At 40.2% G+C, this 288,358-nt stretch overlaps 1 protein-coding gene and 1 long non-coding RNA gene across 2 annotated transcripts; both read right to left on the bottom strand.

Annotated features, from left to right (window-relative positions):
• Window positions 1-36,790: 36,790 nt before the first annotated feature.
• LOC115835908 lies at window positions 36,791-40,763 on the bottom strand. The gene is made up of 3 exons (XR_004030866.1): window positions 40,718-40,763; window positions 38,906-39,085; window positions 36,791-36,856 (listed from the first exon to the last, which is right to left on the bottom strand). It is a non-coding gene; the product is annotated as an uncharacterized LOC115835908 (long non-coding RNA).
• A 24,916-nt stretch (window positions 40,764-65,679) lies between these two features.
• PELI2 (pellino E3 ubiquitin protein ligase family member 2) lies at window positions 65,680-244,475 on the bottom strand. The gene is made up of 6 exons (XM_030811024.1): window positions 244,088-244,475; window positions 189,865-189,994; window positions 87,385-87,486; window positions 78,578-78,775; window positions 76,753-76,941; window positions 65,680-70,633 (listed from the first exon to the last, which is right to left on the bottom strand). The coding sequence occupies exons 1-6, from the start codon at window positions 244,162-244,164 to the stop codon at window positions 70,067-70,069; spliced, it is 1,263 nt and encodes a 420-aa protein (XP_030666884.1). The 5' UTR covers window positions 244,165-244,475; the 3' UTR covers window positions 65,680-70,066.
• Between the last annotated feature and the right edge of the window lie 43,883 nt (window positions 244,476-288,358).

Below are 288,358 nucleotides of genomic sequence, written 5' to 3'. Positions count from 1 at the left end.
TCAAAATGTCTACAGAGCACTGTGCCTGGTCTCAGGAAGTGTTTATCTCGGGAAATTGAAGATTGCTTTCATCAGAACACTTTTCTTTCATATTAGATGTGTTAAAGCAAACTAAATATGGCCTCAGAAGGACTCTGTACTTGTATATTTGAGTCCTTGTGGATGAACTGTAACCTGGCTAAACAAGCAGACAAAATTGAGAACCTAACCTAGTGGTATGCACCTGTAACAATAGCTAAGTCTTGGCCAATCCCAGCAGCTGTACTTCAACCAGTCATACACTGCTGAGTGTTCAAACCGTGTTCAAATAAGGCATACACTGAGCTGTAACCAATCCAGCTGTTCTGTACGTCACTTCCAATTTCTGTATGTCACTTCCCTTTTTTGTCTACAACTCTCTTCCACCACGTGGCTGTGCAGGAGTCTGTGAATCTACTGTGATTCTGGGGGCTGCCTGATTCACAAATCATTCATTGCTCAATTAAATTCCTTTACATTTAATTCTGCTGAAGTTTTTCTTTTATCAGATGGCAGATTTTTAGAAAACATAAAATAAACATTAGAAATACCTTGAACCTATGCTTCAACTGTACATTGTCAGTGAAGAGAAATAAAATAGATAAATATTTTAAATTATGAAATAAATTTAATGGTGGATACAAACAAATATGAATACATCTTCAAAAGAAAAATAATTATTGATGCAACACAAAAAAATAAACCAAGGAATGAAGAATCAGGGGAATTGTTTCATTCCCTTCTCATAGTGGATGCTTCACCAAGAAACAAATGTGTGATAAGATACAATTTATTATGATGAGAGTGGTCCTTGACTTCCCGTCTTCTCTGATCTTTCTAAAAGATGCCTGCCATTGCCATTTCAATTTTCCTCTCTCCATTCCCTCCCTTGAGGAGAGTTTATCTCTGCCAGACAAGTTCTTCTGGCACTTTTGATGTTGGATCAAAAAATAGATGTTGTATCAGAAATAGATTAGAGAGACAGAAGGAGCATTGTAAGGGCCTCTGGAAAGATGTGTAGGGAGTACACACAAGTGAAGAGCTGAACAAGAGGGGAGACAGTGAAAGCTTCATGGGCTGAGATAAAGGTAATGTTTTGGTTTCAGTTTTTCCAGTGAGGCCTTGGGTAACCGACAGATGGAAAGGAAGGAAAGGGTACTTAAGGTTGTTTCTTCAAGTCCTCTTTGATTTCCTTTAAGAGATTCAAGGAAACAATACAAATTTTTCTTGGGCAAGGCTTCCTTAAATGTGCCTGTCATAGGTTGCAACTGACGGGGGCCAGCGTTGTGGGCAGTAAAAGAATTTACCAAGACAGTAGTGAGTTAAAGAAAGCAGGTTTTTCAGCAGAGAGGCTTGAGTGTTAGAAGGAAAATTAACAAACAGAAAGGAATAGCATCAACATCAACAAAAAGGATGTCCACACAAAAAACCCATCTGAAGGTCACCAACACCAAAGGCCAAAGGTAGATAAACCCACGAAGATGAGAAAAAACCAATGCAAAAGGCTGAGAATTCCAAAAACCAGAATGCCTCTTCTCCTCCAAAGGGTCACAACTCCTTGCCAGCAAAGGAACAAAACTGGACGGAGAATGAGTTTGATGAATTGAAAGAAGTGGGCTTCAGAAGGTGGATAATAACTGCTCTGAGCTAAAGAAGCACGTTCTAACACAATGCAAGGAAGCTAAGAACCTTGAAAAAAGGTTAGAGGAATTGATAACTAGAATAACCAGTTTAGAGAAGAACATAAGTGACCTGATGGAGCTGAAAAACACAGCACAAGAATGTCATGAAGCATACACAAGTATCAATAGCTGAATCAACCAAGTGGAAGAAAGGATATCAGAGACTGAAGATCAACTTAATGAAATAAAGCATGAAGACAAGATTAGAGAAAAAAGAATGAAAAGGAACAAACAAAGCCTTGACGAAATATGGGACTCTGTGAAAAGACCAAATCTATGTTTGATTGGTACCTGAAAGTGACAGGGAGAATGGAACCAAGTTGGAAGACACTCTTTAGCATATTATCCAGGAGAACTTCCCCAACCTAGCAAGACAGGCCAACATTCAAATTCAGGAAATACACACAACACCACAAAGATACTCCTCGAGAAGAGCAACCCCAAGACACATAATCATCAGATTCAACAAGGTAGAAATGAAGGAAAAAATGTTAAGGGCAGCCAGATAGAAAGGTCGGATTACCCAAAAAGGGAATCCCATCAGACTAACAGTGGATCTCTCTTCAGAAACACTACAATCCAGGACAGAGTGGGGGCCAATATTCAACATTCTTAAAGAATTTTCAACCCAGAATTTCATATCCAGCCACACTAAGCTTCATAAAAGGAGAAATAAAATCCTTTACAGAAAAGCAAATGCTGAGAGATTTTTGTCAAACCATGCCTGCCTTACAAGAGCTCCTGAAGGAAGCACTAAATATGAAAAGGGAAAACCGGTACCAGCCACTGCAAAAACATACCAAATTGTAAAGACCATCAGCACTATGAAGAAACTGCATCAACTAATGGGCAAAATAACCAGCTAGCATCATAATGACAGGATCAAATCCACACATAACAATGTTAACCTTAAATGTAAATGGACTCAATGCCCCAGTTAAAAGACACACACTGGCAAATTGCATAAAGAGTCAAAACCCATCGGTGTGCTGTATTCAGGAGACCCATCTCACATGTAAAGACACACAGGCTCAAAATAAAGGGATGGAGAAATATTTACCAAGCAAATGGAAAGCAAAAAAAAAAAAAAAAAAAAAAAAAAGGCAGGGGTAACCCTAGTCTCTGATAAAACAGGCTTTAAATCAACAAAGATCCAAAAAGACAAAGAAGGGCATTATATAATAGTAAAGAGATCAATTCAACAAGAAGAGCTAACTATCCTAAATATATATGCACACAATACAGGAGCACCCAGATTCATAAAGCAAGTTCTTAGAGACCTACAAAGAGACTTAGACTCCAACACAATAATAGTGGGAGACTAACACCCCACTGTCAATATTAGATCAATAAGACAGAAAATTAACAAGGATATTCAGGACTTGAACTTAGCTCTGGACCAAGTGGACCTAATAGACATCTGCAGAACTCTCCACCCCAAATCAAGAGAATATACATTCTTCTCAGCACCACATCACACTTATTCTAAAATTGATCACATAATTGGAAGTAAAACACTCATTAGCAAATGCAAAAAAAAACTAAAAACAAACAAACAAAAAAAACGGAAATCATAACAAACAGTGTGTCAGACCACAGTGCAATCAAATTAGAACTCAGGATTAAGAAACTCACCCAAAACCGCACAATTACATGGAAACTGAACAACCTGCTCTTGAATGACTACCGGGTAAATAACGAAATTAAGGCAGAAATAAATAAGTTCTTTGAAACCAGTGAGAACAAAGATACAACATACCAGAATCTCTGGGACACAGCTAAAGCATTTTTTTAGAGGGAAATTTATAGCACTAAATGCCCACAGGAGAAAATGGGAAAGATCTAAAATCAACACCCTAACATCACAATTAAAAGAACTAGAGAAGCAAGAGCAAACAAATTCAAAAGCTAGCAGAAAACAAGAAATAACAAAGATCAGAGCAGAACTGAATGAGATAGAGATATGAGAAATCCTACAAAAAAATCAATGAATCCAGGAGCTGTTTTTTGGAAAGATTAACAAAATAGATAGACCTCTAGCAAAACTAATAAAGAAGAAGAGAGAGAAGAATCAAATAGACACAATAAAAAATGATAAAGGGGATATCACCACTGATGCCACAGAAATACAAACTACCATCAGAGAATACTATAAACACCTCTATGAAAATATACTAGAAAATCTAGAAGAAACGGATAAATTCCTGGACACACACACCCTCCCAAGACTAAATCAGGATGAAGTTGAATCCCTGAATAGACCAATAATAAGTTCTGAAATTGAGGCAGAAATTAATACCCTGCCAACCAAAAAAAGCCCAGGACCAGACAGATTCACAGACAAATTCTACCAGAGGTACAAAGAGGAGCTGGTACCATTCCTTCTGAAAGTATTCCAAACAAGAGAAAAAGAGGGACTCCTCCCCAACTCATTTTATGAGGCCAGCATCATTCTGATACCAAAACCTGGCAGAGACAAAACAAAAACTGAAAATTTTAGGCCAATATCCCTGATGAACATTGATGTGAAAATTCTCAATACGGTACTGGCAAACCAAATCCAGCAGCACATAAAAAAGCTTATCCAACATGATCAAGTCAACTTCACTCCTGGGATGGAAGGCTGGTTCAACATACACAAAATCAATAAATGTAATCCATCACATAAACAGAACCAATCACAAAAACCACATGATTATCTCAATAGATACAGAAAAGGCCTTCAATAAAATTCAACACCCATTCATGCTAAAAACATTCAATAAGCTAGGTATTGATGGAACTTGTCTCAAAATAATAATAGCTACTTATGACAAACCCACAGCCAATATCATACTGAATGGGCAAAAGCTGGAAGCATTCCTTTTGAAAACCAGCACAGGACAAGGATGCCCTCTCTCACTAGTCCTATTCAACACAGTATTGGAAATTCTGGCCAGGGAAATCAGGCAAGAGAAAGAAATGAAGTGTATTCAAATAGGACGAGGGGAAGTCAAATTGTCTCTGTTTGCAGATAATATGATTGCATATTTAGAAAACCCCATCGTCTCAGCCCAAAATCTCCTTGAGCTGACAAGCAACTTCAGCAAAGTCTCAGGATACAAAATCAATGTGCAAAAATCACAAGCATTCCTATATACCAATAATAGCCAAATCATGAGTGAACTCCCATTCACAATTGCTACAAAGAGAATAAAATACCTAGGAATACAACTTACAAGGGATATGAAGGACCTCTTCAAGGAGAACTACAAACCACTGCTCAAGGAAATAACAGAGCACATAAACAAATGGAAAACATTCCATGCTCATGGACAGGAAGACTCAATATCGTGAAAATGGCCATACTGCTCAAAGTAATTCATAGATTCAATGCTACCCCCATCAAGCTACCTTTGACTTTCTTCACAGAATTAGAAAAAAACTACCTTAAATTTCATATGGAACCAAATAAAGAGCCCAGATAGCCAAGACAATCCTAAGCCAAAAGAACAAAGCTGGAAGCATCACGCTACCCGACTTCAAACTATACTACAAGGCTACAGTAACCAAAACAGCATGGTACTGGTACCAAAACAGATATATAGACCAATGGAACAGAACAGAGGCCTCAGAAATAACGCCACACATCTGCAACCATTTGATCTTTTACAAACCTGATAAAAACAAGTAATGGGAAAGGATTCCCTATTTAATAAATGGTGTTGGGAAAACTGGCTAGCCATATGCAGAAAACTGAAACTAGACCCCCTCTTTACACCTTTTACAAAAATTAACTCAAGATGGATTAAATACTTAAACGTAAGACCTGAAACCATAAAAACCCTAGAAGAAAACCTAGGCAATACCATTCAGGACATAGGCAAGGGCAAAGGCTTCATGACTAAAACACCAAAAGCAATGGCAACTAAAGCCAAAATTGACAAATGGCATCTAATTAAACTAAAGAGCTTTTGCACGGCAAAAGAAACTATCATCAGAGTGAACGGGCAACCTACAGAATGGGTGAAAAATTTTTACAATCTATCCATCTGACAAAGGGTTAATATCCAGAATCTACAAGGAACTTAAACAAATTTACAAGAAAAAACAACCTCATCAAAAAGTGGGCAAAGGATATGAACAGACAATTCTCAAGAAGACATTTATGTGGCCAACCAATGTATGAAAAAAAGCTCATCATCACGGGTCATTAGAGAAATGCAAATCAAAACAACAATGAGATACCATCACACACCAGTTAGAATGGCGATCATTAAAAAGTCAGGAAACAACAGATGCTGGAGAGGATGTGCAGAAATAGGAACACTTTTACACTGTTGGTGGGAGTGTAAATTAGTTCAACCTTTGTGGAAGACAGTGTGGCGATTCCTCAAGGATCTAGAACCAGCAATACCATTTGACCCAGCAATCCATTTATTGGTTATATAGCCAAAGGAATATAAATCATTCTACTATAAAGACATATGCACATGTATGTTTACTGCAGCACTATTCACAATAGTAAAGACTTGGAACCAACCCAAATGCCCATCAGTGACAGACTGAATAAAGAAAATGTGGCACATATACACCCTGGAATACTATGCAGCCATAAAAAAGGATTAGTTCATGTCCTTTGCAGGGACATGGATGAAGCTGGAAACCATCATTCTCAGCAAACTAACACAGGAACAGAAAACCAAATACCGCATGTTCTCACTCATAAGTGGGAACTGAACAATGAGAACACATGGACACAGGGAGGGGAACATCACACACCAGGGCCTGTCAGGGGCTGTGGGGCTACGGAAGCGATAGTATTAGGAGAAATACCTTATGTAGGTGACAGGTTTATGAGTGCAGCACACAACCATGGCACATGTATACCCTATGTGTAACAAAGCTGCACATTCTGCATACGTATCCCAGAATTTAAAATAATAATAAAAAAGAAAGCAGGTTTACTTAGAGAGAAACTATGTTGCAAGGAAGCAACAGGCAGCATGGCAGAGAAGGGACTGTCTGCCAAGAGGCAGGGGCTGGAGGGAAATTTTACAGGGTCATGCTGCTGGGCCTATGTGCAGGAGCAGGATGTGTCAGTGGGTTGTTTGCGGTTAGCCATCTCTCAGAACAGTTGCTGACAGTCCCCACCTGGGGCCCCTTCCTTGCTGCTGCTTACTTATCAGGACTCCAGGGTGCCTTGACTCTGAGACTGGACCACATGGGTCATAGCTTAATGGAGTCATAAATCTAAATTTGTAAGACTTTATCAGGTTCCAAATACTGACAAACTAATCTTAGTCATTTGAATCTCTGAGCCTGTTTTCTCATTTGTAAAATGGAGAAAATAGATAGGATTGACATTTCTGAATTATGTTCTATAGAAACGTAATAAACATTATCTGGAAAAGTTATCCTAAGTAAAAATTTGAAAACAATGGGTTTAACATATTTAGACTAGCCTGTTACCACAAGGGGGTCTGAGAGAAGCCTTTGAAATTTAGCCAATGTGACTTGGGAATTTCAGTTAATGTTCTCCAGACTTGCTTGACTGTGGAACGCTTTTTCTATAACATCCCTCTGCTCAGTGTGTTTCAGATTATACTTTGGATAAATGCTGAACTAGATATTCTTTGTTTTTTCCTCCCTAATTCTAAAATACATGATGTTATGAAAAATCATGTCCATCAATGTAAGACATCATATAATCGATCATTTAAGAAAATCCATTTCCCAAGAAGAAAAGTAAGGGATTGGTGTTTTCTAATTTATTAAGCTTCATAAAGAATATGGCAGAAAAGAGGGCCTGGAAGGACAAGGAGGCAGGAAGGGCTATGGAGGACTCTGTCAGGAGGAAAGTCAATAACTCTTCCAGGGTCTTCAAATTTTCTTACATTTGGAGTGGCCAGAATGCTTGTGTGTGTGTGTGTTATTTTTTACCTTAGTTGTGAGCATAGGGGACCTCTATGTCTTCTTGGGGTGGCGGTTATCAGAGAAAGGAAGACTGTTTCTGATAGATTAAGAAGTTCTGCCACCAAGACGTTCACCCACAGAATAATACATGATGAGCAATGAATAAGACATCATTTAACATACTGCAAAAGCAGCACAGAGGATTGAAAGCTCTCAAAATAGAGAGGTGAAGCCCCACGCCTTCTCTCTGGAGGCAGCTGGGGGTACTTTCTGCATGCCTTGAAAATCCACCACAGGTATGTGGATATCCAAGAATATCAGTAATTTCTAGAGACCAGAAACAAAACTTTACAGGATGACCAATGTAAACTGATTGTAGTGGCATTTAATGACATTTATTTCCTGTGAGCCACAACAGCTCCATATTGGCAGATCTACACAACTGGAGTTATACAGAGAAACAAAAGCAAATCAGGGCAGAAGCTGACATGCAATTCCTACTGGAGTTTCTTCCCTTCTTTAGAGGTTGGTTAGTGGACACCCCACAGGAAGAGGAGCCACAGCCAGGATGGTTGTCATGGAGTAATTTTCACTTACTGAAATACTAATACTTCTTATCTAAAGTAATTTTTTTTTTTTTGAGACAGAGTCTTGCTCTGTCACCCACGCTGGAGTGCAGTGGCGCAATCTTGGCTCACCGCGACCTCTGCCTTCCGGATTCAAGCGATTCTCCTGCCTCAGCCTCTCAAGTAGCTAGGATTGTACTATACAGTTTCTCAGTTATAAAATCTGGCCAGATAATCAGACACAATTACTGTCTTCATTTGCTTGGTGGACAGACCACTTTTCTAGCATGCAGAGGGCCTCACTGAGCCTAACAGCACATTGGATACCAGGCCACCCTCATGTGCTGCGTTGCACACACATGTCCCTAAAGCGGGTCAGCAATTCCATAACAACATTAAAACAGCAACTGGGGAAGCAGAGCCCCATGGCCGAGAGGCACCCAACCAGACTGCAGTGCTATTTTTATCCCTTGAGCTGAGCGTATTGATGGAATGGAGAATTACTTTTGTGATTAAACGTGGCCAAAAACCTAGCAAGTGTTAATCTCTGGAAATCTGTTACAAATTGGATGGCATGCATCAGCAAACCGCTATTTTTTAAATCTAAAAATAGTTCTTGGTTCTCTTGTAAGTAATGCAGCAGGAAGACAAGAAATTTTAATTTAATCAGTCAGAGTGGTTTGGTTTTTACAGTCAATTCCTGGATATAATAGCAGGGATGGGTCTCTGGAGCCCCAAGTGAGAGGAGTCAGGTGCTGAGAGGATGGGCGGAGGCCCTGGAGAGTCTGCATTTACATCTCTTAGCTGTTCTGGCCTAGATAACACAGCTCTAGAACCAGAAATACTCCAACTCGACGTTTTGGGGGCATTTATGTGATTGCGCTGGGAGTAGGGTCATACATGGGCAAAATCAGGGTGGCAGATTCACTGACTGGGTACCGGTTTGAACCAGTGATGAATGCCTTGGCCATATAAAGTTAGTATTGGCTGCATTTCCTCTAGCTGTGTCTCTTTGGAAATCTAGTCCTTTTTGTTCTGTCATGGAAGTGGAGTTTCCAGTTGGGGTTCATGCGGAGGTGGCTGGTGCCAAACCAGCTAAGGCATAGCACCTCCGGACCCGGTGGTACAGCACGATTCTTCAGTCATACAAACCCAGCCCTTCATGAACACTTTTCAGAACACTCCCTCCAGGGCTCAGTCCCACATTGTCTAGTATTCATTCCCTGTCCCCTTTAAGGAGCCCAGCTACACTTTGGCTCAACTTCCTCTTGCTTGGGTGGAGACCCTAGACCCTCTCATTTCCAGTGATGTTCTTACCCCTCCCGCTTTTAACCTTACCCAGTGTGCCTGTTCCATATTCCAGGGCCTCTGTTCTATTTCCCCATCACACTCCAGTTCTGTGCCTGCGGCAGCCTCATGGGCTGGGGCAGAAACTTTGCCAGATTCCTCTCCCTATAGCTTGCCCCGACTCCTCTTTCCGTCTCCCAACAGAAATCCTGCTTCAATCTGCATAGTCTCCTGAGACCTAAGGATGAGAACCTTCACTAGCTAGACCCTTTTGATGCCAGGTCCACCCTATCAGATCATACTTGTGAGAAAGCATTATCTTTCCAGGATACCACAGCGGTTAAAAGCATGGGATAGACATTTATCCTGTCTTTCCTGTGATGAATGTATTTTAGGGTGTCTAACTAGTTGACAAGGATAAGTTCTTCTTATGGAATTCTAGCTAATAAATGCATAAAGAATAGGGGAATTAGACAATTAGCACTTTGGAATACCCAGTGAAACAAGGGGTCTATTCTAGGCAATGATCAGTGGCTGCTCAAAGCATTAGGTAAAATTTTGATGGGGAATTTTATAAAGGATGGGTCAACTTGACAACCTGATTTGACTAATCCATCTTAAAGGCATTAATGGAAAGACAGCCAGATATTATGAGCCTTCTAAAGGGTTTCAATGGAAATTTCATAGCCCCGCCATGAGGTAACCTTTTAAAAAACTAAATCTGAATCTAATCAAGTCTTCAGATGCAAATATTAGTTTACAAACTTATGGGGGATAGAGGAATATGTTAAATGACATTGTGTGGACTCAAATAGAGATCATGAGATTCTGCCATAGGATAAAGAAGCCAGTATTCAATAAAAAATGGCATTTAAAAAGGAAGAGTTACCTGTTATAAATATTTTTAAAAATCAAGACCATACCAACCAAAAGAAACACGTGGGTGAAAGTGCTTTGTAAATGGCCAAGTTGTTAAACATTAGCTATTATTATTATAATGATTGCTCTACATCTTAGTCCCAGATCCTTAAGTCTAAGATATTCATTGTTAAGATAAGCTTCAGAAACTATCCACTTTATTTTCTAAACCTTGTGTCTCGAGCATTTAAAGAAGCGTAGACATAGTATGTGAGGAAAACACAATTTTCTAATGAATAGGAGGAAGCTATGAAAAACAGCCTAAATCATCAAGCAATGGCAAAACTAAAAGTCTAATCAGACATCAGTATCTTATTCTTAAACTTCATACACTTTTTAGAAATCTTCTGATTGCAGAAAGCTTTGGCATGGTCTCTTAAACATACTCATGTACTCACTTTAAACAGTATGATAATGTTTCTATATGCACATATATACATTGACAAATTTGGTAATATTTGTTTGTGTATATATATATACATATATATACACACACACATAGTTATATATATATATATATATATATATATATATATATATATACACACCTTGTAGCCATGAATAAATGACAATCCTTTTAATTTTTCTCTCCCCCAGGTAAAATCTTATAAAGTAAAACATTGACTATTGGACACTCATGTGAAATAAATTCATCTGGATACATGAGGAATTCCAAATTAATCACAATTTGACCTGTACAATTATCGGTTTTAGGTTTTGCTTTTCTGGATGGTAACCTTTCTGAAATGTGCTTCTCTCTTCTCTGCATCTTAAAAGAAGAATACCAAACACTTCCTTGACCTGAGGCTTGTCATTATGAACATGGTAATACAAGGGTGTAATATACGCCTTTGGAGTTCATTCATGGTATTTAAGGTGTTGACTATTTTCCAATCCATGAAATGACCTCAGCTAACTGTGTTCTTTGAATCCTTTTTTGCTGTTGTTGCATGAAATCAATAGCTTATTTTTTCTATTGTTCAGCAGTATTTCATCTTATGGATATACCACAGTTCATTTATCAATATTTTAAAAATGTGTATATGCTACAAATATACAATTCATTGCTAATATTTTTTGCTTTAGACTAGGGGTTAGCAAAAGATGGCCTGCCCCTCTACAAGTCACAACCAACTACTGCCTGATTTTGCATGGCTCATGAGCTTCAGGATAGCTTTTACATTTATCAACAGTTGAAAAATCAAAAGCAGAATAAACACCCCTATGTAATATATCCATGTAATAAAATTTCACTTATACTCCCTAAATCAATTCGTTTAAAAAGTAGAATACTATACAAAAATTAATTCAAGATGGATTAAAGACTTACATGTTAGACCTAAAACCATTAAAACCCTAGAAGAAAACCTAGGCAATACCATTCAGGACATAGGCATGGGCAAGGACTTCATGTCTAAAACACCAAAAGCAATGGCAACAAAAGCCAAAATTGACAAATCGGATCTCATTAAACTAAAGAGCTTCTGCACAGCAAAAGAAACTACCATCAGAGTGAACAGGCAACCTACAGAATGGGAGAAAATTTTTGCAACCTACTCATCTGACAAGGGGCTAATATCCAGAATCTACAATGAACTCAAACAAATTTACAAGAAAAAAACAAACAACCCCATCAAAAAGTGGGTGAAGGACATGAACAGACACTTCTCAAAAGAAGACATTTATGCAGCCAAAAAACACATGAAGAAATGCTCATCATCACTGGCCATCAGAGAAATGCAAATCAAAACCACAGTGAGATACCATCTCACACCAGTTAGAATGGCCATCATTAAAAAAGCAGGAAACAACAGGTGCTGGAGAGGATGTGGAGAAATAGAAACACTTTTACACTGTTGGTGGGACTGTAAACTAGTTCAACCATTGTGGAAGTCAGTGTGGCGATTCCTCAGGGATCTAGAACTAGAAATACCATTTGATCCAGCCATCCCATTACTGGGTATATACCCAAAGGACTATAAATCATGCTGCTATAAAGACACATGCACACGTATGTTTATTGCTGCACTATTCACAATAGCAAAGACTTGGAACCAACCCAAATGTCCAACAACGATAGACTGGATTAAGAAAATGTGGCACATATACACCATGGAATACTATGCAGCCATAAAAAATGATGAGTTCATGTCCTTTGTAGGGACATGGATGAAGCTGGAAACCATCATTCTCAGTAAACTATTGCAAGGACAAAAAACCAAACACCGCATGTTCTCACTCATAGGTGGGAATTGAACAATGAGAACTCATGGACATAGGAAGGGGAACATCACACTCCGGGGACTGTTGTGGGGTTGGGGGAGGGGGGAGGGACAGCGTTAGGAGATATACCTAATGCTAAATGACGAGTTAATGGGTGCAGGAAATCAACATGGCGCATGGATACATATGTAACAAACCTGCACATTGTGCACATGTACCCTAGAACCTAAAGTATAATAAAAAAAAAAAGTAGAATACATTGTGGCACATAAAAATTATATGAATTCTTATTTCTACATTTTACAGTTTTTCTTTCTACTCCCTGTGTTTCAGCTTGCCTCTGCAGTAGCTACTTGGTCATCCCTTCTAATTGCTGCTCCCAATCTGTTTTATTACCAGATAATCAAGCTCATTGATTTGTGGGCACAATAAGAGTAAAGAGGCTCTGCTGAACACCAAAAGATTCTTTTGTAGGTAAAGTGCATGACCTTTAGTACCTGGACTTTGTGAACAGTATTTTGCTGCTAAGAGGTGTTTTCTGTTGCTTTTCAGGTTCTTAGTTATGTTTCACATAAGTGAATGAGGCTGCTAAAAAAATGATGGTTCAGAAATACAAGATAAAAAATTTATCCTTGCAGTGTACTTGAGTTGAGGCTTCCATTAACTCCTTTTAGGGAAAAAGAATTTAGTGCCATGAAAAGCTGAATCTTGCTTTTCTTAAATTCAGAATGAACCTCTGTACCATCATTATTCTGAGACCCCAAACTCTGATTACAAATTACCATTTTAAAGCAAAAATAACAAATTTAATATCCCCCACAGATCCCATTTGAATAAATTTACTGTATATACTGGACCCCTGGAAAGTGGAAGGTTACAAAGACTGTATGTACAGTTCCTTCACATACAAATTCCTGGCAGTACTATGAGCATTTAATACTCACAAATGATTTTCTGATTAAAGAGAATTTTTTTTTCAGCCCAATTGGAGCAATACTTGGATACAGTTAGGGTAGGCCTGTGATTTTTATGAAATGCCTGGTTAAAGTGTATTGTTCTAACCCTCTCACCTGTACGAACCTCACCCCCTCAATCTCTCCCTTCCTTTTTGCATGAATCAACACAGGTCCCTAATATGACACCAAATAATGTCCCCAGCCCCAACCTCTTTCATTTAGATCTTGAGTATCCTCAGCTTGTTCAGATTAGATAAATAATAAGTGCTTGGAGATAACAACCAGAACTCTTCAGGTCCTCTCCATGATACCCACTAGTGATTTCTGTAATATCAGACTTTAGTGCTTTTCCCAATTACAATGGGCTTACCTTGCTCCTTGCAATTGGAAGTGAAATGTCTGTGATTTCAGTATGTGCATAGAGCAATGGACGTGTGGCTTAAGAGCACAAGCTAGGTAATCCTAGGCTTTTCTGAGGAATCAGCAGCCTAAATGCATAGAGAATCATGAGAGCATTACTGCAGGAACAAAGCATTTCCATCTAAAATGAAATGTCCATTAGCACATCCTCACAGCACTCTGTCCTCTCCACAAGACTGGGAAATCACAGGAGGAAGCTGAGCTGATTTGACGAGACTAAAATCCCTTTTAATTATGATGAATAACCTAGCTGCTATTATTATTTGAACCAAACAAATGTATAATTGCAACTATTCAGAAGTTCATTCTCTTAAAATGAGAAATATCTTTATGACAACAAACTGTTCCTGGGATGGAAAAACAAAAATTCTTAAAATATATCTTCTGCATCGTTGGTTTGCCTCTGAGATACTCTGCTTTTATTCACATTTTAATAAAGTATCAGTGGTGGTGGGTTACAGGAGTAGGAAATAGTAAAGTTTTCTGTTTTCAGGATCAGGAATATTCCCATTATTTTCATTTTGAAAACAATTTGCAGGCTCCCAGTTACCTGTTCTGGGAATCACAAAAAGTTAACTGAATTTGCTGTAAAAATTTACAGAAAATTAGAACTGGTGGAATTGTTTGAGGGATTAGTGTTATCTCATTCAGAGTGCCTTGGTTAATGAGCTCAAGACAAAAGTTCAACCCCAGTGAAACCCATAGGCCATAGTGCTGACCCATTCATCCTAAAAACATAGGTAAGGCTGGTGGACCAGTCTTACAAGTACCCTTGTATATTAAAGGCTAACCAGTCTACATTTGCATGAGCCAACTTTAGATGCAGAACAAGAGACAATAAAGCATAGTGGTTAAGTGCACTGGACTTAAAATCTAATAAGCCTAGATTCAACTCCAGCTCCACCACTAAATAGTTGGTTCATTTTTGGAATGGTACTTATTCTCTTTGAGCCTTATTTGCTTCATCTATAAATTGGAGGTGGTAATAGTACACATAAGTTTAAGGCTAAATAAGCATTCTAGGTATTTTAAGCAGAAAGGGATTTAAAACAGGGAAGTAGTGTTTAAAAACTTGTTGGAAAGACTGGAGCAGTGCAAGTCAGGGGAGCCACCAATAGGCCATATACTTCAATGGCATATCATCATTATTGAATTCCATAGGCCCTGAAGCTGTTGTTGCTGCAGCCACAGCTGCCTCTTCTTCCCACAAAGCTGGTAACTAACACCATACTGTGGAATTCTCTGTAGCAAACACTCACATTCCTCTGACCTTACTTGCTACCAAGGATGTAGCCATGACCTCACATTTATCTTCCAAATCTTGGGCCATTGCCTCTCACAAGTAGCATTCAGAACCCCGGCTTTAAGGGAATCTAGTTTTTATAATAGATTTCCAACACCAGCAATGTAGGAATATGCATGGCAAGAGATGTGACTGAATACTACATGGCAATAGACAATATCACACGTGACACCTACCTCATTGACTTGCTGTAAGGACTATATGAGATTATTTGGGTAAGACATTTAGCACAGTGTCTGGAATATAGTAAGCACTCAATATTTATAAGGTCATTTACATAGTTGTTTTGTTACTGAAACTATGGCATCCCTTGTGCATTAAATGCAACTTACACAGTTCTCCTTGGGCAGCCGGATCTCTCCCTCCTTGAACAACTTTTTCAACATTAATTCCTATATGTCTAAGGCCCTGTATCAAGGCCATCTCATTTTCCTTTTGCTCCCAATCTGCCCCAGGCTTTTCTCAATTCCAAGTTTTATCCCATCTTTATCTCTCCATGTACCGTTACCTGGCAAAATGTATCTCTTATAAATTCTCGGCAGTTAAGCAAACAAACAAAACATGATTTTTTTTTTCTTTGAGAGCAAAGAGGGCTTCATCTTCAAACATTTGCAGGGCAAGAGGAAGTATTTACGTTCCATCTACCTAAAGCAGAAAAGAAAAGGGAGAAGGCTGGGCATGGCAGCTCATACCTGTAATCCTAGCACTTTGGGTGGCCAACGTAGGTGGATTGCTTGAGCGCAAGAGTTCGAGACCAACCTGGGCAATATGGTGAAAGCCCATCTCTACACAAAATAAAAAATTACCTCGATGTGGTAACGCACACCTGTAGTCCCAGCTACTTGGGAGGCTGAGATGGGAGAATCACCTGAGCCCAGGAGTAGAGGCTACAGCAGTGAGTCATGATGATCACACCACTGCACTCCAGCCTAGGCGATGGAGTGATACCGTATCTCAAAAAAATAAAGAAGAAATAAATAAAAGGGAGAAAAAATACTTATTCCAATTGAAGCTGGCTGAAAGGTCCTATCCTGATAAGTAGTTACATATAGTCAGGTCTCAAGTAGGAAGTATTTCTAAGATTCTGAAGTCAGAAGTGTAACTATGTTCCCCCCAATCTAAGATGTTAAAAGCCCCAAGATCATTAAGAGTTTAGGTGACATCTCCCAATTCAAGATGGAAAATTGAGCATATAGATTTACTGCTTTCTTTCACAAAATTCTATCAAAGAGGTGGCAAAATTTAACAGAAAAGAAAAGCTGTGGCAGTATTGAAAACAGTCAGAGTGCTGCCATGGTCTGAATGGGTCTCCCCAAAATTCATAGGTTGAAACTTAATCCCCAGTGTGATAGTATTAAGAATTGGGGCCTTTAGGAGGTGATTAAGTCATGAGGGCAGACCCCTCATGAATGGAATTGGTCACCTTATAAAACAGGCATGAGGGAGCTGTTCACCCTTTCTGCCTCCTTCCACCATGGGAAGACACAGAAGGCAGCATCTTTGATAAACATCTATTCACCACACATTGAATCTGCTTGTGCCTTGGACTTCTCAGGATCTAGAACTGTGAGAAATAAATTTTTGTTTATAAATTACCTAGTCCATGGTATTCTGTTACAGTAGCCTAGACAAACTAAGACACATGCCATTAGCAGCTCAGAGATTTTTGATGAATTTCCTGAGGGGAAAGAAAATAGGAATTGGGTAGATAGATAAACTGGAGCTGCTGAAAAGAGATTTGGAATATTTACAGAAAGAAGCCTTGGCAGGGAAGAGAGTTATTCTCCTGGCAGGCTCTGAACTAGGAGAGCCAAGTCAGGGAATGTTCTTTCTACTTCTTGGCATCTGTCCTCCTCCTCTTCCTCCTCCCTACCTGGCCAAAATAAAGACCTGAAGGAAGGAATAGTAAATAGAATGGGAGTTCTGCTTGGAAAGGGATCACTGAAAGGAGCAGAGCAGATCTTGAGGGAACTCCAGAGAAAGAAAAGGAAAGGAAGCGCTACCTAGAGGGAAGTACAGGAAAGAACTTCCCACACCACTAACACAAGAGTAAATATGCTTTATCTTGGCAATTGTGGAGGTGTTCTCTACTTACGCCCCCTAAAAGAAGGCCATACATTGATATAATCTCTTCACTTTCATGGAAGCCAGAGTCAACCCAGTGACTTGCATGAGAAGCCAGAGAACAGATAAACAGAGGATCCCTATATCCTAACATTGCCCTTCACACATAAATGTGAACAGTTAAAGATTATTAGACATTTGAGGAAAACCAAGAACATGGATTAACAGGAAATATTAAGATTTGTAAAAGGCAGAATATTTATTCTGAAGAAAACAGAGATACTATCAGATACAGAAAAAAGTTTGAAAATTCAAGTTAGTATGCTTTGTAGTGTTGAGAGAATTCTGCCTCCATAAAACAAGAACATGCTGCTATGAAAAAGGAGCAATGATAGAATAAGAAATATTCTTAGAAATTAAGAATATCTCACTAAAATAAAATAGCGTATTAGAAAGTTTAGAAGGATATCACACAGAACACAGTAAATATACAAAGAAATGTAAAATATGAGGGAAAACATGAAAACATGATGTTGTTAATCTAGGAACTTCAACACTATGGATGAGAGTTTAAGAATGATGCAACGGAAAAAAATTAGGAGTGATAATTATTTTAAAAACTAAGGCAAAAAAATTTCCCTGAGTTGAAGGTTTTTGAGAATTTTATACTAGCTGAAATACTACCAGATTACACTGAAACAGGGCAGAAAGAGGATGAAATGCAAGAAGGTTGTCAGATTCTCAGGATTCTACAGGCAGGGAATAGGCTGATTAAACTACTCAGTTGCAAACTCTACTACCCTTTTATGAAAAAGGAAGAATGACTCAGACGGTGGAGCTGAGGGTCAGAAGGTGGAACCTGGAGCCCCGTAGGATTATGTGCAGGCCTTGAAACCTAATGGAGTTTGCCCTGTTGGATTTTGAAATTGCTTGGACCAGTAATTTCTTCCTTCCCCTTTTTCCCTTTTAAATGAGAATGTCTATAACTGTTATTCTATGCTTGCCCCACTACTAATTTTGGGAAGAGATAACTTGTTTCTTGAGTTTTACAGGTTCACAGATGGAGATGAACTTTACCACAAGAAGGGTCATGCTCAGAGTCTCACTCGTACCTGATTTAGATGACTTAGATGAAATTCAGGGGCTTTTAGGCTGATGAGACTTGATTTTAGGCTTTGATTTGATGCTGTAATGGGTTGAGACTTTTGAAGATATTAGGATGGGATGTATGTATTTTTCGTGTGGGTTGGATATGAATTTAGGAGGCCAAGGACAGACTGTGCTAGACAGAATAATGGCTCCCCAAAAAAGTTCACAGCTTTGCCCCTGGAATTTACCTTACATGGTAAAGGGATTTAGAAGATTAGGCAAGGATCTTGAGATGGGGATATTACCCTGGAATATCCAGGTAATCTAATCACAAGGGTCTCTATAAGAAGGAAGTAGAAAGGTCAGAGAGAAAAGGCAATGTGATAACAGAGTCAGTAAGAGAGAGACTTGAAGAGGCTATGCTGCTGGCTTTGAAGGTGGAGGAAAGGGTCACAAGCTAAGAAACGCAGGCAGCCTCTAGAAGCCAGAAACAGCAAGGAAACTGATTCTTCCAAAAAGCCTTAAGAAGACATGGAGCCCTGTTGACTCGTTTTGGACTTTTGACTTCCACAGCTGCAGGATAATAAATGTGTGTTATCTTAAGCCATTAAATTTGGGGTTGTTATAGCAACAATAGGAAACTAACAAAGAGACCAAAATCTTCAAAAATAACCTATTCAATATCAGGCCAGATAAGTGGAGGTCAGTCAAGGCTGGGAGAAGGAGGGAGATCACCGAAATACATCATTGCAATATTTTAAAACATTAAGGAGAGTGACTAGACCCTAAACTCTTTGAAAAAAAATTCTTTTAGACAGAGTCTCACTCTGTCACCTAGGCTGGAGTGCAATAGCACTATCTTGGCTCACTGCAACCTCCACCTCCAGGTTCAAGCAATTCTCTCACCTCAGTCTCCTGAGTAGCTGGGACTACAAGTGTGTGCCACCATGCCTAGCTAATTTTTTGTATTTTTAGTAGAGATGGGGTTTCACCACATTGGCCAGGCTGGTCTTGAACTCCTGATCTCAAGTGACCCACCCACCTTGGCCTCTCAAAGTGCTGGCATTACAGGGGTGAACCACCAGGCCTGGCCTAGACCCTAAACTTAAAGGGTAGTGGGAAAGAATATGGAAAAAGTAAGTTTCAACAACATTAAATACTAATAGACAATGGAGCAATTCTTTCAGAAGTCTGAGATAAATTTATTTTGCTTTTAATCTATAATGCTATACATAGTCAAACTCTTAATTCACCATGAGGACAGAACAAAGATATTTTCGGACACGTAAAGATACAGAAAACTTACCCTCCTATACCTCTCTTGTGTCATCATTTTTTTCAGGGAGTTACTTAAGGATATGCTCCAGTACACAAGGATGTAAAGCAAGAAAAAGGTAGATATAGGATCCAGAAAACAGCGGCTTCAATTCAGGAAAGTAGCTCAGAGAAGTTCCAGGATAAGAACTGGGCAGGTGGCTTTGGAGAGCAGCCAGAACAGGTAAGGTTCTAGAGGGAGAGGACTAGCATTGGGGGGAGGAAGGGATTCCATGAACTATATATGATTATAAAGAAATTGGAAGTCCCTTAGACTGTGAAAAGGGCACAGAATGGACGAATAGGGATGATAAGGGAAAAAAAAAAAAAAAAGAAAGAAAGCATCTAAAGGTTTTAGGCTACATTAAAGGTGATACGAATTATGGCCCAAATGAAAGTAACCTGGAAGTCAGTGGGCTTCAGAAAAAATAAAATTGATTCCAAGCAAGAGAGAGCCCAAAGAAGAAGCTGGAAGATAACAGAAATACAATGATGAGTGAATATGATTATTTTTCCAGCAACTAAAAAAGAAGGCAATTGGAAACTCTCAAACAAGACAATAGCCATCTATAAGAAAGGTGTGGTTCAATTACGAAGCAAAGGTTACTATGACATGATGGATGGTGACCAACTGGTGAACTGTAAGAAAGAAAAATCAATTTTATCACTTTCCTTCTAAGTCATGACATTGGAGTCAGAGAAAAAAAAATGTAATCATTTCTTCTTGGCTCTAATGGAAAAATTCATATAACATAAACTGTAAATACTTTTTTTTTTTGAGATGGAGTCTTGCTCTGTCACCCAGGCTGGAGTGTAGTGGCGTGATCTCGGCTCACTGCCAGCTCCGCCTCCTGGGTTCACGCCATTCTCCTGCCTCGGCCTCCCAAGTAGCTGGGAACACAGGTGCCTGCCACCACGTCCAGCTAATTTTTTGTATTTTTAGTACAGACGGGGTTTCACCGTGTTAGCCAGGATGGTCTCGATCTCCTGACCTTGTGATCCACCCGCCTCAGCCTCCCAAAGTGCTGGGATTACAGGTGTGAGCCACCGTGCCAGGCCAACTATAAATACTCTTAACTCGTTTTCATTTTTTAAAAATGAACCTATGGAGAAAGTGTGAAAGACAACTATGGCTTCAGAACAAAATATCAGTGTTACCAAGACTACTGTTTCCTCCCTACCAAATGAAATCAGTTATCAGTGGACATAATCAGCTTGGGTTTTGGGGTTATATTGTATGAAAAATAACATTTCTTAATTCAGAACAGTTGTTCTCAGACTTAAGCTTGCATCAGAATCACCTGGAGGGCTTGTTAAATCACAGATTGCTGGTCTCGCCCCAGAGTTTCTGGTTCAGAGGGTCTGGGGTGGGGCCCAAGAATTTGCTTAAGTTTTCAGGTGATATAGGTTGAGTGTCCCTTATCCAAAAAGCTTGGGAACACTTGAGTTTCAGATTTTTGATATTTTTTGGAATTTGGAATATTTGCATATATTATACATAATGAAGCTATCTTGGGGATGGAACCCAAGTCTAAACACACACACACACACACACACACACACACACACACACCCCTTATACACATAGCTTACATTTAATTTTATATATTTTAAATAATTTTGTGTATGAAACAACGTTTGTGTACGTTGAACCATCAGAAAGCAAAGGTGTCACTACCTCAGCCACCCAAGTGGAAAATCTGGTATATAGCATCACCATCATCTCTGACTCTGAATTTATATGCTACTAATAAGCGTTTTCAAAAAGTTTTGGATTTTTGAAGCATTTTGGATTTTGGATTTTCAGATTAGGGATGCTCAACCTGTACTAATTTGAGGGAGACACTCACAAATATGAGGCAGGGTGGTGGTGGTGAATGAGACCAAAGGAGCACTGATCACACCTCCCATCCCAGCTCACTTATTGGGCAAAATGCAGGTGCAGCTGAAACCATCATTCACACTATTTAAGAGTTCTGCCTCCCCCACACCCCCTCGGCCTGTCTTCCTCCTGCCCCCATTTTCTCTCTCACTTCTTCCTCATACCCACTTTCCTCTTCTGGCCAGATGAAGTTAGCTAACACGTATGAGCTAAGTGCACACATATTGCAACTGCACTCTATCTTCATATTATAAATCGAGGAGTCAAGATAATTTACCTATCACTAATAGGATTAAAAATAAGAAGTTTAGTCATATTATTTGTAGTGAAAAAAGTAACATAGAGAGGACTCTACAAGAGCAATGTAACTGTGTTGTGAGAAAGAAAGGGAATACTGTAAGTGAACCAAGAACTCATCTGTCATAGGAGGAAGAGTCAGCAGCTGTGTTAGAACGTTTTCACACTGCTGTAAAGAAATACCCAAGACTGTGTAATTTATAAAGGAAAGAGGTTTAACTGACTCACGGTTCCGCATGGCTGGGAAGGCCTCAGGAAACTCACAATCATGGTGGAAGGCGAAGAGGAAGTAAGGATCTTCTTCACATGGTATCAGGAGAGAGAACTGCAAGCAGGGGAAATGCCAGACGCTTATAAAACCATCAGATCTCGTGAGAACTCACTATCAAAAGAAGAGCGTGGGGGAAACCGCCCCCATGATCCAATCATCTCTCTCTCTTGACACATGGGGATTACAGGTCCCTTCCTCAACATGTGGGTATTACAATTCCAGATGAGATTTGGATGGGGACGCACAGCCAAACCATACCAGCAGCATACACTTAATATTTGCAGACATGGAGGAAACCACTTGAAGAACCAGAATCTGGAGTATTAAAGAGGGAGCTCAGGGTTGGGCAGACGTGAGGTAAAGATCGAGTCTTTAAGTAACTGCCCTCGGCAGCAGCACTAGTGGGCCTAGGGATAGAACAAGGTGGAGAAAGCTTTGTTTTTCATATTGTAAACTTCAGTCTCTTGTGAATTTATTTTGTAAAGCTATTACTTCTATAATAACCAGATAAATACATGTTTTTAAATTTTTATTTTAAAATTTAAATAAGTCAGTTGAGATGAACCCAGTGATGTGAGCTTTTATTCCTAGGACCCTGAAGGGCCGAAACAATGATTCGCCAAGGGCTGATAACGGCACGTTTGCTGCTTTCCCAGTGGAAGCCCCACTCACCAGTTCCTGTTCATTTGACCTCTTGTTTCTCAAATTGGAGGAAAGGCCCCATTCACACATACACCCATTCACCTGCATCCAAGCGAAGCCGCTCATGCCTTCAATCTTGGATAGCCTGACGTGTAAAAGGCTCCTCGCCTTTCTGAACACCCCCAGAAGTAGACTTGTCCTTTTAGTTTCACTGTCCCCTGCTTTTCAAAAACTTCAAACAAGTACTGCAGAGATAAGACTGGGAGATACCTGAGAAAGATTACCCTGCATCCCAGTTCATTATGACCCTGTAGCTCATAACAAGATTCGGGCACTTTAATTCCTTTACTGGATTGTAAATTTCCTGACCATTAAGTTACATGATTAATCCTCATTTAACCCCCAGTTCTCAACTTCAAAAAGAAATTAAGCCCCAGAGATGTTGTATGGGTATCCAAAATGCATTACAAATTTCCAAACAAACAAGATTAATGCCAACCCAGCAATGCTGACTCCCAGGCCTACATTTGTCTTAATGACTGTTATTCCTCAAGGCAGTAATGAGTCTTGCCACTGGGTGCTAGACTGTTGGCCACCCGAACCTCATACTTATTGCAACCTGCAGTTAAGGCCTTGGCATTCATTCAAGCCCCAGCCTGGAATCATCTGTCTGAAATTCAGACCTGGGCCGGGCACGGCGGCTTACACCTGTAATCCCAGCACTTTGGGAGGCCAAGGCGGGTGGATCACTTGAGGTCAGGGGTTTGAGACCGGCCTGGCCAACATAGCAAAACCCCATCTCTACTAAAAATACAAAAGTCAGCTGGGCGTGGTGGCATGTGCCTATAGTCCCAGCTACTTGGGGGGCTGAGGTAGGAGAATTACTTGAACCCAGGAGGCAGGGGTTGCAGTGAGCTGAGATTCTGTCACTGCACTCTAGCCTGGATGACGGAGTGAAACCTTGTCTAAAAAAACAAAAACAAAAAAAACCCTGAAGGGTTCTGCTCCGGGAGACTGGGATCTGGAATTGCAGTGCTGATGGGGCAGAGGATGCCATGCCCAGCATCACTCACTTGGCAGGACACACTGGCTCAGCGCTCCGACTCTGGACAGACAGCTCTGAGTTTAATTTCTTGCCTGTTGTTTTTGAGCTATGAGTTTTGGGGCGAGTCACACAGTCTCCCTGAACCTCATTTCTCCCATGTGTAAAATGGAGAGACTGCCAATAGCATCTATTTCATGAATCCTGCATGAGGACTAAATAGAATGACGTTTATATATGCATATAAGGTGCCTGAAATATATTCATTGACTGTTAGCTTTTAATATCAACCGTGCCATTTTTCTTATTAAAATTGACATATCAATCAATCAGATTTATTAAATTGTCTAGAAGACAGAAGTCAAACCATAAACTACTATTAGAAATAGGAAGAGTTAAGCCCCAAAACTGATCCCTTCCACGAGGAAAGCACCTCAGTGCAGATGGTTTGGAAAGAGCTCTTTGACATTTGGCTCACCCTCAAGTTTCCTGTTCATAATCACAGGCGACTTCACATGGGTCATAACAAGGACATCCTAAATGCAAAGTGAGAAGGACCATCTCTAACAAAAGCCGGGAGAGCTCGCTCACTGCGCTGAAGGCCCTGTGATGGGTTAACCATCCTGGGGGCAGAGCAAAACAGTGTGACAGCTTCCCAAGAAGCTATTTTTATCTTGTGTTTTGAGCATCTGACTCAAGCTGGGTAAAAGGGTTCATTTTCTCACTTGGAAAGTTTTCAAAACACCAAAGGATTTGGTCAAGAGGGAAATATACTCCAGCCAAATCTCTTTCCGTGGTCAAAAAAAAAAAAAAAAAAAAGGCCAGCAAAAATTTAATCATAAATCTGCTTCCGGCAATATATGGACCCATTCAGGGGAAGTTGTCATTTGTTTATCAGTAGCAGACAGCAGCTTCCTGCAACCAACAGCAGCTGTCACCCTGCAAAAGGACATCTTTTCATTTTCATGAAGAGTGGTGAAAATTTTAAGGCAAAGCAAATGACAAAATATTTGACTGCATTTATCTGCCTTTTGGCTATTTTTACCCCTGTGCCACGCAAACGCCTTACAGGCTTTCCTGACAACATCTTTCTTTTTATTCTAGTCCTGCTTAGCAGCCAAGGCATAGTGTTGCCATTTACATTTTACAGATGGTGAAAGCTGAAACCCTGAAACTTCAGTAACATGAACACGGTGGGGACAGAACTGGAAACCACTCCATGGTTGATTTAAAACTACCCCAAGTCCCAAGGGAGACACAATGGTCATCAGGGAAATGGGAACGAATACCAGTTCTGTGTCAGCTTGGAGCAGGGCAAAGTGGAGACCTGGGAAAACATAGAGTCTAACTGCTGATTTCTTCCCCAATGAAGAACTTGAGCTCTATAACACAGCATCATGTGTTTGCAGTGTAAGAATTCTGTTTTCTCAGCTAAGAATGAAGTATGAGATCACATGCTTATTGGTGCCGTTTACTTCCCACAATTCCTTTTTACATATTCATACTCTGGGTATTTTTTTTCTACATACCTCTGCCAGACTATGTAGTTCTCTTCTCATGCAGAGTTACCCTAGTTATTTTGCTAAAGTACCTGATCCCATTCATTCACTCACAGATCTTACACTGAATGCCTGCCATGGGACCTAGGGCTGGGAACCTGGGGACACAAAGATGAATGAGTCTCAGTTCCTAACGTCAAGGGGTTCAGAGGCTACCAGGGAAAACCGACATGTAAAAATGTAGGTAGATCTGTAAAGAAACGTCCTGGGAACCACAGAAGTAATTGTCTCTGATGGGTGAGGAAAAGCTTTCTTTTCTCCTTGATACCTCTCCTGAGTGCCTCTGGTTGCCTCACTTTGGCATCTCATCTCTGCCCTGCCCACTCTGCCCAGTCCCCCTTAGGTATTGACATTTCTGCTAATATCTCCCTCTCTGCACTTCAGATCAGACCTCCAACCCCTAAAGTTATGATTCCAGGTCACAGAGGATAGGTTTGTGCATATAGTACTAATTTTTTCAAACGTCTTAGCCACGAGCAGTTATTTTGTAGAGTAAATCAGTGCCAATTCTTTACAGCAAAGCAACATTAAAGTCTTTTTTTTTTTCCTAAAGCACATTCTGAAGATTATAATCTACAGAGAGTACTAAAATGAGAAAGGATCCCTGGGCTTAGCTTGGTACTAATTTTTATTCATCTGATTTATAGAGTGGGTAGGTGAGGCAATGTCCTCCTCATCTCTGGATTGGGGATACGCTGACAGCTCCATCCATCAGGCAAGTTGTCAGAGCGCAACGCTTCACAGAAGCTGTTAAACAAAGGTCCAAATGGCTAACACTTCTAGGAGATGAAAAAGAAGTTAACCTTAGTGTCCAGGGAAGAGTATTTTGCTCATCCAGTAGAGAAATGGATGTAGCAGTAAAGTCTTTAGACAAAGGGATTAGAATTTAAAGACAAATTCCAAATACATGCCTGGATTTCTGCTGCCTTTATGATTCTGGAAGCAATTCCCGGTTAAGATATATTGATAAATAATCAGCCAGCAATGTTGATCTCACTGAAACTAGGATCCATCTTCATTAGCAAATTTAAGCATCACGTATGTTATAAATATAGGGCAGAAGAAATAGAGGGGATGTAATCCAAAGTGCACGGTTATGCCTGTCCACCAAGGAGCTGGATTGCAGCTGGTGTCTTTAACAATTAGGGGCATGAGAAGGACAATGATCATTTACACAATGACATTAATAGTGTAGTTGGTGACCATTTTATGGTATCTTGAGGAATTTTAGGCACATATAAAACATCCAAAGGACATATTTTAGCTGCTAGGTTTAGTATATTTTCTTTCTTTCCTTTCAACACCTTCAATGCCTTTCAACAGTTTTAGATCCCTCTGAGTTTTAGATCATCCAAGTTCCCCAAGGACAGAGAGAGGTTCCATTAGAGCATGAGAGACTCATAGAATGACCTCTTTTGAAGTCTAGGTCACACAGACAGCAAAAGTATCTCCAGTGGTCTCAGAGATCCTGGCTACGGCTTGGGGCCTGGAGAATAGCTTCAAGAATGGGGGCCTATGCAAGAGGGCCCTCAGCCGGCAGATGGCACTACAGTGTTTGGCAATCTGAACTTCGTGGGTGCTTTTCAGTAAGGGCCTTTTCTCATCATTCTACTCAGTGCTGTAATTCCCTCTGATTGTCTTCTCTGCCCTCATTTGACTTTGCTGAGTCATTCCATGCTGTGTCATGAAACTCTGTGCTGCTGCAGGAGACTCAAAAGAAGCTTTAAACACTTTGTGGCTGTTGGGATAACTCAACACGGGGGGCAGACTGCCATGCCAAGAACCCCAGTGAGGGTGGCTGAGGAGAGGGTCTATTTACGGGGGGTAGTGCGAACCCGAGGGTGATGAGGGAGACATAGCTTTGGGTGGCTCTAAGTCTCTCAAAGCATTTGAAGACTCCACTCTAAGTCAACCCTCCCCCTCCCCACCTCTCTCTCTCTCTCACTCCCCTGCCCTGACCCAAAGGCTCCAGGTATCCGTATTGCATGGTCAAGTGCATTCTCCCACAGGAAAGGCCCTAGATGCATGTCAACCTCATAAGCCCCACATAGAAGGGAGATTTCTGTCTCCCTTCTGTCTCCCAGCTGTGCTTGTCTCATTTTGCATGGAGAAAGAAGGGGATCACAGAGGGGTGGATCACATGCTCCATAAAGGCAAATGTTCTCCCCTAAAGAGAACCTCTTTGCTCCCACTGTTAGAGTTGGTGTCAAGGTGGAGTGGGGATGGGAAAGGATATATTTTTACAATCCTCTCCTAATTTCTAAGGAGGAAGGATCCCAAAGAAGATCCCCCAGTTGCTGAAGGAAGATGGGGGTGTTAAATTGATTCAGGTGGGTGGATGCAAATTGGAAGGGGGAGGACACCTAAATTATTCTACATAATCAGAGGAGGAAAGAGATGGAGAGAAAAACTGGTGGGAGGCAGGGAGGACAAGAGAGAAGGAGACAACTAAGGTGGAGATTTTGATGAAGTGTAGTGCAGTGTTTGATATATTCTCTTCTCCATCTTTCCGGAAACAGCCTGGAAAACCGATATTACCAAATAGTGCTTTATGAGTTCTATTGAGGTGGGGGTAAATGAAATTTGAGGAGGGGTTCAGTCTTGGGGAAGTGTTTGTGCATGATCAAAAGGCAGGAGCAAGAACTGCCTGATGTGCTACGCCTGAACTGAACAACGTGACATAATTAGTGAAGAGTGAGGGACAGCACTCCACTTGGGTCTACTATTGCTAAGGCCAAGGTCATTTTGGAGTGTCAGGGCCACTCTCCAGGTGAGTTATGGGGAGAGACCACAAAGAACCTGGAGAGAGAGCATCTTTCATCCACCTCTGCTACTCTGCCAGTGATCTGAGAACAAAAGGCCCTCCCAGCCTAAAAGCAGGAATTTAGTGGGGCTCAGTGGAAGTGTTTGTTTTGATAAGAAGCTGCTTTAAAGCCACCATATGTTTGGTTTGATGGTGACACATGGCTGTAAGTGCAACCTGGGCCCAGATACTAGCTTAGTCAGTGGTTCTGTACGTGTGGGCCCTGGTCCATAAACAATGATGTCACTTGAGAACTTGATAGAAATGTCAACTCTCAGACGCCAACCAAATCTGCCGAACCAGACACTTGAGAGGTAGGGCCCGGTGATGTTGTTAAACAAGTCCCCTTGGTGATCCTGATACATCCTGACATTTGAGAATAACTGGATTATGCAACAATTCTCAATGTTTGGTATCTGAACCCCCGGTAGGGCTTGTCAAACACAGAATCCCAAAATCTCTAGCACAGACACCAGAGATTTTGGCTGTGTAAGCCTGGGGTGAGCTTGGCATCCTTTGTTTAATAAGCTCTGCGGTAATTCTTGTCCCCATCTAAGTTCAGGAACCACTACAGCAACAGATTAAGAAGAAACTGAGTCCATATCCTGAAATTATGAGCTAATGTGGCTGGCAAATTGAACAACTTATTGAAACAATAGAGACCTTCCAGGATAAGTAAAGGAGCTTAATTAATGTTCCCAATTAATACAGGATGTCCTGCAGCTCATGGAGAAGAAGCTTTGGAGATTATACTCAGGGAAGAATTCTTCATCTTTAAGCTCAAAGCTTGACCTCAGGGAATTCAAGCAGTTATGGAATAAATGGGGCCCCAGGGAGTGATCCAGAGACTAACTCATACCTCGAAGGGCAGCGGCTGTGGTCCCAAGTGTCCAATGCAGATAGGGCAGGGCACCCTGCTTCTCCAGGCAGGATCTAGAGTTCAAGAGTAGTCCTTAGAATCACCCAGGAGTTAGGAGGTTGGCACAAATGCAGATTCAGTTTCCTGAGCCCCTCTCAGGTCTGCTGTATCCATTTGTAGGATTGGTGACCAAGAATCTAAATTCCTACTGTGTGCCTTAGCTGTCTGTCATGCACATTTCAATTTGAGAACCACTGATCACCGAGTGTGGTTAGCATCACTTACACTTTGGTGAAAGGCAAGGACTGTCCATGCAGTTCCAGGGTCAAAAGCTCGTGGGCCAGGCGCAGTGGCTCACGCCTCTAATCTCAGCACTTTGGGAGGCTGAGGTGGGCGGATCATGAGGTCAGGAGGTCAAGACCAGCCTGACCAACATGGTGAAATCCTGTCTCTACTAAAAATACAAAAATTAGCTGGGTGTGGTGGAGCGCACCTGTAATCCCAGCTATGCAGGAGCTTGAGGCAGGAGAATCACTTGAACCTGGGAGGTGGAGGTTGCAGTGAGCTGAGATTGTGCCACTGGACTCCAGCCTGGGCAACAGAGCAAGGCTCTGCCTCAAAAAAAAACAAACAAACAAAAAAACAAAACAAAACAAAAAAAACACCAAGCTTGTGGCCTGGAGGGAGAAGCAGGGAAGATCTACCTCTCACATTTCCACCTTGGGAAGGGCAGAGGGTCCTTGGTTGTGGGTGAGGCCACTTAAAAATTAGTTTCTATGTGTAGGCAAAGCACATAGTACTTGAGATATGCACTATGTAGTATTTAAATATATTAAGTTTAATACAGCTCCATGGTAAGAGTTCTTGTCTTGTATTTCAAATATTCCCAAGAGGGATGGAAAAGTGAGAAAATGCCCAGCCAGCAATATACCATAAAATTTCCTAGGGAAATTGCTTTGATATAGCTATAAATATAAGATTTCCCATAATATTTAATTTCCTAATTTCTTTTTTTTTTTTTGTTAGTCCCATTTTCCTTAGCGTGTCCAGTTGAAAAATTCCTCAAGGAATAATTAAAAAGAAGTGAGCAGGTGCATGTTTTGGAGACGGTAAGGAAGGGGTGTAGTTAGGAAGGCTGGAAAGTCTGTGTTCCATTCTGCAGGGGAGCGTGCAGGAGGAAGAGAAGCCCAGGCTGAGGGGTCAAGAGGGGTTACCAGGGAAAGGAGGGTGAGCCCAATCCCTGAAGCCTCCAGAAGTGGCCAACAGGAGGATGCATCCAAGTGTCCTGTTACTATTTTCACCGAGTCCCTCTCAAAAATGAAACTGCCCACTCATCAATTTGAATGTTTTTCACCAGTTAACCCAATCTAACAATAGGTTTTGGAGTACACATGCTTGTGATTTAGAAGTAACCAGACACTTTACATCTTTCCCTAAATATTTGCATGTCTACTTCTACAGCATAGACTTGTAGTATCTTTAAAACCCTTTTCTCCCAAGTGCAGCCTCATTAGAAGTCAACTGGCCTTCTGACTAGCATTTCAGACTCTGATTATCATACCAAAATCCATTAAACACATAAAGTCTCTTATTGGAAGCTCCAATTAAACCTCAAGTCTCATAAAAGAGAATGAAGTGATTATAGGAAAGTGATCTTAATACTATGTGAAGTGTTGGGAATGATAATGCTGGGAATGCATGCGGTACCTTTTGCCCAAGGAGCTAAAATTAACAAAATCTAATTTTTCCCAATTCAAAATGATATAGAAAGGAAAATGTAAATGAAATGACTCGGAGTAAGTTCAATATAATGCTAACTTTCATCCAAGGTAAACCCATGGGTTAGTTAGAACTAAACAAGTTAATTGTTCCTGGTGAGCCCCAGGGATTGGCTCACTTTTCCTTCTCTAATACCCCCTTCCGATTCCATAACTTGTTCTTTTTAGCCCAGGAGGGCCTTTTGTACTCAGATCACTGGCAGAGTAGCAGAGGTGGTTGAAAGACGCCATCTCTCCGGGTTCTTTGTGGCCTCTTCCTATAACTCACCTGGAGAGTGGCCCTGACACTTTAAAATGACCTTGGTCATAACAATAATAGACCCAAGTGGAGTGCTGTCCTTCACTCTTTGCTAATTATGTCACGTTGTCCAGTTCAGGCTTAGCACATCATCTCCTAAACTTTGTCTAGTGGGGTAGGTTTTGATTCTTTTTTTGTTAATTATCTGACCTTGCATATGTCCAAGTTTTTCTACTGTGAAACGGGAGTAAGTGTAACTGCCTAACCTAACCCCTGGATATATTGGGTGTAAATGTTTTATGCAATACCAGATAATCATCATCATAATCATAGTAGAATCCAAGGTGTGGCTGTTCCTTCATTTTCAGGTTTCTAGAGTTTGTGGTGCATTCAGGGGAATCAACACTGTGCTACACTGGCCAGTATCCATGTACAGTAGGGCAATGGTTCTCACACTAAACTATGCCTGAGGACCAACTGGGGATCCTGTTAAAATACAGATTCTTGGGACCTGCCCTCGGAGATTTTAGTTCAATGATTTTGGATTGGGCTCGAGAAATTCATTCGTCCAGCAATTATGTGCAGACATCGTTAAAGGCACTAGGGTGATGGAAGTGAACAAAGAGACAAAAATCCTTTCATGGTCTATCTGCATTTGTAACAGACCTCCAGGTGACGCTGAGGCCATTAGCTGTACTCTCCCAAGGGCCACACCTTGGCAGCAGCACATGTCAACTAGTGACAAGATCTACTCTGCTATGCCAATGGAAATTTCATCACATTTCCAAACTCTGATTCTCCTTCTTTTCCACTGGGACCTACTTCTTGGCCATAATCTTCAGGAATTAGTTTTTATATTCAGGAACAATGGTTTACTGGGGTCCTTCTCAGCAAGTTCATTTACTCCCTTGCTTTTTTATTCCAGTATCACACATTATTAGCACTGGGTGCCCGAAGGACCTCCTTAGTATCAGAGTCTTTAAGGAGGCTCAGGAAACATCACTTGTTCCAGAGACTTTGGTAACAGGAATCATGAAGAAGATGTCTGGATTTGACTTTCAAGGATCAGAAGACAATTAACTTGATGAGTTCTAACCTAAACCACAAGCTTACCGTTAAGGAAAATTAGCCTTATACTGAACTTACTCCAAGTCATTTCATTTACATTTTCCTTTCTATACCGTTTTGAGTTGGGAAAAATTCACTTTTGTTAACAGCCCACACATCCTGTGGAATGAAGCCTTCATTCTAAAATGCAGTTGATTAATTTCACTAAGTCCTTTGATGCATCAATACTAAAGATGTGTTGGAAACTTAGCTGACCTGGACCAACAGAGCAAATGAAGTATAGCTTCACAAGGGCATTGGCTTATTAAAAAAAAAAACAGAACACTTTTTACGTGCAGTATCTACCTTAAAAAAGATGTATTAGTAAACAGAGCTGAATTATAAAAAATTCTTTTCACTCTAGCAAACCTCAAGTACCCAAAGCTGAAAACAGATGACTCAGTGAGTAAAATAAAGGTAGAACAAGGCAACAAGGGCAAGTAAGACTTTAAGTGAGTGAAGGAAATGAAGAACTACAAAAATACCTAATAGATTTTAGGTTTATTGAAAAATGTATCTAGGGAGATTGCTTAAGTTATATTTCATGTAGTCCATATTTTGTTTATTTATGTCCTGCCTCCTTCCTGAAAAGTATTGGAAGCTGCTCATTTATTCTCTGTATCTGGTGTGAGATAACATTTTAAAGAAAAGATTACTGTTTCACTCTTCATCTCCTTCCTCACAAGTTCTCCAACCATTAAAAAATTTCAGACAGGATAAGGAAACGACATTACTTCTCTTATGATAATTTTTCCCATATCCATAAAAATCTGCCATTTTAATAACTATTTTTTATCAATCTTAGAGATCCTCCCAGCTCCAAAAAAACTGGGTCTGTATGTAAACATTATGTTTGTAGTTGATGGCAGTGAAATTGCACAACGAAGCGTCTTGCTTTATTTCTAATTTTAAAAGTATATGTGAAACTTTAAAAAAGAAGTCTCCAGTTTTTGAAAACAAGCTTCCTTTTGCATGTCCTTCTAGGCCTTGGCCTTGTGCATACACATTTTACATACATGCACCTCTTGTGTGCAATTGTTTCACTTAACATTGTATTGTAGGCATTTTCCCCACATTGTTATGCATTTTAACATTGAAAATTTAAATTGCCATTTTTAATGGCTACATAATTGTCCATAGAGTTGCTGTATCATTAGAATACAGGAAAAGGAAGGGAGATATTTGAGCAGATGGCCACGACGCAGTTCAGGAAATGAGTCACATCACTGTTGTTTACAGTGTGCTGGAGCACTTCATATTCCAGGGAGAGAGGTCTGGCCCTGAAGAGTTGATTACTGTGAGGGCTTATTTATCTGAAATGCATAAGATGGGAGCTGTCCTGGTCTCAAATTTGTTTTGAAGCCACTCTTTATTCATTTCCTGTATTAATATCCTTCAAGGGACAATATGTCCTGCAAAAAGCAGAGTGAACACCTGAAATGAAACAACTCACCCCTGCATTCTGCACAGTGGCTGGGCTGGTAGGTGTGAGGGCTGGGGGCCTCCCGATGCCCCAGTTCTCTCTCTCTCTCTCTCACACACACACACCACCACCACCAGCACTTCAGTGGAGTTGCAGTGTACAAGGCATATAGAATATGAGGCAGCAGCAGAGTGTAGTGGCCACGAGCATGTAGTCTGGAACCAGAACTTGACACTCGTGTTCTTGCACCTTAGCCTTTAGCATCTGTAAAAATGAGCTAATAATAATCACTTAAAGTCTTACTTGTCCTTGTTGCTTTGTTCTACCTTTATTTTACTTGCTGAGTCATTTGTTGTCGGCTTTGGGCACTTGAGGTTTGCTGGAGTGAAATTGATTTTTTATAATTCAGCTGTTTACTAATAGATATTTTTAAAGGTAAATACTGCACATAAAAAGTGGTTTAAAAAAGATGATAATAATATCCTCATCCTATGGAGTGAGGATAACGCTCACTCCATAGGGTTATGGTGGGGATTGAATAAGGTAATATCCATAAACATAAAGAATAGAATTTGGCACGTGGTAAGCGCCATGTCAGTGCTTATTATTATATTATCTTGCCACTCACTTCTTTTTTTTTTTTTTTCTGAGACGGAGTCTCACCCTGTCACCCAGGCTGGTGTGCAGTGGTGTGATGTCAGCTCACTGCAACCTCCACCTCCCGGGTTCAAGCAATTCTCCTGTCTCAGTCTCCCAAGTAGCTGGGACTACAGGCATGCGCTACCACGCCTGGCTAATTTTTGTATTTTTAGTAGAGATGGGGTTTCACCATGTTGGCCAGGCTGGTCTCGAACTCCTGACCTCAAGTGATCCACTCATCTCAGTCTCCCAAAGTGCTGAGATTACAGGCGTGAGAAACTGCACTTGGCCTCCACTCACTTTTAAGGACAGCAGAGCAGAGGTCCAACTGCCAGGACAATAACTGGGCATTATCACCCCTTTGATAATAGGAAAGAATAAACTTCCCTGTGACATCCTGACCACTTCTACCTGTGTCCCATAGAGAGAAAAATGACACTTATTTTACAAAAATTTTAACCCAGGGACAATATGTGAGACCCTGTGTGTACATTTTAAGCCCACAACTAAAGAACCACTCCTGGAAGTTTAAGCCTTGGTTTCGACTTCAAGCACATAGTGTGAGTGATACTATTTAGTTAGTACAAGATTCTCTCACCACCATTACTGGCTACCATTTATTTATCTCCTACCACCTGCCAGGACTCTCTCTTTCATATAAGTACATCTAGCCCTCACAACAACCTTATAAGGTAGGTATTATTATTATTATTCCCATTTTATATTTAATAGATGTGGGAACTTGGGGCCAGAAAGATAAGGTGATTTGCCTAAAGCCAAGTGGACTCAGAATTAGAATTTAAATTCAGGTCTGGTTAACTCTCAAGCCTATTCTTTTCCCACTGCGCCCACTCCTGTTTACTGTGATCTTTGTACAAAGAGGACTTAAGCCTTGGGGGCTTGCACTGCTGATTAAGTAAACTGGCTAATGCCTACAGCTGCTGTGCTGAACTGTTCAGTGCTTCCCACACGTGTCCTGGGCTCCATGCCAGCCCTACAAACCCCCCTGCCTCCCGACACCCACACCAGCTCTTCAGACTCAGCATCTATGCTCCTGATCCTGGCCTGGGTTGGATCCTCCACCCTGCTCATGAAAAGAGTAGTGTGAAATTGACATCGAGACAATCAGATAAAGCTGGCTGGTTCTGGTCCTACCTGTCGGCTACCTCCTCCTCTGTTCCCACGTCTGGCGACCTTCTGTTTCACCTCAGCTCCTCTGTCCAGTCTTTACCCACTTCCTGCTGAGTAGGCATTGAGGTTATACAGGAGGTGATGGAGACCCCTGTCTCTTTTCCCTTCCCCCCTACCTGGCACTGGGCACGAGAATCCCTGATTACACTCCTGGAAGTGAGGGGGCGCACATCTCCCTCGGGATGGAGAAGAGTGAACTGAGAGAGGTGCAGAGGCCTCACGCACGCTGAGCTTCTTTTTGGAACATCAGGCAGAAGGGGCTAACACTCCAAATCCACACGGAGATCATGGCGTCATCGTGAACTGATGTTAGGAGTTCTATTGCCCCACACTTCCCTGGCCCCCAAAGATTCAGATGTTGCAACCCTATCTCCCCATCCATCAGAATGTGACCGTATTTGGGAACAGGGCATATGTAATTGGTTAAGACGAGGTCATAGTGGAGTGGCCTTTAATTCAATATGACTTGTGTCCTTATAAAAAAAGGGCAAATGGGCCGGGCGCGGTGGCTCACGCTTGTAATCCCAGCACTTTGGGAGGCCGAGGCCGGCGGATCACGAGGTCAGGAAATCGAGACCACGGTGAAACCCCGTCTCTACTAAAAATACAAAAAATTAGCCGGGTGTGGTGGTGGGCGCCTGTAGTCCCAGCCACTCGGGAGACTGAGGCAGGAGAATGGCGCGAACCCGGGAGGCGGAGCTTGCAGTGAGCAGAGCTCGTGCCACTGTACTCCAGCCTGGACGACAGAGCGAGACTTGGTCTCAAAAAAAGAAAAAGAGAAAGGGCAAATGGACACAGACATGCTCACAGAATGCCTTCATGTGAAGATGAAAGATTTGGATGATGTGTCTACAAGCCAAGGGATATCCGACTGCCAGCAAGCCACCAGAAGCTAGGAGAGGGCACGGGACAGATGCCTCCTCACGGCCCTCAGAAGGAGCCAACCCTGTTGATGCCTTGAGTTGAATTTCTAGCCTCCAGAACTGGGAGAGAATAGCTTTCAGTTGTGTGAGCCACCCAGTTTGTGGTATTTTTTACGGCAACCCTAGGAAACTGCTAAGCTGGAGAGACGCTCAAAGGAGTCACGAAAGTGTCTCAGCTCTGGGGTGAGGTAGGGAGAAAATCGAGTCAAGGTTGTGGGAGTGCCTTCTGGATGGGCTGAGGGAGCCTGGTTCATGGACAGGCCCCAATCCCTAGCTGAGGTTCTTCAGAGAGAGTTCGAGACCAGAAACAGCTCACCCGCATCAAATGCCCAACGCCACAGGCAGTCTCTGGTGCCTGCCTGGGGACATGGGAAAAAGTGAGATTTTTAAGCCTAGCTCACCTTCATGGTAGGGAGTCATTACAGCTTTCATGGGCCTTAGGCACTTTGGTTTTTCTGGGCTTCTTCCTGCATTTAAAAAAATAATTAAAATATTTTATGACTTCATTGGTGTAAAGACAAGTATAATCTATGCTGGACCAATCATTATGTTATTATTATATTCATTTTTCTTCTGATTTTAAAAGAATCTAAAATTGAAACATTTTTTGTGGACCTCTGAAAGTGGTGTGGGCTCAGCTGCTGTGCCTACTGTGCCTATGGGATAAGTTGGCCCCACCCCACAGATAAAATGAGAGAACATCAGGGATGCAAAAAAAAAAAAAAGACCTTTTCTGGATGGTACTGACACCAAGAAACTGAGTCTTAAAAAGAACTTCGAGCGAGTATGTTATATTAAGCTCTTTCTCCATCCTTTAAAAGCTATGCAATTGCTACACAGGTTACATAGCTAGTGTCAAAAGGTCCATAGTTGCCTTTCATTTTTTCTTTACCTCAGGATGAACCAAAAAAATAAATACTTCCGGGTATCGACAGAGAACCTTGCTACATATTGGCTGTCACCACCTGCAAGCATGTGACCATAAATCCATACCCCTTCTGCTAGGGCAGCTGTTGTACATTGTCAGAACCCTACATAAAACATCCCCCTATGTACTGTATTATTGGCCTTCCTGATTTACTGTATATACAGTCTGCAAGTTAAATACCAACAGAAGCACCCAAAAATATATTCTTTTGCAGCCCCTGTCTGAAAACTGCATCGCCTAAATAATGTCTGCTCATTCATCATTTACTTCCCAATATCTGAGTGTCGTTCTCTGAAATACATCCCTATAGCAGTGCCCTGTGAAACACCAGCCCAGAGAAAGGGAAGCGAAATCTCCAGCTTCAAGATCCAGGCATTTAAAAAGGGAGCCTGTTTCAAAAATGAGACTAAGCAATTCAAACAGTTGGTATCTGGTTTCCCTTTAAGGGACTTTTACTGGCTTCCCTTAATGTAATATCGGAATCCTTCTTCCTTTTATGCACACCTCCTAGCATTAGCAGTGATAACAAATTGAATACATAAACCCACATAAATGGTTCCCCCTAGAATTCATTAGGAAGTGTTCTTGTTTACACAGAATTCCAATTGATTTCTGTGAGGGATCCAGGAGCATAGATTTCTACTTAGTGACAATCCACTGGAACACACAAATCCAGACGTAAAACTGATTCCCATGTGATATAGTTTGGATCTGTGTCCCTGCCCAAATCTCACGTTGAATTGCAATCCCCAGTGTTGGAGGTGGGACATGGTAGAAGGTAACTGGATCTTGGGGGTGGTTTTCTCATGAATGGTTTACCACCATCCCCCTTGGTGCTGTCCTTGCGACAGTGAGTGAATTCTTGTGAGATCTGGTAGTTTAAAAGTGTGTGGCACCTCCCCACTTCTCTCTCTTGCTGCTCCAGCTACATGACAGGACACCTCCCCCTTCACCTTTGCCATGATTTTAAGTTTCCTAAGGCCTCCCCAGAAGCTGAGCAGATACCAGCATCATGCTTCCTGTACAGCCTGCTGAACCATGAGCTAATTAAACCTCTTCTTAAAATAAATTACCCAATCTCAGGTATTTCTTTATAGCAACGCAGAACAGACTAATATACCATGTTACAAGTTATCAATATGAAAATAGGAAGAATGTAGCGGACATGTACTTGTTTCATAGACTGATCTAGGTTTGAATATCAGCTTTACAACAACTAGACAGACATTTTTGAGCCCCTGATCCCTCATCTAACTAATGAAGTCAATGCCAATGCAAGACAAGGTTGACTGGGAATTCAACCTCCATCCCCTCCTTTCTAACAGAACCCTAATTTTGTTTAGGTAACTACTCATCCAGGGCTGGCTTCATGGACAAGTGACAGGGCCACATGCTCAGAAGGGCCCTGTGCTTGGGGAAATGCTCTGCTATCGCCATCTTGAAATGCTTAATAATTTTATCTTAGAACTTCTGGTTTGCAAGTAAAGTCTGATGGGACAACACAGCACACAGTGAGCAGATAAGATAAACATAAAATGCACATCTGCTATCTTAGCCATCCCATTTGCTACCTCTCTAACATACTTACCTTCTACTTGCTTTCACTCTTGCTGGACTCCCATCACTGTGGCTTCACTGGAATTCGATGATCATGTTCTGTATCAACATGTCTGCAACTGAGTAGGTTAGGGGTACCGACAGCCCCGGGTGGCTATACTTTCCATTCCAATCATAACTTGCTTGGACACAGAAAGAAGGCAGTGGCATTCTAAGAAACACAAATGATCAAGGAAGCTTTTCATAGCCTTTCTTACTCATGTTACATCTTTGTGTTAGTCAAACACTTACGCTGAAAATGATGGAAGGGAAAGATAAGGCAATCCATGGTTCTTTTATTTCTTTAGGTCCTTCCTTATTCACAATGAGTAGCAATGTAGAGAATGTTAGCAGAATGTGCACATATCAAGAAACGAAACAAAAATAGTTGAATTAGTTGTGTGCAGTATTTCCCTGCTTGGTAAGAATAAAATACTGTGCATGTATGAGCTACAAACTATGAATTACTTTATTTCACATATTCACATAGGAATTCAGTTCCCTTATATATGCCAACCACAACCCTGGCTCCAAGCATGGGAATGATAGTACCAGGGGTAATTTCATCCCACTTGCTGGTGATTGGTCCAGGACAGGCATGCCACTCAATCAGACCAATGAGAAGCTTGCTAGGGACTCCTGAGAAAGTTCTGTCTTCTGCTTCCAGAACCGACTCTCTTTATTCCATCTTTCTACAAAGTGAGGATGAAGCCAACATGCAGAGGAGGGTAGAGTCACAAATTCATTGACAAAAAAAAAAAAAAAAGTATTAAAAGAATTTGCGGAAAAATAGAACTAAAGCTTCCAGTCTAAGCAACCTAAACACTGGTCTCCTGCTGTGACCTCCAGGAATGTGAACCAACTACTTCATTGTTACTAAATCCAGTTTAAGATGGATTTCTGTAACTTGATGCTGAAAGCATATTGATAAATGTTTGTTGACTGAGTGGATGAATGTGTACAGCATTATAATCCCTGGCACTGGACTGACCATGAAAAACTTTATGGGTCTTAAAGGAGGAGTCAATCTGACAGCTGAAGAACAAGGAAGAAGGCAGTGCAGGAAGGAAGGGGCACACTGGTGTGTGCAGGGGTGAGAGGCTGACAAACATTAGGGGTCAGAAAGGAACATGGTCTGGAGATGCAAATGGTTCATGCAGGGAGAGCAGGGACCATGGAGTGGCTGCCCTGGATTTTCAAGGGTCTGGGATTTTCTCAAGGTCGCCGGCATGGTTAGTTGAAGGGGAACCCTATGCTATGTTTAGAAGTACTTGGAGTGGGCTGGGCGCAGTGGCTCACGCCTGTAATCCCAGCACTTTGGGAGGCTGAGGTGGGCGGATCACGAAGTCAGGAGATCGAGACCATCCTGGCTAACACGGTGAAACCCCGTCTCTACTAAAAATACAAAAAAATTAGCCAGGCGTTGTGGCGGGCGCCTGTAGTCCCAGCTACTGGGGAGGCTGAGGCAGGAGAATGGCATGAACCCAGGAGGTGGAGTTTGCAGTGAGCTGAGATCGCGCCACTGCGCCCCAGCCTGGGTGACAGAGCGAGACTCCGTCTCAAAAAAAAAAAAAAAAAAAGTGCTTGGAGTGGTGAAGAGATCTGCAGCCACATAGCCATGATAAGATCTTAGGAACTACCTCCTTATTCATACAAAGGTGCTTTACTGAAATATTAATAGCTCAGTTTGGGTTTGAAACCGAGCTCTGCCTCTCACTAATGGTGTAACCTAAGCGAGTTACTGTATCGTTCTGTGTATCGGTTCCCTCAAAAGGAAAATGAAGAAGATATGAGCAGTACTTACCACCTCCTTTTCCATGAGGATAGTGAGGCCATCCAGCATTTGGCACCTGGCAAGAGTTGCATGGATGTTGGTTATTATTATGTCTTTTGATTGCCTTACATGGTTCCTTGCAGGGGGAGATTTTTTTTTTTGGTGGGGGGAGTCCACCATCCCTACACCCTTCCCTCATCTTTTAATGTCTGGAGACTGCTGTCTGCAATTGTAAACCACTCTCTCACCTTCCTGATGCCCACATTACATGTAGCTTATTTTTGCCTTACTGATATTCAAGCTGAAGGAGGATGATGAAGAGGCTCTTGGGACCAAATTCAACACCAGCCAGTTAGCCTCCCTGACTATCCCCAACAGAGACTGGAGTGGCTCGATTCTACAACTTAGAGTTTGTAGAGGAAAAGCTAAAATCCACACAAGAAATATTTCTGTGGCCGATTTCAGCTGATTTATAAGAATTTTTCAAGTAAATAAAGCATATTTTCACCATTTTCAACATATCGTAGAATACCGTCCCTCTTGGTGATCTGTTTCCTCAGGTCATATTTGGCAACATTTGGTATTACCTCCCACAGCCTCCTGCACTTCCTTGGCCACAGGAATCAGATATGACCCTGTTAGGGACAGCACGTTTTCTTTAGTTTATTCATTCATATTCATTTAATGCTTATTACATGCCAGGTACCATTTGGTGAGCTGCCTTACACAGTTATCTGCATTTTATATATTATGCATGATATAACGGATGATCTTACACATATGTACTTCTGCATTTCAAATACCTCGAAGTAAACTACACAGGGAATATGCAATTTAAACCACAAACTACTCTTAAAAAACTTTCCTTCAAACCTCCAACCAAGAATTGGATAGTTTGTAATTGCACTGATTTCTGGCCCTGGATTAGTCTAATCTTTCTGAAGTGGATATAGAAATATAATTCCATTCAGCACATCGTTACCACCAGTATTTACAGCTTGTCTTTAAAAAGTAAACAAATTGGAGAAACTAGAAAAATTCTCAACCATCAAGTCCCCAAATTTCCACGAATCTTTATATTAATGTGATAAAAGACATAAAAGTTCTTGGCTGTGGTTTAATACTAGAAGATGATGCAGATGTAGAACATCTGACAAAGATTTTAAAAATTCTTTTTTAATGAATATGCAGATTAAGCAAGCTCAGTATAGAATAACAAAATCACATATGTTGTCAATTATTTGAAACACACAGCACAAACAGCCAATAAACACAGGTAGAACCCCTCAGTGTTGTTGGTAAGATTATGGGGGTGGGGAGAGATTGCTTACAGCTGTTATGTTAATTAAGGAATAAAATGGCTCCATGTGCTACTCCATCTCTCCGTCGAGCTACCAACCCTTTTTGCTGCTTGGTTCTAAGTTGACACTGAGCTAGGGAGCTGACACCTAAGTCCCTGGCCTCAGTTGGCTTCCATGTTGAATAGAACTTGGAGAGGAAGGTATGGCAGGCTGAGTCACAGACTCTCATATGAACACATCTCCATCACTCTTAGCCCTGAGATGAGGGTGGGTGGCATGGCAGGCTTCCCTTCCCCCATGCAGATGTAGCTGTGGTTATGGGTAAAAATCTTGGGAGTCATCTTGCTTTATTTTTCCACATAATTTGCATGTAGCACTAACCCCACATAATACACCAATAGTCAGCTTTGGTTGCAAGATCCTAGAAGAGTGGAGTTTGGGATTTCTATCCAGTGTCTTTCTTAGGGCCCAAATCAGAGACACTTTCTGCTAACTGCTGACACATAGATTAGACCACAGACTGAATATATTTTATAAAAAATGGGGGGCTTCTCAGGCATCCAGCCTTTACATATGAGCAAGTGACACTTCTTAGCTTTCTCTATCAGCTTATGTTCCCTAATTATGGTAAAAATCATTCTGTCCAAGATGAAGGCGGGCATAAGAGTAACGAAGATTTAAAATGCATTATATTCATTACCATGCTTAAAGCCATTAGTATGTATCAAAAGTCTTTAATAAAATAAACATCCCATTGCTTTAAAAAGTCAGTGAAAAATCATATTATCTTCCCTTTTGTTTTTTCTACTCTCTTTTCTGGAGGAACTAAGGAGCAATGACATATCAAGAAGGTAGTTAAATTCCAAGAGGAAAGATTCGTTGAGCACCTGTCATGTGGTGCGCATAGTTCTTTATGCGCAGAGTGCCCCACTGTCTCCCTCACAGAGTCCACAAACCTCCCCTTGCTCTCAACTACAGACCAGGAGAATTATTGTTCTTTCTAGCCCTCTGATGGAATTGGCAATCCCCTTCTTGAATCCTTCCACCACCCCTCTCCGACACCATGTTCCCTTACGCGACACAATCCTTGAAAAAAGTGGCACATAACTACAAGCCTCATCCCACACAGAAAACAAGGAGAACAACCATTGACAACTAAGTGTTTCTCTAAAGAGGTAGCAGGGCTCAGGGGCAGAAAAGGGTCAGGTGGCGGGGCCTGTTTAATCAGAAGAAAAAGACCAAGGTCATGACAACAGAATAGATATTCTTTCTTTGAGACGAAACTGGGTTAGTGACTCTAAGAAAAAATATTAAGGTTTACCTCAGCTGCAAGCTCTCTTAGGAGTGGAGAATGGCCTGAGATTGGGATGCACCACCAATTTATTTAATTCTTTGGACCCATCATTATCTTCCTCCAGAGATTACGACACTCAAGAAGAGGAAAATATCAGCAAAGATTGGTTGAAGTGCTGAGGCATTACTCAAATTGAAGGTGGAGGAAAATGTTGAGGTTACTCTTCTTTTGGGGACGGGTAGAGCTTTCTGAGGGAAGGGGCTAGGCTGTTTGTGAGGCATCAGGGGTGGAGGAGGTGCTAGGAGCCAGTGAGCAGAGAGGGATGGTGGGACATACCCCAGGAAAACATGGGGCCATAGGTATCTGTGTTTAGGTGGTTCTTCCTATTTATGCTGCAGGAAGACAGCTAAGTGGATTGTTGGTTGTTTCACTTTATTTCTCCAAGACTCTAATGTCCCTCTCAGAATCGCCTGATCTTTCAGTAAAAAGCCCTTCCTTCCCATCATGCCATCTACACCGTCCATAATGTGCATGTCCATTCCAAACCACTTTTGGGTGAAGGGCATTGAAACAGATGCCAGTGGCTCTGGAGAGCACCAGAAACAAACTTGCGAAGCTCAAGGCAGTGTGATACAACTTCTTTATTCCTTCTGTAGGTTAGTGAAGATTCCCCTAATAATGATGTACACAATCTAAGTTATACTCACCTTAACCACCAAATGAGATTGCAACTCAAGAGGCTGTGAAATTCTTCTTCCTACATTTCTTTGAAACAGAAAACTCTTTAAAATCATCCAAACGTAATGGTGAGAGGGCATGTGGAACACTTCAATCCAGGGCTCACAGCAGAAGTAGTCAAGAGTAAGATACACAGTGTGATGAGGATCATGCAAGCCCAGCGTGTCGAGGAGCCCAAGATGCTGAAGGCTTTCATATTGGGAATCATTGTAAAAATGCAAACAATGATGATGAAACTCACTGACTGGTTACAAAGTGCCAGGCACTGTTCTAACTGCTGTCCATGTAATAACTCATTTAATAAACAAATATTTTTGCAAATCAAGTGCAAAGAGAATAGAAGAGGTCTATTCGTTGTCCCTAATTTCCCTTGCAAGGCATAGTAAACATTCAAATAAGCTTCTTCCTTGGTATAATTTATTATTTACTAATCACTGATGGCATCCTGAGACAACCAGAAAGAGCCGGCCTCAGACACCAACATAGCAAGGCCAACTCTACTAGATTCTACTAATAATGAAGTTCCCATCCCAGGTTCCCAGGATCACAGCCTATTGCAGAAGTGAGTAGCAGTCTCTCAGTGGTATAGATTTGAAATAGGTTGAAATAATGTTCTGTTGTTTGAGCAACATAAATGGAAGCAGCATTGCTAAATAAGCTATCTTTTAATCAAAACCAATTTAACTACGTTTTTCTGTTTATAATTCATTAACTTTAAAAACATGGTATTATACAAAACATAGAAGTCATGAATTAAAATCCCTACAATCAAATTAGACTCTGCATGTCTGGGATATTTAAAAGATAATGTATAGGGGTTGCCATGGTAACTCCTCAAGTGGTAATTCTGTACCTTTCTGAGTGAAAACCTAGAAAGGAGAAGACAAGCAATTTGGGGAGATACCAGCACCGGAAATTGAGTTCATCTGTGACTTAAGCGCTCTGTGATTTTGTTTACCAGCTATTCACCATGTGGATGAAAAATAGTAAAAAGACAAAAAAGATTCACGTTTCAAGGCTCCCTAAAATTGCCAATTCTACTCTATAGCTGATTCTCAGCACAGGAGGAAATGGGACTAGAATGCTGGGAGATGACACTATCATCAAACAGTGAGCTCCAAGGAGAAGCATAATTGTTACTTCTCAATGGCACAAGGCAGGTGCTTCCCCCAGGGGAAGGATTCTGTTTAATCCTTAGGTTAGAGCCCAGCTTTAACTCAGTGTCACAGGTCATTTACCACCCTCCAACCCTGAGGGGCGACATGAACCATACTCACACACTGGCACATGCTCCCTCCTCAGCACCTCTGTACATTCAGAGGCCCTGCATGGGATGCCGAGAACTCACACCCTTCCAGGGCTGCTGGAGATCATATGACTGATCATCATCTTTGATTTTGACCCATTTGTCAACAATGACACAATTGATGAAAACTTTTTAGGCTTTTTTGTAACTCTTTGCTTTCTCTCTCACCTTATTTAGACGGCACTGAATCCAGGTTCTCTAAGACTGTCATCCCCACTCTCACACCTGTCCCAGTTTCTCTGTTTAAAATATTTGTATGAAAACCGATAGATTATAAAATCTACTTCCTAAGCAGGTAAGTTGCCTAATATGGTCAGGAAATGCGAACGACCATAATAATCGTGAGGACATTATTAGTGGCAGGGATTTATGTCACTTAGCTTTTAAAATTCCAAAAGATGAAGAATAATAGAATCAATTGCATAGGTGTTGCCAACGGTGCTGAGTTATGTTATTTTCAGTGGAGGCAACTTTCCCCCTGCCCAGGAACATTGGTGGTTGGGGGTCTTATGAAAAGTCAGTGATGGCAGAGTTGTGACAAAGTGAGGGCCAGAGAAGGGTTCTCTTTTTAGATGATGCGTAAGTGTGATGAATATGTTTAGAATGTAGATACAGATAACACATTAGCAAACAAAGTAAATAATTAATGTTTTAGTTATCTAGACAATTCCAGTGTTTACTGGAGTTACACTGGATTCTATTTCATTTATTAGGAATTTACTTAACTTCCTAACTTTGCACTGGAGAATTATTTATGAAGCAACTAATGAGGCCTGGATAGGGATATCAATGCTAAATCAACTGGCCATGCTTGAACCAAAGGTTTCTACCTGGGAGCAGTCTACTTTTCAACACAAACCAACAGCTATGTGCTGATAAGCCACAGTGGTAATAAAAGCGGTTCTATTCTATAAATGGCATATGTTGCCTTCTATAACAAGGCATGATAATGTGCCTTTTCATGCCAGGCACCTTCCCTGATAATGGATCAGTTTCCATCTTAGTTTCTACAAAATTACCTCTAATCCCCTCAGACCACATTCATCAGAGGAAAGCCTTCACTGAAATTAGCTTGCTATAGAAAGTGTTAATGGCTATACAACATTGTGAATGTACTTAATGGCACTGAATTCTACACTTAAAAAAGGCAGTAATCATAAATGTCATGTTATATATATCTTATCATAATAAAAATGCTATTATCAAGGTTTTTTATAAGAGTGATATGGTAGAGGGTGTTAGGCTGTTCTCGCATTGCTATAAAGAAATGCCTGAGACTGGGTAATTTATAAAGAAAACAGGTTGGCCGGGTACGGTGGCTCAAGCCTGTAATCCCAGCACTTTGGGAGGCTGAGGTGGGTGGATCACGAGGTCAGGAGATGGAGACCATCCTGGCTAACACGGTGAAACCCTGTCTCTACTAAAAATACAAAAAATTAGCCAGGAGTGTTGGCGGGTGCCTGTAGTCCCAGCTACTCGGGAGGCTGAGGCGGGAGAATGGTGTGAACCCAGGAGATGGAGGTTGCGGTGAGCCGAGATTGCGCCACTGCATTCCAGCCTGGGAGACAGAGAAGGACTCCGTCTCAAAAAAAAAAAAAAAAAGAAAAAAAAAAGAAAACAGGTTTAATTGGCTCCCAGTTCTGCAGCCTATACAGGAAGCATGATGCTGGCATCTGCTTGGCTTCTCGGAAGCCTCAGGAGACTTACAATCATGGCAGAAGGTGAAGGGGGAGCAGGCATGTCACATGGTCAGAGCAGAAGCAAGAGAGGGAGGGGGGAGGTGCCACACACTTTCAAACAATCACATTTCATGAGGACTCTCTACCACAAGGACAGCACCAAGGGGATGGTGCTAAACCATTCATAAGAAACCCACCCCCATGATCCAATCACCTCCCACCAGGCCCCACCTCCAATACTGGGGATTACCATTCAACATGAGATTTGGGCAGGGACACACATCCAAACTATATCAGGGTGCTAGGGAGGGGAAGTGGGAAAGAAGGGTAAGAGAGCACTGAAAGGGAGGAAAGGAGGGAGAGGGAGAGAAAGAGAGAGAGGGGAGTGGAGCAAGTGAGGGAGGGAGAGAGAAAAAAGATATTGACTGATGAGAATGAGTTTCAGAATATGGCAGAAGTTTTTCAGGTAGACGAAAGTGTGAAGTGTTGCAGTAGACATTTGTGGTGCGTGGCTGCCTGGCATCTGAACACCCTTTCTACTCTGGAGGAATCTCAAGATGAAGCTGAGGGTGGCATTTGAGGAATAAACTGACTCAGGGCGATCTAAGAGAATGCATATGCCTAGGATGCTACATCTTGAGGGAGGGACTAAGATGCAGGTTAAGCCAGCTATGGATGGCTCTGTTGTGTCATTTCCTCTGGTTCTTGCCCTTTTTCCTGTTTTTTTTTTTTTTTTTTCTTCCAGCTCTCATGTTAATTCTGCAATAAAATCCTTCTGGTAACTTTTTTTCAACCTAAGTTACTCTATGTTAGTTTCTGTGGTTTGCAATGTTAATACAAACAGAAAACAAATAATTACTCCCACATTGTCAAATAATACTTGAAATCAAGTTCAAAATAAAATTTCAACTGTGTTTTTTTTTAACAAAATGAGAATCTTAGCTGAATTGGTGGCCACAAATCTTCCTCTGTTGTGGCAAAACCATTTGATCTTGCCCATTTTCAGTCAAACAGGGGCTTGGGTAATTAGGAAATAGTTTTCTATTCTATCACAAAATCCAAATCCCCTGGAAGATTAGAAGGACTGATTTCATGCTCTCTCTCTTTTTGTTATGGCTTCTTCAAAGGTTGCAGTAGGAATTCCCAAAGAAGAGTCTGTCTTTTCCCTAAGAGCCTTACTAATGAGATGCCAGCAGCAGGGACATTATCTAGTGGACTCTGGGCTATTCCTCCAGAGTGAGACAAGAAAGAGCTGACTAGGACCCAGGCTCCAAACCACAGAGCCCCATGCTGAGAAGCAACCTCATTCCCACTTGGGAGGGCAGGTGAGGGGGCGGTTTTTCTCCTAGCATAAAGTCTTCATCTCTTTCTTTGAGTTTATCAACCTCGATACTCAAGACAGTTCTGAAGAAATTGTGGAGCCCTGGTATGGTTTGGCTGTGTCCCTGCCCAAATCTTATCTTGAATTCCCACATGTGAGAGGGACCTGGTGGGAGGTAACTGAATCATGGGGATAGGTCTTTCCTGTGCTGTTCTCATGACAATGAATAAGTCTCAAGAGATCCAATGGCTTTATAAGACAGAGTTTCCCTGCACAAGCTCTCTCTCTCTTTGCCTGCTGCCATCCATGTGAGACGTGACTTGCTCCTCCTTGCCTTCTGCCATGATTGTGAAGCTTCCCCAGCCATGTAGAACTGTAAGTCTCTTAAACTTCTTTTTCTTCCCAGACTTGCGTATGTCTTTATCAGCAACGTGAAAATGGACTAATACAAGCCCAGAAGTGCCCAAACCCAAAATGTCTGTGTAGCAGCAGCATCTCTGGCTGTGGGTTGACCAATGGGGTGTTTCTGTTGACTTCTTCACCTCCTCTCCTTTTTCCCTGATGATTTGCCCACAGGTGTCAGAAATGAGCTGTGTACCAAAGCTTATTTACATCCTAACTCTAAGACAAACTATGCTTTTAAAAAAGCTACATTATCTCTGAGGATTTCAACCAAAAGGCTGAAATCAGAATCCCAGAAGCCTGTATTGGAATCATTCGAGGTGGGTTTATTTTCTCCTAAATGATGAACGTTCCCCGCCCTTGTCCTCTAGATGTGCACACCCCCATTAAGATAAGCACTCACTTTCTGTTAAGGTGACCAGGGCAATGTGCGGCAGGTTTTTTGCAGGATGAACAGTTCCTGGCAGGGATTTTCACCCAGTTTCCTGCTCCACATCCGCACAGTATCCATTGGGCACATGGTGGAAACCAGAATCTGGGTTTATCCTGGCTCTGCCCCTTGAGCACCAGGCTGCTTGACAGCACCCCAGTTTGCACTTGCATTTGGAGAACTGTAAGAAATGGGGAGAAAACAGGGTGAGAACATGTCGGGCAATGCAAAGCACTCTAGAAACATTCATTTGCCAGTGTCATGAGTTCTAGTTGTATGGGGTGTGAGTGCTAATGCTCTCAAAGGACCGCTCTGGAAAAGAAATGAGGCTGAATGTTAAACAGTGACAAGTGCATTATGCCTTGCTTCAATTAAAAAAAAAAAAGGTCTTCTTTTTCTTGCTATAGAAAAAAAAAAAAAGGAAACTGAGAATACTAGTGACTTACAGGTGAGCTGGTTCCTCTCTGAGAAGTTCAAAAATGTGTACCGAGGTAGAAATCATCATAACTTTGTTAACACAGGTGTCCATTTTCTTTCCAAGAGGCATTAGGAGCACTGGGGATTTATATTTGATTTCCTTACTTTGTTTTCTCTCTGCCAATTCTTCTAATAGAGAAAATACATGGTTATCAGAGAGAAAGAGGAATAAAAGACAATGTTACTATGGAACAGGCTATTACCAAGCCAAGATGTTATGATAATGGAGAGAAGTTGCATTTAGGAAGTATATAGTGATGTCTGACCAAAGTGAAAAAAATAAATAAACAGATTCTGTTATGGACTTGGCATTATCTTTTGTAGAGATGGCACACTATTTTCAATTGCAATTTTATGAGTTTTTTAGAAACTAAAATAACAGTTAAAATAATTACATTAATACCTACATAGACATGTTTGTGTTGTTTGATATTCTTGAAATATTTTAAGTCCTTTGCATAATCAGAGTAAGTAACATGAACACAAAACTCTATAGCTAAAGGCCAGTGTGATCCCAGGAGAGACCAGCATTAGCAAACAAATTAATTCCCAAGTAAACCAGAGAGAAAGGAGTTAAGGCTTTGATCTAAGACTTACTATTTCCAAACCATCTTCAAGTTAAATTACAGCTATATCTCCCGAAGTGAATCATTGGAAACCAGGGCATACATGGCACCCCATTCATTCCTTCTATGACCCCACTGAAGGAGGCAGGTTGTGTGAGTGTGGCGAGACGCAATGCTCCATTTTGAAACACTTTGCCAATTTCGCCCCCTTCATGACCTTGGGTAAGTGACTTCAGCACTTTTGAGCAGGGTGCTGCCTTTCCTACACTATAAAAATGGCTGTTATGTCTATCGATCACGCAGAGGTGCCACGAGGCTTAATTTATTAATGTTTGTGTTACACTCTGCAGCTCTTACGTGGAAGGTGTTATAGAAATGCAAAGCAGCAATATATTACCTAAACATCTGCCTCCTCAAATAGCTCTCCAGGAAGTTTTCATTGCTTCAGCACAAGTTATTTCCTTCAAAATGTATAATTTTGTCCAGGTCTTTCTTGGCCCATAAATTGACTCTCCCTCTTTTCACAGCATAGCGTCTCTGTGCAGAGCGCACTTTCCATCTTGTCCCTGAAATGTTCACTGTGGATGCTCTCCCTTGTGTGTGCATTGCAATTACTGACAGTTTCCTTTTCCTCATCATGTTTGCCCTCTTCATTCTTTACTCCAAAAAGCTATTATAATTTAACCCTTCTTTATATGCTTAATTTCATACATGGACATGTTACATCTCACCCAAGAGCATGATGTTTTAAAATTAGGCACTAAAAACAAAAGAAATCACTTAAGAATTTTCTTGAAAATAAAATAAGAAAATGCAAAAATAGAAGGTCCAAGTCTGAACATGTTTTGATGAGATGAAATTAACTGCGAAATTGCTAAAGATTGTATTGGAGATTATTTCTGGTAATGTTAATATTGTCCATAATTTTGTTAAAAGTAAGTTCTTCATTAAAGAACTCTATAGAAAATGGGTATTATTTACATAGAAATTCCAGAGTTCCAATATCTATTTGCCTGGGATTTAGATAACTTCTTTTCCAAACATGATTAGAGAGAGAAAATAATAAATTATGCCAACATATTGTATTCAAAGGCTTTCTTCTTTCCACATTTCTACTTTCACTTCAGTTTTGAGACTATTTTTTTATTTGCATATTCTTCTTCAGCCTACTGTTTTTGGTTATGGGAATATCTTAAAATGTACCTGGGATTTGATTTATTGATTGAGAGATGGGGTCTCACTCTGTTGCCCAGGCTGGAGTGCAGTGGCATAAACATGTTTCCCTTGCAGCCTCAACCTTCTGGGCTCAAGCAATCCTTCCTCCTTGGCCTCCCAAAGTTGTGGTATTACAGGTGTAAGCCACTGCACCCAGCCCTGGGATTTGTCTTAATCAGGTATGGTTGTAATTGCCCAGGCAGGTTCTTCTTGCCCACTGCCCAGAAAAGTCAACGCACTGAGCGCAGCAAGAGTGTTCACAGCAAGGAAAGATTTAATTATTGCAGGCCAGCCAAATGGCATGATGGGAGATAATTCTCAAATCTGCCTCCCTGAGAATTTGGGGACTACAGTTTTTCAAGGCTAGTTTAGCAAGCAGGGGACTAGGGAATGGGGAATATTTGTTTGCTGGGTTGGAGATGAAATCATAGGGGATCGACACTGTCTTGTGCTGAGTTAGTTCCTGGGTGTGGGTTACTGGTCTGGGTGGTGCCAGTTGGTTCATACAGAATTCAAGATCTGAAACATATCTCAAACACCAGTCTTTGGTTTTACAATAGCAATGTTCTCTATAGGGGCAATTGGTGAAGTTATAAATTTTGTGGTTACATCACTCCTGAGTAGTAAGTAATTTTTAAAAAGCAAGCTATAAAACAGTGACTGGTTAGGGTTTATATCTACATCTTAGCAGAATTCAGGCTCCTATCACAATTGTAACCTTGTGGACTTTCATTAGTTTTAAAAAGGTGATTTTGGTCCCCCAGTAAGGTGCGGGTTAGCTTCAGGAAGGAACCGCTATCATCTTTGTCTTAAAGTTAAATTATAAACAAAATTCCTCCCATAGTTAGCTTAGAATGAGCAAAGGCTTAGCTTGTGAAGTTAGAAGCAAGATGGAGTCAGTTATGTTAGATTTCTGTCACTGTCATAATTTTGCAAAGACAGTTTCATGACAGATACAGAGACAACTGTCTTTGAAAGAAGAGTTTATTCCTTGCAGGTTCCAAGAGGAGGGGCATGCCATATTATGTCAGGCCTCAGGGGAAGTACCCAGGTCAGTCAGGAGGCAGAAGGAATGAGGGAAAAGCCTAGTCTAGAGGCTTACTGTGGTTTCCATGGGAGAGAAAGGGTGAGGCAGGGAAGGCAAGTTTGAGCAAGCTTAGAATTGGATAGTTTGGATAATGTGGGCAGGCTCTGGCCATAGGGGTGGTCTCTAGTTGTCTGATGCCCAGCCTTGGGTGATTTAGGCAGTGGAAATACCGGATGGTGTATTAGAGCGAGATAAAAGTGGTGGCTGGGGATATGGGCTTTTGATTGGTGGGGTTGTATACAAAAGGTGTGCTCACAGGAAAAGTTTTCTGCTATCTCCAAGAATTAGCTAACCCCTGGAGGGGCAGTCCCTCCCCAGGTCCACACAGCCCTCACAGTGTCAAAGCATCATAAAATATGGAAAAAAAGAGCATGATTAATCCAGGGGGATCTTCTCTGAAGTTTTCCAAGCAAATCTTTAAACTAAGTTTGGCTATATAATTCTCTTTTTATTTAGTGATAAAATATATGCTTTATAAGGAAAAAAGTTGTGAAAAGAATCATGAAAATTGCTACCATTGATGAACACTTACTACGACTAGCAATTGATGAAACAGTACATATATGACCTCAATTGAAGTATTAAACTACAAAAGAAAGCTAAATGAAAAAGAAAAGCTTAAATTACCTCCTGCCCTTATTTACTTGTTGTTTGCAAGAGGCAGATCCAGGGGGCATGGAAAGAGGTAAATCAGCATTTTCTTCTTTCTAGACAGAGCTGAGTCAGCCTCCCAGCACTCACATGTGGTGTTGTGAGGCTGCTCAGTTAGGAGCATAACCTGCCACGTTGGGCAGTTAATTGGCCAATTTGAATGAGTTCTGGCATTGTTTGGCAGCTCAGCTCTGACGGTGACTCTAATAGAAAATCCCTCCATATATGTCCTCAGTTTGTGCGTAAGCATTCTTAAACTGGCACTATGCAGGGAGTTACTACCTGGAATATGTGCCACCACATCCCAAACCAAATCGATGGCAGGTATCGTTTTGTCTGAGCAAGGATGCAACCTCAGAAACTCTCAACAGAGTGTTCTAGGAAATTCACAACCAATTTTCATAGGTTGGCGTAATAGATGAAACATATTTATTTATCTTCTTGATGTGGTTTTGCTGTCTCCCCACCCAAATCTCATCTTGAATTGTAGCTCCCATAATTCTCACGTCGTGGGAGGGACCTGGTGGTAGGTAATTGAATCACATTGACAGATCTTTCCCATGCTGTTCTCGTGATAGTGAATAAATCTCACGAGATCTGATGGTTTTATAAAGGGGAGTTTCCCCTGCACCCGCTCTCCTGTCTGCTGCAATGTAAGATGTGTCCTTGCTCCTCCTTTGCCTTCCACCATGATTGTGAGGCCTCCCCAGCCACGTAGAACTGTGAGTCTATTAAACCTCTTTTTTCTTTATAAATTACTCAGTCTTGGGTGTGTCTTTATTAGCATCGTAAGAACGAATACACCATCTCTATACAGAAGAATGAAGACTCTATCTCTATACATAATTATAACTACTTTTTAGAGTGCTGTAGATCAAAAGATAATCAGTTACTGTTCATTGACTAAAGAAAATCAGACATAATTTGATGTTTATATGTTTATAATGGATAATTGTCCATGAAATGGGATAAATATGAAATGAGACATTCAAAAATGAAATGTCTCATGAAATGTGCGCTCCTGCTGATGAACTCAAGCCTTTTCCCAGTTAGCTTCAGATGGGCATCTATTGCTTTGGACTGTGCAACATCATCCCCTAGTGCCACTTTCGTCTGATACCAAGACCACTCATTCCCATGGGGACCCAATTCCATAGCTGTGGTGTGGTTTGATTGGAACTGCTGTTGCCAACCTTGCCTCACTCTAACCTCCCCACCCCCCACCCCAAGCTGTACGGGGGCAGGCACCTGGTCCAGCTAGGTAACAATATCCCTCCATCCATGGTGAATGCTTCTAGGCTGAGCCAGTCACAGCTTTTACCATCAGGGGAGACCATTTCTGCAGGAGGTGCTAGGCTAGGAGGGTGATATGGTTTGGCTCTGTGTCCCCACTCAAATCTCATGCTGAATTGCAATCCCTAATGTTGGAGGTGGGGCCTGGTGGGAGGTGACTGGATCATGTGGGTGGTTTCTGATGGTTTAGTACCATCCCCCTAGTGCTGTCTCGTGACAGAGTTCTCCTGAGATCTGGTTGTTTGAAAGTGGGTAGCAACTCCCCCTCCGCCTTCCTCCTCCTCTGGCCATGTGAAGACCATGCCTACTTTCCCTTCCCCTCCTGCCATGATTATAAGTTTCCTGAGGCCTCCCAATAAGCAGAAGCCTGTACAGCTTGCAGAACCATGAGCTAATTAAACCTCTTTTCTTTATAAATTACCCAGTCTCAGGTATGTCTTTATAGCAGTGTAAGACCAACTAATAGATAGGTATTAGTTGGGTATAAGCAAGGGGCTGGTGGTGGCCACCTTTCGTGTCATGTGAAAGACTGCAGGTATAATTGTGTCAGCACAGTCAAGAGACACAGGGAGAGAGACAGCAACAGTGATGGGGACAGAGCCCGAGCCCTTGGATTCAGCTGTTCCTGAAATCAGAGGCACACTGAACTTCCCAGTCCCAAGAGGCAATAAGTTCCTTTCGTGTCCCCTTAGGCTAGTTCAGAAATTGGATTTCTGAATTTGCAGCCAGCAGAGTTCTAATTAATATAAAGACATGTTTAAAAAACAAAGGGATATTTTTTACTGTCTTTATAGTGCTATTTTGTGGTGTTCTGACTGTTGCACGGGTGCTTGTTACTGAAGAGATACATGCTTTATATAAAAGACAACATTTACTGAGTGCTTACTACTGCTAGGCATTATTCTAAGTACTTTCCAAACAGTGAATAAATTAATTCTCATAAAATCATTTGCAGTGGGTATTACTAGCACTGTTATACAGATGCAGAAACTGGGACAGTAAAACAGTAAAGAAACTTGCCCAAGGTCACAAAGCCTGCAAGTGGCAGAGCTGGGATTTGAACCTAAGCAAACTGGCTTGAGTCTGTGCTCTTAAACACTATGCTAATACTTACAACTTGCTTTTGTCCTAGTTTTATATTTCACAATTACATCTAACAACAAAAGAGAATAAGGCACCATATACCTTCTCCTTTCCATGCCTCGAATGCTGGCCTCTAGCTGCTGTTCTTCCAAGGTGAGAAAGAGACACAGTTATACTTTATAGAGAATTTGAGAATCATGGTCCTTTAGACTTGGGAACATTTTGGAAGAAACACTGTCCGTAAGATTCACCTAAATTGGCACAACTGAAAATGCCCATCTTTTCATAAGTCTATTTAACGATGTTATTCAACCAGTGATAAATTAACCCCAAAATACATAGGTGAACTGCAGTATATAACACAGAATAAATATATCTGAGAAAGTCAAATGTTGTGATATGGGAAAGGGTATTCCTGCTGCTCAGGGATTAGAGTTGAAAGCAGGAAAATCTGCTGTGCTTAACTGGGTAAAGTCACAGCATTTACATTTCTTGCTGATAGCTAGTGAAGATTCTCCTTGAAGCTCAAGTTCTCGCTGCCCTCTGTCCCAGTCCCCTGTAGAATTGTCAAATCCCGCTTTTGCACTTAGTTACTTGATTACCTGCTGAAATCCTGAAATTGCCACAGCTGTTGCCATTTCAGCTCCTTGAATTTATGAGCACCAGTGCATCTCCCTTGCATCTGCTTTGGCTGTTGCTTTTGAAAGGAGCGATCACACAAGGAGGGGTAGAGGAAGAGGCCCAGATAGTTCTGTGGCACTGAAGGCAGCTAAGAAAAGAAGGAACTCTTGACTTTGTGATTAGAATAGTAGCAACTGAGAACATTAAATGTGTTTATCTTTCTTCTGAGGAATGCCAAGTATTTTTAAAAAGAGAACCCTGACTCATCGTGCAGAAGCACAAGGACACACACTAAAAATAGTGGCGTGGTTTCTAACGTTGAGATGCTCCGCAGCGGGTGATGAGAGGTTTGCTTCTTAAATAGACAGGTAACCTACGGAGAGCATATGACGATCTTCTCTCTAAAGGAGTCTGTCAACTCTGTGGGATCTTCCTTTCAGATGACTGATGGGTAACAGCAGGGTGGAGGTCGGGAAGGGGAGGCCAATGGATATGGAGGTGGTACTGTTTCCATAAGCATTTCTCTTCTTTCCTTAATGGAATCAACATGCACTCTGGCTTCTGCAACGTCCTAGATTAAAGAGGCTTTAAGCCAAGGAGTAAGCCAGTCAGACACCCTTTACACATCCTCAGTTCTATGTGGGCTTTGGTCTGGGACCAACTATTCTCCCTGATTGATCTGTGCCCTGCCACGGCCTCAGAGAAAGACTGATTCCTGCGTGTTCACTAAGGACAGTAAGATGCTTCTGGACAGTCAGATATTTGGGACCTTGATATTCCCCACAGTTGAGTCCACTGGCTCTTTATGCACAGGTGACCAGCACTGACTGAAGCTTCTCAGAGTGAAACTGAGCATCTTTCCAGGTGCCTGCACTGCCAAAGCCGAGACCATCTCTCCATTTCCACGCACAATGGCACCTTCAGAAAGCAGGGAGAGGATGTACCTCCCTGCCAAAATCAATCCTGGTCAACTCCAAGTGAGTCTATAAGCCTTACTAAAATAAAGCTGATTTAACAAATAATGGCCTAACACTTGGAATCACTAAATGCTATGCTTTAATGTGTTTGTAAGAAAATCTCACCATTTGATATTAAAAGGAGGAACAAGATGAATTTTGACATGCATTTGTCAAATCTCTAGGAACATTAACTTTCTGAGCAGAGAAGACCTTTTTAGAGTCCCCAAATGGAAACTGGATAAAGTCCTTTAGACTTATGAAAAGCTACGTGGTTGAACACAGCTCCTGCCCTGTGGTTTCAAATACAGGCTTAGGAATTCTGCCTCTGAATAGGATGTCAGGCAGCAGACTGATGCTCTCACCAAAAATAACTAGAAAGACCACATAAAATAAAATTAAATTTAAAACTCTGTTAAAAGACATAAGAGAACCGTTGATGCATAGGTGACTATAAAGGCCACAGTTTGAAAAGGGTAGAATCACAGAGGGGTGAGCCGTTGATCTGTCGATCTGCGACTTCTTTTATTCTGGGACGTTTGCAGAGTCTAGATGTAGAGTAAGAATCCGCTACTGGAGCAGAGAAATCAGCAGAGCTCTAGACAGCCTTGGAGGGTTCAAAAGACAAAGGTGAAAATTTATGAGGCCAAGATCCTGGTGAGGGGCAGAAAACTGACCCTGGTTTTCTCTTCAAGAGGTTAAGAGAGCAAAAGGCTAAAAGATTAACAGAGCAAAAGGCTAAGTGGAAAGACTGAAAAGAGAGTGAAGTTTTTGGCAGGGTCACCATGCTTGGGGAACAAGAATTATGGTTCAGGACCCACAAGGGGAAGGGCCCTGGTGAATAAACCAGGGTCTTGGCTGAGGCCTTAGGAGCCTAGACTTCACTCAGCTCAGTGAAAGTTGATTATCCCCTTCTCGGCTTGCCTAGCAAAGGAAGGTGTACTCCCCTTTGGTGAAGAATAACATCTGGAGCCTCCACACTTTTCCTTTTAATGGATAACGCGCAGCATTCAATCAAAACTTTTGGGGGTCCCAGCAGCATGCCTGGTAATGGCTGTGATGACAGTTTTCTAATATTTAATTTGATATTAAGTCCATATCTAATTCATAGCACTTGGGCTTCCTGGAAGCATGGTTACCATAGGCAGTCTGGGAAACAGTGCCAAGGTGTGTGAGTCTGTGTCTGTGTGTGTAACACTGGCTTTCATACAGGAGCTGCTCATTAAATCAACATGGCCACAATTCACAGGGATAAGCTGCAAGCCAATCGTTTGTCAAAGATAATTCTCATTCGGTTTCATACCAAGGAGTGAGGAAGATTTTTTTTTAACTGTGAAAACCCCACTAAAACAAAAAGAACAACAAAAAAGAAGAACGAAGAAACCTTCTCTCATCCTCCAAATACAAGTCAGTATTCCTTCTGTGTTCTCTTGTAGCATGGTGCTTCATTTTACTTATCTGTATTCTTCCCAAGCTGCAAATTTACTAGGGCCACGGACTATATCTACCTTAGTCACACAAGTCTCCTCCAGTGGCTGGTGCAGTGCCTGGAGCACAATGGGGGCTTAATAAATATTTTTATAGAATTAATGAAGGAAATAAATAAAAACAAACCGAATGTCAAACTTACTTTGGGAAAACAGTCACAATACAGCTGTGATCTGCAGTTGGGTGCACAAAAGCCCAATGTGAACTACAGCAGAAAGTCTCTTATTTGATGTAGTTAGAAAGGTAATTATTCAGGCCAGGAACAGTGGCTCACACCTGTAATCCTGGCACTTTGGGAGGCTAAGGTGAGGATCCCTTGGGACTAGCAGTTCAAGACCAGCCTGGGCAACATAGTGAGACCCCATCTCTAAAAAAAAAAAAAAGTTAGCTGGGTATGGTGGTGTACACTTATAGACCTAAGTACTCAGGAGGCTGGGGTGGGAGGATCACGTAAGCTCAGGAGTTTGAGGCTGCAGTGAGCTAGGATTGCGCCACTGTACTGTAGCCTGGGTAACAGAGGGAGCCCATGTCTCAAAAAACAAAACCAAAAAAATTTTTTTAAAAAAGGAAAGAAAGGTAGTTTTTCAGTTCATTGAAGGTAATTTATAGCAGGGAACTTATAGAAAATACATACTCATTTTGCATTTTACCCTTCACACCTCATTTGAACTTAAACACAAACGCACATTTGTATACTAATATCTTGACAGTGTGCCAAAGCCTTTTGAGTATAGGTCCGTTTACAAAAGAGCCAAGTGATCCTTCTTGATGATCTTTCTTGAATGAACCACATTCACAATGAATCATTTCCAATTTAAGCTTTTTTAAAGTGGAGTGAGAACCAAAAGGCACTAGGGACAATCTGAGCAAAAACTTCACAAAGCCCATACACTTCCCAATATTTTCCAGTTTTCTTTCCCATACTTGAAACGTTTTTTTAAAAAGCAACTTGCTTAAAGTCCTCTCAAAGTATTCAGCTTAATTTTCAAAGGCAAAACAACCCTTTGATACTCATATTTACGAGATTAAGTGGCATTTAATTACCTAATATTAACAGTATGACTGATATAATAAGTTTGGGGACAACTATAACTGAATCCTGGTAAGCATACAACTCAACTGGCAGGAGCAGAAGCATGCCGGTTAGGAGAAGGTAGCAAATTACTAGGTGGGAGCACGGGCATGCCATGGGCATTCATTAGTATGTTTCATACAGGAGGGGTCAATCCCGTAAGAAAGCAAAGTAGAAGTCATATAAGAGAGCTTATGGAGAAAGTGTTATTCAGGACAAGGAGCAGATTCCATTAGCAAAGGGTAAGTATTCCAGAGTATTTAAATATATGATAGTTTAACTATTAAGTTAAACTGCCTTAACATATTAACATTTTATAGTAAAGAATGGAAAATACGTAATCACCACTACATGTACATATATAGTAATACATATATAGTCAAATATTTAATTGCTTTTAAATTAATATATTTAACATAAATTATATTTATACCATATTCAAAACAGTCTTTTTGAAATATTTTAAATTTTCCTTTGCTATCTTCTTTCAATTTAGGATGAAAAAGGGGGGTTTGATAGGTAGCTAATCCTGTTTGAATTATCAGAAGCTCCAAATTAATGGATGACAAATTGCATGTGTAATAGATGGTACAGCAGGCCACATTTAGACAACAGGCTCCTGGAGAATAGAGCTAGCACTCAATCAATATACTGTACACAAGACTCTACCAACATTAGTTCTCCATAAATCTCATTTTTTCTTTGCTTTCTAAAAATTCAGACCTTTAATAAGAATGCAGCTCAGGTCTATCCACCTACACTTATATGCTGTGCCAAGATATCATACTATAGATATTTTTGCACTTACTCTATTAGGTAATTTTTGCCCGACATGAGTATTAACGAGAACGGATATACTTGTTAGGTACTGCAAATAATTCAACTTTAAAAACATTTTCTATCACTTCTCTTTCAAGCTTCTTGCTTGGACTAAAGAGTATTAAGATTGCAGGTGAGCTATCAATCATTTTCTCCAACAAACACACAAACACACAAAAACAGATGAGACTGATATAAGATTATAACTATTTCCTCTAACACTAGACATTATTTTTTTTCTCATTACACAATTTTACCCATTTAAGCTTACAAAGCTTAAATATTGCTGCAATATTGCTTTTCTCTACTTGCATGTTAGGAATCTATGGGATTTTATTTGATTTTTTTCAAAAGTGTTGTGCACATACATAACAATTTGCAAACCATTGATTTGGTCCAATTTTATTATGTCCCAGAGTAAAAAGGGATTAAGTAACTTGCACAAGATCACACAATTAATTAGAGGCCACACAATTAACAGAAACTGACACTTATGTCAATGATCTTCCCATGGATCACACTGGCTTTGTGTTTTCTAATTTCAGCCATGTTGATTCAGACTAAACTAGTCATTGAAATCTTCATTTTCTGAAGCAGTTTTCCTCCTAAAGACTCATGAATGTTAAGTAGAGAATCAAATCCATTAAAAGATCTAACTACCATCAATTGGTTTAGATAAATAAGGAGTTTTCATCTAATGGAAATGTTGATGGAAGGCAGGAACTTGAAATCTGGCTAGTTTATTGGGTTTCATTGCATAAATTATGGCAATTTAAATGAGTTTTTATTCTTACCCTATACAAGGAACTAACAAAAGAACTGGTAAAACTTTTGGATGCTTTCCATCAGCAGCCTGGGGTAATAATCCAGCTTGGCATCCATCCAATCCAAGAAGTGAATTATTCCAAATAAATAAACTAATTCTAATAACAGAATAGAGCTTCAAGATTATAAAAATATATTTAAAATTGAGAAACATCTACCAACTGAAAGGGTGGTGCATTGTCAATAGTCTTATACTGCATTTTGAAATATGTAGTCACAAGTATATTTGCTATGTCTTTCTTTTCATAAAATAAAGTTATTCCATGGTCATCAGTAATACCATATTAAACTGTTTTAAGTCACAGAGGCTGTGATACAGACTTTTGCATAAGGAGTAACAGTATTTTTCTTTGAAGAATAGGGTTTAGAACCACATGAATAGCAATAACTAACATTGGGTTCATGCTTATCTGTTTTCATTTAAAATAAATTTTGAGAATGTATGGCAATAATTCCACAATAGCTAAATTCTATCAATTTTAGCATTCACCAAGAATTCAAAATACCTTATATGGGGAGAAAAAAGAAAGTCTGCAGTCAAATGAATTTGGGATATAGTAGATTATTTTTCAGAGTTATAAGATTATATGACTCTTTTTGCAGAGAATTTCTGGGACTCAAAATTTAAAGAAAACACTGTGGGTAATGTTACTGCAAGGGAATAATATAAGCAACTATCATTTAGCGAGCACTTACTATATACCCATAGTGCCTGTATTATGTTGATTTGACCACATCTCTAAGGGGTAGAGACACTATCATCACCTCTATTTTATAGATAAGGAAATATTGAACTCAATGAATCCAAACAGCAGAACATTTCCAGAATGTATACAGAAATCAAACTCTGAAATTAAAAAAAGTTCCTTTCCCAGTTTTATTATGAATACAGCACTAGATGCTAGGAACCCAAAGCCTGTGAAATATGCCCTGATGACACCCAGTTTGCTTACCCACAGCAAGTTTCTATCAGGTTAATGACAATTTTGAGAATTCAGCAAGCTTCCCACACTATGTACAAAAAAAATCTCATCCTTAACACTGAACTCTTTCAAACCAGTTTGAAAATTTCTGGAGGTTGTTCTCCTGCAGAGTGGAAATGGTTAAAGGCATGAACTAAAAACCAATGGCAAAGGATGGGGAATGCAAGTTTAGAAAAGAGGCAAAGGAGTTAAGAGAGTCAGATCCATTCACCTAAGAGAAAATGGCATCTAGACTTACGGGGCAGGAAGGGCCCTTGTTTGGCTAGGCCATCCATTCCCATCTCCATGTGGGGCCACATGCCTCAAGTTCCCAGGAAACCGTATTGGATGTGCCAAAACCAATGAGCACAATGGGAATTTAGTAACTTGCACAGCAGAGGCATACAGTCAATACAATCATTTAGCTGAAGGAGAATTTATCAAAGTATAGAACATGGATCACCTGTAATATCATCTAGGTTGTCTGTCCAAAGTGAAAATTCATGGAGAGAAACCTAGAAAACTACATCAGCCTCTTAGACGCAGCTAAGGAACCTGCATTTTAAGCAAACCTCAGGAAATACTGATGTAAGCTCAAGTTCAAACCTGAAATTAGGCAAGAAAGAATTCATTATACTTCTTTTAACTAACAAGAATAACCTTGGTATTCTTCAACTAGAACCTGTTTAGAAGACAAAAGAAGGAAGTGATGCTTAAGAATGGTCCATTTGGGCACTCCAATGTATGTCCCATAATTAGCAGTGGGTGTTCTGGGTGGCAAAACAGCTTGAAAACAGTTTGTTCAGGCTTACAGCTCTGCAGCCATAAGAAGCATGGCCTCATTTTGCAAGCCTCAGACACATTCCTGCTACTGATATCCAATTTAAAATTCTTAAGTTTAGAAAGATAGACAGTCACGCACCATATAACAATGCCTCAGTCAATAATGGACTGCATATATGATGGTGAGCCCGTAAGATCCTGATGAAGCTGAAGAACTCCTGTTTTTACAGCTAACCTGTTATACAGTAGGAGTATATTCTAAAATAACTATAAAAAGTACAATAACATAGTTATTATCAAATATGTACTGTACTAGTTGCATGTGCTATACTTTTATATCACAGTGCAGTGGGCTTGTGTACACTAGCATCACCACAAATACATGAGTAATGCACTCTCTCCAAAAAAAGAAAAAAAAATCTTAGGTAGATCCTTTAGAATATGAGTTATCTGTTTTTTTTTTTTTTGAAGACTTATGTGTATGTTCTTTTTTAAAATAGGTGGTGTTTGGTTACATGATGTTCACTTTGTTTAATGGCAAGTAAAAGTGTAAGGAAATTGAGCTATGTTGTCACATTGTGGAAAACATCTCAAGGCAGCAAGAAATTGGATAATCCTGAATATTTTTACCTGAAGGACTAAGTAAAGATCATAACATGGTGGCTTCTAAGACACAAACTCTTCACAATCTAAGTTTAGGATGTATGTTTTCTTTTAATTAAGTTTTATTGAGACATAATTCACACTATAAAACTCACCCTTTTAAGTGTATAATTCAGTGGGTTTTGGTCCATTCACATATTCATATAGTTGTATAACTATCACCAGTAAATTTAGAACATTTTCATCATCCCCCAGATAAGCCTCATGTCTACTGGTAATCACTCCTTATTCCACTTCCCTTAACCCCTGGCAACCATGAATCTACTCTGTGTCTCTGTGGATTTGCCTATTTCTTATATACAATATTTCTTACAATATGTTGGCTTTTTCAACTTGTTTTCAAGATTCATCTATGTTGTATGTATCAATATCAGTACTTCATTTTTATTGTCAAATATTTCATTGTATGGATATACCATATGTTGTCTGTCCAATCTTCAGCTGATGGACATTTATTTCCACTTTTTGGCTATTACCAATAATGCTGCTATGAACGTTCATGTACCTATTTTTGTGTGAACATGTTTTCAATTCTGTGTATATACCTAGCAATGGAATTGCTGGAGCACATGGTAACTGTACATACATTTTACCTCTTGAGGAATGCCAAACTATTTGTTCCAAAGCAGCTGCATCATTTTACAATCCCACCAACAATTCATGAGTGTATTTCAACATCCATGCCAACATTCATTATTGTCTTTTTGACTTTAGCCATCCTAGTGGGCATAACGTGGTATTGTGTGGTTTTAATTTGCCCTTCCCTGATGGCTAATTGTCGAGCCATGTTTTTATGTGCTTACTGGCCATTTTATACATTCTTTGAAAAATGTTCTGAAAAGTGATAAACTTTTGACCGTCTTTTAATGAGGTTGCATTTTGATGAGTTGTAAGAGCCTGTTACATATTTTGGACCCAAGTTCCTTATCAAATATATAATCCCCAAATATTTTCTATTTTGTGAGTTGTCTTTTTACTCTTTTGACAGCGTCCCTCCATGCACAAAACTTTAATTTTGATGAAACCCAATGTTATATATTTTTTCTATTTTTTTCTTGAGACGGAGTTTCGCTCGTCGCCCATGCTGGAGTGCATGGCGTGGTCTCGGCTCACTGCAACCTCTGTCTCCAAGGTTCAAGCGATTCTCCAGCCTCAGCTTCCCAAGCAGCTGGAATTACAGGCGCCCATCACCACGCCCAATTTTTGTATTTTTAGTAGAGATGGGGTTTCACCATGCTGGCCAGGCTGGTCTTGAACTCCTGACCTCAAGTGATCTGCCTGTTTCGGCCTCCCAAAGTGCCGGGATTACAAGCGTGAGCCACTGTGCCTGGCCTTTTTTCTTTTGTTGTGTTTTTACGTTTGGTGTGTCAAAAATCACTGACTAAGGTTACGAAGGTTTACATTATGTTTTCAAAGGTTTACATTATGTTTTCTTCTAAGAGTTCTATAGTTGTAGCTCTTTGACCCATTTTGAGTTAATGTTTGTATGCTGTGTGAGGTGTATTCCTTGCCCAATGGAATGTATCTTACAATTATAACCGGTTGTGATTTTCTATAACACATCTCACAATTCGTGGCATCTTAGATTTGACAAAGTACGGAACACTTATCCCCTGAAATAAAAGCCTATATAAATGTGCATCTTTTTTTCTGGAAATGAAAAATCTGTTTCTCTCAATAATACTAAGACTCCTTGAATATCAATGTGATGAGAACAAAATCTGTCATAAATATATATATTTTCTTATGATAGATATATTAGTTTAAGGCTTCAAGTAAGGCTTGAAGGCTTACACACAATCCTTATTATGTTGTTAAAAGTGAATGAAGACTGTCACAAATGTAGCAATATGGCTGAAATGATCATGACAAAAATCCATTAATTCTACAAGTCAGGTTAAATTCCCCTGGAAGTTAAGTTTATTTGACAGTGATGCAATGTCACAAGAAATAATAATATAGGCACCAAGGGAATTTCTTTAATTAAAAGATGTAGGGGATTTTCAGAATCCAGGTTTAAATATGTATTGTGCAGAATATAAAACAATTAATAAACTCAACAGTTGGAGATTAACTTGGAAGTTAGAGAAGTGAAAAAAATCAATTCTACTCGTATCAACCTACTAAATGTCCTGATGAACTCAGTAACAACCACAGAATCTGAAGACAATGGCTCACAAACAGACTGATATCCATTTAATAGTTTTTGAAGATTTTTTCCTGTAAAATGGCTTGTATTTCCACAGGTACAATAGTGAAGAAATAAACTTTTCAATTTGACATGAAATATAAAACAACAATTTTACAAATATATTCATAAAATTTAACTGCTCATAACACAATACATGGTAAATGTGACCATCCCCTTAACTTCTAGACTATTTAATACAGAGAAGCAATCTGTCATCTCAGCTAAAAAGAAGCATCTTTCCTTTCATTGAGTTTATTTTTGTTTAGAAACATGTTTAGAAACTGTCAAGCAAAACTGGAAAATACTTATTTTCCTTATCTTCCTCTAGGGATTCTTCATGAGGGCAAAAACTTATTTGAAAGGATATAAGTTATACTAAAAAGAAAATACTGAACCTTTTTTTGTGTTACTGCTTCAATGATGCTTAGATTATTTTAAAAAGATGCTGAAGTCGTCTCATTGGTCGCACAGAAGGAGGAGCATCATACCCTAAGCCACAAAGGCTGAACTACTGGGATAGAAGATTGACAGTTAAGGGATGGAGATGGATTTGGCTTAAAATCAAAGTCCTGTGGTTTGTCTATCAGAAATTCCACTGTTATGAGGCAAAGCTGCAAGAAGATAGTTTTTACCCAGCATTAACAATGGTGTAATCACACACCCTTTCAACCACATCCAAAGAACAGAATGGCTTTAAAAAAGAAAAGAAGTGAAACAAAACCATAGAACTGCAGGTAACAATTCTATAACCTATATTACACTTCAATTAAGCAGAAAACTCTCGTAAGTGTCCACACAATACTGAGCTCCCAAATAACAGGTTTGAGTTTTTCCATGAAAAAAAAAAAAAAAAAAAAGACATTGAAGCTTTATGAAGAGAAGAGTTCTCCTCAACATTCCCAATACAGTAAAGGTAATAACTTAAAATAATTTCCCTATTGGTACTGGAAAATAAATTCTACTACAATCATGTTTATGCCAGTTTCTGGCATATTTCTGCATCCAAATTCATTAGTCTCCTTAATGGAGCCCATCATTTTTCCAATGGCTTTCTCCTTTCTTTAAACCCTAACCCTGAAATTCTATAACCAGTTATATCACGTGGCTTCCCTGAGGCACAAAGGTACCAAAGTCTATAATTAACTATCGAAGAATGATAAATATGCTCTCTATTTATATTAACAGATTTTAATTCTTTCGGGCCACAGTTGGGGGAAAAAATCCAGAAACCTTAATACTCTGCAGGGTGAACTGTAGCCCTTTTTGCTAAAAGCTGAACCAAATAAGGGAAATGTTGAGAGTTGCAGCATGCATGACCCGGCAGCACCGATTATTAATAAAAAATTCCGGACTAGAAAAATACTCAGAGTTGTACTCCATCCACTCTGAATCTTTTTTTTGTAGTAAACGACATAAACAACTGAAAAATATTTCTATGGGAATACATCACTGGGACTTTTACTGCTGGAAAGCTACTTGCAAAAGGCATTAGAGTCAGGCCAAGACAACTAATTGGTCTGCAATTTCCTTGTGTATACACATGGGGGAGTGGGGCTAGTCCTTTAAAGTGATGGCAAGACATAAAAAAAGAAGTGACCTTGGAGAAATTACTTTTCTGAATTGTATTTCTCCACCTTGGTGAGCTACAGAGTTCTTTATTTTCACAAACTAACTCAATTGTGAAAAAAAAAAAAAATCTCCTTAGTCAAAATTATAAAGGGATCTTCCTACAAGTGGCCAAGAAGAGCCTGGTGTCCTTTTTGCTGACTTGCCACCTCTCTGCAGTTCCTTAGGCAGGGTGGGTGGGACCTCACTTTGGAAGCCAAAGGAAAAGATGTGGAGCCCATGGAGGGCGGTTCACTGTTACCCCTTCCAAGAGCTTGGAAATTATTTCCCAAATTTCAACCTACATTTAAGCTGAATTTACTGAAAGTCACAAACTTTTAGTTAGACATATGCTCAACTACGGGATGTGTCCAACTTGGAAGGTAACTTCATTTTGGGGGATATGTCACGTTGCAGAATGACTAGACTTATAAACAGGACTTGAAATGGAAAATTATGATATACCTAACTCTCTGGAAAAATATCTTTTTTTTTGGTAGGTAAAATCTGGCCTTTCTGGATGCAAGACCATTTAGCTTACAAGATGGTTTTAGGGCATCAAGAATCCTTCAACCACTTTCTAGGCATACAGCAAGAAAAGAGAACAAGTGCCTCCTTTATCATTTTTTGGGGCCCAAAGAATAACAGGCTGAAAAGACATACTCTATCAGCAAAAGCTAATCATCAGAGACTCTGGCTAAATCAAAAGGCATTCAATATATTATTCTAGGCAAGTCCATTTTTTTCTTTCATTTTCTGTCTGCAGGGAGAGTAAGCTATACAGAATAGAGCAAGCTATCTGTAAAAGGACTGTTGTCAGATTTTCACATCATTTAAAATTTACCCAAACAAAACCCAAACCAAAAATGTCTCATCCTAAACAATGATCTCCATTGAAAAATAAAGCTATATTAAAACTGAAAGGCTGAACTTTAAACATACTACGTCAAATTAAGCAGCAGCAATCAAGAGTAATATATCGTATCACTTTAAGGAAAAGGGTATTCAAACAGGTTAGAACGACTGAAAATAGGCAAAATATTTGCCAATAGGCAAAATACGAAAAAACCAATTCAAGTATGGATATAGTACATTAGAATCATATAAATTACGTATATGTACAAAGGTTAAAAAAAAGTCACCCAAATCTGCAATGGTCAAATTAAGAGAACATTAGTTTAAATAAATACTCCATGTGGCAGGGTTTTATTTCATTTCAGCCAGCTTCTACCAGTCTCACGTCCTAAAGGATCTTTACCTTCTGGGAGTAGTGATATGACCGATGCCAAGCATCCAAGAATTATTAATCAAAATGAAATGAAAGTGACAGGAATGGTGGAGCTCCTATGAAATTCTCATTTAATTATTACTCAGCAAACACTCATTTGCTCTCTCAAAATCAGGAATTTTGAATTATCTCTGCAGATGTACCACTTGGTGTTGTGTGTATCTAATGATCCCACTTAAATTTAGTTTGATTTGCAAAACTTACTGGGCTCCTTAAGCTGCAAGGGAAGGTGACAGATGGTGAAAAGGGAGTGTACAAAAATGACTGTATCGTTGTGATTGGTTGCTTTCAGACTCACAGAATTTGGCTTTCTTAACAAAGGAAAAAAAAAACCCCAAGCTTTATGAAACCCCAAGTGGTTTTAAAAAGTAAAAGCTTATTTTTAATCATTCTTAAATCTTAATTCAGTCAGCAAATAAACGTGGTAGTATAGTACCCAGACCATGTCTACTACTGTAATTACCCTCAGTTAATGAGTTTTTAAGAGCTGATGTATTTTAATCAACCAAACAGTTCTGGCCGTGCAAGACGAGTATCGGGGCAAATCATATTAGGCAGAAATATCAAAAGACAGGCTAAAAAGTTATGGAAAATTGTTTGTGAAGTCCCATGTATTTGATGAATGCGTATATAAAGTAAATTCCACTGAAGTTAAAAAAAAAAAAGCCCACAAGATATGAATATTCTCTCCCCCAACAAGTCAGAAAAATAAATCAGAAAGAAGCCCCAGATTTCAAAACTACCTGTGCCTAAGGCCATCTGTCCACCAGTCACACTGTACAGAGCCACCCCTCTGCTGTCTGGTCAGGTCTGAGCCACGAGCAAGTATTTCTAGACACTGTGCGCCCTTCACGTAACACCTACACCACACTGCACTGAAGTGAACTTCATGAGCCCACATTTTTGAATAAATTTCTTCCACATCTGTAAAATATGATTTAAAGTCTTGTCCAAGATTAAAAAAAAAACTTGGTTAAAAACCCAAGGTTAAAAATAGAAGCATGGCATTTTAAATCCAATTATTACAAAGATATTATGGTTTAATCAAGCAGACTTCAATGACGATGCTGCTGTTTTGAGCATGCAACACACCACTGGCATCTGTTACACTCCTGCCATGTTTCATCACCGTGTCCCCTCTCTTTATTTCCAGCCCCGTCACCCTCCCCTAATAAACAGCATTACAAAAAGGTAAAATCTAGAGTTAGTGGCAAAATCTTCACAGTAACCTGCTAATAAAGTCGTAAATGGCTGTCAAGGGCGTCAGTCAATTGGACCTTGGAAAATTAATTTGATGCAGTTTTGCTCCCCAACCAGCTGCGTAGCACAGAAAGGGCAAGCAGCATGAAATGCATGAGTTCCATGAGGCAACGGGATCTGAGACCAATATTTTGCAGACTTCTCCGAGCACACGTGTCCACAGGGAGTGAAAGCATGAGTTGGCGGTCCTGCATCTACATAAAATCCTGCCTCACAGCCAAGCCAGAGAGGCACATAGGGGCCCACAGTCCTGCACATGGGACACTCCCTCTCATTGGCCTCCGTGTCACTCCGATGGCCCCAGTTGTGGTACCCGTGCACGTGGCCACAACTGAGATATGCCCAGGGCTGCTTCTCCTCCACCACCTCTTTCCTGTTGATGCTGGGGAAGGCCAGGGTGTTGAGCCCCACAGGACACTGCGGCCGGGCGGCGTTAATCTCCTGCCGGAGGGCTTCTATGTGCTTCTGAGTTGGAGTATGAAAAAGCCCATCTGCTGTTCTCCAGAGGAGAGTGGCCCCACACAGGTCAATGAGGGAGCCGTCCTGCAGGACGTTGGTCTCACTTTCCACCTACAACAAGTTTGAGACACATGCCTTTTAAAAGCAAAATCAAGAAATCACTCCAAGATTCTTTCTTCTCAAAACAAGCAAAAAAAAAAAATTTGAAGATAACACAGGGAGGCAATTTATCCCACAAAAACAGAACTAGGGGAGTAATGTATCCTCCCCGAGCTTCAGCTTCCTCATCTGATCACCGGATATGATACATATATGCCGTATGTACAAAGCCCTGAGCACAGTATGTATATCTAGCTTTACATGTTCAATTACTGTAGTGGTTATTTTAATGAACTTCACAAATCTCCTAAGATTTTCTTTTTAACTCCTTAAGTCAGTAACACAATGACTCACTGATCCCATAGGACGAGAGATGTCCTTCCAGTCCATCCAGTGGAGACTCATCCTCATCTCGACCACAGCCAATCCAGAAGACCTTGCTGGGGGCCTGCAGTCATTACAGCAGAGTCCAAAGCACTCATGGTGACCCTTAGCTTCCTCCACCTTGAATCTATCTTTCATCGTTCATTTTTAAAGCTTGAAGCTGAACAGTTCAACATGAGCCTTCATTTTTAGAAGGAGGCCTGTGCTATGCACTAGGTGCTTACAAGACTGATTAACAGCTGACAAGAAGCAGCTGGGCATGGTCAGCAAGAATCTGACCGCTGCCTCCACATGCCAGATGCATGCTAAGCCTCGGGGGTACCAAAGGCCAATAAAACCTCTTCCCCATCCTGCTAAGACTTGCTCTTCGGTAGTGGAAGGCAGACATGCCCAGAGCTCGGAGTGCATGAAGGCCAGCAAAACGCTGTGCAAGGCCACAAATTTATAGCAGCCAGGAGTGTGGACTCTGGGTTTGAACCCTGGCTCTCCCGCTTATTAGCTGTATGACGTTGGGCAGATTACTTAACCTCCCCGTGCCTCAGTTTCCCCTTGTGTAAACTTTAGAAAAGGTGGTTGTGTTAGATAAGTAAATGCAAAGAGTTCTTAGAGAACACTGTCTGGTAGGCAGTCAACACTACGTAAATACCTGCTACTATTACTCTGATGATGACAGATGGTCAGAAATGGTTTCTAAAAGGTTTTTCTTTAACAGAGATTTGAGAAAGATGTCAGGCCTCAGTAGGGAGGATAGCAGGAAGGCACAGCAAGGAGAGGGAGGAGAGGCCAAATGGCATATGCACCGAGGGAGCAACAGGGAGTTCGATGAGGCTGTGCAGCCAGGCTGAACAAGGATGGACGCAGTTCAGGGCACTGGGTGGGCAGGATGAGAGACCCAGACGGGAGAGGGAGGCTGGCGTCCATGCCCAGAGGGAGTTGGTAGGGGGTTTAGGTAACTATAAAAGAACTGATTTACCTTTCAAAAAGGTCACTTCTAGAACTTTGGAGGGTGGGTTGGAGGGGTAAAGGTGAGAGGTGAAGGAGGCACCTGGTGCTCTCTCTGGGTAGAGAGGGTGAGTACACCTCAACAAAGACAGTCTCAGTGGCAAGAGACAGAGGCACAGGGACTAGAGAGAAAGAAATTAGACTCGATGGCACTCAGCTCTTGATCTGAGCAAGAGCCTGTTACGTGCCTGGTTGTCAGGGTAGAACAGTGCTTTCCACAGACAGAGAAACACAGGAGAAATGGCAGATGAGGGAGTAAATCCTAATTTCACCACTTAGTAGCTCTGTGGTCTTGAGTCAGCAACTTAACCTTTCTGGGCCTGGCTTCCACATCCATTAAGCTGGACTAATGCTAATACATGTCTTACAGGATTGTTGTGAGGACTAAATAAGTTCATCAGCAAAAGCCAGGCCAGTTCAGTTTTGGGTGTGCTGAATGTGAGGGTGTGCAGAGTATTGGTGGTGGTAATGCATACAAGACACGTGTGATGCAGCGTGGGAGACAGATCAGGCTCGCAGAAACATATCTGGGATGTTATCGGCACCTAGGTGAAGCTGTGGGAATGGATGCCACTGCCCAGGCAGGGTCCCACGGAGGGCAGAGAGGACTGAGGACAGAGCCAGGGGCTGGGGTGGAGGAAAAGAACCATATAAGGGAAAGAGAGAGGTATGGGAAGCACCAGAAATTTTGTCAATCTTTGGTCCAAAGGACTTCGGCGGCTCTCTGCTGCCCTTGGGGTACAGCCCAAGCTTCTTAACACACTTAAAAGGTCACTCCCAATGCAGTCACTCGACTTCTCCTGCTGTAGCTCTTCCCTTCCTAACTGGAAACCAGGACTGCCCTGCGATGAGCTGCAAGGAGCTGGAGTCCATGAATGCGCTACCTCGGACTGCCCACAGGCAGGTGCAAGAGCAACCTCTGCCAAGAATACTCCACTCCAGTACACCCTGCTCCAGCTGAGCCCTGGGCTGGCAAACTCCTACTTGTCATCCAGTTCTCACCTGGATGTCACTTTGCCCTGGACATTTTCCTTGTCATGAAGAAATCAACCCTTCCCAAGTACTAGTTTTTAGAAAAAGTTAAGGTCCCAACAAATGATAAATCTTAATACTGTACAGGACATACACTGTGACTCCTTTCGGACAGCCTGAAGTTTCCTGATGCTCCTTCCCCACCCCACCACCATACTGAGCAGCCCATGGTCTCCTCTCCTCTAACTGGTGTCGTGAGGCTCCTGCCCTTGCTGACCACAGGCAGTTCTCAGAGGAGGCCTCATTGCAGGATAAAACTGTGTCTAAAGGACCACCCTGATGTGGTAAGAAGCTGAGATGTGGTGGTGGCCTAGCCTCTGGCTGTGGAACAACCCCCCTTTCCTCCTGCAGGGCAGTTCTTGGTAAACAACAAAGTCTTATCATCAATCTGGGGTGTATGGTTTTTTATTTTCCACATACCGTTGACTCCCACATCTGGGGTAGGTGCCCTGCGGAGGGAAAGTACCTTCGGTACCTTCTCATGACTGTGCTCATCACACAGTATCTGCTGATCTGCTGCCTAGTCTGTGGCCTCCTCCAGACCACGCAATTCCAGGACAAAACATGGACTTGCTGTTTTCTGCCATATTCCCGGTTTGCAACCCCTGCTTAGTAATCACAATCAGCCAGTTATGGGGCATTACTGTCCAGCACTGTTCCAATCCTTTCCAGCTACTGAATTGATTTAGTTCTCACAACAGTCCTATTAGACATGTATTAATATTATTCCAATTCAGGAGATGTGGAAGCCAGGCACAGAGAGGTTAAGTCATCGATTCAAGACCACAGAACTAAGTGGTGAAACCAGAAACCAGGACTTGAACCTGGTGGCCTGGTTTAGCAATCATTAGCAGGCATGGATTCAGATTTTATTTTTTAAATTCTACCACAAAAGAAAAGCTACGAGCAGGCACAGGAATTGACAGTATTGTGGAAGCAAGAGATATTTGGCCTCTACCATGGCAACTAATATAGCACAGGGTAGTGAATTCAACCCCCCATCTACCACTTGCTATTAGCAACTGACTTAACCTTTTAAAGCCCAGGTTTCCTCATCTGTAGATGGACACAATAACAACACTGACTTCACGGGTTATTTTAAGCAACACTGGAAAGAAAATTAATGTAAAACACCTGCTAGAGCCTGAACATAGTTACTCTATGGTTATTTTTATAATTTCACCTAAAATTAGGTAGGCAATCAACTTAACTGAATTTAGTTAATTTTATACAAAGCCAGTTTAGTTTAATAAAATACTTCATATATAATTCAATACTCAAGGGCTTCCTAGAGTAATATTATAAATGTTACCATATGTTATCATTAACTAGCCAAAAAAGTAGGGCACAATTCAAACTCCATTCACCTATTTATTCAGGCAGTTAAAGACATTTCCCCCACATTTAATTAATTTTGTTGATTAGTACACAGTTCTGAGGTTCCATCATTTGCTGTAATAATGAAAAACAATGGTGATTTCTTGTTACACATACATTAGTATATTGATTCATATCAAATGCTAAGTATGATATTAATACATAATCTTCCACCAGCACTAGCTCCACAATGTGACTACGATTGTTTTAACAAATATTTTAGACTTTTAGCAGCTCACTTTATTTCTCATATTTCTGTATCAGACTGCAAATGACAAGTACTGCCAGAGACTGTCCCCAAAATCTAATCTCCAGATAAACATAATTTATATCAAATGCTACCAGCAACATGTACAGGACCAATGAGTCATGAATTGAAACAGAAGCTCAAAGAGTCAGTAAGCTTTCCTCGAAGACAGACAAAAACTGTTCTCCAGAGGTTAACAAGAGGAGATTGCAGGAAGGATGTATCCACTCAGTGTCCCATAAGCCCAAGATCAGGCTGACAGAAGCCTTTGTAACTGGCCAGGTTAATCGGATGCTATCAAATAGGACAGCACAATTTTACATAGTTCTAAGTGTCGCTTATAGGGACTAACTTCAAAAATAGCCTGTATATTTAATACAACCCATTAATACAACCCATTTTTGGAGTTTGTTCTTTTCAGTCGCACTGTAAAATTCTCCGGCACACGTAGCAGCCTGAGAAGGGTCGCTACACAATAACCAGAGTGGACGAGAAACTCATCCTGTGATATGCCCTCCTGGACAAAGGCGCTCCCCAGGGACTCCAGCGTATGCTTTATACTCACCCAGGGAGGCAAATGTTCAGGTGTAAACCATCCTTGGCTCCCCACAACATGGTACTGAGTAGTATTAGGTATCCAGGCTCTCCATCAGGGAGACCTGAGTTTGAATCCCACTGGCTACCACCTTCTAACTCTGTGACACTGGGCAATCTTTAACTTCATGCCACATCTTCCCCATCCATGAAATGGGGATGTCTCTACTTCCTTAAGAGGGCTGGCTGTGCAAATGAAGTGAGCTGATGTCGGAAATGTTAACGCAGAGCCTGCACCCAGCAACCATTAGTGACTTCTTACTCTTGCTGTTATAATGATGAATAACCAGTCTGGCCAATCTAGATCAGTTTTGTATAAAACTATCCAGTGATCAGAAACAAAAGATTATTTATAAAAACTGTGTTCACATTTCCTTCTTTGTTTACAATTCCTTGAAAACATTTATACAAAATTTATTGAATTTACTTTTTTCTTTAGAAAATGCTTCTCATATTTATTCAGCCATGATTCACTGTAAGACGCATAAGCTATGCCTGTAGCTGAAAAATGGTGTAAAATAGAAATAAAAATAACCATTCCCTAAACACAAACATCCAGTAGAGAACAGCAAATGAGGTTAGCGAAACAGCCCCCAACTTCTTTTTCCATCTTAGACATTTTTGGTGATGATCTTTCTCTCTGACAAGTGCTAGGTCAAATCCTTTATTCCATATACATTTTATTCTGTGAGAATTTTTGAAGAACTCCTTCTTTTCTAGCTTCTAGAAAAACACATTTGTTCTCTCTCGTTCTAGCTTCTACCTAGCAAATTAAGCAAAAGTACAGGAACGGACAGCTTACTAAAAATCAGTGGCTGTGCTACATGGCTATGGCAAGATCAGAAACCCAAAGTTCTACATTTAAGGTATTATAATTATTCTCCAAGGAAAAATGGGTTTAAAAAAACTGCTTTAGGGCACGGGGATAAGTGGTGATATTTATAGAAAAATATTAACATGCCAGGTCAATGCAGTATATAAATCATTTCAAGTAAAAAGTTGTAACTACGATTTTGGTGGACAGTATAGAGAATTTGGCCTTAATATATAGGAATTCAAGGGGAAAACCAGCTGACTTTTTAGTTCCAGAAAGTCTAGTAAATAATTCCTTAATTCATAATTTTTACTAATTGTTTTGGACTGCTCAAACGTTTTCCAAATCAATAAAGTTTTACACTAAAAATAAGTTTGTTCTCCTTAGAGTGAATTTAAGTAGATTTTTGTGGTGAGGTATATAATAAATGAAAATGCTCTTCCAGGTGGTTAAGAGCAAAACACAATTTACTCCCACTACGGGAAAAGTTGAAACACTGACGGAGATAAGGCCATTTCCCTCTTGCTTTCAGGGGCTTGTGGAATTCTGCTTCTCCTGAGTTATGATACATGGCGCTTGGACCTGCACAAAGGTTCTGAACGTCAGGAGAGGAAAATGACAGCCTTTGAGTTAGGCTTGTGTAGTTTGGTACTTCACGCTTGCAGAGTGAAGCGCACTCACCAGCTTTCCTCGTTGCTGGGCCGACCTGGTTTCTCGCAAGGTGTACACATCTCCACAGACAGAGATCTCGCGCCAGACCCCGGGCTGGGACTCCTCAGTGAAGCCCCCTCGTGGATGCATCACCAGGACGCCATTAGTAGTGAGACCATCCATGTGGCCGTCAGGGTTTTTCCACTTTGCTGCCTTTTCCTGGACAGCACATGGTAGAACAGAAAAAGTAGGTTAAGATGATGTTGAAATGAAAAGGATTCTGGAATTTCTTTAATACACTGCGTAGAGGCAGAGGGGAGGAAGGTGATGAATTTTCCTTTTCTATTTAAAGCTAATAATCACAAGGATAACATATGCAATCATTTCAACAATATAAAAGAAGTGCTGAATGGATGAATCACTTATCACTGGACACATATTATAGTTCTCAAGAACTTGCAAAAAATGGGTGCCTGGGCTTCTCCCTCTAAGATTCTTTTTACCCTCCCCACAACCCCATGAGATTCCAGGAATTTGGTGTGTTTTCTCTTTTCAGTTATACTTGTGCCATGCTCTTATCCTGTTATCTAAAAGTACTTTCTATGTACTCACTGTCAGGATAGAGAAGAAAGGATAGTCATAAAGAAAGACTTTTTATTAAAGCTAGAAAATTCCAAAAATGTTAAGCAACAAGTCGGGGTCATTATGTTTTCATAACAATCAGTGTTTAAATTCTCAAAGGTAGATGGCGCATGTAGCTTGACATGACGACAGGACAGACACCCTTGGGTGCTTGTGCCACAGCTCTTCCCTTCAGCTTTCTTGGTGACAGAGCTCTGCTACTGTTCATGTGGCTGGGGCCGGGGGTGGGGGGTGGTGGGGAATCCTGATTAACCCAACATGACACTCCCAGCCCTCTTCCCAATGGCTGGTTTACAGGTGGGCACAGCACATGACTGGGCTTTGACTGATGACACATGATATCTTCTGGGAGGCTTCCGAGAAAGGTGTCTGTGCTCTAAGAAGAGACTAGGAAGAAACAGTGCTTCTGCCACCCTCTTCTCTGGCTGGAAGTTGTCACCTGGCAGGGGACATCTGGAAGTGCAGGAGCCAGCTCTCACCCACAAGAAGACCTCCCAGGAAGAGGCTGGTGCACCACGGGAGGCAGAAGGCAAGACAGAGAGAACCCGGTGCCCTGGATGTCACAGAACCACTGAACCACCAACCCTGGAGCTGGCCTTCATCAGCACTTCTTATGTGGGAATAGTACATTTTCATTGACTTTAGACCATTTTGAGTGGATACTTTTTTTCCTGCAAAAATATCCTAATTCAAAAGGAAACTATGTTAAACCGGGATATTCACTAAAACTTCTGGGGTTCATTTACAAGGAAACCCTATAAGGGCAGGGATTCAAGTCTGTGTTGTTCTCTGTAATCCCATATCTAACACACCCAGTATGGAACATAGCAAACACTCATAAAACATTTTTGAATGAATGAATCACTAACATTTTCCTCTAAGCCATAATGATCTAAATTTGGCCCATTTATTTTTCTCTCTGAAATAAACCTCTTAGTTGCCATAAATACATTATGGACAATGTTATAGGCATACTTTAAAAAAGTACTTACTGTAAATATTACAATATAAAAAATATAATGAATAACAAGTAATGCTTATTAATGTTCAGATTTTTAATAACAAGTTTCTCAAACTGGCCACCTGAAAACTAAAATCTCAAAATCTCACTAGAGGCAACATACGAAGCCAATGTTTTTTGCTCCAATTAAATGTTCCATATCATAATCACAAGCGTTTTTCTAGAAATCATGTACTTCTTGACAGTACTTACTCCAAGAAATATGTTTTTGGAAGAGTCAAATCCGGCGGCGAATATCCGTGCTGTGTAAGGCTCATTCCTGTCGCACACGATCCTGCAGGCGAACCTGGATATGGTGCTCTGTGTGATCTGGGCTTCGTCCGTGTTCTGGCTGCCAGAAATCGTGTCTGTGACAACGAAGTCGATAGGGCTTTCTGTTGATCTGCCCACCTAAATAAATCAAATGTACTCGTGATTCACTTGGAAAACAGCAGGGTGCCGTATTTTATTAACATGGAAAAAGCATTCAGGATTCCTTTAACATTCACTATCTTTGTTCTGAGGGTTAGAATTTAATGCAAGATTTTCATTCATGCTCCTTTTCCTATTTAACTAGGGAAGCCATTAGGGTAACCAAATATTAGAGATACCTATTTTTAATTTTATTGTATGTGGTAAGAACACAATATGAGATGTATCCTCCGAAATATTTGAGCACATAATGCAGTCATTGTTGACTACAGGCAGAGTGGTGCACAGTAACTCTCTAGAACTTATTCATCTTGCTTTACTCACGTTATGCCACTCACTAGTTCATTAGATTTTAAGTACTGAGAAAAAGCTCAATTAAGAGGACAGGAGTAGATCTTTGGCCACTCATCAGATTTTATCTCTTGGATTAATGTTCCCTCCCAACAACTGTAACTCTGATTCTGAAGTTGCCAATGGGAGGAATGCAGAGGCCTGAGATGTATGCACATAAAGCTCCCAAAAGTCAACTTCCAAGGTTATTTTTATTCTGGTCTCAAAGTTCTATCTACAAACTAGGCAATGTAATACATTTTTCATCCAAATGAAGAAAGTAGAAAAAAAATCTTGTATCACTTAGCTCAAGCTTGCTTCCTGGAACAATATTACATTTCTTTTGTAAATCTCATATATACATTCTCATGCATAGACTCTCTCTCTAAAACCAACAGACCACAGACATCTATTTTCTTGTTTTTTATAACCCTTAATTTCTTGTCCTAATGAAATGTGCCTGGAATGAACTAAACTGCTGGTTTCATTGAAACTTGACAATTTGAACAGATGCATATTGCCTAGATATATGCATTTCAGGTTTAGAAAACACATAACTTGTTAAAAAATGCAATGTAAAATCTAAATTAGAAGTATTATAAAATCATATAATTCATCCTTCTAAAGTTGCAAAATCTCCTCTCTGCTAGATTCATTTAAAAACTGGGTAACTTGGAAACTCTACTGATTCAGACTGCTTTAATTTTGCTAAACATTTTTTAAAAAGAAAATTAGAAAAGTAATGAAGACTTATTGCAAAATATTTAACAAATAGAGAAAAGTATAAAGGTGAAAACAAAGCCAACTTCAGACTTAGGTGCAAACCCGTCCTGAGCCTCTATTCCAATGGAGTTTAGGAGTAAAATGTGATAAATTCTAGAATTTCCCAGTCATCTCACCAAACCTGGAGCCTCACAGTGACAGTCACTGTCACAAGATTTGTCCATCTCCATGGAAGAGAGCAATGACTTTTCAAGCTCTGTTACAAGTTCAAAGCCAAAACCAATCTGCTGGTTTGAATGTTTCATAACTGTTCCTTCTTGTGTACAGAAATTACTCTTTTCTAGAAGGGCCATATTCTGAGTTCATCCAAATGTATTAAATTAATGTCTTGAAGTAATTGAAATTGACTGTAGAAACAGGAAATTTTATTCTAACTGGAACAGACTGCTAGGACCAAGGATTTTAAGTCATGACACTTATCTTGACTGGTCATACATATGATTTATCAGTTCGCTTCCATTTAAATCTAACCTCTAGAGGGCTGGTAAAATTTTATAATTTATGACACAAGCCTCATGTTGCTTTTTCCAGGAAAACAAAACAACAACAACAAAAAAACCAAAACTAAGTCAGATTCCTGCTGAAAAATCACTCAATGTGGAAAACTTGCAGCCTGCCCTTTCTTTTGACTACTGGATCAACTCTACATTATTTTAAAGGCAGTCATGCACACAAGCCAAGATGCTTTTGAATTTCATCTGATATTCATATAGCACGCAAGTGAGGGTGCTTCTGAATTTCATGTGATATTCACAGAGTGCTGGTAGTCATATAACTAGCTACAGTGAGAACTTTGCTCCATTCAGTATGTTAAGTTTTACATATATAAGAAAAGTTTGAGTTTGCCTGGATCTCAGCCGAAGCCAGGACAGGTAAGATGGTATCAAAGCATCTAGAAGGGCCTCCCCTTTTTCTCACCTCCCTCAACCAATTCCTACCCATCTCCCTGCATCAATCACTTTATTTTCTGACTTCCCTCCTGGGATAAGGATGAAATATTGTTGCTCCCATCTAAAAGCAATCTTTCCATTGACACTTGGTATTCCAATATTCTCCCTTTCCCAAGGATTTTGCTCCTAATATTATCTCCTCTCTTTCCTGAGTCACCAATTTCTCCTTTTATACTGGATCATGCCATCAGCTTTCACACACATTCTGGAGCTTCTCAAACTCTGTGGTTAAAGGACCAGTATTGTTGCTGTTGTTGTTTTAAATTTTAACCCATCACTGATGCCTTTTAAACATACAATAAAAATGAGTACTTGAAAAATGATCATCTGCTTGGATGTTTCCGCAATGCCAAACTGTCATAAAGGTTTCCTCTCAACTTGTATGCTCATCTCATTCTGTATTTTAACAAACATTTCACTCTTGGGCAGAGGGAGTGCAGTTTGAGTAGCCCTGCTCTGGACTGGTCTCCGACCTTTAAAAACGCTTTCCTTCACCTGTAAGCAAGCCCCAGCCTCCAGCCCTGTTTCTCTGATTCATTTAACAGCAAGACTTCTTATTAGTTATTAGTTATCTCCTCCATTTCCTCACCCATATCTTTAGCTTCCTTCTTCCTCAACCCACTCCAACTGAGCTTCCTTCCCCACAACTCTACGGAAACCACTCATGCTAAGATTCCAAAAATCAATATATTGCTAAATCCAGGGCTTATTCTGAGCCAGCATATCCCGGCCCATCTCTACCTGGTACTAAAATAATGAAACTTTCAGGCCAGTTGGTAAATAGTCCCTCCTTCCCTTTTCTTTCTGTTCTCTCCCTAGATAGTATCACCAAATCCCACCTATCAGCTGAAAGTCTTGATCTCTCCCCTGAGCTTCAGACCGGCACACCCAATCTCCACTTGTATGTTTGATAAATATCTCAAATGTAATATATGCCAAACAGAACTTGGATCCCCCTTTACCCTGGGGCTTCTCTGTATCAATGACCGACTGACATCCAATTTGCTCAAGCTAAAAGTCAAAACCCAAGAATAACCCAATTCTTCAGTTTCCTCCATGCCCACATCAGCCCTGTGTGAACACTGTCAGCTGTACCTCCAAACACACCCTCAATTCTTCTACTTTTCCCATTTTGGTTCTGGTTACCATTATCTCTTACTTGGGTTCTATCACCTTATCCTCCAAACTGGTCTCCCTGTTTTCATACTTGCCACCTAGATTCTTTTCCATACAGTAGTTTGAGAAATCGTACAAAAACATAAATCAGATTATACCTCTCTCCTCCTTAAAATCCTCCAACAGCTTCCCAAAATTCCTAGAATAAATCTCAAACTCAACCTGGCCTGAAGGTCCTACCTCTCTCAGCCTCTACCTGCCCTTCCAAGTCCATCTGAGTTCACTGCTGACCTTCTCCACTGTGATCTTGACTTGGAGCCTTTGCACTCACTGTTTCCTCTGCCCAGAGGGTTTGCTTATTTGTGGTCTGCCTCCTCCAGATGTAGGCTCCTTGAGAGGACAGCCTTAGTTATCTCTGCCCAGTCACCAAAGGAGGTTCTGACACAGCAGATGGTCAAGAGATGAAACTAATAACTGGAAGATTATGACAGGGAGGCTGAATCCTATGAGATACACACATACCTGCACACGCATGCTCATGTACAATGGTTGTAGAAATACCTACTAGAAAATGTAGATATTCTTTAACATTTTCCTCTTAACTTAATAGATACTAATTAAATGTTATCATCTAAAACTACAGTAAATCAACTAAATTGAAAACCAAACCAAACAAAAAACCAAAACCCAAAAATGTTAGGCCTTGTAGCACCACGTTCGAAGCCTGTGAAACTGTGAAATCTGACAGAAAGGACTCCTGAACACTGGCTGCAGGATCCAGTCAGTCTCCTGGCCCCTAAGGTCAGAAGGCACTTGGCACCGCACTTTACTCTAGGGACATTGTAAAGACAATGCACCCCTCTAATTCTTTCCATGAACTATTTTCTCTTTTATGTTTCACTTTCTTGTTAGACTTTTCTTTCTTTCCTTATTTACCCCTACTCCAGAAAATAATGACCAAGATCTTACTCTGATTACATTAACTAACACTTTCTCATACCTTAAATTCAGATCTAGCTTTGATTTTTCTCCTCAGGCAATATTTCTGAGTTCTGAGTCTACTAACTGACTCCACAGTGGGAAATGCAGCATAAAGCCCTTTCTTGGTTCTTTCTGATATTCTGCCTTTAAATACTCAATTAACCCTAGAAATCATTTTAATGGGAATGACTAAAACGAACAAACTCTCCACACGGAGGTCCATACTTGAGAACTATAAGTGCTGTAGCGCTTTTTGCTCGGTGATTTTTGTCAGTAGTAGGCTTTGGAAATATAAACTTGTTAAAAGGAGGAAAAAATGGAAACAAGCCAATCTTTTCAAGGTCTTATGAGAGTTACTTAGTTCTCTGCTTAAAATGATCTGCCACAGATCCTTCTAACAGGTCCAGTTAGTCTGTGAATGTAATGTGTTATATTTCCTTAAGAAACATGTGAATTCTTGCTTGGCTTACCATGCTTTATTTAAAGAGGCTGAGCTGGTACTATTCAGAGAATGAAGAGCTCAGTGACCTAAATCTTAGCTCTGCCCCTAATGCCTCTTCCGGCCTTAGTTTACATTACCTTTCCTTTCAAAGACCCAGATTTCTCAGCTATGAAATTAAGTGGTTGGTACAAATTGGTATTCTCAGAATGTGGTTCATGAACCCCACAGGGTCCCTGAGACCCTGCCATGGGGTCTAGGTACATGAGGCCAAAATTACCTTCACAATAATACAAAGATGTCAACTGCCTTTTCCACTGTGCTGGTCTCTACACTGATGGTGCTAGAACAATGGTGGGTAAAGCTGCTGGTGCTTTGGCATGATTCAAAGCAGTGGCACCAAGCTGTATTTACAGTCATTGTATTTTTCATTGCTGTGAATTTGCACTTAAAAATTATGAATTTTACTAAATCTTGAGTCTTTTGATATTCTGTATGACAAAATAGGAAGTATGCATAAAGTACTTAGAGGTTAGTAACAGGAAGCTGAAAAAGTCCAACTAAATCTTTAATTCATTCTGCAGAGATGAGAGGGAAGAAAGTGAGCATGTGAGTCGAATGTGACTGTTCAACAGTGCGGAATACATTATGTGACACTTATGTCACTAAAAAATATCTATGAAACTGAAAAATTCCAAAGATACAAGATTCTTCTTAAAGGAATTTAATGTCTCACACTTTGAGAGTACCTGACTTACCTATAACAGGTACCATCACAGTAGTTTTTGAATTTAAGTGGTAAAAAAGTATCACTGACAATTGTGAAATAGGCTTTATTCACTTTTTAGTATTAAGAATTCTCTCTCTGTAAAAAAAATCTTTAAAATCTTCACTGCTACTATAAGTAGTAAAAAAACTTATAAATTTCAAACAATTTTAAAAGATATAATAATAAAGTTCCATAAAAATATCAACAGGGAAGAATATGCATATACTTACGTAGGAAGATATTTTCCTTAACAGAATAAGAAGACATTTATAAGATTATATAATGGAATGGCATGGAGAGTAAAACCACAGTTAGTATTTTGCCCAAACATGATAAATCTTATTTTTGAGTTCAAACTGGCACTTTAATAACTATGTTTATAAATATGACTATATATTTTATCTAAGATTATTTAGTTTTTTTAGTATCTAATACATACAAATAGTTCCAAAAATTGAAAAGTATAAAATATCTCCCTGTATACCAACTGCTCAGTCCCCTTCCCCACAAAGGCAACTGCTACATTCATGTCTTGTTAATCATTTTGGAGATTTTTTAATGCATATAAGCATTATTTAAATCATTTTGCAATATTAAATTAACATTTAATAATGTAATATTTAATATTATTCAATAACATTTTATTTAGTAATATTTTAAATTAATTAAATATATATTACCAATATGACTCAATATATTCAATAATATTAATATTTAACTTATTTAATATGTTTGGAGCTCTTTCTGTGGCTATACATACAGCTTTTCTTTGTTCTGTTTTATACCCTTGGAGGGCTCCATTGTATAGCTGTACCCAAATTTACTGAACTGGTCCACTACTGAAGAACATTTAGGTTGTTTCCAGTCTTTTCCTATTAAGCAATGCTTTCAGCAATAACTCTGTACAAATGGCATTTTGCATGTAAGTAAGGATACCTCTGGGGTAAGTGTCTAGAAAGAAGAGCTTTACAAAGAGAAGAGCTGAGTCAAACTATGTAAACATTTTTATTTTTCATAGGTATTTTCAAATTGCTACCCCATAAATGCTATACCAATTTATAGAATGTAGGACAGTGTCTGTTTTCCCCACATCTTTGACAAAACCTTCTGGATTTCTGCCAATCCGACAAGTGAAAAGTGGTATCTCTATGTGGTTTTAATTCACATTTTTCTTTTTGTAAATGAGGTTGAGCCTATTTTCTTGTTTTTAAGAGCTACTTAGTTTCCTTTTTTGGTGAACTGTCTGACAAATCCTTTGCTCATTTGTCTATCTGATTGCAGGTCTTTTAAAAAGAGATTTCCAGGAGTACCTTATATATTTGTGACATTAGCCTTTTGTGATACAAATTGTAAATATTTTCCCCATTTGTAATTTGCCTTTGGCTCTTCTTATCAGTCAGAGGTGCTGAAGTTCAGGACTACTACAAATACATTTAAAAAACCACATAAAATGTTCTTTCTTTCTCACGCAAAAGTACTGAATTAGGTGATCCAGATTAGGCCTGTACTTCACAATGTTATAGAAAATGGAAAAAGAGCTGGGGCATTTCTTTCTAGTCCCATCTCTCTTCCATACCTATGTTTATGTGTGTGCATATAAAAATAAAGTATGAAGTGGACATATGCCTTTTTTCAGTTATTTTATTGTATTTCCCATTTAATAATCATGTAATGGATGCAATGTATTTTGCATTTAAATGCACCATACTGTAATCATTCTTACCTACTCCTGGAAGTGTAGGTTTATTTTTAGTTTTTTACTAGTATATACAACACTACAATGAACAACTTTTTGGTTAAATCTTTGTTCATATTCCTTAATTATTTATGTATAAAAATGACCGAAGTTAGAACTACTGGCTCAATTGGTCTCAGTGCTGAAATTCATGGTAGTACTGCAATGTTGCCCTATAGAAATGTTGCACCAATTCACAGTCCCACCAGGGGGACCAATTCCATACAAGTCTTTACAGTGCTGTATTATTTAATATTTTCCAATTAATAGGTAATAAAGAGTATTTTATTATTCATTCATTTGGTATTTTAAAAATTATTTTATATATTTATTGGCCATTTATATTTCTTCTTCTGAGAATTATAAGTTTTGTTCTTTGTCCATTTTTGAAAGCATGGGAAAGTGATTACTGTATAGTAGGTATCAATCCTTTGTCTACCTGATTTGTTGCCCTAATTGTCTCTAGTTTGACGTCTAATTTTTGTGACATTTAAAAAGAAGTGAAAATGTGTAGGGTAAAATCTATTTCTTCATTTACTATTGATCCTTCCCTATTCCAAGAATATGAATTCTCCTAAGTTTTTTTCTAGAACTTTTTGTTCCTTCAGTTTTATATTTAAATGTTTATTCTCTACAATTTACTTTAGCAGAGTATGATGTTCGTATCTATCATACTCTTTTGATGTTTGTTTTGACATCATTTATGTAATAATTTAACTCTCCATATGGAAATGCAAAGCCTCATCAATTCCAACTTATGCTTGCTTTTTTCTGTTATTAGTCTAAATTTTAATTGTTTGTTGTTTTAAAGTACTAAATCTGGAATATATTCATTAATTCTCTTCTTTTTAAATTCATTAACTGATGAATGTTTTATCCTTCCTTCTGTTTTCTTTTGATGTACTTCCAGACTTTATATTATATACCACTAAAACTATGCCCAAACCCATCCTGTACTTTCTTAATTTCTGTCCTTTGTCAAAAAAGAACTTTTGAGATAAATGTTTAGTCCCTTGATTTTCCTTCTTTCTCTCTCTTTCCCCCCTAATAATGAAAGCACTTAAGGCATTTTCTTCCGAGTAAGATGTTGGCCTCATCTTGTCAGTTTTGCTACATGATATTCCCACAGTTATTTCTGAAAAGACCTATAAATGTAGTTTGGATGTCCCTTTCATTCAAATGTTATTTAGAAAGTATTCTGAAAATGTTGGCTTTTAAAAGTGGTTAGCTTTTAAAAATTTTATTCTTGCTATTAATGTCTATTTTTATTGCACTGAGGTCTGAGAATGTAGCCTTTATAATTTCCTTTTACAATTAAAGAATTCAGTTTTTTTCTTAATCTTTCAACAACCAAACAGGAATAATTTTTATATTATCTTCAACTCTTTCCCCCTGGACACTGGGCTGGAAGATCTGATTACATATAAAAAATACAGAATTAAAGGAAAATGTGCTAAAATTTCTGTTAGAAAAGAAAAATATTACCTGAAACATATCCGTATCTTTATCATGTGTGTACTCCACCACCACAGTCTGATTCCTTGACAAAGTGTAGGATATACTGTGTTGACCTTTGCAGCTGATAGCCTAAAAATAAAATTTAAAAAAATCCATTAAAACTACATTTCAACAACTTATCAATTCTGCCTGTAGTTATGAGCCACCACTCTACCAGCAAAGCCCAGCACAAGCCAGCATTTTCCACACAGTCAGGGTTTTTCCCTGTGTTCTATTCCCTCAATCACAGACAAGCCAAGAGTCACAATTCTGGTTTTATCAAATATTCTGTCTTAAAGTGAACACTATTTTACTTAAATCAAAGTTTATTTACTAGTTTGCAAGACTTGATTCAATCACATTCTTAGAAAAACACACACTTTCTCCATATTACCTAAACTCAGTAGTAGAATTTTTAGACTAATAGAGTCATTTATTTCAAATTTTAAGATTTCACACAACAGATAAGTCACATATTATTATTTTTCCTGGTGACAGAGATTATCAGCATAATAAAAGAATAACTGGAAAATCTGTCAATGTTCTAATTAAGATTTCAATATAATAATACACCATCCTAGCCAATGATAACCGTATTTGTATTCTGTTCTACATCTCACTTAAATCTTGTATAAGCAACTAGTTATCTCAGATATTTACTTTATTAACAAATAAGGTAACTAGCAATTTTATTTTTTTCAAATTTTAGGCTAGAAAAAGCTAATATTCTTTTTCAAATAGCCTAGGAATAATACGATATCATTCTTATTTTGTCCATAGTGATATGTTTGAACAAAAACTTGTGGTCACATACTTTTAATGTTCCTAAATTAACAAATAAATCGATATAAAGTGGACCCCAAATTATGTCAATTATATTCTATTCATTCTACTTTAATCTAACTTATGTTCATTTTTTAATCTTTTACATTAAGTATAACAAAATTTTAATAAGCTTTTCTATTACACATTTATTGAATGATGACACTCTATGAAGACCAAGAAAGCATCTAGAAGAAACCGGACACACACAGCATGCTAATGAAAATGTACTAAACATTTATATTTGACTAATGTAATTCCTTACAGTAATAAACAGTAAAACATTCCAAATCAACTTTGAAGTTAGCCTGGTTAATCTCATGGTTATTTAATAATCTGCCCTGAGGAATTTCATGATTGAGCTGATGTTTTATTTTATGTGCTTCATTAAGATAATACTTCTTTAACATGGTCAGGAATCTAAAAAATACTTCTTAAAGTACTCAACACTACTAACAAACATCGTCTTGAATTTTCATTGATCTGAGTCAGATAAATTCACTGACAGTGACTGTTTTTGAAAGCCACATTTATAAAGAACTATTTTCAATTTAAATGGATGTCATCTTTGTGTTAATTAACTTTTGTGGTAATCATTTCACAATGTGTATATATATCAAATCGTCACGTTGTACACCTTGAATATATACAATTTTTGTCAATTATACCTCAATAAAACTGAAAAACAATTTGTAAAAAGTAGATGTTTATCTTAAGTCAGTGAAAAAACCTACTTTAAGAAAAATAATTTATTAAACTCAAACTTATAAAACTAACAATCAGGAGGTGATTATAAAATAATTTATTTTAGGGTTTCCCATAAAGTATCTATTGCATTTTAAATGGATTCCATTTACAAATATATCAACACAACTTTCATAGCATATACATATTGCATAAAATGTCTATAGTGTACAAATGATCTGCAAAACAAGGAGTTAACAAGTGCAATAATGGGAAATACTTTTAAAGGTTATACATTTTTGTACAATGGCACCTGCTTAAGTATGGTGTTTCTCAAACTTCCACTCCATTTGCCTGAATTGGAAGGGTTACCTGAACCTGGAGATGTCTGGGGAACAGCCCTCAAATGGAGTTTCTCATGCTTAAAACAGCTTACCTTAAATTATAAATTTTGTTTTTTATTCCCTAACACATTTGCTAGTTTTAACATTTAAGTATTTCTCCCAAATTCGCTGGGAAGTCATTGTCTCATCAAGACTCGCTCTGGTCACCTGAGGCCTAGCACAGCCATGGACAGGGTGCTCTAGAGTAGTGGTCACCAACCTTTTTGCACCAGGGACTGGTTTTGTGGAAGATAATTTTTCCATGGACTGGATGGGGGGGCTGGTTTGGGGATGATTCAAGCACATTACATTTATTGTATACTTTATTTCTATTATTATTACATTGTAATATGTAATTAAATAATTATACAACTCACCATAATGTAGAATCAGTGGGAGCCCTGAGCTTGTTTTCCTGCAACTAGATAGTCCCATCTGAAGGTGATGGAGATACTGACAGATCGTCAGGCATTAGATTCTCATAAGGAACACGCAACCTAGATCCCTTGCACACATAGTTCACAATAGGGTTCGTGCTCCTATGAGAATCTAATGCCACCACTGATCTGACAGGAGGCAGAGTTCAACCCGTAATGCAAGCAATGGGGAGTGGCTGTAAATACAGAAGAAGCTTCCCTTGTTCACCTGCTGCTCACCTCCTGCTGTGCGGCCCAGTTCCAAACAGGCCACAGCCCACTATCTTGGGGTTTGGAAATTTCTGCCCTAGAGATACTTCCTTGCCACTTTAGAAAACACCAGAAACAGCCATTTTATAGGCTGCAAGTTGCTACTGGACACAAATTATTGTAAGGTGTTTCATTATAAAAATATTCTTGTGACCCAAACTATAAGACTATGTAATACATGAAAAAGGGTATTTATAGCGAAAGCATCACATTGCCTGGAAACTGCCCACAGCAAAGGGGAGTCTTACCCAAGCCCCCAAAATGGAAAGAAAACACTGATGTAGGATGCCTTGAATATTGAGCCCATTTAAAGAAAATTTATGATATCAGACTTCTGCCATTTTTGCACGTTGCTTAAGGCAAATGGCCAGGGTTAGGAAAGGGGAGTGCTTTTAGGTTAGGAAAACGCCTTTTCTGTGTCTTTTAGATTAAAAAAGTACTAGCCAAGGGCTGTGATTTAGAGGCCTTGGAATTTGGGGAAGGTAGGAAAGTGGGAAAAGAGACTGCAGGCAGAAACAAATCCTATGAAGGTGGGGAGTGGCTCTAGGGCAGCAGGTGAGGCACACCCTGTAGCATGGGTGGCTGAGGAACTTCGGAACTAGCATGATAGTCATCTTGAAGTCACTTCCAGTTCTGGCAAGGATTTCCCTCTGGTAATGCTAAGCCAGGAGAAGTGTCCTGCCCCTACAAAGGCCTGGAATACTGGTGCACTGGGGTCCAACAGGCTGCACTTATGGAAAGCAGAAACGTGGGCTGAGCTGGCCTGAAAAGATGAGACTGAAGCCAGGACTGGGATTTGGTGGCAGTAAAAACCAGAGCACCTAAGGCCACCATCAGGATCATCGTCAATAAATGAGGAAGTGTGGACTTCCTTCAATTACATGAATTAGGGCTCACATGACCTTGTTTCCATGTATTAAAGTCTAAAATAGAGTCAGATTTAGGTGGTTGGGGGAAGTTAAAGAAGAGTTTAAGCCTGAGATCAATTTTCACTTTCCTTCTTGGGTAATGTCTTATGGAAAAGTCTGCAAGTACATACAGCATTGAACTTTTTGTTAGAAGTATCAATTGTTCAACAATATTTTTTAACATTTAAAATATGACTTTCAGAAATAGAGTTTCTAGTAAATGACAGGTTCACTGACTTGAGCCAATCATTTCCAGTATTTTGGAAATAAAAGTTTCTCCAAGGCCCTAAATTGTTTTTGGAATTTATTTCCAAAATTTCAGAAAGGAGAGCAGGTAGGGCCTTTTCTTGGCATTCACTATAACTTAGTTCAAACACAATTACTGTAACATAATGCTGTGACCTTACTACATCAACACAAATTTAGAAAGCTCTTTAACATCATAAAGAAAACCAGCTCAAGCAGCTTGCTGTGTACACCAGGGGTCCCCAACCCCTGGGCCACAGGCTGCTATCAGTCTGTGGCCTGTTAGGAACCAGGGCACACAGCAGGAGGTGAGAGGCGGGCGAGCAAGCCAAGTTCCATCTGTATTTACAGCTGCTCCCCATTGCTATCATTGCCACCTGAGCTCCCCGTTAGATCAGCAGCGGCATTAGGTCCTCATAGGAGTGTGAACCCTATTGTGAACTGCACACGTGAGGGATCTAGATTGTGCACTCCTTATGAGAATCTAATGCCTGATGATCGGTTACTGTCTCCCATCATCCCCAGATAGGACTGTCTAGTTGCTGGAAAACAAACTCAGGGCTCCCACTGATTCTACATTATGGTGAGTTGTATAATTATTTAATTATATATTACAATGTAATAATAATAGAAATACAGTACACAACAAATGTAACGTGCTTGAATCATCCCAAAACCATGTGCCCCCCAGGACCGTGGAGAAATTGTTTTTCACAAAATTGGTCCCTGGTGCCAAAATGGTTGAGGACTGCTGGTGCAGACAATAATGATTTCCTATATTCACTTCTCTATTGGGCAGCTGTGATGAGAAGGCAGGTCGCCGACTCTGTTCTCGTAACACTGCATGTGCCTCGAATGCACGTTCAGTCTTATTTATTTTTCCACCCCTAGCATCAAGAGTGTGACAGGCATTCAATGAATGTCAAATGAATGAATGAACGAATGAATGAATGAATGAATGAACGAACTGCTACAGATACAAGATGAGATTTAGAGTTTCTTTCTTCAGGTCTTCCCCTCACCTTCCCTACTTCTCACTAGCAAAGGTACCAGTAGTGACACTCTCAGCTCAAATGTTTTGAGTCTATAAAAACCACTTTATTACAGTATAAATGTTATCAGGTTAAAATATAACTGGGCAATTACAGATAAACAGATGAAAGAATTGCAGCTTTATCCAGCTGAAGAAATTAAGCCTTACTTTGCAATCCCAGATGCCCAGACCAGATGTGAGTCAAGGTATTTTCTTCTCAGCTGAGGATATGTATTTTCTTAACTGCTATGCTGCTTGTGTCACAGGCTCAGTTCTGCCAGCCTTTGCCATTCAGGGATGAGAACAGTTAGAACTGGCTGTCCTGCTTCAACTTACACCTCAAAACTAATATCGGGGAGTTCTGTGGGTCTCCAGACTCTAAAACAAACATGGTTCATATGTCTAGAGAATTTTCTTCCTCTTATAAACCCATATACACATGTAAAGGCACTTATATAATATGTAATGATAACAGAAGGCAATCTTGCAGGATAAACAATGGGTAACATGATTTAATGGCAGCCAAAGAATTTTCATCCAAATTTTAAAGTATGAAGGAAATAATTAAATCTTTTATTTGTTAAGAAGCAGTGATAGCTCTCAACCACAAAGTGAAAGCCAATGGAGAAACTAACACGTATCCAGAAAATATTAATTTAGTATAGTTATGATTTAGCCCATTTAATTCAAGCTCTATAAGGCTGCTAAGTGAGCCTTTATCAACTGTGTGGAGAGAGAAAATGGGATTTATCACTGTGGCAGACACCGTTGGTTGCCTACCTAATGTCCTGCTCCCTGCTGGCTGAGCTGGCTTCCTGCGAAAAAGCCTGACGACATCAATGCTAGCTCTCCCACTCTCCTCTGAGGCTAGCGCATGGAAATGTATCCACTCTTGGCCAGTGGGACTTAGGAGAGATCTGGTGTGGAGCTCCTGGGGAGGAGAGACACTGAGAGAGATTCCTTCCCTTCTCTGTCACTAAAATATGACATGATGTTTGGAGCTGAAGTAGACCACCTTGCAACGCGAGAGGAAAGTCAAAAGACTCTCACAGAAGTTGGCTCAGAGCCCTGACATCTTTGAGATGCCAAATAAAACGTGGAACTACCTGTCCCCAGACCTCTGGAATAAAAATCAGGGTTTTAGGCTGCTTTTGGTTAGGCATTTTGTCACTTGCAGTGTACAGCATCATTATATGGTTTGGTTCAAACATTTTCTCCTTCTGGGTTTCCTATTTCAGTCAATAGCACAACAGTCACTCACACTTAAAAGCTTCATGTCACCCCTGAGCCCTCTCTTGCCACTGTTGTTCACATACAGTTAGCATTATTACCATCACAATTAATCCAATAGGGAGTCAAAGCCGAGCTGATTTCACTGTATTAAGACAAAAATCAAATACAAAACAATGTGTAACATTTCACTTTTTCTCCTCAAATACAAAGTAGTTGTTGGGCAACCAGTAACTACAAAACTGATTTATTCCTCAAAGGAATTTTATAATCAGCTTTTTTGCAGCCCTTAACTTTCTGCCCTGAAGATGCTTTTGTGCAATCTTCATATATCATCTGGCATCTGGGCTGGCTTCAGTAGCTTGCTCAATGACCAAGAGAATGAATTCCGTGGATGTGACACATGGGACTTCTGATACTAGGTCAGGGAAGGCTTGCAGCTTCCATTGCCGCTCTGGGGGTTCCCAGCTGTGGGCGAGAAGCCTGACTACATACATGCCACTAGGCTCCAAGAAGCCAAAGCCCCAGGGAGAGGGCCCGGAGAATGAAATGCCACATGGGGAGAGGGAGGCCTGGAAGCACCAAGATGCAGACGTATGCATGGAGATGCCTCTGTGAGAGTGGATCCTCCAGCTCCAGCTGCCCCAGATGCGGACCAGAGACTGACTATTCAGCAGCACCCTTCCCAGATTCCTGACCCACAAAATAATGAATAAAACGGAATGGTTTTTGTGAAGTCACTACATTCTGTGGTAGTTTTCTACACAACAAAAGACAACTGAAACTATCAGCTTACAAGGCCTACTGGTACCAGAGCACTTTTTAAAAAATCTTATGTGACTCATCACCCAAGACACTATGATTATCTGTGTGTATGTCTTACCCACACCCAAGAGCATGGGATAGGTGTGTCTACCATGGCAGGCAGCAGTGTCTCTACACACAGCAGGGTCTATGTTTCTAATGGAAGTGTTACGTGCTCCTGAATGTATGTTAAGAGATTGTTGGTGTTTAAAGCAAATATGCATTTTTATCGTGATAATCTCCAATTAGAAGACTGAGATGTGAAGAAAATTTTGTATTAATATTTAAAATGATTATAGACTACCAAAAGTATCTGTGAATCATTCAAAATATTGCCAGAGAAGACAAAGGCCACCAAGTGTGTCGCATGGACATTTTTGTAGTCCTTAATACATTTAGAGCAAGAATACAGGGGACATTAGGAAGGCAGAAGAAGAAAGTCACCACGTACGTTAGAAACTATGAAGCCACTTTGCAAACTACATGTATGATGTATACCAAAGAGGTATGCCTTACTAGGTCTGCCTTTGTATACCAAGAGGTATGCCTTACTAGAGTCTGCCTCATTTAAGGGAATGCAGTGTGCATGCGTGTGTGTATGCATGCACGCACATACATGTGCATGCTCGCATCTGCATTTCAAATTAAATGAAATTCTTTTTCTTCAAAGGACACCTAATTTTTCTATTATGAAGTCTTTCTTAGTACCAAATGACTCAGGAGTTTAATATCCCTCTTGTCTAGACATCCCGGAAGTTAACTATTATAGAACCGCAGTTATTGTTCCTGGGCCACACAATAGTCTGGCTAAATCAAATGAATGTTTTTGAAATGAGCACGCTCTGCATAGTCTTCTTTGTATGTAGATATAATTAGGGTTGTTTCTGCCTCTCAAAAACAGAGGGCCAGAGACCTGGTGTGGCTTATATGCTGAAGCAACCTTTTCTAGATACCAAGCTGCTCTGAAGAGCTCTGCACCACATATCTGAATGTGGTGCTCTTCTCTGAGGCTGCTCACTGCATTTGCCTTTCAGGTCCCCGCAAAATGCCTGGGAAGAAAGAGTCCCTGGGGCTGGATGTGCTCTGGGCTGAGCACGCATCTCCTCACTCTGCCTGTGCTCACGCGATCTGTTCTCTGTGAAGAAGTCAGAGGTTCTCTAACAGCCTGACTGATGGGAGCAGGGCTAGGAAACGTCTTGAACGCTTTACTGGGACAGCTAGTGACCTTGTCTTCTAGGTTCTACCAAGAAACGTAATGTACGCTTGTGTTCTCAACAGCCTTCCGAATGATGGCCACAACATGGCAATATTTAATATGGCATCATAGACTAAGTATCGGCTCCCCTGCCGATGACGATGTGTGTTTTAAGCAAGTTTATTTTCAGCCACTTTAACTGTTAAATCTAATTGGTAATTTAATATTTCAGTCCATCATAAATTCTAAATAAATAACTATACAAAATGACTACTACAGAAAGGGCCAAATGAAATTGGAAAAATAACTACACTGACCTCTCACAGTGGCTCTGGTTACTAAATACAAGCCTTCTATGACAAGGTGTATTGCTGTAGAAACATTTTAATTGGTATGGGAAAACATAATAATAAAACTGTTTGGGGGTAGGTCTGAGTGGGGCCAATGAGTTGAACCTTTGTTGTTCAGAAACAACTTCTGATATTTATGTTTATGGCAGAAAGCTGCACATTTATGAGCAAATGAATGAGTTTACAGCGAGCGTGCGGCAGCCTGGAAATCACTGCTGAATGATTTTACCATCTCAAGCACTGTGCACACTGTGATGTGGGGGAAGAGCAGGGTGAGGACTAGAGGGCATCAAACATATATGGGCATGTACTAATTGTCCCGTGAGGCATGATACTAACTGCATCTAAAATTGCATCACCTCACTCCAGCAAATGCTTTAACATCGGGCAGAAGAAACATTTATATCAAACTGGCTCTCTCAATATGACTACCTGGTTTTCTTCTGCTGAGCTCAAACTTTACTTGTACTTTAGAAAAATGCAATAACCACATGTAGATACTGCAGAGATCAACTTGGCTAGTGGACTCTGATGCTGAAAAAACAACACATGGGACCAGGTTTGAATCTCAGTTCAGATACTCACCAACCATAACCTCTCTGATCTTTCAACTACTATCTTTATAATTCATCAATAAAGGGAGTCAATGTCAGTAGCACTGATTGCACTGGATTTAAAGAAGAGGAAATGATGTATATAAAACATGGCATTTTCTCCCTTCAAATATGAACCTGTATTTAGAGCAGTTCCCTGCAGTCCGTAACATATACTTTGGAACCCACTATACTGTTTGGCTTTAAGTATATGCTAGATATTGACTGTATTAATTAGAGATAATCCTGGTATGACAAACATATTTTTCTAGAACTAATGACTTTTATGTCAGGCTGACAAGTATAATTAGGCAATAAATCCTCAATCAGTCTGGTTCAATTTGCTACAGGGAAGATGAGGTCTCTCCCATCTTTGTCAATTTATGTTTAAAATATGTATGAGTACTATTTCTAAAGAGAGGAGGTGGCTAAAGGAATTCACAATTTGTGTTGCATGAAACACCGTCTTTAAAATATTCTATCTTTTCAAGGAACCATATTTCAAACAAGTGCCTGAACCACGGCTATGATAAGAAAGTCACAAAGTGCTAACTTGGATTTCATCAGAATCAACAATATTTTCTAGTAAATCAAAATGATAGGCCTATTTGTTAGAGGCAATAGCTTTGAACTTGGCCCTGGGCTTCTCCTGAGCCCATCCTGGATTGGTTTACTGAGCTATTCGATAAACCCTGGCACAGAATCTACGGCACACAGAGTGCTGGACAGGGCTGGGGCAGACACGCTCAATCTATCAGCAAGCACAGATACCAGAGAGAGTAAGAATGTGTGAGGAGAGCCTGTTTCTAATTTTGGGTCACTCCCAAGTACAAAGAAGCTAGCTCTGGTTGGTGGTACCAGTTTCAGAAGATCATCTGACTTGAATATAGTTGGGAAAACAAGAACACCAAAGGCTGCAGCCAGAGAGTTGGGCAGGTGACATTCACATGCTTTGTGGACATCTGTTCCCAGGAATCCTACCACTTCCAATCAGATGAAAAGCTCCTTGAGGGTAAGAACTCCAGTCTTTTTAAACCAGCCTTCAATTCCAGCAGTGTACTATTTCGCTAATAGTACAGATTGGGCTGAATCTCCAATCCAACAAGGGCTGGCTGTGGGACTCCAGGCAAGTTACGTAAGTGCTCTGGCCTCAGTTTTGTCACCTGTACAAGTGCTGGCCTTGTCCCCAGAAAGGTCATTGCTAAGAACTGAGTTTCAGCTACTATATCTACCCAGTTTATGACAAATTGCTAAACAAGTGAAAGGTTCATATTCAAGTTTGTATGGATTTTTTCATTGTGTTTTAGAACGTATTAAGTCAACCTAACGTGCAATCTATTTTTTTTCTTTTTTGAGATAGGGTCTCACTCTGTCACCTTGGCTGCAGTACAGTGGCATGGTCACAGCTCATTGCAGCCTCCATCTCCCAGGCTCAAGCAATTCTCCTGCCTTAGCCTCTCGAGTAGCTGGGACCACAGGTGCACACCACCACACCCAGCTAATTTTTTGTATTTTTTTTGTAGAGATGGGTTTTCTCCATGTTTGCCAGGCTGGTTTCGAACTCCTAGGCTCAAGCGATCTGTCTGCCTTGGCCTCCTAAAGTGTTGGGACTACAGGTGTGAGCCATTGCACCCAACCCAATCAATTCTTTTTATTGCTTTATTTGTCCCACATCTTTTGGAAAATAGGGGCAAAGTGTAGCTTTCCCACATAAGAATGCTGTGACTCAGTTACATATCTATATAGACATGTTCACATTACCAATCACGCACAGTATGCTAGCTACCATAAATGAAAGCCAATCAGGACTTTCAAAGTTCTTCTGCATTTTCGTCTCAGTTTTGAAAGCGCACATTTTAATGTAGACTCTGACGGCATCTCCCAACACTGACTCAGTGTAGCAGCTCCCTACAAAGCATGAGACGATGCAGCAGGGGTGCAGACCTGAAAGCGTCACATACCACAGTGTGAGGCAATGCTCTGAAATCACAGCCATCTCAACACACACACACAGCAGGCATCGTAACTGCTGGTCACTTCAGGGACTGATCCTGCAGTAAGGACCACCCATGGTCACCTAGAGAAAGTTAGGGAGGGCCACACTCATCTGATAAGAGATGGAGAAAGTGACCCTGAACAACCCCATTCTTTAAAACAGCATTACATTTGCTTTTGAACATTTTATGTTTCCAGATGTGAGCAAAATGCCACAGAGAAAGAAATGAAGGTGCAACATTCTTGTGAAATGCCAAGTGCTATAGTAAAAATCAAAATAATGATAGGATTTCTTATTGTACATATTAAGACTAAGAGAGAGAGAAAAGATAACCGCAGTCTCACATAAGAACAGGAGTTGGTAAATTTTGTAAGGAGATGTCTATTTAGTCAACAGATAATGCTTTAAAGGATGCATATGAATCTACCTGCTGTGACATTCTACATTTACTTCTCTAAATATTTAAGTATTGACATATATATGGGCTACTCGCCATGGGAAGCAAAACTTTGAACAAGTAAACCTAACAAAAATGAATCATAAGTAAAAGTAAAGCATCCTGCAAATGACTAAGTTGAAAAAGCAAAATTCCTTGTTCAATAATTTGATTTGCCTATTGCTCTTTTAAAAATGCACTAACTAGGTAAAACAAGGTACATACCTTGTTTCTAAAGAGCACTGGAGAAAAAGTACATAGGCATCCACAATATACTGTGTGTTATAGTGAGTCAGTAATGTAAATCCAAGTCCTAGTTTGTTGGCATGAGCACGCCAACTTCCAGATGCTATAAATTGAATCTGACATAAATCGATTTTATACTAAGATACCCAATGACTTACCATGTAATTGTTTTAATATGTAAGCCAGTTTATCAGCTGTCAAAATGATCCCTTGAGTACTGAGGAATACAAAGATTGAAACTTACAAGGATAAGCTCCAAAGAAAACAAAATACAACATCCTATTGATTATTTATAGTGATAGAAGCAAAAGCCCTCATTTAAAAGATGTAAACAAAAAGGGGAAGATTCAAATTTTTCCCTCATTTTACTTGAATTTTTTTAAGACTTGGCCTAAATTTAAAATTTGTCCATCTGCTGAAGAATCTCATTTCCTTTATGGAATAAAACCAGATCAATAAGGCCACATTCTAGTTATACAGAAACATGAAAATATTTATTCTCAAAACGCAAAATATATTTTGGCAGTTGGTATTTTCAAGAGGTTGAGCCTGATAGAAACATGCAAATTACAATCTTAATATACAAAATTTTGAGTAAAATAATGAATGTCTTTCCTTGCAAGTACCTGCCACCATGCAATGCCATTCACAAATGTTTTTCTTCAAAGCCTGGATATACCTGGATGTTACTCCTCAAGCATCATTAAACTGAACTTCTTAAAAGGCTCCTTATTAGCTGTGTATTCTTAGGCCATACCCTGAATCTATTTCTTAATCTGAAACGTACAACTACCTTGAAGGGTTTTGCTGCAAAAACTCAGATGATGTTTGCAAAGTACCCAAAGGACAGTACACAACACATAATTACTATTAGTCAATTATTTTGATTACTATAACATTCACAATCTCTGTAACACTTAATTTTATGGGGTCCCTCGGGTTCTTGACTGACTTGTAGAGCAAAAGATATTTTAAATAAGGTAATATGTACACAAGTTACTAAATGTTACCAGTGAATAGTATCTCCCTTCCAATTCAAATCTTCTATCACTAAGAAAGCCACTACTACCAGTTTCTTATATATCCTTCCAGAGAAAAGTCTATGCCTATACTAGCATAGTATACACATCAGAAATGATAGCATACTGCATACAATGTTCTGTTCCCTGCTTCTTTAACACAATAACTTATAGAATTGTCTATATAATGTAGTTACAGTGCTGTCTCATTCTTTTTAATGTATAGATGCAGCATGGTTTATTTAATGCATCTTTTTTTAGCAGGCATTAAATTATTTAAATTTTATTTGACAAGCAGTACTGCAATAAATATACAGGTATGCATTTTGCATATAGGGAAATACATCTATAGGACAAATTCCTAGAAACAAAATTGTTCGATCAAATGGTACATGGTATGTTCACTTCTGATATTGAGTTACTGTCAAACTACTTTTCATAGAAGTTATACCAATTTGCATTCTCACCAGAAGTATATGAGAGTATGTTTTCCCAACTCTCACCACTATAGGGAGTAAAGTGTAAAATGGCAGGTAACTTTACCTTCTGATATGTGAAAAGAGTAATCTCATAGTGCTTTTAATTAGCATTTCTACTATTATGAATAAGGCTTTTAAGAATGCTTAAGAGTTATCTCTTTTTTTATTTACTATGAACAGCTTATACCCTTTGCTCATTATTTTTTGGGTTGCTTGTCTCTTATTGACACAGGTACTCTTTATATATTAAAAAAGATTTCCATTGTCTGTGATATGAGTTGCAAATCTTCCCACTCATTTGTGTTTGGACTTTAAAGTGTTGTGCGTTTTTTTGCCATGCAGATTTTTAAAAAAGTTTCTAGAGTCAAACTCATCAATACTTTCTTTATGATTTCTGGATTTTACTTTATAATTAGAAAAGCTTTCCTCACTCCTAGATTAAGTGAAGAATTCTCCATTTTTCTTTAGCATTTCTATGATTTTGGCTTTATGTTTAGAAATATTACCTAAATGTTTGAACAGTCAAGTTTTTATAAAAAGGTATAGTTTGTTTTCAGCATATGCATGTATCAACAGTTCATTACTTTTTTATTGCAGAGTATTCAGTTTTAATGATATACCACAATTTGTTCATTCACTTGTCTTTTGATGAACTTTGGGTTAGATCCAATCCTGCCAACTTTTGGAATTGTCAGTCTTTTAATGTTAGCCATCCATATGAGTGTGTAGTGATAGCTCATTGTGGTTTTAATTTGTATTTCCCTAATGATTAATGAGGCTGATAATATTTTCATATGCAAATATGACATCTATATATCTTCTCTGGGGAAGTCTCTGTTCAATTCTGTTGCCTATTTTCAAAAACTGAATTTTCTTACTGTTGTTTTGAGTTTATACATTCTGAATACAAATTCTTTATCAGATAAATGATTTGCAAATATTTTCTACCCATCTGTGTACCTTGTCTTTGCATTCTCTGAACAGTTTATTCCAAAGTAAGTTCTTAACTTTGATGTCTATTTATCAATTTGTTCTTTTATAAATCACATTTTTGGTTTTATATCTAAGAAATTTTTGCCTAACTCAAAATTGCAAAGATTTTTCTTTTTCTTTTTTTTTTTTTTTTTGAGAAGGAGTCTTGCTCTTTCACCCAGGCTGGAGTGCAGTGGCGCAATCTCGGCTCACTGCAGGCTCCGTCCTCCGGGGTTCACACCATTCTCCTGCCTCAGCCTCCCGCGTAGCTGGGACTACAGGCGCCTGCCACCTCGCCCAGCTAATTTTTTTTTGTATTTTTAGTAGAGACGGGGTTTCACCGTGTTAGCCAGGATGGTCTCGATCTCCTGACCTCGTGATCCGCCCGCCTCGGCCTCCCAAAGCGCTGGGATTACAGGCGTGAGCCACCGCGCCCAGCCAAGATTTTTCTTCTATGTTTTCTTTTACAAGTTTTATATTTAGTGTTATGATCCATGATGAACTACTTTTTGTACACGCTGAAAAGTATAAATCAAATTCATATTTCTGTACATATAAATGAAACAGCACCGTCTGCTTAAAAGACTATCCTTTTTCAACAGAATTGCCTTTGCTTTTTGTCAAAAACCATGTCCATATATATGGGTCTATTTCTGGGCTCCACTGTGATGATCTATTTATCTATCTTTACACCAATACCACACTGTCTTAATTACTGTAGCTTTAAAATAAAGTCTTGAAGTCACTGTGAGTACTCCAACTCTGTTCTTATGTTTCAAAGCAGTTTTGGCAATTTTAAGTTTTTCACATTTTCAAATGAACTTTAGAATCAGCTTATTAATTTCTCTTAAAAAAGTCTGCTGGGATTTTGATTGGTATTGTACTGAATTTACAGATTTTGGTAGAATTCACATCACTGTTGAGTTTTCTGATCCATAAACATGGTGTCTCTCTCCACATATTTAGGTCCTCAACTTCTCTCAGCAATGTTTTTATAAGTTTCTGCATAAAGGTCTTCCACATCTTTTCTTAGATTTATCCCTAAGTGCAGTCAATTCTCATCATTCACAGTTATATTCTATCGAGTTGTCATAAATATTGATTTACTGAATACTGAGCCACTGCTCCTAAGGAAAATACAGGATTCAGTTCCTAGGAGCCTCTTGTTGCAACATTTTTGTGAAATGATCAAGTAACTGTTTTCTGTGTTTCTGTTTAAAAATACCTCACTTAATATATATTTCTTACAAATAATCACATAATAATCTTTATAACGAAACACTAACCAAGAAGGGTTTACCATTTTCCTGCCCCTGGGTAATGTGACCATAAATTTCTTTGGCTTTCAGTTTCAGAACAATGGTGTCCACTCTGCTTTTTAAATTGGCTGTCATCTCACGAATTCAAACATTTCGCCACTTTCCCATCATTTAGCCACTTTACCATCTTTCCCATAGCTTCCTAATCCACTGTGCATGTTACTGTAGCACTTTCTAGTGTGGCCTCATGTATGTATTGGCAAATCTCCTCCTCCTTTTTCTGGTGTACTGTATTGTTAATTCATTAACACTGAACTCACAGTCAAGAGCACTTTAACTGAACAATGATAATCTAACACGTATTTTCTTTGTAAGGTACATCAGTCTTCTTGCACCTAGGAACAGTAGAGAATACTTCAATACCATGGTTGGGGGAACATTTCAAACAGTGAAATCACCAAGAAAAAGTGAGAAAAACTTAGCACTAAATGTATCATGCAAAGAACACTTGTTGACAATATGAGAAGTGAAACAATAAGGCAGAGCTTCACCTAGTTGGACCTCACCTGGGAACGTGTGCCCTGGGCAGGCCACTCACATTTCTTGCCACCGTGCATATATCCACAAATAACTGCAAAAGGACCCTGAGTATTAATTTGGGAGTTACAAGTAAATTTTAGTCAGTAGGTAAATGTGTAAATATGGAATCTGTGAATAATGAGCATCAACTGTGTTTTACATTTTTTATGCTATTGCAAATAGTATTTTTAAAATTTTTTTCAATTTCGGAGCTTCTGTTGTCTTTAAAAAAATCTTCTGCATTATGATCTGTGCTTTCTTTGCCTTACCTGTATTTTATATGATCACTAAGAAGGGGCACATTTCTATTCTTACAGTTACTTTTATGCATAAAACTATAAAAATGTTTGCACCCATTAACTCTCTAATAAGAACAATGATGCATAAGACTTTTTTCATTTTGTCATCCTTCTGTGCACACTTTTAATTATTTTTAAACTGTTTATTGCTGTTTGCTTTTTAACCTTTAAATATACTTACATCTTCCTGTTTTAAGTGATAATTTTTGTCTCCCGGCTATAAAATCTGAGGATATTAGCATGCTTACAGAACCTCTCTCCATTTCTTTCCTTCCTCACCCACCTTTTATAAGTTCTATTATTTCTGCATTGTTGGAATAATAATATCTACATTCTATTCTGTGGCAATCATTTTCTCATTTGTTTTAGTCCTTCAGATAGAGTGTAATTCAATGTTTAGATGATAGCTTTGCATTCACCTCTTTTTTTGGCTGTAGTTTGCCTTCTGGTAATTTCTTCAGTAAGGGCTCATAAAAATTCAATATCCTGCATTCTTGTATATTTATCAGTATTTGTCAATTGGCTGAATATTTAAAAGAAATGTGGGGTAAAGAAATCTTGGGTCACTAGGCTGGGCGCGTTGGCTCACGCCTGTAATCCCAGCACTTTGGGAGGCCAAGGTGGGAGGATCACCTGAGGTCAGGAATTCGACACCAGCCTGGGTCAACATGGTGAAACCCTGTCTCTATTAAAAGTACAAAAAAATTAGCCAGGCATGGTGGCGGGAGCCTGTAATCCCAGCTACTCAGGAGGCTGAGGCAGGAGAATTGCTTGAACCCGGGAGGTGGAGGTTGCAGTGAGCCAACATTGCGCCACTGCACATCCTTTAGCAAAAGAATCAAGGCATTTAACATCAGAGTGTAGAAAATTTATAAACAACCCTCAGATAAAACAGGTCACTAAAAAAAAAAAAATGGGTAAAAGTTATTATATACAAAAACGGTTTCCCTTGGGCATATTCTATATTAAAACTTTTACATTCTGGCTATATTTGGTTGAGAATATGATCCAAAAAAGTCAGGGATATTATATAACGCAAGAATCAATGCAGTGACAGCAACAGCACTAGGACATCCTGTGCCAGGGGAGAGAGTTAGATCGGGAACAAGGCACTCAGCTTGCAGCTCAGCCCTAACGTCAACGAACCATGAGTCCTTTGGCATGTGACTAAAACCTTACAAATCGGCCAAAGAGGAAAGCCGTGGCACAGATTTTAAATGTTACTTCACATTGTGAGAATACATTCTATCTATGGTGAAGAATTATTTTTATCATCCCAGCCTCAACTATTATTAAAATTAAAATTTACATTTCTTTAGAAATTAATGGTGAAAAGAATTGGTTGTGAGGAACATCTCAGGGAAAATACTCTGATATGAAAAAAATCTGGAGTTGATGATCCTTTTGCATATAATAAAAAAATCAACAAGAAAAGTCAAGTGGCTTGACATTGAATACACTGGGAATTCAGATCTAATTCATTATTAAATAAATATGACTATTATTATTGATTAAAAAGTCTATCCATGCAGTACATAAAATGTTTACTCCTTGGGTGTTATTGTGGAACAAAACTCCTAGAACTGCAGCTAAAAATACCAGGGTCAGCGTTAGGTTATTATACTTGCTGTCTAGCTAAAGCAAGACAAATAAATGAAAGGATAGATTTGCCTTAGGATTTTGCCTGTAAATTGCTGCTTAAAATAAACTTGCCCTGCCACTAGTACTTTTGGAAAGAGACAGAATGTAAATAAATTCAACAAATAATGTGTTGCCCTCTTATGGATAAAGCCTATGCTGAATGGTAAACCCTAAAGACATCACCCACCAAAGCAACTTTTCGAGAGTCAAACTATGTGATAACCAGAGCAGACAAGTCTTATTTATGGGGGACGGGAAGTCAGCACTCTTCAGTCAATATATTTATGTGTGAAGTTTAATCAGATTAGCCATCTACATGTACAAAATCTCCTGCATGGATACAACTCCAGCTAACAAATAAGAAACTCACAACAGATCTATAAGATAAATATATACACCTTAACAACCAAATCAGTGGACATTCTGCGTAGTTAGTGCTTTTTCAAGGCATAGTGTTTTCGCATGTATTGTTTTACTGCAGTCATCTTGATCCACACAACCACCATGAGGTGAATATTGTTATCTCCATTTTGTAAAATAAGGAAACTGACTTAGAGAGGGTAAGACATTTCCTAAGTGGATGGGCAAGTCTATACTGCACTGCATGTTCTTTGTTTCTTTACAAAAGAATTTCCAAGTTTGGGGGACAGAATTTATATGAACTTTTGTAATTATTTATAATTCATGAGAACATAGGATTGGAAATCATCTTGAAAAGCAATGTAGTTGAAAACAATGTAGTTCAGTCACCCATCAAATCCTGTTTCCATCATTAGAAAAGAACAACATTAAGAGAAGAACCAGCAAAGAATGGCACTGTGCAAATCAAATTTGTAAGAATGAACCCATGAACGAATGAACAGAAACAAGCAGTAAGCAAAACTGTTGGCTGGGGCAGAGAGATCAAGCAATAGAAATGAGTGGCCATTGAATCTGAGTCATCTGTGGCATCACAGAACACAGTTACCAAGTATTAACACAAGCTGAAAGTGAGCATATTCTTCAGAAGTTTTTAGAATCTCCTTTACAGCATACTGCCCTTATCAACAGTATCCAGTCTAAAAAGTTACCAAACTTGAATAACTGGGAAGCTTCGTGGTGGGTAGACAGCTATCTCCCTGTAGCCAGAACATTTAAGAAAAAAAAACAAAACCTCAATTCCTCCACATACTAGAGTCATTCAAACATCTAGAGACAGCCTCACTGTACCTCACCTCACCTCCAGTGATTCCTTCCCTTGGTGAAACATCTCTCATTCCTTCTGATTTTCTTCAAAATACATGGCTTCAAATCTCTTTACTCTCCCGGTTATTCTAAGCTGAACATATTCTAAGCTTAACCAACCTTGTATTCCTGGGTTAAACAATGCAAGAATGTGTGTGTCCATATCCATTCATTAGGAAGTCACATTAACAGAACTTCGTAACCTGCACATGGGCTGATCCCAGGCAAAGTAAACAGTTCTACTTTTGTCACTTCAGAAAAAGTGTGTTCGCTTCTTGAGGAATCCATCATACTATTTACTCACAAACGGATTACCAAATTGTCAAATTTACTTTATGAAAACTGTTTCCCATACTTTAAAAATCAGCTTTATTGAGGTATAGTTTACATTTACTAACATTCACCAGTTTTAAGTGTACAATTTGAGGAGTTTTGACAAATGAAGAGTCATGTAACCACCACTTCAGTCAAGATATAGAATTGTCCCGTCACCCCGAACAGTTCCTTCATGACTCTCTGCAGCCAATCCCCAGAACTGCCCGCCTTTCCCAGCAACCACTGATAGGCTTTCTGTCACTATAGCTATGTCTTTTCTGGAATTTCATACAAATGGAAACTTAACATGTAGTCTTACATACTCAGTGTCTTTACCAAAACCTTTTGAGATTTATCTATGCTATTATGTGTCTTGGTAGTTTGTTTCTTTTTCTCTATTAGTAGTTATTCCATTGTATGGACATTTGAAGGATATTTATACTATTTCCAGTTTTTAGCTTTCACAAATATAGCTGGGGTATATAACCCAGAAATGTATATATCCCCAGATATATACATTTGGGTAAATACCTGGAACAGGATTGCTGGGTCATACAGCAAACATGCATTTAAATTTTTTGTCACAAAACAGGCAATCTGGGATTTTTATTGGAATAGTGCTGAATGTATACCAATTTTTGAAAAACTGGTATCTGAATAATATCAAGTGAATATGGTATGTCAACAATATCCATAAATATGGTTCATCTCTCCATTTTATTTAGGTCTTCCTTATCTCAACAATGTTTTGCAGTTTATAGTATGCAATATTACATGCATTTTGTTAAATTTATCTGTATTTCATATGATATCTTAAAATGCTTTGCCTTCAAATTTTCCATTCTCTATTACTTATTGCTAGTATAGAAAAACTTGTTTTTGTATATTGGTCTTGTATCCTACAAGTCCACTAAATGCACTTACTAGTGTGAATAGCTTCTCTTGTTTTGTTTCTACCATAGGATTTTCCATGTGCATAATCATACTGTTGTGAAACAAAACAAGTAAGTGTGGTTACCTGTTAAGTTTTTCAAAAACATCCTTTATCAAGTAAGGAAGTTTCATCTATTCCTAGTTTCCTAAGAGATTTTATAATCAACGTTTAACTTATCCAGTACTTTCTGTGCATGCATATGGAGACGATCATACCATTTTCCTTTTAGTCTGTAGAATTACATTGACTAACTTTTGAATGATTAACCAACCTTGTATTCCTGGGTTAAACAATGCAAGAATCTTATGGTCTTCTCTCTCCTGTCCTTGATGCTGCTGTCATTTTATTTCTATGCATGTTATAAACCCCATATATTATTATTAATTTGGCTTAAAAGTCAATATTCTTTTAAGGAGATCAAAAATAAGAAAGAAATGACTTTTATATTTCCCCTCATTTTTACCATGTCTAGTACTTGGCACTTTGTATAAATCTAAATTTCCATCTGTTGTTTTTTCCTTCTGCCTGAAAAATTTAACATTTTTTGTTGTGCAGGTGTGCTGGTGATAACTATTTTTAGCTTTTGTTTTTCTGAAATAAAGTCTTTATCTTTCACTTCTGAAGAAATTCATGCTAAATTCTAGGGTGATAGTCTCCCTTTGTTTCTCCCTACTTCTGTCCCTCCCCTTTAGTACTTTAAAGATGTTGGTCCATGGTCTTCTGACTTGTAGTGTTTCTGTTTAATTTTTTCATTCTTTTGTTTCTCTGTGCATATTGCCTTTTTTCTTTGGATGATTTTGAGATTTCTATTTATTATTGTTTTTTGGCAATTTCACTGTCATGTGTCTTACTATACAGTTTTCTCTGTATTTCTTTTTAGAGCTCACTGAGCTTCTTGGTTCTTAGATTTTATCATTTTCATCATATTTGAAAAATGTTGGCCTTTTAAAATTGCTACCTTCACCTCCACTTATCTTTCTGGGGACACCATTTACACATATTTGAGACCACTTGATATATACCCACTATTTACTATGGCTATCTTTATTTTTTTCAGTTTTTCATCTCTTGCCCCATATTGGAACTTCCTATTGCAATACCTTCCAGTTCACTGATCTTTTCTTCTTCAGTTTCTAATGTACTGCTACCTTAATCCAGTGGTTTTTTTTTTTTTTTACTTCAGACATTTCATTTTTCACCTTCAGAAGTTTCACTAGAACCTTTTTTCTGACATTGCTCTTCTCAACATGCACGTTTCCCTTTACATTCCAGGTCATAGAGAATATATTTTTAACAGCTATTTTAACCTTCTTGTCTGTGTTTAATTCCATCTGTAATTTCTAGGTTTGTTTCTATTGATTTGTTTTCCTCCTGGGTATAGGTCTTATTTTACTACTTCCATGCATTTCTGGTAATTTTTGATTGGATGCTGGCCATTAATTTTTTTTTGGGGGGGGCATTTCTTGATTTTGTTGAGTGTTGGTCTTGTTCTGGCAGGCAGTTAACTTTAGATCAGTTTTATCTCCCAAGACTTGCTTTTAAGCTTTGTTTGGGCAAGTCCAGAGCACACTTTGATCTAGGGATAATTTATCCCATTACTAAGGTGATACTCTTCTGCAGATTCTATCTTATTTCCCTGGTATTTTGAGATCTTTTCACTCTGCAGGTGGGAAAATAACTAATCCCAGCCCCTTGTGAGCTACAGAAGTTGTTCAGCCTATTGCTTTCCAGTAGTTCTTTCCCCATTCTGTGGAGCTTCACCATGCACACAAACAAAACAGTACCTGACCAAGGGCTCAGAGAGTATCCTCTGTAGTTATACAAAGCTCTACACCTCTACAAAGCCCCCTCATCTCTGGTAGTTTCCTTTACAAATTCCAGCTGCCTCACCTCCTCAAACTGTAATCTTTGTCTCTTCAACTCAGATCACAGGGCTGTTTGGTTCCTTATTCCTTGTTATTGGGCCTGTGAAAACTGCCTTAGGCAGTAAGCTGGGGCTCACCTCACTTATTTCCCTTCTCTCAGGGATCACAGCCCTGAGCTACCTGTTGTCTGCAACCAGTCATTTAATATATTTTGTCCAGTTGTTTACAGTAGGGAGAGGCAGTGAATTCTGTAACAGTTAATTCTTCATGCATGGAAGTGGAATTCTGTTTTGCATACATTTTAGAATCTCTTCTCTGTTCCTCTGTGTTTCACATGAATATATACAGATACATATAGATAGAAAGAGAAAGTCCAGTACACCTGAAGCGATGACAACTTTAGACTTAAATAATTTTAATAATTTAAACAATTTTAAACTTAATTTACCATCAAATTATGCTAATAACATCAAATACTAAATAACACCCCAATCCAGTTGTCTCTAATTTTATTTTATTTTCTTCAGAGCATTTACAAGAAGCTAGTTGTTGTTTATTTTACTTATTTACTTCTTCCTGCCAGCCCACATTACACTGTAAGCTCCGAGGGGGTAGGATCATCTTCTATGTTGTTCAACACTTTTATCCCCAATACCTAGAACATTTCCTAGCACATACATACACAATTAACTCTTCTCTGATCTGGTAGGTACTTAGTAGAAAATATACTTATTTGTTATAAAGGTAATTTTGGTTAAATAATATCCTACTTGCCCTTGATGCCCACTATATACTATTAATACAGAGCCTTATATATGAGCAGGCAAACATTAAGAATAAAGATGAACGTTAAAATTCATATTGAAAAGAAAAATAACAGTATAAACTTCAATGTTTATCAAAGCAAATAATATGCAATAAGGCAGGATATCCTACCTAGCTAGTTAGACAGCTGGCAACTTCCAGTAGCACGCTAATATGAATTTGAATATGGAAGCCTACACGCTGAAGCCTACATACATTCTAAAAAGCTGCCACTTTAAAAGGTGTAACCTACATTAATCAGAGCATGCAGGGTAGAGGAGAGGAAACCTGTCTGAAATCTACCTGCAAATAAAGTCCTTTGTTATTTAAGAGGATCTACGCTAGGTTAACTCAGAATTTTATTTATTCTACATATAGTTACTTTCCAAGAAAACTGAAGTTTTGCATTTTCTAATTACGTCTTAAATAAGAAAAGCAGACTTCATCTCCACATAAAATCTTTGCAAAAAATTCCAAAATAAAAAAAGTTTATTTAATCAGAATTCAATAAATATTTTCTGGATATATGCTTTCTTCAGAATCACACTTGGCTTCTTACATTTATAATTAATTTTTACGTTGAAGTTACGGTATTTTTTTCTTTTTTGAGACAGGGTCTTGCTCTTTGCCCAGGCTGGCATGCAGTGGTGCCATCAGAGCTCACTGCTGCCTCAATCTTTTTAGGTTCAAGAGATTCTCCCACCTCTGCCTTCTCCCACCTCAGCCTCCAGAGTAGCTGGGACTACAAGTGTGCACCACCATGCCCAGCTGATTTTTTTTTTAATTTGTGTTTTGGAGAGATGGGTCTCACTATGTTGTCCAGGCTGGTCTCAAATTCTTGGGCTCAAGTGATCCTCCTGCCTCAGCCTCCCAAAGTGCTAGGATTACAGGCATGAGCCACCACTCGCTCCTGAGTGTAAATGGTATTTTTTGTCTTGCCTATCCAAAATTGACTCCATCATGAGCACCGATGACACAGGAGTTAAGATGAAATTACTTAGACAGATAGTAAGAAAGGGTACTGGAGTCTTCAGTAAGGCTTTTCTTTTTAATGAAAAGCAGCCCCAAATCATTTTCTAACAAAGAGCACCCTGTAAGGTTGAGCTGCATAGACAAGCAAGCTGGGAGCTTGCACAAGTGAATGCCAGCAGGAACTAGAGACTAGCCATGTTCAAGGTGGTGGCTCCATCTTTCCTTCTCTGCCAGCCACATGTACAGTAAGGAGCAGACAAGATGGTGCCAGCCAAGGATAATTCATTTGCATAATAAGATTAAGGTGGGGCAGCCAGCCTTCCCCACACATTATGTAAATGACACACCTGATCACACCAATCTGTGGGCCCTATGTAAATCAAACACCACCTCCTCCATCCTGTCTATACAATCTGCTGTGGTCCACCACCTTCCCCCAACCCCACTTTTTTAAAAATTATACTTTAAGTTCTGGGATACATGTGCAGAACATGCAGGTTTGTTACATAGGCATACACATGCTATGGTGGTTTGCTGCACCCATCAACCCGTCATCTACATTAGGTATTTCTCCTAATGCTATCCCTCCCCTAGACCCCCACCCCCTGACAGGCCCTGGTGTGTGATGTTCCCCTCCCTGTGTCCATGTGTTCTCACTGTTCAATTCCCACTTATGAGTGAGAATATGTGGTGTTTGGTTTTCTGTTCCTGTGTTAGTCTGCTGAGAATGATGGTTTCCAGCTTCATTCATGTCCCTGCAAAAGATACAAATTCATCCTTTTCTATGGCTGCATAGTATTCCATGGTGTATATGTGCCACATTTTCTTTATAGAGTCTATCACTGATGGGCATTTGGGTTGGTTCCAAGTCTTTGCTATTGTGAATAGTGCTGCAATAAACCAATGTGTGCATGTGTCTTTATAGTAGAATGACTTATAATCCTTTGGGTATACAACCAATAATGGGATTGCTGGGTCAAATGGTATTTCTGATTCTAGATCCTTGAGGAATTGCCACACTGTCTTTCACAATGATTGAACTAATTTACACTCCCACCAACAGTGTAAAAGCATTCCCATTACTCCACATCCTCTCCAGCATCTGCTGTTTCCTGACTTTGTAATGGTCACCACTCTAACTGGTGTGAGATGGTATCTCGTTGTGTTGATTTGCATTTCTCTAATGACCAGTGATAATGGGCATTTTTTCATATTTGTTGGCTGCATAAATGTCTTCTTTTGAGAAGTGTCTGTTCATATCCTTCGCCCACTTTTTGATAGGGTTGTTTTTTTCTTGTAAATTTGTTTAAGTTCCTTGTAGATTCTGGATATTAGCCCTTTGTCAGGTGGATAGATTGCAAAAATTTTCTCCCATTCTGTAGGTTGCCTGCTCACTCTGATGATAGTTTCTTTGCTGTGTAGAAGCTCTTTAGTTTACTTAGATCCCATTTGTCAATTTTGGCTTTTGTTGCCATTGCTTTTGGTGTTTTAGTCATGAAGTCTTTGCCCATGCCTATGTCCTGAATGGCACTGCTTGGGTTTTCTTCTAGGGTTTTTATGGTTTTAGGTCTTATATAAGTCTTTAATCCATCTTGAGTTAATTTTTGTATAAGGTGTAAGGAAGGGGTCCAGTTTCAGTTTTCTGCATGGGGCTAGCCAGTTTTCCCAACATCTTTTTTTTTTTTTTTTTTTTTTTTTTTTTTTGAGACAGAGTCTTGCTCTGTCACCAGGCTGGAGTGCAGTGGCACATCTCAGCTCACTACAACCTCTGCCTCCCGGGTTCAAGCACTTCTCCTGCCTCTGCCTCCCAAATAGCTGGGACTACAGGCACACACCACCACGCACAGCTAATTTTTGTATATTTGGTAGAGATGGGGTTTCACCATGTTGGCCAGGATGGTCTTGATCTCTTGACCTCATGATCTGCCTGCCTTGGCCTCCTAAAGTGTTGGGATTACAGGCATGAGCCACCAGGCCTGGCAAACATCATTTATTAAATAGGAAATCCTTTCCCCATTGCTTTTGTCAGGTTTGTCAAAGATCAGATGGTTGTAGATGTGTGGTATTATTTCTGAGGCTTCTGTTCTGTTTCATTGGTCTATACATCTGTTTTGGTACCAGTACCATCCTGTTTTGGCTATTGTAGCCTTGTAGTATAGTTTGAAGTCAGGTAGTATGATGCCTCCAACTTTGTTCTTTTTGCTTAGGATTGTCTTGGCTATCCGGGCTCTTTTTTTGTTCCATATGAAATTTAAAGTAGTTTTTTTTTCCTAATTCTGTGAAGAAAGTCACTGGTAGCTTGACGGGGATAGCATTCAATCTTTTGGGCAGTATGGCCATTTTCACGGTATTGAGTCTTCCTATCCATGAGCATGGAATGTTTTCCATTTGCTTGTGTCCTCTCTTGTTTCCTTGAGCAGTGGTTTGCTGTTCTCCTTGAAGAGATCATTCACATCCCTTGTAAGTTGTAGTCCTAGGTATTTTATTCTCTTAGTAGCAATTGTGAATGGGGGTTCACTCATGATTTGGCTGTTTGTCTGTTATTGGTGTATAGGAATGGCTTGTGATTTTTGCACATTGATTTTGTATCCTGAGACTTTGCTGAAGTTGCTTATCACCTTAAGGAGATTTGGGTCTGAGATGATGGGGTTTTCTAAATATACAATCATGTCATCTGCAAACAGAGACAATTTGACTTCCTCTTTTCCTAATTGAATACCCTTTATTTCTTTATCTTGCCTGATTGCCCTGGCCAGAACTTCCAGTACTATATTGAATAGGACTGGTGAGAGAGGGCATCCTTGTCTTGTGCTGGTTTTCAAAGGGAATACTTCCAGCTTTGGCCCATTCAGTGTGATACTGGCTGTGGGTTTGTCATGAACAGCTCTTATTATTTTGAGATATGTCCCATCAATACCTAGTTTATTGAGAGTTTTTAGCATGAAGAGGTGTTGAATTTTATCAATGGCCTTTTCTGCATCTATTGAGACAATCATGTGGTTTTTGTCATTGGTTCTGTTTATGTGATGGATTACGCTTATTGATTTGCATATGTTGAACCAGCCTTGCATCCCAGGGATGAAGCTGACTTGATCATGGTAGATAAGCTTTTTGATATGCTGCTGGATTGTTTGCCAGTATTTTACTGAGGATTTTCACATCGATGTTCATCAGGGATATTGGTCTGAAATTTTCCTTTTTTGTTGTGTCTCTGCCAGGTTTTGGTATCAGGATAATGCTGGCCTCACAGAATGAGTTAGGGAGGAGTCCCTCTTTTTCTATTGTTTGGAATAGTTTCAGAAGGAATGGTACCAGCTCCTCTTTGTACCTCTGGTAGAATTTGGCTGTGAATCCATCTGGTCCTGGGCTTTTTTTGGTTGGTAAGATATTAATTACTGCCTCGATTTCAGAACTTGTTATTGATCCTCCTTTTTTCCAGATGTCTCTCTCTCCCTCTCTCTCCTCTCTCTTGCAAGAAGCTGTTCTCCTCTTCCTCTCTCCTTTCCACTATTAAACCTTCTGCTCCTCAACCCACCCATGTGTCCATGTTCTGAATTCTTGCCCAGCGCACGGCAACAAACCACAGGTTATTCCCCAGACAAAGAAGGTGTTTCACCGACACTCATCTTACAGTATGTTACAGGTTAAATGTGATTTTATATAAATAACTTAACAACTATATTTTCTAAGACTTCTTTCAAAGCTTCTTGATTTGGCAAGTAACAGAATGGGTTACAGTAGTTTACATACAACAGGTGTCCCAGTGAAGACATTGTGATATTAATGAACAAGGTATAGGAACACCTTTGCTTTGGGAAATCTTACTCTAAAACAGGAGTGTGCTACCATTAGCTATGAAAATAATTTTAAAGGCCTAAACTCCTTTTTTTCAAGTCTGGCTACTGTTACAGCACCCTCACCCTAGACTGTGACAACTATTTACTTGTCTATGAATTGTTACCTCCTTACTGCACAATGTCTGGTACAGACAGCACTCAGTGTTTGCTGGACAAACAAATTATTGAAGCAGAATACCCTATTCTCCCAAGTATCCCAGGTGTCTGAGACATTATTACCCTGTGTTATTGTCAAACTCACCTAATAACAATTCTCAAAGTCCTACATCATAATCCATTTACGCTTCACTATTAAAAAAAAGAATTACGGTATGTACGCTTGGCACCTCCAGCTGTCATGTCAATCTAGCCAAGAATCCAAGATGAATACAAATTGAATAGCTAAAACATCCCAAGTGAGTACTCTTGATGTGAAGCTTTAACAACTTGTCCTGATATGCTATGCTATGCTAGCTTTAAACAATTAGCACAGCTAACATTATAGATCTAATGTCCCCCAACATTTCTGCTTAGCAGCCTCTTTGCAAGAGGAGTTCGTGTCAAAAACTTGGGTTTTGGACTTGATTTTGCTTATCAGTTGCAGAGGCTGCAGGGTATGACAAGACTGAAACAGGGTATGGAATCAAACAGGGGCTCACAATAACAAGTGCACTACATACCAACCATGAGCACACAAGCGTGTCACTCCACCTCCCTGCATCACGACAATCAACCAACAGGGTAACAATAATGAACTGCTGCAAGGATCAAACAGAATACTCGGCAGAAACTACAGCTGCTTGATTTTAAGTCACTTAAGCTTCGCATACTAGAACACTTGACTGTAAAGACTCAGCAACTACCCTGCTCGCCTTACAGGATTGTTGCAGGGATAAAACAAAATAAGAAAATAAGTTTGGTTTTTTAAGTTCAAAGTGCTACACAAATATTATGCTACTATCTTCCTAGGAGGATAATTGCATCTGTGAATGGAAGGAGGCAGAAGAAGTAACAATGTCAACTTGGCTCTGAAGGAGCCTCTGCTGATGGCCCTCCCAGACTGAGCTCCTGCTGCCCGCTGTGAGCAGCTGAGTGCTGGTTACTAATAGCTCACAGACAAACCCTTCTCCAGAGAACTTTCCTTGGCCCACATAGTCCAGAAATGCCTGGGAGATGGTGCCTCTAGGGGCGGCCTGTAGCTCAGAACCAAGGAAAGCGGGCTGAGCCCCTGCTCAAGGAGGGGTGGCTATGTGGCCTCAGAGCTCCCCAGGGGGTCAGGCTGAGGCTAGACTTGGTCTAAGAGCACTTTTTCCCAGCTTCTTCCCTTGCTCTCACTTGCTTCCCTCACTTCCTTCCTGGTTTCTCCTGACAGTACTTCTTCAGTAAATCACTTGCACAGGCTTTCTGTGATGGTTAATACTGAGTGTGAACTTGACTGAAGGATGCAAAGTATTGTTCGGTGGGTGCCTGTGAGGGTGTCGCCAAAGGAAATTAACATTTGAGTCAGCAGACTGAGAAAGGCAGACCCACTCTCAATCTGGATGGGCCCATCTAATCAGCTGCCAGTGCAGCTAGAATAATGCAGGCAGAAGAAAGAGGAGACTTGAGTCTTCTGGTCTTCATCTTTCTACCATGCTGCATGCTTCCTGCCCTCGAACATCAGACTCTGAGTTCTTCAGCTTTTGGACTCTTGGACTTACACCAGCGGTTTGCCAGAGGCTCTAGGGCATTTGGCCACAGACTGAAGGCTGCACTTCGGCTTCCCTACTTTTGAGGTTTTGGGACTCGGACTGGCTTCCTTGCTCCTTAGCTTGCAGATGGCCTATTGTGGGACTTCACCCTGTGATGATGTGAGTCAATTCCCCTAATAAACTCCCTTTCATCTATTCATCTATCCTATTAGTTCTGTCCCATTAGAGAACCCTGACTAATACACTTGGCTTTTAGAAAACCTCATCTAAGCCACCACCAATATCTTCTAGTATTGACTTATCTGGCTGAAATCTCACCCCCATCAACAAATGGAAATGTTTCCAGTGTGGCCCAAGCTCTCAGTAGGAATCGTCAGTGCATCAGGTAGTGCTCCACAGGTCCAGCCAGTGCTGATGGCTTTTGGAAATAAGCTTGAAGCCAAAGTTTGGGCAGAAAACATGGCATTACCAGAGGGAGAGGATACAGCCCCGTTTGGAGCATCCTCAGTAAGGAGGATAGGGCGTTCCAAAACCTACAGGCAAAGGGGACTTCTGTCCCTTAGAGAACACGAGAGAGCACCGATCTTGCTCCCTGTGTGAAACACTTCTCTGATCTAGTCTGTGCACAAGTCAAACAGATCTCCCAGAAATGCTCTCCCCACCTAAAAGATATTTCAGTGACATGAAGATTTGCATGACGCATGCTAGGCACGTGTGATCCTTTATTCAGTGACTGAGTCAGGGCACACATCGATGGGACAGAGCAGTGAGAGACACATTCCTGCTGTCAGTCGCTCTCAGTCTCTAACCTGAATTCCCACAGAGCTGAACACATGAGCCACACATTTTGTCAGCCACTTGCTGCCCCAAATGCTGTGTAACTCCTTGTGTGTATTTCCACATTGCCTCTTCAGGAGAACACAAGCCCTTCCTTGTTCATGAGACACACCTGGAGCATGCTCAGTACTGGGGTTACAAAGGACAGTTCTTGTCCCTTAGATACTCACATGGGACTCTGCACCTAATAGTCCCAGAAATATCCGTTGAATTAAACTGACTGCACCTTGGAAGAATTGAATGGAGGAGGAAGTGGTCTTTGGCCAGGATGCTGAGGCTGCCGGATTTAGACAGTAGGGAAAAGGTATCTGGGGGAGGAGAGGTTTTTGCACTGATGTCGACAAACATGTAAATAAGAATACTCAACAATGTGATGATGGTGGATGGGCAAATGCATGATATATGTAAAGGATGTTAAATGAAAGAGGGAACCATTAATGCCCAGGGCACGGGGACTTACTTTTCTTCTCTCCCACCCCTATGCCTGCCTGGCATAGAGTAAATGCTCAATACTGCTTAAATTTTAGTGGACGTTAATTCCTTCAGCTTAGAATTCTCATATGTGAATTTTTGGAAACTAAAAGATACCCGTATCAATCTTTTGAAGCACACTTGTGAGCATCACGTAATCTATCTCCCATGGCCAATTCACGGCACCACTATGACAGGGATTACCTGTTAACAGTACTCAAACCTTTGTGGGAAAGGCCCAACGGAAACACAAACACCAAAACTGGACACAAACTGGGAGAGAAGACTGTGCATTTTACTTTTTGAAATGACCATTAACCCTGCTTCCCTGAGACTTCCTAAGAAGAAACGTGATATCCTCTCCAAGTGGCATGGCAGGCGCAGCCGCGGCCGCAGCACATGGACTGCCCTTCTCATGGCATTCAGCAACCCCCAGGGGGGCTTCCAACAGCCAAGCCCCAGAATACTAAGGAGCAGCAACAGCCCTCTCGGTGTCTCCTCTGCGCCTGAGCCTGATTAGTCACCCCTTTTCTCTACACCTCCCAACCGGCTTCTCATGTTGCAGATTCAAGGCCAAATTCCTGGGCCTGGAATTCAAGACTCCAGGATCTGGCCTCCTCATGGCACCCTTCAGGTCAGCCTCCCCATCCATGCTCCTGCATGCCTTCCTTCTGCTTCCCAACTCTCCAGGTTCTCCCGTGCCTCTCCACCAAGGCTCCCTGCCAGCCTGGATGCTCCTTCTCACAATGACCCTCAGCAGAACGGTAAGCCACCTCTTGTGTGAAGCTTTCCCTGACTCTCCTGATGATCAGGATGAATCGCTCCTTTTTCTGGGGTGTTTTAATTCTCTGTGCTTCAATTCTTTCAGCTAAAAAAAAAAAGGGAATAATGATCTGTATTCTGTCACTTCAGAGTTCTTGATCTTAAAAAGTTAAAGAATGAATTAAAATGTGCGCGAAACTTTATGTTCTCACTATTTACTACGTTCAAAGAAGCCACATATTTGGTCAGCTCATATGACATGTTCGTTGCATAATAGCAGCATGGTAGACACTGAAAATTATTTTTGGACTGTATGAAATACATTTAGGCAACTACTTTTAATGGTTTAAATCAACCCAAATATTCTGAAAATATAGTTTAACTGATTATATTAAATCTGATCTTGCTAAAAAATTGCCAAATGGAGCATCAACACTGGAGCCAGTTATGTGGCAGCTAGCCTAATGAAATCAAAATAGCACTGACACTTTTCCTTCTCTTGGCAATAAAACAGTGGGCATTTTTAGACATTTTTCAGAGATTTTCAAAAGTATAGACATCTGTCGTTTATATTTCAAGTTTCTCCAAATATAGAATACAGTGTCATCCTTCCAGACTGGGTAGCAAAGATTACTCACTAAATGACTACTTTCTTAACAAGATTCCATGAAGGCATCTGACAAGGTCTGTCTCGACATTTCTATACATATAATGGAGAAATACAGTTAGAAGATAATACCCAAAGTAGATTTATACCTGGGTGAATGATTATACCTATAAAATCAGTTTCAACATAACAGGAGCCCTCTGGTGGCAACTACAGAATTCTGTCTTGTGTTAATCCATGATTTTCAAGATGTTAACAAAAGTAGGTTGATCACAATTTTTAAAATGAAGCAATACCAAAGACAGTGAATCCACTGATGACAGGGTCAAAATCTACCCAATGACTACATTATAAAAACAGGCCAGATATAACAAGATAAGGCATCTTTAAAGTGATAAATGTACGTTTATATGTGTAGGTTCAGATAATCAACTCTCATGAATAAAGATCTATGCTCAAGCAGTCCCCTGCACCACTATTTCTAACAGCATGGAGACAACCTAAACATCCATCCGTAAGGGGACAGCTAAATAAATTAAGGGGATACAGTATACTTTGTAGCAACGAAAAGAAAAACTACAGTGGACTGAAATAATAATCGGAAGAATATACATGATAAATCTTGGGTGATAAAAGTAGTTTAAGCATTGTATACAGAGACTGTTCCCATTCTTGTTTTGGTTTTGAAAGAATTCCATGTGTGTGTATGTTGATTTTCATACACACATTATGTATGTGTTTGTACATATGATAGCAACATTTGAGCACTTGCTGTGTACCAGACACAATTCTACAGGTCCATTATATTTATTAACTCAATCTTTTCAGAGACACAGGTACACATTCATATCTCTGTATTTTATTTAGGTACAGAAAGTAAGCAGTGGACCAACAATGTAAAAAGGTACTCTCGTATCACACTACCACATGGTTACTGGGGTGGAGAAGGTTTTTCTTATATTTTTCTGTATAGTTTAAAGTTTTTCAGAAGAATGTAATATTTCTTAAATTCTAAAAAGGAAACGTGGCTAAGATAGTAAGTATGAGAAAAACTGCACAATATAAGTCAATGTATGATGGAATAATTAAATGGGATAGGAGACACAGCGCTGCTACTTCCTAGGTAAATTACCTTTAATTCCTTTAGTAAATTACCTTTAATTCCTAGGTAAATTACCTAGGTAAATTACTTAACTTTTGAGTCTCAGTTTCCCAGTGTACTACAGATAATCAAAACTATTTGCAAAGTAATATGGGTTAAATAAAGTAATGCATGACCATGTCAAGCCCACACTTCCTGGTACATAGTTGGCCTACGTTCGTAAACACTGCTTTTAACAGAGAAACAATAAAAAAAATCACTCTAATCAATACAGGCAGACTACACTTGTCCTGAAGAGCACTCAAATGCAGAGGCTCGGAGAGGCCAGAAAGGAGAAGGACATGGGAAACACAGGAGGAAGGGTTGAAAGAATTAGTGCAACTTGCCCTGGAAGTGATGTCGTAATGGAAGATTAGCAGCTTAAGTAGTTATTAACATTAGAGAAAATGTTGACTTTTTCTGTTTGGCTGTAATGGACAGAATCAAAACCAAGGTATAAAAGTTACGGTTAATGGGAAGGGGGATCAGATTTGAATGTAAATATATAAACCTTGTAACAGTTACAGCTGTTGAAAATGGTACCAAGTTGCCCAGTAATGGAATTGTTATTCTTGTCAGGTCATAGCAAGCTTTACAACCTCTGTTTGCCCCATGAGAGAAAGTTCATGGAGAATGCACCAGGTGCACTGCAGAGGAGAACCATGCTTGCAGAGGAAGGATAAAGTAGATTACTCCTGAAGTCTCCTGTAACTTTAAGATTTATACGATCTATGGCATTCAAAGGCATTCTGAAGTTCAAAAAGTCTATTAGTTTAGTAGCTACAGTCATCTTTCAGTGTCCATGGTGGAATGGTTCCAGGACTCCTGCAGATACCAAAATCTGGGGATGCTCGAGTCTCTTATATAAATTGGTATAGTATTTGCATATAATATATGTATTAATACATCCTCCCATATACTTTAAATCATCTCTAGATTACTTACAACATCTAAAACAATGCCAATGCTATGTAAATAGCTGTTATGCTTATTCATATATAATACAAAATTTGTATTATTTTTTGTTGTATTGTTATTTTTCCCAAATATTTGTGATTCTCAGTTTGCTGGATCTGCAGATGCAGAACCTGTGGACAGAGAGTTGTAGTATTGCTACTTTGACTAGTAAAACTATCTGGCTATTCTCATTTTTATAGATGAAGAAATAGTTCCCAAAGAAAGAAAATTTGCCCGTATAGAATCACATAAACACCAGGCCAGAATAACAACTCTCCAACCCTTAAGGCAGTATATTCCAAACTTTTGCCAACTAGGAATTCACTTAATGGGCATATTGTAGACATGCAGATAGATAATTTATTATAAAATTAATAATTTTTACATGTTTACCATACATGGTTTTACATGTTTTAGAAAAATATTGATAAAATATATTTTAAAATTAATTTTAAGTATTCCATATCAGCACAATCTTTCATTTGGGTTCAATGACATATTTAGCTTGAGTAATACTCTGGTTCCATATCTAAGCTAATTAATTAATATATTTTCATTTACATCAATTAGAAAATCACAACTCATGCACTGTACAGAATGTTGGTAACTGTTGCAGTGTTTTGTTCTAGTAAGGAGTACAGATATTTCCACCAAGGATGACCCCAGATATTACGGAAAAATTTACTAAACGCCTCACTTGGAATTTATTGGAAACCTAAGCTATCCTTTAAGGCTGGGAGATGCAATGTTTCGAATTAAGAGAAGTGGGAAATAGATTCTTCATTCATTTATTGCTTATATTTACCTCCAGTTGTTACATATGCCCAACATTTATGCTTCCTTGATGAAAATCACACATGCTAGTAAACAGTCAGACCTTAGTGATCCAGTCTCAGCAGTATTATCCAGTTTTTAAAAATTATATTTCTTATTTCTGTCATTGACCAGGAAGAGACAGATTCAGTCTGAAAAGAGAAAAGGCTATGCAATATGCCATCTGTCTAAGCCAACTGATATCATAGACGTGGTCTTTACCCACATCAAGACCATGAAGAAATATTTTATTTCATACCTTATTCCAAAAAGATCTCCTCAACAGCTAGCACAACTCAATGGAGAAAAGCTGAGCTATTTACTTGCTGAGAATCTCTTCACACAGCCCAGCAGAAAATACACATTCAGTGATGGAGTTTTCATCCTGCTCTTGGTGGAAGAAGTGGAGGGAGGACGAGCATTAGCAGAATGGCATCTTCCTTGCTGCCTACTCAGCTGGTGCCCTGTCATTAGGAATGTCTGGGAACCTTTTGTTCATTATCAGTGCCTTCCAAATAAACAACTAAAAGAATCTCTCCTGAAGCAAAGGGTTTCAATGACAAAAATTACAGAAAGTCACTGAACATTTCTCCCTCATGTGTTAGACATATTCTAAGGACTGATTCATATTCTACACAGTGCATTCAACAAACTATAAAGTGAAATATTCATTCACGCACGACTGCTCTTCCACACTGCATACCCCTGATATTACGTCACATGCAACAGCAGTATTTCATCAAGGATTTTGCCAAAAGCTTGTTCCTCTTTCTTTCTGAATATGTTTGCCATCAGTTTTGAGGTTGATGTTGCAAACTTCTCAGCAAATCTACTTTTGCTATGATGAATGTAACTATGAATGATGCCTCTGAGGTTTTGTTCTATATTCTGGGCCCTTAGTAACAAAATTCATCAATTTCACCCTGGAAAACACTATTTTGTACTTGATCTGGGAAGACTCAACTGGTTTACTGGAGAGGCCACTGTACTCTGTCTGAAAATGACTCAAAAGCATTGGGGGTTTTATGCCACTATTTGACAAAGTTTCATAACAGAGAAAGCACTGGAGACCACGGACAAATAAATCACCTGCCAAGTAAAATTCAATTTTCAGAGAGTCATTATGCTACTTTCTATTTACAATTTTTCTTTTTCTGTGACTTGAGTAAAATTATCAACCTGGAAGATTAACTGGTCCCTGGACATTAAGATTCACATTTTATAATGACAATGGGTTTCCATTCACTATTTACGCTTATGTTATTTTGAGCTGTAGTTTTTCTTATTTTTGTCAGTCCTTTTATACTTCAAAGAACCACTTCTGAAGTACTGATCCATTCTTGTGAACTGGATAAAGAAAACAACACAATAATAATGACCCAAAAATGCAAAGGTTAACAAAAATAAACGAGTAACAAACCCCAGTATGCTTACTATGTGCCATGCACTATTTGAAAGATTTCAATTACCTTAACTGATTTACTCTTCACAACAACCTTAGATGGAGGTGGTATTATCCCCATTTTATAGATAGAGAAATGAGTTGTGACTTCACTTGCCCAAGATCACAAAGTGCCAGGAACTGGGGCCAGGCTCTTCTCATGCTTCTAAACCCTCTCAAACAAGGAGAAAGCCTGCAGAGATCAGTGCCTGTTAGCTCCATCAGGGGCCTCACTGAAATAACGTCATCCCAATCCCCTCACAGCTGGAATCTGCTTAGAGATGTCAACAGCTGGAGGCTCTCAAGACACACTCCCAAGTGATGGCTGCCATCCTGCATCTTATGTCAAGGGGGAATCACACATTCCCCTGGCAGGTTGGTTCTGTGTTACATGACCTACCAAGTTACTACCTTTATTTTCTTTTTTTCTGTTGTTCTCTGTTTCTAATCAATGGATTAGAAATCAACCAGATAGACATCTAGAAAACTCGCAAATATTTGGAAATCAAACAAGATACTTTAAAATAAGCCACAGATGAAAGGAGTCATAAAAAGGAAACTAGAAATGTATTTATTCACCTTCAATAGTTTTTGGGGAACAGGTGGTGTTTGGTTACATGGATAAGCTCTTTAGTGGTGATTTCTGAGATTGTGGTGCACCGATCACCTGGGCAGTGTATACTGTACCCAATGTGTAGTCTTTTACCCTTCGCCCCCTTTCTCTCTTCCCCCTTGAATCCCCAAAGTCCATTACATCCTTCATATGCATTTGGGTCCTCATAGCTTAGATCACACTTATAACTGAGAATATACGATAATTGGTTTTCCATTCCTGAGTTACTTCACTTAGAATAATGGTCTCCAGCTCCATCCAAGTTGCTGCAAATGTCTTTATTTTGTTCCTTTTTATGGCTGAGTAGGATTCCATGGTGTGTATATATACCACATTTTCTTTACCCACTCACTGACTGATGGACATTTAGGCTGGTTCCACATTTTTGCAATTGCAAGTTGTGCTGCTCTAAACATGCATGTGCAAGTGTCTTTTTCATAGAATGACTTCTTTTACTTTGGGTAGATGCCCAGTAATGGGGCTGCTGGATCAAATGGCAGTTCTACTTTTAGTTCTTTTCGATTACATGTTACTTTTGACCACCTATTTTAGATGATGAGACTTTAGCTTCCTCACACAGACTCTCCTCCCCCACGCTGCTAATATAAAATAATTTTGTATTCAATTGATAGTCACTGTTTTCATGGCTACGACTATGGTATATAATGTTCACAGCAGAGTCTGTAGTGCACTATGAGTGTATTTCCTTTCTCAATAACTGTTTCTCTTGGAATTGTAACTGTTCATAGTCTCTTGGTTTTCTACTTTCCTATTACTAATGCATCCCCAAACCTTCTGACACAACTATAAAATCCTCTGTACAGAACCCATGAGGTGGCTTCTCAGTGGGTCTTCCTGTTCCCTGGACCCCTCGCACACAGCCATTCCTTCCACAGGCCTCTGCCTACCTGGCAGCTGATTGCTAGGCCATTACGGAGCTCTGTGCCTCTCACCATCCTCGGAATTCCCTTTGCCGCCTTCTTGTGCTGGATCTCATTTCCTGCATCACTTGTCTTCCTCTTTATTTTTCTCCCTCATTTTAGTGGAGTGTATCCTTACAGCAGCTAAATAGTTTATTTTAGTCCTTATGGATCTAAAACGTCTTAGTTCTATTCTTGTACTTAACTGTCGGGCTAAGCACAGAACCACAGGCTGGAACTCATTTACTCATTTCCCCTCAAAAGTAGCGTGCAGCTTTATCATTAGGAATTCCAATGCTATTTGATTCCCGATCGTTTAAATCAAATCTCATTTTCCCCTCTTTGGATATTTTTACTATCTCCCCTTTATCCCTGGTGTTCTGAAATTTCACAATAAAGTGCCCTGGTATGAGTCATTTAAGTAAATTGTAAATGTAATTCCAACAGAATATATACTCCACAATGGCACAGGTTTTTGTCTGCTTCCCCCCAACTCCTGTGCCTCTAGTGCAATGGACACAGCGTGTCCTCTGGTAGGCCCTCGGCAATAAAGGCAGAATAAAAGGCAAAACACGCCTGTACTTGCTGCACCCTTTCTATCTGAAGGTACATCAATTTCATGAATTACTTCTCTATAACTTTCTGCCCACTACTACCTTTGTAACTCATATTAGTTGGGTGTCAGACTTCCTGAATTGTGTCAGACTTCCTGAATTGATTCCCAAATTTCCCAAATATTCTTTTCCCCCCCTCATTGTTCTACTTTCTGAGAGATTTTTTTAATCTTATTATTAAAAGTTGCTTTAATCTTTTGTTACTAAATTTTAGTTTTCAGGAGTTCTTTCTTGCAGGCCTAACACTGGGTTATTGGGAGTCCCATTCATTTTACTGCAGGGAGCAGAATCCTTACACTTTGCTATCTGTAAGGTCTTTTTCTCTCCATGTGGTTGATTTCCTCAGAGAAGAATCCTCAAACCTCCTGGGGATGATACTGGTCCAGTTTCCAGCGTTCCAGGAGCCAAGCAAGAGGAGACTGCCAAGATCTCACTACTCAGCACAGGGATTTTCACTTTGAAAAATCCCCATGGGTTCTTGCTTTCTTGTTATTTTAATGAAATATGTGTAAAGATAATGCAGTGGAATACAGGGAAAAACAGACATGGTCATAATGTCATATTGTTCTTAGTGACCCACTTTACAAAGAAGGCAACTGGGTCTAATCAGATGGGGGCAGGATCCAAATCCAAGTATCCAGACTTCAGCCTCAAGCTCCTCCCCACAGCTACTCCGCCTTGGGGACCCATATCCATCCAAAGCTAGCACTCCACCTGAGCCTGAGCATCAGCATCTCTTTACCCCCTAGTCCCCTCTTCTAGAGCTACTCCATTTCCTCTTCACTGGCTTTCTAGGTTGGCATTCAAACATGGCCTATCTTAAAGATCCCCTCTTGCTCCTCATCTCCTTCCACTTACCACTACAGACTAACACAGCCAAACTCCTTGAAAGAGTAGTCTTCCTGTACTGTCTCCATTTTGTTACCCCTCTCACTCATCAACCGTCTAAAATACGGCAATTTACCCCCGTAACTCCAGTGAAACTATTCTTGCTAACATCACTAACAACCTTGTCTGTAATCCAGTTCACACTTTCACTTTTGGCATCGTCCTTGTTGCCTCCCTTTCCTTAAGCCCCACATCCAATCATTTACCCAGTTGGTCATTTCTACCTCCTACACATCTCTGCAGTCCATCCCCTTCTCTCCTGCTCCACTGTCAGGCCCCCAATCATCTCACCCCAAGATACCCTAACAGCCTCCTATCCTAACAGGCCTCCTGCCCTCTAGTCTTACCCTCCACACTGCACCCGAGTGGCAGTGCTAAAACACAAATCTGATCGTGTCACACATCCCTGCTGAAACTACTTCTGTGTTGTCTCACTTCCCCAAACTCAACACAGCTTATCAGGCCTTCACGATCTGGTCCAAATATCTTAATGAATAAGGGATTGGGAGTTTCCAGAGGAGTCAGTGACTTGTTGCCATTGTTGGCTCACCAGCAGGGGAGACTGAGTTTGAACCTGGGTCCTCATCTCCAAATCCTACTCTTTTCTGCTACTGATAGATTATTTCTTTTACTGTCTACTTCACATTATCCATCCTCCTCGTCATTTCTATCAATAAATGTAAATAAGAGTTGATTATGGATGAAAAAATGTAGACTCGGGGAATTTGCTGCAAGTCACACAACAGCCATGACTCCCCCTGAGCTCTGTGCTCTCACTGCTTCTCTATAGGACTTCCCAAATCACCAGTGCTTTGAGGGGTCGTGTCCCTCCACAAGTGCACGGGGGTTGGGGAAGGACCACAGGGCACTGAACTCAAAAGACCTGGGCTCTAGTCTAGTCTGTATGCATATCCACAAACATGATAAACACAAGGCTTACTCTGTTTGCCACTCAGAGCTCTTGTGGAAATCAAACGAGAATAGAAACAGGAAAATACCTTATAAATATGTTGTAATTAGTACTAATAAGGGCAGGTTTAAAAATAAAGGTCTAGAAGAGCATGCTTAAACAAATAGTGCATTACAACATACCTACTTACTCTAAAAAATCAGCTCTCATATGTTGGTAGGACTATCAAACTCAAATAACTGAAAGTAAGTCAAAGTTAGGAGACATTCTCTTGGAAAGTCCAGGAATTTTAAAAGCAGATATTCTAAGATATCCTCTTCTTGAGGACTATTTCCCTATTTTCAATTCCAAAGAATGAACCCATATTCATCTTTCTAGACTTTCTAGACTATTTAAAACTCACAAAGGCAACTGTTTTGCACTTTTGATAATGTAGAGAGCAAGACAGGCAATAAATATCATTTGTAGTTTAATAATTAATGTTTTTCATTATTTTAGCCCTTTTACAAAGATGAATTTATACTTTAAGATCTCCAGTTCACTAACACATAATTAGCATAAAAAGGCCTCTCTGAAAAATGTGATAACATTTAGAATTAATTCATGCTTCTAATCAAACCCAATGAAATAAACATTTTTCAACATTAACAATAAAGTATGTTTAATTTACTGCTTGAGTTGGTTTAATCACATTAAGGAAGTTTTCAGCTACCTTCCTACCTGTTACTCTTCTAACCTCTTTTATCTCTAGAAAAGCACTGTTTTTCTAGTTCACTGAACAAATCCCTTCATGTAAACCTTAAGATAACTTTAACCCACAAATCCTCCTGGTTAAACATCTCTGTCAAATATGTTCGTGGGCCTGGAATCTGCCACTCACCTGGCTTTTAGATACAAGCTTCGTGTTTCTGTACAATTAGTTTCATGAACTATCTTAGTAATGAATTAATTTTACTCCAAATTCAGTGTCTGAAATTTAGAACAAACCTTATCACAAATATAATCACAATAAGTCTACACAACCTAGTGAGCCCTTCTGTCAAAAGTCAGGAAACCCAACAAAAGTTACTTAAGAGCACGGAGGGATAAGGGTTTTATTACGACAGCGGCAAAATCATTAGAGAGATGGATTAAGAACCCTAAGCATCTTCAACTGCTATTACCACTGCTAGAACTGCCTCCTAAAAATATTTATGACAAGAACCTAAAATATACCTAATAGATTTTTTGGATGTATTACTAGAAGACTGAAATCAGCAGGAATTCTAATTAATGCAGTTAATATAAAACAGCAATTGACATCAAATGTTGGGTAAAATGAGATTTTAAGAACTTTAATCTCTTCCCTTAAAGACAGTAAATGAAATTCCTCTGTAAAATATAATATTTTAAAAGTCAGTAGAACTGCAAGAGGCATATTAACTCAGCAGAGTTGGTTATTATTAATTATAACTGAATACCTACCAACTTCTGCAGACAGAACTGACTGACAATAGGTTAAGTAAAAGTGGTAGGCTTTTAAACAACTTAGGAGATTTTCAGATTCTAGATAATTTTCTATTCAAGAAAATTATTCTTAAGCAAAGATAAATAGAATTAAATCAGGGCCTTAATATGCCCATTCAAAAAAGAATCATATAACAGCAACATCATTTATCTTTTTTTAAAGACATACTGTCCATAATTCCAGGATGAATAAGATCTGAGTTAAAACAGAACGCATGAAAAAGCTCATGGTTGGGGGTAGGAGGAGTAGGGAGTGGGGAAATAAGAACTGATTGACTATTAGTTCTGTCAACCATAATGAACGGTGCCACAGAGCTACACAGAAAGACACAGACAACATGAAAAGAAGTATCTGGTCAGTCCATATGCTCTGACATGGTCAGGTCGTATCTGGAATAGTATGTCTAACTATGAACATGCAGTGTCTGAGGAACAGACACACTAGATATCAAATAGAGGGAAATAATCAGCAATTATGATGCTTGGGGATGGAGATCTACCTCAAACCATATTGCCCAAGAAGCAGCTAGAGACACCGAGGGAAGAGGAAGCTTAGTGGTGGAGGAAGGAAGAGGCCCAAAATACATGAAGCCACATGGGAAAGGGAGATTCATCTGTGTTGCTTCAAAGAACAGAATATTAAACAATGGGGAGAAATTAATGGAGGAGATAATTTAGTTCCACCTAAGAAAGAAAGGTCTAAAAATTAGAGTTGTCTGAGTAGAATGGGATGCTGAACAAGTGAGTACTGAATATTAAGCAAGGTCTGGATGCGTTTCTGCCATGGATTCTGTGAATGTTCCTAGCCCCTGTAGTGGAAAGCAGACATGCTAAATAAATAATTAATTGATTTCTTAGGAATTAATTGAGGATTTCCATTTCTGGGGGTTTGTCTAAGTAGGCACTCTGACCAATTCTACATAAATTCTCATACTGAAAACTAAAAATGTATACAACGTTAAAAACAGGTCAATAATAAATAGGACCTGACTGGTGAGTAAGGAATATTAGAAGTCAAAGCTTAAGTGAGGGCAGGAATCTCAAGAAGCAAGGAGGAGACATTTGCTAAAGGGGGACAGACTTTTCCTTTGATTTTCACAGTCTTGTAAGAGTGCTAGGAGCAGGGGGAAAAGCCCAGGGGCTGCCCAAGATGGAGCATCTAATAGGGCATCCCAAAGGACCACAGCCTCAGTATTTGGAAGGAAACAATTAAACTGACACCTCCAGAGTACAAAGAAAGTTGCCTATCTCAAATCTTGGTACAAATAGAACAGGGAGTGATCCATGCCCCTCCAAGAATTCATAATCACAAGCCAGCCCTTCTAAAAGTTTGTGGCCAGAAATAACTTGAGGTCCAAAAAACCTCAAGTTGAAAGCTGACTTTCCAGTGCTCCCCAGGGAAGGGGAGGGTGGTGGCTCCAGTCACCTAGGAAAAGCAAAGGCAGCTCCTCTCTGGAGGAACCTGCCCTTAACTCCTGTCTCAGAGAATTACCCCAGATAGGCTGCCAAGAAATATGAACTCATAATAAAAAAATAAAAATACAAAAACCAATGCACCATGAGTAAAAGTCAGCAAAAACAACAGAGAGTAGAATCAGAACTGTAAACGCTTTAGCTACTGAATTTATCAAAAACAGGACTGAGACTGAAGGCATGCATATGCATGCATCACACACACAATACTCAAAGCCAGCTAGAAGTCTGGATATGCTGGAATCTCATTCACTCCTCAGAAACATCCTAAGATCAGAGCTTTAGAGCTGCTGTAAAAGTTATTACATAAAGTGTCATTAAAACCTGAGAATAAAGGCCTCCTCCAGGTATGCATGACATGACAGCTTATCTCTGCACAAAGAGCCATAGCTAGAATAATGCTATGTGGGTACCAGTATATACACAACTCTCAACATGTGCTTTAAATCAACTCCAAGTATGTTTACTTTGAAACATACTAGAGTAATTAAAAGTGGTCAATTTAGAAATTAAAAAACAGAATTAAAAATTCTATTAGTTTCACAAGAGTTAAACTTTAAAAAATCAAAGCAAAAATTTTTTAAGTGACATATTTTTAAAGTCATAATTTTTTTAAAGTAATAGTGGGGAGGGAGGTGAAATCCCACTAGCACTAAAAGAGAAACAAAAGAAAATGTCAAGGACCAACAGTTAAATTATTTTCTGAATTTGATTCCTTGTAATTACACAGATAATGAAATTGAATCAAAAACCACACAGTGGAAATCTAACCTCACCATCTAGGAACAGGTTATGCCTTTGCACCTAAATGTATGCACAAATGCCCTTCTCTTCCCTGTCTTCCCCATGGTTTACAAGCAGCGATGAGCAACAAGAAAACTGGGCAGACAGCTCCTCTGCAGGATAGACGCTTATGTATTGGAAATAATATAAGGAAATAAAATATCCATCTTCCATCCTTCTATAAAATTGAAAGATAAGGATTTGCCACAAACACCATGTTCTACAAACAAGTATTGCTTGTACCACTACAGCCCTGGATGGCCAGGCTTGGACTGCATGACTCTGGCAGGCCCAGCCCCTGCATACAGGTGACCACAGCGGCACTGGCAGTCTGAGGCTAGGACAGTTAGGCCAGCAGCTCTAGGCCTGGCTCTAAAAGGTGACCTGAGCAACAAAGAAAGATGCCACCCGTTAGTGTAGAAGATAAGATGAAAACTCAAGATGTCAACTGGAGTTCACAGGAGTGAGCCAGAATTCTGAGACTGAGTTTCTCAGTGTCCCTTTAAGAACAATGTGCATTTTCAAAGATTTCTGTGAAAGTCCCCAAATTTTGGGGGGACATATCTTGACACTATAGTTATAATAATATTTTTTCTTTAGGCCTTTGTATTATTTACTTCTCTAGCAGGTAACATTTTATTCACCACAATATTAACTTTTTTTTTAGGTGGTTCTAGTAAAGGAATATTAACTATTAGGTTGGTGCAAAATAAATTGTGGTTTTTGTGGCTGGGCGTGGTGGCTCACGCTTGTAATCCCAGCACTCTGGGAGGCCGAGGCAGGCAGATCACGAGGTCAGGAGATCGAGACCACGGTGAAACCCCGTCTCTACTAAAAATACAAAAAAAATTAGCCAGGCGTGGTGGCGGGCGCCTGTAGTCCCAGCTACTCGGGGAGGCTGAGGCAGGAGAATGGCGTGAACCCAGGAGGCGGAGCTTGCAGTGAGCCGAGATTGCGTCACTGCACTCCAGCCTGGGCAACAGAGCGAGACTCTGTCTCAAAAAAAAAAAAAAAAAAAAAAAAAAAAAGAAATTGTGGTTTTTGCCATTAAAAGTAATTATGAAAAACACAATTACTTTTGCACCAAGCTAATACTAAACTTTGAAGTAGAGATGATAGTTTTTTCCTGATACACTTCCTAAGCCTTTTTTCAGTTTTCTTAGATGTGAAGCAAACATAACACCCTCAGAAAAGAAAGTGAAGTAGTAGGAAGGAAAAGGCTTCTGTGCAAAGCTCTGTTGGGAAGATCAAACTTCCTAGTCCCTGTTACCAGGTTTGGGCAATTCAAGCCCCTGCCAACACCCGCAACCAGCCCTCCATCCCCATGCTATGCACATGTGGAACCAACTTCATGCTCTATTGCCTTCTTCACCTTCATTTCCAGTTTTCCTACATATTAGTGCAAATACACTCACAGGACTCACCAGGCTTCACTTTGTAAATCTTTTTTTTTTAATACTTTAAGTTCTAGGGTACATGTGCACAACGTGCAGGTTTGTTACATATGTATACATGTGCCATGTTGGTGTGCTGCACCCATTAACTCGTCATTTACATTAGGTATATCTCCTAATGCTATCCCTCACCCCTCCCCACAACCCACAACAGGCCCTGGTGTGTGATGTTCCCCACCCTGTGTCCAAGTGTTCTCATTGTTCAATTCCCACCTCTGAGTGAGAACATGTGGTGTTTAGTTTTCTGTCCATGCAACAGTTTGCTCAGAATTATGGTTTCCAGCTTCACCCATGTCCCTACAAAGGACATGAACTCATCCTTTTTTATGGCTGTATAGTATTCCATGGTGTATATGTACCACATTTTCTTAATCCAGTCTATCATTGATGGACATTTGGGTTGGTTCCAGGTCTTTGCTGTTGTGAATAGTGCCGCAATAAACATACGTGTGTATGTGTCTTTATAGCACCATGATTTATACTCCTTTGGGTATACACCCAGGGATGGGATGGCTGGGTCAAATGGTATTTCTAGTTCTAGATCCTTGAGGAATGGCCACACTGTCTTCCACAATGGTTGAACTAGTTTACAGTCCCACCAACAGTGTAAAAGTGTTCCTATTTCTCCACATCCTCTCCAGCACCTGTTGTTTCCTGACTTTTTAACAATCACCATTCTAACTGGTGTGAGATGGTATCTCATTGTGATTTTGATTTCTCTGATGGCCAGTGATGATGAGCATTTTTTCATGTGTTTGTTGGCTGCATAAATGTCTTCTTTGGAGAAGTGTCTGTTCATGTCCTTCGCCCACTTTTGATGGGGTTAATATTTCCTTATAAATTTGTTTAAGTTCTTTGTAGATTCTGGATATTAGCCCTTTGTCAGATGGGTAGATTGTAAAAATTTTCTCCCATTCTGTAGGTTGCCTGTTCACTCTGACAGTGGTTTCTTTTGCTGTGCAGAGGCTCTTCAGTTTAATTAGATCCCATTTGTCAATTTTGGCTTTTGTTGCCATTGCTTTTGGTATTATAGTCATGAAGTCCTTGCCCACGCCTATGTAATGAATGGTATTGCCTAGGTCTTCTTCTAGGGTTGTTGTGGTTTTAGGTCTTACGTTTAAGTCTTTAATCCATCTTAATTTTTGTATAAGGTGTGAGGAAGGGATCCAGTTTCAGCTTTCTACATATGGCTAGCCAGTTTTTCTAGCACTATTTATTAAATAGGGAATTCTTTCCCCATTGCTTGTTTTTGTCAGGTTTGTCAAAGATCAGATGGTTGTAGATGTGTGGTATTCTTTCTGAGGCCTCTGTTCTGTTCCATTGGTCTATATCTCTGTTTTGGTACCAGTACCAAGCTGTTTTGGTTACTGTAGCCTTGTAGTATAGTTTGAAGTCAGGTAGCGTGATGCCTCCAGCTTTGTTCCTTTGGCTTAGGATTGACTTGGCAATGCGGGCTCTTTTTTTGGTTCCATATGAACTTTAAAGTAGTTTTTTCCAATTCTGTGAAGAAAGTCACTGCTAGCTTGATGAGGATGGCACTGAATCTATAAATTACCTTGGGCAGTTGGTCATTTTCACGATATTGATTCTTCCTATCCATGAGCATGGAATGTTCTTCCATTTGTTTGTGTCCTTTTTTATTTCGTTGAGCAGTGGTTTGTAGTTCTCCTTTGAAGAGGTCCTTCACATCCCTTGTAAGTTGGATTCCTAGGTATTTTATTCTCTTTGAAGCAACTGTGAATGGGACTTCACTCATGATTTGGTTCTCTGTTTGTCTGTTATTGGAGTATAGGAATGCTTGTGATTTTTGCACATTGATTTTGTATCCTGAGACTTTGCTGAAGTTGCTTATCAGCTTAAGGAGATTTTGGGCTGAGACGATAGGGTTTTCTATATGTACAATCATGTCATCTGCAAACAGGGATAATTTGACTTCCTCTTTTCCTAATTGAATATGCTTTATTTCTTTCTCCTGCCTGACTGTCCTGGCCAGAGCTTCCAACACTATGCTGAATAGGAGTGGTGAAAGAGGGCATCCCTGTCTTGTGCCAGTTTTCAAAAGGAATGCTTCCAGTTTTTGCCCATTCAGTATAATATTGGCTGTGGGTTTGTCATAAATAGCTCTTATTATTTTGAGATACATCCCATCAATACCTAGTTTATTGAGAATTCTTAGCATGAAGGCTGTTGAATTTTGTGAAAGGCCTTTTCTGCATCTATTGAGATAATCATGTGGTTTTTGTCTTTGGTTCTGTTAATATGATGGAACACATTTATTGATTTGCATATGTTGAACCAGCACTGCATCCCAGGGATGAAGCCCACTTGATCATGGTGGTAAGCTTTTTGATGTGCTGCTGGATTCAGTTTGCCAGTATTTTATTGAGGATTTTTGCATCAGTGTTCATCAGGGATATTGGTCTAAAATTCTCTTTTTGTGCGTGTGTTTGTCTCTGCCAGCCTTTGGTATCAGGATGATGCTGGCCTCATAAAATGAGTTAGGGAGGATTCCCTCTTTTTCTATTGATTGGAATAGTTTCAGAAGGAATGGTACCAGCTCCTCTTTGTACCTCTGGTAGAATCTGGCTGTGAATCCATCTGGTCCTGGACTTTTTTTGGTTGGTAGGCTATTAATTATTGCCTCAATTTCAGAGCCTGCTATTGGTCTATTTAGGGATTCAACTTCTTCCTGGTTTAGTCTTGGTAGGGTGTATGCATCCAGGAATTTATCCATTTCTTCTAGATTTTCTAGTTTATTTGCATAGAGGTGTTTACACTATTCTCTGATGGTGGTTTGTATTTCTGTGGGATCAGTGGTGATATCCCCTTCATCATTTTTTCTTGCATCTATTTGATTCTTCTCTCTTTTCTTCATTAGTCTTGCTAGTGGTCTATCAATTTTGTTGATCTTTTCAAAAAACCAGCTCCTGGATTCACTGATTTATTGAAGGGTTTTTTGTGTCTCTATCTCCTTCAGTTATGCTCTGATCTTAGTTATTTCTTGCCTTCTGCTAGCTCTTGAATGTGTTTGCTCTTGCTTTTCTAGTTCTTCTAATTGTGATGTTAGGGTGTCAATTTTGGATCTTTCCTGCTTTCTCTTGGGGGCATTTAGTGCTATAAACTTCCCTCTACACACTGCTTTAAATGTGTCCCAGAGATTCTGGTATGTGGTGTCTTTGTTCTCATTGATTTCAAAGAACATCTTTATTTGTGCCTTCATTTCGTTATGTACCCAGTAGTCATTAAGGAGCAGGTTGTTCAGTTTCCATGTAGTTGAGCTGTTTTGAGTGAGTTTCTTAATCCTGAGTTCTAATTTGATCGCACTGTGATCTGAGAGACAGTTTGTTATAATTTCTGTTCTTTTACATTTGCTGAGGAGTGCTTTACTTCCAACTATGTGGTCAATTTTGGAATAAGTGCGATGTGATGCTGAGGAGAATGTATATTCTGTTGATTTGGGGTGGAGAGTTCTGTAGATGTCTATTAGGTCTGCTTGGTGCAGAGCTGAGTTCAAGTCCTGGATAACCTTGGTAACTTTCTGTCCCGTTGATCTGTCTAATGTTGACAGTGGGGTGTTAAAGTCTCCCATTATTATTGTGTGGAAGTCTACGTCTCTTTGTAGGTCTCTAAAGACTTGCTTTATGAATCTGGGTGCTCCTGTATTGGGTGCATATATATTTAGGATAGTTAGCTCTTCTTGTTGAATTGATCCCTTTACCATTATGTAATGGCCTTCTTTGTCTCTTTTGATCTTTGTTGGTTTAAAGTCTGTTTTATCAGAGACTAGGATTGCAACCCCTGCTTTTTTTGTTTGTTTGTTTTCCATTTGTTTGGCAGACCTTCCTCCATCCCTTTATTTTGAGCCCATGTGTGTCTCTGCATGTGAGATGGGTCTCCTGAATACAGCACACTGATGGGTCTTGACTCTTTATCCAATTTGCCAGTCTGTGTCTTTTAATTGCAGCATTTAGCCCATTTACATTTAAGGTTAATATTGTTATGTGTAAATTTGATCCTGTCATTGTGATGTTAGCTGGTTATTTTGCTCATTAGTTGATGCAGTTTCTTCCTAGCATTGATGGTCTTTACAATTTGGCATGTTTTTGCAGTGGCTGGTACAGGTTGTTCCTTTCCATGTTTAGTGCTTCCTTCAGGAGCTCTTGTAAGGCAGGCCTGGTGGTGACAAAATCACTCAGCATTTGCTTGTCTGTAAAGGATTTTATTTCTCCTTCACTTATGAAGCTTGGTTTGGCTGGATATGAAATTCTGGGTTGAAAATTCTTTTCTTTAAGAATGTTGAATATCGGCCCCCACTCTGTTCTGGCTTGTAGAGTTTCTGCTGAGAGATCTGCTCTTAGTCTGATGGGCTTCCCTTTGTGGGTAACATGACCTTTCTCTCTGGCTGCCCTTAACATTTTTTCCTTCATTTCAACTTTGGTGAATCTGACAATCATGTGTCTTGGAGTTGCTCTTCTCGAGGAATATCTTCATGGCATTCTCTGTATTTCATCAATTTGAATGCTGGCCTGCCTTGCTAGGTTGGAGAAGTTCTCCTGGATAATACCCTGAAGAGTGTTTCCCAACTTGGTTCCATTCTCCCCTTCACTTTCAGGTACACCAATCAGAAGTGGATTTGTTCTTTTCACATAGTCCCATATTTCTTGGAGGCTTTGTTCATTTCTTTTTACTCTTTTTTCTCTAAACTTTTCTTCTTGCTTCATTTCATTCATTTGATCTTCAATCACTGACACCCTGTGTTCAACTTGATCGACTCAGCTACTGAAGCTTGTACATGCGTCACATAGTTCTTGTGCCATGGTTTTCAGCTCCATCAGGTCATTTAAGGTCTTCTCTACCCTGTTTATTCCAGTTAGCCATTTGTCCAATTTTTTTCAAGGTTTTTAGCTTCTTTGCAATGGGTCTGAACATTGTCCTTTAGCTCAGAGAAGTCTGTTATTACCGATTGTCTGAGGCCCACTTCTGTCAACTCGTGAAAGTCATTCTCTGTCCAGCTTTGTTCTGTTGCTGGTGAGGAGCTGCATTCCTTTGGGGAAGAAGAGGCACTCTGATTTTTAGAATTTTCAGCTTTTCTGCTCTGGTTTCTCCCCATCTTTGTGGTTTTATCTACCTTTGGTCTTTGATGATGGTGACGTACAGATGGGGTTTTGGTGTGGATGTCCTTTCTGTTTGTTAGTTTTCCTTCTAACAATCAGGACCCTCAGCTGAAGGTCTGTTGGAGTTTGCTCCACTCTAGACCCTGTTTACCTGGGTATCACCAGTGGAGGCTGCAGAACAGCAAATACTGCAGAACAGCAAATGTTGCTGCCGATCCTTCCTCTGGAAGCTTCATCTCAGAGGCGCACCCTGCTGTATGAGGTGTCAGTTGGCCCATACTGGGAGGTGTCTTCCAGTTGGGCTACTGAGGGGTCAGGGACCCAGTTGAGGAGGCAGTCTGTCTGTTCTCAGATCTCAAACTCTGTGCTGAGAGAACCACTACTCTCTTCAAAGCTGTCAGACAGGGATGTTCAAGTCTGCAAAAGTTTCTGCTGCCTTTTGTTCAGTTATTCCCTGCCCCCAGAGGTGGAGTCTACAGAGGCAGGCAGGCCTCCTGCGGTGGGCTCCTCCCAGTTTGAGCTTCCTGGCCACTTTGTTTACCTACTCAAGCCTCAGCAATGGCAGACACCCCTCCCCAAGGCTTGCTGCCATCTTGCAGTTCGATCTCAGACTGCTGTGCTAGCAATGAGTGAGGCTCCGTGGGTGTGGGACCCCCCGAGCCAGGTGTGGGATATAATCTCCTGGTGTGCCATTTGCTAAGACTGTTGGAGAAGCGCAGTAATAGGGTGGGAGTGTCCCGATTTTCCAGGTACTGTCTGTGACTGCTTCCCTTGGCTAGGAAAGGGAATTCCCTGACCCCTTGCGCTTCCCAGGTGAGGCGATGCCCCACTCTGCTTCGGCTCACACTCCGTGGGCTGCACCCACTGTCCAACAAGCCCCAGTGAGATGAACCCAGTACCTCAGTTGGAAATGCAGAAATCACCCGTCTTCTGCGTCGCTCACGCTGGGAGCTGTAAACTGGAACTGTTCCTATTCAGCCATCTTGGAACCCACCTAGCCATTTTTTAAATCTTAACGCAAATTGAGTAGGCAAATTTTTTAATCCAGTTTTAAAAAAAACGTTAAATCGTGTATTTTCCCGTAATAAAGTTACTGAATATTTTTGTCACCTAATTATAAAATACACGATTAACTGTGGACAAAATAAAAATAAATAAAAGATATTCAACTTAGGTATCCTTGAAAAAAATTAGGCCTTTATAGATATAGAGTATAGATCAGAAGTCTAATTCTCCAGGGTTTTAAAAAATTGTTTCTTTTTCCTTCCAATAGCTATGGATCTACATATAGGTTCCCAGAGTGGCACTGATGAGTGGCTACATCATGCTGAAAAAGGGAAAGATGAACCACAGCAAGATAGGTCAGTATGACTGACTTCAAATAATAATGTTCCTGTCACAAACTAGAAATGCTTAATATCCATTTGAAATGAAAATGCTATATTTTATACATAGCTATTGTTCTCTCTATTATCTCCTGAAATGAAAGTTTTACAGGGCAGGAGCCTTCTTTGAAAGCATGGCCTTCTATTCAGATAAAATTATTAAAGCATTGTACTATGTATATTAGGAGTGATACATTATTTTCGATGCCTAGAAGCAATGAAGGGGTAACCCTTGGCTTTTTAGTTCCACTCCTAGCAGTGGCACAGATTCACTCCTCAGTTTGAATCTGCATTTTTTTTTTTGGGTGAGGAACTTTAAAATTTACTTCGGTGCCCATACTATCCAGATTTGCTGGTGGAACTCCTTCAGTCTGGCTTGCGAGCCCTTCTGAAAGGCCTGTATAATTTTTGAGCACTCTCTTACTTTTTGGCACAACACGATGTTCAGGCCTATTTTGTACTTTCCCTCCCCAGGCCCTGGAATTGGTTAGTTCTCCAAGGAGCCCTGGTTCCTTTCTGGGGAGAATGATATATAGAAACCAAGATCTGGATGTCCACTGTGCTTACTGCTACTGGAGTGCTGCTGCTCCCAGGCTCCACCAGCAAACAGAGCTAGAGACTACATGTAAGTCTATAGCTATGTACACATATATTCATATTTGCATCTATACTTATTTCTATGTCTGCATGTACTGAAATCCATGAGCTCATACCAATAACTCCAATTCAAAACTACCACCACAGCATTCATTCTCGTTTTCTCCTTTCCATTTTTGTAATTCTTTTCTCTGAAGTGAGAAATCTGGCTCCAGTTATACCAGATATACTTAGGTATTTGATCTATTTTCCTGCATGTAACTAACCACTCATTCACTGCCACCACCAGGCCCAGCCCCAGTGGGGCACTCTCCTCACTCTAAGTGGGCTCAAACACCCTGAGTTGGGCAGCTACTGACACTCCCCACACACCCCCATCTCATCCCTCTCAAGCTCTGCCACCCAAATGCCCTCCCAAGAAGATGCCCTAGTCATCCCAGCTGGCCTGCCCTGGCCCAGTGCCCCGCTCCCCACACAGATAGTTACCTTGCCCAGGCCCACCTAATGACTTCTGGGCTGAAATGTTGAGGAATTGGAAGAGGAAGAGCTTGGTAACTATCTTTAAAATAAAATATAACTAATATTTTATTAGATAATTTGTTTTCATTTTATATAATAGACACATTCCTGAAAATTGCCACAGACATTTAAACTTTTATAGAGGAATCAAATTTTAGAGCCTTGAGGGCCTTCTACTTAAAGAAACACTGTGGTGAGTATTTCATAAAGTAAAAAGTCATTTTGTAATGTGAATAATTCCTACTAAGGTATATGTTCTGTAAAATTTGATTATCACCAAACATGAGTTTTTAAAGTGCTAATATCTGAAGATATAAAGTTCACTAAATATCAGTCAAGGTACTCCAGAATTTCAAAATTTATGCCTGAACAAACAAAATATCATTTCATTGTAATGGAGACATCCCAGGGCATAAACTTCTTTTTCAGTAAAATAAATTAAAGGGCACATTTGAGAAGTTTCTAACAGCTCACAGAATATTACTAATCTTAACACAAGTGCCAATGCATCTACGTCTGGAAGGGGAAGGTAAACTAGGACTTCATAAAGTAATTGTTGTGCAAACATATGCCCATCAATACAATTTGAGGGATAGTTAATTACCTGTACATTTATTTAAAAATTTGGTCTGAAATCCATACAAGTGGATTAGAAAAAAAGCAAAGCGCCTTTTCACCTTGCCTTTGTGTCATTAATTGTTACCAGAAAAGGACAAGGCACCTCTCTGCCTCCAAATAATCCAGGAAGCAAGGTTTGCCTGGCAGCAAGGAATACATTCAAGAGGCAGATGACAGCACTGGTGGGCTGGCCAGTGAGGCTGATGATCAGTGAGGTGGGCAGGGGTGAAAAGCAAACGGAAGGAATGGAGAAGCAGCCTGGGCCTGGGTTAGCCACGCATGTGCAAGAACCTAGGAGCGAAATCCTTGCTGGGTCAGGCAGTGGTGGGCTAACGAGACAGGTGGGTCAGACCTATGTCAGATAAGCAAGGTGAGGCTGGGGTCACAATCAAACTATGAGAGCAACGCAGGCTCACTTGACCTGACTCCTTCTTCTTCTTCTTCTTCTTCTTCTTTTTTTTTTTTTTTTCCTGTTTGTTATGCTGGGTCTTCCTTTAGAAACCTTGACCCTGGCAGTCAGTTTCTGCACTGGGAAAGGGAGTGCAGACTAGTGTTAAAAACACAGATTCTGAAACCAGACTGAGTTCAAATCCAGGCTTCACAGTATATTATCACAAGATTTGCAACCTCTCTGTGCCCCAGTTTCCATATGACATACATATCCCCAAACACCAGAATGGGGACTAGTGGAGCAAGGGGACCCTGCCCACCTTGGTGACATGCTAGACCATGGAAGGGCAGCTGTGAAGTGGTTCTGGGGCTGCCCCTACTCAGAGGCTTCTCTGGATAGGTTTTCTCCAGGCTCTCCTTCGGTGGCTTCTGCCTCCTCTAGGACAAGGAAAACCGAGGGAGAAGTGCCAAAGTGGGCACCACCCCTCCCGAAAAGGTGATGCTGCTGGGCGTTGTGACCGCTGCCCCTGCCCCTTCCCTCACTGCAGCCCTCTTGGCGTGTCCCCAGGAGAATGGCCTAGGCTCTGTCACCCCCACAGCTAGCACAGGACCTCATTTGAAAATGTGCTCCATTCAGGCCAACGTGGGCCCCATCTCCCATCATTCCGGGAGCTCCAGGAGGGACTTGGTGTGGTACCAGGCTCATCCCAGCTCCCTCTAATCACGGGCTCCTCATCCTCCACATCTGACAGCTTTGTGGTCACATCACTCCTGGTAGTCTTACCTCTTTCACACGCTGTACTCAGTCGGAGCTCTCAGAAACCTTCCTGATACCTCAGGAATCTTCCTGGAGAAGCCAGCCTCTGCCTCGCTCCAACACTGCTCTCCTAACAGCAGCCTGATGCCCCACCTCAGCCTGTGCCTCTGAAGTCCAAAGTTGACACAGCTGCTGCTCAGAATTCCTGGACAGGCCCCATCGTTTCCCTTTTACCAGGGTCAGCCCTCCATTCTCATTGTTCATCCTTACCAAACACTGATTACATATGCACACGCGCACGTAGTTACTCACTCTCCGCGTACTAAGCACTCAGCATTACGGTAGGCTATGGGGACATCCACTGAACATACAGTTATGTGCACACACCAAGAACTTCCAATGAGGCAGAGCACTGGGGGAGAAACCACTTAGTAATCACTATCGGCAATTACAGGGCAGTGTGGCTGGTGCTATGGCAGGATTATGTACCGAATAGGAGGGGACCCAGACAAGGGAGCTAAGGCAGACAGGAAGAGGGTATGGGGGCCAGGTTTTTGCATTTTAATTCAACTATACTTCACTTGTTGACATTTTTATGAGTCTCACAAGTCCAGTGAAAAAAAGATTACCTTGTTAAAATACAACAAGCCCTGCAAAAATGTAGCAAAACATTTCCTTCCATGTATACATATAGAAATCAAACTATTACACAAAAAATATATTAAATTCTGATTTGCTTTTGTGAGCTAATAATTTTAAAAATCCTGACAAACTGCAGTGGGTAGAACTTGTCTGTGAGCTCAGTTTCTAAAAGGAGAGAAAGATACATAACACTACATTATACTGTAAGAATTCTATCCCTACTGAACTTTGAACAGATGGCCCTTTTCTCAAGTGCAACAATTTTACCAGCTAAGTTTCTGAGTAAGCTATTAATGAGTTTTTAAAAAGCCACCAGAGGGCAAAATCACGATGGACTTTCCAAGTGAGAAGATTCCAGCTTATTAACTGTGCAGATCACACTAGGTCATAGTCACCACCAGGTGGGATATGAGATTCCAGACAGATTTAGTAAACAATGCCAGAATCTGCTTTTCCCTGAGTCTAAATCACGTCTCTATGAGGTCTGCAAGCAGTATTAAATCATTGCATGGAAGCAAGTATTCCTATAACTGAAGATGGACACCTGAAATAAGCCCATTCAAATCAATACTGAAAGCCCTCTAGGCATTATTCTGGGTATTTCTGAACCTGTTCTGATTTCTAAACCGGAGCTTTTAAAAGTATATATACACATTCATCGGCCTCCTTTCTTTTCTCCTTTTAAAAGCCATGTTCATCCATATTTTCACATAAGATCAATTTATATTGCCCCACTATTTTGTAGACTATGAAGTCATTTGCTCTCAGAAATACACTCTAAAGTACATCGATCTCCACCATCCCTGTATATTTCCATTTGCCAAAATGGGTGCTGGATGGTATGGGAAAACAAGTATTATATGATATGAACTGGTAAATTAATCTCCTTCTGGAATTTTAGCAAACTGCATTCAAATCTTATGAAATTAGAGTGAATGATGTCTAAATTAGAAAAATGAACAAAAAACCTACTGTGACTTAATTTTGCCCTTCCGCAACTTCAGAGAGTTACTAAACATGGTATTGAAATCTGCATGTGGCCCTCAATGAAGTTAATAAATGATCAAATATTTTCTAGTATGAAAAGAAGAAAAATAATCAAGATATGTATGCAACTTATAAACAGGCTCTTTTACAATTAGATTTTCCTCTCTCTACATCTGCTTTCATATTTTACTTTCCTATTATTATGACTGCACCCAATCCATAATTGTGGCCTTTTTCTGCACATCTGCAATCCATAGGGGAACAGGACAACATGGGAGTAGGGACCAGGATGGTCTTCAGAGACCAAGGGCTGGGTCTCACCACTTATGGGCTGAATACTACTCAGTGACAGGGAACCCCCATATGAGTCAAGGGGGAGAATGTCAAAGCTCTTAAGTATTTCACACCATCCCCCAGTGTCTCTAAGTCCTTCTCCCGGAGAGCACTGGGAGCCTAAGAATTCCCTCTGCCCCTTAAGAAGAAGCACTATTAAGCTCTGAAGTTAGAAATTAAGACCAGAGAGGGAGTTACAGTTAAGGAAAGAAAGACTCCCTTGGCAGCAGCAGTGGTGGTGAGAGTAGTGCAATTTGCTTGGGTTTTCCAGAGCCCTCTTTATCCCTTTGGGTTTTGGCCACAGGCTGTAGAGGTGGACGGAGGCACGAGCATCAGGGGTCACTGGGAGGACCAAACTGCCTTACAGGCCTTGAACAGGGGTCGGCTGCAGCCATTTACCCCTTCCTCTCCTCCCCAATTCTCAAATAATCTCCGCGATTGTTCACCATTTGCCAAGGTATCATTTTGTCCTGTACATGTTCCCTTCTCCTTCGTTCATCCTTTGCCCTTCCTCCAACAACACCTTCACCCACTCTACCCCACCCACAACACGCAAACACACACTTCAGCTGCCATGTAGTTAGGCCAGGCTGTGCAATGCACAACAGTGCACAAGAAGCTGAGATCTACCCTGCACTCAGCCCCCTGTGCCACACAGCCCTAGTGTCAGAAAAACGGAGGCACAAAAGCACCATCCATTCACCAAGCCTGCGCAGTGTCTGCCCAGAGAGGGCATCCTTTTCTAATACGTATCAACTAGAGCTGGCTCTGCTCCCTATCCTCTTAAGCTCTCACTGTGCACTAAAAAGACAATTTTTCCATCAAAACAAATTATTTTCATATTGCCTTTGATAAAACACTTTTTTCATTTTAAGGCATGATATCAGTTCCTCTAAGTTAAATAGAGCTGTTTTAATGGAAATAAATGAAGGGTTTCAGACAGTGTCTGGCACAGTCACGTGGTGAGCTTCAACTAAGTGGTAGATGTTCATGTTCTTACCTTTGTAAAGTATCATTCAATGCTTGGTTCACCTAACAATGTGAGCATTTTTAATAGTGACTTAAGGAAAATCTGCCTTAGGCAAATTAAGGGAACTAAGTTGTTCCCGCTTCTGATCTACATCCAGCAAAACAACTTCTGGAATTTGAAAAAAAAGAATCACAGCTACGAAATGATTTAATTAAGCCACACAAATGCAGACCAATGAAAAAGACATCTTGTCATGAAGATTAAAAGAGGTGACACAGATAAAGCTTCTAGCATAATACAGCAGGAAGTTGGTAAAGTTTTTTTATCAGCACACTTTTTTTCAAAACTAAGAAAAGGAGGCGGAAAAACTATTTAAAAAAAAACAGTCCAAAGCTAAAAAAGAATAGCAGCCTCGGGCCATTGTGCATAGAGGAAATCTACCTTAACACAAAATAACTGTTATTCAAGTCAAGGACTTCTTGCTGTGTAGTCTCTTCGAGGCTGGCAAGAGGCAGGAAGCTAAACTTCATGGAGTTCCTCCCGTGGCTGTCACACGTTCTCAGGATACGTATGCTAAGCTCATCAGTATTCTCCTAGCTGAGGGTTGTTATCCCTCTTTCATACAAAAGGAACCAAGCAATTAGTCTCAAGGGAGGCCATAACCATGCAAAAAAAGGTGAAAATAAAATTTGAACATTTAAATTATCAACTATTTATAAAACTCTTCTCTACAGAATCACCCATTCACCGATGGTTTCAGACAGCTGAAGGTTTCCATCAGTACAATTTCCCTTTGAGCATCTACACAAAAAGGGAGAACTCTTAAAACAGTATGCTAGGCCCCTATGGGTGTGCGTTTTGGCTTAGTCTCTCATCGTCATAGGTCTAGTTATCTTGGTAGTCAGACAAAGGAGTTTTAGAGAAGACACTCATTTCCAATTTGGGATCTGGAAAATACAAGTCTTCTGCAGTTTGTTTTATAAAATGAAATAATTATTCCTGAGCATTGTGTTAGGTGGAGTATAGGGGGTTGGAAAGCCATGTGCCTATTCCTAGATTTTTAGCCTCAACAGCTGACAGGCAAATCCTTGGAACCTGCTGCCAACACTACAGGTCCAGGGCAAGCTGATGCCTCGAACCCACTTATCCTCCTTTCTCCAAGTGACCACTGGCTGCCTCACCTGAACCCCCTCCTATTAATGTCTCAGGGACTGAGCAACACTTCCTGGGCACAGATCCTCCTTAGGTAGGTCCTTCCTCTCCTTCCCAATGGCCTAAATTCAGTGCCTCACAAAGTGTTTGTTCTTTTTAGAAGTGGGTATTACAGCCTCTGCTGCAGTCTATGAAATGCAACTTCGGCTTTCTAGAAAGCATGACCAGTTTTGTAGGTGGAGGCACGGCTTTGTCTCCAGTCTGTTACAGTTGTCCATGGCACAGAATGTCATGAATCCTGTCACCTGGCTTATAAACGAGGGCTATGTGCCTCCTCTCCTTCACAGCACTGCCGAAAGGACAGAATCACGTGCTTCTGAAAACTGAAGAAATGTAGGAAGTATATAATTCAAACTGTGCAGCTGTTTATATTTTCTGGAAGTCCTTGTAGGATTCTGAATTTTAGTCAAATAAGTTGGCACCATTTCGTGGCATTTTTTCCTTCCTACTCCCCATCTTCATGCTCATCTCCTTCACCTCCTCCTCATCTTGGTGGTGGTTCTCTAACCATTGGTTATGCAGACACCTGGCTTTTCAATCTATGCCACCGCCCCTGTGCTCTTCAACTGTAGGGCAGATTTTTCTTTCACTCCCTCCTTTTTTGCTTTTCATTGTTATACTCTTAAAAAATTTCAAACCAAAAGTGCAAACATACTGATTGTTTCATCTCATGATTTTTTGGCACAATCACACGCCGTACTGGAATCAGTGTTGTCCTTTTATACAAACTGTTATATAAATGATAAAACACAGGGAAGCTATTGCTTGGTTTCTGGGTATTTTTCCAGGATGAAAATTTTGAATTTTTTCAGAAGAAAAATATAGATACATGCTGTGTCTTATAACTATGTTGCTTCAAAACATAGTTTATTTTTTTTCCCCAAATACTAGCTTCCAGCCAGATTGTCATCTGTGTGTCAAACAGTACACACCCCTGCTGGTGTGCCTTTGCACAAATGAAAATAATCTGATTTGGAAGCTACAGAGAGTTAAACCATCAATCCTGCAGCGTGGCCCACTGCGGTCACCTGGGCACTGGCAACAGTGCTGTGTCACACTGAGTCAGCAGCTGGGACACGTCTGTTGTGTGCCTCTTGTCCAGAGCCTTATAGAGAACAGAAGCAAGGGACAAGGTAATGCTGAATGTCTGCAGCTTGTAGATAAGACACGTTTGGTGAAACAGGAAAATTCTCAGTGTTGTTAACTTATTGTTTACCTAAACTGCTTATGATATGATTCCCAGGGCAAGCATTAATAAAGCAATTAAAAATGTTAGCAGAACACTTCGATTAACTGTTCTGCACAAGAGTTTTTTCAATCCTGAGCTGTTTTAAGGAGGGTGTATCCGTCAAAGACATAACGAGGGACTCTTTCTGTAAGGATGTCAGCTGCCTCAAGTCCGCTGTGGAATGGGGCAAATTACAAACATGTAAAAATAAATAAATGACTCTAACTGAATAGAGTCAAGGCATGTCATGTCATTTTTCAGTTTACCAACCTAAGTACAATTTTCCCCATCTAATTTTCTGTTTTTAAATTGGCTACTAAAATAGAAATGGGATAATCAACCAGTTAAGAATCATCCACAAACAAGAACAAATGTGTCCTGGGAGTAGGACTAAGGAGGTCTCTTATGAGTGTGTGGTAGCTCAGAGACCCTTTCTTTGACTTCCTTGTGGATGCCTACTGTTTGTCTCTCTAAGATTGAGGGAGAGGTTGCTCAGATGAGAGAGCTATGACTGTGATAGCTGAGTGCTGAGGGGTAAAACAAATCATCTTGTAGTTACTGCGAGAGGAAAGGATGATAAAAAGATGGAACCTGAACAATGAAAATCAAGGACTGATAAGAGTTAAAAACAGTTTATAACTTCAGGAAAGTCAACATTCATTTTAAAAATATTTTAAGAATTAAGAGGGGGACCTCCTCTTTCAGCTTTGGAGCCCCCCTCCCTCTGTCTCTGCATGGGGGAGCTTCTTCATTCTGTCTTTTCCCTTCCTTCTTGCCTATTAAACTCTCTGCTCCTTAAAACCAAAATAAATAAACAAACAAACACTTTATTGTCCTAAAGTCATCCAAAAAAAATAAATAAAAAAAGAATTAAGAGACCAGGATACTTAAAATGGTGGTATTTGAAGCTACCTTCCCTTCCTAGGATTCTGTTTATTCTTAGAAAAAGAAATGTGAAAGAAAACAGCAAATGGATCTGGTCATGCTCAAGAGTATAAGGACTGGGCATTTTATAAATCCAGGTAAAAGCAGCACGAGAGCACTGCCTGCTGCTTTAATACGCGCACAGCATTACATGACCAACCCCTTCATAGTTACCACCTCTGAAAACTCAACTCCCATCGCATTTAATGTTGACAAAATTTTCTGTGAATCAGAGTGCACTCTATAGACACAACACAGTTTCAGACCAATAGCTCTCTTGCTTTTTGTAGCTTAATCTGTAATCATCTTGGCAATTAAATCATCTCTCTTCATTCTCCACCAACTCCTCTCTCTCTCAAACACACACACACACACGCACACACGCACACATGTGCGTGCATGCACACAGTCTTGGATCTGATTTTTCTTAAGACATTACCCACAACAATAAAGAAGAATAATACTTCCATTTCCATCTCCTAGGGAAAATAAAGGAAAACATCTGGGAGGTGGAAGAGTAGGCGGGAAGAAATTAACCTTAAAATTTCACACAAAACCTTAACTTGTATACAACTGTCTACACAGTCAACTACAGAGTTCTCAAATGTGTAAAAATTGGCAACAAGTAAAGAAGTAACAACGTTGGTCTCAACACCAATCATTTTTATTATCAGAAGATCCACCTGGAACTACTTCTTTGCTCTAGTGCCATGAGGCATAAATAAGAAGAAAGTGCAATTCTTGGCTTATATGTTGAACACTAGACTAGTTTGCTTAATTGAACATCAGAACAGACAAAAAAACTTCTCTAGGTGCAAAAGCTGGTAGCTACTTTTTAGAAAAGGTTTACATTATTTGAAGGGAGATGTGCCAGAAAACAATGATAGATCACAACTACTTAATCTGACCAAGGAAGGGACAAAATCAGTCTGTTCTTTGTTAGACCACTGGCTATGGAGTCCGGCAAAACAGGGCTCAAACCCCAGCTTTATCACGTATTAGCTACATGATGTTGAGCAGGTGTCCTCATTATGCCTCAATTTTTTCATATATAAAATAGGAATAGTTAGAATATCCAACTAATAGGGTAGTTGGAGGAATTACAGGAGGTCCTACATGAAAAGTAGTTAGCAGAGTGCTTGCCTGGTGAAAGACCCTTCATAAATAGTAGCTCTGTATTAGCTGGCTGAGCAAGAGCCAGACTAAACAGTATTTGCTAACAGATCTGCGAACTGGTGAGTGTAACACTGTATGGAGCAGGCAGAAGGGAAAGGCAATCCTACCACGGAGAAGTGACAGCACGTTGGGCCAAGAGAGGAGAGAACAGAGAGATGACTGTCAAAATTTTAAAATCCCAAAGGTTAGAAAGCAAGAAATAAACTGCCTTTTTCTATTACACGTTTTTGCTTTTCCTATAATGAAATATGTCTACCTTTCAGTGCAGAGCAGAATGAAAGGGTATCAAATGTTTGTTTAATGCAAACCTCAAAAACTAGTTTCCTGATGCAGTGAAGGGGGTGAAAAGAATGACCCAGGCTTGGCTGTCACTCAGAAAGTGGCAGACGGGGGACCTCTGGTGGACTCCTGGCCAAGCCGGACGCAGCCCTCCCCTCACTGCCAGAGGAGTCCTCCTCTTACAACAGCAGAATACGAATCTCATCTGTGAGGTTAACGGTCTCTGCACCACCTGATGATGGTTGGTTAGACACTATAATCCTCTTCTGTGTTCTGGTTATATGCCCATTCCCCTCCCAGAAGACTGGATGTGCCCGCAGGCCTGCCAGGAGGTGGAGGGGGCAGGGGTGCTGGGCTGCAGACCACAGGCAGCTACGTGAATCTGGGCAAAGTCCTTACCCTACCTTGGCCTCAGTTTCCGTTTCCTCCTCTACGAAAAGGGGAGACACAGCTAATATTTTGGCCTCACAGGACTGTTGTTATCCTCAAATGAGAGATGCAACTATAATGTAGCAAAAGAATGCAAGGAAATCTATTATTAGAAACAACAGTCTGTTTGGAAACACTTTCTTTAATGTATTTAACACACTATTACACTCACAGTGAATGCTTTAAAAAAATAATAACTTCTAGAACTGAATTGAGATGCTGACAAAGGACTAAATAATTTAGGACATGTTTGGAAATGATTAAATTCTTGAATTATTATATAGGTAAGCAAAATTATTCTTAGGGACATTGTAACATTGCATGCTAATCAGCCTCAAGGGAAGCAGTAACTGTCAACAGCTCGTGGCACACAGCCAACTGTCTGCCGGGCAAGTAAAGAAACTGAATTAGCTTTTTCAGGGGAGCCAGAACACTGAGCCCTGATGACATGAATCCTGAAAGCAATGGAACTCTGAACACAGCCTTTGCCTACATAGTTTTGCTCTTTTCTTGTCTCTGAATTAAGTTAAAATGAACGCCATTGCCATCAGTTTATAACCACGTAGCAATGTTCATTCAAAAACTATCATCAAATATATGAAAACTCGGTCACTGCAAATAAGAGAGTTAGAATTTGACAAAAATGATACAAATCCTGTGAAATATCTGCCTTTAGGAGTGTCTGTGCTTGCAGCACAGAACAGCCTATGTCTTGTTGGGTATGAGTACGTGTATTTTACAAAATAACAGTGCTGCTCAAGTATCCAAGAACAGGAGCTCACACTTTGCTGAACAAGTAGTTTAATATACTTTAATAATAAACCTGGAAATGAACCTAGAGAACAAGATTGAACACAGTGTAACTTCATGACTGGCTTAGAAGATAGAAAACATAAAACAGAAAAGAACCGTAACAAATAACACTACAATCACACATGTATTTTCCCCTTGACCTTGAATAGCCTCTGCCTGACTCCCTAGCCAAGAAGCCCCACACATGTAAAATCTGAACCAAATAAAAGATGATTTCATGGGTACACAGAAAGCAAATACAAAACAACTGCATGAAGTTTTTTGTATTTACTTTTCTATAATGCTGACTAAAAAATAAAGCAACATTAAATGCTACCTTGAAAGCTTAGAGATGACATCTCTGCAAAATATAAGCCAGATTAAGCAAATTCCTGAGTAGTACTGGCATGTATTTCCCAGATAAAAATAAAATTATACTATTAGCTTAAATGTGATATATATTCCACCGCATCATAACAACGTGAAATGTGACTACAAAATAAAACTGCATAATTTCTATAACCCACTGTAGTGTCGTTACTTTGCAGTGACACTGTTTTAAGCTACTGACTAAAGCTCACAGCATTAGGTACCTAAATTCCACACCGCTGGTGATAGTGACAAGACCTGACAGGCATAATTAAACAATAGTGAGTTCAATTAAAAATCTGATTTGCAAAACTGGGCTATACTTCAAGACTGATTCTGAAGACTCAGTTAATTTTGAAATTAAAATGCTCCTTAACTCATGTGTTTTGCTACCAAAATGTAGAGTTAAATTAAAATATTATTACGGTTTAACACCAAATATGAATTTCCAACAACTGATTTAAGTTATTTTGTTTCTAATCATGTCTTTTAGTCTTGGTTCATGAACTAATGATGTTTTAGAAAAAGCTATAATTAAGTCTTAAATCTAAAAGACAAGTATTATTTCCTTCTACCTACCTATTGAGGAAACCCCAAATCATGTGAAAAGAACATCAAAGTCTATTCCTTCACAACGCAGTCAGCAGCATGCTCCCCCGGCGGGCTTTCCTGCGTGCTACGCTTCGCTACAGCAACAGTATAGGGTTGTCTATCCTTAAATGTCCAAACCTCCTGGTGCCCATGAAAAGGGTGTAGCCTCCAAGACACATTAAAACCTATCACTACAGAATTATTTCCTAGAGAGCAAATACACTTCTGAAGATAGGAAAGAGAAGTTTCAATTGCTGAGTCTCAAATAAGGCTGATAGAAATCTATTCTGATGTTATCTCTATTAGAAGTGAGACTGTCACATAGATAAGAGAAGCACAATTATGTGATTCATGAATGACATATGCCAGCATCTTAGAGCTAAGCAAAAAAAGCAGTTATTACTTACTGATAAATCCTCTTACTGACCAACTACATGTGACTATTAAGTGAAATTTGCTAAGATGCCCATAATAGCTAAATTAAAATTTAAAAGGCTATTCAGGAGTATGAAGCCCATGCAGTCACCTGCTGGTCCGCAATGCTCCTCTGTCAACGCTGGCAATGCTGCACTGCACTGTTTATCTCCTTGGTAATTTCTCCCGATGCTGTGGAATCCCCGAGGCTATGAGCTGTCTTAGCCTATCTATCCCAGCATGTCGCCCAGGAAATCTGAAGGGACGTCCTCTGTGTGGCATTAAAGACATGTCAATGTCTCCCCAAATCTACCCTTCCAATCAGCCTTTTCCCACTCATCAAACTTCAGAATGCTACCCTGTGTTCCTCAGTGTATGTATATCTTACAAATGAAAAACACCTATACAGTATTCCACCCAAAAAGGCTGAACATCCAGCTTCCAAACTCTAGAGGTTGCCGGGCCCTCCAGCCTGCTCCAAGGCTGCCCCTGACATACAGCAGCAGCTGACTCCAAGCTGGGTTCCCTCCAAGACACAGGGTTCTGTGCCCTCTTCCTACTAAGAGAACCAAGAAGAAACCACGTGATAAAATTCTGGACATACTCAGGAGAGGGGCTGGGAGAGGAACAGAGATTAAAATTAAGGATGTTCTACCAAAGCAATGATCATACACATTATCATTTATAGATATTCTAAACAATACTTCCTAAACCCAATCAATCCAACCTGTGAATACCACCAACATCCAAAAATGGATTCAGAGAAAAAAAGTAGCATCATTTCCTATCCTAAACCATCCTGTAAGGCCACTGCACAGCTTCCGGGGCTCTACCCTCTCTCCCCTCCCCGTTCAACCTTCCCTCCGTGCCTCACAGCTGCAGATGCTCACCCCTCCAAGATGGGAATTATACTGTAGTGACATTAGGACAAATCTTGTAAATGAGTCTTTAAAAACAACCACTGTGGCCAGGCGCACTGGCTCACACCTGTAATCCCAGCACTTTGGGAGGCCGAGGTGGGCGGATCCATTGAGGTCTGGAATTCGAGACATCCTGGCCAACATGGCGGAACCCCGTCCCTACCAAAAAATACAAAAATTAGTTGAGCATAGTGTCGCATGCCTGTAGTTCCAGCTACTCGAGAGGCTGAGGTGGGAGAATCACCTGAACCTGGGAGGCGGAGGTTGCAGCGAGCCAAGATCACGCCTCTGCACTCCAGCCTGGGCGACAGAGTGAGACCCTGTCTCAAAAAAACCCAAAACCAAAAACCAAAATAAAACCACTGTGCAAGGTACATATTTGTCATTCAGAAAACTGATACATCCTTCAGAAGAAATCCAACTAAATAAATAATCTTAAGTTTTTTACTGGCATCTTCCTACCCCTTACCAGTATTGCTCACTCTGAGCCCCTCTCTTGCTACTTCAATGCCTGCCTCCCTACCACTGGCTTATTAACCTTACCCCCAAACACATTTTTGCTTCCTCCATCCTAAAACACCACCACCACCATTCTTCTCTTTACAGTGAAACTGTCAAACTGCTGAATGACAACAGTCCACATGCTGCTTCAGGCTTTGCTCTCTTTCTACTTATTTTCAGCAATCTGGTCTTTGTCCCTCTCTCTCTTTCTGTCTCCAGGAACTGCCCTAAGCTGCCCTGTGGGCTAGTCACTCCTCTTGCCTGCTAACCCGGACTCTGCTTTTAAAGTGTACTCCTCTCTGGGTATCCAATCAGCCAACTCCCTTCTGGATCTCCTTCTGCCTCTACTGCGCAAAGCTTCTGCCTGGGCCCAACAAGTAAGAGGCAAAACAGAAATAAAAGTAATTCATGATGATAAAAACTGTAACTTCATCCACACATGTTGGAGGAGAAAAGATATCATTAACCTGACAGTTTCCATTTCCATCCCAGTAACCACCAGAAGTGATGTCTCCCAGTGCCAGAGTTCCTATTCTTCAGAACATGATACTCCAGACAGTTTACCTGCAGTCACTTTCTGGTTTTAGGAATAATTTTAAAGATGGGCTTGAGTCAATAAGAAGACTGAAGGGCAATGACTGCCAAGCTGCAGCTCTAGGAAAGGGCCCCTGCTATCCACTTCTGAGCCAGGGCTCCTGAAAAGGGCACACGCACTGCACGTGTGGACTAAGACTCTCCTCGTGACCCCACTCTACAGCCTGGCTTTTCATCCCTGCAACTCTGGGGAGTCTAGCCATTGGCTTTAGTTTGATGTCTCGGCCATAGCTCAAGCTTCCCCTCTCCTGTGGGGCAGTTGTGTGCTCAGCCTCTGGTCCACACCCAGACTGGCCACTGGAACACATCCCCTGTCCTGGCCCAGCCTCCAGGACACTTGCAGGAAAGGAGCTGCTGACAGAAGACTGAAGAGTTATGAAGAGTCTTAATGCCCTGCACAATTGACTCAGACACTTGCTACACGAGCTTGGCAGTGCAGCTGCCACAGGTGGGACTGTGATCAAACATCTCAAAGTCAGAATCCTCATGCCACAAAAGGAGAATAATAAGACAGCACTAAGGAGCTTCAGCTGTCCTCAGAAAGCCTCATACTGTGTCTTCAACTGCACTGCAGGAGCTGGGCTGGGCCAGGCCATGGTCCCAGGCACAGATCCTCTCTCCCCCCATCCCAGGGAGGCAGGGAAAAGAAGAGGGGATGCCTAAGACACACGGCAACGACATCAGGGCTTCTTAAGGAGCAGAGGCTAAGGCTCAGTGATCAACTGAAAGTCAGCCCTGGCAGGAGAGTTCAGGGGGAAATAGTGACACTTTCCAAAATAATAAAATAAAACACAGCACAGTAGTATCTGTGAAAAGCAAAGCAACGTAGGGTAGAATGTGAAAAACCAGCTATACTCAATACCTAATGAAGTAAGAGAATGGATTGTTTTGTGGACTTCAGACACAGTTCCCCAGGCTGGCTTTGGAGACATATTAATGTCCTAAGAAAACGGGGTCTCTGTCCTATTTTTCCCCCAGCTATTTTCACTGTCTTGCTCTTCTTTGGTGACATCTACCCCAACCAGTTCTCTAATTTTTTCTGCCCCAAATAGCAACCACCAGGACTATTCCCAGCACATAAGAGGCTCTTGATACAATGTGCTGACTAAATGAAGGTCCCAGTCAGCTATTTGACTTTGGGTCTTCTATTTCAATGGTCCTCAAAATCACACTTCTATTCCTGGGGGACAGCCAACATGTACGCATCTGTATGGATCTTGAGTTTTGGTCACACGTATTTTTCCTCTTAAAAAAAGAAGAGATGAATTACCTAGATATACCAAAAAAAAAAAAAAAAAAAAAAAAAAAAAAGGAGCCTTTTAAATAGCATCTCCACACCACCCGCGACTTGGAATTCAGCCATCTGGCAACCTTATCAGCTGTAACTAACAAATACAAAAATAACACACATTTGTTTAATACTTTTATAATGAAATTTCTCTAAAACTTTGATGTAAGTCTAATGTCCATCTTATTTATATTCACCCATCTATCCACCCCAAAAATATATATTTTGCACTTGATGACAAGTACTATGACTGGAGCTGAAGATACAGGCATCATTCACGTTCTCTATCCCAACAAGGTTGAAAAACATACCTGAAAAAACATAACTATACAACATGTGAGATACTGCATAAGAGGTGCACACTGAGTACCTTGTGAGCATCGACTCAGCTAGTACGTGATGGGGGAGAGGAGTAGAGGGGGCAACCCAGGGAAGGCTTCACAGAAGATGACAGGTCACAACAATTCTGTGACATCTCAACTCAGAGGTCTGTCCACCAGCCAGAAGAAAATCATCATCTCGTGACCCCATACTGACCTTCAGGGTGGCCTGAGCCAGCCAGCCAGCAAGTATGCAATTGGGGCATGCACAGTAACCGATTAAAGTTGTTCCAGCACTGGCAGCATTGACTCAAGGGATGAAAGCACTCGACAGAGGTGATGGAGCAAATGTCCACAGATGAGATTTTACCTGTCCTTATGGGCACTTCTCAGTGGGCAGCGTAGCAAGACAAAGTACCACCGGTGGGCTAAAACAGCTTTGGGATGGCTTAGAAATCTTGCATACACAATATGCTCAGAATGTGTGAGCTGCACCCAAATGCTCTTGGTAGTTACTTAAGACCAAGGGAGGGAGCAATACCTACCACCAAAAGGAACAGCAAAAGTTATTCAACAGTTATTTTTAGTTATTTAGAGAAAAAAGGATTCTCTTCTCATTTATGTCAAGGGAAAACTCTGAGGATGTTCAGCCATAGGTCAGACAGAAATAGCTGAGTCCCATCCCCCTCAACTTACCGACCACAGGGACTCCAGACTGAAGGCTGACCACAAGCACTGCCTGCCTAGCACTTCAAATCATGCCATTGCTGTGGGAAACTTCATCACATGTGGTGGCCAAATGGAACCTTAGCCTTTTCATTCTCTGACCTCCTTAACTGCAGAGACTTTCAATCTATTCACCTATTCCCAAGGGCATTTTCTGGGTCTCATCACATCTTTATGTCTGGAAATCTTAAATAGGAACTAATGGGATCACAAACTCCTGTTCACTTGGTAATTCCACAATATTTGTTTCTGCAATTCATCAAGCCCTCCCTATTGGTCTCTAGGATTTTCCTTCTGATTTTTAAATTTTTAACTTAAGAAATACAAGTATATAGTTGAAAAAAAACCAAAATCATTCTAAAAGGCTTACAGTAAAACACAGAAGCCACTGACTGACCTGCCCCTTCTTCAACACTGACTTCCCAATCCTCGTCCCAAAGACCACCACTTTCAACTCTTGTGGCAGTTGCTTTTGTTAATTACTATTAAGTCTTAACAGCACTTTCCAATTGTAGACGGTATCCACTGATTGATCTCTTTCCCTCTTCTTCCTCCTCCGCACCCCTCTCCCCATCAACATACATTTTTTTTCATTTTTCCAATTTGAAATGTGACATTTCACTCCTAAATACTTTGGCATGCTTCTAAGAACCAGGCAAAATTTACCCTACATAACCACAGTACCATTATCACACTAAAGAAATTTAACATTAATATAGCAATGTCTAACATACACCCACATTCAAATTTCCCTGATTTCCCCAGTAATGTCTTGTATCATTTGCATTTCCTCCAATCCAAGATCCAATCATGAATCCTGGGTTTAACTTCCAACTCTTTTATCTCCTTTCACCTGCTACAAATTACCCAGGATTTCTTGTAGTTCCTGACCCTGTTGCGCTAGCAATTTCTCAGTTCTTTGAAAACCAGTAGCAAACCTAAGAGTTAGTGAGGGTCTTCCCAGGTATTGGTCCTCTAGCCCTTCAAATGGCTTGGCAAGCATCTAATTCCCTTATTAAATGCTTTTCAGTTTCAAATATTCAAATCATTGGTTCTCAAACCCTTTAGTCTCAAGACTTCTTTACGCTCTCTAAAAATTATTGAAAAATCCCCAAAAGCTTTTGTTCATATATCTGTAGGCATTTACCATATTATAAATTAAAATTAAAAATTTTTATTCATTTATTCGCTTACAAAAAACAATAGTAACCACAATACAGACTACCACGAAATATTTAGGGAAAAAACCTATTTTCCAAAAATGAAAACAATTTACTGGAAGAGTGATGCTGTTTTACATTTTTACAAATCTCTCTAATGTCTAGCTCAATTCTCATATCTGCTTCTGCACTGAGTCTGCTGCAACATATCGATTTGGTTGAAAGTATATGAAGAAAATCTTCCTTTACATAGATATATAATTGGAAAAAGGGGTAATTTTTAATAGCCTTTTCAGAAAACAGCAGATGCTGCTGTGGTACTACACCAAACTCGGCAAGTGGGGGTCACTTCTTAAAGGTCAGTTGCAATGTGGAGTCTGAAACTACTTCAATGAGCTTTTCTTACTCTGTGATGTTAAAATCCATTGGTGTAATTTATACTTTGAATTAATCTTTTAACTGTACAACTCTGTAACATCATGCATTGATCATTTGGGAAATATTAATTCACTGAGTTATGTAGGTCTTCCAAATGTTGACATCTTTCATTATACTTATCAAAAAATCACATTTATTAATATCACCACCAACCTCATCAGAAAAATATTAAGTATTCGGAATTGTCAAGTCTTGGTAGCAGATACAAATTTTCCAAAATCCTAATTTTTGCTTGAAAGCTTAAATTTTGACGCTGGTAACAGAATTTTTCTGTAATTTCCCTATAGAAAATGGTTGCCAAATACCCAAGTCTGAATAACCATATTTGTATGTCATTCTTTTAGGTAAAAATGGTCTTCTATGAAAGTGGTGAGTTCAGCTTGCAAGTAAAACAACTGCACAAGTGCTTTTCTTAGAGATAACCATCATACTTTGGTATGTGACAAAAGTTATATCTATGTACTTCCTATTTCATCATGCATAATAAAAACTCGTGAGTACTCAAGGGTGGAGATTTAATAAAAATAATGTTATTGCTTCTACAAATGAAACCGCACTTTTTTCACTGCAGATATTTTGTGGCAATGAAGAATAAAATGACTATGGTTTGGAGCCACTGCATTGATTCATACTAAAGTGCCAGCAGTTTTACCCACCATTGCTTTTGCATCATTAGTGCAAATGTCAACACAAGGAAAAAGGCAAATGCAACTGTATTGTAGCAGCCCCCATTCTCCTACACCTTCCAGTGAAATAGAAATACTTTTAGTTCTTAGAGCAGATTCTGCTGTGCCTGTCTGAACAGTCATTTCCCATCTCCTCCTCACACTCCTCCATCCAAATTTTATTTTTCAGGTGTTGGATGCCATCTCTTCTGGAAAGTCCTGTCTCCCTGAAACTAGTTAGACTGCCACCCTGGGCACTTCCATAGCACCTGCATGCTATGGTCAGTGACTTTAATAGGAGCTCCTGAGATAATTCCTTCCCCATTAGCGCCTGTCCTCATCATGGCAAGCACTCAAGAATGACTCTTTGCTCACCAGACGACTCTTAAGCTGTTAAAGCTCTCGCTATAAAGCTGGCTGATGCACCTTGATAACACAGCACTTTGAAGGTAGGCACCAATGCAGTGTCTGACATGCAAGAGATGTCTGGCTTTTACAGCTTATATGTCTGGAAAAGATTAGAGTTTTATGTTCGCCTTCTGAGTCCCAGCCTGAATACCTGACAACCTCCAATGTGCCTGTCATTTGGATAAAGGTCCAGAGTCTGTCCTGAGAGAAGACATGATGGCCATGTCCCTAGGAAGGCCAAAGATAATGAGGTACTGTCCTGGTCAGAGTTCCTGCTCTCTGCTGGTGAACCCTGTGGATGCAGGCACTCTTTACCTTCTGGCCAGACAAGAAAAGCCTCGGCTGTCTTTACAGTTTCTACCCCTTTTGGCCTTTAGCTGGTGCTGAATCCTACCTGGACTGAGGGGCTCTGTAACCCTTACCAGCCCTCTTTTCCTAGCAATCTCCCTATCTGCTTCCCCTGAGTAGGTCTAGGGGATGTTAAAGCTGAATTGTGCTTTATCCACCCTATGTAAGTCTCATTTCTATGTAAATACAATTTGCTAAAGGAAAATGAACATGCTAGAAAGTTGGCCCCTGTTCCTAATATATCCCAATAATATCATGTTCTAGTGGGACTTCAAATTTTCTTGCTGGAGTCTCCTATTAAATTATAAATCCCTTGTGGGTAGTGAGTATAATATCCTCAGTAGCTACCATAGTATCTGGTACATAGTAGGTGATCAAAAAATATCTGTTGGAGCAATTAAATAATATATATAAAATTCTTAGCACAGTGACTAGAACACAGCAGTCAATAGAGAAGCTGTTCTGATTTTGACATGATGACAATGACAGGAACATTAAGGTTTATATAGAGATTATTCAGTAACTTTTTTTCTCTCCTGGCTTTGTGGTCAACGTACAAAGTACAGTATTTATTAATACTAGTAATCTAGTAATCTTAGCATGTGTCTAAGGGCGAGGAGAAAAGATACCATTTATGAATCTTAAAGCCGTATGTTCACTCTGCTCTGGGGTGGTAATTTTTGTTATTAATTTAAACCATCTCTCCAGGATTCCTCTGCAGAATTACAACTAAATACCCATGTAATCACTGAAAACTAAGAACCTTTATTTGATAACTTGTTGAGCACATTTTGATTAGGTATAGCCAACATGCTTTCAGAAATGGCAAGTCATTCTCACATAACATGCAGCAAATCCCTCTGAGGATAACACCGACAAGTTTAATCAAAGGAGTGGCAGTGATCTTGGAATTCAGAAAATACTTGACAGAGTTCCATATCAAAGGTTAACAGTCAGTGTATGAGAGCCATAAACCAAGAGGAAAATTGGTATTAGATTGATAAAACACTCAACAGCAGGAAACAAAAAAAAAAAAACGATCAAGGAGGAAAGAAAAAAGCCATAGAATACTGCATGGGCTGGTGATAAAGTCCAGGATTTTTATGTTATTTTAAAACATCTGAAGGGAAACCACTCTGATTGTGTATTCTAGGAATGTAGAACCATTAGAAAAACAAAGTGGCTTTTAATGGAATACAGGAAATAGAAATAGCACATTAAGAGTCATTTACTGAACTCTGAAATGACAACTTACTGGAGCGCTTGGTATGACCAAAACACTAAAGTTAAACTGGAAAGAACCTCTTAAAACGTTTACAAAGTATAATCCATTTGGTGAAGGAGAATGTTGTAAAGTTGGGACAGGTAGAAGAGATACTTTTGTCAATTAAGCAAACCAACAAGGCACATGGATACATATGTAACAAACCTGCACATTGTGCACATGTACCCTAAAACCTAAAGTATAATAAAAAAAAAAAAGAATAACTTAAAATTTGTTTTTCTTGAAAGGGAAATGGAAGAGTGATACGCAGACCCACATTCTAATATAACTTTTGTGTTTTTCTGATTAATTCTAGTAACAAGTCACAACACATCTCTTTTGATCAAGTACAGGGAAGTAATCTGAAGCATCACCCTGTAATCAGAAGATGAGAAAGCTCCTGAAGTTACCATTTGTTCTAATTAGGTCACCTTCCTACTGCAAATATTCTAGTAAATGAAGTGTGTCACTTCAGTACTCAACCTTTGCAAAAGACAGTAAACTTCTGAATAGTTGCCACACTTCCTGCTGGGAGCGCCGGTTTGAAAGCTAACTGCTATTTGGTAGGTTATCTGTAGTTCTTTTCATGCATCAAAATAATGGTTACTGATTAGTCCAAGGGAAAAAAAAATCCAGCTCTCCAATTACCCTCTTAGATACCCATGATACTTAGAACAGCCTTTTATTTCAGCTGTATTTAGTTAATTGCTCCCCTCCTTCTCCCAATTACTTCCTATCTCCAAGATCCAGCACCCAGCGCAGGGTCAGGAGTGTGTGACGGACGCAACCCTGAGCACAAGGGCCCTCAAAGCGATCAGAGGTCCTTGCAGCAGCCCCTTGGAATGGTGCTGTGCTCTTGAAAGGGGCATCCAAGTCTTCAGCTCCACATAAACACTATCTGACAGCAAAACATTTTATTTACTTTCAAAACCACTGAATAGTTTTGCTATTCAAACATTCATTTTAACTTTCTATAGAATTACTGCCTTTATCTATGCTTCCAAGATTCCCCTTAACCCCATGCCCCCACAACCTCATTACAAAAAAGAGGATTTCATGCTTCCTCAGCCCAGTCCTAGCTAAGCTCAGGTCACTCCTGCCTTCTCTAGGATCCAGCTGAATCAACTCTTCCCTGCTGAATTTTCAATCTCCCCCCTCCCCTACAGGCTCATGACCCCATAGGTTCACTTAAGCAAGACTTGTTCACATTAAAAAATATATTATATGAGTAAATCCTTCCTTGACTCCACTAAACTACCAGTATCACTCTTTCATCTTCTGTTCACAAATTGCAGGCGTTCCTGGCTTGCCGTCTCCATGTCTTCACTGCCTCCCACCTCACAGTCCACTCATGGTAGCATGTACCCGTAACTTCTCCAGCGCTCCATGTTCTAGTCAAAGAGCACCCCACAGGGTCCCCACAACCCTTGCACTGGCAAAGCTAGCAGGGCTTCGCAATCCTCTCTTCCTGACCTCCCCCAGCCTGAGTCTGCTACCCATTCCCTGGTTTTAAAGCACTTGCTTTCTTTTTTGAGAGGGAGTCTCGCTCTGTTGCCCAGGCTGGGGCGCAGTGGCATGGTCTCGGCTCACTGCAAGCTCCGCCTCCCAGGTCAAGCGATTCTCCTGCCTCAGCCTCCCGAGTAGCTGGGACTACATGCGCGTGCCACCACGCTTGGCTAATTTTTATATTTTTAGTAGAGATGGGGTTTCACCATGTTAGCCAGGATGGTCTCGATCTTCTAACCTCATGATCCGCCCACCTCAGCATCTCAAAGTGCAGGGATTACTAAAGCACTTTCAGATTCTCTTCCCACCTTCCAGACCCTAATTCATAGACTCCCACCTCTTTTCCAGGCCCTCTTCTCTTCTTAACAGTTTAAAAGTCCTTTCCAGGGGAGTCATTCCCTCTTTCTCCAAACACCATCTTTATGAAAAACTCCCTAATCTTACCCAAACCCCACTTCCGAGCTCCACACCCATACATTTTACAGCCTTCTGAATGCCAGCACTTCAGGTCTTACAGATGCCTCAAATTCATCATACCCCAAACCGCAGTCATCTTCTCCCCCGCTCTACTCCCTCCAAGAAAAAGACCATGGTCCTCCTCCAAATTCACATTATCCTTCCGTTTCTTCAAGTCAGAAGCGCAGAGTGGCCCCAGCCAAAACTGCTCTCTTAGCTGCCACATCAAGACAACCTAAGGACTGATCCAAGCATCCACATTAACCTACTGTGTGAATATCACTCTAAGCTGTCACCTACTCTTTAGTTTTGCTGCCACCAATTCAGTCTAAATCACATCACCTTGCCTGGACAATAGCTTCTAACTGATCTCCAAGTATTCACCAACTTTGAGATCCTTAATCATCTCTATAACATCAAAGCAATCACCAATGTGACTGTTCAAAAATGGATATTTGTTCCCATCAATCGGCCCCTGTTGAACAAGCCCTCTAACGCCTGCCTGATATTTGGGCTGGCAGGTCCTCCCAGGAGCTCAGCCCTGCTTACTGCTCAGATCTCCCTTCCTAACCCCTCCCAGAGGCAGGGAACTGCCATTATTTTTTCTTGCTAAAGCAGGGCCTTTGTACTGGCTATTTCTCCTTCATTTGTCGTTTTCTCCATCCCCCTTCTATCCACTCACCCTTTAACAGTTAAATCCTAATCTTTTTATGGGTGAGAGACTCAGCTGAAAAGTCACTGATTTTCTCTACCCTAATTTAGAGTAGGATGGGACCTCCTGTATACATAGCCATAATCCCTTTCCAAAACAACAGCCCTAATTACTTGTACTTGTATCGGGCTGCAGAGTTGACCCAGATGAGGACTGGGATCTATCTTGCTCAGGAGCACCTGGCACAGTAAAGGCAGACTTAGCAGGTACTCAATAAATCTTTGCTTAATGAATTATCAGGCTAATAAATGGCCTCATAAACATCATGTTTTCATTGTTTCACTGCATTTTTAATCACTGCTTTGTCCTTCACTGTCCAACTCTGAGAAATTAATGTTTTCATAATAAATCAAATAGTTCCCAGAAAAAAAGTCTACAGATACAGAGGACATCTATATACATACATCACATACACACACACACACACACACACACACACACACACACACACACACACTAGTACATGTGTGGAGAGAGAAAAAGATATGTATATTTGCAAAAACACACCTTTTTTGGCTGAACTAATTCACACTAAATTGCAGACATCACAATACTTCACCCTTAGATTTTTTTTTTTTGACAGAGTCTCGCTTTGTCACCCAGGCTGGAGTGAGGTGGTGTGATTTTGGCTCACTGCAACCTCCGTTTCCTGGTTTCAAGCAATTCTCATGCCTCAGCCTCCCGAGTAGCTGGGATTACTGGCATAAGCCACCGTGATGCCTGGCTAATTTTTGTATTTTTAGTAGAGACAGGATTTCAGCATGTTGGCCAGGCTGGTCATCCCTAGCTCTTTCAAGCAATTTTCTACGTAATCACAATACTATTATCACATGCAATAAATTAATTTTTGTGCAATAATTACTCCATATTTCAACTTCCCAAATTGTTTAAAAAATGCACTTTAACAGCATTTTTTTAAAAATTCAGGATCCGAGGGATGATGACACATTGCATTTGGTTGTTCTACCTCTTTAATCTCTTTTAATAAAGGACAACTTCCCTGCCTTTTATTTTTATTTAATTTTGGTCTTTCATTATAGACATTTTTGAATAGACCAGGACAGGTATCTTGCAAAATGCTCCATGATCTGGATTTGTCTAGCTGTTTCTCAATAATCAGATTCTGGTTAAAGATGTTGTCAAGAAGATTTCACAGATCATACGCTGTGTACTTCCCACCACTGCAGAACATCAGGAGACGCATCCCCAGAAGACCCTGCCTTGTCCCAATTCAATCGTCCTACACCTAGGCCCAAGCTTCATGAGTCCCACCCTTCCCCATTCCCAGACTCCAGCTGGCCCTCCCTGTCAGACATCCAAGTATCATCAGACACTTAGGAAAGCCTCTAATGAGAAAGACACAGAGCCAGCAGGACGCTGGCTGTGAGCAGGCCTGGAGAGCAGGCTCCAAGTGTAGCGAAGAAGGGGAGGGTTCTAGGAAAGCTGTCTCCACTGAGAACAGAACTGACAGGTAACTATGAGTCAGAATGGGCCAAGGAGGGCTTTCACTTCTGTGGGACAGAGGAGGTGTAAAGCCATTAGAGAAAAACTGAAAATGAAGCCAAAAGAAAAAAAAGCAATTCTTAAAAGCAGGGTTATTTTGATGTTTAAGACAACATTCCCTCAAATATTTTTTTACTAAAGGGGTGATGTTATCTGCTTTTTCCTTCTATTTTCACAAACATGGTACAATCTACTCCACTGTTATCTGGTGAAAACAATGAAGTATTTTTTAACAACAACAACAACAAATACCTTCTATGGCCCCAGATGGATAATTTTAAGTTGGTTAAGAATGTGGGCTTTGGACACCTGACACATCACTTAGTAGTTGTGTGACACTGGCAGGTTATCTCATGCATCTCTGTGCCTCAGCTTCTACATCTATCAAATAGGGCAACAGAATTTACCTCATCGGGTTGTGAGAATAGACAGTTAACACATGTTAAGTGCTAGAATAGTATCTAACACATAGTTAACATTCAGTAGATTTTTGTAATCATAGTAAGTTATTATTAATATTATTGGAAGTCTGTGGTTAAGAAGTCTATTTTAATTTTAAAATGATTTGAGCCATCAGAATTCAGCTTTTGTAGATAAAGAATATGAACTAATTGACTACGGATGGAATCACTGTATATAGTTAGCTTGCTGAATTCTTGGTTAAGCACTACTAACTATATCTTGGTAAACTATGGTGAAACTGAGCCACCCCCTAAAAGCAAAAGACATTTAGCAGTTCACCATATTTTGCAATTAACTAAATGAGAGCCTATGAGAATGAAATGGTTTCAAATGGAGTCTGACAATACAATTCATCCATAGTATACAGGGAAAAATATTTCCTCAAAAATAACATCTATGTGGTAGGTCCTTAAAAACGATGGATGAATGCATGCAAAATTCTCTGTACACAGAAACATGAACTTAAAAATAGAGTGCCACTATTACAATTTTTTAAATCCCCAGCTCTTTCCTGGATAATTGTCACTACTGGGTATATTACTGTCCAAGACTCCAGGATGAGTGACTATTTCACATCACGTGGAAGGAAGCTTGCAGGCCTACTTAAGCGAAAAAATCTGTCACTAGTTCTAGCTTATCTTTATCTGTATCTTTTGCATTTCTCCTAAGTAACACTCTCATGGAAAAACCACCAGCGAATCCAGGATCATCCTTTGACAGAACAGTGTATTTGAAGAACTGCATGGAAACGGTACTTTTCTACAGTTGCATTTTACAGGTTTCTCCCTAACGCTCAGAGACAGTGAATCATTTATCTGGAGCCACATTGCAGGTAGCATGTTCCAGGCCTCCAAATGCATAGGCCAGTGCTCTTCCTTGGGTTCACATTTAGAGACCAAGTTTAATGTTTTTTTAATTGGTGTTTTATACCTAGATTAAATGTACTTTAATATTAGAGATGACTGTGTGCCTTTTTTATTTAAAAAGAAGGCCTATGAAATCCAAACAAACTTGTGAAATCTTTAGACAGTTCCATTTAATAATGATCACTAACAGCCATTAGACCAGGCAAAATCTATGAGGCAAACAATCAGAATGTTTGATTGAAATGCAAATGTAAGACAACTAATGAAAATGCCAACAGTTCTTCTGCTAAGGCCTGCTGTGATATTAAAAACAGTCTAACAGGAACTTTAATAAGGAGAGACCTGAGTCAGGAATTCAGTTACTTAAAAAAGAATCACCTTTGCCTGAAGTACAGGCTATTCACTTATAGTCATCAGCATTTCAGAAATCAAAAAGCCAATATTTCAACACCTGTGTATGTATTTTTGGCTGAATGGTGATTACACTGATTATTTTACCAGCTTTTAGTGAGATTTCCTTCCTTCTTGGTTGTCATTTCCAGTTCTAGATGGTACCCTATATGGTAACAGAAGGCAGCAGAGTGTGGTAGTTATGAAAGGAAGCTCCGGCATTAGACAGACCCAGGCATGTCTTCACTCCACTTCTCATCAGCTGTGTGACCTTGGGGAGGTTACTAAACACTCTGTGCCTCACACTCCTCATCTGAAAATGGAAATGATAGAAGCCCTACCTTGTGAAACTGTTGTGAGGGAAAATAAAAAAATATATGCAAAGTGCTTAGCACAGAATCTGGTGGCCATAGATATTACCTGTATGACACAGAATAAGCACTCTGTATTTGAGCTCTCATTATCATTACGGCAAGGTGGTGTAGTAGTAGTAAAAGAAAGAAATACCCTCTGTTACAATAACAACTACAAATATTTGAAAATGAATTATGACACAGATTAAAAAGAATGTAAACAGTTATATTGAGGCCTTGAATTCTGGCTTTAAATCATTGCTCCCTGTATCGTAAGAACTCTTCATTAATCACTTAAACTGCTGACTGCCAGCAAAACCTAAGCTTCATACAGACCCACTGTCTACAAGGTGAATACACCTAGCGTTGCCATCCATGTAAGGTAATTTCTACAGTGAAGGTAAACCCCAGATACACTCAACCAACATCAAGTCAACAAAGATTTATTGAGCACCACAACCATAAACAGAACTTGCAGTACAGCTTAATTAAATCCCTGGGCCCTGGTAAGCTGAGTGAAAACTACATGTAAATACTTAAGAAATAGCTGGCTGGTTTATCATACATGTTTACAGATTTTAATTTACCAAAACAACTTTTATCTTATCTGTTTATATAACCTGTAGGGTCTGTGTTTAAATCAGGATGAATGTGTCAAAGTAGCCATTAAACTTAATTATCAGGGGGTTTTCACTCATACTTGCTAGTTATACACCTCAGTTCATTGCTAACCACACCCTGAGAAATCAACAAGAAGAACCATGAAGCACTGGATAGATTTAATTATTATTTTAAATGTAATCTTCCATTTTAATATTCCTGATATAAAGAAGAGTTTTTCATTGCATTGGGGAATCTACCGTCTGTCATTAGTTGAGCACTTTCATTCTCATGGTTCTTGGTTAACTGAACTGTGACTCAGCAGTAGCATACCAAGATGAGAAATGACCAGGCCAGACCATTTCTTGTATAAACAAAAACAGAACAGAAGTAAATGGAGATTAGAGCCCAGGCAGAACCGCTACATTCAGTTTCCAAATACGGGCATGTGGAGACACTCAGTACAATCACTAAGGACGACCCAGAAGCATCACATGATGACTCTCATGGGGAAGACCTTGGGCAGCAAGAGAGGAACTTTTGGCTCACACATGATAGTAATAAAATTGTTTTTGTTTACAGAATTCTTGTAGGAAGAGGGAGGAAAGACACAAGGTAAAATTAATAAACTTAAGAAAATAACAGTAGAAAAAGTAAGTGAAGTCATAAGCTGGCTCTTTGAAAATATGAGTAAAACAAAAGCTATTTAAGCAAGAAAAGAAGGAAAAAAATATACAAAATTAGGAACAGACAAGGTCATATAATTACAGACACTAATGATTAAAATAAAGTGAATATTATGTAAACTTTTTCAAAAATCCAGAGTAGGTGGAAGATTTTCTAACAAAATATAAAAGCACCAAAATTGACCAATGAATAGATAGAAAACAAGAACCATTTATACCCTCTCTCTCCTTGTCATCAATATCCCAACATACTGGGTCATCTCCATCAGCACATAAGCATGCTCTCCTATCATCCATCATTAAAAAGTCATGACCCCCAAGCCCTCCCTAGTTTTGCTACTCCCCATCACTGCACATCTGTTCCAAAGAGCTGCCACATGTGGGCTCTGCACTTGCTCATCTCCTGCTCACCGCTCAGCCACTCCATGCTGGACACTGTTCCCGCTGCTCCATCAGATTTACCTTAGCCACCATAGCCACCAAGCTGCAAGTGGTCAAATCTAAGTCCCTTCCTTTAACTCGCATCTCACTGGACCACTCAGCAGCATGTGATGTTGTCAGCTACTCTGGTCTGCCTTAGGCACACTCCTCTCATGCTCCATGATGCCATGCTCTCTGGATTCTCCTCCCTATTTCCTGGTCACTCCTTTTCAGCCTTTGTCTAAAGGATGAATTCGCCAATGCTCAGTACTAAATCTTCTGCCCCTCTCTATATGGTTGAATTCCAGATTCATGTATCCAATTTGTGCCCTCAACTCTTCCCCTATCTCACTGGCATCTCAGACTACACAAGACCCAAACCAAACTCTTTGAGTTTCTCCCTAAACCAGCTCCTCTCTTTTGCCTTGAATGGCATCATCATCCATACATTACAATCAATTAATTATTCCTCTGAGAGAGTCCCGTTGCTTCTTCCTCAAAGATATATTCACTTCTCTGTACTTCTACTCCCACCACCCTAGTTGTATTAGTCAGGGTTCCCTAGAGAAGTGGACCAAAAGTGTGTGTGTGTGTGTGTGTGTGTGTGTGTGTGTGTGTGTGTGTGTTTCACCAGTCATGATCCCTGGTGTGTGTGTGTCTGTGTGTCTGTCTTCACCAGTCACGATCCCTCGTGTGTGTATCGGCATGTGTGTGTGTGCACAAGCAGGCTGGAGACCCCGGAAAGAACCAAGACTGCAGTTCAAGTCTGAAGGCCATCTGCTGATAATTCCCTCTCGCTTGGATTGGGTTAATCTTTTCGTTCTATGCAAGCTTTTACCTGATGTGCTTTACTCAAAGTCTAGAGATTTAAATGTTAATCTCATCCAAAAACACCTTCACAGAAACACTGAGAACACCTGACCACATATCTAGGCACAATGGCCCAGCCAAGTTAACACATACAATTAACCATTACACTAGTCTAAGCCACTTCATTTCTGGTCTAAGTCAACGCAACAGGCCCTAACTGGTCTCTCTGCTTCCATCCTTCCCTTCCATATCAAAGCCAGAACACCCTCTTCATGCATAAATGTCTCTCCAAACACCCAACAGCTTCCTACTGCATCCAGATTAAAGTCAAGGCCCATGAACAAGGCTTGACTGGACCCTCATCTCTTCCCAGGCTCCAAATTCCCACTAACCAGCCCTCAAGCCTGCCTCAGAGTCTTAGAATATGCTGACGGTTACACTTCTGCCCCTCTCTGTTTGCAAGACTAAATTCTGTGTATGCCTTCATAACTCATCGAAACTTAAATATGTGTCCCTGGCCCTCACAGTATTCTCCACCGTTTGTTTCCTTGACAGTGCTGAGCACCAATGAATATTATATATTTATTTCTTTGATTTCTTATTTATTGCCTGCCTCGGCCCCTATAACCTCCATTTGTGTAGGGACCATGTTTGTTTTAACTCATCCCGTGCAAAGCCCAGGGCCTGGCACACAGCAGATGCTCAATCAACATTAATTAAATAAACAAAAAATTCTAATGGAAGAAAAATCTAAACACATAGAATAAAATACTTAAAGTATCTGAAAAAATGTTACATAAACCTTGAGATAGATAAGTACTTCTTATGCAAAACAAGAAACTTATAAATCTTAAGTGAGAAAATTCCAGATTTGATTATACCTAACTCAAGTATGAGATGAGACACCATGAACAAAGTTAAAAGATAAAGAAAATATATGCAACACATATAACAGATTCTACAAATTAAAAAAAAGAAGTCAAACAATACAATTCAAAAATAGGCAAGGAATTTAAATATCAGGTAGTTAAGAAATGTCAGGAAATTAACAGATTCCAATCTTAACACATCATATCGGCAAAAATTAAGATGAACGTTCCTAAAGTAAAAATATTTTTTAAAAACTATGATTTTAAAATGATCCTACTGGCCATTTTTCAAATGGGCAGTATAATACAATCACAGTGCAGAGGGCAAGACAGCTTTGGCAAGAGAAAAGAATATACAAAAGCAAGAGGTTGCAGATTTTTTTCTTTCAGCCACATCTGTGATGGATCCACACAGAGTATGTCTGAAGCAGAGGATTACACATTTTCCAAAGCAAAGATTACCAACCCAGAAATAGTGATGTAATTACTGTCTCATCACCAGATATCAAAATATCAGGGACTAAAAGTTTTCTGTGGCTCAAATTGCTTAGTAAACATAGACTTAGAAGGGCCTTCTCCAGAAATAAATGCCAGACACACTAGTTTCAGGGTTCACAATTTCACCGAAAAACCCCTCAAAACAAAAACAAAACAAAAACATGCTTTGGAAAGAAATAATCATCGTTATTTTAAGGGGAGGGGGGTAGGGAGTTACTCCTAGGGAATATCTTCTCTCTAGCCTTTAAATTCATTTGGTATTAATCCTATTTATACAATATAACCTCCACAATCCTAGAAATTGTACTTAAAAATCACAGTCATAACATTTTAACCATTTCTGTACTTATTGTAGTCATCTGTTGAGTGAAGAGTAAACAATTGTACAGAGTCCCTCCTTCTCCACCCCACCCCCAGTAATGATAAACTGACATTTTGCAGTTAAATAAAAGCCACATCCTGCCAGCTGGGAATACACTTGCAGAGGCCATGCTCTCCTGTCCGGAGCACAGTCGCATGCTGCCTGACACCACACCTGCCAACCACGGCTTGCGCACATGTGCAGCCTCTGAGAACAGGGCCCAAACTGCCAGCTGGGCAGATTAGGCTTTTTGACATCTGATTCACATTTAAACAACCAGAAGATCTCTGTAGAACCGCTCCAAAACCTAAGAAATGGTTTAATATGGACTAACACAGCCAAGGTAGGAAAGTTTCTCCGGATGAGGGGTTTGCAGTATTTGAACACAGAGAATGGCAGCATTTAGAGAAAAGGTATCCCCACCTGTTTCGTTAGTGCCAATATTCATAAGTGAAAAGATCTCCACTGCCTCTAAAGCCTTTAGCTAAACTGCTGAAAGGCCTTCCACACAGCAATTCTGTTTTACGGCCATTAAAAGGTCCAACTAGCTTCAGAGCTGCCTCGGTGAACAGATGCTGTGGAAAGCTGCTTCAGCCTCAAACCAGCTGTGAGGGGAGGGGGTAGGACCACCCAGGGCTGCTCGCGGGAAGGGGAAGCTCCGCTCTCTCCTGGCAGTTCCGGTGTTTGTCTCTCCATGCCCACGTCCCTACTAGAAAATGAGAGAATGGCAAAATGGTGAGAAGCAGACATAAAGACACAACATGACAAGTAAACAGGGTGGAGTCTGAGCCACAAGAGACTTCCAGAAGCATGCTTTTGAAGGGGGGTGGGGATCCCCTTTTAGAAGGATGGTTATAAAGAATACCAAAGAAAGATTCTCTTCATTCTCTAGACTTATTTAGCTTGCATGCATCCTTCCACCTGCACAGATGCCTAAAAACATTTCACTAACAGCTGTAGAAACAAAACATGTGTCAAGGAAAAGCATTAAATTAATGAGCATCTAGTTTACAGTTTTAGACTGAATTCTCATCAATGGGAAGTGAATTATCCCACATTCATTAGGGTCATCATTGCACACAGTGAATAATAGGATATTTTAATTTTGCACAGCTGGCTCTTGAATCCAAAGCATCAACACTCAGTCCTTATTTTCACTTACATAAAAGACAAGATCCTAAATGTAATCTTTTACGATTCCCCATTGACTGAATTTTGAGGCAGAAGAATGGGCACTGGTGGAAAGGAGGCTAGAAGCGTATGGGCTGGGGGAGGGGGGGCATTCTGTGAAAGACTTCATGTGCCAGTCTCTGGACATGGGGCTGCCTTATCCAGGGCTGCCTTATCCACTTACCATGGAGAATTATTCAAGCTTTTCAACGGGGTGAAGTGATGCCCCTCAGCAGACATGCTTCATGTGACGGAGAGAGGGTTCCACATTACCTTCAAAGTATATTCAGCACTTAAGTGTCACATCTTACAGACATGAATATACTAAGGCCTGCAGTGAAGGGACCACTATCAGGGGCTCATCCATCAGTCCATTCACAAATGTCCACTGCAAATGTCCATGCTAGGGATGGCGACTGGTGAAGAAGCAGTTTCTGCAGGATCTGGGCACTCACTGGGAAGGTGGGGCCTGGTATCAAGGAAAGAAAACCTTAAGCGTGATGCAGCTTTCTCACTTAGATTGGACAGGGTAGGTAGTGAAGAGACCACAGCCAAAGACAGGAAAGACAGAGGAGATTCAGAGGGCAACAGCAGTGCAGGGTCAGATGCTGAGGACAGGAACGGGGCACCTGAGCCTGCAGGGAGAGAGGCAGACACATGCCGGGAAACATGCTGCCCTAGTGGGAAGTAAACTGCGTATTCATAGTCAGGGCCCCAGCTTCCAGGTAATAAAAGCATCTGACACTCAGCTGCGTTTTTATCCGTGCTTCCTATGACGTACAAGTCCACAAAGTTCAGAAACAATTACTAGATTTAAAAAAAGAACAAACTTGTAATAGACTTATATCAACTTCTTAAGCCAAATTAAGACCCCCCAACAATGAAAAAATTAACAAGCTCAAGGCTCAAGCTAGCTAGGCAATCCTAGAAAAGTCCTGTAACTCTAGGTCTCAGTTTTCACATTGGGAAAAGTGAACAGGAGGAATCAGAATCTTCCTAACATTCTAGGAAAATGGCATCATAACTGGGGCAAATTATATACTCCTTTATTTTGGCAAAAAAAGAGGCTGACTTCCCTTTAAAAATCTCACATTAACTTAAAACATTTTTTCTACATTAAAAATTCCAATTCTTTTATCAAAAGCATGTTCTAAAAGTCAGAAACTTCATAACATTTTAAAATATTGGTCATTAGCATATTTGAGATTAACTAATATGGATTTTTTAAACCGATAAACTGGTCAATGCAATTCAGTTGCATGTATCACTAGTGGAGATATTTGGCTGATTTAAATTATTTCAAGTCTATTTTGGTATGTATGACTACGTATTTGCTTGCAGCTTCTTCTCTTTTTCCTTTCCCATTGTCAGGTTTTAGGAAACGATATTTCTCTTCTGTCCAATCTCTGCTATTCCTTCTGCACGCCCTTCTCTCCCCAACTCCCCTGCATTTTTTTTATTCTATGAAATTAGCAATCATGGCCACAATCAGGGTTTCAGCACAATAAATTCATTCTTGTCAAATCAGATAATGGGTTAAATTCAAGGAGGAGGTAGCTTCAACTGATTGAGGCAATAGAGAAAATCAGCATTTCTTCCAGCCCATACTCCCATCTGGGGGCATCTCACTAGCCTCTGTCTTGGGCTGGGGATAGATGGTCTTGAAATATGCCTCCAACTCTGGGAAGACAGAGGCTCAGAGGACTGAGACCAGCCTTTCTTAATCCAGAACAAAGATGGATTAACCCCATATTGAAAGTCAATTTGTAAGTCATTTCCCTCTATTTCCACAAAGCCTGATTTAAAGCAATGGTTTCTGCTAAGCAGCACAGAATTACTGAAGGAAAAGGAACTTGTCGGAAGAGTCAGATATGCATTCACTTTGCCACACTGCCTGCCAGAGGATACAGCAATGCAGCTTTTTAAAATGAAGAATAATTTGTTAAGAAATTTTCTCACTTATTATTTCCCCTTAGGTCTCCATTCTGTGACATGGTGAAAAATAAGCAGAAAAGATGTACTATAATACCCAATGTTCTTACAAATAAAAACGGCAATATTGGTTAACATTTGTCGAGCATTTACAACACACCAGGTGCCATTCTTAAAGATTTACATGTATTAACTCATTCATTCTAACCTACAAGTTGAGTAATATTATAGTCCCCAACGTGAGAGATGAGAAAACTGAGGGTCAGAGTGGTTGTCACTTGGCCAAAGAAGAGTTAGAATTTCAATCCAGGGAATTTGACTTCAGAGCCTGTACTATTAACCGGATTCCATACTAACTAGAGCTAAAGAGTTTAAATCAGTAGCCCTCCAGGAGACATCCAGTAACGTCTGAAGACATCTTTTGGTAATCATATGAGGGCACAGGAGATACTACTGGTGTCAAGTGGGTACAGGCCATGTAGATGCTGCTAAACATCCTAAAAGGCACAGCACAGGCCCCACAACAAAGCTTATCCGGCCCAAACTGCCAATGGTGCTGAGGTGGAGAAACTCTCAACCTTTAATTAGAAATAATATTCCTAAACCTTTTCATAATGTTTCCCTCCTTTACCCCAGTTTAACATGACTCAACTTTAGAAAATGATGAACAGGGAATGTACACTGGAAAGGTATCAGTGTAACAAAAGACAAAATGTAAGACATTTCAGTAAATTGGTGCTAAAAACTTTATTCCATTTTTCAAAAACAACAGTACCTTCTCATTAATCAAAAATAAAAATCTTGGCCAAGTGCGGTGGCTCACGCCTGTAATCTCAGCACTTTGGGAGGCCGAGGCAGGTGGATCACTTGAGGTCAGCGGTTTGAGACCAGCCTGGCCAACATGGTGAAACCTGGTCTCTACTAAAAATACAAAAATTAGCTGGGCGTGGTGGCACGTGCTGGTAATTCCAGCTACTTGGGAGGCTGAGGCAGGAGAATCGCTTGACCCTGGGAGACAGAGGTTGCAGTGAGCCGAGATCACACCACTGCACTCCAGCCTGGGTGACAGAGCGAGACTGACTCAAAAATAAAAATAAAATATTTTCTTTAAAAAAAAAAAACAGAAACAAAGGTAGTTAACTAGAGCAAAACTTAACAAAAACGATTTTGTATTATAGCTCAAGTAGAAAGTTCTCAAAATTACAGTTTAGGTTGCCAGATTTTGAAGTTGCAAGTAGCACAGCAACTTCACTAGAGGAATTTACACTGCCTCCATCTAATCTCACAGGCTCAGAAGGTGGGCAAGGAATGGAAGGAGTTCCTCATGGGTACTAGCAACACCCTTCAGGCAAATACCCTTCTAGCAGCTGGCTGCAGACAACCTGATCTGAACCTGTTGCCCTTCTCCTTTTGAGGTGCCCAGGCAGGCAACCCTTCCACAGCAGTTACAGCCTTTGTGGCCTGGACTCCACCCGCCATCACTGTGTGGTTCATTGCTGCTGCCAGCCAGCCACACTGCATTTTCCCATCTGAGGATTCCCCTCGAGTGTTAGGTAAAGATGAACTTTCACAAATGAGAAGAATATTTCAACCAATTTAACTGTAACACTAAAAGCTTTCATCTGTCTCTGGTCAAAAGTTATTAAACTGCTTTGCACTTCATGAAATTAGACCTAAAAAGCAACAGATTCTAAGAGTCCTAGCTGGATGTTGCTCGTTCATTCCATCAGTTATGTGACCTTTCTTCTCTGGGTACCTGCCTATAACAGTGGCTCCTGCTGTCCAGGACCTCGCAATCTGCTGGGAACAGAGACTCGTCAGGACCAAGTCTAATGCAAGGCAGGGAAAGGGCACACTAGAGAACACCACTGATTTCACAAAATGGGTGGCATCAGGGACTGTCACTCACCTTTCAGAATAAAATCCAAAGTTTACCATAAAATTAGAGTTCATCCTCCAAATATTCAATTCTGTAAAATCATTACTGTTTTAGCAGGCTAACCAATTTTCTAAGTGAGGATACATGTTTTTTTTTTTGTTTTTTTTTTTTGAGAAGGAGTCTCGCTCTTTCACCCAGGCTGGAGTGCAGTGGCGCAATCTCGGCTCACTGCAGGCTCCGTCCCCCGGGGTTCACGCCATTCTCCTGCCTCAGCCTCCCGCGTAGCTGGGACTACAGGCGCCCACCACCTCACCCGGCTAATTTTTTGTATTTTTAGTAGAGACGGGGTTTCACCGTGTTAGCCAGGATGGTCTCGATCTCCTAACCTCGTGATCCGCCCGCCTTGGCCTCCCAAAGTGCTGGGATTACAGGCGTGAGCCACCGCACCCAGCCGATACATTTTTACTTATGTAACAAATAACTACAATTCAAATTGCTGCAAGTTATAAATGTGACCACTGGTAGCTTTTATTGACTTCCATATTTTTTGACTTTACATCCTAAACTAAGATAGCTGACTTTTTAAAATACCTTTAATAATTTACAAAAACTTAACAGGTCTTAGTGTTATCAAAATGTTAAAGCATATTGGCTAACAGAAGGACTATTCACACAATGGAATATTATATAGCAATGAACAATTATGATATCCAACAGAGGTTATTTCACTCACAAATATAATGATACATGAAAGTAGTCAGCAACAAAAAGTCTATACTATAGATCCAATTGTATAAAATACCAAAACTAATCTGCGGTGTTTGGTCAGGATGGGGGTTATCTGCTACTGCTTGGGGGTGTGGGAGTAACTGGGAGCAAGGGGGTCTTTGAGGGTATTGATAATGTCCTGTTACTCGACTTGGGTACCGTAGAAGTGGGTGTGTTCACTTTATGAAAATTCATCAAACTCTACATGTATGTTTTGTGTACTTTAAAGAAAATCTTCTTAAAATAAAAAATGCTGGGTAAGATCTATTTATCAGAATTCTCATTCTTCTGCATTTTAAGGGAACCAAATTTAATATTCATTCTACCTAACTTGTAAGACTTAATTATCAATGCTATTTTAGAAATTTTTAGAAATGACATTCTTCGATTTGACACTACAGTAAAATAATAAAATAATTTAATGCTGGGAAAAACTGCTGATGAATTGGTATGTCATGTTCATGATTTCAATCAAGTACTACAGAATGACTTGAAGAGACTTTTTAAAATCTAACTATTCATATGAAACCTCAATTTAGAGGTCCAACTCTAATTTGAAAAAAATACACAACTCTTTGTTCAAAATGCAAGAAATGAAACTAATGTTAGCAGACCAGAGAATGCAAAACTGATTTAGATCAGATGCATTTTCACATAAGAATGCCTTATCAAATGTTGTAATTGGTAAGTACATTCTCCTGTGACGAAAGGCACTGGCTTTCAAAGTTAGTATATTCAACTAATTAGAAGCTGTTCATTGTTAAACCTTCACTGCTGTGATTTAAAAACAATAAAAAATATACATTTAAATTGTAAAGTTTATAGAGAAAATCTATATTCAAATTATGATGATGCAGTTTTAATTTGTAATCTATCAATGCATTTTAGCTAAGTTTTTTATATAATTAAACTGCCAATAAGTAAGAACAAATGTTAGGTTTCATCATATCCTAAACCTATGTATAACTTTTATAACAGGTCATTAATACTTCCCAGAGAAAGCAGCATTAATATTAGCTAACATTAATCAACTACTACCACGTAGTAGGCATATGACGTGTTCCAGGTGTTGCCCATCCTGAGTCACTAGCTGGAGGCAGACTTTATTATTACCAGCAGGGACTTAAGGATTATACATTCCCAACCTGTGAACTCAGGCAGACAGCCATGAAACTCGCTTTAGCCGGTGCAACGAAAGCACGTCACTTCCAGGCAGAAGCTTGAAGAGCTATGTTCTCTCTCTTACCTCGTCCTACATAATCTTTGAAGTATACATCAAGATGGAACCTCCATCAGCATGGGTTCCTGAATTTTCACAAGGAACACAGCCCCCAAGTTAACCTATGATGGACAAAAACTGAGTAGTAAACATGCTTTATTGCTGTCAACTCACTGAGATTTCAGAGTTGTTGCTGTACAATAACCTGGTCTCAACTGACTGATATAAATCCCTATTTTCTTTTATTTTCTTTGAGACAGAGTTTCGTTCTGTCACCCAGGCTGGAGTGCAGTGGCAAGATCTTGACTCACTGCAACCTCTGCCACCTGGGATCAAGCTGTCTCCTGTCTCAGCCTCCCCAGTAGCTGGGACTATAGGCACAGGCCACCACACCCGGCTAATTTTTGTATTTTTAGTAGAGACGGGGTTTCACCATATTAGTCGGGCTGGTCTTGAACTCCTGACCTCAGGTGATCCACCTGCCTCAGCCTTCTAAAGTGCTGGGATTACAGACATGAGCCACTGCGCCCAACCTAAATCCCTATTTTATAAAGTGAAAGATGAGCCACAAAAAGGCATTTTTTTGCCCAAGACCTACAGATATTAAACAGGGAAACTAAACATTCAAAAAATCTACATCTGAAAGCCCACACTTTCACTCAATTCTGCTTTTCATAATTTAAAAATTATATAATCAACCATTACATCTTAAAACTCTCAAAAACAAATGCTATGCCTGAAATCAGAAGGAAAAAAGACCAGAGATACACACAAGTTTTTATGCAAAGCTGCTTATCATGATGCTATTTATAATAGAAAAATTTAGAAACGACAACAGAAGGGTTAAATTTTAATGTTAATACATTATGTTAATACACTGAATACATTAACATATGTATGCAGTGGCTAAAAACCAAGTTTTCAATGGTCATTTAACGATACAGGGAAATGTCATAACATAAGAGATGGAAAAAAGGATAGAAAGCAATATTCATAGTATAATCCCAAGATTCCAGAACTAACCTGAACAAAATTTACCAAGCATACCTGATACGTAAACTGATCTTTGCATGTGCCTGTGGGTTTGCAGAATACCAATCCATTAGTTATTGACCCATTAGAACCAGTGACTGTCCCAAAGCAGGTCACACTATTTGGTTACTCATTCAACAAAGTGTGCTTGGCAATGGGAGTACAGAAATGAAAGATAGTATCTGCCTTCAAGGAGCCTGCCGTCCAGGAAGACACGAGAAGTCAGCTAACTCCAATGCAGCGTCAGAGCACTTGTGGGGATTTACAAGAGGCACTCTAGGAGTTCACAAAAAGACTTCTCACTGAGGCTGGGAGTGAGGGGAGACGTCCAAGGAGGAAATGGCAGCTGGGTCAACTTTTCCGAATACTGATATTGAGGGCTAGTACACCAGGCTGAAGAACATCCTAGGCAACGACAACACCCCCTGCGAAGGTCCAAAGGCGAGAGAAAACGTGGCCACCTGCGGAGCACAGAGAAGAGTATGGCAGTCCTGCAGGGCTCACCTGGCAGCAGAATGAGCACAGTGTGAACCAGAAGGGAGCTGCCTATCTGAGAGCTCCCAAACCTAGGCTGCCCTCCATCACCTCTAACTTCAATAAAACAAAACCAAAGCTTCCTGAAGCCACTCATTCGTGCCTCCCCTGGAACATGGTTATGATCAATAAAGAGCTTATAAATAGGTATCTCTGTGAAGTCAGCAATGGGAGGACTTCAAAGAGGATGAAGTACTTTTTCAGAAAAGTTAAGGCCAATCAGGCACTTTAACGTGAAAAGCAAAAGGTGTAACAAAACAGGCCACAACCATTCCAAGTCGGCCACTGGTACCTCAATGACCCTCCCTTGCAGTCTGTGACTTCTTTTCAGCTATACAGAACTTATCCTGATATATTCTCCACTACAAGCGGTCATAACTACCCCTACAACCAAACTACTTACAGTCAAGCCTCCACTATTTTCGCTTTTGTAGAAAAGGTTCTTTCTACAGAGCACCTGATTTTAGACTGACGGCTTATCCTAACACTGATACTTACATAAGGTACAAACTTGTCCCTTGTAGGTCTACAAAGAAACTTCCATTTTTACTGGCAAATATCATATTCACTTATTTTAGGGTTGCAGCATTCTAGTTTGAAGATGAATAAATTTCCCAATTCACACTATAGAAATGTGGAAAAATGAGGAGCAGAACCCAGCTTTGGTCTTATCCTTCAGAATATTTTCTACCTGCCATCTGCAGCAACAGACCAACATTCTTGGGTCCTGGGTAGCGCACCTGGCTTAGTGACTTAGGTCATCATACTGAGCTTCCCTGAACTTTCTAAGTCCTTCATTTGTAAAATGAGCAGTCAGTTTGAATAAAGTTCCTTCCAACTTTAATGCTCCATGTTTGTTTTTTTAAGTTGCAGCAAAAGATTCTTTTCCTCCGTGAAAAGATGGGTTGCAAGTACCTGAATCAGGGTCATAATTCAAATAAGTTTGAGTAGAAGCATAATTATAAATGCATATACAACTATTCTTTCCACACTGACATGTTAAAAGCAACTCTAATAAAATTATGCTTTAAGGACAATACAAATTAAATTATTTTTCCAACGAATACATGCATCAAGTCAAAATTATAATTACTGTATATCAGTAATGCAGATAATTACACAGATAATTAAGTTACTGAGTGCTAGAGTCAAGCTTTCCTGCTCTAATGCTCTCCATCCAAAAGAATTTTAAAAGAAACAAAAAACCTCATTCCCTGCCTCTCAATTCTTTCATCTCTTCCCCAACCTTTCATTTCTCCCACCACAAGATTAAGAACTGCTCAGTAATGTGAGGTATTTTGTATTTGATTTTCCATAAAATAGTATGTATAAGTTTTCTCTTGTGGTTATAACAAATTACCACAAAACTTAGCAGCTAAAAACAACACTGATTTATTATCTCACAGATCTGTTTGCCAGAAGTTCAGCAGGCTTGGCTGATTTCTGTCTGAGTCTCATAAGGCCAAAATCAAGGGGCTGACAGGGCAGCATCTATGGAGGTTCTAGGGAATAATCTGTTTTCAGGGACATTCAGAGACCTGGCAGGATTGAGTTCCATGTGATTATAGGACTGAAGCCCTTGTTTCCTTGCTGGACAGCTGCCAGGGCTGTTCTCAGCTTCTAGAAGCCACCTGCACTCCTTGGCTCATAGTCCCCTCTTCATCTTCAGATCCAGAAGCAGGAGGTGGAGTCCCTCTCATGCTCTAAATCTCTCCTGCTCCTTCTTCCCTCACATCTCATGAGTCTTCTCCATTCCCCTTTCACTATTAAGGACCCTTGTGATTACAATGGGCCCACCCAGATAATCCAGGATAATCTCCCTATTTTAAGTTTCATGACCTTAATTCCACCTGCAAAAACCCTTTTGCCATGTAAGGTAATATATTCACAGATTCCAGTGATTAACGTATGAGCATCTTGGGAGAATGGGGACAGAAATTATTCTGCCAACCATACAATACATGCAGGAAAAAAGAGACAAATGTCCCTCTTTGCTAGAAAACAATGAATAATTCTACCCGGACCACACAGCAAAGCAGCAATTTATGTTAAGTATCAACACATACACACAAAATTAGTTGTTGATGCTTGAAAAGATGAAACTACATATGCTAGAAAAAAAAAGACTACAGAAAAACAAAAATGTTAGTGTCAAACTAGATTAATTGCTGAAACTAACAAAAATGTGATATAATGAAGCAACCCTAATGAAGCAACTCTTCTACTTTCTTGAAGTATTCAGTGGACACTGCAAATCATACCTCAAATTTTAATTTTAAACATACTATATCTTAAAACCTACTTTAAACACTCTTACACAAATCTGTATAAAGAAATGATGATAAGTAGGTATGCTGCTTCAGATCTTAAATCAGTGAAAGTAACACTGCCTGGCTTAAATACAGCAGCAAAAAGCTCCACATTTTACTTAGGTGATTTGAAAGAAAATGTATTTAAATAAGAGAGCCTAATGTTTGCTTTGTGAGTAACAGAAGTAAAAAACTAAACCAAAAATAAGAAGGGAAAAGAACAGCTCACAAATTACTATACTTACATTATTTGCAACGACAGAATTACCAAAAGAACTACATAAAAACATAAAAGTATTGATTAATCAAATTTTACAGAAAAGTACTGTTTAGTCAAAATTTATGGAAATGTAATAGAGGGTTAGTAACAGCCAATTCTTGATCTAAAACTCACTCTATGTAAAACATATAATAGGATAATCACCTAATCACAGATATATTTAGTAAAGTTATTCATGTCAGGAGTGTTATTATTTAACAACCAGCCTTTTAATAAAAAATTAACCATATAAATAAAAAATTTTTAAATATTCCATTTATTCTCTAAATAATATGAATTACACATTTTATGAAACCGTATCGCACGTGAAGTAAGTTCTAACAGCAACCATTCATCAAATCATTTGACTCATTTCCAAGTCATCTGTTAACTGTTACGAATTACTGGTATGATCTTTTTATTTGATGTATCTGTCACAAGCTAAGCAATATATGAGCTGTGATTGATATAAGAAACCAAATTCTTCCAATAATTTCCCCCATTTAATTTAAGGACAATGGGCAAAACAAGTCTTAATATATACAGATTTTCCCATCACATAATACTGCTCATAGTAAATCTTCCATTACCTTCTACTGAACTAATATTAATTAAATTCTATTTTTTTCCAGCCGTAATAATATTGAGATTGTATATTCACTATTTCTATTACCATCCAAGGCTTATGAAAATCCCTTATTTATTGGATTGTTCTGTTTAATTTCTGGCTTAATTATACAAAATTTTGTTTGCCTTCAATCTATGGTGCTTTGAAAACAACAATTAGCCAAGTTCTCAGAATCAATAAATTAAAAGGATGTTATTAAAATTTAATTGTATTCCTTAGATTTGTCACCAAATAAGTGTATTTTCTTTTAATTTGACAGGCAATGTAAGAGTTTTTCCCTTGGAATTAATATTTTGTTTCATTTCAAATTTGTTTGTTCCTCTAATACCTTCTTCTCCATTACAGTTTCCTGTATTTGGTTTATATGTTCTATCACTTAGTATTTGTCAAATAAATCTACCCATTTTAATAATTAAAATTTCTCTTTTTTCTAAAACCATGGAAAAAATTCACACTGGTTAGTATATCATGCAATAGAGCCAAACTGCTAAAAAAAAATTGTCCAAATGCTATTTTAACAATGTCCATTAACATGAATATTCCCATCTTTGGCTGACCGTTAAAGGTCCAAACAGTTATCTCAATTCCAAGGTCTCAAATATGTTATTTCATTCTCTAGTATTTATTTGATATAAGATAAATATAAAATTTCCAAAAAAAAGTTAAGTGGTGTACTTGGCTTATCTTCCTACTGCATCATCCAGAGATAACCAAATATAAGTGAGACAGCATCAAATGAAAACACCTAAAAGTTTTTCTAGAATTTCAGCTAAGACAACTTTTTCTCCCTAACACTATACTTGCACCATCTGTGAAACATTCACAAGGTTTTCATGTAAATATTTCTCATTGAAACCATTTTTCTTGAGTATGACTAATAAAGTTTAATATATTTCAGATGTTGCTCCTTCCAGCTCCATGAAATCAATAAAAACCATCACACTATCTTTGAAGTCTTGAATATTGCATTTTAAGTAAATTATTAAAACACTTCTATGTGAAATTGTTGGAGCTCTGTCAATAATGACTGAAATTTTACTGCCCTGATTTATAAGTTCTCCAAAATGCATTTTTGCATCTCAGTAGATATATGTTTTGCAACGATCAGGACCATAAACCTAAACTTCCATGCTACATTCACATAAAAACAATTCTTAAAGTCCTAATACTTTATGTCAGAAAATTATTTTAAACTATACAGTATATTATATTGATACTTCATATTTTTTTTTTCCTTTGCCTTGTCAAAACTCTCAGATAAAATGTTTTTGGATGTTGTTATTTCAATTTTTGGGAAACTCATTTATGTTTATTATTTTTTGTTGAAATAAATCAAATTGTTCTTGATTCTAGACCTACAAATTATTTGTTTCAGGTTTATATTGCTGCATAGTATTAAAGATATTCTTAGCTGTGTTTTATTACTGTTATTGTTTTCTTCTCTCAGAGATTCAGAATATTCATGTTTATGACATCTAAAAAAAGAAAACGTATCCAAACTTCATTGCCTCTTTATTTAAAATAAAATACTCAACAAATTAATTCTTGAACTTCTAAGTATGAAACACCACACACGACTAATCCAAGAGTTATAATGCAGTAACAATGAAAGAAACCAAAGAAAGACCTATTTAAAACTCAGTTATTTAAAAGCAGGAGCAATGAGAAAGTCTGAGGCTGATGATAAGCTGATGACTCTCCCGAAGCACCGAGGCCCCAGCTCCATCATGAACGTGCAGGAGATCAATGCCACTCACTGCCATGAGATACAGGCTCAGCAGACAGACAGTGAGCGCTTCCAAAGTGGACCCCAGCACATCCTACAAAATCAGCTGGGGTGAACGAGTTCATGTTGAAAATTATATTGTTAGTTTTACCACTTCTCATGGTTCCTGTTGTATTATTCATCAACTGATAAGAAAGTGTTTCAATATTTTATCAACCAATAGAGCCACAGCAGCCCAAACACGGTGAAGAGCAGCCTGGTTGTAGCAATGACATTAAATGGCCCTCATGTTTCTCTAAACCATCAAAGACCACTAATATTTTCCATTCGGAAATAGGCCAGCTGGAATAAAGTGATTTTCAGTTACTTTTTAAAAGTAAAAACACCCAAAAAAGGACATTTCAATAAAGCATAATCTGAGAAGGGAAAACCATTATGAAGAGTTTTCCATAGTAATGTTGCTAAATTTAAAACATGCAGCTAACAAAATATTTCCTATCAGGCACCAGTATACACACCGTCACCACCACCACCACCACCATCATACTATTTACTGGTTAAGTAAGAGCAAAACAGTTGTCCCATATCATAAAAAAGTAAATGAACACATAAACTGACTTGAATTCTCCGTCACATCATGTCACTCCCTCTGCTTCACACCCTTCAATATTTCCCCTTATATAAAAATCCAAATTTTCCAGCCAGACCCACAAGACCCCTGGATCTCTGCTCTTTTGGTCAACTCCTCTCTCCTCTCCAGCTCACAGCTGTCACATCACTTTTTTAGAGGCCCTTCCTTGCACCTTGTGTAAACTCTGTGCCCCCTTCCTCTTAGCGCTTTCCACAATGCACAGTTGAATGTATAGCCTATGATTCTTTCTCGTTTGCCTACTCACTAGACATTTAGCTCCATGCGGATGTGTTTGTTCACAGCAGAATATCCAATACCTGGCATGATGCCTGGCCATGGAAGGTGCTGAATAAATATTTGTTGAATAAATGGATGGGTGAATAAATTGCTAAAAGCCCTATGCCCATGCAACAGAATGGCCAGAAATAAAACAGGACTTTTGATTTAAAAAAAAAAAAAAAAAAAAAAAACACGTACATTACATAATCAGAGAAATACCTCTGAGTATTATTCTAAGAGCAAATACATACATGAATAAACATTACACAAATAGAGATTACACAACAGTAGCACACACTTGCCATCCTCATTTGACTTAGCCTGGATATAGACATGCGTGGAAAACTAAGAGGTCCTGGTCCTGTTTCCCAGCTGCCACGACCACAAGCAAAGGGATATCCCTGTTCTGCCCCCAGAATGTGGGCAGAGGGAATGATTGTAGTGGAGGGAAGAAACAAGACAGCCAAAAGGCAAAGAGCTCAAATCCTAGCAATGAATAACCACACCTACCCTTCTAGGTCCCACTTTCCCAACTCCAATCAAAGATGAACTTTCATTACCAATACTGCAGCATCAAAAATCTCAGGGTACACAAACCACTGTCATTTCAGGCCAGTGTCTGCCAAGTACCATGACATTTACTGGCATTCTTAAGGGCCATGGGGTGACTAACAAAAACAAAAAAAGTCCATTAGGGTCAGGAAGGGCTGAGAGCCAGAGACACAGGAAGAGGGATACCTATAGAGCCCAGAGAAAGAGAATCTGGAGTGGAATTAAGACATACCTGGAGAGGCCAAGTGGGCCAATAATCGTGGCAAACAGAGACAGACTAATGGGCTGGATATCTTGATAAGAGATAAGGAAGTATATCCAGAAATAGAATGAACTGGAGATAACTCTCATTTCCAAGTGACAACGGGCTGTAAGGGGCACCATATCAGTGGGGAAAGTGGAAAAGAAACTGAAAGAGTTAAAGTACTACAAGCCATAGATGCTACAGGGTCAGGGAGAAAGAGACTCGGGGGTAGGTACTGAGTCACTGAAATATGTTCCACAAACATGAGATGGAAAAAATAACAAAAGAGTGCATTCATTGAAAATTAGATTCAGTTAAAGCCAGGAAGTGGGAGGGGTATCTGAAGAAAAGGTTAAACATGTAAAGGGCTGAGTTCACAACTGGCTGGAGCTCCAAGGTAGAAGGTGCCAACAGAGCAGACCCAGCAGTAGCAATGGCCAGGCACAGCTGGCAGGGATGAGAGTTTGAGAGGGAGCAGGAGTAAGGGGCGGAAGAGGTTGATGTGGGGCTCTGAGGTAGAAGGTGCCAACAGAGCAAACCAAGCAGCAGGAGTGGCCGGGTACAGCTGGCCAGGATGAGAGTTTGAGAGTCTGAAAGGCAACATGGGGTGGCTGATCTGCTCACAATAAATATGTCTGGTCTTAGTTTGCCCATCTCCCTTGGTCATAGTTCAGTGACCCAGGGGAGACCTATCAGATTCTCTCTCTTGAAAATGTAAAACCTTTAAAAGAGATAGAAGCTGGTTGGAGGAAAGTCACGATCTAACACTCCTGAAAAAATATCCACGTGCACTCCTGCTGATACTCCAGTTCACCTCTCTCTCAAACCTGGTTACTCAACTTTTCCCTGATTCTGAGGGCTAGCCTATAATAATTTCTCCTACTTTCATCTGTTATCTTAGCCAGAATAATTTCTATTGTTATAACCAAAGTATATTTTCTAATTCAACAGAGCTCCTGCTTGACGCCAATTTACTCAGTTTCTAATGAGTAAACTGAGGCCCTGAGAATATATTTTTCCCAGATTATAAAATATAGAGGGTCAAGACCAAAACCCAATCTGCCCTACTTTTAGTACGGTGGGTAATATTTTTAAACACAGACTTAGACGACAATTATCAAAAGATTAATAATCTAAATAACTTGAAGTAAAATCTAGGTATAAAAGTAAAACATAAAAGGCTAAAATGGGAGGAGATGGCCGTGGCTAAAGAATAAAGAAGAGATACTTTTCTCTCAATAGTTGCAAATTTTCATATTCTATCACAACATGAAGCATGAGTAATTAAAGCAAGACTTCTATACATTTTTTTAAACGTCAGCCATTGTATTAATATGAACCCAAGATTTTAAAAAAGAGGAACGAAAAAAATGTCAATAAACAGACAAAATTACAAGGACCACATCTAAATACCAGAACATTTCTGGCACTCATCACACGCTTAAAAACGTCTGTTTTGGTATCGTTCTTCACCACATATTTTTGGAGTATAAAATGTTTCTCCTATTTCCTTGACCTCTTAAAGATTCTGTTGCTATTTTACCACTTCCTTTCCTCAGAATCTTCATAAAGTTGGATTTCCTTTGTTTTCCTTATAAAATGTTCTTTCCACCTAAAAATGTTTAGCTTATTTCTCTTTTTCTAGCTCTGGCTTATCTACTAAATATTAATCTTTTTTGTTTCCTTGGTGTTTGATATTTTCTTATCTACTCATCCCCTCATTAATACAAGATCATTTCAATTGGCACCTCCTAACAAATTCTTTCAATGGCACTGCTTCAGAAATAGGAGCTTTTTAAAAATAAAAACATTAACAAAGGTGATCTATGTTTACATTGCATATGAATATCACACATGCTTCCATGAAGCCATTCCTTTTTCTTCCAAAAGTGGGTTTTCAGGAAAAATGGAAATCAAGACTCTCATTTATATGCCAGGTGGTCCAAACTCATGATCAACAGGTACAGCCAGTAGCCCCATATGAAATGCTTCATGTAAATATATTTTATAGAAAATAAGACTATGTATTAAGGAATTTATTTAATTCAAGAAACACTGTAATAAATCTACTATGTAACATATACCAATTGCAATAAAAACTCAGATTTTTTCCTTGACTTATAGATCAGAAAACAAATAAAATAACCAGTTTTTTTAATTAGCATTTTATTCACTTCAAAATTGTGAGAAAAAAATATGTATAGTCGGCCTCTTTTATCACTTGGTCATGTATACTTTTCGTCCTTCTAAGAGCCACACAAATTCAATTCCATGTACATATAGATTATGTAAAACCACCTACTACACTCAATTAACAGAAGAAAAATAAATCATGAGGTTTATACCCAGATTTAAAACAAAAACTCTTTAGGATAAAGAACATCACGTTTCAACTACATCTATTCCAAATTAATAAATGCTAGCTGCTTTGGTATCCTAAAGCAGTGCTTCCTATAGGACAGATTTTACCTGCCCAGCCCTCCCCAGGAGACAGGCTGCAATGTCTTGAGACATTTTTGGTGATTAACAACTGTGGGGAGCAAGAATGCAGGGGTGCTACCAGCACTTAGCGGGTCAAGGCCATGGAAGCTGCTAAACACCCTACAATGCACAGCACGGCCCCTCACAACAAAGCATTATCCATCCTTAAATGGTCTGAGAGACTGTCCTACATGAAAAGAAGAAAGGAAAGACAGCAGCGGACAAGGAGTATCTGTGAGTCACTGTTTGCCAGCACCCTCCCAACTCTTGACAGACCCACCTACCTTGGACGCCTGGGGCGTGGATATCACATGGACGGTGCTGGGTTTGACACCATTTGCCTTGGGCCGCTTGTAGAGGGCAAATCTACTTTTTCTCCGTCCTCTATCTCCATTGGGTAAAGCACCATTGTACCTAGAAACAGAGAGGAAAGAGTTCATCTATCTGCAGATTTTTCAAGTTTTAAACATAAAAGTTAGAGGTATTGAATAAGGGAAAAGACAGGAATGGTCATAAAAGAATTGCCCACTAAACACTCCACAAAAGGAAAGGGTTGCAACACAGACCTCGGCTGTAATGAAATTCAAATCACTTCTAGGAACTTAATCTAAGAGTGATGTACAAGTAATTATAGGTTTCCTATTTTATAAAGTCAGACTCTTCAAATCTTTTTGGAAAGAGGCAGAGTATAAATAAGCAAATGAGTATTCTGCAGAGGCCATATTAGGGCTGGCTAAATTCAACTAGCACCATTCTAATAGACCCCAGAGATACATTTGAGAAATATTTTTAAATGAACTAGTTAGAAAATAGCATACTAATTAAACCTCATCTCTCACTTTCAAACCATGTTAATGTTGTCTGCAGGATCTTTATTTGTCAGACAACCAATTTAGTTACTTGCTTTCTTAAAAGTTCAGAATCCTCCACATTCACTCTCATTTCTGTTTGAACCCTACACTGTCAGATTAGCAAAAGACAGCTTGCAGAAATTAAACATATTTTTGTTAGCAAAAATTAGCTTGCAAAAATATACACGAGTTTTAGTCCACAAATTGTCAAATAACTTAGAAGTCATCTGGAAAACATATAATGTCCTTAAGCAGGTTTCCTGTATTTAGCTAATACCAGTGCTTAAAAGAAATGCAGGATCACAGTTAGCATTTCAATTTTTAGTTGTATTTTCTAACTCTGGATTAATCGGCCCCTGTATGTTCTTACTGATGGCCCATATTGCTACATTCACACAACTATTCTCTGCTTCTACCTTGGTGGAAGCTCTTTTCAAGAAAAAAAAACTAAAAGAAGGAACATTTAAAATTTACACAGATACGTATGACAGCTCCAAGGCTCCCCCAGAACACCAAGGTTAGGAGACAGCAGGTCTGGTGGCTTGTTCCTGTCCCACAGATCCCGGGCCTTCTCCACTTTTCCAGCTACACCCAGAAGGGAGTGGCCGGACAAGGGAAGCAGGAACTTGTGAAGCCCACTGGGGAACAGAAGTTGGAAGAAAGGGGCTTTGTGTGTTTGTTTCACCAGTCAAGTCATCGCCACAGTCTGACAATGGTTTCAAATTATCACTGTAAGTTATTACCATTGTCTTTTTAATGTTTCCATTTCTAGCACAAAGGAATGTCAGCTATATAAAAATGTCTCCCGAATAAAAAGATAATTTATTTCAAGTCTTATTCCTCTAGTTTTTCTCAGGCAAGATCAGAATCGTGTACATTATTTTCTTAAACGTATTTGTGATGACTACTATAAAGTATCCATGAGTCAACAACCATTACAAACCCGCTTTGTTTTAATATATTTCCATGTCACTTGAATCAAGATGAACATTCTATATTAAAGGAGGCATATGTGAAACAATTAAAGCCAGGACTGTAAACAACTTAGAGGAACATTTTCAATACCGTGGCCTACACACAATTAGTACAAGATCTGGCAAGGCTTGCTATGCCCTTCACTTCTACCCAGCTCTGTGTGTATGGCAGGTGCACTTGACAGCAATAATGTGATTGAGAATGACCGTGTATGGTAGATGCACCTGAATGTGTGTTCAGAGTTCCAAGTTACGGTCTCCAAGAGTGGCCAAACCAGAGAGTCATTCCTTATCTATGAGGAACGTCTGAGTGCCCATCCAGTCCCATGGAACGCAGGATCTCCAGGATATCACGGCCCTTTGCTTTGGTTAAGTGAAGGTTCGCAGGTGGCAGTTGTTAGGGGGAGCGTGTTAAATGAAAATGCTATGTTAACTACATGCCTTTTATATGCAGTTGTTGTTCTCCTGCTCAACCCACCCACACTGGTTCTCTCCCCTGTATGTAAGCTGCCAACAAAACCCCATGTCTCACCTGCTGGCTCTGAGCCTCTTCTTCAGCCTCTTGAATCTGGTGCCATCCCCACTGGAGTTGAGAGGGGTTTGGCACAACTCTGCGCTGCATCTCTCTTGCCTCAACTATAGACTCCAGGTCAACAGGCCTTAGCCTCATAGGAGTGCAGCAGATGCTTGTTTGGCTATCTGATCACAACTATACTTCCTTCTCTGGAATCTATTCCTTAACTCCAAAAGTTGAACCTCAGCACCACGTTTGAGTGAAATGGCCATGCCAACATCTTCCTCACCACTCTGGGGCTGACTGGCCAGAGGCTGACATCTGACCCAACCTGGCCAATAACATTCTAATTTTGGAAAATACAAAATTGGGACAGAGAGATAGTCATCCATGCTCAGTTGCTGGCTAGAGCTGTAAAATGTAAACGCAGGAGCTGTGGGGATGTCACAAAGTGTTATATGGCTGAAAAAGCAGACAAAGTGAAGAAGGAAGCAGATGAACAGAGACAAGCAGCAAAAAGCAATGGAAATAGGATCCTTAAGGGTTTCTATTGGCCCAGATGTACTCCGGCCGTTCTTGACAAAATTACTTTAGCTTCAGCTAACTCAATTTGATTTCCATGAGTTACAACCCAAAAGCCATATCTAATATAAAGGGAAGAAAAAAACCAGAAGCGTCAACCTTAACACATGCAGAAACATTTTAATTTAAATTGCCTAAGCATAGAGGCACAGATATTGCAGGTTAAGCAAATAATAAGCCAGCCTACTTACAGACTGCCTACTTACTTAATACATCTATATGAAAAATCCTATTGGAAATAATTAAAGTAGCAGTGGAAAAACCAGTGTCACCATGAGACAAGTTTCTAACTAGGTTAAGCTACATGGTCATTCATTCGATATTTATAATGCCAAGTACCAGAGCTACAACGATGAATATCAGCTTCCCTGCCTTCACAGAGCTCCCTGCTCAGAAGGAGAGAAAGGCACAATAAGAAATAAGATAAATACACATGTAACAAGATGCACTTATAGCACAAGGCACGTGGGAGGATGCATTAGAGAAGGCTTCATGGTGGAAGCACTGCTTGAACTGCCGAAATCTTGGCCAGGCACGTTGGCTCATGCCTGTAATCCCAACACTTTGGGAGGCCGAGGCGGGTAGACAGCTTGAGCCCAGGGGACCAGCCTGGGCAACGTGTCGAAACCCCACCTCTACAAAAAATATGAAAATTAGCCTGACGTGGTGGCATGCACCTGTAGTCGCAGCTACTCGGGCGGCTGAGGTGGGAAGATCACTTGAGCCAGGAAAGTGGAGACTACAGTGAGCCAAGATCATGCCACTGCACTCCAGCCTGGGTGACAGAGCAAGACTGTCAAAAAAGAAAAGAAAGAAAAAGAAATCTAAGTAAGAAGTCTAAATGGAGAATGAAGGGGTGACATAATGTGCAAGGCAAGGAGGACTACACAGTTCAGCACCGTGGAGAGTATGAAGTTCAAGTGGAGAGAGTAGTGGGAAAGGAGGGTAAAAGGTAGGCAGGAGCCCGACTGTAATGCCCTCATTGTATTAGTCCATTCTCACACTGCTATAAAGAACTACCTGTGAAGAAAAGAGGTTTAATTGACTCACAGTTCCACAGGCTTAACAAGAAGCTCAACCGGGAAGCCTCAGGAAACTTACAATCATGACAGAAGCCAAAGGGGAAACAAGCACCTTCTTCTCACAGCAGCAGGAGAGAGAAAGCTCGAGAAGGGGAAAGTGACGCACACTTTTAAACCATCAGATCTTGTGAGAACTCATTCACTATCAGAGAACAGCAAGGGGGAAATCCAACTCCCATCCCGCCATCCAATCACCTCCCACCAGGCCCCTCCTCTGACACACAGGAATTCCAATTCAAGATGAGATTTGGGTGGGGACACAGAGCTAAACTCTATCACTGGTACTCCCTAAGGGTTATGGCTTTTTACCCTAAGGGTAATGAAAAGTCTGGTAAGATTTAAGCAAATAGCTAACATGACTGGAAATATAAAGTAATCACATAGGTTGGCACAGTGCAGGAGGAACTGGAAGAAATTAGAGGCAAGACCAGACCAGATTAGAGGCAAGATGATCAGATAGCAGCACCACCATAGCCATGGGGAGCTACGTACAGTGGGTTGAATGGTGGCCTTAAAAGGATACGTCCAAGGCTGGGCATGGTGGCTCATGCCTGTAATCCCGGCACTTTGGGAGGCCGAGGCAGGTGGATCACTTGGGGTCAGGAGTTCGAAACCAGCCTGGCCAACATGGTGAAACCCTGTCTCTATTTAAAATACAAAAAATTAGCTGGGCATGATAGCACATGCCTGTAATCCCAGCTACTTGAGAGGCTGAGGCAGGAGAATCACTTGAACCCAGGAAGCAGAGGTTTCAGTGGGCCGAGATTGTACCACTGCACTCCAACCTGGGCGACAGAGCAAGACTCAGTCTCAAAAAAAAAAAGATACATCCATGTCACTTGTGAATGTGATCTTTTGGAAAAGGGGTGTTTGCAGATGTAATTAGTCCAGGATCTCAAGATGAGATCATCCTCGATTACTGATAGGTCGATAGGTCCTAAATCCAATGGCAAGTGATTTTGTAAGAGGTACACAGGGATAGAGAGGAGACGACCATGTGATGGAGGCAGAGACTGGGGTGATGCAACCACAAGCCAAGGAACATTTGGAGCCCCAGAAGCTGGAAGAGGCAAGGAAAGATTCTCCCCTTAAGAGCCTTCAGGGGCAGCAGGGCCCTGCCGACACCTTGATTTCAGACTTGTGGCCTCTAGAATTGTTAAGAGAATAAACATCTGTTGTTGTTACCAAGTTTGTGGTAATGTGTTATGGCAGCCACAGGAAACTATGAAAGCCTGAACCAAAGCAGTGCTGGTGGAGATGAACTGGAGGATTAGAGAAAAATTTTAGAGTTGTTTTCAATACAAAGTGAACATCAGAATCACCTGGAAAAAAAAACCTTACAAAAATATGAATGCCTAAAACCCAAGAGATTCTGGTTCAATAAGCCTGAGATGAGGCTCCAGGTCTGCATTTTTGCAAAGCTCCCCAAGTGATGCAGCCACAGGTAAGAACCCTGGTTTTAAAGACAAAATTCACAGTAACTGGTAACCCGTCTGGATGCACAGGGTGTGGGATAAAGGGAACATCATAAAGCCTTCTGGCCTGGTCAGAGTGACAGCATTGTTAGAAATAGGAACACGAATTATAGGGACATCCAGGGAGGCATGGAGGAAGCAACTGAAGTTAGGTCTGGAGCTCCAGAGAAATCATAACCCTGGGGCCTTCACCATGCAGGGGCAGTTGAAGTCATGAGAATAAATGAGGCTACTCAAGAAAAAGGTGCAGAATAAGGAAGCAAGGAAGGCTGGGACAGAGCCTGGGAAATTCAACTATTTAAGGAAACAGCCCTTTGTCACAGGCATAAGGACCAGGAGCAGGAGAAAGTTATATCGCCAAAGACCAAAGAATTTCAACAGTGTCTAATCAGTTAAGAGGTCAGTTAAGAGAAAGAAAATGCACAACCATGATTTGGAAAAGAATGAGTCATTGGTGATCTCACCCATCTTCAAAACAAAGCAAAAACAAGCAAATGCCTCCAACCCTAAGCTTCACTATGAGCCTCCACTCTGATTTCCATTTTCTCCTTACAAAGCCAAGAATCTTGAAAAGTACCCACACCCATTATTCTGCTTCCAATACTTGCTGGCTTTTCAGTCCACTATCATTCAATCTTTGCCCCCAGATGCAAAAGTACATTTGATCATTCATCATACACCCAGCACACCAACCAACCTCCCCTCCTTAAAGTCTCCCAGCCGCTCTCCTATCAAGGAACCCAGTGTGGTAGATTAAAGAGGGCTTCTTCTCCCACTAAGAGGTGGAGTCTAACTCCCCTCTCCCTAAATCTGGGCTAGCTCTAGTGGCTTGCTTACTAACAACATGCAAAGGAAGTGATATTCTGAGACTTCCGAAGGCCAGTGTGAAAAGCCGACTACCCTGGGACCACCATGCTGGGAAGGCCACACGTAGGCACTCTGCTCAGTGGTCCCAGCAGAACCCACCCTTCCAACCACCCCGCTAAGGCAGCAGACATGAGTGAGGCCATCATGGACACTCCGGACCAGATGATGACCACCACGTAACCTCAGCTGATACCACATGGGGCAGAACGGCCCAAACTCCTGACCCACAGAAGTGTACATTAAGTAACATGTTTTAAGCCACTAAGTTTGGGGTAGTTGGTTACACAGTAATAGATTCCTGGAACAGGAAGCCCCAAACCCTTCCCACAGTCATCCTCTCCCTGCCAATCTTTTTTTTTTTTTTTTTTTGAGACGGAGTCTCCTCTGTCACCCAGGCTGGAGTGCAGTGGCATGATCTTGGCTCACTACAATCTCCGCCTCCCGTGTTCAAGTGATCCTCATGCCTCAGCCTCCCGAGTAACAGGGACTACAGGTGTGCACCACTATGCCCAGCTATTTTGGGTATTTTTAGTAAAGACAAGGTTTCGCCATATTGGCCAGGCTGGTTTTGAACTCCTGCCCTCAAGCGATCCGCCCGCCTCAGCCTCCCAAAGTGCTGGGATTATATGCGTGAGCCACTGTGCCCGGCTGGTCCCCAATCTATTTTAAGTGGAGCACTGTCACCTCCTCCTGAAAACTATCACCAAATCTTCCCCTGCCCATTCACACCCCCCATCTGGCCCATCTGCCTCCTAGGGAATGTGAGTTCTGAAAAAGTGAGGCTTTCTGTATCTCTGGCACCTGGCACAGTGTAACAGGGACACATGGTAGGCACTGAAAACCTATAAGCTGGCTGGCTGATGAGAGGACCATTATCTTAGTATGTTTTGTGCTGCTATAACAGAATACCTGAGACTCAGTAATTTATAAAGAAGAGAGATTTCTTTCTTACAGTTCTAAAGACTGGGAAGTTCAAGGTCAGAGGGCCTGCATCTGGAGAGGCCTGCTTGGCCTCCCTAGATGTTTCATCCCATGGTAGAAGGGCAAGAGAGCATGTGTACCAGAGAGAGCAAGAAATTGAACTCATCCTTTTATCAGGAACCCATTCCTGAGATAACACCATTAATCCATTTACAAGGGTGGAGCCCTCATGATCTAATCACCTCTTATAGGTCCCGCCTCTCAACACTATTGCATTGGCGATTAAGTTTCCAACGCATGAACTTTGGGGGGCACATTCAAACCATAGTAACCATCTTTTGTATAGTAGAATAGAGCCCAGACATAAAGATGAAATTCTGCTTACAAAGGCAAAAAGTTACTGTCCCATGAAAGAAGGTCAGAATGTTCCCTGGGCTGGCAAGCTTTTCAGCCAGTGAGTTTGTAGAAACAAAATGTCCGAGTGCTGCTGCCACACCTGTTTCAGCTGCTGTAACAGGGGTATTTCAATTTGAACCCATAAGAGCCTTTCAGGCTTAACTTTCTTTTTTATTCTGGAGACTTAAAAACATTTATTTAATAAATGTGTGATGAAAATTTGACTCTTCATATATGCAGAGCAAACAGTTGGTCTTTATAATAAGGGTATTTGGGAGCTGCAAAGAATAATGAAAATGCTGTGTAAGAAACTTAACCAAGTAATAAAGGGTTTTTCTGTTTTACAGTTTAGAGTTCACATATTAATTCACATATTAATGGGAATTAATAACGTTTGCTGTATACTATGTGCCACGAAACCCTGTGAAGGAGACATTATTACTCCTAGTGGACAGACAAAAGGCTCAGAATGGCTGATCACACATGAACTTACACAGTTAGGAAAGGTCAGGCAGAACCTAAAGCGACATCAGTTCTGTCTGACTCCAAATTTCATACTCTTTCCAGTAGACAACACTGACAGTTTTCAAATTCAAGACATTTTTTGGCATACAGTGCAAAGATGGAGTCTTAAAAATATGTCTGCCACCTAAAAATGTACTTGTCAATAAGAATTTTCTATGGGAAACCAGAGCAAGAAGGGGGGTGCTAGGTGCTCCCAGTCATATTTTGGAGACATCACAGTTTATCTTAACTAGCCTGAACTCTTACAGCGACATCCACATGGAATGGAAGCGATGTGTGCTCCAGAAGTGGAGGTTACATCAGCATCACAGGATCACATTCCAGAGGTGGTCAGCTCTTCATTACAGGCTGGGTCAATGAAGAACTTAAGAGGGAAACTGAAAAATACCTTGAAACAAATGATGATGGAAACACAACATATCAAAACCTATCAGATACAGCAAAAGCAGTACTAACAGGGAAGTTTATAGCTGTTAATGTCCTACATCAAAATAGAAAAAACTTCAAATGAACAATCTAATGATGCATCTTAAAGGACTAGAAAAGCAAGAGCAAACCAAACCCAAAATTAGTAGAAGAAATAATAAAGATCAGAGCAGAAATCAAAATGAAACAATACAAAAGATCAATAAAACAAAAAGTTGGTTTTTTGAAAAAAACCAACAAAATTGACACACCTTTAGCCACACTAAGAAAAAAGAGACAAGGCCCAAATAAATATAACCAGAACTGAAAAAGAAGACATTACAACTGATACTACTGCAGAAATCCAAATGATCATTAGTGACTATTATGAGCAACTATATGCCAATAAATTAGAAAATCTAGAAGAAATGGAAAAATTCCTAGATATACACAACTTACAAAGATTGAACCAGGAAGAAATCCAAAACCTGAACAGACCAATAACAAATAAGATCAAAGCTGTAACAAGAAGTCTCCCAGTAAAGAAAAGCCCGGAACCTGGTGACTTCACTGCTGAATTCTACCAAGCATTTAAAGAAGAACTAATACCAATCTTACTCAAACTAGTCCAAAAAATAGAGGAGGGAATACTCTCCAAACTTATTCTATGAGGCCCGTATTTCCCTGATACCAAAACCACATGAAGACACATCAAAAAAAGAAAACCACAGGCTAATATCTCTGGTGAATAATGATGCAAAAATCCACAACAAAATACTAGCAAACCTAATTCAGCAATACATTAGAAAGAACATTCATCATGACCAAGCGGGATTTATTCCTGGGATGCAAGGATGGTTGAACATATGCAAATCAATCAATATGATACACTGTATCAATACAATGAAGGATAAAATGGATTTATCCTTCAATTGATGCTTAAAAAGCATTTGACAAAATTCAACATCCCTTCATGATAAAAGCACTCAAAAAACTAGGTATAGAATGAACATACCTCAACATAATAAGAGCCATATATGACAGACCCACAGCTAGTATCATACTGAATGGGGAAAAGCCTTTCCTTTAAGATCTGGAACATAACAAGGATGCCCACTGTCACCACCGTTACTCAACATAGTACTGGAGGTCCTAGCTAGAGTAATCAGATAAGATGGAAAGGGCATCCAAACCAGAAAGTAGGAAGTCAAATTATCCTTGTTTGCAGATAATATAATCTTATATTTGGAAAAATGTAAAGACTACAAGAAAACTATTAGAATTGATCAACAAATTCAGTAAAGTTGCAGAATACAAAATCAACATACAAAAGTCAGTAGCATTTCTATGTGCCAATACTGAACAACATGAAAAAGAAATTTTAAAAGTAATCCCATTTACAATAGCCACACATAAAATTAAATACCTAGGAATTAACCAGTGAAGTGAAAGATCTCTATAATGAAAACTATATAACACTGAAGAGGACACCAAAAAATGAAAAGACATCCCATGTTCATGGATTGGAAAAATAAATATTATTCAAATGTCCATACTACCCAAAGCAATCTATGGATTCAATGAAATCCCTATCGAAATACCAGTAACATCCTCCACAGAAATAGAAAAAAAAATCCTAAAAACTATACAGAGCAACAAAAGACCCAGAATAGCCAAAGCTGTCCTAAGTATAAAGAATGAAACTGGAGGAATCACATTACCTGACTTAAAATTACACTACAGAGGTACAATAACCAAAACAGCACGGTATTGGTATAAAAATAGACACATAGACCAATGGAACAGAATAGAGAACCCAGAAACAAATCCACACACCTACAATGAACTCATTTTTGACAAATGTACTAAGAATATACACTGGGAAAAAGTCTCTTCAATAAATGGTGCTGGGAAAACTGGATATCCATATGCAGAAGAATGAAACTAGACCACTATCTCTCACCATATACAAAAATCAAATCAAAATGCACTAAAGATTTAAATCTAAGACCTCAAACTACGAAATTACTACAAGCAAACACTGGGGAAAATCTCCGGGACACTGGCCTAGTCAAAAATTTCCTGAATAATATTCCACAAGCACAGGCAACCAAAGCAAAAATGGACAGCCATTTGTCACGTCAAGTTAAAAAGTTTCTGCACAGCAAAGGATATCATCAATAAAGAGAAAACCCACAGAATGGGAGAAAATATTTTAAAACTACTCACTTGACAAGGGATTAATAACCAGAATATATAAGGAGCTCAAACAAAAAAAATCTAATAATCCAATCAAAACATGGGCTAAAGATTTAAATAGACATTTCTCAAAGAAAGACATACAAATGACAAACAGGTCCTCAACATAACTGATCATCAGAGAAATGCAAATAAAAACTACAATGAGATATCATCTCACCCCAGTTCAAATGGCTTTTATCCAAAAGACAGGCAATAATAAATGCTGGCAAGGACATGGAGAAAAGGGAACCCTTGTACATTGTTGTTGGGAATGTAAATTAGTACAACCACTATAAGAACAGTTTTGAGGTTCATCAAAAAACTAAAAATTGAGCTATCATATGACTCAGCAATCTCACTACTGGTTATACACCAAAAAGAAAGGAAATCAGTATATCAAAGAGATATCTGCATTCCTATGTTTGCTGCAGCACTGTTTACAAGAGCTAAGATTTGGAAGCAACCTAGGTATCCATCAACAGATGAATGGATAAACAAAATGTGGCACATATACGCAATGAAGTACTATTCAGCCATAAAAGGAAATAAGATCCAGTTATTTGCAACAACGTGGATGGAACTGGAAGTCATTATGTTAAGTGAAATGCGCCAGGCACAGAAAAACAAACATCACATGTTCTCACTTATTTGTGAGATCTAAAAACCAAAACAACTGAACTCATGGACATAGAGAGTAGAAAAATGGTCACCAGTGGCTGGGGAGGCCGAGAGGAAGGTAGGGATGGTTAACGGGTATTTAAAAAAAAATAGAAAAATGAATAAGACCTACTATTTGATAGCGCAGTAAGGTGGCTACAGTCAATAATAACTTAGTTGTACATTTTAAAATAACTTACAGAATGTAATTGGATCGTGTGTAACTCAAATGCTTGAGGGGATGGATACCCCATTCTCCATAATGCGGTTATTTCACATTGCATGCCTGTATCAAAACATCTCATGTACCCCTAAATATATACACCTATTGTGTACCCACCAAAATTTTTTAAAAAGGAAAAAAAAGAAATGTTGCATATGGGAAAGTCTTACGTAGGTTTGATTTCTGGCCAGAGAACTAATATGGTAGTGCCACAACAGACTTTTTAGAGATAACCTGCAGCAGCTTTGTAAACATCAGTTCATTCAGAATATGTTCCCTGGCTTGGCCTTACAATAGATTCAAGTCCCCGCTCCTAACTGGAAATGGTCTTTGCTCCAAGTAGCTGCTTAAGATATAACTGAAAAAAAAAATATATATATATGTATTCATTCAAAATGCAACAAGTAATGTGCACGGGGCATGTTAGTCCCAGGGCTGGATGTTAAGGGGCTTAGGAAACAAAAAGACACCCTGTCTTTTGACAGACTCAGCCAGGTAGACAAGATAGTCAAGGTAACAGACAAGACCCGGCCAGGCGCTGTGGTTCATGCCTGTAATCCCAGCACTTTGGGAGGCCGAGGCAGGTGGATCGCGAGGTCAAGAGATCGAGACCATCCTGACCAACATGGTGAAACCCCATCTCTACTAAAAATACAAAACTTGGCTGGGTGTGGTGGCGCATGCCTGTAGTCCCAGCTACTCGGGAGGCGGAGTTTGCAGTGAGCTGAGATCACGCCACTGCACTCTAGCCTGGCAACAGAGCGAGACTGTTTCAAAAACAACAACAACAACAAAAAACATGAACAGATGAAAGACCCCCTGACAAATGCTAATAAAAGGGACTTAGAAAGCACAACAGGAAAAAAAAGAAATAAATGAAAGCAGAACAGTAAGCTTTGAATTGGGATGCCGCTCTGATGTCTTTGAGGGGCTATTTCCTGGCATGTCTTACACGTGTGATTCTAGTCATGGAACCTTAATAACAGTCTTCTATGCCAGACCTGTGTGACAACGTAAGTTCATCTTCCATTATCTTACACATCTCTACTGGCTGTTGAGAGGTTTATATTTCTTTGCATACTCCCCTTTACCTCTAAAGGGAACCTTAAAACAGAGGAGGGGCTCAATAAAAGTCACCACATTTGTGTGAAAATAATGGCAGGGGTCTAAGGATCATGAGAGAGGGATACCAGCTCTAGCTCTTTTCCTAGCTGATGCTGTGAACTTACCTAAACCATAACTAAGATGGGCCTCAGTTTCCTCAGCTGCACAGATAGTAACACTGTTACAAATTCAGTTTTTAAAAGATTCCCAAAAATCTTTCCAACATTTCAATTCAGTATTGATACAGGAGGCGTTTCATCCAACTGAAATACTGGCATCCCGTCTAAGAAAGGTGGAGGCTGTCATTGCTAGGTTAACTACTGGCTTTGATATGTTGCTGCAGTTTACAGAAGACCCTCAAATCTTTATAGCAATTGAGATGTGGCAGTTAACTTTCAGGTAACCTTTTTCTTATCTTGAAGTTTTCTAGCTTCCCCATGCCAAAATGCTTCCCAAGGCTATTAAAAAGTTCTTAATATCAGAAACACAGTACCACACCCATGTTCATTAAATGTTAACCTGTTCTTCCTGTATTTATATACCCACACATCGTCATTCATCAGCCCCCTACCCTCACCCGAAGTAAAAGACCTGGCGTAAAGGGAAGAGGAGGACTGTGTCCTGGCTCTACCTCCAATGCCAAATGTGACTTTGCACAAGTCCCTTAACTTCTCAGAGTCTGTTTCCTGCCTCATAAAGTAGAAAAGTATAACACCATATGGTTTGGGTTCTGGGACAGTGTGGTGTGGGGAGGTAAGGGCAGAGTTAACTAGCTCACAGGAGGCCTCGACTGACTCCCAACCCCAGCCTCATTAGTACCACACTTAACACTAATCCCTGGGCAAGCACTCTGTTCCTTCCCGCATTTATTCCAATCCCTATTAATTCTTGAAAGCCAAATTTCCCTACTTCTTCCTCCAACCAGGCCACACACAAAAAGAGCATGCAAAGCAAATCCAGTCTACCTAAAAAAAAAAACAAAGAAACTGTTTATGAAAAGAACTATATTATCTAATATTTGGCTGCTTGCCTTTTTGAATTCTTCTCTCCTTTTTCATCTCAAATAGGTACTGTTATTGAATCATACGAGATGTTTTTATTGTACTGAATCTGACTTCTGAGCATTGCTGGAGGGTCAACAGCAGAGCACTTTTCACTGACCAACTTGAAGGTGGGCAAAGTACTGGGAATCAGGAAGGCTATTTATGTTACTCCTAAAGACTGTTTCTTGTATGCGGCTGTTGGCTCTAACAATCCAAAATATTGCCACTTAAGTATATATTAATATAACATTAGTTCTTTATGTCAAAGAATTTTTTTTACCCTATGGGTAAAAATTATTTTTTAAGTATTGCCCTGCAGTAATTTTTGATTCCCAAAAGAAGAGAAAATATCACACCAAGAGAAAAAAACAAAGTGTAGCAACAAATAGATCAGTATAGTACCTATTTGTATAATGCAAGAACCACCAGGTAAAGATTTGTTATTATATCTTATTCCTGAATGAGAGCCATTTTTACACTCCATACTTTACATATTTTACCAATTAATAATTTTGGGGTTAGACCATGTGACTTGCTTTGGCATGAAATGTGCTTGGCAGTTGGTATTATACTCTGGCATCTCTGCCACGGCCACAGGAAGAACATGTCCAGCTAGCCTGCCATGCCAAGGAGAATGAGAGACACTTGGAGAGGACCCAGACCACATCCACACAGCAGGCACAAAGCCATTCCACCACAGACTAAAGCAATGCCTCCTCGACCAGCCCACAGAGTCGAGAGAACAAACAATTGTTTTAAGTCACTGAGTTTTGGGATGATTTGTTACACAGCATCATATGGCAATAATTAACTGATACTCTGTGTTTCACATGCAAATTAACTTAAGCAGCTTCCTCTAACTAAAGACTGTGAGCTAAATACACATAAAATACCAAATATATACTCTCTGAACGTTTTATATATAAAGAATACTCTTTCAGAAAGAAGTCTAAAATTAGGGATAACTTCAAATGTCTCCCTTTTAATATCAGTTATAAGAAAATCAGATTCTTTTTAAAAATGAATACATATTAAAGAAGACAGATGGTAATATTAAACTGTATGTCTTTTACTTTTCTTTCCAATAAATTACTATGTCTTTTAAAATCTGTGATCCCTCAAATAAGCCAAATAATGTGTGTGCACAAATAACTTAATCTCTAATGATCAATTTTAGATACAAAATAATTAGGACAAATTACTAATTATTTGGCAAAACGCTGACTCTTTTAAATCTGTTTATATACAACTTCTACTATAGTAAGAAGCCTCTTAAAAAATAATCTCGGCCAGGTGTGGTGGCTCACACCTGTAGTCCCAGCACATTGGGAGGTCAAGGCAGGTGGACGGCTTGAGCCCAGGAGTTCAAGACCAGCCTAGGCAACATAGTGAAACCCCACCTCTACAAAAAGTAAATAAATAAAATATAAAAATTAGCCAGGTGTGGTGGCATGCACTTGTAGTCCCAGCTACTCGGGAGGCTGAGCTGAGAGGACCACTGGAGCCCAGGAGGTCAAGGTTGCAGGGAGCCAAGATCACATCACTGCACTCCAGCCTAGGTGACACAGTGAGATCCCATCTCGAAAAATAAAATTAAATTAAAATAAGAATCTTGGGCAGGCACGGTGGCTCACGCCTGTAATCCCAGCACTTTGGGAGGCTGAGGCAGGCGAATCACCTGAGGTCAGGTGTTCGAGACCAGCCTGGCCAACACCATGAAACCCTGTCTCTACTAAAAATACAAAAATAAACCAGGTGTGGTGATGCACAACTATAATCCCTACTTGGAAGGTGGCTGAGGCAGCAGAATCACTTGAACCTGGGAGGTGGAGGTTGCAGTGAGCCGAGATTGCACCACTGCACTCCAGCCTGGGCAACAGAGTAAGACTACATCTCAAAATAATAATAAGAAGAAGAATCTCAAAGGCTACCCATAAAGGAAACAGTAACATAGTAACATTGGCCCTATCATCTAACATTTCAAATAAAGAAACTTGATGGTACACAGAAAGCTGATTATTGCCCTAAGTTTGAGAGTAGGTATTAAAGCCAGAAATTGAAACTAGCATTGGAATCCTCTGTATCATACCTAACTACTAAAATAATTACTTCCAGTCTCTTTTCCTTTTAACATTTCATGGCATGCCTTTCTTACTACTCCTAAGAATCACACTAAAATATATTTACTTTAAATTTTTTGAATATGCTTAGAGAATTTTTCAAAATTCCTGGAAATACAGACATGCCAGATCGAGCAAATCCAACTTTGAACATTAATGGACAACATCCAAACAAATTACTTACTAAGGGGACACTTAATTGCTATTGTACAGAAACAAATTCTCAAAATGATAACTTTTACAAATCATTTTGGTTTTGTTCAATTACCCCTGAAAGATTTTTTTTTTGGGGGGGAGTGATTTTATATGAAATATAAACACTATTTAATGAGCTACAAAGCATAAAGCCATTCACAGCTTTACATGGTGTATATTGATGCTACATGGATTCATCCCCTTCATATGACTTTTCTAAAGAAGATTCTTCTATTTCTAGAATATCTACATATAACTAATAGCTGAACCATGAGATTAGAAAATGTCAGAAATAAAATGTATACAAATTCAAGCTTATTTTAAGAAATGGAAGCACTCTCTAGAGGTACATTTTCTAACTAACTGCAAAGTAGGAAGTGAATCAGGTCAATTACTGAAAAGTACCTCTGAGCCTCTCAGTAGTAAATGATGTTTGCCACAACCAATTCTCCAGTGTTACAAAAGTATATTACCTAGAAGTTAATTTTAGTTTGACACATTAACCCACTGGCTGCAAAGAGGGAAGTCCTTAATATACGCCATGAAAATACATGAATACACTAACTTGGCAATTATCACAAATAGCATGTTATATTTTACATGGATGCTAGGAGACAGTCAACAGCCATGTACATAATCTGAATACAGGGAATACATGATCAAAAATCCAAGAATCAGAACACAACAGCAGTTTTCTCCAAAATCTCCCAGTTTACAAATTCGTGAAATCTAAGAAGATTCTTGGGTAATTTGCAGCCTTACTCAGAGAGGCACAGTTTGAGAGCTACAAATGACCTTATAGGTATAATGATTCATTGTATAGATCTGTATTGTCCAATATAGTAGCCACTAGCCATATGTAGTCATTTAAATTTTAATTTGAATTAATTAACATTAAATAAAATTTAAAATCTAGCTCTCCATACTAGCCATACTTCAAGTGCTCAACAGCTACATGTGTCCAGTGGCTACCATACTGGACAGGTGAGACATGTAATACTTCCAACATTGCAGAAAGTTCTACTGGACAGTGCTGGTATAGATTTTCAATTATGTCAAGTGAAGCATCCTCAAGGTCACACAGCCAATCAGCAGAAGAACCGTGAATGCTAGTTCAATTCTGTCCTCAGGATTTCTAGAATTTAACAGTTTTTGGACATTATGTTTCTAAAATTGTTGAAATAATGCGAGAAGGGCTGGAAGACATTCTCAAATTCTCTCTCTCTGCTTGAAGATGTTTTTCTCTCTAACTGGTAATTAAGAAAATGTCCTACTGCCTTTTAAGGGAAAGGAAACATTTCAGCATCAAAAAATATATTTTGCTTGGGGTTGAAGCATTTTTTCTAGGGAGACATTTTGGAATTTGCAATATAAGTTACTCACAAAGTATGATTCACCTATAAAAACTCAATCTATAAACAACTTCCAAATTCAGACTTACTACAGATACTGAGAAGACTTTTGATAGATTCTTTATTATTCCAGATTACTGTTTTTAAGAACCAAGAATAAAATAATATTTCTTTCACATAATTAAAGATAAAACAGTAGAAGTACTTATATTAAAAATCAGAAACAAAACACGGATGTCCACTATTACCATTTTCCTAAATATTGTTATAAAAGTTCTAGCCTAATCAATAAAATTGAAACGGAAATAAGGGGTACTAATTGCTGAAAAAGAAGGCAGAAAACTAACACTGTTGCTACAATAATTAAAACAATGTATTACCTGAAGCAGGGCGGGGTGGCTCACGCCTGTAATCCCAGCACTTTAGGAGGCTGAGGGAGGCGGATCACGAGGTCAAGAGATCAAGACCATCCTGGCTAACATGACGAAACCCCGTCTCTACTAAAAATACAAAAAAAAAATAGCTGGGCGTGGTGGCGAGCGCCTGCAGTCCCGGCTACTCAGGAAGCTAGGCAGGAGAATGGGGTGAACCTGGGAGGCGGAGGTTGCAGTGAGCCGAGATTGCGCCACTGCACTCCAGCCTGGGTGACAGAGCGAGACTCCGTCTCAAAAAAAAAAAAGTATTACTTGAGAACAAAAACCAAAAGCCAGTAGAACAGAAGAAACACTTCAGAAATAGACCCTTGCTATATTAAAAGTAATGTATGATGAAGAGAGGACCACCAGTCAATGAGAAAGAAGTTGGATCATCTAATCGATTGTGCTGGGGAAACTGAAGCTACTTTGAAAGAAAAGAATAGTTTCAAGCTGTATCTTACATTCCACCACACAATAAATTCTAAAATACTCACAAGATCGATCTGAACAGTCAAAAAATAAAATAACAAAGTTAATTATTCATCTTATCCCTGAATCAGGAATAATGTTCCTAACATAAAAGCAATGAAAAATTAACCAAAAAGAAAAAAAAAAAACAGATTGATACGCTTGAATATGTAAAAACCTGAAATTCTGCCTATCAAAAATTATAAAATTACACATCCAACAAAACTAGAAAAAATACTGGCAATAACATGACAAAAGCCTGACGTCTTTAATAAACATCTTTACAAATAAAGGGAAAACACAGACATCTTCATAGACACAAGAGAAAAATTGGCAAAGAACATGAATAGACAATCCACAGAAAAAATATAACAATGGCTAACAAACACTTTTTAACATATAAATCCTATCAGTAATCAGAAAAACACAAATTAAAGTAAGGTTTCATTATTTGCCAATCAAATCACCAAACTCTGATCAAATGACACAGTGCTCTAACATACTACTGGTAAGAATGTTAATTAGTACAATCTCTCCACAAAGTAATTTAGCAACATTCATCAACACCCTTATAAAAGTATTCATGTACTTTGAGCTAATAATTCTAATTTGAGGGGTCTGTCCTAAGGACATAAATTTGAAATGTAAGTCAAGTTTTATGTACAAAGATGTTAATTATGTCACTGTTTATAAGGGGAAAAAATGTAAACATGGATGTCTGTATTAGTCCATTTTCATACCGCTATAAAGAACTTCCCTGAGACTGGGTAATTTATAAGGGAAATTACCCAGTTCTGCATGGCTGGGAGGCCTCAGGAAACTAACAATCGTTGCTGAAGGCAAAAGGGAAGCAAGGACCTTCTTCACATGGCAGCAGGAGAGAGAATGGGGGGAACTGCCACTTATAAAACCAACAGATCTCGTGAGAGCTCAGTCACTATCAGGGAAAGGCATAGGGGAAACCACCCCATAATACAATCACCTCCCACCAGGTCCCTCCCTCAGCACCTGGAGATTACAATTTCAGATGAGATTTGGGTGGGGACACAGAGCCAAACCATATCAATGTTCAATAACAATGAATCAAGTACACTGTGTAATTCTACATGATGAAATTATATTTACTACAAATTCTTAATAGCAATGAAAAAAATTATGTAAACCAAAATATACAAATGTACATACAGCATCATCTCTTAAACATGTTGAAACTTTTTAATATGCATAAGAAAAACTAAAATAAACACACCAAAATATTAACAGTGGTTGCTAGCCATTAGAAATGGGTAATTTAATTATTTATATTTTTCTATATCTTCTAAATGTCTATACTGAGTATATTTAAATCAGAATTTAAAGTGTATATTTTGTTAAATAAGTTGTCTTCATTGTTTTAATTTCTAATGGTACAGTATTACTCAATTTAGATTTGAAACAATAGCCAGAAACAAAATCAACCCTTACCATAAGATGAGGGTTTAAATTTATACTCAGTAGAAGGTTACCACGCACCCAAATTGTTAAATACCTACATTCACAAACACCACTAATGCACAGATTATCTCTAGCACAAGAAAAGAACTCGGTTTTTCAGGATGCATGGCGATGACCTCCATTTTAAATACACAAAACAGCTGGGGAAGCTGTTTACAAAAAAACTCTATGTACCTATCATTCTCATACTTTATTTTTAAAATTAAATCTCAAGTTTTCTGCTTTTTCCACAGAGATTCCTCACATTGATATATTTAATTCTTTTATATAGAATATTAGTCAAATTTTTAACTCATGTAATTTATCATTAGCATACAAAATTGGTTTCTAGGGCCTAAGGACACTCTTTTGAAAACATTTCAGTCTGAAAAGTTTGTCTTGGATCAATTCCTAAAAGAATAGAGTTGTCAGCACCATGAATCAGGCAATGTCAAACCCTTTTCTCTCACCAGTGACCATCTTCTTGCTACTTTCTCTCTAGCTGAACAGGCTAGTAAGCTTTGTCTTTAAGCTTGACTCTAATGACAATTAAGAGCAGGAACCACAGGCAACTTAGAGATAGATCAGGATCTCTCATACTGCCAAAATCATTATATACAAAAACCCCATTTTCCCAAATGGCTATAGCCAACAACAAATCAATAAGCCAAAAAAGTTCATCTTCAAATGAGTTTGTGAAGAGATCTAAAAAAAATTAAACAGGGTTTTCCTTATCATCTTTCTCATGCTTTTTTTGTAAATGCTAATGTAATGAGATTCAAAGAGTTATGAATCTCCAGGTGGAAGAAAAAACATGCAATATTTCCCGAGTGTACTTAACCCACTATCCTACTATCATGGCACACAGAATCATTTCTGGAATAGTGCTCTAAGCAGCTAATTTTGGAACTGCAGAGGTAGGTGTCTATACGTACAGTACCACAAAGCCCACCTCACTAGACAAAGACATGGGATGATGTCTTACAGAAAAAGGAGTGAGAAATAATTAGAATGCATATTGCCTACGTCCCCACTAATCCACATTTTCTAATTGACATCAACTGGAAATGAATTTCAATATGTGAAAACTTCATTTTACAGCCATCTTTTTACAAACATATCTACTATAAGAAAGAATTAACATTCTATTTATAACCTAATATGGTTATAAATAGAATGTTTACTTCCTTGGTATATTAATGACAAGCTACAGTGAAGGAAGAATATATATGAAAAATTAAGAGATCAAAACCATAAACGCAAGATAATAAACCTTCCTCAGACTGACCCAAGGGAGGTCTAAACAAGACCTGTGCAGGACAGACTTAGATAGAGCTTAGAAGTTCCTGCGACCTTCAATAATTATAGTAAGTTGGTGGCCACCCAGAAACCTCAAATAACGAGGCAGGCTGCAGAGCTCCAGTCTCTGGTTTTCCTCTCATAAACAGACTGTTAATTGTCCCTCAATACTCATCCTCCCATCTTCCTTTTGGTAGAAGAATAATTACAACTTCTAACATCTATATAATGCTTCCTTTGTGTCAAGCCCTGTCCAGAATCCTTCATGTGTCCTCCCCCATAACCCCGTGAAGTAGGTATTCCTATTACCCCCATTTTATGAATAAGAAAGGATATACAAAGAGGTTAAAAAGCTTTCCCAAAGTCTTACAGTCTTAAGTGGCAGAACTGGGAATCTAACCTGTCCATCTGAAGGAAACTCCCTCAGTTTCCTTTGCAGCTAGATGTGGCCACGTTAATTGTTTGGGACAAAGGGATGTGACCATAAGTACAACTTTTGGCTCTTCTCCTTAAAGTTGAAACCACATTCCCTGGCCTTTCTCTTCCCTGAATGCTGGAACACAGACTGGAGACAGGGCAGCTTCTACTATGTGAGTGGGACCAACTACCTGGGAGTTAACAGCATGAATGGAAGCTGGGTCCCTGAATGATCCTGTGGACTACAGCAGCCTTGGACTGCTCAACTTTGGGCTATTTGATGAGAGAGGAAACATCTACTAAATTTCAACTATATGACTTAGGTGTCTTTGGGGTATCTTTGTTAAGAGCAGCTTAATCTCATTTTCTTTTGGCCCAGAACTTTGTCTTCTTAAATAAACCACTAATAATTTGTTTCTTAATAAAACTTGTTTCTCAGCTTTAGTCCAGATAGTAACTATAACTTACTAAATGCTTACTTGATACTGTTCTAAGCACTTTACATATATTAACTCAGTTAATCTTACACTTATGGGGGAGGCCCTGTTAATATCCTCATCTAAGAGAAGAGAAACTGAGGCGCTGGTTAAGTAATTTGTTCACCATCACGGAGCTAAGAAGCAGCAGAGCTGGGATGAACAAACACTGTGACTTCAGGTCCTAGCTGAACAACTACATTCTAATGGTTGAGGTATTATTAAGGTCACACAATGCATTGAAGAAGTTTAGCCCCTTGAGAAATGTGCAACACTTACAATATGTAATGTTGTTCTAGAACAGGTCTGTATAAAATAGCAAGGAAGCATCACAGTTGAAGTACCTGGGGCCAGCAAGGATGAGCAGTAAGCATGGGGTAAAGATAAGTGAGGATCAAAAATGAGTTCACAGAGGTGACAACTGCACAACAATGTACTGGCTATAAGTAAAAATTCACCAGATAAATGGGGCTGAGGGAGGGAGCAATAAGAGAATGGTACAGGCAAAGGCCACGTGGCATTAAATCCCTGCAACTGCTCCAAGTCACCAAAGAAGCTACAAAGAGGCCACACGGGGTGCTGTGGGCAGGAATGGGCAGGCAACACTGTCAGAACACGGGTCAGAGGCACCTACTTCAATCTCATTTTTCATTTTTCACTTTTTATTTCTAAGTTTCAGTCACAAAGATGACAAGGGTGCCTGAATCTTTCATTTTCATAGTTCTTAACATGCAAAAGACAAAATCATTTCATCTCCTTAAACTTCAGTCTTCTTACCCATAAAGTTACATCAGATTTCCCAGGGTCAAGGGTGAAGGAATCCTGTGCGTCACCTGGTCCAGCCACTCCATGCTGCCAAGAATCCACTCTGCTAGCTCTGAGACAGAGGGTTGGCCGACCAGCTGTCCCAAGTGGATGGAGCACAGCCACAGAAGGCCAGCTCACGTCCCTAGTAAAGGTTTTCTGTATATTATGTTAAACTTGGTTCTTTGTCGTTTTTACTCAGTGTCCATATCAAGCCTTCTCAACGAATGCAAATAAATCTGCCACTTTCCTACCTGACAGCCCTTCAAATATTCAGAATCTTGGAAATAAGAGGTTGTAAGATATTTTCCAAGTACTATAAATACCTCAAAAATTAATATAAACAGACACTTAAACATTCTTAGTTATGTTAATTACCTACTCCCAGAACTCATTAATAAATACTCTACTACTCAGCAGTGTGTCAGATATAGGCTAGCCTGAAAAAAAAATCACTTATCTTAGAGTGACTACTGAGTATACTTAAAAATAATTTTTCAAAAAGCTAAACATATGGCTAATAGAAAATGGGATCAGTTACGAGATTACATTGAACCAATTAACATACATAGCATTCATTAAAATACATCTTCATTCTTAAACTCTGTCTAAATGAATTTCTTTATTTTGGCTTATATGTGGGGAAATGGTTTCCTTCAAGCTGGCATATTGGCAGTTAACACTGCATCTTAATGTTAACCACCAGACACACTTGACAGTTACGCCGTGCTTTCTGCCAGGGACTTAATCCCCACAGTATTTCCTCTTCAAACTATTTTGCTTTTGAAGAGATCAAAGCACTTTACCTTATTTATCCTTATATCTCAAGCGCTTGAGAGGGAAGGTAGCAAGCATAACTAAAGCTATTAACGTTTTCCTCTAATAATATTACTAATGTCTATAACATAGATTTCTAGAAAAACCATTAATCCCATCCACTAGGTAGCTGGAGCTAGCACAGAGAGTTAGAGGGAAGCAAGAGACCTGTTAAATCTCTGACCAGCACCAAAAAAGGAAGAAGGCAGGAAAAATGCATGTTCTACATACATGGGAGGAAAGACATTAAACGTCCTTAATGAAAGTAAAACACAAAATGTTTGTATTAATCCCTAAAAGACACTTGAGCTTTTAGACCAAGAATAAAAATATAACATACACAATATTTTAGAGATTTTAAGATATTTTTCAGAGATGCTGCAAAGTGAGATAATCTGGAAATGAACTGAGGCAACACGACTCCTGGAGGTCAGGTAAAAATTAATCTACCAGAATAACAAAAAAGATTTCACACTGTGATGTAGTTTTAAAAAAGAAAAAAAAAGTAAAAGGTGGGCTCCAATCTCCAAGGAAACTGAACCATGAGCCAAATGGAGAAATACTTGGTGATAAGATATATTCTTACATTTCTTTTCTCATAGCATTTTCTTCCTAGACTCCCATGCTCCTTGAGGCAGGCATTCTTATTTTGTAAGGCATAATTCCACATGTGATTAAACTTGGCAAGTCGTAGAAATAAAAAAGGACAAAGAACGAGCTGCAGTGTGCGGAATATCTTACCAGAATACATAAAGCAGAACGATGCATAAGAAGAAAGTTAAACAGGGAAAAGTACATTGTTTGCAAAGCCCTCACTTTTCAATAACCATGGATATGTGGTTTAAAGCTTATCTAGTAGGTTCACCCATTTTGGCATCTAACTTCACAACTCGTTTCAATTTTATTACAACCCTGGTTAGAATGTTTTATCTGCCTTCACAGAAGGATCCATACATACTAAAGCCAAAAAGATTTAAACCCTAGTTGAAAGGATTTGGGTAAAATGTCATTCTACATTTTCTTAGCATGAGGGCTTGGATTACTGAAACAAGTAAGCTAAGGAGGTGACCTCTCTCCTGAAGCTCTTTCAATCAGTGAATGGGTTTGGGTCTCAACCTTCCTTAAAGACACAGTTACCCACACACTTCCTCCTCCGATATTCATGGGCTGCCTCTCACTTCTCACAAATATCTGCTGCTCCCATCCCCCATTTTCCCTGACTCCTCTTCCCTCTTCAACTGAAAATCCTTGCAGAGTGTTCACTCGTGCCAAGCACAGGACTAGACGCCAGGGTCACAAACATGTAAGAAAAGTCCCTGCTACCAGGAGAACACAGTTCAGCAGGAGAGCAGAAGCAAACACACTGCTACAGTCCCTGGGGACAAAGGACAATAGGAAGGTTTGCAAAAGTGCTCGGAGAACACAGAAGAAAGGAGGAGAGGAGGGAAAAGGTGTGTGGGAAGGTTTCAGGCAGCTGAGGCACCTACACTGAGTCTTGAAAGGCTGAACGTATATGTTCGGAGCAGACAAGGGCTGGGGAGGACAGGGTATCCCAGACAGCCAGAGCAGGATCTGCGAAGGCCTGGAAGCAACAGCACATGGGCCACCCGAGAAGCCCCAAGAATAGGCTGTGGGCTGTACATGAGGACACAGAGGGAGCTGATGCAGGCAGGGCCTGTACTGTGAAGGCCCTTTTACACCACGGAACATTTGCACCTTATCCTAGAGTCAACACACACATGCGCATACATTTTTACATAAATCTTAACAGGGTCACATCTCTTCACTGTTAATAGATCTCTCTGGTTAGCACTGTGAAGGATGGACTGGAATGGAGAAAAGATGAAAAGGCATAAGGAGGCTACAGGAAAGCCTGGGATAGAAAAGAGAAGTCAGATTGGACATAAGGAAGTAAAAAAAAGCTCAGTGATTTATGTGATGTGAGGGGTGAAGGAAGGATCCAGGCTGACCTCTAGGTTCTGGTTTGCACAGCTTATAGTGCCAGTTGCCCTGAGACAGAATCCAGTGCAAGGAAGTGGATTTACCAGGGAAAGATAATGATCTGGTGCTGAACTTCATATTATGACCCAAAAGTATTCAGTAATCTCTATTTCCCATCTAATGCTATTAAAACACCAAACCTGAACTGAACTGTTCCCAGGTTCAGTTAGACTATGCAGTCTTGTGCCAAATCTGATTCCAAGACAACGTGTCAGACTAATAATCCTGTGGTCAAAACGCCACATGGGTAATAACGTAACAGTACTCTAGTTTTCCTTTTTAACACACACCCAAACCACACACCTCAAAATATCTTCTCTTCCTCCTACATATTTATAGCTCTCCCCTAACTTTCTAAACGGCTAGGGCCAGAGAATTCCATCACAAGACAGAGAATTGTAACGGTGTTGTTTTAGCCCAGTTGGGGATCACTATAGGGGTATTTTTCTAGATTCCATGGATCAACAAATAGTTCACATAAAACCAGAGCTCATAAAGAGAAAAAGAATTAATATAAACATTAAACTTCAGGAAGAAGAAAGTTATATCCTCAGAATGCCGTTCTATGCAATTTGGTGGTGGTGTAGGAATTCAGAATGTTAAGTAAGAGACAAAGAAAGAAGCCATCCCACCAGTGATTTTCATATCTTCTCATTCCCTCTGCCCCATGTACATGTGCTGCTGTTCCCCATAAATGCAAATGACAACACTGTGGCTTGCTGCCAGTAATACAATAAACTCAGTAAGATGGTACAGCATCTCATCACAAGACCTAGCAATTCCACTACTAAGTATCTACCAAAGAAAAATATACATCCATGCAAAGAGTTGCAAGCAAATGTCCATAACGGTATCATTCATAACAGCCAAAACTAGAAGAATAATCCAACTGTCCATTAACTGATCAATACATAAAGAAAATCTGGCATGGCCATTGATATACAATGGAATATCACTTGGTCATAAAAAGGAGTAAGTACTGATACATGCTACAACATGGATGACTATTGAAAACATTATGTTAAGTGGAAAAAAACAGACACAAAAAACTAAATCCTGTGTGATTCTACGTTATGAAATTTCTAGAAAAGGCAAAATTATAGAGACAAAGAGCAGATTAGTGGTTGCCTAGAGCTGAGACAGGCACAGGAATTAACCACAGACTGGCAGGAGGGAACAATGTACGGTGACGGAAGTATTCTGAACTGGACTGTGGTGATGAATATATAAAGTAATATATCAATTTACTAAACCACTGAACTGTACTGAAGTAGGTAAGGTATGACATATAAAGAACACCTCAGTAAAGAAGAAAAAAAAAAAAGAAGACCTTTATCTTATAATGTTATGAGTAAAATTTATCTCTCATCATGCAAACATAATAATTCCATAATGAAGACTGTGCTAGAATGCTACTTCACAAGTTTGTACTATATTCCAATAGTACAGAACCACCCATTCCTCCAAGACCCTGTGACTGTGTACATTCTGTTAGTCCTGCTGGAAATGCCCTCCTTTACATGTCAACCTGGCAAAATCCTTCTCATCCTTCAAGTTTCAACCTAATGCTCACACCTTCTCCTGCCATCAGAGTGTACCTTATACGAACTTCCAGTACAGTAATGAGCACATCATATGGTGAAAATATGTTCGCACCTCTCTCTCCACTGAACCAATGCATCGCCAAGGGAGATTCATGGACCTATTCTTAGGGGTCCACAATATGTAAAAAAGCCTATTTTTAAATCTTCTTTCTCAGTGTCCCAGTTTGTACTGCATTTAGAGTCATGATGGGGCAAACTATTACCCATTCCATTGTCTGTCACTAACAAAAAACCAAGAGGCAGACCTACTGCACAGATGATGAATTTGGGGCAACAGGAGACCAAATGAAATCATACTGCACTCCGCAAGAACCAGGACTTCAGCATTTCCGACACAGAACTGGGAACACTGAGTCATCCCACGCAGGAGAGGTAGTCTGAACTTAAAAACCTCTGCCTGGATGAGTCAATACAATATTTTGTATTGCAAACAGTCCTTTTGTTTTAGCAAAACAACGTCATCTGCCACATTAATACAGTCAATTTGGATTTCAATGACTTCATAGTTTTACATTTCATTACAAATGGGCTTTGGTTTATAGCTGTAAAAAATATATAAGCATAAAGTGCTTATTCTTAGTTACAGGTTTCTACATACTTCAGTAATATAACAAAAGTAATATAAGTCAACGTTGGGAGCTCAGATAATTGTTTTCCCTTTGAAACAGAACCATATGTTACTCAAATTAGAGAAACAGTACACTAGAATATATACCCTTTCATAGCAGAGGCCCTATCTTTTCCTTTCTGTAGCCCAAATGCATGGCGTAGGAAAAACTCTCATAAAATATGGTTGAATAAATGATAGTTTGCATTCTGCTGCTACTCCAAACAACAAAAATGTGAACTGATACTGTCTGATAATGCCCTCAGCTAATCTATTTTGGAGCTTTAAACTATGGGGAGTTATCTTGCTCTCATAGGTATAAAACCTAACTAAGCAGAACTTGTAGAAGGAGTGGAAAGAAGGTGTGGGGAAGGGCGGGAAAGCAGGCATTCTGTGACTGAAACAGATCTGTCATTCACTGAACTATTTCAAAATTAACCAGAGACAAAAAGAACATTTATGAAACATTTTCCTAGAGATATGGTCTGGCTGTGTCCCAACCCAAATCTCATGTTGAATTGTAATCCCCAGTGTTGGAGGTGGGGCCTAGTGGGAAGTGACTGGATCATGGGGGTGGTTTCTAATGGTTTAGCACAATCCCCCTAGCACTGTTTCATGTGATAGAGTTCTCATGAGATCTGGTTGTTTAAAAGTATATGGCACCTTCCCCTTCACTCTCTCTCCTGTTCTGCCATGTGAAGATGTGCCTGCCTTTTGCCTTCTGCCATGACTGAAAGTTTCCTGAGGCCTCCCCAGCCACGCTACCTGCACAGCCTGCAGAACTGTTAGCCAATTAAGCCTCTTTTCTTTATAAAGAACCTAGTCTCAGGAAGTTCTTCATAGCAATACACCTAGAATCCAGGACTTAACCTAACACCCACCTTTTGGTCTTTTTCTAACCCCTTCCAAACTGGGTCTTCCACATCCCTCTTCTCCTGTAATGGAAACACTGGCAAAGAGTAAAGTCAGTAATAAAGAAATATTAGGATGGAAATCCTTATTCCTTTTATTCCTGTACCAGGCCCCATACCAAATGCTGAGATTACAGGGTAAGACAGGGCTGCAGTTACAGGGCAAGAAGCCCAACAAGATTATAAATAAAATGCATAATTAGAGATTCTGAACAGTGCTATTTTACATTCATCATGTCTTTACAAAATTTTATACATCATCTTTACAAAATTTTATAATCATGTCTATCATATTAGCAATTTTGTAACTACATTATGCATATATTAGGTGTGATGGCCAGTTTTATGTGTCAATTCAGCCAGACTATTGTCCCGAGTTATTCGAACACTAATCTACATGCTGCCATGAAGTTCTTGTAGATGTTATTGAAGTCCATAATCAGTTATATTTACGTAAAGGAGATTCTCCTAGATAGCCTGTGGGGACCTAACTGAATCAGATGAAAAGGCTTAGGAGCAGAACTTTGGCTTCCCTGAAGAATCCCACCTGTGGACATCAGCTTTGGCTCATGCCCAAGAGTCCTAGTCTGTCTTTCCTGGCAGCCTGCTCTATGAATTTTGGACTCACCTAGCCAGCCCCATAATCACATAAGCCAATTCCTTGCAAGAAATCTTTTTAATATATCTCTTGCTAGTTCTGTTTCTCTGGTTGAATCCTCAATGATACAATAGGATTGAACAAAGAAGTAAATACGCTGTAGTAATGAGAACCAAGTTTCTCACTGTCTATGAAAGAAGTTACAAGTAAGGGGAGAGAGAAGGCTAGAATGATTCTTAGGGTGTTAGATTGGAATCAGCGGTAGTACAGTATGAGTATACACATGTACACACACACAAATACATGTATATAGAAATAAATATAGATGTATATACAAGCATATGCTAGTATACATGCATGTTTTTCCCAGCTCTCCACCAAGATGGTCTGGAAGCAATGATAATCCAGTAGCAATGAGTTCAATTAGCACCCAGATCCTGACTTCTAAATATCATCTTCCAATAAAAGGAAATGAGGCTCTGTGAAAAAGTGGTTGACTGCAGGCTGAGACAGGGAAAATACAAGGTGAGCCTAAAACATCATATGCTGCTAAAAATCAAGGAAGTGCCCAATGGGGCACGTCAAAAGGACACAGGAGCCAACCTGCCAAAATTCACAATGGCCAAAGCTGAAACAGTTTGAGCAAAAAAGTAAATAAAAATTTACTTATTTGGATTACAATCATAGGACAAAATAAATATCCAAAACTCCATTTTGATATAAAAAACTGAATAAATGTTTAAATGAAGAAGAAGGGACAGATCATCCTTATGGAAGAATTCCAATAAACATAAAAAGAAATGAAGGAAATACAAAATCACCATTAGGCAAACATCACAGAAATAACTTGCAGGCACGATCTACTGATGGATGCTAAAATCAGCAGGTGAAAGTCTAAGGGAAAACATGAAAATTCATCTCAACATGTCTTCCCCAAGATATTTAACAATTACAAAGGAATAATAATAACTACAGAGGAGAATTAAGCAGACATCACCTTCACTAAGTGATCAAGGCAAGACAGTTCATCATCATTTGTACACAGCGTATCCTGCTGTGATACACTAAGAACACATTACTTCTGTGGACTTCTATACAAAACTGGGTAGCCTCAGCCTAACCACGAGAACACACTGACTAACCCAAATTGAGAGGCAGTCTACAAAATAACTGACCAGTTCTCAACAAAAGAGTCATGGTCATGAAAGACTGAGGAACTGTCACAGATTAGAAGGGAGTAAGGAGACATGACAACCAATGCAATGTGAGATACTGGACTGGACTGTGGAACCGAAAAAAAGGGATTGGGGAAAAAGTGGTGAAATTCATAGAAGATCCGTAGTTTCAGCAATAATATTGTACCATTGTTAATTTCCAGGTTCCATAATTTTTCCATGAATATTAAAACTGATATTAGAAGAAGCATGAAGGATATATGGGAACTCTCTGTACTAGTGGAACAATTTTTACATAAGATCAAAACGAAAAGCAAAGAAAAAAAGCTGCAGTTTAAAAAGATCTAAATTTGGTCCTATAATTTTTTAAACTTAAAAAAATAGGGCAGTAGATTTTTTCATCTTTTTTATTTGAAACATGAAGGCTATGTACTCCTATTTTTATTAAAAATAAGTATTATAAATAGCAATCTTTAGTGCTTTTTTTTAAAAAAAAAAAAAAGTATGCCATAACCTTTATTTACAATGAAAAGGAACTGAACTGGACAGGAAGGAAAAAATCAAACTTGAGAATTTTGTAAAGGACAAATGTATATGTAATTATGTGTAAATGTGTATGTAAAGAGAAGGGTGTGGAAGACTGATTCATTCATTCCTTGTTTAATACATTTCTACTAAGCCCCCACAATATTCTAGGTCTCTGCCAGGTTCTAGGTTAGGGATACTACCATGATATTGTCCCCACGCATGGAGCTCACCACCACTTCTAAGTATTAAATTCCTAACTCTGACAATTTAGCAACTGTGAGGCACCCAGGGGGGAGTTACTGGTAAATGGGAGCCTAATGGCTCAGTGGGAGTTTCCTCTCACAAGCCCACCATATTCTCAGACAGTGCAGTGGGTAGGAGCAAGCCTCCACTTAGAGATAATAGCATTCAAGAAGTGGCATGTCTTGATTCTGTCCAACAGATTTCTAAATGAGTAATATATTTGTTGCCTATTTACTTGAAACCTTGAGTTTGTTTTAACTTTAAAGGGTGAGCCAAAATTTTACAGGTGAAGCAGAGATCAGTGTCGCTATCCGAAGTTATGAGCCCACAGTGACCTCTTATTTCCAAGGGGGATAGGTAGACTCAAATCACAGTAACTTAGAGACCATTGCTAATAAAAGAACACTCTAGAGCTGGAAAAGATCAGAACTACACTGATGTCGTACTGAATAGCCACAAGCAACACCCTTTGCATTCGTTTAAGCTTATCAAGGCCTTTGTACAACGCTACAAGGAATTCTCCTTGTCATGAAATGTTAATAATTCAAATCCAAGAATAGGGTCTGATATGGTTTGGCTCAGTGTCCCCACCCAAATCTCACCTTGAACTGTAATAAACCCCACGTGTCAAGGGCTGGACCAGGTGGAGATAACTGAATCATGGGGGTGGTTCCCCCATGCTGTTCTCATGATAGTGAGTGAGCATCATGAGATCTGATGGTTTTACAAGCATCTGGCATTTTCCCTGCTTGCCTCACTCTCTCTCCTGCTGCCCTGTGAAGAGGTGCCTTCTGCCATGATTGTAAGTTTCCTGAGGCCTCCCCAGCCATGCCAAACTGTAAGTCAATTAAACCTCTTTTCTTTATAAGTTACACAGTCTCAGGTACTGATAGCCGCATGAGAATGGACTAATACCTGGTCTATGAAATAAATTATCTCCTAAAAACTGTGAGGCAAATTCCACCTCAGAAAAAACCTAACAGACCAAAGACGAAAAGATGTTTAAGTTGCCTAACTGGCCATTCTTGTGCCAGCCAATCTTTCCTTGCCAGTCCTAATGTCCTTCCTGACAAAAGCCCTGAGGGCACAGGAGCGCACATACAACATTCTGGTCTGATGTCGTCTCTTCCTACATTTAATTTTCCCGGACCCATACACACAGTAAACAGAATAATGCCTGGAAAATGTTAAGCATTTTCGTTATGAATCAAACGGAAAATTTATCTTAAGTTGACTGAAACAAGTTTTACTTTCATCTATGCAAGGGAATCCCAGACTTCCCAGGAAACTGTTCAGTACTATGAACAGCCATCCCTCCCTGATGGTCCAAGCCTTGCCATAGCCTTTGGGTTCTCACCAAACCAGACAAAACGACTATTTTTATACTCCTGAACTAATGCTCTCCTCAGCTGACAGGACAACTAAACAACAGAGTACCAGGGGAAAAGGGATAGAAATCAATGTTCAGCTGCTACGTCAGCATCCCCATGCCCAGGCCAGCAAACTTGCCTGCTTCATGCATCTTTCCCATTCTCTTGGCCTTCCCTCCTGTACCTCAGGATGAAGAGCAAAGCTCCCATGATACCAAGTCACCCCCCCAACTTGCCTATTAGATCCCATGGGCACTAGTTCTTGCATCATCAATTTTTCCATCTTGTGGTTAAACCAAAATTTCAAACTGAAAACACTATTAAGTCCTTGGGATAAAGTTAAAAACTAAAAATACTTTTAAGTCTTCAATATTCTTCTTCCCTGCCATTATTCCATAAGGAGAAGTTAACAAACATCCTCTTAAAGAGGCATATGATCCTACTGAGGACTGTATTGCATCTGCATATAACTCTTTAATGTAGGTAGTCTTGACTTAGAAACTTTCAAAAACTTGTTTTCAAAACAGGAGTTGTTTTCAAAGGTTTGCTTAAATTTAATGTCCTTTTCTTTTTAGACCTCACTGTGAAGGCAAAATAGAACTTAAGGAGACATTGTTGTATCTACTGTTGCTTTGACTACTTTTGCAGAAATTAGATTAATTTGCCCATAACAAGAATATATTCAAATGGCTTTCATTTAAAGTGACCATAGATATGGTTGTAATTCATTTTAAATGAATAAGTACAATGGGGTAGAAGGAATTTGCTTGTGTTTTGGGAGGAGGAGGCTGTTAACAACTATTCTTTACAAGTCCTGATGACATTAATGAGAAGCATGCATCAATTCTGTAAAATTATAAACCTTTCAGATGTAACAGCACTCAATTGAAGCACCCAGCTCTAAATTATACACGTTTGAGGCATGTTGCATGATTTAGCTATAATCAAGAGAGCTATACTTCCATTTCATTCAGACATGTGCTAAGACGTTAACAAGGGAGGAAAAAAAGAAGGGGGAAGGAGGAAAGGTCCATTTTCACAATAAATTAATCATTCATTTCTGATGAAAGCCAGAAAAGCCAGAAATTTTAACAGCAATGAGCTGCCCTACAAATGACAAACCTCAAATACTAAAATCTCACCTCTTTTTTTTTTAGTAAAGAAGCTGGTTTGCATCACCCCTTCCAAAGACAGCAGCTGAATTTTACCAACTATAAAGACTGCCGAATTGGGAGTGGTGTGTGACATGATTATTGTGAGGACTTCTGGCCCAGTTTTTCTTTCATCTGTGCTAGTAGAGTCTCACTGGATAGCAGAATCATATTTTTAGAAAATTACCTTTAAAAAATAAAGTTTGCAACATAGAAAAACAGAAAAAGATGTGTGTGGTGGGGGAACAAGCTGAAAACACAGAAGACAGTTAGAATTTTTTTAAAAAGACCTTCAGGTACTTGACAAAAGTAAATCTAAAATTTTTTTAATGAACCAAAATGTAAAACGTACCCAAAGAAGAAGAATGAAAAGGAAAGGCAAACAATAATAAGGAGCAACAAATAGCGGGGGAAGAAGTCGGTTCAATAAGAAATGAACTGTCATAGCGCAACAAAAAACTTCAGGGTACTTTCCTTAGAAAATAAGCCATCTCATAGCAAATATATAAAAATCGATCAATTTTCATAGTTTCATAACTAGTGTAAGACAATTAAATCATGAAACTGCCAAGCACAAAGAAAACCCATTATTTTTCAATCCCACTGTATTCAGCAGCCCACAAGGTCTCTCTCCTCCCCCATCCTCTCCCTCCTCCTCCACCTTCCTTGGCCCATCTGTCTTCCTTTCCTTCCTCCCCTTCCATCTCCACCTCTAGCCAGCATCAAACCAAGGAAAGTGATTGGGTATGTAATGCCCTATCATTTAGGGTGTGCGAGAAGCAAGGCACATTGTTAGATAATTAAGGATTCTGTGGCTTATTCAGTGAGTCCCCCTCTACCCAGCTGTCCCCGCAATTCTGAAAATCCCTCCAGTCCCCTGTCGGGCTGGACCAGCTTGAATCACATGTAATCCCCATTTCTCCCATTGCCTTCCCACATGTTCATCAACTTTGTCAGCAGGAAAGAAGTAAAAGTCAGGCTGTGAAAAGGCACCTGAGAAAACAAACAAATCAACAACACAGGAGAAATCATTGTTTCAACCTGAACTGAGCGTTTCCATAATTACACTATTGAGACTTCACACAAGCTGAGTGAATGAATGACAGACATTACTAGACTGACAATATGCGAAAACAATGTGCTCACTATATATTTTAGTTATGCCATAAGTCAGTTATACTCTGAAATGGAATAAATGCTAAGACAGGCTTGGTGGATAGAACCTTTAAAATTTTAATATTCCATTATTATTCACATGTCACTGATCGTAGATCTGACTTTTTCTTAAGTGTACTAAGCAGGACATTTTACGAAGTTACTAAAGTCAAAACGATAATATTCCTATTAAGCAGCTGTCGTTTCATAGTCTAATAAAGGTAGATACTGTAGAACATAATTCATGAATACTTTTCAGTCTTTGAAAAAAAAAAAGAACCACAGAGTCACCTGTACTTTGATTAAAAAGTTGCAGGGGACCCCCAATAAAGGAAATGCTCAAATCCTGGAAAATGTCTTTTCTAATTCCACAATCAGACTCTAACTCCGAGTGTATGGAACTTTGTGTCAAAATCTACGTAGAAATGCACTATCTGTTTTGAGGTGTGGCACTTTTTGCCAAATACATGTACAATTTTCAAAGAATATTCCTGAAGTTACTTTTACCTCGTCATGGAAAATGACTACTTTAAACAAAAACAGCCATTTCTTAGAGAAAGCAATTTTCTGAGCCCTGTAACGCTCTGGTGAGCACCTAACAGATGCAGGCATCAGTGGCAAGCTGATGCAGCGAGAGCGGGCTGGGGAGAGGTAAGGCATGCAGCCTGGCTGACCCACATAGTGGAGTTTCTAAGCACACAAAGCAACCTCCTCCACAGATACAGAGGCAGCAAAGGCAGCAGCCACAAGATGGCCCAAGGGAAATGTGCACCTGGGAGCTTCTCATAACTTCGTAGGTAAAGAAGTGATGTCAGGCAAGGAACTGCAGCCCAGAGCAAGCGAGCTCATCCCAACCTCAAACTGAAATATGTGACATCAACTAATAGTTATACGAGAATGATCCAAGCACTACTCTTAAAGGTTTCTGAATTATCTGCAACGATCAATGTTTTCAACTCTCTAAAGAACATAAGCAATTTAAATAAACTCAGAACAGTTTAACATCTTAAATCCATCAGCCTCAAATGTGATCGCACAATCTTGCTTTTTAAACAACTGATGGTCAAATTAGAGCTCCACACACGAATGTGAGTGCTTTTTCATAACCATATTGCTCAGTACCCTAGAAGGGGAAACCACGCACTTTTCTACATTGGTCCTTTCTATATGCATGAGCCTGATCTCCAGCAGAAGAATCAAACTTAAGACATTCAAATCAGCAACATTCTGGAGGTGATAAGGAACCAGGGTCAGAGTACCGTCAAGGGAACCTGGAAAAAAGTCTGCTGTTCTGGCAACGGGACAGGATCCAATGACCTGCTAAGCTCTAGGTAGCGTAGCGTTTCATTCTTTTCCTCCACTTTATTCCAGAGGCAGAGCAATGACATGCTATGTGGTCCAAAAAGCTCATTTTTTCTCTGTTACCCATTCCAATGACTGAGAAAGACACTTCTCAAATTTCACGTGAAAAATTCATCTTACTATACACACTCAACAGCCTTTCTCTTCTAAGAAAAAAAAAAGGCTACTATGGGCTCGTGTTAATGATGAGACATAAAACTTTCTGAAAGAGGTTACAAATCCCATCTTTAACTCCTAGCTGTAAACTTGACACTGTTACCTCTTATGCAGTACAGGTTTCTACCGGGTAGGTGAAAACTCATTTTGTTTCAGTAACACCCAGGCAAACCAGTCCAGTCAACGTAAGACTAGACACTAGCCAGGCATAACACTGTCACCTCTAACTAGAAGGCAAGGAAGTGTGAAGCAATTGTTCAAGAAGCTGAGAAACAGACTAATTCTATATTGGTGGGTTTTTCTCCACGTGTATCCTAGAAGAAACTGCCAAAGACAAACTGCCAAGGTCTACCTGGAAAGTAATGATCTCAGAGTGCACAATTACAAAGAGAAGAAGTGGAGAAGGGAGAGGAAAAGGAGGGATGGTGGAAGGGAAGGAGAAAGAGGAGAAAAAGAGGAAAAGAAAGACACATTCAACTTTAGAGTGAGACCCATGGCAGGAGTCCCATATAAATTCTGCGCTTTATGCATCAATTAAAACCCCTGGCACTCACTAAGTACACTAATAAATTACATCAGAGGATGTAACAATTTCCAAGGTCAGTGGGCTGAAGTAGCCAATTATTATTTTTATTCTTATTTAAACAAAAGTCAGCCCTCTAACTAAACAGCTCTGGAGAATGATATATCACATATGACATCTCCAGCTTTGCTTTCTGGTCCCAATTCTCCTCAGTTGAAACCTTGATTTAATCTCATTTTCAACAGCCCAATGCATTACAAGAAAGTGCCAGTTTAATTTTTAAAAAAAATCCTCTACAAAGATTTCTGCTTAATCATCAGTTAACCTAAAACTTCCACAGTCCAAAAGCATGCCTCTTCTGAAGCATTCCAGTTAACAGAGGTCTTTACCACATAAAGCCAAGGTTGTTAACCACTCAAGTTTTCTTAGCAAGCAAAACATACAGCATATTATACTATTAGTCTTGGTCTTTTCTTCACCCACTTACTTTTGGTCCAGAAGAAACAACAGTTTCAGATTTTGAAAAATAGTCTATCAGAAAAATAAAGGCTGTTTTCTATTTAATAATAGTCACCATGTGTAGCTGATACATTTGTAACAGAAAGCCAAAAGATGTCACCTCTTGAAGAAATCTCACTTTAGAGAGATCTTCAATAATAAATTCATTCATCAGCCACCAACATGCCCTCAAAATCTCTGAGCTACCATCCTTGGGGATTATTTATCAGAGAAAATATCTGCAATTTCTGGATCATTTTTTATTGACAGCATGTACCCATTACACACCAGAAAGAAAATCTACAAGGCAAAAAATAATCGGCCAGATACTCACCATAAGACAGTCTCTTATTATAATCCAATCAAAACTAAATGAACAAATTCATTAGGCCACTTCCCAAAGCCACAATTCACAAATCATTTGGACTGCGGCTTACTCCCAAGGTGTGTGCACACACTCAGCAGCAGACCTCACCCTTCTACTCGCTGGCCCCTCACGCAGCAGCACACACGCTCACAGAACCAGGTTTGTGTCTGTGTATCTTTCACACTTACACTACAGCTCTGGGGTTGCAGAGACACCATTAAAACCAAGAACTTTAATTCAGAATAATTTATGCCACCACACTGCTCTCCACTACACACGTAATTTTAAAAAATATTACATTTCCCTTTTTATTTGTTATAAATCCTATCAGTAAGTTGAATTCTAGAAATTTCATTATCCATTATGGTCCCTATGAAAACTAGATTAGAAATGGAGAAAGGAGATGAATATTTATTTGAGAATTCTACGAACTGAAGGCAGGTTGGGAAATTGGATTGGGGGATGGTGTAATAAAAGAAAAACAAAAAAGATGGTTTATATTTTCCTGCTATATTCAACTCTCTCCAGCAAAAAGAAATATTTCACTCACAAGATTACTGGTTCCTCATAATGATTTTTTTAAAAAAAGAGAGAAAAAAATAAACTGAAGTTGGCTTTCACGGTTATCACTCCAGCAGTCTTGCTTCAAATACAACAAGCTGCACTCAACATAGGAGCAGAGTGGAGGCAAAAAAGTCAACAAATAGCAAGTATTTTTGTAGAGACATGAAAAAAGAATACAGCAAAATTGGCTGAATAGCAAATATCACATATAGATTATAAGCACAAAGTTCTCTAAGAATCAAAGGAAAGGAGTTGAAAAGCAAAAGATTCAGAGTGAAAACACAAATACAAGCATATAAATACAAAAGCCAGATGCGATAACTATCAGGAAAAAATAATAGAGTATTTATCTGTGACTTCAGAGTGAAAAGATAAGAAACCAGAGTAACTAATTTTGAGTAAAAATAAAGCTTTATCACTGTCAAAATATGTTTCAGTTTGTTGATTTTTCTGGGGAGACTTTAATACTACATACTAAGAAAGATCATTCAAGGCAAAAAGCTGAAATTACTGTCAGCTTCAGGCCACATCTCTGTACTCATGACTGTAACCCCTTCTCTTTCTTAAAGTTTAAAAGGAAACTTTAAAATTTATCACCATCTCACTTTATAACCAGACAGTCAATTGTCAATGAGTACTTACTATATTTATGTGCTGAAGAATTTTACAATCTACCTTACCTTGGAAGACACATTCTTTATAAAGAAATATAAATAAACTAAGCATTCTTTATAAAGAAATAAACTAAGTACCTATTTTAAAGTAAATAATACATTCTTAAAAACTACAGCAGGGTACAGCAAAAAGAAGGAAGACGACATCCTTATGAGAATGTTCATATTTCCAATCCATTCTGACCCTCCATGTAGTGCCAGGTACACCAGGTACTGGGACAGATGGCAGCTGAATGAGCCCCAAACCCTGCCCTGTCGTGGCGCTTGAAGGAGGGGACATTTACAAGGCACAGAAAGCTCACTAGAAATCCTTGCTCCTGACTGCGGGGAAAAGGGGGAGGATTCAGGAAGGGCATCATGCTGGAAGTGACACCTGGGCTAAATCCTATCAGTTGAGCAGGTTGTAGCAGGCAGAGGGAGTTGCATGTGCCAAAGCACAAAAGATGAAGAAAAAGAAGAAAGTTATATGAACATGTAACGGGGGTGGGGAGAAGGCCCCAAAGGCAGAAAATTGGATCCCGAGCTTGCCTGGGCAGGACATGTGTAAAATGTAGTGTCCTTTCCTCTAAGTACCTAATAGACTTATTTTCAGAAGCCATGCCCTGGGCATACACACTGAGTCTTTCAGAGATCTTCTAAAGATCTCAGAGGACAGAACCCTGTTTCTCCTCCTCCCATATATCCTGTTAAAACATAGAGACTTTAGAAATCACATGGCAATTCCTGATGCTGCCCCCTCAACTCGCCCAAAAAAAGCAGACTTGTATTCACCTATTAACATATACCTCACTCTGATCAAGAAAAAATATGTTTGGCTTATTTTAAATGATTTTTAGCATTAATCAAATTCTCTAAAAATGAAAGTCAGTTGGCTAATGCTTTAAAAAGAAGCACATATACTATGTTTAAAATGAGGTGTATGAAAATATGTATGTATATGGACAATAACTAGAAGTGGATGTGAAAAAATGAAAATAATATTAGCATCATGGATTTAAGAAAAATGAGGATTTTTCCAAAATTTGGAAAAATTTTTCTTCCAAAATTTTCATTAATATACCATTTAGTATACAGCCTTTTAAATACATACAATATTACCTAAATATAAATGGCCTGCCTTAAGAAAAAAATCCCATTTACAAATTTTTTAGTGAAGAAAGCTAAATGATCTGTGTTAATGATTAGTGTTCACATCTAAAAGTTGTAGGAATCAATGAGAGATAACTTAAAACCGGCTTAACCTAGGGAAAACTGGGGTGAATTAATTTCACAAGCAAAATCGAAGAGGGCGTGATTTATGGTAACCAACATGGTGAGTGTTCAAGTAGATAAAAAGACCCAATTAGATCAGAGAAACAGTCACTTAAACTGAGCTGAAAGGGCTACAGAAAGCCCTTCTCCTGAGGGAGCTGAGCTCTATTGTCTGGATTTGATCTGAATGGAAGTAACAGGAAAAACAGGGGCAGGCACCCTCTGACCCTTTCCGTGGGTCTGGGAGGGAAGAACAGAACAGGAACATAAGCAGGCCAAGCCATCAAGCAGTGGGGCGGGGGTGACTCCAGCAGGGCTGTCTGCCTACACAGCTGTCCACCCCACGACAGGAGTCCCACGGGGAAGTCTCCAGCATTTCCACTATTATCATCACAACTTCGGACCTTAATGTAAAACATCAAGTTACATCCTCCTGATCGCTATCAAAAGTTATTACAGACGATGATACAGCCTTAGGGCAGTGCCTCCAGTCTTGTAAAGTCCTGATACAAACATAAGATGTATACATAGGCTTTGAGAAGTGGAATACACTTGAGCTTTAGAATCTGAGACCTGGATTCAAATTCCTGAACTTCAAAATCCTTTACTGACTGTGCAGAGTCACACAAGTCACTCAGTGTCTGGGCATCAGCATTTCCTCATTTGTTCAATGGGATGGCATCGCCTCCTCCAGGGCTGCTGTAAAGGAGCACATGGCATGTGGCAGGAGCCTGGGCCCCTTTATAAGCCTCTCACACTGGGCAAGAGACTCGCAGTTCAATTTACTAATTTATAATTAGTAAATTGCACAGGAGCAAGGAAAATTCAGTGAGGGGGAAATCCCCTCTGCTCAGCCTTCCTCACTACCTGCAAAGAGAGAAGCAACTCTCTCCTGAACTCAGCACAGTTAAAGAGCAGTTTTATTTCATTTTTTTGAGAGAGGGTTTCACTGTGTCGCCCAGGCTGGAGTGCAGTGGTTTTTATACAACGCCAAGTCTGTATGCTTTATTATCCCGGACAAGATTTCTAAGTAATAAATCCAAAGCATGAGCTTTGACTAAAGGAGGTAAGGAGTGGGAAGAGGAGGAAACAAATTACTAAGGTGATGAAGATTTGGGCCTTTTCCATCTGGGGAAAAAGTGAGCTGTGCTGTCTTTTAATATTCAAAACAGTAGTGCACAGGCAGGCAACCATGATAAGACAATAATTCAACTGAAGGGCATTTCTGGTACGTGTAAACTACTTAGGTTTCACGCTTGTGTCGCTTATTACATTAGCAGGACCTGCTGATTGAATTACTTCCCTGCAGTGCTTCCAGGTCTCTGGTTTTTCCCATATAACACCTAATACTGCTTATGAAGATGCTGTATTTGTCCTTTGGTATTTTACCAACTGGTATCTGAAGATGCCTGTTTGCTCAGAATGTTTTTCAGAAACTCTGGGTCATATGTACCCCACCACCTATGTAACCAAAAAGGCTTAACTGCTCTCACAGGAAGGTTCAAATTATACAGTGTAAAGCTATGCCAGCTCTCTGAAGGGTCTAAATCAACTGAGTTTCATCAAAGCCTGAGAGCTGGCACCTGGTCTAAGCTAACACAATAAGCAAATAAAAGGCAGTTTTCCTGGACTGCTGTTGAACTGTGCTTTTTGGATTAGCTAAACCAAGTGCCACTGCTGGAACAAGTTATACCAAGTACTGTTAGTGAGGAGATAAGAGCTATATGGTCTTTTCCCTTAATCAATACTAACAGGAAGATTAAAAGACAAGAAAGGAAAAATCAACATAACAGTGACGTTAGGCCCTGGCAAAGACAGACCTTTATTAGAGAGGAAAAGTACTTGAAGCCCCTTTTCCAAACTATAAACGAAACACAAATGCTAGCCTAAATTACCAACAACAGCAACAAAAGCAAGAAGAAAGATTTCAAGGGTACATGCCACAGCTAATAAGGTTAGACAGCTTTTCTGGAAGTAGGAACAAAATGGATCATCTTGAAAACTAGAGAAATGAACTTATTTTGGATGACAAAGGCAGCTTTTCCTGCCTTTATCCAACATCCAATTCATATTGATGCATCAATTCAATATGATAATATAATTACATATAATATATTCAGGTAAATAGGGCAGATATGAGGATTCATTTTTATTTCCTCAAAAACAGACATTTAATTTTCTGAAAACATACTAGGAGCACAATACTTAAGTGGGCAAAGCACGTACGTGGGCAACTTCCCAAAAAAGTTAATGTAACTTGTAAACCCAAGAAAAAAACATTTCACCTTACTGGTAACTTCTTTGAATGAGTGAAGTTTTACACCACTATGTTTAATGAGAATACCCAGTATGGCAAGGGTTTGGTTAAAAAACAAAATAAAAACATATAAAACTGCTTTGGAACACATACAGTAAAGGCAGGATTGAACAACTTGGAGTCAGAAAGGCCTAGGTTCGAATCAGCACTCTGTCACACGTGGCCCTGCACAGGCTTCTCAAGCATCATGACTCAGTTTCATGCATAAAATGATGAGTGATGGTACCTACCTCCCTTGCTAAACATTTAAAGAGGCCACACACGAATAGCACTTTACAAAGGACTCAGCTAAGAATCAGCACTCAATAAAGGACAGATACCATCAGGGCTCAGGAGCCAGCCCTCTGGGGACCTCCCCCAAGGAGCAGGAAGAACCAACCCACTAAGCAACAAGAGTCTAGTCAGAATTTCCTCATCTCCGCAGGAAAAGAAAAAAAAAACTCAGATCTCGATGCTTCCTCTTTAAGGATAATTTTTAACTGCAGGTTCTGGCCAGGGACCTCCACTTCAATTCAAAAGGAGCACCCTGAAGAAATGGCAGAGGTCGACATGGGAACACGACCAGGCCAAGCAGGGCAGCCAGCCCCTCAGTGATCCAAGACCCCCACCTGCAGCAAACACTGCAAGGCCAGAAACCTGCTCTGCTCTTTTCTCCAGCAACAGGATCAATTACACCCTCAGAGGGGCTGGTCTGGGGCCAAAATGCCAGTCCCCACCTGCTCCACACTATTGCTGCCACAGCTCAGCAAGAGATAGCCAAGACCCCAAGGCAGAGGGACAAGCCCACCCCTGCTTGAAACAACAGCCTGGAGGAAAAGCAGCCCATTCTGCCTCCTGAGGGCAATCCCCTAGCTCATGGGCACACTCTGCATCCTCCCATACAGGAAAGAGCACAGGGCGATGGGTCCTTCTCCTCCCTTCTTGGCAGACAAAGCACTCAGGACCCCATCCCTTGGGCCTCCAGTGAAAGCAACGCTCCGGAGGCACAGTTGTCTGAATGGGTAACAGGAAAGAGTTCTTGGATCACTAACTGCTCTGCCAGAGGAGTTTAACCCCAAAACATTCACTGGTTCCAGCACAAGTTTCAAAATCAAACCACTGAGCGCCCAAATGATTAAATAGATCACGTTATCTCATCTCACTGTCACCATCGCACAGAAGGGGGCTACACCCATTGTGAGCAACTGTTCTTTGGCAGGGGAAGCGAGACAAAGGTAGGAGGGAGATGAATTACAAAAGGGAAAACAAGCATATTTGGAGATTTCAAGCAAGACTGGGTCCTAAGGATTAGTTCACTAACCTCCTCAGAAGGCTGACACTGCCTGCTACCTAAAGTCTGGAATAATGCCTTGAAATGTTATTAGCAGGGCTTTCCCCTCTCAGAGGCCACAGCCTTTACTGGGCCCAGGTCCTTCCTTTCAAGTCTCTCTCATCACAAAGGCCCTCTCACCCCTTCAATTCCAAAGTCGCTGGATATCTCTCAGCCTCTCAGCCCCTCAACCTCTCAATGTGCCTCCAGGCCCTCTGCTTTCCCCTTGCTAACCCTTAGCTAACTCACCCTTTCTACTTCTGCTGACATAGAATTCCCTCCCTCCCCACAAAAACCTGCCCTCCCCCAAAAACAAATTTTGTCCCCTACTGTACATGAAACCCTGTACTTCTCCTTGGCAGCACCTTGCCAGGTTTGCTTAAAGGGCTTCCTTCTTGATGGACTGTAAGCTCCATGAAGGCAGGGACCACTCTGAGATTACCTACTATAACCCTAGCCCAAGTATTTCAATACCCCAACAATACCCCAAACTGACTTTCCAACTTCACCTCCCTCCCCAAGTACTTCAGCCTCCAGCCAAACCCCTCAAGGTTCCAAAATCGCCATGCTTTTACTACCACTGCTCTATAAAAAACCCAGGTCACCTCTCAAGGCTCTACTAAAGGCCATCTGCCCCAGGAAATCTTTCCCAATCTCCAAGCAATACACATGCCTCTCACCTTCACCCTGGTGGAAATAATCAAGCATGAGAGCCACAAGGACCTACCTTCTAATCAGATTCCCACTAACTAGGGGAGTGAGCTTGAACAAGGCACTAAGCTGGAGCCTCATTGCCCAGATAATAAATTTGAACTCCTGGAAAGGATAATGTAAACCACCTAACGGAACCTGGCATATAGTACGCCCAGAGCTCTCGCCCACCACCCCTCTACACCCTAATTAATGATTTGTTGCTAAGTCATCTGTCTTGCCCTTAGACTGTGTACCCCTGGGGGACATTTCCTTATGTAGGCCCCACCACCCCTGGTCCTCTGAAGTGAAATCAGCCTCGTAAAACAGCAACAACAGCATCACCTAACACAAACTGAGTGATCAGTGTTTAGTGTGTATATTTAAATAGTGCTTAATTCCTAGTATGTACAGGCAATCCCATTTTTTTTCTTCATCTTAAAGTTCAGAGGTCCATGTGCAGGATCAATGAATCCCATTTTTAATATACCCATGCAGAACACACATGCAATAAAACATATACATACACACATGCATCTCAAAATTCTTAGTGTAATTTTAAGCTTTAAAAACAACAAAATTATAAAAGCTACAGACTTATCATCTGAAAGTTCAATTATTTAAATTTCTTTTACACTCGGTTGATCAATTTTGAATGCAAAAGTTTTGATTTCACATTTTGCAGTCCCTCTCATTAGAAATGAAAAATGCTAAAATTCCCCAAACAGAATTTGGGGAAATTTCAGAAGTTACGTTCACTTTAGCTACTAGAGGAATGTTTTCATTTTCTTTCTATGGCGAAGTGTTCAATCTGGAGGCGGTAACCGGTGGATGCTAGGCCTGTAGCTTTCCCAACCCTGAGTGCTGTGCAGGTGGCTGGCAGCAGTGGCTGCTGTCAAATTTTGTCTCTCTTTTGTAAACTGCACCACACAAGAGCAATCTTCTGCTTTGGCTTGCGTCTCACCAACACAGAACTGTTCTCCATGGTGTGGAGGAGACAAAGTATTTCAGGAACTGTATGACCTTCTTACTGCCGACAGTCACAGACAGGTACAACCAATATAAATGAGCTCTTCATCCTGTTCTTTAACCACCCGAATGCAGTGTTAAAACATTCTTCTGGTCCTTCCTGTACCTGCAGGATGCTTGTATAGATTACCTCACCTACTCGAATCTCTGTTAGTTCTGTTATTTCATGTCAGGTGACCTTTAAAAGCTTGAAAATCTGTGTCATGCATCAGCTCTCCTGGGTGAAAGCTGCTTATGTTCCAGTCTGCCAGAAGCATGGTTCTCAGTAAGCTAGGCTATTCTTCAACTGCTGTGCTCTCAACAAATTTCAAGAGATAATACTGGAGATTAACAAACGCAAAAAGACTTGCAGATGACTTATAAAGTCACTCCAAAAATGCTTCTGTTAGCTAAGATTTTCAAACCGTACAGTACTTAATGTTTGGAATAACTCATCCAAAAGGCTGAAATTGTGCTCACTAGAATGATCAATAACCCGAGGAGACAAAAAACAACTCAACAAAAACTTAATGAATTCATTTTCTATCAGTCTTGTCAGGTTGCATTTTGAATTCTATCCAGAGCATGTGATGAAAGTACCCAAACCATAATGTAATCTTATGTACTACACATCAAGGATCTAGTCAGCATAATTTTCTGGGATCTGGTGTGAAAGCACACTCCTTTGTGTCTACAGTCCTTCCGCAGGAAGGGCCTTTCCCCAATGCAATCAATCAATCAATCAATCAATCATCAGTCCAGAAAAGCCTAATTGCTCACCCATCACCAGTTCTGATTATAATTAGTGTTCTATAATCATGGAGCAGGAAGCACAAGATAGGAAAGGAGGGGGGCCACTGAGGTCCTCCGAGGCACTTGGTAATCGTGATCAGCCGTTTTATACCAATAGCCTAGAAGCCAAACACAACTGCTCGCTCTGGTTAAATTCTGTTAAACCAGTACTAATAAGAATGGAACTACAAAGCTTGAAATAATGATTTCTTATCCTAAAAACAAATTCTGCATGAGCAGAAAAGCAGGGATAAGCAGAGTGAAGTGTTTGAGAGTGAGAAGCATTATGTGGATGGCTAGAAAGAAAACCTCAAACGAGAATGACTCGCAATAGCCTTAAACCTGCTGCTGAAAATGCCCCCGATGCATATTTATTAGGTCTGTCATCCAAGAGGCTTGTATGCCACAGTATTTCCAGCCATCATTAACAGGCATTAATGACCACAGCCTTTCAACGCCACTGTGGCGCACTGCAATGCAGCTCTGAGCAGCTGGTGGAATCAGAACAGATGGCCTGCTTCCCTTCAAGGCAGGACTTTCTGCAGGTGACAATATGACTGCTAGGTGACTGACAAAAAGAAAAACAAACAAAAGTTGAAACTGGAATATCTGATGTCAGTAAAGCACATGTTTAGTTTCTCAGGGAAACTCTGACTTGGGCCCTAAAGGTTAGTAGGATTGTTTACAAAACTGCAGTTGTGCTACAGAAGCAGAGTGCTCCTGCCAAGTCCAGAAACATTCACTGAGCCCTGGCCACATCTCCATGTGGGGTGGCAAACAAGGGTGTGTCATAGAAATCCATTTCTCCAAGAGGCTCAGCGAGTACCTAACATGCACCAGAAAGGGAAGCCCAGAACTCCAAATGGGGTGGAAGTCGGGGTTCCTACCCTCAAGGGGCAATACGCTCTGGTGGAATGGAATGGCCACTCTGGGCACATGGCAAGCAGCACAGAGGGCAGAATCACATTTTTGTCCAGGGATGCTTAACTACCTGCCCTTATATTTGTTTACACTTCTATTTTTCCCTTCAGTATATTGCTTATATACTTTGCCTCTTAACAACGGAATACTTGGAATCTTCTGATTGTAAGAGCAGAACCCACTCAAGGTGGCTTAAACAGAAAAAAGAGTAAGTAAAACCCGAAAGAAGTGGGGACTCTCAAAAGACACAGAATTATTTTCTCAGAAAAGCTCTTCCTGATTATTCTGCCCAAAAGGATCCCCCGCTACCTCATCCCTAGCATTTTACCCTGCCAATTCACCCACCCCTGCCCACCCAATCACTCTCTTCCTCCTTATCCTGCTTTAGTTGCCTCCCAGCAGTCTGAAGTTCCATTTTTTATCTACTCATTTGCTTGCTCACCTCTCCCAATAAAAGGTAAGCTCCAAGGAGGCAGGAAGGGAAGCTGTCTGTCTTGTTCGCTGGTGTAGCCCAGGGCTGGGAGCAGTGCTGGTCCTCAGTCAGTATCTTGAGTCACTGAATGAATGGTCAATCACACGAAACTAGGTCTCAGGAGGTACCCGAACCAGGAACTAGAAGCAAGACGGCTGCCCTCTAGCTCACACTCCATTCTCTCTCTGCCTTGTTGGGCTGCAGCCTCAGTTTCTCCTTCCAACTCCACTGTGCCTTCCAAGTCCACTCTGCAAAGAGCAGAGGGCTTTCTTCACTCCCATCTCATGCTGGGAAAACCCTGCAACAGCCTCCTGTGCCCTTAGGGTAAAGTCCAAATCCCTTCCAATATCTTATAAGCCCTTCATGATCTCCCCCCATCATCATCCCTCACATTATTTCATTCAATCATTCTTTTCTAGCCATCAAGAGTGTTTCTCTGTTCCTCAAAGTAGCCACACGTGCTCATCTCTAGGTTACAGAATACTCCAAATCTTCTTTGGAAAGCACTCTTTCCCTCTTATCTCCATCCTGGTCATCCCCAACTCATCCTGGCACATGGCTAGGGTACCCTGCTAACACATCCACCATCCCAGCCTTCGGATCTCCCAGCTAGGCTGTCAGTGCTGCAGCAGCAGGGACCATGACTCTCTTGTTCACCTGCGCATCCCTTAGTGCAATCCGCAGCATCTGACAAGTGGCAGATGCTCAAATATTTGGGGAATAAATAAATGAACCATGTATCAGTAACGGTTATTCACAAAGAGGCTGGGACAAAAATAAGAGAGCAGTTAACCAGGAAAAGCAATGTGTCTGCCTTGTCCTAGCTGTATTCCTCATGCCTGGAAGAGTAGACAGCCAATAAATATTTGCTGAATGAATACATTCCTGGCTTGCCTGATGTAACTCCACCCCTTTCTCTCCCACTTGAGAAAACATATCAGAATGCAAGAGGGTGAAAAATGGCATTATTAACATGACATATCTGAATCATTTGAAAGATCCACACTTTATTACTTGTCATAAATTACTAGCCACATACCCTCAAGACTGATCATCACATATGAGATAGTTGAGACAGTGGTTGAGAACAGCTGATTTAGACAAAGCTAAGAAACACGAAGCACTTTCTGCTCTTATTATTTTATTTTCCAGAAGATGAAGGTGACAATAAGCTCAGTAAGAACTAATAACTGAATTATTCTAACCTTTACTTTTCTTTTTATAAAATAGATTTCTGCACACCCCAGGAGAAACGTTTAATTAAATCAAAAGACATTATAAATTCCTTTTCACAGTTATTTTTCACCCATACCAATGAGGTCTACCAAGTTGCTGTTGTCTCCATTCAAAAGCCAACCTACAACCCCACATACATACTTTCAGGAAGGCCACACTGCAAGCCCTGCACAGCAGATATAAAACCAGCGCTCCAATGTGACAATATTGGTCTCCCTCAAATATAGCAACAGCTATTTTGTTTTGTTTTGGTCCTTTGTGCATAAGTATTTTATCTTTTCGATAAAATGTTTGGTAAAATTATTGAACCTGAATCAAGCCTGTTTTACTTTCATTTATACACAGCATCCCCAAATATTGATCACAGGATGAAACACAACCAAAAATGAAAAGACCTAATGAAGCTTTCAGTCTTGGTGTGTTAAAGAGAGAAACAAATAAATCTGAGAAAGCCAGACCAGAAACCACAGAGCAACACAGACAGCCACATATTCCAAACAAGGCTAAAGTTAGTAAAGGAAAATATAGCAACTCAAAGCCAGTAACACCATAACCCTTAATAGCCTACAGAATTAGACACGCCATCCACACAAACAGATCTGAGCTCTTCAGATCACCCCACATGGGGAGTGACAGTAAAGATTTTGTTTTATAAATTTTTTTTAAGTTCAAAGACCCTTTAGTCTATAAAAGATACTAATGTTTGATGTCTTTGGGCCCAAATTAGAGTGGAGGATGAGAAAAGGAAAAGGGTTAGGGTATATTTGAAGGTTTCTTATCGCCACCAAAGGGTGTAGTAGTCAAGGCAAAGTGCTGAGGTTACAGCAACAACAAAAAGCATATAGAAATTGGGACCTGATTTTTTTTTTTTTTAAAAAAAGACTATAAACTCTACAAGCTACTATAACCGTCTTTGTCTTACCTGACAGAACACTGCATCATCCAAAGGAAACGAGGCAGGTATCTACCTCCTTTTGTAGAGCTTAATCAATTTCTACTAAAATACTTCATTTTTCAGTCATATTTATATTTTCATTTGTAGAGGTTCTTACCCTCTTTTTGTGCCAAGAATCCCTTTGGCAGTTTGATGACATGTACTGAGCCCTTCTCAGACTAATGTTTTTAAACATATAAGATAAAATACAAAGGATTACAATTGGAATCAGTTATACTTAATTATCAAAATAGTCTTAAATTGCAATACATATGTGCATTTCTGTAATAATGAATTAAATCACAAAATCTAGCAGCAAGTCTTTTTGTTGCCTGCACTCATAAGTGAATGAAAATGCTAAACTGCAGTTTGAATATCATGAAAATAAAGACATATTTTTCCCCCATCTAAGTTCAAGAACGTCCCAAACTCCATCTGTGGACCCTAGGTTAAAAACCCTTGGTTGAGAGAGCCAATAAAAACACATTTTGTGAAGCATCAAAAGAAAAAAAAAAAAGTCTTGCAAAATGCATTATCCATTCAACTGTGAGGTGAGAGAGTTCGAACTAAGAGAGTAAGCAATATTTTTCCAAAAACCACGATGGGCCATTAGTCAGCAAGAGAGCCACATGCTTCAAATTGAATCCAGAAAGGATGCTTTGAGGAACTGACAGCGCTGCTAGAATCTGTCTTAAAGTGGGGAAAGGGTAGAGTGGGGGAGTACCGCCACCCAGCTCAACCCAGATCACCTATGAACTTGAAACTCTCTCGTTCTGGGAGCCTTTGTCCTCAAGAATAAAATATAAGGGCTAAACATATACCATGACCATTAGGCCCCATCCAGTCCTAATTTTTTTTAATTATACTTTAAGTCTGGGATACATGTGCAGAATGTGCACGTTTGCTACACAGGTACATACGTGCCATGGTGGTTTGCTGCACCCATCAACTCATCATCTACATTAGGTATTTCTCCTAATGCTATCCAGTCCTAAATTTTTATCATGAGATCATCTCCTCTTTATGCTGATTATTTCAGCCTATTTAGCTAAATTTCAAAACATCACTGTCTTTCTTAAACTTGGAACATAAAGTTTTACCCAATTTAAATGCTCTCACGGGTAATCTAACACCAATGAGTCAAATAGATGTATATCATTACAACTTTTTTAAACATTCTGTTTTTACGCACATCTTCATAAAAAACAACCACAGCATTGGTCTTTTCTGCTATTAAAACAACTGTCAGAGAACTTAGAACATGTAACTGAATTATTTTCCACATTTGCGCCAATGAACAGAATTACTGAGCACAGACCAAGAAGGGCTCTTGAAGGCTACCTAATCCAATCATATTTTGCAAATTGATAAAGAAACAGAAAGGAGGAGGAGGAACTAAGCCAAAGTCACAGAGCCAGTCAGCAAGAGAGCAGGGCTTATCCAGGTCACCCACCTGTAAATGCACGTTCTTCCCACTATACCAAACAGCCTCTCAAATCCTGAGCCACTTCCCTAACCTTAAAACGTCAGTAAGTTTAAAATTATAGCAAAAAGACCTGCTGGTTAGACCAGTCATTTTTCTCTACCTTAAGTAGTGGACACAACAAAGAGTTGCAGCTATGATACATTAACTGGCTGGAATCATGAAATAATTAAATTCCACTAATCTGCCCAGAAAGTGATGAGCTCACTAAAATCCTAGCTATATGGAATCTCTTAATAATACTGTGTAACACACGAAAAGATACAGAAGTATTTATATATGGATATAGACATCTATCAGCTCTTTATTCTGCTCTCCAGGACTTCCTAGTAATGTTTTATTATGACATTCAAAAGTGAGCAAAAAGGACAGTCACATAACCACTAAAAAAAAAAAGCACTGAATTTGACAAGCAAAGCTTCTATCAATATCAAATATTAGGCATTTTTAGATCTCAGGAATCATCTCACTAGTCAGAAAATCTACTTGAAATTTTCTGTTTTCCAAAATTTATGCCCCAGAGGACATAAAGATAATATCATAAAGATGATATTAATTCTATGTGAATATTATTGTTGTTTTAAGATGAAGTACACTGTCTCAAATCCTAAGAGTGGAATATGAATAAGGTTCTTTTTAAAAATCTACCTACCTAGTCACTCTTTCACCTGCACTCTTCAATGTGTTCGACATTGGTAAACAGTCAGAAACCTACTCTCAAAAAAAGAAAAACACCACAATTCAAGTATTCAAAAACCAGGCTAGCATCCTCTACTCATATTTCACCTCCTCAGAGAGAACTTTCCTCACCTTCCAGCCGAAGAAAGCAATACCCACCTAAGCAGTCACTCTCCAAGTTTATCAACTCCTCTTTAGAACTTGGCTGCACCTGAAATTGTCACTTAGTACTCATCTATTTGCATGTTTCTTTCTGTTTATGCCTGTCACTCCACTCTAAAAGGAAAGTTCCCTGTTCTCACTGCATCAGCAATGCCTAAACAGCACAGGCACAGAGTAGGTACACAAACGACGGTTGAGTGTCTCGCCCACCAAGTGCCAACTATGTCATACTTTGGTCTCCTGGAAAAGCATTAGCAAAGGGCAGAGCATATGCAACTGCAACGTTATATTCACAGGCTCCTGTGGAGTTAGACTATGATACTAGGAGAATCCAGGGTTTCAATCCTTTCCGTGGCTTCGGAATGCCCTGCACTTCCAGCTATGAACACAAAACCTCTCCAGGCTCACTCGCTGCTTTTCTGAAACATCTCAACAATGATTTCCTCAAAAGGAAATAATGAAATAAAGTCCTGGCATACGTTAATCTTCCGCGTCAAGTTCACAGTGTTAAACACACTTTGAAGCCAGCCACACAAATAAAACCAAACTCCACAAAATTAGGTTGGGCTGAAGTTACATAAGACAGACTAAACTGTGGCTTTTCTCCTGTCATTCCTCCCGCCTTCCTGTGAACCCTGATATTTGTCTTTGAAGTGCAATTAAGATGCAGGTGAGAAAAACACTTATCTGCAAAGAGCTTCAAAATACGTAACGAGATTTTGAATACCACTCCCACCTAATGCACTAGCAACAAAGTCAGGAAGACTGGGAAGCTTTGAGTTGTGCGGTGTCTGGAAGCTTCCCTTAAAAACTCCTCTCTTTAAAATTATTTGTAAGTCAGTACTTACTTCAGAAAGAAACTCACTTATCAAAACACGTTTTGCAAAGTTCCGTGAGTCTTCCCACAGCCATGACTCCTCATATGTGTGCTAAGCCTACCTATCAGCGCCGAGGATGTTCTGAATACAGGTCTTTCAACGCAGAAGGACAAAAGCGCGGGTTCCCAGGAGCGACACATCCAAAAGAGAAAATAATCCTTTCTTCAACACTAAACCCAAGTTGTTCCTTCCCCTCGGTTTCCTGCACTTCCCCCCTCCCCCTCCCCTTTCACTGCCCACTATATCCAGCTTTAATCCCGCGAAGCCTCTCTCCTGGCTTATTAAGGGTAAACAATAGAAATGTCACAAGGAAACTCAGGAAGTAGATGAAGTCTCTAATTGCTGCCGTTTAACATTGTACATAATTACTATCTTCAAAATGCGGCTTTCACCAGCAGAGAGGGAGCCGAGGCGGGCGAGGCTGGCGAGCTCCCCGCTGCCGGGAGGGCATCGGCGAGGCCGGGACCGGGGGGATGCGGCCCGCACCCCGGTGCCAGGCCCCGAGCAGCCGCATTCTGCCCCTCCCCTCCAGAGCACTCCAAGCGGGGAGAAGCGGCGGGCCGGCCGGCCCGGGTCACACACAGTTCACTGCCCTCGGGCTGCGGCGGCCCGCGGCGGTCTTCCGAACAATTTGCAAAGCGCAGCCGGGGATGCCACAGCCCGCGGCGGCCCGAGCTCACTGCGCCGCGCTCGGAGTTCCGGGGCACGGGAACCACGGTCCGCGCGGGAGGTGGGAAGACGGGGCTCCAGGCCGGCCGGCCGGCCTCTCAGCTTCGGGAAGCGACCCCGCGAAGTGCCCGCGACGGCGGCGCCTCACCCGGAGTCCCTGCCCACCCTCCTCGGGCCGGACGCGGCGCGCGGGAAGTGGAGCCCCTGCCCCCGCCCCCACAATACGGCCGCGGACCCGGTGCCCGGCGCCGCCCCCGCTGGGTCTCCCGAGTCCTGGCCGCCAGTTCCTTGGCCGCGTCCTCCGCGCGGACAACGCAGCCCGGCGCCCGCCGCAGCACCCCGAGCGCGCGCCGATGGGGGACATCCCGCCCCCGCGCCGCCGTCCCGGCCCTGCGAGCCTCTCCTGCCGCCCCGAGCGCCCCAGCGGTCCCCAAAGAGCGCCAAGCCACCCCGCCAGCCCCGCTCGAGGATGCGGGCGCTCCCCACCTGCGCCGCTGCCCGGGACCAGGGACCCCAGGACTCACCCGAGCACCACCAGCTCCCCGTATTTCACTGGCTCCTTATTGGGGGCGCAGTGCTCCTCCTGGCCAGGGGAAAACATGGAGCCCCGCTCGGCCGCCGACGCCGCCGCCTCCGCCGCGATCCCCGCCGAGTCCGCGCCGCCGCTACAATCCCATCCCGAGAACGGGGTGAGCGCGCCGGGGAAGGGCACGGCGGCGAAGGGGGCGCGGGGCGGCCAGTCCCGCTGCTGCTCCGTCGTGGCTGCGCGGCTGCTCTGCCTGACTCCCCGGAGCTCCGCGCGCCGCGGCCGCCCCGAGTCAGAGCCGGCAACAAATGGGACCCGGCAGTAGGGGGACCTGCCTGCGCCGAGCGCCGCCGCCGAAGCGCCGCGGGAGGGAGGGAAGGAGGAGGGAGCGGGCGCACGAGGGGCGGGGGCCGCGCGGGGGAGGCGGGGGCCAGCGCGCGGGCAGGTGGGAGCCGCCCCGCCCCACGCGGAGCCAGCCGCCCGCCCCCGGCCGGCTAGGCGCCCCCTCCCCCGGCTCGTGGGGCCGCCCGCGCCAACTCCCCGCCCCCTTCGGCCCGGCGGAGGCTCGGCCCCTGTGTTATGTAAACATAGAGTAAAAGGGAAAGGAAGTTCTTAAAGGAGCAGCTCTATTTTTTTTCCTCACTTCCTTCCCCAAACTTAGAGCGCGGGGTCCTCAGCCCTCGCGCCTGGTTCTTCAGCCGCGAAGGCCCGCGGGAGATCCTGGAAGCGAGCAGCCGCGGTTCCCAAGCCCACGTTTTCCTGGCTGGAGTTCGATGGGATTAACTTCCTCTCCGAGTAGAAGAGCGCTCTGTCGGTGTCACTGTGTCCCGGCTTACATCTAGAGGTGTCGCACACACCCACTTGGGTGCCTCCCCTTCCAAAACCAAGCAGAAAGGCGTCTAGAAAATTAGGTTTTGCCAGCTGGTGCTGGAGTAGGGGACGTTTCGAAGGCGCTTGGAGCACCCCACCGTTGCACTGGATGTAGCTACCCCGGCTTGTCAACAGAGCTCCACCTGGCTTTTGGGGGGTGGCGGGGGGATGGGGGAAGAGTTGTTTTTTAATCCATACTTTATCCACTTTTCCTGTGCCTTCTTTCCATCCGCTAATACATATAAGGGGAAATTACCTGGGTGGATTTTTTAGTGAACGGAAATGTTCCTTTATGACCATGATTTAATCAATGCACTGTTTGCTTTCTATTCTTTTTAAACTAGTTATTGCTACGGCTTTAAAATATTGTAGACTGTGATAGTTTTACTGACTGCTGTTTTTCATCATACAGGATTTTATTGTTCTAACATTTATTAAGCACTCATAATGTGCTAGAAACTCCACATATTATTGCGAGTCATTGCCTCTCAACACTGTTAAATATTTAAAGAAATAAATGCTGCAAAAGCTACCCTGTGTATAGTGACTGGTTGGCTATGACCCGAAGCAAAGGGCTAGAAAAAATAACTGCATCTGTAACCTTCCATTCCGCTGTGCTGCACCCCTTGTGTAACATTCTCTGACAGGTTATTACGGTAGTGACATGATGTTTCTGGTAATTTTACTTCAGTTAGGAACTGATTTTTTTAAATTGAGGTTTTAGAAATAAATTATTCCAAAGTAACTAAAGCCACACCATTGGTAAGCCAAAAATAAACTTTATTAAACAGTTATTTCAGCTAACTATTGAAATTCTGTATTTCAAATGAATATTAGTTATTCTGCATATATTACATATTCTCTGTATTTTTTATATGTAATAAAAAATCTGTTACAGTTTTAACCAGCACTCCTTCACTAAAGGGGTAAATCATTTCTCCGCCCCAGTGTTGATGTAAATTTCTTTCAAATTTCTGCTGGATTAATGTTGTCTTCATGTACTCTGTACATCTACTTACCACATAGATTGTATGACTATCAAAGATTTGTCAGAATCATTCTGCAGTTGGCGCAGTCCCGATTACGACGGTGCCTGCCTCTGTCACCCTAGCTTCTCTAGGCCTGCTCCATTGCTGCTTCTGCTCTCTAGGCTACCATTACCTCCTTCCTTCTCTCTTGGCCTGCTGTGCCTGTGTGCATTGCATTGCATTACACTGTTCTGGCTGCATTTCCTCCTTGCTGTGCTTCGCATCTGCCCTTAGGAAGATAGAAAGAAATATGTATTAACCTCCTACTAAGTTCCCAGCACTAGGCTGAGAGTTTCCCATGGGATATCCCAATCTTCCAAGGCCCTCCAGTCTAGCTATCTGCCTGTGGCACCCCTGACTTCCAGAGGGACACGTCTCTCTTTCTACTCTCCCAACATGTCTTTGAGAATGTTTATAGTACTTAATCAGGTCTGTCTTTATCACACTGACTTACAGGAAGTGTTGCTGTGAATGAGTTTTTGTGTCAATGGACACAAAATCCTAGGCAGCTCAAGGCTAGATCAGCTCTGTGAATCACTCTGAGCCCTGAAAGCTTCTGACTAGTAAGAGCAATTCTATTGATCGCAGTCAAGAATACATACAGGGACCAGGCATGGAAATCCAAATGAGCAAATGGGCTCAGTGAGGACTGTGGCACATTGGTAGGGTCTGTGCCGTCTACAGGGCTTATCTGTCACTCATCTCTAGCTGATTGTTGCCATGTGACAATGACAGTTCACTCTTGCTAGATTTAATTTTTCTAAAAGCCTCAAATCCTGATTACACCAAACCTCTCAATTTTTAACTGTTGGCAACTCATTCACACTTTCAATTTTCTTGAAACACAGCATGAGCCCATCAAAACTATGTCTGTTTTTCTAGACTCTATGTACCCAAGGTCCCCACAGTTGCTTTCTCTGATTTCAAGGAAACAGACATGAGTAAAGGTAAAAACACTTCTCAAATGGTATCAAATGGTAGAGCTAGGGGGATGGCAGAGTGGTGAGGGGTGTTAACTTGATTTTCTCAGAGCGTTGATGGCTTGTGTTCCTAAAGCCAGCGTGTGACTTTCTCTGTGCATCTCTTATCAGAGTTATTTGCTCACAACTTAAACCAATTAGGACATGACCCCATCATCCCCAGTTAATATTAAGAATCTGATTGTAGCATGGATTTATCCCCTCTTGAATGTAATTGTTTTAGTGAGTTGCTCCAGGCTGGTGGGACAATCTGGCTGTGCCATCTGCCAACCCACTAAGAGCCAGGGTGGGCTTGGCTGACTTGATTGTCAAGGCAGACCCTTCCCTGCTCTCTCTGCTTGCCATTCCATTTATGTCCCTCACCCCAGACCACTCTCTTGAAGAGGATGACCCACCCACAGCATCCCAGAGGGAGTCTGTGCTATTTCTTGGGCTACCAGAGGCCATATGCTTACTATACATATAAATAATGTAAGACTTTCTCTTGACTTTTCCCCCGTTATGTCTTCCTGTTTTGTTAAAATCAAAAGATTTAGTGAAAAAGTATATGTTTGTTTTAAACATACCTAAAGTCAGTCAAATACCTTTCAGTATTTCTAGAATGAAGCATCTAATTTTTGGTCATTCTACATTCTACCTTACATGTTTCTGTTTGGAAAGACTAAAGAGCAAGTAGACACTTTCAGAAATATGTTTGGACAAACTGAGCAGGATACAGTATATTTTTTCATGGAACTTTAGATTACATTTCATTTTTAAACTGTTATCTTTTTGTAGTTTTCTAATTCAGAGTAATATAAGCTCTTTGTCAAAAGTTTTAGAAATATGAAAAAAAGGATTTAAAAAATTGTCTTAAATCATCTATAATCTCATTACCCAGAAAAAAACCCTATTTATCATTTTTGTGTATTTCCTTCATTTTTTATTTTTTATTTTTTGACATATGTATAATCACCCTCTCTAAAGTGTATCCTGCCTTTTTAATTTAATATTATATTGTCCGAAGTTTTCTCTTGTAACTAAAACTTCAAAAATATTTTTGTTGTTTCATCATAAGTATCAACATTTATTAACCATTCCCCTCCTATGGAATATGTAGAAGGTTTCTAATTTTTGCTCTTATAAATAATAAACATGTTTATATTTGTTATTACTTCATGAAGACATATTTCTATAGGTAAAATTATTATATTAAGGGGGACAAATATTTTTAAGACCCTTTCATGCATATTTCCAAACCATTTTTCAGAAGGTTATAACTGCCAGTTTATACTGTAACTAGCAGTATGTGAGAGGCTGCCTCAGGAAACTCCTACCAGCATTTTAAAATCCTTACTAATTTAATGGGTGATAATTTTTTATTTGCATTTTCATGATTTGCTATTGTAAGATACATCGACTTTTTCCTTTTGTGGGAAAAAAAACCCACATAACATGAGACCTACCCCCTTAACAGATTATTAAGTGCACAGTACAGCTTGTTAATTATAAGAACATTGTTCTACAGCACATCTCTAGAACCTTTTCATCTTACGTGACTGAATCTTTATACCCATTGAACAGCAACTCACCATTTCTCCTTCCCCTTGCCCCTGGCAACCACCATTCTACTTTCTGCTTTGATGAGTTTGATTTTTTGAGATACTTCGTATAAGTAAATCATGTAGTCATTTGTCCTTCCATGACTAGTTTATTTTACATAGCATAATGGCCTCCAGATTTACCCATATGATAGCATATGACAGGATTTCCTTCTTTTAATGGCTGAATAATATTTCATTGTAAGTATATACATTTTCCTTATCCATTAATCTGTTAATAGACATTTAGATTGGCTCCTGTAAATAATGCTACAATGAACATGAGAGTACAAACATCTCTTTGAGTTACCGATCTTAATAGTTTTGGATAAATACATTGAATTAGAATTGCTGGGGCCGGGCGCGGTGGCTCACGCTTGTAATCCCAGCACTTTGGGATGCCGAGGCGGGCGGATCACGAGGTCAGGAGATCGAGACCACGGTGAAACCCCGTCTCTACTAAAAATACAAAAAATTAGCCAGGCGTGGTGGCGTGCGCCTGTAGTCCCAGCTACTCAGAGAGGCTGAGGCAGGAGAATGGGGTGAACCCGGGAGGCAGAGCTTGCAGTTAGCCGAGATTGCGCCACTGCACTCCAGCCTGGGCGACAGAGCGAGACTCCGTCTCAAAAAAAAAAAAAAAAAAAAAAAGAATTGCTGGATGATATGTTAACTCTGATTTTTTTAGGAACCCCTATACTGTTACCCATAGCAGCCACACCATTTTACATTCCCATCTACAATACACAAAGATTAAAATTTCTCCACATGCTTGCCAACGCTTGTTATTTTCTGCTTTGTTTTGTTATAGTGGCCATCCTAATAGACATAAGATGATATCTCATTGTGATTTTGATTTGCATTTCCTGATGATTAGTGACACTGAGTATCTTTTGCTATATCTGTTGGCAATTTCTATATCTTCTTTAATGAATTGTCTATTTAAGTTCTTTGCCCATGTTTTCATTGGGTCATTTGTGTTTTTGTTTGTTTTGCTATTGAGTTGTAGGAGTTTCTTATGTATTTTGGGTAGTAACCTCTTATCAGATATATGTCTTGCAAATATTTTCTCCCATTCCATACCTATGTTTGGTATGCTTTTTCCCTCTCTTGCTGGTTTCCTTTGTTGTACAGAAGCTTTTTAGTTTTATGCAGTCCCACTTGGCTATTTTTGCTTTTATTGGCTGTGCTTTCAGTGTCATATTAAGGAATCACTGCCAAGACCAGTGCATGAAGACTTTCCTCTATGTTTTCTTCTCAGAGATTTATATTTTAGGTTTTATGTTCTTTAATCTATTGAGTATATTTCTGTGTATGGTATAAAATAGGGGTCCAATTTTATTCTTTTTTATGTGGATCTTCAGTTTTCCCAATACCATTTGTTGAAGAGACTATCCTTTCCCCATTTTGTAATTTTGGCACTCTTGTGGAAGATCAGTTGACCATATGTGAATGGGTTTATTTCTGGGCTCTCTGTTTTGTTCCGTTGATCTACATGTCTGTCTTTATGCCAGTACCATATTGTTTTGGTTACTGTAGCTTTGAATATGTTTTGAAATCAGGAAGTGTGAGGCCTCCAGGTTTTTCTTTCTCAAGATTGTTTTAACTTCTCCTTTGTGGTTCTATGTCAATTTTGGATTCAGTTTTTCTATTTCTGTAAAAATTGCCATTGGGATTTTGATAGGGATTGCATTGAATATGTAGCTTTGGTTAGTATGTACATGTTAACAATATTAAGTCTTCCAATCCATGAACATCGGATATTTTTCCATTTATTTATGTATCTTCAATTCCCTTCAGCAATGTTTTGGTTTTTAGTGCACAAGTCTTTTACCTCCTTGGTTCATTCCTAAGTATTTTATCCTTTTTGATGCCATTGTAAATGGGATTGTTTTCTATTTTCTTTGTTGGATTGTTTGTTTTTACTGTAGAGAAATGCAAATGATTTTTGTATGTTGATTTTTGTGTCTTGCAACTTTATTGAATTCATTTATTAGTTGTAACAGTTATTTTCTGAAGTCTTTAGGGTTTGCCATGTATAAAATCATGTTACCTGAGAACACAGCTAATTTATTAACAGAGACCTTTTATTTCTTTTTCTTGCCTAAGTGTTCTGGCTAAGAGTTTCAGTACTATGTTAAATAGAAATAGCGAGAGTGGGCATCCTTGCCTTGTTTCTGACCTTAGAGGAAAAGCTTGTAGTTTTTCATCATTGAGTATTAAGTTAGCTGTGGACTTCCCATATGCTGCCTTTAATATGTTAAGAGAATTTCCTTTTATTCCTATTTTGTTGAGTGTATTTACTATGAAAGGGTGCTGAATTTTTTCAAATGCTTGCTCTGTATCTATTAAGATGATCATGTGATTTTCATCCTTCTGTTAATGTCACATTGATTTTCATATGTTGAACCATCCTTGCATCTCAGGGACAAATCATACGTCATCACACACTACTCCACTCCAGCCTTGGTGACAAAGTGAGACCCTATCTCAAAAAACAAAGAAAAAAAGAGAAAAGGAAAGGAAAAAAAGAGAGAGAGAGAGAGTTGGGGGGGCAGGCACCACACACTGTTTTTTCTTTTTTTTTCTTTTTTTTCTTTTTCTTTTTTGTTTTTTTGAGATGGGGTCTCACTCCGTCTCCCAGGCTGGAGTGCAGTGGTGCAATCTCAGCTCACTGCAACCTCCACCTCCCAGGTTCAAGAGATTCTCCTGCCTCTGCCTCCCGAGTAGCTGGGACTACAGGCACCTGCCACTGTGCCCAACTAATTTTTATATTTTTAGTAGAGATGGGGTTTCACCATGTTGGCCAGGCTGTTCTCGAACTCCTGACCTCAAGTGATCCACCTGCCTCGGCCTCCCAAAGTGCTGGGATTATAGGCGTGAGCCACTGTGCCCGGCCGAGGTGCCACACACTTTTAAATGAGCAGATCTCACGAGAATTCACTATCAGGAAGACAGTACCAAGCCATGAGGGCTCTGCCCCCATGATCCAAACACCTCCCATCAGGTCCCACCCTCAGTATTGGGGATTACAGTTCAACATGAGATTTGGGCTGGGACAAATATCCGAACTATCTCATAGGGTACACACTGGCCTCACAAAATGAGTTTGCAAATGTTCCTTTGTCTTCAATTGTTTTTGGAAGGGTTTGAGAAGAACTGCCATTAGTTATTTTTTAAATGTTTGCAAGAATTCACATGTGGAGCTATCTGATCCTGGACTTTTCTTTGCTAGGAGTTTTTTGATTACCAATTCTGTGTCCTTACTAGTGACAGGTCTGTTCAGATTTTCTGTTTCTTCATGATTCAGTCTTGGTAGGTTACATTTCTAGAAATGTATCTATTTCTTCTAGGTTACCCACTTTATTGATGTATAGTTGTTCATAGTTGTTCCTTATAATCCTCTTTATTTCTGTGGCACCAGTTGCAATGTCTCCTCTTTCATTTCTGATTTTATCTGAATCTTCTTTCATTTGTTCTTTTCAAAAAAACCAACTCTTAGTTTTTATTTTTTTCTGTTGTTTTCCTATTCTCTGTTTCATTTATTTCTGTTCTGACTTAATTATTTTCTTCCTCTTCCCAAGTTTGGGCTTAGTATGTTTTTCTTTTTCTAATTCCTTGAGATATAGAATCAGGTTGCTTATTTGAGATCTGAGATCCTTCCTTTTTTTTTTTTTTTTTTTTTTTTTTTGAGACAGGGTCTTATTCTGTTACCCAGACTGGACTACAGTGGCACAATCTTGGCTCACTGCAACTTCCGTCTCCCAGGCTCAAGCGATCCTCCCACCTCAGCCTCCTGAGTAGCTAGGACTACAGGTCTGTGCCACCACACCCAGCTAATTTTTTATAAAGACAGCGTTTCACCAGGTTGACCAGGCTGGTCTCCAACTCCTGAGCTCAAGAGATCCACCCATACCTAGTGGATCCTCCGAAAGTGCTGGGTCTACAGGTATGACCCACTGCACCCGGCCCCTTCTTCTTTTTTAATGTAGGTATGTACTGCTATAAACTTCCCTCCTAGTACTGCATTTGCTAAATCCAATAAGTTTTAGTATGATAGTTTTCATTTCTGTTTGTCTCAAAATATTTTCTAATTTCCCTTATTTCTTCTTGATCAATTGGTTGTTCCAGAGCATGTTGTTTAATTTCCACATATTTGAATTTTCCAACTTGCCCTCTGCTATTGACTTCTAGTTTCATCCCAATGTGGTCCAAAAAGATACTTGGTATTATTTCAATCTTCTTAAATGTGTTAAGACTTATTTTGTGACCTAACAGGTGATTGATCCTGAAGAATGTTCTGTGTATCCTTGAAAAGAATGTGTATTCTGCTGCTGTTGGATGGATGCATTTACTTTTTTTTTTTTTGAGATGGAGTCTCGTTCTTTCACCCAAGCTGGAGAGCAGTGGCACAATCTCGGCTCACTGCAACCTCTGCCTCCTGGATTCAAGCGATTCTCCGGTCTCAGCCTCCCAAGTAGCTGGGATTACAAGCACACACCACCACGCCTGGCTAATTTTTGTATTTTTAATAGAGACGGAGTTTCACCATGTTAGCCAGGCTGGTCTTGAACTCCTGACCTCAGGTGATCCACCCACCTCAGCCTTCCAAAGTGCTAGGATTACAGACATGAGCCACCACACCCGGCCTGCATTCACTTTTTAAAACAAAAATGGTTGAGCTTGTAGTTAATAAAATCTTGGATTTTGTCAGATGAATTGCTTTTAAGAAGGGTCTACCTTATCAGAACCTGTGCAACTAAATTACTGAATCTAAATGAAATTAAATATTTATTTCTATCTTATTTCCAATTTGTTAATTTCAGACAATTCAATGAGTTTTTTCTCATTCTGCTAAAGAGCTTTCAATTATTTCAATAAGTAGTACATATAGATCGTAAGCAATGACAATAATACCGAAGGGTAAAAAATGTCTTAAACCTACTATTCTCCTCCCTAGTGGAAACTACCATTCCCAGTTTCTTGTGTATTTTTCCAGCATTATCCTCTGTGTATGTATATGATTGTGCAAATAATATTTAAGAAACTATACAGAAATGGCAGCACACTATATATACTACTCTGCTAACTTTTTTCACTTAACACAGAGACCAGGAAAAGACTCCTAAAGGAGGCCTTTGAGCAGATGAATGAATGACGACAGTCACCTGTGCAAGATCTGAAGGAACAGTGATATTCCATACAGAAGGTACAGCAAGTACAAATGCCCTAAGATGGGAATGAGCTTGGCATATATTAGGAACAGAAAGAAACCCATGCTACTGGAGCTTACCGAATGAGCAGGAAAGGCATATAAGAAAAGTTGAAGATGTAGGTAGGAGTCAGATTATACTGGGCTTTCGGGTAATGATGGGAAAATGTGATTTGTTTCTCTTCGATATTGGAATTCTCTGGCGATTTGGGAATAGTTGTTGAAACAATAAAAAATAAAATCATCCAACAATTTTACCTACATACATATCATGAGAGACCATAAAATGCTTGGCTGAAATCAAGATACGCATTTTTTAAAAGCTGCATAATAAATGATTTCTTAATAAAGGGATTCATTTTTACACTCTTAGCCAAAGGCCAGAATTATTGTGAACAAAGAGACAAACTTGTAACAGTGAGATGGTCCTGAAAGAGGGCCTCCCCACACTTGTTTAATAATGAAACAGGGACTCAAGTAAGAGGTTAACCTGAAGCCTGAGAAAGGGATTCTAATAGAGTGGAGAGAGGCGTGGTATAGGAGTCAGAGACCTCAGTTCGACATTACTAAATTTCCTTTTGCCTGCCTCAGTTTTCCCTTCTGTGAGATAACACTTCCTGGCTATGTATCTCACAATGTTTTTCAGAAAATCAAATGAGGTAATGCATGTGATGGTTATTTGCATACTGCATAGTATTAAAAATGTGTACAGTATTATTATTTTTGAATACAACTACAAGAAGAATATTGTGTGAGGGAGAATGTAGAACTATTAAATAACACATCAGTAAATATGTGTTGAAAGCTTCCTGTACTTCGTAGGTTCAGCTCTGTAATAATAAGCCAATGTGATAAATATTTATTTAGTATCTATTATTTTGAAGGCCTGATGATAGATACAGCAAGTGATACAGCAGCAAGTAAGACAGCAGGAAACCAGAATTCCCAGTGGTCACACTTTGGAGGTAAAATCCTGATCCCAGAATGAGGGACAGTGCAAAGCTATGCAATGGGAAGGGTGTGGAAATCTGGCTGGTAAAGTCCACATAATCTGTAGCTTTCCTGCTAGTTGTGAAATGTTCTAGTTGTGACAACTAGAATCTCACAATTGAAATAAGAAATTGATCCAAATGAGAATGCTTTCTAAACTATAGAGTACTATACAGTAGCATGATTGTGAGAGAATACTAAAAGATCAGCTTATGTCAGGAAGCTGCCTCTAAAATTTTGATCTAATGTTTCAATCATCTTCAACTAGCCCGTGAGTATCCATTTGACCTTAACTTGGGTGCAATAAAGGCACTCATTTTATTCTTACCACTTTATTATCTTTTAAATGCCGCCATTATCATTGCACATGTGAAGCGATTGGGTGTGTTTAGCTGCAAAATAAACACATGAAGCAGAGCCACCTAATCTCCATTACCACGTGCTAGTTCACATGAAAAATCCAAGGGCACGTAGACACACAGCTCTGCCCAGATGGAACTGACCCTCACAGTCAACAATTAAGGTAGGAACGTGCACCAGCTAAGAGGCAGAAGTTGTAACTATTCCCTTAAGATAAATAATAAGATAAAATGACATTTTTCATTTATTTCAAAAGCATTAAAGCCAAGGTTGCAGCTTAATCAGAGTAATGGGAGAATTAAACACTTTAAGACACACAAAATCAAAACTGTTGATTTACAAAACATCCACTTGCCTGGTAAATGTAAGTTCCTATTAACCTTTTTCTTTGTTCGGTCACTGGTCAGTTACACAAAGAGGTCTTCTCTCTTGTGTTCAGTTCTTGTGTTATGATTGGCTAACGTCAATATGCCAGAAAGATCTGCTGTTGACCAAAAGCAAGCCACAAATACACAACAGAAAAGTCAAAAATCTTAACTAAGCTCCAACACTTAACATTTAAAGAAATATTCATTTATGAGAGAAAAGAACCAAATTTATTTCCTCTACGAAATGAACATTTTATTAAATGTGTCCTCTTCTACGTCTAGACCAATAGATGCTACAAGCTGGTTTTTTTTTTTTTTAGTCTTAAAAATTAAATCCCTTGCCCTCTCACTCCTCTAGGCATTTTAAAATTTATAATCTTTCTGGCAATCATCTTTTGTAATACAAAGTATGGATATTAAGTTGCAATGTCTATAGTTCTAAGCATACATTTTCATTCACAATTAGAGATTTTATTAAGCGGCTTTTGAGGATAATGATTGTATCAGTTATCTATTACTGCAAAACAAAATACTTTTGGGGTGGTTTGTAACTCAGTCATAGATTAAATAAGATAAACTACACTATCCCTTTATTTAACATAGTCTTTTTTTTTTGACAGTCTCACTCGGTCACCCAGACTAGAATTCAATAGAGTGATCTCGGCTTACTGCAACCTCCACCTCCCGGGTTCAAGTGATTCTCCTGCCGCAGCCTCCCAAGTAGCTGGGATTACAGGTGCACAGCACCACGCCTGGCTAATTTTTGTATTTTTAGTAGAGATGGGGTTTCACCATGTTGGCCGGGTTGGTCTGACCTGCTGATCTCAAGCTATCCGCCTGCCTCGGCCTCCCAAAGTGCTGGGATTACAGGCATGAGCCACCACGCCCGACCTATTTAATATAGTCTTATGAAGCATTTTTGGTTGCAAGTATCAGAAACCCATTTAACCTATCTTAAAGATGAGGAATTTGTAACAAGTTTATGTAGGTAGTTTATGGAAAATAAGGGCAGGAAGTGCAATTGGGCTTCATCAAGGACAGAACCAGAAAATGGAAAATCTGACCAAGAACTAAGGTAGTTGATCTCTGTTTTCCTCTGAGACTGCATGGATTCTCTTTGTGTCTTTTTGTCTTCCTCTTTTTCTTCTTTCTGTGTTTTCACTTTTATCTTCTCTCTGTGCAGTCATCTTTGTTTCTTTATGCGCCTGTCAGAGGGGGGCCACCCTATAGCTCCCGCAGTTACATGTCCTTAGCTCATGTAACTGACAAAAACTGCTTAGCCAGGCCGGGCGCGGTGGCTGACGCTTGTAATCCCAGCACTTTGGGAGGCCGAGGCGGGCGGATCACGAGGTCAGGAGATCGAGACCATAGTGAAACCCCGTCTCTACTAAAAATACAAAAAAATTAGCCGGGCGTGGTGGCGGGCGCCTGTAGTCCCAGCTACTCGGAGAGGCTGAGGCAGGAGAATGGCGTGAACCCGGGAGGCGGAGCTTGCAGTGAGCCGAGATCGGGCCACTGCACTCCAGCCTGGGTGACAGAGCAAGACTCCGTCTCAAAAAAAAAAAAAAAAAAAAAAAAACAAAAAACTGCTTAGCCACTCGCAATCCCAATTCCAGTTCTAAAGGCAAAGAATTTGATTGGCTTACCCTGGGCCAGGTGACAAGTCCTGGTCCCATCACCTAAGGCTAAGGGTCAGTCAGGGGCATGAAGTTCAAACATGGCTACTATGGGAGCAATTTTTAGAGAAAAAAGGACGTGGGCTGGGAAACATCTTGAAACTGTCTACTACAACTATCATTCCAATGGAGAGAAAGTGGGAAAAATGGAGTGTAAACAAAAAAAGTTATAGAGCTATATTTAGCACTATGTGTGGGATAAAAATGGGAGAGCATAGCCAAAGAAGACACATTAATGGAAGTAAAGAATGGTGAAGGATTAGATCAAGAAGATTAAAATATAGGAGAGTAATTTGAATTGGAAGGAGAGAGGTCTTGTTGAAGATTTTGAGATGGGAGGTGATGATGTCAAAACAACAGGAGCAAAATCGACATTCACGCATTTAAAATAATATTCAGTGAGGGTCTACTCTGTGCCAGGCCTAGTGCTGGGCTCTGGGATTAGTTTAGTCATATACTCTAGAGCCTCTGAAGGGTCTTCACTGCCTGGAGGGCTGCTAAGGGACTCTACTCCTGGGTGCTATTGAGGGAAAATGGCAACAGAGTCAGAACAATTCAGTGACCACAAAAAGGCAAACCAGAGAGGACATCACCTTGAGTGTAAATTTCACTTTTTATTATCTAGTTTTCTCCACCTGTAATTGATAATAAAGTATGTGTAACGTTATACTTCCTTCCCAGAGGCATGAGAAATGCAAAGCTTGGTTTTATTGCAGAATGTTATAAAAGAACCAGTGTCAAACAGGAACTTGTGTTCCTTTTAACTTTGCAGCTCATCACCATAGGGCCTTTAACAAGTCTTCAGTTCTCTGTGCCTTATTCTTGAAGTTCAGTAGGTAATAGTAGCATCATTAACACTGACTGAATGTTTATTATGTACCAGGTGCTATCGTACAGACTTTACACAAATAATATATCTAATCCTCACAAGAACTGAATGAGGTAGGCCCTATTAGCATCACATCCTCATTACCTAAATAAAGAAATTGAAGCATAGAGAATTTAAGTGCCTTGTTCAGAGCTCTACAGCTAGTAAGTGGTAGGAGCTGGGCTTTAGACTCAAAATATCTGGTTCCAGAATCCACACCTTTTAACAATATGCTATGACGTTAATTACTTTTTAAAATTTTACTTTACACCTATTGGTGATATTATCTTGATGTCCTTTTATACGCCTATCATACACATCAGCTTGTGTCACAAATGCACTTCTAGCATGGAGGACCATTTAGCTAACTAGATGTACCTTTCTGTCCCAAAGTAACTAAAAGCACAGGGCCAGAGATACCTATTCACAAGGTATTATAAACAGAGGAATCACAGACTGTGCCAGCCAACCTTCCAGTAAGAGCTCCAGGCTCTTTTTTTGTTTTTTGGGTTTTTGTTTTGTTTTGTTTTGTTTTTTGAGACAGGGTCTCACTCTGTTGCCCAGGCACTGGAGTACAGTGGCACGATCTCAGCTCACTGCAGCCTCGACCTCCTGGGCTCAAGCAATCCTCCTGCCTCAGCCTCCCAAGTAACTGGGGCTATTGGCGTGGCTGATTTTTGTATTTTTTATAGAGATGGGATTTTGCCATGTCGCTCAAGCTGGTCTCAAACTCCTGGACTCAAGGGATCTGCCCCCCTTGGCCTCCCAAACTGCTGGGATTACAGGCATGGGCCACTGCACCTGGCTAACTTCAAGCCCTTGAGGCCAGTTGATGTACCCAATGCGCTCCCTGAGCAAACAAGAGAGCTGTTTCTCTCTGGGTGGGGGCCAGTGTTTAAAGCCTCAATCTCTGCTCACTGCTCTGCTGCCTCAGCACCATGCGCGCACGCGCGCACACACACACACACACACACACACACACACTCTCTCAGTGGAAAAGGCATTCTGTGTCCTCACTGTCAAGAGGGACTGGCACATCCAACTCCCCCACCAGATCACTTCTGGCCTAGCTATAGAGTAATTCTATTATACATAGGGTGACTAAAAACTTTAACTTCAGGGCTCTTCTGACTCTGTACACTAAGCAAGAGTTTATGGCCTTGCCAAAGAACCATGCTGCTTGTTCAGGAACTGGGAAGGCATCCTAATCATCATCCTATCTGTTCTTAAGAGACCCTAGACTGGAATGGTCCAGTCACCTCTGAGCAACACAGGTTTGTCTGTTGTCTGTTGGTGGGTGTGTCCTCTGTAGCCGAGTCCATAGCCAGCTGCCGAGAGTGCCTACATCAGCATGGTTGAGGGAGAGATACAAACTTCTGGCTCCGCGAAAGCAGGCCAACATGCACATAATGCTTTACAACGCTGCTAACTCCAAATCTGCTCAAATTTCATTATCAAAAGGATCAATGTCAGTAACCTGAATATCAAATTATCAAGTTCCATTGCCTAATGTAGGTTGACAGTCCTTAGCCTTTTTACATGAACTCTAGATAAGATGATGTTGAGGTGTGAGGTCTTTTGAATCACAATAAACAGAGGGTCACTCGTGATACTTCAAGAAAAGGGAGATTTTGCTGTAAGTCTCCACCTGGATCAAAAAGAGGCCAGGGGCAGTGGCTCACACCTGTAATCCCAGCACTTTGGGAGGCCGAGGCAGGCGGATCATGAGGTCAAGAGATTGAGACCATCCTGGCCAACATGGTGAAACCCTGTCTCCACTAAAAATACAAAAATTTATGGGCCTGGTAGCACATGCCTGTAGTCCCAGCTACTTGGGAGGCTGAGGTAGGAGAATTGTTTGAACCAGGGAGGCGGAGGTTGCAGTGAGCCAAGATCACACCACTGCACTCCAGCCTGGCAACACAGCGAGACTCCATCTCAAAAAAAAAAAAAAAAAAAAAGAAAAAGAAAAAGAAACTGGGGCAGCTCCAGGGGCCAGTGGGCTGTCCAGTTATCAGCAGATGCTTGATTTCTAATATGTTCCTGCTCTCCACCTCCTCTCTGTAGTCAGACTTCCTTTATTGGCTCATATTTGCAGAGCACACTGGAAATTAAATTCCTCAATGTTGTAATGAACGGTTCCGCTTCTGCTCCTAATGATGCTTTCTGAATTCCTTCTCTTGACATTTCTAAGTTCACATTCCTGAGAGAAGGAATCTGATTGGCTCAACACGTTTTTTTGGAACATCAAGTCAGAGGTTATAGGCCAGCCTTGAGCTGGGTTGTCCCTCCTGGTTCAATCAGCTATAATGGTGAGGAAGAGTCAAGCGGTAGAAAAAAATGGCTGCCGGCCGGGTGAGGTGGCTCATGCCTGTAATCCCAGCACTTTTGGAGGCCAAGGTGGGCAGATCACCTGAGGTCAGGAGTTCAAGACTAGCCTGGCCAACATGTGAAACCCCGTCTCTACTAAAAATACAAAAATTAGCTGGGCGTGTTGGCAGACGCCTGTAATCCCAGCCACTCGGGAGGCTGAAGCAGGAGAATTGCTTGAATCTGGGAGGTGCAGGTTGCAGTGAGCAGAGATCGTGCCGTTGCACTCCAGCCTGGGTGAGGAGTGGAACTCCATCTCAAAAAAAAAGGAAAAAAAAAGAAAAGAAAAGACAAAATGGCTGACAATGATGCACTCTTTTGTTTTCTTTTCCTTTCTTTCTTTCTTTTTTTTTTTGGAGACGGAGTTTCGCTTTTGTTGCCCAGGCTGGAGTGTGGAGTGCAATGGTGTGATCTTGGCTCACCGCAACCTCCGCCTTCTGGGTTCAAGCAATCCTCCTGCCTCAGCCTCCAGAGTAGCTGGGATTACAGGCATGTGCCACCACGCCAGGCTACTTTTGAATTTTTGGTAGAGACAGGGTTTCTCCATGTTGGTCAAGCTGGTCTGGAACTGCCCACCTCAGGTGATCTGCCCACCTCAGCCTCCCAAAGTACTGGGATTACAGGCGTGAGCCACCGCGCCTGGCCGCCAGTGATGCACTGTTGTGTGCACTCTCTGTCTCTGTCTCTCTCTCTCTCTGTCTCTCTCTCTCTTCTCTCAAGTGGAAATTGCTTCACTAGAAGCTACTCTGGGCTAGCAGGCACTGTAAACATGTCTAGTGTAGGTGGGATATTTGGGGCAGAACTGAGAACTTGAGCCTGTTAATACCCTGTTACCAGGGTATTAACATTGTCTATTTTACATAATTACATTAAATTACAATGGGACCATTTAAAAATTTTTAAATAATCAAATATAGTCATTTCTAGGCAATCAATCAATATCATAATCTTTAAGATGTAAGCCTACCCATATTTTCCAAAGTTAATTCTTTAATAAATTTATGTATTGCCTTTGAAGAAAGCAGATTTTAAATGAGTAAATTATCAAAGAAAGGTTTGAGACTACTTACAATCTCTTTCATCTTCACAAACTTCAAACCTATCCCCAGCTTTTCCAATCTTTTCCCTGGAGTTTGATTTCCACTTGCCCGCACCTCACTTTAATTTAGGCCAGATAGTCATTACAAATGAAACTACCAGAAGCAACAAGAAATGTTCAAAGGATTTACCCTTGTTGTTTGGCTTCTCACATAGAACCTACAAGGTCAAAGTTTACAAAATTATCCTCTAAAGATAATTTTTGGAAAGGAAATAGCAGATTTGGAGATAAAGATGTATTTTAGCAATAAAAAGTAAAGTTTTAGGTACAAAGTCTATGAGGCTAATTTTTTTCATTTTTATTGTAAATATTCTCACGACAAGTAATCTAATCAAAAATATATCCCTCCAAAGTCAGATTTCCTTGATAATTTTGGAAGATTCTTGTTCTAGATATGTCCATCATTTTCCCTTGTCCAAACTCTCTTCTTGGAGAACTTTTCCTGCTAAGGACTCTGAAGGAATATGACTCATGCCCTTGGTAAATGGACCAAGAGTGGGCAAATGATCCAGTCAGGACCATTCAAATCCTCTCTTTCAGAAATTTCAGAAATTGAAACAGAGAGACTGGGTAAATTGACATTTTAGGCTTAAGAGCCATAAGGTCGAATAGAATTAATATTAGGATTGGCTTTATAGCATCCCAAAGTTAAATGCAGCTGAAGCTACAGGGAAGCAGATCCTAAAAGACCTATAGAAGTCTGTTTCCATAGGGAAGATGGAGCTGACCTGCAGAGAGAAGTAAAGACAATAAACTGAGAAAAACCAAGAGGAATTATTCGCCTGAAGAAATTTAAGTTCCCACATGTCCCCAGCTGTATCATTAGATTCGTAGGATTTTTTCAGATGGTTACAATAAATTTCTCTTTACTTCAACTAGCTTGTGTGTTTCTTTTTCTTATAATGAGATTAAGATAATTCTGTTTATATGTGCATATTTTTAATCTGGATGAATACTGCATTTAGTAATGCCTCAAAAAATAGAAAGGAATGGCCTCCACCCACTCTGGTGCTCTCTGAAGGAAATTGAAGGCAAGCACCAAAGCAGGCATATCTTAAGTATTTGCAAAGAACAGCAGTTTCATCCAGAATAGGATTTGATGAGTAACTTCTGTGACCAAGATGGAACTTAATAGAAAAGCTGTTCCTCATAAGATGGATGGTTCAGTCACTGCAGTCACTCAGCAAATTATAGTAAGTGTCCACTGCATGTGCTAGGCACTGCGTGAACAGCTCTGCAGCCCTCTAGGAGATTAGGTAAGTTATAAGTAAGGTTCCCAGTAGGACAATGAGTAAATCACAGCTACTATGTAATACATTCCAGCCCACTGAATGCTAAGGATGATTTCAAAAGGAAAGCACTGGGCCGGAGAGTTGAAGGGTTTGAGCCACACATAAAAAATTCAGGCCTTTCTTCCTTAAATTTCTCTGACATGGATTCCAAGTTTAAGCAAATTCCTGTAAGCAAGTTTCTGAGACAATTCTGAACAAGTCGACAAAGATTTACTAAAAACTTACCATGTGCTAGGCAGTGAGCCTACACTAAGATGAAAAGGGCTTGGCACCTTGTCAAGGAGTTTTTGTGTTAGAAAGCTAACTAAGATAAACACATCCAAATGGCTTTTGAATCCTGATAAGAGATATCATTCACTCACTAGCTTCCTATTTGTATTGATGCCTGAATATTGTGTTGGTGAATTCTGTACCTATCTAAAACCTTTGTGACTCTACCTGATCTCCCGTCATTAAATTCTATCCCATTAGGAACGGATGTGATTCCAAATAATGTCATTATAGCTTCATAAGAGTATAAATAACTGAAAACCCTCAACTTTCTCTCTGGACAAAGTCTAGGAAAGTCCACTGAGTCTTAGCCTTGGAAAGCACAGTGTCAGACTTTAAGCAATGATAGATTTGGTGCCATTTTTGTCGTTGAAGAAAAGGACAAGCAGTATAACCCCCTCAGTCCACAGGTCATGAGCAAGTTAAAACATCAGTTGTCAGCCCAGGAAGCAAGTTGAAAGAGAGCTCTCTGGCGCAAGAGCTGAAGCTGTCAGTCACATTAATGGAATAAAAAAGAGTGTACAAATATCTCTGGATTCCCAAATTAAATTGTCTCTTTCTTCCATGACAGATCAAGGAACTTTCTCAGAATCAGTTAAGGACCCAGCACGACTGGGATTAGAGACTTAGAGGAAGAAGCACAAGATCAGAAAATTTTTAGACAGCATCTTGCAGATGCACAGTCCTGCCTAAGTGCTTCATAATCATAATGTTATGGTTGAGTGCCTATCAAATTATAGCTGAAGACAAAGCAAAGCACAGACCTTTTCAGAGCAGTTACTGCTTACCTAATGGTCTGATAGGGCACAGGATACATTCTTGGAAATGTCAGGTATTCAGTAAGTCATAGTCTTAGAAAGAGAAAAAAGACAGTCTTTCCAGAATTCAGGCTTATTACCTAAGATAAAAGTCACAGTTCACGCCCAGCAGGAATTTACAAAGACAAACACAAATGTTGCACTATTAGTCCCCAAAGCTCCATAATCAAACAAGGGATTTTAGCTGCTCCGAATCATTCAGCTACATTCCTAAAATGCCATGTTATCAAGACTCGAAAGATTCCATAGTGAATTAATGTGAGCTAGGATTCAAGCGGACCCTGACACAAAATCCCTCAAGGGGAGGCAGGCTGTAGCTATGGAAAGGGGAAAGAGCAGGTAAATTGAAGTCAGATGGATCTGACTTTAGATCTCAGGGCCAACATTTGACAGCTCTGTTCTTTGCTTAAGTTACTTAACATCTCTGAGCCTCAAGTCTGTCTTCTGTAAAACGACAGTAATAATACCTACCTCACAGGGTTACTGGGAGAATTAAGAAAGGTAATGTGTGATGCATAATACCTGGCAAGTGGTGGATAATCAATAAAGATCTGTCCCCTTTCCCTAGTATAGCCTAGAAGTAAATATCACTTTATAGTTTGTGTTTCCTTACACTTAAGATTTCTTCATTGGACTGGAGAGGCACTATGGAGGAGGAGTTAAAGCATACAGCATGTACCCTAAAACCTAAAGTATAATAACAAAAAAAAAAGCATACAGCAAATGGAACTGAATTGCCTGAGCTTGAAGCCTGGTTTCACTGCTCTCTGGCTGTATAACTGGGCTAGTTACTTAGCCTCTTTGTATCCCAGTTTCCACAGCGGCTGAATTGAATGAATGTAGGTGAATGGTGTGGAACAGTGTCCAGCACATAGTGAGCACTGTAAGATTTAGTTACTCTCATTATTACCATTGTTGTTACCTGCATCCTGGGTAAAATAGCTATGTATCACCTGAAGCAATAACTCCCATCTCACGTTTATCTTTTACAGTGTGACCTGTTGCTTCTCCATCAACAGGTGGTGTCCCCTCACCTTGAATCTGGGTGGGCTTTTCACACCTTTGTTCAATACAGCATGGTGGAAGTAACTCTATGAGTTACAACACGACATTCAGCTTCTACCTTGTCTACCGGAACACATGCATTTGGAGCCCTGAGGCCACCATGCTTGTGAGGAGGCTGAGCCACATGGGGAGGCCACATGGAGGTGCTCTGGTCAGCAGCTCTACTCCACAAGCCACCTTTTTATCCCAGGTATGAGAGTGAAGCAGCCTCCAGGTATGAGGATTCCAGCCCCCAGCCGCTGAGTCACTCTCAGCTTTTGAGCCTTTCCATCTGAGAACTCAGATGTCCCAGAGCAGAATGAACACATCCTTTTTGTGCCCTATCCAAATTCCTGACCCACAGAATCTATGAGCTTATTAAAATGGTGGTTGTTTTAAGCTGCTATATCTTGGGAGAGTTTGTTGTTGGCAGTAGTATCTGGAACACCTTCTTTCAAGCAGAAAGGTACATTATTTGAACTTTCCTGGAGTTAACGTGTGAAAAAAATTATTTTTTGATGAACAAGAAATATGGCCCCCTTCATAATTATTCATGGGAATAACTTGAAAAAGTAGGCATTTTAAATTATATATATATATATATATTTTTTTTTTTTTTTTTTTTTTTTTGAGACGGAGTCTCACTTTGTCACCCAGGCTGGAGTGCAGTGGCACGATCTCGGCTCACTGCAAGCTCCGCCTCCCGGATTCACACCATTCTCCTGCCTCAGCCTCCCGAGTAGCTGGGACTACAGGCGCCCGCCACTACGCCTGGCTAATTTTTTGTATTTTTAGTAGAGACAGGGTTTCACCGTGTTAGCCAGGATGGTCTCGATCTCCTGACCTCATGATCTGCCCGTCTCGGCCTCCCAAAGTGCTGGGATTACAGGCGTGAGCCACTGAGCCCGGCTTAAATTATATTTTTCTTATATGAGTTGATGGGCAGGGCCTGGAACTGGTGTTTAGATATTATATGTCAAAAAGGCTTGCATGGTTCTCCTCTTCCAACATGTATACAGTTATCCATTACTTTTCTAGAACTGGAGTTCCCAAGAAGAAATTTTTTTTTTGTAACTGGAGCAACAAAAGTCTCTCTGGTGTTTCCCAACTCTGAAATAGAAATCATTTAGAAGTGTTCAGAGAGCCATATTCCATTATCGCTGGGCATGTTAAATAGCTAGTGGTCTCAGATTCAGAATTATTCACAGCAGTTTATTAAAGTGGTAAAAGGGTCTCTACTGATTTGTATTTCTATATGTATTCAAATCCCTCTTAGTAAGCTGGGCCACTCTCATCACAGTATCACTGTGGAGAGGCCCATCTTATGTTTATAAAATGGGAAAAATTGTGGCTAGGTATGCAAGACACCCAAAACAGGGTGTCTGTGTTAATTAAGAACACGGAATTCCATTTCATAAGGGAAGATTTCCTGAAAACAACCATCTGTCTTGTGTGTGTGTGTGTGTGTGTGTGTGTGTGTGTGTGTGTGTGTGTTTTAAGCGATCCTGATTTCAAACCAGAAGTTCTACTAAAAGCTGACCTGAAACATTTCCCTATGTCAGCTTTCACTAACTTCTCGCAGGCAGATCTATTCTGTCTGATCAGTGTTTGTTTGAGAGGACACAGGGGCAAGGTTGCTAAGCAGTGACAGATTGTCCCTGTCACATGGTCTGAAAATTCCCTGGTCTCAATTTTTAGGTTTTTGAGCCCTTCCTCCTTAGAAAAAACTTCTTTTTGCCAGGTTCCCTCCGCACTTCTCTCTCCTGTGCAAGCAGCTTACCCCTGTCACCCTCCAGGCCTTCTACAGCATGGGCTTTGCAGTTAGACACCTGGATTTAATTCTTGGATTCTCTACCTACCAGCAATATGCCTTTGGGCAAATTGCCTAAATTCTCTGATCATCATTTCTTAACCTGAACAGAGGAAGCAATGATCTCCCTACCTTGCAAGATTCTTGTGAGAATTAAAGAAATAATGCCTCCTCAGCACCTAGAACAGTGCTTAGAATGTTCACTACCCGTTAGCTATTCTTTAGAATAAATGAATGTATAGCATAGATCTTAGAACAGGCAAGAGCTTTAGAGTCCAGGCCCCGCTTTCTAAAATGACCTCTGGGGCCAGGCACAGTGACTCACTCCTGTAATCCCAGCATTTTGGGAGGCCAAGGCAGACAGATCACTTGAGGCTAGGAGTTCAAGACCAGCCTGAGCAGTATGGTGACACCCCATCTCTACACAAAAATAATAAAAATTAGCCGGTCATGGTGGTGCATGCCTGTAACCCCAGCTACTCAGGAAGCTGAGGTGGGAAGATCAGGATCTGCTTGAGCCCAGGCTGCTGAGGCTGCAGTGAGCCAAGATTGCGCCACTGCACTCCAGCCTGGGTGACAGAGTGAGACCCTGTCTCTCAATCAATCAATCAAACGCCCTTTAGACTTCAAAGTTATTCTAGGAGTGCTAGAAATAGGCAGAGGTGTCAAAGCCAATAAAAACAGCTCTAGAGGGCACCTAAGGCTCTGCTGATGAACTTTGCAGGGGGCAGGCTCCTAATGGGATCATGCATTCCTGGTTCAATAGTGCTTTGTGTTCATTGCAGCTCCTAACAGGGTTATGGCATGAGAATGGTGGTCTATTAGAGAGCATCCTCCTACAGGCTCAAGAACCAGACACACCCTTGCTTTCTGTTCATCACAGTGAGGAACTCCCCTGACAATATATAAATTATGTGAAGATCGCAGGGGTTGGCTACCTGATTCAAATGTACGCTTGTTCTTCAGGGAGACCAGTATCTCTCATTTTACATTTATGTAACAGATTAACCTTATGGTACAGGTGGCAGAAGTGTGACAAAGACAAACTCAAGTGACTTTCTGTTGCCATGACAGGAGCAATTATCAGATCCCTGGGAATGAAGGTAAGGAAGGTGAAGTTTGTTTTTAACTTTTCATTCCCCTCACCCTCCAACCTCTCTTTCAGTGCCAGGACAGTGATCCCAACTTCTCTCAGGATCCTGAATGTATCACCAGGGGTACTCCACTTTCATCTCCCCTCCTCCAAATATCCTAAGCTCCAAGACAGCTCTCCTTTAGTTAGCAGAGCACCACTCTCGCTATGCTTCATACAAATTTGTTATTAGGTTAGACTAATTCATAGTAAGCTATGATGTTCCATATGTCTTGAGGCTTAGAAATCCAGTGCAGTGGGTTGGTTGTGCCCCCCTCTCACAAAATGTGTTAAAGTTCTAGCCCTCAGTCCCTATGCATGTGATCTTATTTGAAAAAAGAGTTTCTGCAGATACAATTAAGTGAAGGATCTTGAGATCACTCTGGATTAGTTGGGTGAGCCCTAAATCAAATGACAAGTGTCCTTATAAGAAGAGGAGAAGACAGGGATTGGAGTGATGCAGCCACAAGCTAAGGAAATGCTGGAGCCACCAGAGGCTGAAAGAGGCAAGGAAGGATTCTCCTCTAGAGACTTTGGAGAGAGCATGGCCCTGCCAACATCTTGATTATGGACATCTGGCCTCTAGAACTATGAGAGAATACATTTCTGTTGTTCAAAGCCACCAGTTTGTGATAAGTTGTCAGGGCAGCCACAGGACATAAATACACTCAGAAATCCCAATCACCACAACCCCAGCCCCTCACTCTAAAATGGACTTTCCCATACATTATTCCAATGCCACTTTCTAAGAAGGGCAGAAGTAGATTCCTGATCTCATCTTGACCAATGGAGAGCCTGAAGTTCAGAAAGGTTCAGTCACTTCCCCCTGACACAGAGCTAAGACTCAAAACAGTTCTCTGCCTTTCTCTTCTGCCAGTTTCTCTAAGGAATTATTGTTGTTGCTTTTATTTTTAAAGAGGATCCTATAGTCCCAAATGCATATTTAACTGGTAAAGATTTTTTTTCTCCTTCCTCCTGCTTCCCTTATTCTGTTACTTTGTTTCCAGAGCTGAAGGCCCTAAAGTCTCAGCTTTTCCACCTTTGCTGACTTCAGAGAGAAGGGGGAAGGAGGCAAGGCTGCATGAAGTAATATCAAATATGAAAACGTAAATATTTGCAGTTTTTCTACTTCTTTTTCATGCCCCTTTGCGAGGGCAGAACTCATACTATGTCCCAGCCCTTCTCTAATTTGTGAACAAACACTTTGGCAGCACTGTTAATTCCATCATCATCATCTGTGCTTACGAATATTTTTAATTAAATGATATCACCAAATTTTGATCACAGCTCCCCATCCTCTAATTTTCAATAACAATTTTCCTTCTGGTTATATATTTCAATATGTTCCAGAAACATTTTCTTCCTGGTAGATTCATTGGGGGGAGTCCCCCCTTACATTTTTCCATAGAAATCAGAAGCTGATCAGCTGATCCCCTCATATTAATAATTTACTGAGGCTCCAGGCAGCTAAGCTATCAGCAACAACCTATCACTTTTTTGCTTCCTGTCTTGGGAATTGCTCAAGCATTCCAGTATCTTTGTAAGGCTGAGAGGTGCTGAAGTTGGCACATACGTATTGAGTGGCTCCCCTCTATAGAGCACTGTACTCCAGTTGCTATAGAAATCAGTTAAAGCATCTAACTCTGGATTCTTGTGTCTCACGTATTCAAATTTAGATGAACTATGACGCGGCTACAAAAAAAAAATATGCCAGCTTCCATGAGATAGAAATGCAAATCTGCCACATCGTTTGGCTCCTTAAACTGATAAAGCAGTCATGGAAAGACAAAGGAGGTCGTTTATCTGTTCCATTTTATTATCGTCCAGCTCGAGGGAGCTTCATTTATGGCGAAAACTTCCTGGGTACTTTTGCTCCCTTGAAACTTAATGGAGAGAAAGACAGAAGAGAGGGAGTTACAACAGAGTGACATGGCACATTCTTCTAGTGTTTGAGATGACAAACTGCTTCTGTTTTTTAAAACTATATCACATAAAGAGAATCTACTTGGAGACTGGCCAAGACTGAGACTGCGAAGCCTGAGAGATAGTACAGGTGAGGGGAGTTTGAAATGTGTACCAAGATTCAAAGAAGAAGAAATAAGGAACCACAACCAAGCACTGAGTATTGTGAAAGAAAGAGGCAAAATGCTCTATTTCTGATTGCCCTTCTTTTGAGCTAAAAAAACCTTTCTTGAAAAGAAATTGAAAATCAATCCAGTACACACACTACGCTTTACCTTTTGTTACTGTAAAGCATACGTTCAACGTAAAAGTGGTATTGCTGAAAATAAAGCCATTGAGAAAGGCTAAATAGGATGAGGAGAGAGGGAAGAGAGAAAAAAAACAGGAGAACATAAAAAGTTTTAGGTCTCATAAAAATAAGTCTTTAAAATGGCATTTTCTCTTTACACCAAAACAACTTAGAAAACTTGCACTTAAGAAAACACTTGAATGAATCTTTCTTCAGCTGAATTTCAAATGCTGTGTTGCAACGTTTGAAGGAGAAATTGATTTACATGAGAACAGTAAAACAGGACTTATACATCACATTACCTCTCAGTGCTTTGCACCTTAGCATTTGCACCTTACATTTATGGGTCCAGGATTTAGATACCCAAGGTTACCTACCTCAGCAAGGACAGTGCCCAAATATTACAATGTGCAAGGACTCTCTGAGAGTTTGGGGCCTGGAGATGTTAACTAAGGAGGTATAGAGACCATAACACTTATGTTTGCTTCCATTTTCTTTGAAGAAAAAAGATGATCATATGATTGATCTTGTAATTGCACAGGAGGAAGTGACAGCTAAGAGTTTGAAAGGGAAGTATGAGGAATTTAAGTTGATTGTTAAACAAAGAGAAGGTTTCACAAGAAACTGGCAATGTTATTCAAAAGACTTTCAGGTGAAGAAAGTCTTGGCTGTAGGCACCATCCTGGCAACCCCTACCCAGTCAGATAATTCTATAAACTATAGCAGCAGAGTAATGTAGCAGAAAGGTAATGGAGGATAGTGACTAAGTGATTTCCCTCTGGAATCAGATGGAGGTTCAAGTCTCAGCTCGACTACTTGACCGCTGATCTAGCCAAGCAAGTTATTTAGCCTCTCTGTGTTTTAGTTTCTTCAATTATACAATGGGGGACGATAAGTGTTTCCCACTTGGGCTCCAGTGAGAACTAAGTGGAGTAATGAATACTAATTGCTAAGCCTCATGTCTAGAACACAGCAGATATTCAATAAATATCAGCTCCTATTGTTGCTACCGTCTTTACTACTTCTACATAAGACAGATAATAGCCTAAGCTACTTCTTCTTTTAATTTGTATCGCATGCCCGTAGAGCACCAGTATAATCATACCAGCCACTCTCCTGTTACTACTTCAGTTCTTCAGAAATTGCAAATGTACTAGGCCTAAAGCTGCCTACACATTTCATGTCTGGGTCGACCTTTAACCTGGTGGGACAATATTAACCTACTCTATCAAATCCTGCAACACTTCACTGGACCAATATCAGCTTGGGCTTCACATCACCAGAAACATACTACCTTCCACTGATTTGCAGTTTCTCCTAGGTTTTAGGGCTTTCAAAATTGGATATGGTCAATTTCATTACTAGTGGTCTGTAGAGTCCATTTTAAAATCATTTGTCTTTGTAAACTCAAAGGTGCACCCATCAGCAAAGGTTCTTGCAGAATTTTCATTATTCTGGGCTACAGAGTGGATGGGTATACAGGCAAAGTCCCTCTCATAGCAATAAGATTATAACGACTTAATTAACAGAGAAATGGTTATCTGCTGCAAGTGGTACAAGACTTGCATTCTTAGTGGATTTTTTTTTAAGTTGCTGAAAATTAGTTTTGGGGAGTCATTAGGACCATTCAGCTAATGAGGGTTATTTGTGCAAATTCCTAGGAAATGCAGGAAGAAGGTGGCTCACGCCTGTAATCTTAACACTTTAGGAGGCTGAGGCGGGCGGATCATGAGGTCAGGAGTTCGAGACCAGCCTGGCCAACATGGTGAAACCCCCATCTCTACTAAAAATACAAAACAATTAGTTGGGCATGGTGGCGGGCGCCTGTAATCCCAGCTACTTGGGAGGCTGAGGCAAGGAGAATCACTTGAACCTGGGAGGCGGAGGTTGCAGCGAGCCGAGATAAGCACCACTGCACTCCAGCCTGGGTGACGGTGCAAGACTTCACCTCAAAAAAACAAACAAACAAAAATGAAAATGCATGAAGATTAGATGAGACAACAAAAAGGTAGGGGACCCTTCTCTGGTCAGGCCTTTAGGAGAGGGAGGAGGAAAAATGCAAAAGTTCTGTACCTTTGCTTACTTACTTATTTTTGGAATCCATACGTGGGATCTGAGAAAAGTCATACTCTGTTTTGGTGTTTTTCTTGGTACTTGTTTTCTTTTTATTTACTTTTTTTTCTGGTTTTAAACCCCAGGTAAATATGAGTAAATTAGGAAAAAAAATGAGCAATTATTGCCTGACTAAAAAATAAATAAGCACACATAGAAACAAGAAGACATGAGTTTCCTAGTTCAGAAATCATTATAGGAATGGGAAGAGTCTTCTGACATTTTTTTCCAGGAAAAGTCAGCCTCCAGTGAATCAACTTTTGGAGACATGGCCTTTGCACAGCAGTGAAAAATGAACAGAGGCAGATGGAATGAAGGGAAGCTACTTTACCTTGCAGAGCTAAGTTTAAATCCAGTTTTCTAAAATGTCTTCTGCAGGGTTCAGAAGTTGAAGGAGAATTAACTCAATAAAAGCAACAAAAGAAATGAAGAACACCTCCTCAAATTTAGGGGGCCTGTTAGCCCGTCCCATCCTGGAAAAACAGTCTTTGTGCATTAAACAACAACAACAAAAAAATGCAAAGACAAAAATAAAAATTACTGTAGATAGGAGTTCCCTGTGAAAGAAAAGCCTTTGCTTAAAATTTGGTTATCATTATTTTCAGAGCAGATGGGGCCATACTCAGCTCAAGCTTCCTCACATGCAGAAACTGGCCAAAGTTGCCACTAATTAGCAACGCGCCACACTGTTCAATGGCCCTCTCAGTCCATTTGCAGGCCAAGGCCTTGGCGACCTCCAATGGACCACCTGAGACCACGACTCAACAATGGAGGCCTATGAATCGTCCTGCAGCGGCCACCCTGTCAGTTGTGCTCAATGCGCAGGGTAACAAAGAAAGCCAGAAGGCTGCTTTAGTTTTTACTTATTTTTCCTTTTTAATTCCTTCAAAGGAAATTTCAATTTCTCAAAGGTCATTGGCTAAGGAAAAAATAATAATTTTTGTCTCATCACCTATTTTCCCTACTTAATATTTCTTATTTATCTTTCTCACAGAAAGGAAATGTGAAGAGTATTTTTCTCTTAAAATAAGAGCAGGGAGAATCTTTTTCTTTTCTGTGCCCACATGGTAATTTTCAAAAGTGCATGTATTTGTAACTTACTTTTCACTTGCTTTATACCATTGGAGGAAAGGCTTTCTGGTCAACCCTTCTGCCAGGCAAAATGAACGTATGGATGGCAGTGGCTGCCCTATGCTTTTTCTCTCCTCGCCTTCTCCATGGGCCTTTGGCACTGATGGATTCTCAGCAGGAATTGGGGCCTTCAGGATTTCATCCCAGCCACAAAGGCCCCTGGACTCTCCCTGTGGCCTCCAGTATATGACTGGCTCTGTCATGTTCATGAAGACAAAAATTACATGTTTTTAAATCCCCTTTTCAAATGCACCACCATTAAGGGAAACATTTCAGCAAATTTAGGGGTAGCACAAAGAGGTAACTGTTCTGAGCAGACAGAAAATTCAATTCTTCTTCAGATTCTGTGTGTGTGTGTGTTATGTATGGAAAATTTTTATACTTATACTTTATCTTCACAGCTGGTCCAGCACTTTCTCCAAGCTCTTTCTGCAACAGCACATTCAAAGCAAAAGTAAATAAGTAACGAGATGTTCATTAGGGTAATCCTAGAATGAGCCTTGTGTTACCTCCCAAATTAAAATCTCTTACCACTTCTAATTGGCTTTTGAAATGGAAACTTTGGATTCCTAGTATCTTATATTTTAAGTAGAACATATCAGATCTTCATCTCTGAAAACATGAAAGCAAGCATCTTCCAACATTATTGTAGTTTTTTTCTGCCTCTATAGTCTTTAATTAGCAGGAGCAAGAGCTAATATTTAAGGTAAATCAGGTAATAATAATAGCTAACATTTATCTAGCACTTCAAATGGGCCTGAGACTATGCTAAGAACTTTATGCCCATTATCTCATTTAATTCTCAAGATAATACTGCATTAGAAACTAATATTATCCTCATGTTACAGATGACAAAACCAGGTACCAGAGAGATTGAGCAATTTGCCTAAGGTCACACAGCTAGTAGGTGGCTTGAGTAGGTCCATCTGTTCCTGGCATCTGAACACTTAACCATGACACTTGCCTACCTGCCTTTGCCAAGTGGCAAATAATTGTCTCTCTAAAACTTTTCGAGAAAAAACTTGCCTTCAATGTGTTTTTTCCAGTCCCATTATGAATAAATAAAGGCTACACTGGCATGCTTCAGCCGATCCCTTCCCACCGTTTTGTATACAGGAGTTTAGACATGGCCACAGATGAATCCCTTATGGAGAGCAGCTGATTCTGACTGTTGGGAGCATCAGAATTAGCTGCAGCAGTTGCTTTTGGCACTTCATAGTTAACCAAATTTTTCTGTAGTCGTTCTGGTGACAAATACTCTGGGACAGAATTTAGCAATCACAAAAACCAAAAGACCCAAAATATTTAGGCAGGCAAATAGTTTGCAAGGGACATCATGTGAACCCCAGACCTTAGGAGTTTTCATTCTTTCCCGTTCTTTAACCTTGCCTTCACACGAGAGACTAGTTTAGAGTCATATTAAATCACAAGGCATCACAGTGAAAGTAGGAAAAAGGCAAAATCGTTTTGCCACTGTGGACCTTGATTCCTATTTCCCATTACAAATTAGTGTGAGAAAGCCCCTGATTTGGCTAACAGGGGCTCATTTAGTTATTTTAACAGATGTAGGGTTTTCCTCAGAATCTTTAGAAGCAACTTTCTTACTATTTGCTCCTCAATGCTTAGAAAAATAAAGTCCCTGAAATGAGACAAAGGTCAGCCACCAACAGAGACTCTGTAATCTCTTTCCCATCTCCCTTCAGGCAGTTAAAATTCTCCTTCTTTATTGAAATGTTGTGCTCAGTAGAGGTATAAACAAATTGTAAGAGACCACTTATTTAACAGTCTGACAGCTTAACCAAATCTCCTTGTAGCAGAGCTTCCATTGTAAGATTCAGTTCTCATATGCCACAGAGGAAAATTCATATTCATAGCAGTGTAATCTCATGTGAAAACCTGTCACGTTGATGGTACAGTCTCTACAGTTACACTGTTTACGGGGTTTGTAGTGGCACCAGCCACATTACCATATTCGTGCTGAGGATCCACCATCTCCTTCATCTTGGGAAATCTTGGCACTGAATAAAATAAGAGAGCTGATCCTTTATGCAAATACTACCAGTAAACATGGACCACTTAGCATATGCGCCTTGCCGGCCATAAGGAGCATTAGTATTGGAAACACCTCTTTCTGCCAAGAACTCTGGAGTCCTCCTGTCATGAACTATTTATTCAGAGATCAGTCTTCTTGTTGGCAGCTAACCACCAAACCCACAAGCTTGTGTTTAATGTGCTCTCGGAGGATAGACTGAATTCTCCTTCATGAACTGTGCGAGAGTGATGCCTCACTGAGGTGCCCTGGAAGATGTGCTGCCTGGAAATTGTCTGTACCAAAGCTTGTGAATGATACAGCACTTCTCATGGGTGTTAACGGCATGGCTGATCTGTTCCAGCCAGCCTTACCTGAAAGCAGGAACAAAATAAACACAGCAGACTGCATGGGCTCTTGAGGGAGATTTGGCTCTACTCTGCAAACTCAGAGCTTTCTACTAACAAAAGTCTCCCAACAGCCTGCTCGTTTGCACAGTAAAAACAACGTGCAGATTTCTTGGCAATTGGAGGGGTTATCCAGCAGCTATGACAAAAGTTAATGCTCACATTTTTCTTATGAAATGTGTACATGTGGCCTTCCTCTTCAGCAAGGACACTCTCAATGGACCATTTTTTTTTGTTGGGGGGTCCACTCCTTACTCACTCCTCATCCAGGGGGGCTGGACAGGGATCTGTCCAGCTTTCAGATAACACTCATGCCCAGGTCCAAGCCAATAAACATATTGCATTTCTCTAGGTCACAGACACTGCAGGAGGTTTGCACCTGAATTACTAGATGTTTACTTATACAGAAGGGACAGAGGCTCTGCTAGTTCTTGTTGTATTCAAACTTGAAAGGGTGTAGCCTTGGAAGCTGCTGGCAGACATCTTAGGACTACAAAAGGCATGGGAATAGAACTGATATGGAGGAAGCTGACCTGAAGAAAGGTGAGTAATGTTTCTGGTGATGTCATTTAAAGCTGATCAAGCCACACCTGAAGCTTTTAAGAAATTTAAATGACAGTTATCCAAGTACTTTATGTATTAGGATTGTCACAATTGCTCTTCTTTAGAGTGGTATATTTTTCCAAAAATATTTTAGGGACAGTAAACATATCTTACCAAACTGATAGAGAATAGTAATAATAAATGTTAGGCAAAGGCAAAGTGTTTACCAAAAGCTTTTAGAAACATTATTTCATTTGATCCTCATTAGCAAAACATGAGATATATACGACGAAGATTATGATTTTATTCCTATAAGGGTTAATTGGTGTCACAACAAAAGAACAAAAGGGCAGAAACTGACCTTAGTGATCATATGTCCTGCCCTGCTATATTACAAATGAGGACATTACAGTTCCGAAAAATCAGGAGACTTACCTAACATCGCGCAACTAGTCACTTAATTAATATTTTAGGAGAAAAAACTTTTTTGAATTTCTTTGTAAGTTCAAATGCTACCACATATTTATTATCCACTAATCTCTTATACCTGAAGTACAGCTTCCTTCTTTAAACAAACAAAACAAAAACAAAAACAAAAAAGAGGACATGATTCACTCATACAAAAGGAACATTAAATCTAATTCAAGTAAGGTACCTGAGCCCTTGAAATGTGACTGGGTCACAAACTGGACAGAGCCAATTTTCCTATCCATAACCATAACACGGCACCTTTCTCACTGCTCCAAGATATTATCCCATCACTGTGATGTTATAAATTGGTAGGAAGTGCTTCCACCCTGTCTATGATGCCTTGCTTGGTAGTTGTGAGCACTGGTTTTCTTATCCTTAGGGTCGTGAAGCTGGCTCTTCATTGGCAATGAGGCGTCTGGCTGGACGCTGGCCATCTGCCTACAATGAAGAAAATGCTATTCTTGGAGATCTCATTCTTGATTATAATGGGTAAGGTTACTACTGCATGGTATCTTTCCCAGGTCTGACATAAGTTTAAACTAGATTTCTGCCATATTTCTCCCCAAATACCTTTAAAAATACTGGATGGCAATATGTTTGATTACTCAAATATATTCAATCAATAAAATCAATTTATTCAAATTTTCAACAAATACTACGTGAGTGGTCCTGTTCTAGGTGCTCGAATAAAGATGTGAACAAAACAGAGAAAAATGTCTGACCCTGTGGGACATATGTTCTAGTGAGGAAGCCGACAAACAAGGTAAGTAAAATGTATAGTTACGTAGTGATAAACAATAATGAGGGGAAAAAATGAAGCAGAAAAGCAGGATAGGCTTTCCTAAGATGGAAAGGAGGTGTGCTTCTAAATTGCTAGATGCTTGCTAATAATGAACGGACAAAGGCTTTGCCAATTCCTGTTGTATTCAAGCTTGGAAGGATATAATCTTGGAAGCTGCTGGCAAACATCTTAATGACTACAAAAGACATGAGAACAGAACTGATATGGAGGAAGCTGATCTGAGGAAAGAAGAGTAACTAGCATTTGGTGATGTCCAAGCCTAATCAAGCCCTTAGAAGTAACTAGGAACTAAGATGGAGTAACTAAGGAAGTGAGGGATCTTGTCATAAGAATACCTGGCAGAGGGAGCAATCCAGAGGGACCAGCAAGTGCAAAGACACTGGGGCAGAAGCACACCTCAGTTGTTTGAAGAACAGGAAAGAGGCCAGTGTGGTTACATTGGCATAATTGAGGGGAAAGCAGTAGGAAATGGGGTCAAGGGATAAGAGGGCATCATCATGTGGACTTGACTTTTATTCTGGATGAGATGGGAATCCTTGGAAGGTTTTGAGCAGAGGAGTCTCATGATCGAACTTTATGTTTTTTAACAGAATAGCCCTGGCTGCTAGGTTGAGAAGAAACCTCAAAGGGCAAGGATAGAAGCAGAGAGACCAGAGACTGCCACAGCAGTGATAGATGATGGAGAGTTGAACCAGAATGGCAGCAAGAGGGTGATGTGAAGAATGTGAAGGATATATATATATATATATATATATATATATATATATTATACTTTATTTATAATATATAAATATATAGAATGATATATTATATAATATATACTTTTAAAAGGTTATATATAATTTATAATATATATATTAAAAAACTAGTAACTAAGATGGAGTAACTAAGGAAGTGAGGGATCTTGCCATAAGAATACCTGGCAGAGGAGCAATCCAGAGGGAATAGCAAGTGCAAAGACCCTGGTGTCTCTTCCCCTAGGAATGACAGATATATATATATTAGATTTAACAGTATTTGCCAACAGATCATATATAGGGACTGTGAGAGAGGAAGGAGTCCAGGGTCAAGGATGCCCTTAGGATCTTTGGGCTGAAACAACTGGAAGAATGGAGTAGCCAACAACTGGAGACTGCAGGCAAAGGTAGTTTCAAGAAGAATGCGAGGATCTCAGTTTCGGACATGTTAAGTTTGAGACGTCAATTAGATATCCAATTGGAGACTCAAGTGGGTAGATGGTTGTGAGTTTAATGGAGAAGTCCAGAGTGAAGATACAATTTTGGGAGTCCTCAGCACAGAGGTGGTGTTAAAGTTGTAAGACTGGAAATGTTTGCCAAGACAGTAAATGCAATTACAAAAGCGAAGTATCAAGAGATGAGCCCTGGGCAAGTCCAACATTTAGAGTTTGGAGGGATGAGGAAGACACTGCCAGTGAGGTTGGGGGAACACCGGGAGAACCCGGGAGGCAAGAGAGAAAAGTGTTTTAAGGAGTAAAGCATTCAACTTTGTCAAATGCTGCCCATAGGTCAATTAAGAGGAGGTCTGAGAAGTTACATTAGAGTTAGCAGTGTTCTTGACCATTGGTGACCTTGAGCAGTGTGAGTGGAGAGGTGGGGGTCCCAAACTGGGTTCACGAGAGAGAGAAAGAGAGAGAAGCAACTGGAGGTTGCAAGAACAGATGTTTCCTTCAAGGGGTTTTCTTCTTAAAGAGAGGAGGAAATGGGATATAACTGGAAGAGGAAGTAGGGAGAGAAGAGAATTATTTCTAAGAAAGAACAGCATGTTTGTAAGTTGATAGGACTGCCACTGTAGAGAAAAACTTGAAGGTGCAGGGTTGGGGATGGAGGCGGCAGGAAATTGCTGGAGCAAATGTCCTTGGGTACGATGGACAATGGGGCCAACACCCAGGTGGAGACTTTGGCCGAGGGCAGGAGCAAGGCTAGATCATCACAGTGATAGGGGAAGGTAGAGGCTAGGCCAGTGGCAGGTAGGCTGGCAGATGCAAGGTAGAAACCTCGTGACAGTTCTTCTCTCATCACTTCCATTTTCTTGCTGAAGTAGTGTGCTTTTCATGCAAAGAGGTTGCTTTCAACATTTTTACGAAGCTAAGGAATGTCAATGTTGAGAATTTTGTGACTAGGAAACCTAACAAGAGTTGTGCAGCTAGTGTTAGTTTTGTGCCTAACTTATCATACTCTTCAGAATAGATGGCTCTGCTATCCTAGGACTGGGCCTGTCTTTCTAGAAACAAATTCCTGACACCCAGATTAGAGGGTTCTGAGGAAGTCTCACATACCTGATTCTGTCATTCCTAGGGGAAGAGACATAAACCTTCCATTATCTTGATTTCGTTGAGTGCCTGCCTTTTCTCTCTTTCTCAAGGTTCCCCCTCCCTGTCAAATCTCTTTTCAGACATTCAGGAGACAGCATGCTCTGGAGGCAGTCGCAGCATACAGTAGACCAGAGGAAACCCCAGGGAAACTTCAGGGAGGTCCTGTATCTTACTGGTTTTTCCAGATTTACATTGAGATTGTCCCTGATAATTCCTTTCTCTACTTTCATGACTTTTAAAAACTCATCCTTAAATCTTTAAGAGATGTTTACAGAACCACGATGGATATAATAAATACACTCTTTTCCACAATTTAGAATTTGAGATTTTTGAAGTGTTCAGGCAGGTAGGGAAAGAAGGGGAATTTGTTATGTCATCCAATTCTGACAGTTCTATGAGGTAGGTGTGATTATCTAGATCTTATAGATCAGATTCAGAGAGATTAAGTAACTACTTGCCCAAATAGTAAGTAGGGGTCCCGGACTTGAACTCTGGACTCTCAGAGCCCAGCACTGTGCTCTTTTCATTTTACTTTGCTCTATGATCATTTAGGAAAGGCAACTACTACGTCAGTAATTTATGAAGGAATTTCCTGCCCTGTCCATAGCCTAGCTCTCTAGATAACTCAGAAACTCCTACCTCAGACCCTTGTTCTGTGGGGTTGTTCTACATAGAACATTTTGATATACCATGGGCATTCCAGATCCAGAACACTGCTTTCTGCCAAGGTGACTTTTAATTTACCAGGGCTCTGTTTGGTATACATATGTCCAAACCATTGGTCTACTGTTTTATTGCAAAAATCAGTAAGGAAGGAAGTTTAGGCACACAACTAGAATGTGAAGCTGCTTTTTTTTTTTTTTTTTTGCTCTAGATTCTGCGTCTCAAATATACTTCTTAGGCATTCCAAGTGGACATTTACGACTTTTTACAGACCAGCTTTTCCGAGTACATGATCTAAAGTGGCACTCCTCTATTTTCAGAGCTCCTAGCTCCTTTCATTAGCAATCTTTAGTGAGAAGAGGGAGGCCATCCTAAGTAAACTTCCTCAACTCCTCTACCCTTTGCATCAGATTTGCTTCATGTTTATTCCACCCTCCTTCCTCTGATCTCAGAGGCAGGAAGCCGTGTCCCTTATCTTTCCAAGATAACCCTTCTGTGTGTGTCCACGATGCCACTTCCTGCCATGTCTTTAATGGGAACCTCTTCTCACATGTTCAAGCTCATATTTAGCCTCATGCCTAAAATTTTTAAAAATGCCTGCTATCCATTAAGCCACAGCTGCTTTTCTTAAGTTTCACTGTGTCGAACTTTTTGGACGAGATGCTAAAACTCAATACATTTATGTCTTTTTATGGCAATCTACCCTAATTATTCTATTGAAATCTCTCCCTTTGGATGCCTTCCTTTGGGAATGTTTTCATCCATTAGCCTCCCTGTCACTGAACCCTCCTCCAATCTCTGATGGTTTTCTCTAAGCACCTGCATTGAGCTTTTCCTCTTCTCTCCCTCGAATCTAGTCAGTCTCCCAGCTTCTGCCTCTCCCTTTTCCTTCCCCCACTGTGTTCTTCCGCTCTGTGATATGACTCACTCCATAGCTCCCTCTCCCCCAAGGTGAGCTGGCATTCTCTTGCCAATGCCAGGCCATGACTCCTCTGATTGGCTAGAGGTCACCCTGCTCCCTCTCCTCTGGTGGAGCCCATCCTCAAAGTCTCTTCCTTCACAAAGCCTTCCAGGCTTATCTGTCCTTGGTTAGAATCAGCTCTTCTTTGGGAAGTTTTCACTTTCCAGAACCTTATTATTGTACTTATTATAATATGTTTTATTACTACTTTGAGTTACTGTTGGTTCCTTCATTTGACTGTAAGCTCCACAGGGCAGGCGCCATATCTAAGTTGCCTTTTTACTCCCCACACCCCTATGCTGAGTGTGCTGTTTTTCTTATGGTAGGCTGAACTAATTTGAACTGAGTTAAGTAGGACACAGGAAGGACAAGTGGGGTTTGGTGAATATTCAGATACCCAGGCGCCTCCAATATTGACCCCAAGTTATGGGAAGGCTCACAAAAGCCAGGAAACATGGACGTTAAAGAGGAATCAAAGGAGGAAAGCATAAAAATGAACTAAATGAAAGGACTTGGGGAATGACAGAACCATAGCAGAGAATGGAGACAGGAGAGCAAAAGGAATGGCCAAGGAGAGCTTGGGAAACAAGGGGCATGAAGGCAGGGGCGAAGGGGGCACAGAACAGGAGAATCCCATTTTCTCTGTCCCATGCCTTTGGACCTTTATTTCTCACATGTAATTTCTCTGGCCCAGGGAAAATAAAACCAAATTTTCACAAGGATATTTGGAAGCTTATTATTTATAAAGTTTTAGAAGATCTTCAAATATACACATAAGAGAGAGAGATTTTATTGTTTCATAAGTAGTCTTTACTTTTAAAGTGAGATAAATGTCTTTAAATACAACTGGAAAATATGCCAAAAGACTTTCCCTTCATTTTTCTGTTGAAACACTAAAGATACACTGACCACACTGACTATAAATATATATTGAATGAATTTTTAAATGGCCAGATGAGAAATAGTAATTGATTATATATAAAATGCCTATTTGCACCTCCTTGTTTTACTTACCCTTTTACCAAAAGGCAGAAAGAAGCAATACAGTAAATTTATTTTTAATATCAGTTTTCCTCTCTTTCTGCCATTTTTCTTTGCACTAATAGTAAATATTATAGTTAATTAAGCTGAAATTTCACAGGCTGCTCTCCTAATGTGATCATTTAAATCCAGGCCAGATGCTAACCAAACCCTACTTAAACAAGGCCTTCTCCACTCTTAAGATTCACCCTAGAATGTTCCATGGACAGTTTTAGAATATTTATTTCTGAAAACTGACATACAAACATTTTCCACAACAGGAAAGAAAGCATCAGCTTTCTATTTGCAGCACAAGAAAACACCACTGGGATGAAGCCTCAAAAACACATTTGGGTGACGGCAGATCACGAGACACTTGGAGTAAAGATATCAGGTTTCAATAAAAAATATATAGACTGGATATGAATAAACTCCCCTGAAATCTCACTCACTTCCACTGACTGGGGTTTCAGATGGGGAGATCAGTAACACTTGCAGATGACTCCAGAGAGACAAGGATCCCATCTGCAGACAGATGAAAAAGAGGAGGAAATTTTTCTTGGGTGCTTTGCTTGAGACATGTTAGAAACAAAATAGTCTATCACATCTTTCCAAAAGCATCGGCTGGTAGTCTTTTGCCAACAATTCAATTGGTTTAGAATGCTAAGCTTGGAGAATTGCATCATCTGTCTTAGAGGTCTGCAGGCTCACTCCTGCCTAACCACTGGGAAATGAAGACACGAAAAGTCAATGACATCCTAGCATTGGCATCTGTTTTGTCTTTGCGCTCATATGCAAAGACAGCACAATGAGGGAAATTATAAATGGCAGCATATTTTCAACCCTGTCTCAATCAGATGTCTGCCACTGTCCTTTCCAAATCTACTCTCCACCCTGCTTCATGCAACAGAAGGCTGACCCATACACTACCAGCTGTGCTTGGTTAATGGGACACTCTGGCAGGAGACTGGAGGAGGGAGGAGAGTGAGGTCTGGGTATGCATTCCCCAACTCCCTCCTTGTCTGATTGTAAAGACTGCTTCTCTCCACCAAAGGCTCCTGTCAAATGCCTTCTCCATGCAGCCACTCCTTCTAGATTCTTGTAACCACTTGTCCCTTCTGGCCTAAGAGTGATAAAGGTTAACAATGGTCCCTGTATTAAGCACCCTTAAAATTACTAGTCTGAATCTACCAGCTGCTTCCTGCTCATCCCTGACTGAAATGTGGGCTAACAGTGATACATTACTGGTGACCATCACCAATAATGTTGTATTGAAGATTCAAAGACTAGCATACAGATCACAATAACAAATGCTATGATTCTTTTTTTTTTTTTTTTTTTTTTTGAGACAGTGTCTTGCTCTGTCACCGAGGCGGAATGCAGTGGTGCGATATTGGCTCACTGCAATCTCCGCCTCCCAGGTTCAAGCAATTCTCCTGCCTCAGCCTCCCTAGAAGCTGGGATTACAGGCGTGTGCCCCACAGCCGGCTAATTTTTGTATCTTTAGTAGAGGTGGGGTTTCACTATGTTGGCCAGGCCGGTCTCGAACTCCTGACCTCAGGTGATCTGCCCGCCTCAGCCTCCCAAAGTGCTGCTATGATTCTTTGTTGTTGACCTTGGGCATGGGAGGAAGAGAAAAATGCCAAAAATTCCATAGATTTCCTATTCCTGCCACAGACCTTTATCATGGTAGATAAAGATTCGGCCATAAGGAACTTCAATCTAGGATCAAGTATTTGCTCTTATAATTTAGTTGAGGCTTATTGATGATTTTCATTTACATGTTTAAGATACCCAAATGTTAATATGAATATGAAGAAGGAAATAATAACTAGAGGATGACCTGAATTTTTTTTTTTTTTAACGGAGTTTCATTCTGTCCCCCAGGCTGGAGTGCAGTGGTGCGATCTTGGCTCACTGCAAGCTCCGCCTCCCAGGTTCACGCCATTCTCCTGCCTCAGCCTCCCAAGTAGCTGGGACTACAGGCGCCCGCCACTATGCCCAGCTAATTTTTTGTATTTTTAATACAGACGGGGTTTCACCGTGTTAGCCAGGATGGTCTTAATCTCCTGACTTTGTGATCTGCCCGCCTCGGCCTCCCAAAGTGCTAGGATTACAGGCGTGAGCCACCATGCCCAGCCAAGGATGACCTGAAAATTTAAAACCATATTATCCTATAGAACTTAAAACTGGCAGATGAAATTTTGAAAAACACTGTAGTTGGATTCAATTTTCCTTCCACAGTCTATCCTTGGTTTTGTGTTTTAGTTTTTCTCCTTCAGTCTTACCATGTACATAATAACAAGATCCTTGTTTCTGTAGTAATCAGTTCTCTTAATTTTCCACTTGAAGTTATTTAATCCTTCTTAAGAAGGCAAGTGTGTCCTAGAAACTAGAGTAAGAAATAGGAGCACGCTGATCAAATTATGTTCCTTTGAGTCAAACTTGCCTTTTCTTGTGCCTAAATTTGTCTTTTGGCAAAGTGAGAGAAAATGAAGTTAATACCCCTACACTTTAGTAGACTGAATCACACAAAAAGCTGACAATGCCTCAGGATTCGTGGTGATCCCAGCTTTACTACAAAAAGGTTTTATTGTTACATCATGCAGCACTGTATCTCCTAGCAGACGGATGCAGCAGAAGATATATCTCAAAAATAATTTTTAATATTAAAACATATTTGATTATAAATGAAATGGAGAAAAACATGTTTATCTGAACATAAGGTGTAAATGCAGATGCTTTCTCGAAAGGAAATGTGTTCTTCTTGAATTGTCAGCATCTTTCACCCAATTGTTTGATGAGCTTATGGTCCTAACTGTCAAGACTCTGCCTAGATAATTTAGTTATTATTATTTTTTATTTTTAACACTTAAATAAAACTTTTACTGCTTAGAAGGGAGAACAGGGGTTTTGATCACTGAACAGAAACCTCCAGGACTGCAAAGCTTGGTGGGTATTATCCACTTGCCTTTCCTATCCATTACTCATCCAGAATTCATTCATTTATTCATTCATTCATCCATCCATCCATTCATTCCATTCATCCAAAACACTTATTAATAAATGGCTAACTATAATACAATGTAAGTATTATTATTAAGGCTTGGATCACAAGATGTTGGAGCCTAGATAGTTCTCTGGTTGAGGTTGGGTAATGAGGGGGATTCAATTTTATGTTGGGACTTGAAAGATGAGCAACAGTCCCGTAAAAACAATGGATGGGGAAGGAATTCCGGGCAGAAAGAACAGCACATGTAAAATCCTAGGAGCATGAGAATGTCTGGTGTGACCAGGTGGTGAAGATTGAGCCAGGTGTCAAAGGCCTGGTGTGCTGAGTTAGGGTCTGAATTTCATCCTATGGACACAGGGAGCCTTTAAAATCTTGACCCAGGGATAGGGCATAATCACACTTGTATTTTTTTAAAAGTTGTGTTGTTTAAAGTTTGGATGGATGGGAGGAGGCTTGGAAAGCAGGAGGGGGGTCACTCTAAAAATCAAGGTGCAAGACAGTGCAGGTTTAAATTCGGGCAATGGCACTGGAAAGGAGAGAAGAAGGATATGTCTCACAGATATTGTAGAGGCACAAATCAATAGGACTTGGGCTGTTCGTGGGGAGATGGGAGTGAGGGAGAGTGGAGTGAGTCAGAGATGACTCTGAAGTCTTTAACTAGTGAACCAGAGCAACATGCTTGTGGGGAGGCAGAATGAATTCACTTAACAATATGCATGGTTTGTGGTTGCTGGGACTGTGCAGATGGAGATATCCAATTGACAGGTGAAATGTGAAGGTGGAGCTCAGAAGCCAGGAGAGGATTGAAGATTTTGGCTATAATTACTTCATAAGAATTGATGCCATGGAGATGGATGAGATCATGCAGACCGAACACAGAGAATGGGAAGAGGGAAAGGAAAAGGAAAAAAATTAAAGTCTAATGGGCTGTGCTTTTTCAGCTGCACAGCATTCATTCCTTTTTTCTGGTGCTAGTTCTTTATTTCCTTTGGCCAGCCACACCTCCCTGCTGCATGTAATTCTGTTAAAGTAAACCTTCATGGTGTCCTGTCCAAACTATGCTATATTTCCTGCTCCGGGATGGACAGAGTATGTGTCTCATCACCCTGGCCACAGTGACTTGATCAGCGATGTGGCAGTGACGTGCTAGAATGGGCTCCTTCCACTTCACAAGTGGCATTACATCAGTAGCTTGAAATTAGCCATGGTGGAGGTATTTACACCACAGAAATTAGCAAACACTAAAAATCAGTGCCTCCCTCCTTGCCGAGAGCCAGGTTACCGGCACACTACTGAATGTGAGCATAAACACATGCAGACCAATGAATGTCTTCTCAGAGATCTGATATACAAATCTCAGGGAAAAGGTGCCCTTTTTCACTCTCATTGCAAACTGTGAGGTGTGCTCATGGCAAATTTTCTTGCTTCAGGCAAGTTTTTTGTAGAAAAAAACTTCTACAAAAAACCTGCCTGAGAAAGAACAGACAATACAGAGGGAAGGTCGCCACAGGGAGAAGACACAGAACCCCTGCACAGGATTTGTTGCTGTTTTGTTTTTTCAGTTTTCAAAAACTTCCTAAATTTTACAAATGCAACCTACCCATAGAAAATTCCATATAACCTATGTGTTCAGTTAACAAATTAAAAAATAAATACTGAATGCCCACTGCTCAGGTTAAGATATAGAATATTATTAATTGCCCAGAAGCCAACTGTATACTGTCTCGCTCCTCTTCATCTGGACCTTTGTCATAATTTTCTGGATTAGAAAAATCAATTTTATGACCTATGTATACGTTCATAATTACAGAATTTTCTCTCTCTCTCTCTCTTCCTCTAAGTCACTTAAGGCAGAAGGCAGCATTTAGGAAATCATTGGTTTTCCTGGTGTGGGGAAATGGGATAGGTTTATAGGATGATATGAAAGATCCAAGGGAGAAAGATTGAGGATGGCAGAGCCAGAGAGAGTGATTTAGTGAACGGTAATAGGGAAGGTGGAGGGACATGGAATCCAGCATGCTGAGGGAGGCCTCAGCTTTGAAATAGAGGATAGAGAGATAGATGCCTGCTTCTAATACAAGGAAGGGAATTAGTGTCTACTCATGAATTTCTTTGACTCATATATGAAAGGTACAGCTGAAAAATAGTAAGTGCTTCCAATTTCATCTTAGCCCATGCTCTATGAGTGCGGAGCCTTTCTTGAATAAGCTGTTGCATCCATGGACTTTGGAGCTAGTGACCTGGGATCTCCTCTCCTTTACCCTTTGGCCTGGCATCTCTGGGCACAGGTCTTTGTGCTTGGTTCTGGCTCCTGGAACCCGGTACTGCTTGACTTTCTCCCTGGCACAAGGCTCTGGCAGTGGCTTTGCCCCATGGAGCCTCAGCCTATGGCTCAGCACCATTTCTTACTTCCTTAGGAGTGTCTAACACCCTGGCCTGGTCGGCACGCTTACTTTCTCTGGCCCTAGTTTTGTCTCTAAGGAAACCAGCTCCTGCAATGGGGTGGGGTTCAGGATTAGTGGGCTGGTTGGCAGAAAAGGAGCAAAACAGGTAAATGTGGAGGTGGAGGTGCAGGAAGGTGAGTTAACAGGATCCACTCCTGTGACCTCCTTTGCTGAATTCACTTGCTTAGCCCCAATCCCATGTCCAGAAAATATTCCTAGGACCTCTCTAGTCTGCTCGTCCAATAATTCTTGAGACCTTAGATCTATTTTCCAACCCATCCCTGCTTCTGATTAAGTGTGTGTTTAAATTGCCTTGGCTACATCAA

Source organism: Nomascus leucogenys, chromosome 1a, assembly GCF_006542625.1.
Source record: "Nomascus leucogenys isolate Asia chromosome 1a, Asia_NLE_v1, whole genome shotgun sequence".
NCBI classification, from domain to species: Eukaryota; Metazoa; Chordata; class Mammalia; order Primates; family Hylobatidae; genus Nomascus; species Nomascus leucogenys.
Note: the sequence above shows the minus strand (reverse complement) of the source record. Positions and strands in the feature narration are given on the sequence as shown.

Coding starts and splice junctions, on each gene's coding strand:
- PELI2 (XM_030811024.1), bottom strand. CDS start 244,164: ATGTTTTCCCCTGGCCAGGAGGAGCACTGCGCCCCCAATAAGGAGCCA. Junction 87,487..189,864: donor CCACGCCCCAGGCGTCCAAG/GTAGGTGGGTCT, acceptor TTTTATTTTTAG/GCTATCAGCTGCAAAGGTCA. Junction 70,634..76,752: donor CCCAGCAACGAGGAAAGCTG/GTGAGTGCGCTT, acceptor AACTTGTTGTAG/GTGGAAAGTGAGACCAACGT.